At 41.2% G+C, this 288,358-nt stretch overlaps 4 protein-coding genes across 39 annotated transcripts in view; 2 read left to right on the top strand and 2 right to left on the bottom strand.

Annotated features, from left to right (window-relative positions):
- CELF4 (CUGBP Elav-like family member 4) overlaps positions 1-4,799 on the top strand; it is a 668,420-nt gene extending 663,621 nt beyond the window's left edge. For all 32 annotated transcript variants that reach the window (XM_050986794.1, XM_050986792.1, XM_050986779.1 and 29 more), the window contains one exon: positions 4,672-4,799. In XM_050986794.1, coding sequence (XP_050842751.1) covers positions 4,672-4,799 — 128 coding nt within the window. The remainder of the gene's footprint in view (positions 1-4,671) is intronic.
- A 67,650-nt stretch (positions 4,800-72,449) lies between these two features.
- On the bottom strand, positions 72,450-244,051 carry KIAA1328 (KIAA1328 ortholog). 2 transcript variants are annotated; one of them, XM_018920086.3, is made up of 11 exons: positions 243,956-244,051; positions 239,451-239,486; positions 237,642-237,781; positions 233,608-233,702; positions 225,434-225,549; positions 174,995-175,122; positions 129,522-130,207; positions 126,584-126,679; positions 108,899-109,083; positions 102,248-102,356; positions 72,450-75,712 (listed from the first exon to the last, which is right to left on the bottom strand). In XM_018920086.3, the coding sequence occupies exons 1-11, from the start codon at positions 244,005-244,007 to the stop codon at positions 75,496-75,498; spliced, it is 1,860 nt and encodes a 619-aa protein (XP_018775631.3). In that variant the 5' UTR covers positions 244,008-244,051; the 3' UTR covers positions 72,450-75,495. The 2 variants fall into 2 exon arrangements, with proteins under 2 accessions (XP_018775631.3, XP_050842556.1); XM_050986599.1 differs by lacking the exon at positions 72,450-75,712 and adding an exon at positions 96,283-96,441 and having other exon boundaries at positions 243,956-244,042.
- A 73-nt stretch (positions 244,052-244,124) lies between these two features.
- TPGS2 (tubulin polyglutamylase complex subunit 2) lies at positions 244,125-265,807 on the top strand. Its single transcript, XM_009095382.4, has 7 exons — positions 244,125-244,346; positions 248,746-248,825; positions 256,898-256,985; positions 258,340-258,471; positions 260,918-261,031; positions 262,695-262,855; positions 264,410-265,807. The coding sequence occupies exons 1-7, from the start codon at positions 244,145-244,147 to the stop codon at positions 264,635-264,637; spliced, it is 1,005 nt and encodes a 334-aa protein (XP_009093630.2). The 5' UTR covers positions 244,125-244,144; the 3' UTR covers positions 264,638-265,807.
- Positions 265,808-268,150: 2,343 nt separating this feature from the next.
- Positions 268,151-278,376, bottom strand: LOC103820686 (aquaporin-7-like). Of its 4 annotated transcripts, none has more exons than XM_009095414.4 (7): positions 277,939-278,376; positions 277,129-277,251; positions 273,587-273,713; positions 271,611-271,748; positions 270,764-270,882; positions 269,253-269,470; positions 268,151-268,427 (listed from the first exon to the last, which is right to left on the bottom strand). In XM_009095414.4, the coding sequence occupies exons 1-7, from the start codon at positions 277,981-277,983 to the stop codon at positions 268,268-268,270; spliced, it is 930 nt and encodes a 309-aa protein (XP_009093662.1). In that variant the 5' UTR covers positions 277,984-278,376; the 3' UTR covers positions 268,151-268,267. The 4 variants fall into 4 exon arrangements, with proteins under 4 accessions (XP_009093662.1, XP_030093021.1, XP_030093022.1 ...); XM_030237161.2 differs by having other exon boundaries at positions 277,129-277,248; XM_030237162.2 differs by having other exon boundaries at positions 278,317-278,376.
- Positions 278,377-288,358: the final 9,982 nt, after the last annotated feature.

Here is a 288,358-nt window from a genome sequence, read left to right as displayed (position 1 = left end):
TAGAACACAAATTAATTCATGGGCACACAGAGAAAACATGGACCATAAACAAAAAGTTTACGGTTACAAAACAGTCTTCAGATGTACTCCGACATAGATTGTGAATTCCCTTCTTTATCATCCTGGCTGATTAAAAGAGAAAAACAGCCCTAAGGGAATATCTGTTACATAAAGCCATTGGTGATTGTGCTGATCATGTAATGAGAAAGGCAAAAAACTCCCTCTCCACATCACACCACAAGAACTTTCTCTGGAAGGAAGGGGGAGAAAATAAAGCAATTCCAAAACCCCAGTTTCTGCCTACTAATAGTTAACACAGTCCTGCAGGAAAAGAGTAAGCCAAAAGAAGTAGTGGGCTCCCACAACAGTTCATTTCCTGGACAATGCTGTACAGAATCAGAAAGATTAGATGCCCTCTGTTGCTGTCCTAGCAGCTTTCGCCGTTCTCTGGCAGTTTTGATAAATCATTTATTAGAACAGCATTTTTGCATAATCCCTGGGGGAGAAAAAAAAGGGAAAAAGAAAAAACCCACCAATATCCCCCCCATAAAGTAGATTTATCACAAAATGCTGTCCTCCTACCAACTGTCTTCGGACCAGAACATATATTTCTCTGATTATTAATTAACTGATGCACAGAAAGAGCTTCAAGCTTTTTAACCTCTCCCTTTCTCTTTTGTCCTTCAAGCATGGAGATGACAAGGCAGGGGTGGTGTTCAAAACACAGAGAGCTGTAATACTGCTTTCATGTTTTGAGCCCACAGGCTCAAATACTAAAGCCATTTAGGAACTGAGTATTTAAGTTATACATACATTCTATTCCTAGTCATACATGTTCGAATCTGTCATAGTACTATGAATCCTGCTGACACAGATGAGGAGAAACAGAGATTGTTGACTGCCAATACTGCGTGTAACAACACAAAAAAGTCAAATCTGCCAGGAGGTATTTGATCTGAGAAGAGAAAGGAGAGTGCTGTTGTTAGCCCTACATGCCTGTCTCTCTGCCTGTCCTTTATCCACTGTAAAGTCTCAAATCTCAGGATAAGCCATAGCTTTCCTTCTCTTTGGAGTTCATCCAAATACCTTCCACAATATGAAACACAGCTACATATAAATAATAGGAAAGGGGGAGACTTGGATGCACCAGCAAGCTCTGAGCATATCAAGGCCCCTGAAAACCAAAACAGTGAAATGAAGCTAGAGTAATTAGCTGCTCTGTCCCTAGAATATGATCACAAAGAAAATGCACAGTTATTGGCATTTGCCCATCTCTTTCCGCAGGTTTCGAATCCCAGTTCCTCTACCCACAGCATCCAGCCAGAGGAGATTTTATATTGCATCAGTGAATACCAGAACAACTAAGGAGAAAGGAATCTGGTCCAAATCTGTAGGCAACTAATACCAGAATCAGAGTACAACTCCCAGCTTCATTATCTGGTCTAAATGAAATATAGTGAGCAAATGCACTTCTGATCTCTCTTATTAGTCCCATTTGTTAAAATGCTGTATTATTTACAGCTTTGCACAGAATAAGGAAGTGGGCTAAGAATTCCATCTCAAAAGCAAAGGGATGATAAAAACTGGTGTGGCTTTGTGTGCTTATCTCACAGCAAGGTTCTTGCAGAGGCACAACTATATTAGCATCCTAGCACAAGGGCTTATTATCCCTCAAAGGTCTAGTCTTGGCAAAAGTAGAGAAATAATAATCTTCTGTCATAGTGGGCAACATTTTTGGAGGGTTTTGATTCAGCAATTAACATCACTTTTGCGAGCGACCTACCCAGGCATTTAGACAGTTAACATTTTACCTTGAGATGTCACTCCTAACTTGTGGAACCAGGTAGATCCCACAACAGAGGTTCCTTGATTTAAGCTGGGTGCCTGCCTTCACTGCAGCCAGCACTGCTCCCCAAACACTGATTCATTTGAGCACAGCTAAGGGTGTCCTGATAAAAGAGAGAAATCCTGCCCTACCCTCCACTGACTGCATTGGCAGGACCTCCAGTGATTACTGCAGGGTCCTAAAGTGTCTTCTTCACACAAGGATGGATGCTCAGGCCAGGCACAATCTACATGTGCACATGTAGGCAGCAGGAGGGACATCCCAAAAGGACCTGTAGCAAGAGTAGAAATCAAAGTTTCCAGGCAAGGTATGTTCTCCAAAGGCATGAGCTAAAGAACCAAGCAGCTCCAGCCAACTCAACTTTGATATTGGATTTCTGTGTGTATATCAGTAAAGTAAACATACCTGGCACTTCTCCCTAGCACTGGCGACAGCTGGCACAAAATGGCCTACACCCAAATTATTAAATTCTCTCAATTTCCAGAACATCACGGACACATCTGAGTTAACCACTGAACACAGCCTGTTTTCTCTGCTAAAACTCACACTTTGTCCAGGAATTGTTTGATGTTAAACATTAGTCAAAACAAACCTCAGCACTACAGATTATTAGGTTCCAGTTTCTCTGAACTTCCCTGGAACAGCTTTAGTCTCCTGTTTTGGATGTAACTAATATGTGTTGGCCGGAAATATCAGCAAACCAGATGTGATTTTTAAAAAGAAATGGGTTTCTTTACATCCTATATTCAATGATATGATACCTTATAACATACAGACAACATATTTGAGGTTGAAGCTCAAGTAAGGCATCCCCTAGGGAGTTTCCAGAAGTATTTTAATTCTGAACGTACTTGGGTGAAACCAGGAAGTATTTTGTTTATTCCATTGCTGAGAGTGAATCATAGGACTTTGTTGATAGAATATTCAAATAGTCAAATGCAAACTGGTAACATCACCAGACAGTTACTGCCTAAAAAGTGAGGGCAAGATCCATTGCTATTGAATAAAATCACAGCTCATTACTCACTACAGCCCTCCAGTTTTCTTTGATTTTTGCTGTGGGGCTTGGGAGTGCTTTTTGTCTGTTCATCTTCAGAGCTGCAGTGTTGGTACCTCCTCATCCAGGGGGTTGGCAGGAAAACTGTGAGGACAGCCAGTTTACTGGGAGCCTTGGCTTCAAGAGGAGAGGACAAAGAAGGTTCCCTATTTATTCCATTGCCCCACTTTTAAAACCCCATATGCCATACTCAGCAAACCTGTTGTCTCACTTTGAGAGACTAAGACCATGGGTTTCATGGCCTGTCATGAAGTTACCTCATTAGCCAAGGTCAGGGAGCACAGCTCAATGCAGGGGTGAGCTGTGCCTTTGCATGCACAGCTCTGTGTCTTTTTTAGATGCAAGACACCCTCTGGCACCTGTGAGACTCACTTCCCAGGAGGAACTAGACCAGGCAGGAGGGGCTGCAGAATGAATCCACAGCACGGCCCAAGGCTGTCAGCCAGGCCTGGTTCTGCTGTCAGGAGCAGGTGTATACCTGGCAGCAAATGCTCAGCATTCGCTTTTTGAGGGGCTTGCAAAGACCGTCTCTTCATTTCAGCCTGTCTGGTGAGCAACACCAGGCTCCTAGGATTGATTCGTGCTGCCAGAGCCTTGCAGGGGTGGGTAAACAGATGGCTTTGTCTGGAGAGCAGGTTGGTCCAGGCTAGTCTCACCCAAGGTTTGTGCTCAGAAATGTTGTTGGCACACAGGGACCTCTCTGGCAAGAGCAACAGAGGCAATGCTTGTACAATGTGATGGCCCCCTGCCTCACTGATACCTCAGAGCCACGGCCTCTCCAGCTACAGCCATAAACAGCATGGGGAAATGAGGCCTCTTTTTGGATCTAACATGAGGAAAAAAAAATAAAATAAATTTAAAAAAACAAAAACAAACAGGGGAAAAAAAGTGAAGCTACACCAAAAGCTCTCCCCAGAGCTGAATGCTTTAGAATGCATTAGCTGAATGCATGCTGTGTGGTTGGCCTATACAAATGAAGCAAATGAAGACAAAGAAAGTCTTAGGTGACCCATACATATAATATTCAGTCACTATAGGTGTTTCTAGTGCTGGATGTGCTCCGTGGTTGATTGGGAGATTTGCTGGCAAAATTTGAAATTCCATAGGAAAGCTATGTTATGAAAGCACTTGTGTTCATCTCTCAGCTGCTGAGTAACATGGAGTTTGCAGAAATTGCCAGTGATTAAAGCTCCTCATATTGCTTGGCTGGCCAGCAATCAAACCATTCATGCTGATTAATACAATAATGAGGAATTTATTAAATTCATATTTTACTTATATTGCCATAATAAGGAAGTAGCAGTAGGGGTGTCAGGTTGCCCTCATCATTAGTATTGGAAGGCAAAGAAAAGGTTATGATGGCAAGAGAGGTTAAGAGGTTTACCCAAGTCCCAGTGGAGGGGGATAGAGGAAGACAGAGTGCCTTGAGACCATGCATTACATCTGCTTACTGCCAGCTCAGAGGTGACCCAAATCTTGTGACACCAACATTTGGATCCCTGTGCCCCACACAGTCTAGTGTTCAGACTAGCACTCAGACCACAGGCACTGTGTCCTGGGACACTGATCTGTAACAACCCCTCCTATCCTTTGTCCCACATTGGCAACCATCCTGTCCTCACTCTCCTGCCCACCCTCCTTCCTGCTCACTTCCCCCCTCTCAGTGCCCTCACCCCTTCCCCATGTTCATTCTCAGTGGTCGTTGCATGTACGTGCCTTGGCACCCTTCAGCTCGTTAAGTCCCACGCCTTGCCTCGTGTTTTGACAGGTTTTGTGAGTTTTGACAATCCTGCCAGTGCCCAAGCTGCTATCCAGGCCATGAATGGATTCCAGATTGGCATGAAGAGGCTGAAGGTGCAGCTGAAGAGGCCAAAGGATGCTAATCGTCCCTACTGAAGGGGTGTGGGAACCACTGGATACAAAGCACTAGCACAGGTAACTGCATGGGGAAGGGGGTGTCAGCTACACCTGTAGCGTCTCTCTGTGTTGTAGACCCTCAAGGAGATTCAGCTCTGTGACTCTCTATTTTCTGCCTTTTTGACTCTGGCTAGAGCCACTCTGCTCAGACACGCACCCGTGCATAAACTAGGAACTGTTTGTGTGTGTGTCTCTTTAGAAAAAGAGGTGGAAGGATGCTTAACAAGGGATAAGACAACTTCCTCATCCCAGGGGCATCCTGCACCTCTAGAAAGTGTTTCTGGTCACTAGAGGAGAGTCAGCAGCTGTCCTGATTCCCCCTGCTCAGTGAAAGAGAGCATTTCTGGTGCTTGAAGAATCTGCAATTAAGAGGTGGGACTGGGCTGTGGTTTAATCCCAGGTGACTGGACTGGGACAGTGTCTGTCTCAATAGCTCTGTGTTGCAAACGTTTCAAAGCATTCTTCATTCTCCATGCGGTACAGTCTGTATCCAATTCCATCTCAGCATAATAACTTAATGTAAATATGTCTCCCTGACAAGCAAACAACCCCTGATTTATTTCATCACAAACCCAAGAAACTAATAGAAGGATCCATGTTCACTTCTTGGTCAGTTGTTTTAAACTCCTGTGTGTAGATAAAACCCAACCAAAGCCAAGGGAGCTTAGCTGGAGTAAGGACCTGGGGTCTCGTTTTTTAGACTCATGTGCCATGTATATTGCTGGAAAGAAGCCAGCTGGATGTTTCAAGGGAATCTCTAATACATGTAACAACACCAAAAATATCAAAAGCTACAGCTTGGTTCACTGGAATCCAAACATATCATCAATAACAAAGATGAAGATGTTTCCAAAGACAGAAATATTTTCCACCACTGGCTGGCTCTTTCATTAGGTAATTCTTTGAGAAACAGAAATATAAACCCCTATGTGCTTGTTTACAGAGACAGGAAGTCCTCCTGTTGTTAAAACTGTTCCACACCAGAGATTCCCCAATAAACTCAGCACCTAGGGAGGCCCTAAGCAATTTGTACTCCTGAATTAGTGATAAAGAGATTGGTTATGTAACCTTTCTATGCCATTTTAGCTGTAATGTCTAAGATTCTGTGATTTTTATTCAGGCCTCTTTTGATTTAGAAGACGGACAGGAAATCCCTATCTTCAACTTTCTCAAAGAAAAACAGAGTGTTTTAATTTTTCACTGGGGTCCCAAATATCTTTGAAAAACATATTTTTCCAGTCTTCAGAGCAGTATCCTTTCCAGTGAGAATTAAGGAAAGGGATCAAAACATCTTTGAAAGAGGTGCTGCACTGAAGACATCATAAAGGAGGTTAAGAAACCTTCCAATAAACATTAGGTGCCTGTGCAGGAAACAGCTTCCATAGTTTAGAACCTCCTTTATATGTGACTATAGGAAGATAACCATCAATGCATTTTCCCCCTTCAAAAACCTCTTTTCTTTTCCTTGCTTATGAAAAGGCCTCTTGGAAGCTTGAAACCAGAACACGTTGCCATATCCAAATGCTTTTTTGCTTCATCACACTGGCTTTTTTTCTGCAGGCTTTGCTGGGGGAGAGCGGGGGCTGCATGCGTGCAACTGTGTTAAAGCAGGGGCTGCCTTTGTCAGGGAGGCTTTCTGTGACACCTGCCAAGGGATCCAGGGACACAAAGGTCTCCCTAGGTAGGCACCAGGCTTTATGTCTCAGCCTAGCTGTGCTGGCTGAGGATATGCTTGTTTCTCATGGTGGTGTCAGAAGATGCAGGGCTGCGGATATCCGTGTTGTTCAAGATTCACCAGTATGAGCCTATGCTGGTTTTCATCATCATGGCTCACCATGAAGAGCTCTGAGGTCTCAGCTTGTTTCCTACAAAATGTTACTCACTACTAGGACAAAGATTTGTTGCTTGGGTATTGTTTCGCCCCCCCCCCCAAAAAAATTTAATTTAAATTATATGATAAGGAATCAGCAGGTAAAGGGGTAATAATAATTCCATATGTCCTATGTCCTGTTAAGCATTTTTTTCCTTTCCTTTGCTTCCACTAAGCAGAACAGTCTTGAAGAGTGGCCTCTAGGTAGGAAGTCCTTTAGCCTTCCTAGCTTTGACTTTGGCTTTAGTACTCTGCCGTCCAGAAAAATCAGTTTTACCACCAGATCATTTCCACCCTTGGCTTAGGGAGCCTTCTTTGGAGACCCTATCAAAATGTACCTCAGAGGTCCTTCTTCTCTTACATACCCACACCTCACTGAGCCTGTTGCAGGAGCTGTACCCAACTTTTAGCAGAAAGGAATTCTACAGGAAAAAAGTTTTATACATGCATTTTTCCACCTGACAGAAGGAATTGCCTGAGTGTATGTGCTCCCAGGAGGACACTGCAGGAGCATTGCCCAGGGGAGGATTTGAGTGAGCACAGGGAGAGTCATGCTGCACTGGACTGGAGAGGATACCTGGGGACAGCCAGGTCACCTAGAAGGTCACCTGGGCTTAAACCCAGGTCTTTCTTCAGCTCATCTTCCTCCCAGGGATTGGGAACATTGATGCCAGCACTCTAGAACAGGCAGGATTCTCAGTCAGGAAGCCCACAGGTCAGCTTTCCCACCAGGGCTGGGCAATAGTGGTCAGCAGAGGGCTGAGCCCCCAGGAATACGCCTGACTCAGAGACAGGTCTGCTGTTCTTGGCTAAGCACAGTACTATTGTACCTCCACTGCTGGCTTGATTTGCAACTTCCTTTAACCGATAGAAAGATAATAACTCCACTGTGTTTTTTTATCTGTCTTTACTTTGGATGCAACTCTTCAGGGTCTTTAATTCCAATTTGAAGCATGTGTGTAACAGTATTGACAGCAGAGTAATTACTCATGTGCTTCAAGAGGATGCTCAAGAAACTTTTTAATTGGGATTTTTCCAAGGAAGGGCTTTTTTCTATTGAATTGCTTTCAAAAAATAAGAAGTTGGCAATGACAACAACAACAACAACAACAACAACAACAACAACAACAACAACAAAAAACAAAACAAAAAAAAAACAACCAAAAAAAAACAAAACCAGCACCCAGTTTGATATAATCCACCAGAGTGGTTTTTTCCTAACTGAGAAAGAAAGGGCCTCACTAAATTTTAATTCTGGAACTCTGGATGCACTTTTTAAAAAGAAAAACAACTTATAAATCTCCCTTTTGGGACACATGAAGTTGAGGCCACAGTGATTTGAAGTCCTTTGTTTTCTTTGCAAGTGGTCTAAACTTGCTGTCAAACACTGAAAGGTTTCTGTGATGCAGCAGACAAGGCCAAAGCTGCAGCAAGCAAAGCCCTGAAGAATTTAGATGGCAAAATGGCTACCCCTGTTCTTTTTCTTCTTTATAATTAAAGAAATGGCTGTAGGGGTAAAAAAGGAGGGGAGGAATGATGGGCTGGGAGAAAGCAAAAGAGAGGAGGATCATTTGAGGCAACTCTGCCAAAATCAGCATATTCTATTGCCAATCCCCCCTCAGGACTAGGGAGCAAGGACTCTGAGACACTCCATGTGTCTTTCAGATAGAAAATGCTCAAAATAATTAAGAAAAAACCAACCTGAAGCCCACATCTCCCTGAGGTGGCCTGTGCTAGGAGCCCTGTGCTGTGAGGAGCTGCAGTGCAGCCCGCAGTGCCTGGGGCTGTGCGTGAGCCCTGAGCCCCTCCAGGACAGGCAGGCACGGGGGGACAGCACTGCCCAAAATCTGCACGGCTCCAAAATCTGCACAGTCCAAAATCTGCACAGCCCAAAATCTGCACTGCCCAAAATCTGCACTGCTCCAAAATCTGCACAGCCCAAAATCTGCACAGTCCAAAATCTGCACAGCCCAAAATCTGCACAGCCCAAAATCTTCACGGCTCCAAAATCTACACAGCCCAAAATCTGCACTGCCCAAAATCTGCACGGCTCACAGCCTCACCAGAGCTCAGGGCAGAGCACAGAGCAGCCCAGGAGCACCCAGGTGATAGAGCAATGAGAGGCACAGCACACAGCAGCCCTGAAAATCCTGTCCCTTCCCCTTCTGTGGCTTCATTGCAGCGGCTGGTCACTGGCAAAGGGATGTTCTCCACCTCAGACAGACACTCTGCTGCTGAAGTTTTATTTAAAGCTAAAGATGCAGAGACATTTGGGTGAGACTATCCCAGAGAACTGGCACGAAACTGAGTGTGACAAAGTGAGTGTGAGCGAGATAAACTGAGTGAGGCAAAAGGGAAACAAAAAAGTGGGGAAAAAAAATAGAAATAAGATCAACAGCAGGATTTTTTTTAGCTGTGCTCCAGAGTAGCAAAACAGTGACAGAACATTAAATGGATACACTGCCCAGGCAACCTGCTTCTATAAAACACCAGGGGAAATAACATAGGCCAAAGCTCAAATACAGAAATAAGAAAAGATTTTCAGGTCCTTCTTCACTACTTTTTGAAAATGGACTGATGTCTGGTTTCTTGTAAAATGTGTGAAATATATGGTTTTGCAGCTGTCTGGAATAGGTGGTACTTTTATTCTGAGAATGTTTGGGGGTTTTTTTTGGTTTTTTTTGTTTTTTTTTTTTTTTTTTTGGGGTGGTTTTTTTGGGGTTTGTTTTGGGATTTTTTTGGGGTTGTTTTGTTTTTTTTTTCTTTTTAATTGGAGTGTATATTTTACCAAACTGAAAAACTTTGCATTTTTCTCTTTTTGATCCCTAATAAGAAAAAGAAAACAACCCAAACTCCATTTTAAAGATTATACTATCAGTCAAAAATTAAAGAAAAAATCAAAATTCCAAATTGGCATAAACAAAGATATGTGAGACGAAAACTTCTGTCTTCTCTTGTCATTTGAGATGGCTTCAATGCAAAGTCTAGTGAAAGTGTGTTTTTTACTGAAATTTTTGTTGCTTATGCCTCCCAGATAGCTTTCTATTACCTCTAGTGAGAGGCTATTCTGCAGCTGCATTGATCTCACTGTTTTCTATTAGGCTATTCATCTTGAGATTCATTCCAAATACCCTTTTTCAAGATAAAATCCCATTTCTTCTAGTTATGCCTCCTACAATCATGCTAACCAGCTTCTCTTCCACCTGCACAGATTATTGTTGTTTCCCCCTTTTAGTCATCACTTAGATCGTTTAGGACTTGCTTACATTATGGAAATTTGCACTAGTATAATTGCATCAAAACAGTACTCCAGCACAAGCTTTAATATGAGTGAATAAAGAGAGAAAAAAAATCAGCACAGCCTAATTTTGGAAAGTCTGTTCAGGTACTGGAAAAACATCACCTCAGCCAATATTTTTTTCTGTTCTTTGGATTACTTTTGTTTTTCATTTCCACTGACACCTGTGATTAAATTAAGCATCACTCACTGTGTTTACAACCTAAACTTTGCACTGTTGTGCTTGTACTGAGAGAACAGAAGTGAATTTTAGCGGGGGATGCTAAAACAGGACCCCTGAAGGTGTTCACAAGGCTGACAAAAAAATCCTTTTTTTTCTGTCTGATAATTTTTAACCTTTCTGTCCATTTAAATTACTAATAACTTTATTATAGCAGAATTCTCATGTCTGTTCTAGAAACCACAGTTTCGATACCAGAGCATGCAAAATCCCATTTGCTAATTATTTTATTCTAAGATTGGCACACAATACAATGCACTGATGGAAAACGACAATAATTAATTACTGCATTTACTCCAAAATTAAAATCACTAATTACTGTTCTGAGACTGAATTCCATTCAGCAATATTTGGAACTTGTTCTTCCTCAAAGCAGGGCAGCTTTTCAGGAGTATTGCTGTGTTCGCATCTAAATGAGTCCATATAGGTCACTAACGGGTCTGCACTATTTGTCATGGGAGTGATAGAGCAGCACAAGGCAATACCACAACACTTTCCCTCAGTTTGAAGCAGGAATTCTTCATTAAAACCCAAGTCCCCCTTCTCCACCCTTTTTAATTTTTTTTTTATTTTTTATGTTAGATAATATAAATACTTCGGAATTAAATAATAGATATTAAAGCAGCCTCCTACTTCTCTTCTCACTGAGATACTCTTGGCCATGGTGGTCTGAAGTAAACTTTTTCAGAATTGCGAGAATTTTGCCAAAGACTCAGCCAGCAGAGAGCCTTCTGAGTTTTTCCCCATACATCCAACACTGTGAAAAGTCCAGGAGCTTGTTATGGTGGTGCCCTCTTCAAAGGCTTCCAACAGAAAAACCCCCAAAGCTCCAGGGTTGACTGGAGGGTGGTAATTTCATATTCAGCCACTTGACCAAGATTAGTGTGGGAGATCATATGGACAATGTCACACAGATTACGAAGTCAGATTTTAGAGCCTTTCTGGGCTCAGTGTAAGCTTCAATTGCACCAGTTAATGGGCAGCTGCAGTAACCTGGAAACAGCAGCCTTTGAAGGAACATTTCTACCAGGTTCAGTCACACACAGATCTGCTGGGCCACTGCATGAGGGACTGCAACTTGAAGGAAAAACAGAAAAGATAAGAAAAGGAAAGAGTAGGCGTTTGAAACAGCAGTGATTTGAAATGAGAGCCAAAGAGATGGAAAAACACAGGAGACATCCATAGCCAAATTTTTTGTTCAAGCAGCAGCAGCAGCAGCAAACACTGACAGAATGAATCCTCTGCTAAATAAAATATGTACAAAATGAATGAGAGAAGGCAAAGACACACAATGAAAGAGGATTGTGAAAATATAGGATGAGTCCTAGAAAACAAGCACAGTAATTTTTCTAGAGGACCTTCTTATAAGTTACAAGTCAGCAAAATCCATTGATGCTGGGACATTGATAGAGAGACCAGTACTCACTAGTGAGCAAATAGGAAACGGGTGTGTTATCAATTTGCAAATGCTGCTCAGGGAGAGAGAAAAGAAAGGTCTAGAATTTCAGAGATATTCTTCTCAAATGGCCCCGTATTTGAAGGGAGATAGAGCTGTCTCTGGTGTGTTCAGTTAATACAAACATCAGCACCACTAATATGTTTTTTTTGCCCAGGTAAAGACAATATGAACAGTAGGCAGGGCACAACTCTCTACGTCTAAGAAGAAGGTTAAAACCTTCTTCCAGGGAAACTGGAAATTCACAATTAAATCAGAGTTGTGAGTTAGCCCCAACATGTACACAGGACTCAGGTCACTTGTGCAGCATTGATCAGTAAGCTGAAAATGATCTGATCTTTTTGTCACTGACCTTTGAGAGCTACTGCAGAACCATGAATTGAAGCTCTGTGGGATAGTGTTTGGCACTTGCACTGTAGAGATAAAGGAAAGGGAGGCTAAAAAACTCCATGAAATTTACTCTGCAGGGGAAAACTGCTACAGGAGTTGGCAAGAATCTTAATAAGGGGTTGCAGAGCACTCCATCAATGTGAGCACCTTAAATTGATGTCCTTATGGTTTGGAAGGCATATACAATCAGCTGCACTAGAACACTGTTTCTCGTTCCCACGGTTATACCCAGTGATATATCAAATGCAATAATTGCATATTTGAATAATTCATAGGTACGGTAACTTTGGCCAGATACAAGTGAATATCAAAACTCTGGTCTCTGAAGTGTTTGATTCAGCTGTAGCAGAGAATTGAAGGTTTACGGTACAAGCCTTGCTTCTCAGGTGTCTTTCATCCAGCCCTGTGACTGCAGTTAGGGAAAAAAAAAAAGAGAGTTTTTATTTCAAACGGTTCATTTTTCCACTTAGCTGAGCTTCATCCAACCTTTTTGAAATATTGGGTAGAAGGCTGAGCTGGAGGGGAAAGGAGAACAGCAGTCAAGTCATTTCCCTAGCAAGGAGCAGAGTAAATGAAAACTCAGTGCTCTGTCTGGAAAAGTACTAACCACAGCCATGATGGGGCTAAGTTCTCTGGCAGCGTCAATCACCAGCTCCTCTGAAGCCAGTGAAGTGACACTGATTTATGGCAGCCAAGGATTCAGGCCCACTATTACTTATTTAACTCTAAATGTTCTCCTGGCAGAGATTTTTCAATTATTTGCAATTCAGAGGGAGATGCAATGTCACCATTCTGGCTGCTCTGGTCTTCTTCGAGCAGAGACACTAGGGAATGACCATGCCCACCTCCAAATATCACCATGGCTCATTTTAAAAGTGCCTTTTTAGGATAATGACTTGCAAACAGAGGAAAACCTCTTGTACCCATGGAAAACTGCAGCTCCACACTCTAGTAATCCTCTTTAGAAAGCAGATTTCTCCCATTTATTGGAAGATACATTCTCCCTCCCCAGCTCTTCACATATCCCTTTTTCCTTTGTAAAACAGATCCAGCAGCTGGGCTGCCTGAAGCATCTATTCTATGCGGAGCAATAACACTCTAAAATCCTCACAGTGACAAGATGCCTACCTTTGAAATTTCTGGCTCTCTGATGCCCTGTTCTTGATGCCAAAGATATCTTTTGGTTGATTTGGATATGCTGTAGACCACGGTTGTCATGGTAGACCCTCAAAAGCAGGTTGTTCCAAAAGAAAATAGGTTTTCATTACCTTGATTTCTAAGGATTTGGAAACAATTGGGCCATCAAATCCATGGGCTGTGCAGTCAGCTAAAAATTTGTCTTTGTTGGAAAAGATTCTCTATTTTTCTCTACTTTTCTCTATTCTCTTGAAGCATCTCCACTCATGAGCAGAGGTTGCATCCCATTTGCTGTGATGTACGACGAGTGAATGCTTTCCATGCTCTTTATTTTCCTTGGTGCATTCTCCTTGCATGGCACATATTTCTCCATCATGGCAGATTGGACACTGGGAAAGGAAACCAGACAGGCAGCCCAAAGCCAGCTGTAGGAAACTGGGCTCCTACATGTCAGTTTTAAGAGATTTGGGGCTTTCAGAAGGGTGTTTGTTTGTGGGGTTTCTGTCTTCTGTTCAGGTTTAGTACAGACCATACAGACCTTGTTGCACAAAATCCCAGCAGGAATTCCTACAGGCCTTGTTCCCATTACCCATGAAGACCAGTGTAATGCAATTTAGAGAAAGTGTACAGATCCTCATCAGGAGTAAAGGAATAGCTCACACCTGTAGAAGTATTCCTGCACTTAAACCTGAATGGAGGAATTCATGTCCTTTGATGGCTTTGTTGAAAGCATGTAACGGGCTGTTAGTAATTAGGAAAGGCACACAGACTGGCACCATGGTTATCTCTGGGGTGTTTTCTCTTTCAGCACAGACCCACTTTTTGACAGCCTGACTTCTGGTGCTCACCAGGGATTCCTGGAAGTAACCCCAGGATACCGCTTAGGATTAAAATGCAAATAATTTCTTTCTTCAGAAATGCTCTAGAATAAATGAGTTGTCCTGAGGTTCGCAGGTATCTGAAGGAGTGCTGGGCCTGTCCTTCATCTGGGGAAAGAAAGTAGGCTTCAAAGGAGTGATGATGATTTGTGCCAGCTAAAGACTTGCTGTGGGATTTGGCCACTTACACTCAGGGAGCAGAAATCTTCTGCTTTTTCTCTTCTAATCTTTCAAATTGCCTCTGTAATTTTTTCCCCAAGTTGTGTGTGCTCAGTGTGTTCTGTCGATGTGAGAAGTGGTAATGTCACTCTGCTAGGAGTTTTATGGTTCACAGAAGGCAGGATTTGTGTTGAGATAGACAGATAGATGGATATCTGGTGCCTGCACACAATGTATTACAGAGATTGACCCAAAATTTTCAACACTAAAATCCCAAACAATAGACTGAGGGAATCTCTGTCTGGGAGATTTCAGATGGATTTTATAACTTCTTTTTTTTTCTGATTAATACAAGTCTTTAAAAGCATATCATCCCTGTCCCTTTGCCCAAATATTTGGAGAAGATCAGAGTAAAGAAGGATCAATAGCAAATAAGTAGACTACATTTTCTCAGGTGTCAACGTAAAGGAGGTCAGACATGCCATACTGAGGGGGGAAGGGAAGGATACACAGGGAAGTCTGGTGTGCATTCCAATAAGGAACACTCATCATGACAAAGGAGGAGGTGAATCCTGTTGCCCATGCAGATGGTGAACCCAGGGAAGGGGACAGTGATGCTCATGTCCCCCTGACCAGCCAGGCTCAGGGCCACCCTGAGATCTGGGCTGCCCCTGCACATGAGAGGGAGGTGGAGAGGAGCAGCAGTGCTGGCTGAAGGCAGCAGTGGGGACACCACCCTGCCAAGCTGCCTGCGGAGCCTGGAGCTGCCTCCTAATGAAGGCGAGCGGCTGGTCACAACTGGAGGTGAGCTGTTCCCCATTTGTTTGTGCTCCTCAGAGTGGCAGGGATCCGCTCTCCATCAGAATAATCCAATTGAACAAAATGATTCATATTAGCAGGCACATCTGTCTGAGGCCAAAGCAGAACCCTGGTGTTAGTTTAATAAATGGCGTTCATTAAACTCAGCTGAAAATATAATCTGGAGAGACTGATGGGGTGAACAGAGCAAAGAATAAGCAAAAGGAGTTAGCAATTATCAGATGTCATTTGTTCTACTGGTACCATGGAATTGGAGCTTGTTTGCTGAAATCTTAATTTCATTTTGCTGAGGCAGAATCCATCAGAGAAGCTTATGCTGCAGCTATGATTCCTGTTTGTCAGCCCTTGGTAGGGAATGTGGCATTTTTCTTTCCTCTTTTTCTACCAGACAGAGCTCTGAAGGAGCTCAGATCCCAGCAGAGAGCACAGGGACAGGAAAGACTGAGGGAGCAGCCTTTCCTTTACCATGAGAAGACTGCTGAGTAAAGTTCCCTGTGCTGCAATGGCGAGAACATGGGCAGTGCTCTGGGGCAGGAACTTTGGGTATTTACAATGCAGCAGAAGCCATAAATCTTCCCAGCTCCTCTGCCATTTCCCCTCCCTACCACAATGGTGTATAAACACTTCTCACTTGATTTTACACTCTATAGGGTAGGGGCCAGTGTTTCCACTGGCAAATGTTTCCCTCTTTTCAGACTATACAAAGGCTGAGTTCTTCTTGGTTCTTCAGCTCAGGGAAACTCCTACAGCTGTGCACTGGTGGCTGTCCAAGGCAGCCCAGGGGAGCAAGCACAGGCATCGAGGTGTTGGGGGCAGCCCACATATCCAGAGCTTAGCCCTGATGGTCTGGGGCTGCCTCCTCCAGGCCCAGCTCTCACCCAGCTCCAGCTCAGCCAGCTCAGTTATCTGGCATTAACATTCCTGGCCATAAGTCTCCACACAAAACACTGAGTCCAGAGGGAGCACTCTAAAGAGGGAGAGCTGCCTTTCCCAATTTCTGCTGAGCAGAGGAGAGCTTCTTGGGGCTGACTTACAGAATGGTCAGCATTGGAAGATTGGCTGGACAACCTGTTTCTTGCAAGTTGCTTTGGTTTTGTTTAGTTTTAACTCATCCCTACAGGTATTCAAATGGTTCTTGGTGTGCTCCAGGGGAAGGCAAAAAGGATTTTATATTTATAGACTTGCCAGAGCTATCAAGTCCTAGCCAGTTGGAAAAAATCAAAAGAATAATGGAGAAGAAGGGAAAGCTTGACCTCATGAGCTTTCAGCGTTGATTAGTTTGTTGGTGTCAGGAACCTTTTCTTGTTCAGGCCAGACTAACTGTGAAATAACTTTTTCCCCCTACTCCTTAATCTGTCTCCTGTATTCCCAAGGGGAAGGAGGAGCCAATACCTGCCTTCCTGGAGCTCTCCTTCAGAGGAAGCAAGTGCACAGACTTGCACACCAGCAGCGAGGGGCTGGTGGGTTTGGGTTTTTTACAAGATTCATCTTCTCAGTGTGCCCTTTGCAAGAGGCTGAACACTTTCAGCTTCCCCCAAAATTGTGTAAGAATCAGCTGCTGACACAAGCTGCCCTGGAGGTGGTCAGAGGTTTTTCTCACTCTGGTGAGCACAGAAGAGGGAGGGAGAGTTGCAGAGATGGGCAGCATCTTTCTGATGTGGATTCCACCATCCCAATCATGCCTCCTTCACAGCCAAGGACGTGGGTGAGACACGCACTGAATCCCACCTCTCGCCCACTACCACTCCTCACACAGGTTAATCCTGAGCTTCCTGGGGCAGGGAGGAGCACAGAGGCTTAGCTGAACATGAGACTGGTGAGAAACTTGCTGAATTTGCTTGGTTCAGCTCTGTGGATCAGGCAATGATAGCACTCCCAAGCCAGCACAGCTGCAGGCACAAGGGGACATGCTTCATAAGCACAGGCTATCTGAGGTGACAATGAACCAGAAACCCAAAGAACTGAGACTGATCAGACTCAACTGGATGCAAATAGAATTTGGGATTTATTTTCAATACTCTTTTCAAAGTACATTGAAGTAATCTTATGAACCAGACATCATGGGAATCAGCACATTGGTTTTCAGTGCTTTCAGGAAAAAAAAAAAAAAAAGCTTTGTTTTGGATTTCTTTTTAAATTCTCAGACAAAAAGTTTTGATTATTTTTAAGCAGCAATAATGTTTGACTGATCACCTGCATTTTCTACCCAGAAAGGCTTTAAACAAAAATGTGATCCAGTTCTAAATTAGAACCATATAAATACCTCAGCAATAGCAGTGAAATGAGTCACAGACATAAGTCACATGCATAAGTGTTTTCAGAATCAAATTCTGAGACACTAAAATTCACCAAGAGATGTGAGTTCTTCATATGGAAACCACTCCAACTAGATGGTGTAATTCTTATCTTTCTCCAACTCAGGAAGAGTTACCGTCTCCTTAGCTAAAGTATCCTCTTTTAGAAACTTCATACAAAATTTGGCTTCAAGAACGTTTGTGGGGTTTTTAATAAAAAATTATGAATATTTAATAATTAATAGAACTATGTAAGCTTATTGAGTCATCCTGGACTTTAATCAATTTGAAATATTTGGGGCACCGATTTCCAGCTTACTACTCCTCACTGGAGGTACATCTGAGCTTTAGTGCAATTAAAATGAAGCAGGAAATATTTTTAGCTAATTGCACTGTGCACCTTGAAGGTAATTTGAAGCTGCAGGCAAAAAAAAAAATAAAATATCAGAAGGTGTAATTGAGTGCTGCAAGCTGGGAGTTTGTGTTTCTGGCTGCATTCTGGTTTAAAGGGGTATAGAGACAGGGCATGGAGCTGGAGAGCCTTGGCAGAAGGAGAGTGAAATCTCACCTCTGGAAAACAGTCCCTGGATGCATTACAGCCAGCAGAACCAGCAGCCCTGCCACTGGCACAGGACCAGCTTTGGGAGGGTCACTGGAGAACAGGCTCCTGAAAGGGATGTCAGGCTGGGAGATGAGCTGAGGTCTGCTCCTTTTCCAACCCCACACTCCAGCATATCCTTCCTGTACCTGGTGAGTGACTACAGACCAAATCCTTCTCCCTCCAGCCCAGCAGGCAGCTGTGGGCTCCTGTTTCTTATGGCAGATACTGGAGCCACTGGTGGGGTGCATCAGACACCTTCCTGGGAGGGCACAGGCAGCTTAGTTGTACCTGCTGAGATCTGTGAGCTGGGCTTCATGAGGTCATCCCAGGGGTCTCCTGAGGAAAGGGAAAGGGGAGCAGCATCCCCACCTTACTGTCAGCAACAAAAACAGAAGAGTGTAGCAGTGGTTTGATCAGCATTTTGATAAGGTCTAGTCAATCTATAAAGGGAAATAGCAAAAACAGCAGAGACTGGGCACAGAGGCTTTCTTACAGATTCCCAATTAGACTTAGTTCTCAACCATGCACATTTTTTTAATTAAACTGTTGGTACAATGCTCAGGAGATAGAAAACTCCTTGAGGCCCTCTTGTAATAAAGAACCTTTCACTGTATGCAGAAAGGCAAGCTTAATTTCCTCTCCCACCTAATATTCATCTGCAGCAAAAGCAGGGGTGAGCGCTCTGTATGAGGCAGGATAAATGCTCCTCGGGGCACAGGACCCACTGATTTGGCCATTGGGAGGGAAAGAGGCTACATCCTTTGCTGCAAAATAGCCATTTAACACTCATTTGACCTTTACCATCACTGCTTCTCAAAATGACCTGAGTTCATTGCGCTGATCTTCGCCCGCAAAGCTCTTGACCGGCAAAACAGAGCTGAGAGAGGGATGGAGCCATGGCTATGTTTGCATGAGCAAGTAAATTCTGGGTGCTGCTGAGGAGGGTGGGCAGGGCTCTGACCCCAGCAAGCCCTCAGGTGCTCCCAGCCGCAGCCCTGGTGGTGGGCAGAGCTCCCTCCTGCAGCCAGCCCTCCTGAACCCCAGCCCAGCCCTTCCTCCCTCCCACCACACTCCTCCCCACCTTCTCCAGGGCTCCTCCACCACCCCTGCGAGCCCCAGCACGCCGTGGCCACCTCTTCTGCCCCTGCTCAGGGCAGAGTGAGAAAAGGCAGCCCTGCTCAGGGAGCCAGTGACATTTTCTGACTGCCCAGGCTGGCTTCTGCAGGAGCAGCTGCTCCGTGGTGGTGCTTTTTCATCCGCTGCTTGAGACTAATGGCTCTAGAAAAATAGATAAATCAGAGGTGACACAGCTATTGCTGCTTGACAATTTTTCATCAAACAAGCTGGGGGAGGAGGGGATGACCAAAAAGTGACATTTTGACCAAACTGGATGTTTCCGCAACAAATTTTCATTCCGGCAGATTAAAAAAGAAATGCAAACAGCACAAAAAACATAACTGTCTTGATTAAAAATGTTGGCCTTCAAAACACTAAATTCCTCTTAAAAATGGACTGGTTTTCAGATTGATTAAAAAAAAAGGCAAAAATTAATCTATTTCTCTGGCCACCTCCCCCACCCCAGACTGGTTTTGTTTATTAACTAAAATATTCACAGGAAAGAAAGCCAAAATAATGACAATTTTTCTCCAGAAAATAATTGTCATTTTTCAACTAGCTCTTAATACAACATAGCTAAATGAGAGCAATCCTAGTAACAACACTGCACAGCAAGTAAGTCATACAATTATTTGAAAGAAGGGCATTACAATTTAAGAGCTAATTTTTATCATCACCTTAAATTTATAAATAGGAAAAATGAGGCAGGGTCATCAAGAATATAAGAAGAAAATAAAACAAAACAAACCAAAACACAAACAAACAGAAAAAAATAAAGAAAAAAAAATTAAACATTAGCATTTGAAATGCTGGACTCCCATCTCCCTGTTAGATCATGTTGGCTTCTCTTCTCTGTCTCTGTGTGTGTGCAATTGTCTCTGTTGATACATATGTACATGTAATACCTCTGTACATTCACATATGGACATGTTGGTGTGCATTTTCATCTCTGTAAAGATTCATATATACAGTCTGTCTGCTTTTTAACCTTCAGATGTTAGAACTGAAGCATCTGACAAAAATACTCTGTCCCCCCCTTCCCTCCCTCCCCCCACTAAAAATAGCACCCCAAGAGTCCAGGTAAATGCCTTGATGTCTGGTATAAATCATCAGGCTTCTTTTAATCCCAGCATGGATGCAAAGTCCCCTTCACCACGCTGCCCTTCCCACTCCAACACATTTTGGCTCCCAGTGCTGGCTCACCACACAGCCTTAGCAGCGGTTGTCATAGGGATAGAGTCTGTTTAGGAGAGCCCTGCCTCCATTCTCCACCTCTGCCAGGCAGTCCGGGCAGGAGCTGGAGGAGGGGGGAATCTCTGTGGGTTGGGATTGGGGTGAAGAGGAGGACTGAGGCATAAGGAAAGCAGAGCCATCCCACAGCACTGGAGGCAAAAACAGAGAGGGAAATTGCTATAGAAACAGTACAAAAGGCAGGGGAGAAAAACACAGGCTGGAGTTTCAATAATATTGATCAGCTTCAGAGTCAATAGCTGAGAAGGTCTGTCACAGGCAGCAAAAACATCTCCAGCTCCTCCCAGTAGGTGTGCATGGCCACAGGCTCCAGCAGACAGAAGGACAGGATTCTGACTGCAGTTTTGGGTGCAAAGGCACACATGTGTGTAAATGGAGATTCGTAAACATTGTATAAAGGTCAGGAAGTTGTTAAAAGCCATGATCAGAGACTTAAGTGTGAGAACAGGAGGCTGCTACTTTCCTGCTGGTGGCCTTTGAGTTTCATCAGGGAGAGGTTTCTTAGCTCCAAGATGAGGAAACAGGTCTGGAGATGATCAGTGGAGACTTGACTAATAAGGACTCAGGGGAGAGACACAGCAGAAGTGATGTGGAACTGGAGACAGTAGATTTCTGCAGTGGAAAAGAACCCGACCTGGCAGCCCATCACGATGGTGGCAGCGTTGGCACAATTGTGTGGTCCAAACTTGTACTGCAGCTGGCTGCCTTTGCTGCTCAGCAAATATACAATGACAGCTCCTGTGGCACTCACCAGATAGTCAGGGAGTGTTAGGCTTGTGCCACTTGCACACCCCTCTCTGGTCATCTACCTGCTGTGAGGGTACAATGGAGTCATAGTACAGATTAGGTTGTACAAACACCTGTAAAAGTATTAAATTCAGTCATTAACCCAGCACTGACAAGTCCACCACCAAATTCTGTCTCTAAGCACCATGTCTCTTCTAAATACCTCCAGGAATGGTGACACCACAACTTACCAAGGCAGCCAGTTCCAGTGCCCAACAAGCCTTTTGCTGAAGAAGTTATTTCTAATACCCCATCCCAACTACTCCTATTACAGCCCAAGGCTGTTTTCTCTTGCCCTGTCACTGGTTACTGGGGGGAAGGGACTGAACCCCATCAGTCTGCAACCTCCTTTCAGAGGGACAGTGATAAGGTCTCCTCAGCCTCCTACTGAGCTGAGCCCTGGGGAGCACCACTCCTGACCAGCCCCAGCTGGATGCCATTCCTTTCACCAACACCCTCTGGGCCCAAGCATCATCCATTTTTTTACCCAGGCAACAGTGCACCCATCCAAGCCATGAGCCACCAGTTTCTCCTGGAAAATGCTGTGGGAAATGCTGCCAAAGGCTTTACTGAAGTCCACACGGACACATTCCCAGCATTTCCCTCATCAACTAAGTGGATCACCTTGTCACAGCAGGAAATCAGGCTGGCCAAGCAGGACCTGACTTTCCTGAGCTCAGGCTGGCTGGGCATGTCCAGCATGATGGCACTGAGGATGATCTCCTCCACAAGCTTCCCCAGCACTGAGGTCAGGCTGGCAGACCTCTAGTTCCCTAGGTCCTCCTTCCAGCCCTTCTTTTGGATGGGCATGGCATTGGCTAACCTACATCAACTGGGACTTCTCTGGTTAACAAGACTGCAGATAAATTATGGAATTGCTTAGTGAGCACCTCTGCCAGCTCCCTCAGAGCCCAGTACCACACTGCGTGGGCTGTCTGCCATCTCCCAAAATGCAGAGCTCATCCTCACAGTCCAGCCAGAAACTGCTCTCAGAAGTCTTACTGTGACAGAGGTGTTTGTAGCAATAGGACTGCTGTGCTGACAGCACAGGTTGCAAGGACATGACTAGATTTATGCTTGTCTAACCAAGGCTTTAACTGAGATTCATTTCCCCTGATGGTATAGACCTACACTGCAACTATTCCCTTCACAGCAAGTCAGTCAAGGTCCTCATTATGACCATGAAAGAGATACTGGTTCCTTTTGCCCATGACTCACAGTCTTATCTGAAACAGTTCCTAAACATGAGTGAATTGGGACCTAAAATCCCTGTGTGTCTCCACCAGCGCTGTCCTGGTGTGATCTGTTCAGATGAGGATGTCTGCATCTTGAATTCCATCATTACGACTTCAATCCCTTATCTCTCTCCAGTGTTGAAGGAGAACATCCCAGGACATTAGGCACCTCCTGCTTCCAAAAAAAAAAAAGTTGGACACTTACCAGATTTATTTGGCAATGGTTTGCTCAGTGGAGCAAGGCTCTGGGCATGTCCCTAGAGACTATCAAAGTGTCTTCTCCTGTCCACTGACTAGGTAGCTGCTGCAGACCTCTGCTTTAGAAGAGCAGCTTCATTTGGTGCTTGAAATACAGACCCAAGTTAGGCAGACAGGATTACCACATGTCGCTTTGGTGTGAAAGAATATTTTCAAGTGGTTTTTTTTTTTTGCTGTTTTTTTTTTTTTTTTTTTTGCTGTTTTTTTTTAGCCTCAGCAAGTCCTAATCCTCCACCTGTACATATATATGTTTGTGTGTGTGTTTGTGTGTGTGTGTGTCACCTGCAGTGTCTGAGGGTGTCTATGGAGGACAGGCAGAGGGATGGCAGTACCACCTCCAAAGCAGTGGTCACTGATTGACTGGTCCCATCCTTTCCACTCTGCACATTAAATATTTTCCTCAGTAAAATTATAGGAAAGCACCTCTCCCCTACTGATAGTAGCCTGATCTAGCATCCATGTGTAAACCCACTACCCACTAAACCCCATTCCTGATCCTGCAGCTGGTGCTATGCCATATTTTCAACCCCAGACAGGAGATATGTGTCGTTGCTTCTTCCCAGGAATAGAGCAGGATATTGTCAGCTCCACCAGATCTCTCCTATTCCTGTTGCCTCCTTTGTCCTCCATTCATTGCATCACAGCCTGTTAACCCTTCCTTTTCTTGCTAGTGCAGCTGAGGTAAGGAAAGACAGACCTTGCTGTGATGGTGCTGACAGCTCTCCTTCCTTCCCCAGCTGCTTGTTTTCCTGTGTTATGACATGGCCAGAAAGCCCAGAGGGATAAGAGGGATGCTAGAGATCTTTTCCTCTTCCAGGAGCTGTACAGCTGACACTATTTGCTCTTGGGTACCTAGGGACACAAGTGACAACAATTCTTCCCTGGGCCATCTTCAAAAGGACAGCTTCCCCCATCTTGGATTGTGAAATAACTGTAGACACAGATCTTGCATCTGCCTTGGGGATACCAGTCTATTGTCTTTGTCAAACCCCAGGAAGCTCAGGCTGACACTTCCAGATCATCAAAGGGCAAGACTTTAGGGCCAGGCCATCAAGAAGGAGTCAGCTGCAACCAAGAGAGCAGCCAACTGTGGGAAAAGTGTGGAGCTGCAGCCAGAGCTCAGATCAGGGGCTTAGTTCAGCATCATCTCTTGTCAGCTAAGCATAACTGCTGCAGCCAAGAAAGCATGTTTCAGTTCGCAGAAACAGTGAAGAAGTCCAAGACAAACAAATAGAAAGCTGGGAGGGAATTTTTGCTAGCCAGCATGCATGGTTTCAGGATAAGAGCTGCCAACAATATTCTTGTGACACCCCAACACGAGGTGAAATTTCATTTGTGTGCAGTGACTTTTCCGAAATAGGCTGCAAGGAGAGATATGAGCCCTGCCAAGGGGACAGAAAGGCAATACCTGAGGAACAGGGTGCAGAGCTGCTGACTGAGACAAGTGTATTGTTGTGTGCAGTGATTTTTGGTGTTTACCAAGGCAAAACTCCATGGGCCAGTAAAGAGACATTTTCCTTCACAGGAAAGGAATTGGGCACTTCTATAGGTTGTAGCTACCAATCCCTGGCAGGTTTTATTCCTTTTCCTTTTGCTTTGTCCTTTGCTTTTTCTTTCTTTTTGTGGGTTGTCATTTGGGTAAAGTGATGAGATGACCAGTCGAAGAAAGCGTACCGCGACGCAGAGGCAGAGCGCGACGCGCAAGCTAAGAGACGAGAAGAGAGCAGATACGCTCACTCAGCCTAGCGCCGCTACTCGCCGCTACCGCGCTCCGAGCAACTAAGCCTCACGATCAGCTCCTCTCCTCTCCTCTCCTCACTCGCCTCCTCTCCTCTCTCCTCTCCTCTCCTCTCCTCTCCTCTATCTCTCCTCTCCTCTCCTCTTTCTCTTCCCTTTGTTTTCCATTACCTATTCAATTCAGACCAGAGCTAAATGCCAAAGGAGTAAATGTCCTTCTTTTAATGATGCTGATTTAGGAACCATTGTATCATCCGAATCCTCCTACAAGTCTGCTTCCCACACCATACCAGCATTGCTGTTTCCGAGCCCGCCGTCCTGTGAACTGCTAATTGGACATGCAGCAGCCAGCAGCAGCTGCTTTCCTTTTCGGTTTTCTCTTTTTGTTGTTGTTTGGTTTGGTTTTGGGTTTTTTTAAAATTTATTTATTCTCAGTAGCCAAAGCAGTTCTTGGCCTATTACTCCCCCGTGATTTTAAACGCGGGATGCAAAGCAAATCAGAGTGGTACCTGCTCCGGAGTCGGTGCGAGGCAGTGGAGAGGCTCCCGGAGGACTCTGGCCAGCCATCCAGCGAGGCCCAGGAGGCTGGGGGTGGTGCGGGGAAGGCCGGTGCTAACGAAAGCATTCTGGTTGGCAGTGAATGTTTTTATTTTCCAGACTCCGCAAACCGATCTGTGTCTGCGCTCATCCATTCAGTGCATGCTCTCCTCAACAGCCGCTGCATCACGCTCTGTTCCTGTTCGCTGTTGACCGTGTGTCCACATTTAAGTGTGTGTTTTATGTGTGTGTCTCTGGCTAGGCCTTCTCCATCCTTTTTTTTTTTTTTTTAATTCTTCCTTACTTTCTTTTCTTCTTTTCCTTTCTTTTCTTTCCGTTTCAGTTGGTTTGTTTTGCTCTCATTCTTGTTTCGTTTTCTATAGTTTAATGGCAAGTATTTCCATTAGAAATTATTTTTGATTGATGCTGTGTTTGTAACTTTTTTTTTAATTATTATTTTTATATATATTTTCTTTCCCCACCTTTCCCTTTTTCCACACTATATATAAATATATATATATAAAAAATCTTTTCTTCTTTTGTCATTCAATCAAATTCCAACCAAGAGCCAGTCAAATCCACCACAGTCTCGCGCTGAGCTAGGAAAAAAGTTCTCGTAATGACATGAAAGTGGAGAATACAGTTCCCCAGGCCGTAAGTTCAAATCAACTCGAAGTTGAAAGTGTGACATGATGGCGTCATGTAACAAGCTAAGAATTGGTTGCATGACATGCCGTCAAGTTTCGTGCAGGTGCCGTGATTGAAGCATTTTTCTTGGATGTTGTATCAGTTGATGATTGGCCAGTCATGATCACATGTGCCTTTTTTGACTTTGTGCTGCCACAATTTTTTGCTGTGCTCATTTTCGTTTTGTTTTTGGTGCTTGCAGTGGTTTCTTTATTTGTCGTTTGATTTCTCGTCAGCGTTTTATGCTTCTTTAGATGTCACATAGAAGGAAAAAAAAAAGATGGATTCCTAATTCTTTAGAAAAAAAAATGGGATTGTTGTAACTACAGATAATTTGGAAAAAAAAAAGTAGAGAGAAAAATGTGTGGTTAATTTTTTGCACTGAAAATCTTGTGATTATTTTTTTTTTCCGGAGAATTGGGGCCTTTTTCAATTGACACCTTTTTTTCCCCCTTAGGATATTTCAAATCACTTTCTAAAAATTAAAAAAAAAAAAAAAAAGAAAAAACAAAAACTGAAAAAACAAATCAAACCTAAAAAGACTAATGATAGTAATGGTAGTTTGCAAACTATAGCAACCAAAAAAAGCAACCCCAAGAAAAGCCTCATTGTATGTCTTTTCAAGAATTCCTAATTCTAAGGTGCCGTATTACAGCAACTCCAGCAAAAATTAATTGCTTAGAGGGAGGGAGGGATTGAGTGGGACTAAAACCCATCCAGATCAAAAAGCAAAATGCATCTTTTTGTTTACAACTGAAAAAGGGTCCTTGACGAGTGTTTTTTATTTTTTTATTATATTATTATTTTTGGTGTTGTAATTGTTTAGACTGCTGTGTACGGTTTGCTGTTTGTTGAACCAACAGTGTGAAAACCTGCCAGCATGGATTGATATTCCGCATGACACTTTTCCACCAGAGTGGACCTTTTGCAGTTTCTAAGTTTCTTGATGTAATAAATCACCGAGTGTATAAGAAGAACCTGCTTGCTAGAAGGAGATAAGAGCTAATCCTTAATGATTAAGCATCCTACTTAAATGTCAAGCCTAGTCGGATCATGATTATATTTTTTTTAAATAATTTTTTTTTATTTAAGAAATGTTAGCTTTACCCTTTTTTTTTCCCCCCGAAAAAAAAGTTTACTCCAACAGTCTTTTTTATTTAACCTCCTGTAAATTGCCTGTTCAAAGTCCTACTTTCTGACACTCACAGAGGAGTAGATGTTATTGGCAGCTACGTCTCCACAGAAAGCTCATACACTGTCAAAGATGGCACCCCATTAAAATGTAGCACCCCCCCCTTTCCTGATGCCTTTCACCCTACAAAAGCCTGACAAGCAAGATTGTGGTCTGGCGTTGCAAAGCGGCACTTAAAAATAACTAAAATGCCGCTGTCTTCACGTGTGTAGTGATAGAGATTTACACAAACACGCCCTAATTTTATTTTTGTTTATGATTATTGATATTATTATTATTATTACTAATAGGAACAATTGTGTTTTTCTTTATCATGATCGTGACTACCTTGCTTATTTTGGGTTTGATCCGGTTCCCACTGAAGTCAAGGGGAATCCTTCTGTTGATGTTAAGTGGGAGCAGAATCAGAGCCAAGGCCTTCAAAAGCAAAACACCTAAGCAGAAGCCCCATCCTGTCCCAATTGAAGGGAGAAGAAAACATGCATTACTTTCAACGGGAGCAGGATTGGGCCCAAAAGAACAGGCTTGATTTTAATTTCATTTTCATTTTTAGGTCTTTTTTTCCCCCCTCCTGTCTCAAATATTCCCCCCACACCTTCCCTACTTCCCCCTCCCCTTTTTGATTTAATTTGCAATGATCTTCTTCATTTTTTAGGGCAGCAGCTGAATGGGCCACATTTAGAAAAAAAAAAAAAGTATATATATATTAAAAAAAAAAGTGAACTGTTGGATTACATCTTTGACATATCAGCAAATATCAGTCAAGCTGAAGACTTCAGACCTATTCTCTCTTTGATTGTTTAGACTGTAACATTTCTTCAAGAAAAGTATCACATCTGCTGACTTCGAAGGACATGCGCTTGAAAACAAACAAACACATAAAGTAAAATCAGAGCAGGAGGAAGATGAACCGGGATTTCTGAAGAGACACTGATATCACCACAGCGGCTTTTCTTCAAACAGGAGATGCAAACCTGGATTCTGGCAAAGGAGTGCCTGTTTGCCACCAAGGATGCGGTTACCATGCGAGACCCATGGTAACAGTCACTGAGCATCTTTATCTGTCATTCCTTAGCTATATAGGGACCAAAGGACAAAACTTTTTACCGCAGACTTGTAGCTGTATGTAAAATATGGAAGTTCTTTCCTTTTCTCTGAGCTGTTCCTAAAACAGTTTTTGAGAGCGATTATATGAAATATGTAAACCTAAAAAAAAAAAAAAAAAAAAAAAAAAAAAAGTACAAAAACCACAAAACCACCAAAAAAAAAAAAAAACCACAAAAAAATTACAAATGCTTAAATGCTTTTAAAATGGCAAGATAATAGTTCTTTGATACTTTGGGAGGTTCTTTGGTTATACATTAATTAGAGTCTATGAAGCTTTCATATGGTTTTCTGTATAATACGCAAGGATTGCGTTGTTAAAGGCAGGTAAGATGGATATCTATGAAAAGCAAAAAAAGTAAATAAATAAATACATAATTAAGTACATAAAAAGGCATAGAAAAGAGAAAGGAAAGATGGTTGATATTAAATGGAAAACAAAAAGGTTTGTAAATGCTTCTAACTCTCCCCATTTAAAATCCTAATAGTTGTACAGAATTTAAAAAAGAAAGTTTAAAATACCTATATAATAGAAAAAAATTAGACAACATAAAAATAAAAAAAAAACAAAAAAGCAAAAAAAAATAATACTACATAGAAGTTAGCATTAATGCTAAAAACAAAGATGTTGTAGAACTGTAATTTTGTAGAGTTTAGATTGAGCATAAATTCCTACTCTCTGCCAATTGCTGTTGGATGCTGTTATTTATCGAGGAGAAAAAGGAGAAAAATGGCTATTTTGGCAGCTTTTTTAACTGCAAGCATTCCAGCTATTAAAAAACAAACAAGACAAGACTCAATTCTGTAGACAATGCAAATGGGAAAAAAGAAAAAAAAAAAAACAGCTGTCTTTTTATCAGACGTTAGTTCTAACTTGAACAACAAAACACAGCTAAACGCTTCATGTCTTCATGATCTGCTGTCCGCAAAATTCCCATCATCCTATGCTTCAGTAGCTTCCATATTTGCTCTAGAAACCTTCAGGGCAAGGGATTAGCCTAGTACCTTAATCTTAAAAAAAAAAAAAAAAAAAAAAAAAAAAAAAAACTAAAAAACCTAAAAAACCTTAAAAAAAAACCATAAAAAGTAAACTAAAGAAACAATCTCTTTGAAGAATTTCTGAAACTGTTTACAAGGAATTTTGAAAAACAGGGGGATGTTTAAAAAAAAAAAGATGCTGGCTCTGTTTTCTGTAAATAAATTTGCATATTTGTAGGACTTTTAATTGTAATGATAGAGAAAAAACAAGGAAAACTATTTAATGAAAGCACGATATTTATCTTTGGTAAATGACTTTAGAGCAGTTAAAAATAAGACATTGCTTTAAAAAATCTGACTCAGAAAAAACAATGAATTATTTAAGAACACATATATTTTAAAGAATATCATATTTATTATAATTTATTTTCACAGTCTTAAAACTTGATTTACATAATTCTCACACTTGTTTGCATCAATTGAGCAGTGTGATAATTGTTTTTGATTATTATTTCATTATGCTCTTGTTTTTGGTTAATGCTCTTCTTTATTTTTCTCAGTAATTTTTTATCTCAATCTCAAACTTTCTTTCTTTCTTTCCTGTTTTTCTTTTTTGGTTTCTTTTCCTTTTTTTTTTAATGTTAATTTTGATTACATATTGGGCCTGACCGTGCAGTCCTTACTCTTCCAAAACTCTCATGGGGATATAACGAGCATTTTGCCAGAGTAAGGACTGAAGCAAACTGAGCCCACAGCTAGGAAGTACAGATGTGTAACGCAGCTGCAGTTCCATACAACTGCTCTTTCACTCTCAATTCCCTAAAACTCCTTGTAATCTTCTGTAATTATTGAATGACGCTTTCCAGCTTAGCCCTAAATAAAGCACAGTTTAAAAAAAAAAAAAAAAAAGCCGTGTTCTTTACTTCTTGATGGCTTTTCTTAATGTGTTTGCTTTGAGAACAAAATGAATCTATTTCGACTCTTTCATTAATATACATTGTTTGAGTATCAGAACAAATCCCTTTGTTATATAAAACGTATCTCATTGGATTGAATTAATGACACTGTTTCATTTAATGTCTGCTTGATATTCCAGAGTGGCTACCTTAAAGCTAGTAGGTTAGAAGATCAAATAATGGTACATACAAATTAGTGTCATTGTAGCTCCCATTTGAAGCCTGTTGTTTGATTTCACGCTCATGGTTTTTTCATGCTGATAAGTATAGAGGCCAAAGCTCAGGACGTTGCTCCTTTTGCTGCTTTGGGAAAACCCTGTGAAATTCAGCAGTCTCCAGAGATGAGGCTCAATTTCTTCCTCAGCATCTCTCACATGTTGTGTTTGAATGGTTATTTTCCTTTCCCCTGAAATGGCTGTACCAGATCAACTGAGCTGAGGTTGGGGTTGAGATCAGAAGCCTTCGCATTTTCTGCCTGATTCTTGCAGCCACATCTGCATTTGGACAAGTTGCACTCTCATTTAGAGGCTAAATCCACCTCTAAATGAGACCAATGTGCTTGTTCAAATTTGAACTCCATAGGAAGGAGTTCTGTAGGTAGAAACTCCTATTATTAATCATATCAGTTACTTAAGTCTGTTCAGGGCAGTAGAAATAGGAAATATAAATAAGATTAGGAATACGAGCAGGGAACACGGTCAGTATTTGCTTTTCTTCCAAAGGTAAAGGCAAATACAGAAGTGCACATACACCAAACCTATCGCTGCTTTTCAGTAGAGAAGATGCTCTGCAGAGGACAGAGTAGGCTAGAAATGTGGGAACTGGTCTCAGATGTCACTGAGAGAGAAAATGAGGACTAGATTTCCAGTAAGAAGGGGTTTCTACTCCAAAGGTTATTCAGCATCCTGTCCTGAGCTGCAGGGATGAACAGACAAAAGCACAGCCTCTTACCTGGGCCAGATTGAGAATAAAGCATGGGGGAGGGCTGATGAAAATCACTACCTGAGGGAAGAAAACCTCACAACAAACAGGGAAGACTCAGTTTCCCAAACTGACATAGCAAAGGGATAACTGAAAGGTGCTGCCTGATTGTCTCTCCACTTCCCAGGCCACCTTCCATACCCTCTTCTGTGAACTTCAGTGTCGCCAGAGCTCTTTCCTACCCTGCTTGAGGTAGATGCTGTCTCTGCAGCGTGAGTCACATCCTGACGGATCTGCAAGAACACATCCCTGTCATCCAAGCAGGATGGGCTGCACCCCTGGGGCATCCAGCTGGGAACACTTCTGGCCAATGAGATACAGCTGGGGGTTGTTGACAGATGATTGTGAGACAAGATTTTGTCTTGTTTCAGGTACCCTGGAATATACAGCAGATAAAATATCCAGTGTTGGAGGGCAACCAGCTCCCAAAGGGAGACCAGAAAACACTATTAAAGATGACTCTATGACTTAGGTCAATACCCCAAAATGTAACACTTTGCAGAGAAACCTCTGGCGTTATTGGACTGGGGAAAGAGGATGTGAGGACAAGCAGGGACAACCAGTGACACAAGAGACACCATGCCTGGTACTGACCTTTCTCCCAGGACATGCCCATGCAATACACTGCAAGCTCTAAAACTGGTCAAATCGACAAGTTCACCCCTCAGTGAACAGCAAAGTGCCACAAGGCTGTCAGCCTGCTGGAGGTTCATTTATGCTGGAGGTTCATTTACACTGGTGTGCTGGGAAACAAAGCACAGCTGTCACCACACTGCTGCCTGAACCAAGTGATGGGAACTTGCCACACTCAGCTCTCTGGCTGTGGTAGAGGCACAGACTAGAGCACAATGGGCCGAAGCACAAATGTGACACAGTCTAACAGCTGGTCTAACACCCTTCTGTGGGCTGTGCAGACATTCCAGCCCTGATTTAAGCGCTTGTCTCAGAGACACTCCATGCTTCTCTACAGAAAAAGTTCATCCATTTACACTGCAGGTGCTGTAAAGCAAAACAAATTGCAGCACAAGCCTTCTTCAGCATGGGGCTGTGTTGTTGGGGCAGGCAATTATCCAAAGATACATCCCAATCTGAAGCAAGGAAAATGAAGAGAGATACCAGGTCTACCTGAAAGCCTGTAGCTGCATGTCTGTGTGTACCAGCACACAGAACACTGTATTACAGAGGTTCAGAAGCCACTGCAGGTTTGATGCTGACTCCTCTCTCTAGTTTCTGTCTGCTAAGTCACATTACATTAAACTAAAGGGCTTTTTAAAGGTCAAATATTCATCTTTCACCAATGTGCTCATTGGTACCACTGTGATTATAGTAAACTTCAGTCCTATACCCATGAGTAGCTCAAGGCAATCTTTGGTACAAGAGCAGGGTACAGTTTGCTGTCATTCTTGGGGGAGTTCCATAAGGACAACTCAAACAATTAGGTTAAGACATTTTCATGTCCCTAAGAAAGCAGTTCATAACCTCCTGGAGTCACTTTTCCATATAAGCGTTTCTTGACATAGGTACTGAGCCACTCATCCTTTGCACACACAATTCCTCTTCCCACCTCCATCCCATTCCTACACCAGGCAGATGTCCATTAGAAAACTCTATTTTATTAAAGGATAACGTGGACTTCGAACAAGGCTTCAGAGTTCTGCCTGTTTTCTCTTCCTATAGCAAATATCAAAATAGCGTTTGGAAATGTCCTTGCCAAGCAAGGTCAGGACTCCTCCACCTCCAACATTTCAGGTTCCAACAGCACATTTCTCCCAGTCCCAAATATGACCTGGGGGCAGTGACTGTCCCATAGGTGTAGAACCATGAAAGATGTTTGTGATCCCAGAAATAAGTCACACATCCCAGGAGGATTGGCAGATGGGGAAATTCATCACCAGAGGCTTCAGTGCAAGGCTGTGCGAGACTGTGCTCTGCACCACTCAGAGAGGGAAGCTGCTGATGCTCTTCCTTAGAATAGCTCATTTGAAACAGCCTGACTTGTCCTTCCAATCCAGAGCCAATGAAATGGGAAAAGGCTTCAAATTCAAGGCAGCCACATGTTGAGCCTGAAAATGTCTTTTGGAATAGCATTGCTGTCTACTTGCTGAGGAAATGTGTTCTTAAAGCAGGTTTCAATACCACAGCTTCCTCTCTCACTACAGTAAACACATTAGAGCAAACACATCTCCAAAAAAACACTCAGAAGGTTCCAAATTAGAGCACTTGTGTTTCATTTATTAAGGCTATGATGTTACTCTGGTATCTCATAGAATGATGGAATTGTTGGAGTTGGGAGGAACCTTTAAAGGTCATCTAGTCCACCCCCCCTGCAATGAGCAGGGGCTGGATCTGGTACCTCATCCCTCTGCACACTTGCCCTCACCACTGTGCAAGCTTCTGTTAACACCCACACAACCTGAAACCTTCCCCCCGTTTCCTCTGAGGAGCCCCTGTAACAAAGGCACTGGTAAACGCACAAGGAATGCTGGGGGGAAGAAACACCCCCAAAGCAAGCATCCTCTCACCATGGCATTCATGAGCTATCCTGAATTCTGGGTCTCAGTCTGGTAAGTTCTGAACTTGGCATGGGCCACCTCCAGCAAGCAAGATGGGGGGAAGGTGTTTCCTTGCACAGGTGTAGGTAAGCACATGCCCTCCCCGGTGAGCAGCAGCCTTGTGGGGCACAGCACAGTCACGTGAGACACAAAATTAGCAGGTTCAGATTCTTCCCCATCCAGATGAAGTTTGCCCCCTAAGGCTCCTGTGAGACAGAAGATGGCCCTGATAATAAAATGGTAGGTCAATCCAGAGAGGTGTGTTCACACCTCCTTTCTTGTTTAGAAATCCGCCTCATCTTGGTTAGAAAGGTGGAAATAGAAATGGCATCAGGAAGTGGGTGGCTCCATAGCCTCTCCTAGGAGACTCAGGCTCCTAACACCACTCCTGAATAAGATACACATTGTACAAGACACTGGCTCTCACTTTGGTACTCCTTAGTCTGCCCCTTGTGGCATTTTCTTGGGGTGTACTCATTGCTGGGTTGCAGCTTTTGCTTTCAGCAATCAAAAAGAAGAGGTCCAAACATGCAGGTTTGCAGTCAGCTTGAGAATGGGTAGGTAAACTCTCCCCAGGAGGGAACCTCAGCCTGACATCCCAAAAATGGGTGCCTCTTCCCCCCACAGAGAGAGAGAGAGAAGCCTTAAATTTCTCCTCATCCTTTGAGGCAGATCCGATCACATATTTTGTTTTCTTCCCCAGACAGCACAGAGAAGGCAATAGCCTAATTCAGGGTGTTGAGTCCTACCAGATAGCAAAACACCCACAAATTAGGCATCATGACTGTGATGCCTCCTTTGTGATTCCCTCCTACAGAGGATGAGAGATGATTCCGCTTCAGCGAGCTACAGAGCGGGCTCCAAAACTGGAACGGTTGTCAGAATGCATATTGTACACAGATCCTCCTACCAACTCCTACAAGAAACGATTACCTTCTTTCAGCTAGAACAAAGGGCTATTAAGTGAGACAATGGGCCTAGCAGCATTGGTGAACCATCTGTCATCAAGCGTTAGACATTAGCAATGTCTTTTTTAAGCCAAGCCAATAGAAGCCCCCAGCCACTGTAACAATGGCACACAGGCACAGATGAAAAGTGTCAGCCCAACTTATCCTTGTTTTAACTCCTTCCACTCAGTCTGCTCTGTTGCTGCTGCCTCTTGTAGCAACCCTAGCACATACAGGACCACACAGATTTCTCACAATAACCACCAAACTGCACCACAATTCACCCAAGTGCAGCAGACCTGGGCTGTCTGCAGTGCAGGCTGATTTGTTTTGAGGGCTGGCAGCCAGGAGACATTTTTCCTTCTAGACCCAACTCTCCTAACTCCACGGGACAGCGATCCCAAACACCTCTAATTGTGCTCCAGAGCCCAAATGCCAAACAGGGTCTCAGTCCCTGTGCACAACTCTGGTAGCTGATAAGCAGCAAGCAGGCAAGTGTAGGATAAGAGATGAAACACGAGATTTAGAGTGAAACACACAGAAAACTGAGGAGAGCAGGCTGACCCTATGTCTGAGAACAGTCATCAGGCTCTTCTGCTCAGCCTCTGCATCCAACTCAATCAAAAAATCCTGTTCTCTTCTGGTTGTACAGAACAACATGAGCCAAACCAGGATAAAGAGCTAGAGAGCTACCTGGCTCTGCAGATCAAGCTCTGTAGCTTAAGTAGGAGTTGTCCTGTGTCTGGCTTATTTACACCTATCAGTTCCCAGCCTAAAAGCCTGACCTTATAAAGCTTTACTGAGTATGTATTTTCTTTCTCTGATTACCAAGCTTTTGCAGTGCTGGGAAGGAGCTGAGTTTGAATGAAATACTGCACATCTCAGGTATTTTATTTTTTCTAGAAGCAAGGAATCCACAAAAAGCAGCACATTTGCCTGAATAAATTACAGTTCAAATCCAGTTAGACCAGAAACTGGGGAATTTTTCCTTCCATGGAGGGATGGATTCAACCAAATGCCAAATTTTAGGACAGGTTTTCACCCACCAGGTTTAAAGGAGCATTTCCTCCCCACAAATCCACAAACAGTGAGAGCAGCAGGTCTGCAGATGGGGTGAGAGGACAAACTTGGTCTGACTGGACACTGCTTTGCCTTTACCCAGATGATGTGAAGTCTTTGGTGGTCCTGGATCGGGGGGGTCCCTATCACTGCTCACAAGCCCAGCTGGTGCTTTTTTAGTAGCACTTTCAGCTGGGGACCCCGGAAAAGAGTGAGATGTCACTTCTCAGTGGTTGGTCCTCCAGGGCCTGAGCGTGCAGAGCCGCCTCCCCTGTCCCTGGTGATGCTTGGCCATCACCACAGCAGACAGTGATGGCCAAGCATTTCACCTGGCTAAATTAGGAAACAGCTTCTGTGCAGATGGAAACCAGTAAATCTCATCGGGGAGGCAGGGACTGAGAGAAGCCAAGTGAAGCAGGAAGTGAAACAGATTAGCCATGGTTTGTACTCACTGTTGAAACAGCCTGAGAGAGGGCACACATGGGTGGGTACTGCATGCAGGAGAAAAGTGATGGTGCTTCTGTGCACCCTGAGCTGAGCAGCAGTGACTCCCAGCCACAGATTCACAAGAAACCAGGATTCAAGGCGCTTGAATCCAGCTTCTCCCACTCTCTGGAAATATAAATTCAAAGACAAATATAGAAGAGGGACAAAAGTGGAATTAGAGCCAGAGGGAGAGGTATTGGTCAGCATCACATGGCAAGAACAGAAATGATATGTGTCAGAGACTTTCAGATCTTCAGCCATTTCACTGCATGACCAATGTACAAAATGACAGGTATGGAGACTGAGTGAATCTGGGGGCAGCATGCAGCTCTGCACGTGCTGAACAGATCACTGGGTTCTTGAATGACCTGCCCTGGCTGCTGTGAAATGGCACCATTTTCATGGGGACTGGAAACACCAATGAAGAAGGCACACTGCTCCACAAATTCTTCCAGTGGCTGGTCTTTTATAAAGCTCCTCCCATGTCTTTCCCACTGGGGTTGTGAAAAGCATTCAACGATGGCCTCTTTCTGCAGCAAAATAAGTTAATGGGAACACTTACAACTGCTTGCAGTGAACACCTTACAAAAGTCAACAAGAAACTGCAATTTCAGAGGAGTGTGTCAGAGGAGCCAGAACATCAGAATGTCCCAACATGCCCATCTTTTACCCAATAAAATCCACGATTGGTGTGACAAGCTGTAATGGACAAACAGCTATGCTCTGTCATTCTTCTGTGCAAAAACACCTTTAGCCCTTTGCCTTATCAGGCCTAAAGTCATTTCCTTGGCAATAAGATCAACAGAAACCTCAGCATTTTTCTTCCAACAGTTAAATTATTTATGAGCTTTGAAAATAATCCCACTTTGTCTTCTAACCCTAGTTTTGCATATATATATATATATATCGACCCCTGTGAATTCTTCAGCTAAAATATGCATTCATTACAAAAGCATTTCAGGGTATTTTTTTTCTTTCCTCTTTATCTACTTGTTTGAATATGTTGTAAACTTGATTAATGTTGCCTTCTAATCTCTTTCTTTCTAGAGAGAACACCTGGAGCTCTTTTAACCTACCTCGAATAAAAAATAAAACCCAAGAGACAAACAACCCAAGTGGCAATGTCACACTTCCACAACCCTTTCCTTTCCCTGGCCACACATTTCTCCTCTTCTAAGAGGGTGGACACATAGGCAAAACTTGTGTCAATGAACCTACAGGGCCATGGGCTTCTTCTAAAGCCCCCTTCCTTGTGCTCCTAATAACCTGCTTAGTTTCAAGCCTCTCTCAGGCTGGAATAGTTTGGGGAGATTTATGACAGCAATTCTTCTGGTTCCTTTCACAATGTGTTTTCTGCTATTCTCATCTATCGCTCTGCCAACATGCATCATTTATTTAATACCAGTCACTAGCCACATTAAGCTTTTTGCTGGTTTTTTTTTTTTTTTTTGGTTTTTTTTTTTTTTGCCTTTTTTTGTTGAGGACATTCCCCCCCATACCTGGAGAAATCATGCAGGTAAGTAACATCTGAGCCCATAGTCATGGACCTGCCTTTTCTGCCTTCATCCACAGCTTTCCAGGGGTATCAATCATCCCTGAACTAGGATTCTTCTCACTTTAATTATGCTAATATCGCCATAATTTCATTCTCGTTAACAGCAATTGAGTTTCAGTCTCTGCAGATGGTGAAGCTGGACAGTTACCAAGCCACATGCCATCTTGAGAGGAGGTTATGGACCAGTGCTTAGCCTGTGGCAGTGCTGCTCAGCTCCGTTTCTGGGTTGCATCACTTCACTTTACCCATTTGTGAAATGGCATATGCCTTTGCCTCATACTGGTTTTGAGATTTACAAAGGACACTTCTAAAAATAGACAGTCCATTGCCCAGCCAGCTCATTCTTGTTACAGTGCAACCCTGCCTGCTTTGACAATTTCAGGACAGACACTCCTCACAAGGAACCTCAGGAGGAGACAAAGGAGAACAAGTACAAGTTGCACCAGGAAAAGTTTGTTCTCAACATAGGAAAGATATTTTTTACAGTGAAAACTATCTGTCACTGGAACAACCTCCCCAGGGATGTGATTGAGTCTCCATCACTGGAGGTTTTGAACACGCCATTGTATTCCACTGGGTGCTAGATAATCTCATCTAAGATCCCTTTCCCATGAAAATTGGGACCTCGGGAACTTTCTAGGTGTCTTCCAGCATGGGATGTTTCATGATTCTGTGGTCCCGTGGTTGTTGTAGGTGTACACAGATGTGTGGGTATGCTACCAGGATAGATACCAACTATCCCTCTGATCCTCCCCATGAGAGCAGGTGTAGTCCCCAAATCATGGCAGTGCTGATGGGAAGGACCTCTGTGGTTTTCCCATCCAGCCTCCCACTGGAATCAAGTTGGGCCTCCTGAGTGTGTCCCTTGTTATTCTCATGAAATAAAGCTATTAAAGACTACCCAAGTAAACTTCCACAGCCACAATCACACCTATGCCGTGGGGGCTGGCAACCAGTGCAACTCCTCACCATTGTCCAGCCTGGCAGATGGATCAGGGTTTGCTGCATCTCCTTTCTGGACTGGGTTTCTCTCCAAGGAAAACCAGTGTGGGTAGGGTGAGTGGTGAGCACAAAAGCAGTCACCCAGAGAAATACTGGGGTATGCAGAGGGACCAGGATGTCAGTGCACACATTAGGAGGAATTATTCTGCCCCACACAGCAGCTCCAGTTCCACCCCAGGGAGAATAGGTGGTTTCCCAGATGTCCCCTGGGATAACCCATCGCTGCCTTTCCTCACCAGACCTGGTCCACCTCTACCATCTGTGAGGCACCAACACATTCCAGACACAATCCTCAGCTCCAAGTTAAGGGAAATCCCACTGCTCCCTGGCTGACAGGCAGAGGAAACTTCAACTTAAACCTGGCTACAAGTCAGAAATCAATACTGCATAAACCAAACTGTACCAGCTCTGCAGGAAAGACCTGACATTGTGACTGAAAGTGTGATGAATGATTTTTACATGGATTTGATGTCTGGGTTGTTGGGTTTTTTAATCCGAGTACAGAGTCTGGTAAGGCAAATAGAAATTAGGATGGACTATTGCAGCTTTCTGGTCTGAAGAACATATTAAAATGTATGGAGATGGTATCTGACCGGCTTCCTTTGCAACTGTTGCCTCCTCCTACTCCATTTGACAGCTGACCTCCCTGATAATCAAAGTAAGACACAGATGGCAGCTGCACAGCTGAGGTAAACATGAAATGGTCTCTGTGACAGCCCAGAAGAGTCATTGTTTTCCCATCCCTAAATCAGATGGCAATCTAGGATCCCAGCCAGACCTATCCTCCCCCAAGCACTAAAAGCACACAATGAATGAAGAGGCACCATAGTCAAAAGGGTGAGAAACAGTCTCAGTAAGATTTTGTGTTGCATTAGGTCTTCAGATACTTTTAGGATATACTTTTAACCCATTGCAAGGACTTTGTTTTTCTTTAATTACTTCATATGTTGGTGGGGGATTAATTACAACATGAGAGAGAGTCACTTTTTAAGGGCAAAAGGTTTGAATTCTGCTTGCTGATCAGGGTGACAACAGTATTTATGCTGATGGCCAAAAAGGGCATTTCTGGCTCCCAGTTCCATTTCCAGAAAACATTAACTTTACCTCACGGTGCATTATTTGGCACACGTCGCCAGGGGTTGAATAAGACAGTTCCTCCACACTCCACGACGGAGTACCGACACTTCCTAAATTATGCTGTTAAATACTGTAGTATGGCCATAAAACACAATGAAGGCCCGTGGAAAGGTGCCAGCCCCTTTCTGAGGGAGAGAAAGAGAGAGAGAGAGAGAGCACTTCTTGGAACCCTGCCTGTGGCCCGTAATTTTCACTTCCTCCTACTACAGTCTGAAGTGACATGAAAGGACTTGTAAAGTCAAGTCCAGGAGGCTGGTGGGGATTGAAGGAGTAAAGACGAAGTTAGAACATCGTTGGTAGCATTTGACCTACTTGAACTTTGCCAGGAAAGAAGGAGGGAGCCAAATCTCCCACACACTTCTACAGCAGACCACAAAAATCCAGCCTGCAAAATTTACATTTTTCAGCCCAGACAGGGCCAAAATATTGAAAAATATAAACTTCTAACGGAGAAAACTGTTCAATCAAAAGCAGTAAAACTTGACAGAAGAGTTTCTAGCTAGCAAAATATTTCAGTATTTCATGGGAAATGGCACTTGGTGAAGGAAAAGAACCAATGGCACAGGATGGGAGGATGAAAGAACTGCTTACACAAACTGAGTCTCATCAGGTGCTGCAGCAATTCACATGGACCTTGACATGTACAACCAATAATGAAGTCCTTTAAGTCCAGCAAGCTCAAAATTAAATGATTTCTGTTACTAGTGATTACAAAGGAGTTGAAGGATAGAGAAGGAGTCAGGATGGATCTTTACAAAAAAAATTTCAGTAGGAAAGATTTGTCCTTCTCCAGTGGTCATAATCTGACTTGTCACACACACTCTGTCTGTGCCTAAAACTCTTCACTGCAGGAACACAGACAAAACAGTGCTGCCCACAAAGCTTAAAATCAAGCTGAGGAACGACAACAAAAACAAAACCAATACATGACATCCATTCAGGTCAGCTGAGTGACAGTGCCTGACAGACAGCACACACAATATTCTGCCCGCCTGTTTGCAACCACAGTTCTACAGAGGTTGGTTAGCCCATCAGAGGAAGGCTGAACATAATAATGAGGTGGAGATGGGTGAGCAGAATTCCACAGAAATTTTTGCCTTTTATGTTGACACATATCTTGATCTATTTCTTATATCCCCTCACCTACAAACTTTACACAAATCCAGCCAACCACTCAGCCTAAAATGTGTGCCCTTCGTTGTCTTGCATGTAAGCTTTCATCAGATGTTCAAAACTGGAGAGCAGCAGAATTTTCTTAGCAGCAGTGTTTGACCAGAGACACACTTGGATTTACCCAAACCAACCTATATTCATTTTTCAGGCTGGATGTCCACTGGAGGCGATTCTTTGTTACACACTGTCTCTGGAACAGACCGAGCTTGAGGCATGGTTTTCAAATTCATTAAAAATTCACAACAGCTCTGGTGGCTGCAGAAAACCTTCACATGGCTCCTAGGGATAACTCTGTCAGCAAAACTCAGTGCTACCTCATTCCACACAACCTACTTCTTAAAACCCTGTCCAGCCCAGGCACATGTGGACACTGATTGCCAGAAGTATTTCTAAGGGAAAGGACTTGAAAGAATCTGTTAAGCCCAGTGAAACAGGGCAGCCTGGAGAGCTCCTGCCCAGCCTCTCCTGCCACTGGGAGGAGGGAAACAACACTAGGAAGTGCTTTGCCTAAATGTCAGGATGCCTGACACCATCACAAAGCACACGTGTACCACACAGGGGAGCACCACCAGCTTCCAGAGAGTGCAGCCTCCAACGGGTGGACCTGAAATGCAGGAAGCAGCATTAAGGAAAATGTTAAGCCTTGTCACCCAAAATAAAGTTTATGTCAAAGAAAATTCCCTGTGCCAGCAGCATAAGACTCCCTTTCTTTTCCACCCCACCCCACCACAACCCCCTTTGTTTTTTCTCATCCCCACCGCACTTTTGGAGGAAAATTCTCGGTGCAGTTGGTCACAGCAGTTCAGCTGGGGACAGGGATGAGTATCAGGAGTGGAACAAAATACACAGAAGGGTCCCTTTTACATTTTCAGAGACACAGACTGTATTTTCCCCTTTCCCTTGGGCTCTGTCACTTCACTTTCAACTCCCACAAGTAGCACTTGGAGAGCAAAGAACGTGGGGGAGAGGTGTGAGAAAGCTGAGCCATCTGCCTGGAGGAGAGCAGGGATCCAGGCACTGGCAGATGAGCTCTCCAGGCAATGCCATGGTGTCCTCAGGTCCTGCCACGTGCTTCTGCATCCTCAGTCCCTGTCATGGGCGCCCTCACAGACAGGGGAGATGGAGGGGAGTCTGGAGCACAGACCAAGGAAAACTGATGAGATGCCAGATTTCCAGAGACAGGCTGAGATTCCCCCCTCTGCTGCAGGAATGAAGGGTTGATAATAAACTGTGGGGATAAATGGCAGCAGCTTCCCTCACTGCTTCTGTGTACTCCCTGAGGAGGTGCTGGACCATGGCAGCGAGGGCAGAGGGAGGGATTTAGAGAACAGCCACGGCCTCTGTGGCAGCAGGCATCAAAAACACTCCCCAGTGACAGCTCTCCTCAGGACTGCTCTTGCTCCATGGTTCCCTGGCTGTAAGATGTCATTTTGCTGCTCTGCTTCATACTTGCCACATGACAAATTCCTTTTCAAGCAAAAGTCTCTCCTCCACCTCCTTCCCCCCATTATAAACATGTGAGATAAAACAAACCAACCAACAACCAAACAACCTACTCTTGACATAAATCCTTTTGGCTCCTTTTGAGAAATACTAGTGTTTCTTTATCCTTCACTCTTCTCCACAAACTCTGAGCAAGAGTTTCAGGCAAAGAGTTTCAGCCCTTGAGTCTTCTCCATGAAGCACCTTGGGAGAAGTCAATGTGTAGAAGCTGGGCAGGGGAACTCTTCCTCTGACTGTGGAGAGTGGACAAGACATGGAGTGAGCATGTGCCCAGGACTCTGCAGCATGGTTTGTCTGTAGATATTCTGTTTTATGTCATTGCAGGCATCACTTCAGTCGTTGTTATAGTGGAAATGGTCCCATCTAGCTGCCAATACCAACATCTGAGCCCGAGATCATCACTGTTTGGGTCAGCAGAGCTCTAGTCATCAGACCTGACTGCATCATCAGACTGCATGCACAAAACCTGTGGCAAAGATCAGCACCGAGGTCCAAACCCCAAACCTTCACCTCCTCCTTGAGTGCTGCAGCCATGAGTCTGCTCCTTTCTGCTCTTCTTGTCTGCAGACTGAGATGCAACATTGAACTGAACTGCCCACCTGAACTGACCCTTCCTCAGAGGATTTGAAACTGCATCCAGGTGCTTCCCTGCACATGCCCACATTGGCAGAAAAGCAGAGGGGAGTCAGAACACATAAGAACACAGAGGGGAAAGGAGTTCCTTGCTCCTGGTATTGGGGGCTTAAGAGAGTTTCTCAGATCCAAGTGGATCCCGTCAGCAGTTTTGGATCCCCTACGGAGGTTCAGACCAGGCTTGCAGACCTCAGCCTCACAGAAGAAAGAAGCAGGGGGATAGTTTTGCTGGATCTCTCCTGTATCTAAGTTCTGGGCAGTGAATGAAGGAAACACCTAAATTCCTCTCCAGCCAGTGGGGAGGAACAGCTGTTTTTAAAGGCTTGAGAGAGACGACTTTTACTCAACCTGTCAGATAGGGTCTTGGAAAAAAACCACCCTCTCAGGTGGCTGGCTAGCCAATGCCACTGCCCCCACCAGGCCACCAGCTACCTAAAATACAGTTGCAAGCCTGGTGCCTAAGCCAGGCACACCTGCTAATGTTCAACTTTCGTATTTTAACCTCCAGAGAAGCTCTTGTTATGGTGAAATATATGGGGCAGCAGACCATGGCAGCAGAGCTAAAGCCCATAGATCACAGAGTTAAATATTCTGCTGTGGGCTGAAAGTGAGAGCACACAGTTTCAGCCCATGTGTTGGCTGAAGTTATGAGCACGCGAGAAAAGGGGATTTATAATGAGAATGGCAATTCAACCTCAATTATAGTGCACGACTGTCTGCACACTATAAACTGAAGGTTTAATAATGAGGCAAGAAGGCTGAAGGAGAGAATTTCATTGTGTCTGTTTCACAGCCTGGAATTCTTACTAAATTCATCAGATTACTTGAGTTCTCCTGACAACTGTAGCAGTATAACTAATTTTAAAGGGGTTTATTGTATATTCAGGCTGCAGCAGAAGATACAGGCAGAGAAAACCCCATAGCAAAAGAGAACTCCAGATTGAGGACTATAATGTATATGAGATTTGAAAGAAGTAAGTGCTAAAAGATGTAGACAGCAGTTTTTCAGGGTCCTTAACCTTGATGAATAAATGAATAAAATCCCTTAAAAAATTGCAGTGTTTCTTTCAAGTGGTTTCCAGCATGTTAATGATCAAGAGAAGCTGAGAAAATTGCTGGGAAAGGAGATGACTTTCCTCAATATGCTTTTACCACAGAGACTATGAGACAGACATGAATTGTAAGCAAATAATACGCAAAATATGACAGAGAGAGAAGAACAGAGGCTCTTTATCTGCCCATAATGCATTTGCATACAGATGTGTTGACTGCAAGACTTTGTGATGCTGCCAAATCAAAGCTTTAATGGAGACTTGGAGCCTTCCAGTTCTGCCATATTCAGGTACTTAGACGGGACTCCCCTGTATTGTGTTTACCTTCCTGCACCAAAAGAAAAAGTACCTAATTTGAAAAGGGGCACAGAGAATACACAAAAGCCTTTATCCACCACCACAAGCAACCCACTCACCATGTACAACATCCCTCCAGCTAATAATGAAGACAAAGGGACCTGAATACCCCACTCCTCTAATTTCTATCACCGAAGTCCCCCAAGTGTTGCATAAAAATTTCAAGACGCACCAGTAGATTGCACTGCAGAAAAGGGACATCTCCCTACCTTCTGCCACACAGGAAGGGAATGTCTTGTTGGTGTCCTGGCATGGCCTTGCCCAAGGAGGAAGGTGTAACTGAGACAGGGACATCAGGCACTGATGGGCAACTTGTCTGCTAAAAAATATCCCAGACTTAAAAAGCCATAAAATGGCAAAGGATAAAGGGGTGCTGAAGGCTAAAATTTTGAAGGTATCACCTCTAGCAGGGGTTTCACCCCTTAGTTTACTGTCTGCAGACAATGCTCTTGTCTCTCCCTGTCTTTGAACTCTCCCCAGCACCAGCATCACCCACACACCCCTCTTCTCTCCTGGCCCCACCAACCTCCAGGTAATAATGTAGCTGATTAGATCTTTCATCATTTTTATTGTTATCCACCCGCAGATTAATAAAACAGCGCTCCGGCTGTTTCTGGCTGACCACATTCCCTAATTTATCATAAAGGCTTAGCCTGAAACACTTCTGCCTGACACGTGGGGGGAGCTGCAGCCCCTCCCAGCTCAGCACAGCTGCGGGAGTGCTGTGGTCCGCAGCAATACCCGAATTCTCACCTCACAGAGCAGAAGTTAACGCGCCGCAGCCGAGCTGCTAAAGCAAAATTACCAGAGATTGGTACCAGAGTCACAGAGGTGGAAAAATGGGGAGTTAACTCCAGCTCACTGGAGCACACTGCTTCATATCTGTACTGTCTCTTAATATGAGGGAATATGCTCTTAAAGCACTCCAAATTTTCTGTTTAAAGACAGTAATTGCAAGGGTGACTTAACATGGCCTCAGGGACTATCCTGTAAGAATTGGAAGACTTGATCCCTTAAAAGTCAAGCTGGAGGAATCATGAAACTGACACTGAAGTTCCCACACATCCTTACCTTCTTCTCGTCCCCCCCCCTTCCCATCCTCTGCCATATCCCCTCCCTTCCTCTGCCTTCCTCCTCTACAGGGTACCGATTTAAACTCAGAAGAAATGCAAAACTCAAATGTCTTGCAGTCCAAAGGAGGATTTTAACCCACAAACTCAAAGGCAATGTCACCAAAATCACTCAGAGCTCTACTAAACTAATGGCCTCATTCATTTATTTGGAGCACACGACTGGCTAAGTGAAGGTGAATTCTTCTCTGAGTGGCCAGGGTTATATTGAGCAGCTGTGATCTACTCGCTGTTCTGCAGCCCAGAGTAACAGAAAAGTGAAGAACTTCTGCAGGGTAAACATTTCCATAGAACTTTTCCTGATTTAAACTGAACAACAAAAAGAATTTTCAAATTCTTGAGAATTTTCAATTTCTCAAAAGAGAAAAGAAAACCAAAAAGGTGAAAACCTTTTGTTAAAGAAAAAAAGTGGAAGAATTCTACAGAATGTATACTGTTTTGCAGAAAGATTCCATTTAATGAAAAAAACTCAATTTTCGGATGAGAACTGTTTTCAGGGGATACATTTCAGTCAGGGCTCTCAGCTGTTACTTGCCTTTTAACCACTGACCAAACCAAAGCAATGAGTGTGTTACAGAGCTGGGGTTCATTTTGGGAAGAGCTGAGTGTAACCAGTAGAGGGGTGAAGGTGAAATAACAAGATCACACAGATACCAAAGGCAGGGCATGTTTGAAAACAGCTGCCTCCCAGCCAAGTAAGCCCTGCCTGGCTCCATGCAGGAACTCAAAGATGTCCAACACAGTCATCTACCAGACCTTAATAAAACCTTTATCTGAGAAAGAGCTTCAGACCTCTCAAGGTAGTGCAGTGACAGTGAGGGAAACAAGGATGGAGCAGGAAAAAGGCAGATAGGGTATGAGCTGACTCCTCCTTGAAGACATATGTCCAGCTGGCTTACATGGCTCTGTGGAAAAAACAAGGATCCTTATTCCCTGCAATGCAAGGCCATGGAAAACTGGCACAGTTGCTAGTCTCACCAGGAAAAGGTCTGAGCTGACAACATGCAGGAAGAGCCCAGAGCTGCCAGTCCCTTCCAATAAAAAACACTTTATCTACTCTGATATACAAAATATTCTCCTCACTCTCTGCTACTATATGTTTGTTTCTTCTCACTTTCATTTTTTGCTATTCCTTTTCTTCCTCCTCATTTTCAGCTGAGCCACCCAAAATTTCTGTGAGCTCAAGAACCAGGACTGATTTCACATGACTCAAGGCCAAGTCCTTGTGTGTGTGTGTGTGTGTGTGTGTGTGTGTGTGTGTGTGTGTGGTTTTGTCTCTCTTTGTTTTATTGGAATCCTGTGCTTACCAGGACCTATGAAGGGATAACCCATGAATATCAGGGGCAGTTCCACGGACACCCTTCCTCCATACTTTTATTCACAAAACACAGAGGTGTCAGAACTCAGGACATCCCTCTGGGTGTCCAGAGATGCTGGGACCCCTGCCAGGGGGCTCAGAGACCCTGGCACACATCCCAGAACACCTGTGGGTTCAATTATGACCCCTGAAGCAAATTACCAGCTTTGTATGAAGACCTGCAAGCCACAGCAGTTTAAGCAGTGTAATAATAAAATTATCACTGGGTGAAAAAATAGATTTTTGGGGTTTCTAGAATAGGGGTTTTGGGTGCAAGATGGAGGGACTTGGGCGTGTCCAGCCTTTCTTCTTCTTGTCCTTCTTGGTCTCCATCTTCTCCTGTGATGTTGGCACTTTTAGATTGGTTTAGAGTAGAAGCTCACTGTCTAACATAGGTGATAGGTATTGGAAAGTAATTGTAAATATTGTACACGTAGTTTTTAGTATAAAGAGATAACACCACCCCAGAGGCAGGCAGAGTGCCTGGAACTGTCCAGCTGGACGGACCTCAGCAGGGCAGGAGAAAAATGTTATAGATAAGACGTAATAAACAACTCTGAGACTGAGAACTGAAGAACTCCGACTCATTCTTCGAACGCTCTGGCTGACACAGAGACTGTTCACGAATCTCAGGGTGCAGTAAACTGCACCTTTTGAGGAGCTTAAGAACTTTGAGCTTTCTTTCTCCTCTACCTAAATCTTCCTCAAAGGAGTTAAAAGTTGACATTAGAGGGGCCCCAACCAGCTGGAGGGCACATGAAGTACAATTCCATTTACCTTTCCACCTTTCAGAAGCCAGACCTTGGTGACACATATCCCCCCCTGCTCCTTGTGCCTGAGAGCTCGTGCATGCTGCCTGACCACCCCCAGACCTGGAATATCTTATATCCTATGTCAGCCTCTTTCTCCCTTCCTCCCACCCCAACCTGAGACACAAAACAGCAGTTAGAAAGATTATCATGAGCTGTTTTTTGGAACAGAGACCTAAGCAACAAGTCCCTCATGAAAAAGTGATGCTTTGCCCAAACAAATCCAAAGGAAACCCTGGCAAAGTCAGGTTAGAATGGACCAAATGCAGTTTTGCTTGGCTTTCCCAGCCCAGGGAGGACTTGGGTCTAATTCACAGCTCCCAGCCCAGCTCTGCAGTGACGGATGCTGCCTGGAACTGAAGGAGAAATGATGATGCAGGGCTGCTCCCTTCGAGATGCCGTTCTGTCACCATGGAGGCAGACAGCATGCTCTCAACAAGTTTATCTGCAAAGTAACATGAAAATTCCTCACAGCAGGAGAGATTTGACATGACGTGCCTAGCACAGCTTTATAAAAAGGTTTCTTCAAATGCTTCCAAATCCCGTGGATCTTTTTCTTGCTTTATCATCCTTTTCAACATCCTTCTTTCTCTCACTTTTCCTTTTTTTTAGTGCCTTCACAAGGCACGTTTATCAACATCAAAGCACATTCTCTTACAGCTCAGTTTTTCTCTTCTGAATCCACTTTTGCAAAATCCAAACCACTATTTCTCTCCACACCCAGTGATTTCACCAGGAACAAAACTTGCCTCTGTGCACAAAATCTTCTTCAAGTCTGGCCAGTATTGACATCCTAACGCAGGGATTGAGATCCCTTACACAAAGGTGAATTCCTCTGAGACAAAGCATTTGTATTTGATACTTCTGCAGGCTCCACTGTGCCTAAGCTAAATTTTGATGGCTACCTCACCTCTGAATTTCTCCGACCTCCCAAACCAAACCGGAGGTTCAAGCTGCATTATACTCAAAGGCTGCATTCAGGAGGTTCAGCCCAGACAAATGCTTTGCTCTGTGCTGTTGTCACCAGAGAGATGCTGAAGGCTTGGTCCTGCACCTACCACACTGCACTGCAGGCAGCCAGGGCTCAGGCAGTTGCCAAGTCCTTTCAGACCAGTTTCCTGGGCACAGCTCAGCCAGCCTACCCACACGACAGGGCGGTGCTGAAGGTGCTGAAACCTGGTGGTCCCTCCCCAGGTAACCCCCAGGCCCCTCAGGTGACAGATACTCTAGCAATAGGAATCTGCACAGCTGATGCCAAGGAAAACTTGGGCCCAGAACAGGTCTAAGCCTCTAGCCCCACACCCTCAAAGCTGTTAAAATTTCTCCTCCTCTCCCTGATTTCTTCCATTTTTAGGAAGAGCTCAGCCATGTTCTGTCAAGCTCTAGAAACATGACTGTGTCTGCATGGCACAGCTAGGAAAGGTTCCAAGGCCCAGACTGGTCTGCAGACGACTTCATACAGGTCTGCTTTCATTAAAAACACCAAGGCAAGTCCCACAGGATCTTTAAAATCCAAGCCTGGATCACCTGGTACTCCCCACTCAGCAGAGCCTTACATCTCTTTGGCTCAGCACTGGCACTGCCATGGGCACAGCAGTAGCTGCAGAGTGGCTTTCTCCACCTTTTGGCAGATTTCATTTGGCAGCTGGCCATGGGAAGGACGGAGACTGAGTGAAAGGATGTGCAGTCACCCTCCTCAGCTTGTAAAGGGCTCTGTGTGTCGGGGTGGGGGTGGGAGAAGGTGAAAGGGTAGTGGGAACTGTGAAGTTTGAAGGTGAAAAAAGTCTTTATATCTGGATTAGTGGAGTCCTGGGGCCTTCAAAAATAGTTAAAATTCCCTTTTTTGAGTAATGGAGAAGTAGTTTGCATTGATCTTAAGAATTTGCTTATAGTTTTCCCTGGAGTTCAATGTACTGGGGAGTGCAAAGCTGACACAGCTCAAAAGTTTTATGAACCTCAGGTAACAGCGTGAAAGGAAATTTTAATAAATATTACATTTATTTAAATTTAATTTCTTTCCTTGTTAATAATAAAAGCCAACCTTGGTCTTCTGGGCTTTTCTCATATGCCTGCTTAATACGGCAGCGAAATCGTGGAATTATTTATATTTTAACTTCATTTTCAGTAAATCGTCAATCATTCACCTTTCAAAAGCATTAAATTCAGAGACGAACAGCAGGGGAGAGGGAGACTGAAAAATAAATATTGACTTTCAGGGGTTTGTTTTGGGTTTTTTTAAGAACAGGGTTAGAAATAGAAGCTGTTGTGGGTGATGAGTAAAAGCGCAGAAAAAGGAAAAGACATTTGTGTCCATAGATTTCTCCTCATCATAGTCCTGCAACTCTGTTTCTGCTTTGTTTGCAGGAAACTACAGCAGCACTTGTGGGTAGTGCCCTTGCTGGCTTAAAGATGCACTTGGCTGAAAATTTTGGGTCATCTTATCACTGGGTAAATGGTCTTCCTCACACAGGACACCCACTAGTAGCCATAGATACTGGTATTGTCAGCAGCAGCAGAGATCCCAAGGAAAACCCAAGAAAAGAGGAATGACAGACCTGAGAAATCCACCAGGACTGCAATACAGTGACACATGCTGTGTGAAGATGCCACAGATTCTTCCTTTCAAGTTCAGCAGCCCAATCAATGCCTAAAGATAATGACAGCCTCTTGCTACTGGTCTCTGCTGTCCTCTGAGACAGAAGGACTCCAGCCAGCTGTCCCCTTGGGTGCTCTAGAAACCTTCTGTAGGGTTCTTGCTGGTCTGTGAGTGACAGCCTCTCCTCAATCCCCAAGTAACATCCACCCTCTGCCCCAACCTCACCGGCTAGTCCACCCTCAAAACCACCTGAAATCCCAGCTTGTGCAGGCTGACACATCAAAAGGGGCTGAACATGGGCTGGCAGATATGTGGAGAGGAGGCAAAGGCCATACATCATGTGTTGTTCTCATTACTCCCTCGGGGTACACTCAAGTCAGAGCCAAGGACCCCAGCAAGAGGAGCCCAGCCTTCAATCTGGGCTTCAGAGCACCCAGTGAGCCACCCCCTGACAGGCTGGGTTCAGCTACAGCCACACAGCCTTGCTTCAAAGGCCTCTGCAGGAGAAATCTCTCCCAGGTTTGTCTTTGGCAATTTGTTCCTGGAGACCCAACACAACAAGTGCCTGGATCCCTGTATTTGTGCTCAGCTTGTGGGCAGCGGTCTGTCTTGTGCCCTTCTTTCTCCCTGAGGTTTAAGAGTCCTCTACAGCAGGTGCACACACACAGCAAGCTGCCACTCCAGCTCGCTGATGAGCTGAACAAATTGCTCTCTTGGAAGCATTTTCTCCAGCCCAGATTTGTGTGGGTTTTTGCATCCTCTCCAATTTCTTGTTTTTCTTAACAAAGCACATGTCCCCAGACTGGAGATGGGTTTCTGTTGTCCAACCCCATCCAAAGGTAAAATGAGACCTGTCCTTTCACCAGTCTCCTTCAAGCTGACATCAGGTGGTCCCCCCACCAGACTGAGAATACAGGTCCAGACCAAGGACTTTCCTTTAGGCCCTCTTAATCACCTTTAGAGACATCACCTTCCAGAGGCACTCTGCACCCTGGGACTGCCAGCTGGGAAGGGCTTGGCAGAGAAGGACCCGGGGATCCTGGTGAACACCAAGATGAGCACGAGCCATCAATGTGCCCCTGTCACAAACAGGCTCCTGGGCTGCCTGGGGCTGATCACTGCCAGCAGATGGAGAGAGGAGATCCTTCTCTCCTACTCAGCACAGGTGAGACAGGTCTGCACGTTGTGTCCAGCTCTATCCCCAGTATCAGTGGACAGGGTATTGGAACAAGTCCCACAAAGGGCCAAAAAAATCTACAAATGAATTGGGGCATCTGATGTGTTAGGAAGACTGAGAGCTGCTTTGGCCAATGTGTTGAAGAGATGGGGACCTTAACAGGATCTTATCAATAAGTATGAATACCTGGTGGGTACAAGTAAAGAAGACAAATCCAGAATCTTCTCTGTGGTGCCAAGGAAAGGCCAAGGAGCACAAACTGAAATACAGGAAATTCCATTTAAACACATGAAAAAGCTCTTTTTAACTGTGATCATGCTAAAATGCTGCAACAAATTCCTAGAGAGGTTTTAGAGTCTCCTTCTTTGGACATATACAAAATACAGCTGGCTGTGGTCCTGAGTAACCTGCTCTGGCTGCCCCTATTCTGGGCAGAAGGGGTTGGAGCAGATGAACCCCAGAGATGCTTTCCAACCCTTCCAATCTCAGCTGTTCTGTGATTCTGATGTTCACCAGCCCATATTTCCACCTGTCCTCCTCATTCCTAATCTCGCTCCTGGTTTGATGCTGTGAAAATATATGTTCTACATGCCTGGACTGCTGATGTCCTCTACACACATCCTCAAGCCATATTAATCACTCCTCCAAACTTTAGGTTATCTGTACAATTTAGCCAGCAGCGTTGTTTTTATGTATTTCCAGACCATTGATGGAAACATTAATTTGCATCTAAGTTATGACTGCCTTCTCAGGAATGCCATAGGAAAGTGCTCATTAAACAGATTTCCTGCTCATAATTTCTGTCCAAGATCTGTCAGCTACCCATTGCTCAATCCATCAAATATCAGCACATAAAAGAAACACAGATTTCCAGTCCATATAGTCTTTATGTCCTATTTCTCTCCATTTAACAGCAACAGAGACCTAGGAAATGACTGCAAGAACTGCAACACATCCACGCCCCCACATATTCTCCACGCTTCTGGCAGCTGCATGTTTAAGAGCAGCAATGGCAACCAAACTTTGGGCCCTACAATCAGCAGTGGACCTGAATTACTCTACTTCTTTTTAAGTTGTTTGTATGTGAGTTTTCACTGTCACAATGAATTTAATTTTATGCCCCAAGAAAAACTACTTCCCCTTTTCTGTCTTAAACTTTTGTGCGCTATTTTCACTGGATGTTCTCTCCGGTGTGCCCCACGGGAAAGAAGCCGTGAGTCATTCTGCCTTCTTCATGCAATCTCTAGCACTCAAGATTTCATAGCCTTCCATTCAGGCCACCTCATCAGCCTCATCGTGCCAGGCTTATTTCCAGGGAAGAAGTTCTATCATTCCCACTCCTTCCTTGGAGCTGGTGCTAGATGTCTGCAGAAAGCCAGGCAGGGCTTTGTCCTCTGCCGCCTCTGCAGCTCCCAATGGCCTGAAACCACCCCTGTCAGGGTGGCATCCAGTCGGTACAACACATTTTCTGAGGAAGCAGGGCATGAGCCTCTCTGGTTCACAAGGAGACAGAGGCTGGAGCCCTTACAAGCTCCTGCCCTTTGCACAAAAAGCATTCTCCTTCCCTGCTGCCCTCCCCGGGCAGGCGGGCAGCAGCTCACCGTGCAAGCAAGCACGCAAAAGGGGAAACAAAAATTAAGCAGTGGTTAAGGGAACAGGAGAAGAAAAACAGATGAACCCCTGGAGTCTGGGGCTGAACAGCACGAGCAGTCGGAGCCCCTGGAAGCCAGCTCATCCATGCGCACTGCCCTTGCTGCCTCCCTGTTCCCAGGAGGGGGCCTAATAAATTTTACAAAAGAGCAAACAGCTGAAAAATGCTCGTATTTAAAAATATATTGAGAGAATTTGCATGTTGTTCCCTTTTGTGTGGGGATGGCATTTATACACCCGGCATTTCAGCAGCACGGCATCTCAGAGCACTTTACATAGCAATTAATTACACACTGGTAGTGGAGTGACTGTCTACAGGCAAACTCATCAGCCATTATCCACTCAGCAACATCCAGCGTACAGCTGTGAACATTTGCATTAGCAGAAAGTCATCCTGGCTGCCATTAGCAGGGTGCAGGGTGTCAGCAAGGGTGAGAGGGGTCGGTTCATCCCTCACTCCTTCCCAAAAAGCCTTTGACAGCCACCATCACAGCTTTCACAGCCAGACCTGTGACCCTTCCCTCATCCGACCCCGGGGAGATGCCATCAGCTTACAGCACACTGCAGTCCAGATCCTGCACCCTAATGCCAGCTTCTCCTACAAGATGGGAAACACTCTTGGAAGAAAGACTTCTGAGACAACACATAAAGGTACAGGCACCAAATGTGTGGAGTGGATGGCTTCATGGAATGAACACTGTTCACAGCAGTGACACTTTTTATCTCATTTCCTCCATGACACCTCCATGTCCCAGGATTACTTCAGCACTCCCCAGGTGTCTCCATAAACTAGTCTGGAAAGACACTGAAGATCTGAAAGATCAATGTCTGATAACTGCTGTGGCCTCAATGCTATTTAGAAATACTTTACAACTCCAGATTCTCTCCTGAATCCCCTTTGCCTCTGTTTCACCCACAGCATGGCAAAACATGTGTGGCACCACACGCAGGAGACCAGAGGAAACCTGTGAGCAAAGAAGATCCCAGTAGTGCACTGACCTTCAGAGGGGACCCAAGGAGAAGAGACCAAACAGCAGTACTTGCAGAACCCAGAGATATCCTAGCTAAAGCATTGAACTCCTATACTACATCTTTACCACCAGTTGTGAAAATGTCCCTGGACATTGGAAGTTGATCTTCTGCATTTTAAGTTGTTAAAACACTACCTGGCATGTTTTTGGCACAATCTAGCTAGGATGCTCCCAAATGATGCCTAGACACAGCCTGGGAATTAGCACAGACTAGTGCCCATTCTCAGTAGGCAATTTGGATGCAATCCCCCCTTTTTGGAGGGTGAGAGAATTCAACAGTACAGATGCAGGATATCCTGTGCCAGCTGGCCTCTGCACAAGAGAGCAGACCTAGCTACAGTTAATTTACAGGTATAGATGCAGCCTCAGAGTCCTGGACAACATCCAGGCAATGATTGCACCCTCCTCCTTTCAATTTCACCAGCCTGAATTGCAAAAGAAAGCCACAATGCTTCTAATCTTTAATTGCTTCTGTGGACCACTGAAATGGTTCTGTCTTTTGATCCTGGACAAGTTGATCTTTGAATTTCTGAAAGTTAGAGTGTCTGAAGTCTCTGGAGCTCCTCTGAAGGGCCACATGAGATATGATTGCAGCACAAACCCTTAGGGTCTCTTCTTTCTATCTTGCTTGTGTTTCACATGTGCAAAAATATGCAAAACAATTGTTCATTTTGTGGGGCTGGCGTGTCTTCCTTGCTGAGCCCACCAAGCCACCATGAGCCCAGAGAGAGCAAATAACCACAACCATTATTGCCATGTGGCAGGCAACAAATCTCAGCCAAGAAGGAGTCACAAGGACCACCTACAAACCTGTGTATCACAGACCTTTTCCAGTTTGTGCTTTCTAAAGAACACAAGCTGGGTCGATGAGGAAGATCCAATGGACTCGGGAGGATAAACACAGTCTTACAAAAGATGACTTTGGTGAACAAACTCTCCAGCTTGGAGTTTTCCTCTCATTAAAGCTGGATAAACCAGAATTCTGGCAGGATGGGGCCATTGTCTGAAGGCAGAACAGGTCTCTCTGCTCAATCTGCCTACCCACTCCACAGCCTGAACTTGCTACCCAGGGTTGCAGGAGCTGTGGCACTGGAGGTGAGCAGACACGGTCTCATCCCAGAGCCTTCTGCAAAGAAGAGAAGGGAATCGATGATTCTGGAGGGGGGAAATCCTTCCAACTAGCTGGTTTACAGCAAAACCACAGAACCTTTGGAAACAGAATAGGATCATCTCTGTGAGGTTTCCTTTATCTTGTTTTTGCTGCCAGATTTCTAACATTCCTTTGAGGTAGAGACAGAGACATTTTAATGAACTTCTGGGAGATGGGGTACTTATCCTGCTCTTTCATGTAGGCTGGATCCCATTTTGAGGTTGACCCCTACCAAATTTATCTGCTTTTAATCACTCATTCGTCTCCTGTGGGACTTCCCAATTTCTTCCCCAAACTCCTGGCAACCCACAGAAACTGCCACCTGGCTTTGAGTTTTCAGTGGTGTGTCACTGTTCAGGGACTTCAAAACAGGCAGTGAAACAATTCAGGAAATTGAGAAGGATATTCCTGAGGAGACAAGAAATGGGAACAGTAAAGGCCACAGCTCTCTGTGCTCAGATGTCCCCGAAGACCTCCCCTGAGCCAGCAGCCACCATGCTTGTCCTGGGGACTCCATTTCTATTGGGCTCCTGGAAGCCTCCGTAGCCAAAGCATCTTTTTTCATGTTAGTGCTATAGGGACTTGGATCAGTTTTGTGCACTTTTCTCCATCCCAGGCTGTAGGGAAGAGTGCCTGATTCCCTGGCCCTTACCTGCTGCTGGTATCCCTCTTCACAGCTGTCTCCCAGACAGGGGAGTAGAGGAGAAATTGCTTTTTCTGTGATGTACAGCCACATCCTGGGCAGCAGAGCTGGGAAGCAGAGCTGAAAACCACCAGGCAATTGCACAGATTCCACTAGAGACCATTTCAGAGAAGCCACTGAGCTCGATAATGCTGATTTACATTGTGGTGCAGCTTCCCCTCACCGTGGGAGCTGCTGGGTGGCCTTCCCTGGCCTGCACGATGCTGGAGGTCAGGCTGCTGATCAGAGCGGTCCCATCTGGCCTGAAAATCTATAAATTCACATCTGGATGAAATTGGGCAGTTTTGGATTTGGATAAGCATTCATGAATTTAAATGAATAAATAATAATATAATAATAAATCATTCATCTCACTGTCTAGAGTTTGAGTCCCCTCGAAGACCTGCAGTTCAGAGGCAGCCAAAGTTTGACTACCTCTGCAATTAGAGCCAATGAATTTCAGATGAGGAGGAGGGAGGGGCAAAAAGCAGGAGAAAAGAAATGTTAGGGGGGGACCATTTATTCACAGTGACTTCCCCCTCCCTGCAGGCCATCCAAGGACTGGATGCTAACAAATCCATCTCACTGCTGGCTCGGGGTAGTGGCACTGGTGAGAGCTTCCATCTCCCAATACACGTACTCAAGACAAGCAAGATCCATAAATCCAGTGAGTTCCAGATCTGCTAAGTTAATATAAAGCTTGCACTCCTCACAGCTGGCTCACAGGGCTGAGCTCAAGACTTCCTGATCAATCCCAGGTAACTGTACCAGGCAAGTACATTTCCTTTTGGTTGTACTGTGGAAAAGAGCTTTGGGCTTGAGCAATGTTCCCTCTGCTCAGAGTCAGGCTCTCTCCAATGAGAGGTAAATCCATGGGCAGTCACCATGGTGGAGAGGAGACAACAGGCTGGGCTGCACTTCTGATGGGCAATCTCCACTCCTGATTTCTCACCCAGAGCTGTCTCCTCATTCCTACTGAGGGGCCTTTGCCAGCCCCCCACTTGGTGCAAAATTCCCAGCACTGTTCTATCCTTCTTCCCCTCACCCTTTCAGCTGCTGTATCCTCGTGAACCACCCCCAAACCAATTCTGTCCTGATTCTCCCTGGTGAGTTCCTGCCCTCCCCAAACCTTTGTGTTTAATTTCCTCTCTAAACCAGCTCTTGCAGCTTCCCCCAGTTCAGCCTCCTTCACTCATTTCATTAACATGCTGTTTACTTCTGCTTGTAGATCATTAGCAGCAATATTAAACAACTGGCAGCCTGCCCAGGAGGCTGCGATCTCCAGGGCTGATGACTTGTTTTATTTTCCCTCCCTGAGAGAGCAGCAAAATCAGAGTTGGGTGGACATGGAAAGACCTGAGCCCGGAGCAGAGATGGGAGAGGCCGCTTTCTTGCCTTTCCTAGTAAATCTCCACTCTGCTTTGCCTTTAAATTCTTCACACATGTGGGTCCTTCTCTAATGGACATGCTTCTGATATTTTTATTTGGACCATTTTGTTGAAATAAGCCCAAATTTGCCACCCTTACTCCTCTTAAAACCACTTGGTTTGGAATCAGTGAGCCCGCATCTGGGACTGAATTTTAGGTCACTCTCCTTTCAGGCCCCTTGTATCACAAATTCCTTCTGTTTTCCTACTGAAAGATGAGCCAACAAACTTATTGACTGATTTAAGTCTGTCATCCTGCTTGTTCTGGCACAGGGATTTAACTCCTTGCAGGAGAACTCATCTCCACAACTCAGACTCTTGAGGTTCTCATTTGCTTCTGTTAGAAAATTCCTCTAAGGAACTTTGCAGAGGTGTGGGAAAATTGTATGTTCAACTCAGAAACTCAGAAAATATTTTTAGTAACCCAGATCAAGTATGAAATGAATGCAAGGCAATCTATGAAGCCAGGAGGAAGCTCAGACCAGAGCGAAGGCACTTTGGTGCCTTGCAACAGCTATTCTGTAGTGAACAGAGCAGAGAACCGGCTGCACATTTTCATTAAATATTCATCCATTTTCTTTTTAATATGATGATTTCTTTTTTTTTTTTTCTGCCAGGGAAAGCTGAAGGGAAGGAAGGGTGAAAGGGAACTGGCACACTCAAAATCTTCCAATATCATGTCAACAGAAATGCCACTTGAAAATTCCACAGACAATTTTGACTGATCTCTGTTCATATTTCCAGTCCGTTCACACTGGCCCCTTGGGCTATTGGCTACCTCCTCCTTGGATAGATGGAGACTGCCCTGTCCACACAGGACTTGCAGGGGCCTGCCATTAGCACTGTAAAAAATTCCAGTGCTAGCAGGGATATCTTTAGAATAGGCTCATGCTCCTTCTTTGCTCCTTCCTGTTTTCCAGGTCAGGCTGCTGCCAGCCATCATCACAAAGGCCTGGAAAGCTACCTCTGGATTGCTCACCCAAGGCACACTTACACCAGCTTGCTCCTGCTCTAGCACTGCCACAAAGCATTTTCCTCCACTCTGCCCACAGGGGAATCTTTGGGGAATCACTGGGTCCCCTCTTGGCCCCCAGTTAGTTGGGTTAAGGACACCAAACCCTTTAGACTCTCTCTAGCTGAAGTCAAGTGACTCCTTCCAACCCACGGCCAGCAGATCCTGCCAGCAGGAACTGACATAACGAATTTGTGGGAAGAGCCTCCTTTCTGTTCAAGTAACTCCCTCCCCACAATGTGCTGCTATTTCAGACAGACTCGAGGGTGTTTTTCACTCAAAGGCCTTCCACCAAAGGTCACTCATGTGGGGCACAGACCTTTTTGTAGTGTTTCAGTCATTCTTTATGATTTCACTCTTTCCCCACCTTGCTGCCAGTTTTCCCCACACCTTCCTGGCCAAAGGCACCACACACTGTTCCAGAGGTATCCTGCTGTGCCCCTCACTCCATGGACACAGACTGCTGTGTCCCCACCTTCAGGAGCTGTGTGACACACAGAAGCTGCATTTGCTCTTCACCCCCAGGTACCCAATGTCCTCACGTGGCCTTTTATCTCTGCCTCCCTGCCCGCTTGTATTCACACCATTCCCAAGCCAAACATCAAGCTATCATTCCCTGCTTGTCTTTCCAGCCTCCCCAAATCTTTTTGTTTTACTTCCACTGTCCAAACCAGCCCCTCTAGCTCCTCCCAGTTTAGCTTCACCCACACATTTCATTAACATGTTGTTTATTCCCACTTCTAGATGATTAGGGAAGACATTAAATGACTGGCAGCCTGCCCAGAGAGGCCATTACCTTTGGGGTTGATGACTTGTTTTATGCAGCTCTCAGAGCAGTGAGAGCAGCTCTGGAAGGTCCTGAGCAGCACAAGGAAGATCCAGAGGAAGCTCCACATCTCCACCTCTTCAGCACACCGGTGATCTCTGCCTGCCCCCCACACCCTGACAGGGAACTTGACTCATGGTCAGGGGTTTTTCCTGCTCCACAAAACTGGGAGAAAAGAAGGGTGGCAACTAAACAGAAGCATGCAGGGCATTCTCTGGCAATGCCACGCCTGTGAGGGCAATTACCACCTGTGAGGGGTGGGGGATGATGTGACAGCACGTGTTTGTAAACTCATCAAAACGTTACATTTCAGAGTGCATTTTAACTCTGACTGAGGTGAAAATGGCTCTTTAGAGAAAATACCCTCTGAGCACCAGAGTCTCACTGGGGAGCTGGGTAAAATCCCTTTGCAGACCCTCTCTCAGCCTTCCTGAGCCCAAGTTTCAGAGAGACAAAAGCTGTCAGGTACCCACTGAGGATGGTTTTATCAGGCACCTGGGGGGTCCCAGGACTACTGTGAAGGCAGAGACCTTGGCACCTGACAAGCTGCAGCCTCAGATCTCTGCTTCCACTTCCCCAGTGGGAAAAACACTTTTCCTTGGAAAAGATCTCCTTGCTAATGCAGTGCCCACCACCAAAAACCTTCCAAAAGGTAACTTACACAAGGGCAGCATGTTTCCTGATGGTCACTTCGCCAGATTCGGGGGTCTTTGGAGATTCTCAGCCTGCCAGATTAGTCTGGACAGTCACTGGAACGCCTCAGAGCAAGGATTTTGCCAAGCAGCTCTGAGTGTAACAGTGGTTCCAGACCAGGGCCCATCCCCACACGAGCAGTCACATTTCCACCAGGCAGGCTGCTTTCAGTGCAAGGAAGATGCTGGTCACCCTTACAGAAAAGCACTCTCTTTTGGGGCTTTTAGAAATACAGACCTTACCTGCCTTTTACACTCCTTTAAAGAACAAGATGCAAAGCGATCTCTTCCCCAATGAATAAAATCACTGAATTGAGAAAGAAAATGTACCAGGTGGCTCCCACTCTTTCCCGCCTTAAAAAAAAAAAAAAAAAAAAAAAGAAAGAAGAAGAAAAGAAGGTAAGAAAAAGGTTTTGAGCTGTTCTTCAAAGGCTGTCTGATTTGCTTTGAATAATATAAAATGATGATGGAGGGAAAAAAGAGAATATTAAACTCAAGGCTGTAAAAGCTCTGCTCTCAGGCTGAGCCACTGAAAAAGATCCACGTACACTTTTCATGAAATAACTGCAATGATCTCTCCTTGTCTCTGTAACAGCTGGGGGATCAGCAGCGAGGCAAACCTGGGCCCAAACATGGCCTGGGTAACAAAAGCTGGGGTGCTTCTTCCCTGGAGCTATTTCCCCTCTTGGTACATCCAAATGCCCCACACCTCATACCTCACTGTGGGTTTCTCCACCAGCCTCCCCTGTGTGCTCCCATCCTGGGCCAGAGCTCCCAGAAAAGGGAGGCAGGAAAGTGGGACAGGAGGGACGTGCAGAAAGAGAGGGGAAAATGAACGGAAAAGTATTTTCTTCTGAGATCCCCCGAGAAAATTAGTGTGAAGCTGGAAGGAGCTGATTGCTGTCAAGGCCTGCCAGAGCCCAGATAGCCAGCTGCAGTCCCCAGGCACAAATGTGATAATAGCCAACAAGCTAAAATCATTAACAGTAACGATTGCCTCTGGAAAGACCCCAACACCTAGGAGGAAAAACCAGTGACAGGAGAGGGAGAGAAAAAAAATTAAAAGAGAGAAATTGTAATTTCCTCTTAGCATTTCTGCACTCTGTTTTCCATAACCCTCTGATCCCAATAAAGACTGCCTCACCTAGTTATGGCTCAGTCTGGCTTTTCCCAGCTGGACTCCAATGATCAGCTCTTCTCCCTCTATTTGCTGGTGGGAGAGCAGAGGGAATGAGGGTGAGGGAGGAGAGGCAAATACTTGGTGAAAATAGCCCTCACCTTTGGCTGGATGGACAGCTCTCACAGATGTTAACCACCATAAAAAAAAAAAGGATCTTTGTAGCTTTGTTTGGATGAGCCAAGCCCATGTGACGAACATCTGGGGTGTCCCACAGCCCATGGCATGTAGCACACAAAGAGGGAAAAAAATCCATTTCTCAAGCAGATTTACGAAGTGCCAGAGACAAAAGGAGTACTGGAGTGGTCTGTTCTGGGACCAGTCTGGATCAACTTCTTCAGCAGCTTCTTGGAGAGAGGATGAGAATTTGCGAGTGATGGAACTAGGGGACTACTCTGAGCTATGCTCAGAGAAAAGAAAAGTTTGGGATGGATATAAGAAAAAGATTCTTCCCCATGAAGACAGTCAAGTATTGGCCAAGCTGCCCAGACAGCTTATCCATCCCAGAGCCTATGCCATGCCCATTCCTGAAGGTTTATAAGAACCATCAAGACAAAGCCCTGAGCAGCCTGATCCCATCACAGATGGCCCTGCCTTTAGGAGGGTGCACCAGAGACCTCCTGAGGTCTCTGCCAACCTGAATCATCCCGTGATCCAAATCAGACACCAATGCCTCTGCTCTCTGGTCACACAGCCAGCTTCACCACCCTTGCTCTGTCAGCACACCTCTGTCTATTCCAGCATTCTAATACTCCTGGGAATGGCTCTTTCCTCCAAGGAATTTTCTGTGACAATCAGAATTGGAAAGCAGGTCGTAATGAGTCTGTGTGCTCTGTGTCAAAATGAAACATTTTCAGCTAAGCCCCTTGACTGCAAGGTCCCTTAAATCTTTAGCAACTCACATCCCAGTCTGCAAACCTGAGAAAATTTCTTCTTGCTTCCCAACTCCTTGCCCTATCCAGGCTTTCAGTTTTTTTAACCTCATCTCAAAGCAAACTCCATGTGAGCAGCCTTTGGTTAAATTAACTGCTTCTGTAAAGAAGGAAAATTACATCAGCTCTTAACATTAAAAACAACAGATTTTGGCTCCAGTTGTATTTGTGAGAACATTCGATTCATGTGTAGGATGTCATGCTTTCTCTTGGTACAGCCCCATGTGCCAAGTGGGTGTATCCCATTCAGGGGTAGGTGATGGGAAATGGGAAAATCATGAATTTGCCCCTGAAGTATATGGCCCAGAGCACAGCCTGCCCAGGACAGTGCTAATATTAGGGGGAGAGGAGAACATTCACCCTAAAAATCCCCAGTACAATGCAAGAGTACATTTACCATGTTCTGTTTGGACTCATTTGCCTTTTTGCAAACAATTCTCTGCAGAGCCATGGCTGCCATTCAGGAAAGAGCAACGAAGTGGAGCACCAGGAGCTTTTTGCACCAGCCAGTGAGCCCATTGCTAAGCTGCTTTGTGCAGGAGTTGTAGAAATCACATCCCATGCTGACGCTCACCTTCTTGGGGAGCTGGCGGGGAGGACCACATTCCTTTCCAAAGATTGTCAGAGCTCAGAGAAGCATTTAGCAAAGCCACACTGAACCTGTTCAGATGCAGCTGGAGTTTGTAAAATAGGGAACTCTTCTTCCAAAATTAATTCCTGGCTTTGGATTTCTCTGATGTAAAGAGTTTAATTTTCCAGCTCAGAAAACTCTGTGCTGCTCCTTTAGTGAAGGGATAGGAAGGTTCCCAGCCTCCCTGCCCTGACCAACAAAAACACAAATTCTCAGGCTGATTCTGAGAAGTTTCCTCCTGCACCTCTTCTTCTCCACAGGGTATCCTCTCGTGTCCTTCAGTCCCAGTCTCTGTGTCATGGTGGGAGAACACTGCACCAACTCAACAGCACTGACCCAGGAGGGGCTGTGTGATCCTTGGGACTCTCTGAGAGCAGGCAGTGAGCTCTGGGGTTTGTCCAAGCTCCCACAGGCCCGGCTAAAGGACCTTTAGCAAATCACTCTGGATAACCAGCACATCAGGCTGTCCTCACCACCAGCCCTTCAAAGAACTCGCCAGTGCAGCACTCCCCACTCAGGGATTTCACAGACCCTGCCAGACCCCACCATCTGCACAGCTCCCCAGCAGCCTTGGCATGTCCCACCTTGGCTGCCCTGGCTCTCCCAAGGACCACAAAGGCTGGCACAGACCTCTTCCTGGCATTTTTTAGAGGGTACTTAGGAAGTTCTGCACATCTGGTGTCTTACACTGCATGATGGGTTATTGATCAGGAGACATGCAAGGGTGTTTTGGCATGGCATGGTGGGGATCTGTCCTTTCCCAGCTGGACTTTGCACCGAGGCCCACTGGAACATTCATGCCGTGGGTGGGTCTTGAGCTCTGAGCCACAGGATGCTCCTCAGAGGCCCCACTCAAGAATTTAACAGCTTTATTTGCTTATTGGGAAAATCCCATATGAATACACACTGGCACAAAGCTTGAAGGAACAGTTTCATGAGCTTCCCCTACTCTCACTATGGTCTGTACCCCTCTGCTGCAGAAAAGTGAGTTGGCCAGTTCTCTAAAAAAAAAGTGCCCATGGATACTTAGAGAGTGTCTCCAATACATTGAGAGTAAATCATGTGTCAGATCCCCAGCTGGAAGAAATCAGAAAGGAGGGAAAGAAAAAGATAAAAGTAAACAGAAAACTTCTTATACCCTGAAATGGGAACTAAAAGTGGAGAAATCCCATGTGAAGGACTCTGTTCAGAAATCCTGGCAGAGTTTCAGACATCAGACTTCACAGCCAAGTAACTGATGGCAGAGATAAGAAAAAGAAACTGTCTGAAGTGTACATAGTGCACACATCACCTTGGTATCTAATTAGCTAAAGGAGTCTGAGTCTTTACTCAAAAGTAAAATTTTTCCCAATGTACACAAAAGCTGATTAAACTTTAACCCCTCTCCTCCCCATAAATTAACAAAGAGACCCCAGTCACAGTGATATGGTACAAAACTTGGTCAAACAAAAGTTTTAGAGCTCTTATCTCCACTTTACCTCCTCTATTGAGATTTCCCATCCTTGATTAATGACTTGCTTTTTTTTTTTTGCTTTTTTTTTTGCTTTTTTTTTTTGTTTTTTTTTTTTTTTTAGGGAGTATGTGTGTTGCTAAACCTCTGAAAGCTCCACGGTGTCACTGGACTCTGAACAGACCAAGACTGACTGTCTCTTTTTATGGAGTAACCTGCATCTTACTCACATTCTGACCCCTCACAAAACACCTAGGATGGTGGATATTCCCAGTGTGATCACAGCCTGTCCTACCATCCCAGGGTTTGTCTGCACTAGGTCATTTAGTCTGAATTACATATATGAAAACAGGACGGGTCACACCACACCAGCAGCTCCTCAGGCACATCCATTTGATGTCAAAGAGGTCTCTCATCTCTTTTGCTTAATTGAAGGGGGTCTAACTTCAACTCATCTTAATTCTGAGTGTTGAAACAGAGTCCTGATTCAGTTTAATTAATCCCCTTTAAAAATGAATTTGAGTTAATTCTCCCACGGGTCTCAAAGCAGAGAAGTGCCCAGAAATCACTACATGGCTTAATATTTAGAATGAGATGGAACTCTTTCAGGGTGAACTGCTAAACCCACCTGAAGATTTCATTTTCCTTATTACTGGAGATTGGAGGAAATGTTTTAACTCAGAAAGCAATTATGGGCAGTGCTGCCATGCCCATGTTTTGATCATAGGTTTGATGAAGTGGAAAGGTCACAGCTCTTGAAGTCAAGTGCTAGGATGATATTCCCACGTGCCACATAAGTTTATAACTGAAAAAACATTGGAAAAAGCTTTGAAGCTTAATAATAAAAGCAAAAACAAGACCTCAAATGCATTAGTATTTTTCTAAATCATTCTTTTTTTTTTTTCATACTTGTGGTTGGCAGTGTAACATCCAACAGCATCTGCAAAACACTAAGTACTATTTGAACAGACCAAATGCTTAGGAGGGGAGCCAGAAAAATGTTCATAGCAAAATTTACCAGCCCTTAAATTTAATTACAAATCCAGAACTAAAACTGTGTTCAATAAAAATTTCACTGTGGTGAGTGCAGTAGAGATGGGCCTGAGCCAAGAGGGAGCAAAGAAGCAAATCCAGACCTCAGGAACCTGGACATTGTTCTGAACTTCACAACTGTGGAACAGGGATGAAAGACCTGGACAATTCAGCTTGGAGAATTCAAAATCCCTGTCCACAGCATGGGTAGCCAAAGAGCATTTTCAGATCCAGGGAACACGGGTGCCCCACCTGCACCACCTCCCTCCCAGGGGTGTCACCTCCAGTTCCAATGGGGATTGCCAGGAACTCAGCAAATTTGAAATCTGGCAGTGCCACATGCACAGAGTGGTCAGACAAGTGAGATATGGCACATACCAACAAATGCACACTGACAAACTTCTTTGAAGCAAACAAAAAAATCTGACTTTTCCTGGCTCTTTTTCCAGCAGTCCAGTACCTGCCCACCTTCCACCCAGTGGTGAAATACACAAGGTTTTCAGTGACTTTGAGGAGATTGGGTTTTTTTATTTCTCCCTCCACCAGATCTCATAGAGGTTTGGCTGCCCAGTGTCTCTGTCCAGAGAAACTGAAAGAAAATGAAAAAGCAGAGGCTGGCCCCTGTGCCCATGGCAGCTGATGGGCCTCAGCTGTGGAGAGTACCAGGCAGTGGTCACATGCAGCCCTGTGGTGCAGAAATCCTGAGTTACACAATAGATGCTCTTGTAGCTCTGCAACACTGTCTACATTTATTAAGTAAAATCACTGCCTGTTTTCTGCAGCATTAAAAGTGAGCTGGAATACAATATATTTATTGATTGCTACTAAACACACCCTGGGCCTCCCTCCAGCTTCCTTTCTCCTGTTTATTCAAGCAGAGCTCAAAGCACAGACACACACCTGCATCCTCAGGACAGGCTGTGCCCTGCCCAGGGAACAGGGGACACAAAGCTGCTGCCCCAGCCCCTGTGTTTCACCTCTCAGCACCACATACAGGGCAGCTGAAATCACCAGGAAGGAGGGAGTGATGAGCTGATGATGGGACCACTGGGCAGGCAGGGCACAGCTACCAGAACTGGCAGGAGGAGGAAACGGGTGTTGGACTCAAGGGATCAAAAGGAGAAGCACGGATGAGGAGGAGGCTGATGGAGGCATCTCCACAACTTTCCCTGGCCTGGTGGCAGGAGGAGCAAGAGTCCTGCCGCAGGAACAGACTCCAGAAAGGAGGACCCAGCACTGGACTGGAGAGGCAGCAGAGAAGCTCAGGCTAGGGCAGAGGCCATAAGGCAGTGAATCCCTTTGTTACTACTCCTTGACACCCTGGGGACCCACGGCAGAGAAATGAGCCCCTGGATTTATCCCCCTTTTCCAATTAGCCTCATTTCCCCTCCTCCTCTCTCTCCGCCCTACTGGAATCAATCCTTGTCCTGGCATTTTAAAGGGCAATGTGCACGTTTTATGGCTGTCCCCTATAAAACCATTCTACATGATAACACATCCAGCCCTTTATTAGGGACGTTTGGCAAGTTTATTAGCCAGACTTTTTCTGCGCTGACAGATGAGGTCCTGCCATCACTTCTCAGAGCACGAGAGTCCCTGCCGAGTCCCCTCCTCCCCTTTCCCGAGCTGTCCAAGCCCGCGATGCCAGCAGCCCGCAGACGTCCTCAGCGCACCAGCAGCCCCCTCCCTGGGCAGCTGAAGTCCTCCCTGTCCTACACTTCACCTGCAGCCAGGTGAGGAGCAGCAGCAGGACCCTCTCCTTCCCCCAGGGACTACCAGCATTTAATTACCGTCTGCTACAGCCACACCCACCAAAGACCTATTAACCCTTCAGAGCCAGGAACGCGCTCTGGGCTCCGTGCACAGGCATCCAGAGCGGCACACTTTCACATCATGGCAGGACAGCTCCTCAAGTCTCTACAGCAAGGCTGTGCCTTGAGGAGCTGGAAGGTTTTTAGGTATCTCAGGGGGTAACTCCTCTCATCAGACACCAGGAAACCAATTGGCCTCTGTAGTTGGGGCACTGTGATGCTTTGCCCCCGTCAACCCCGATCCCAAGGTCACCACAAATATGAGACCTCGTTTCTGCAGCACTCCGGGATGAGATGAAGCTGGGACACAAGTTCAGCAGATGTTATATGAGGCACAGGGGCTCTGCTTCCCAAAAAAGCCAGAACTGTGCTGCCAAAGTGGGTTTGTGTCAGCCCTCGGATGCTGACGCCACCGAGGCTGTGTCTGTGCCAGCTCCTCCTCCCTGTGAAGCTCGGAGGACTTGATGTAAAGCCAGCTGCAAGTTTTATTGTCCTGTGCTCACAGCTGTCCATGGGTGTAACAGTGAGCAAAAGGGTCAGCAGGGGTTTAATGGGGGGGTCAGAGATTAAGAACAGAGACTGAAATTTATCTGAGTGCTTACCTGGTGCCTCCTTGCCACACTCCAGGGCCACTGGCCAAGCACAGAGGGGTCTGCTACCCACACACCAGCACAGCCAGAGGGAATGAGTGCCTGGTGAAAGGGAGCAAGCAAACCTCTAGCTCTGGTCGCATCCCAGTCAGGCTGTTGGGCAGTCATCCTGCCAGGTCATGGCAGATGATCCTTGACATCTTCCAGGTGCTTGTTGCACATAAAAATGGGAAGCAAATGCAAGGCCGTGTTGTGATTCCCACCCTGAACGCAGCCTCCCACCCAGCTGTGGTTTCACTCACTGATTTTGACCCGTTGCTGCTGTTTAACCCTGGGCAGGGCCACCGGGAGCAGTGGTGGGCTCCCTGCAGCTTCCAGCCCCCCTGCCCCGTTTTGGTTCACATGTCACATTCCCAGGCTGTGTTATTCTTAAGTGCTGTAAATCTTTCACTATTATTCTCCCACTTGATATAGTGAGCTGTGTCATTTTGAAAGGAAATACATAACAGTATATTAAAGAAATCATGGATCTCCTCATTCATGTTTAAAACAAATTTATTACAATGTAAGAAACCCTGAATAGCATGAATTTATTATAATGATTTAAGGCTCCTGGCACTTGAGTTAAAAATGTCTCTCAATAAATAACTTTCCCTTGAAAACACAGCAAATTAATATAGTTTACCATTTCCAAAGTTATATAAATCCAAGAGGCTTAAATCAACAGCACGCTGGATAAGATTACTATTGCTCAGCCACAGACTGGTATCACAGCTCAGAGGGATGGAAAAATCGGTGAAAAATGAATGGCTTTTTTTTTTCCTTTTTTTTTCTTGGTCACCTCTCTCTCCTTTCCACCACCCTGGGCTATGTCTGCTCTGTGAAAGTCAGACTAATGTGAAACGGATGACAGCAGCTGTGGCCTTTGCACACAGGTATCATTAAAACAGAGCGGTTACTCCGCCACCAGACTCAGCAAGCACCGCTCTGATATTTCCCCAAAGTGCCTCCAACACACACAGCCCCGTTGCTTTCCAAAGCAGTGTTTTAATTTGACGGCAGCCCAGGAGCTGAGATGTCTCCAGCTTGGCTGCCTCCAATCCTGCTGCAGTCTCCCAAGTCCAGAGCAAACACTGGAGCTATAAAAAACTGCCTGGACACTGACCCTGGCCCCAGTGCAGGAAGACACATGAATGAACTAGGAAGGGAAGCAAAACCCCACACGTGGCTGTAGCCATCAGTGGGACTGGCAGGCTTTTGCCTGGCCCATAACTTGCTCCAAGAGCTGTCTGTGGAGCTCAGCAGCTGTTGGGGACAACAGCCTGCGCACATCTGTGCATCCTGGGGAGCAGTGGTTTTGTTCAGCTGCATGCACAGCTGGGTGCCAGCTCACAGAGAAAAATTCTCACATCTCCTCCCTCCCCATGGACCTTCCTTCTCCACAGGCCACCCTCCAGGCAGCAGAAAGAGCTTGGCATCATCAGCTGAACAACCAGGCAGCCCTTCCCAGTCAGCCCTTTCCCTCAGCAAGGTTTTCTATGGCTTTTTACTTTATGAAGGCCTAATTTTTTTCTCTTTACTGTCAGCATGTCAATTTTTTTCCACAACATGGGTGATGACTACTTTTTTAAGCAAAGTACAGCACCAGTGACATCCTGACAGTGCCAATACAGCCAGAGTACACCCACCTGAGCTTTTCAACACAGGAAGTTAGGGCTGTTAAGAGTCAGATTGACAGCCTCGGTAAATTCAAGTCCTCTGTTCAGCAGACGACAAGGAGTTATTAGAAGCAGACAAGGCTTTCAGGTCATCCAGTCCATCTCCCACCCCACCTTTTAATTGTCTCTCTCACCCATGCTATAAATATCTGACTCTTCTCATCTTGTTTCCTCATTATGTCAATTATAGCAGTCCCTGATCATTTTTATTACTCCTCACTGCGATCTCTCCAATCTGCCAGTAAGCTCTCTGGTAATGAGATCCCTGTGCTAAAGGCACAAGTGCAAATAGAGGGGCACCAACTCCACTGACAAGGAGCCATTTCCTCTGCAATTCAGAGATGTCATTGCCTCCCCACCTGCAGCTTAAAAGTCTTTTGGTCTGTTTTTGTTGCTATCACTGCCTTGTGCTTTGTTCCCTCTTCTCCTTCTGAGAGTTTGTGCTGTCTCGGTCTCCCCCATCCCATCAAGAATGTGTCTGCCAGACTGTTATCAAGGTGTCTGAGTTCACAGGTTCTGCTCCCACAAGTTCATGCTCTGTCCTAAACTGAGTCCTGCGATGTTTTTCTTTCCTGCTTGGTATTTCCACTTCACATTATTCTTTCCTCCTCAATTTTTCTAAATTTAACAGGGCCTCCTGGTTTCACTTCTTACACAATTCCTGCTTCAGGAAACAGAACCATGATCTGAAATGCTACCAAACCTGGTAATCAGCCCAACACATTAAAAAAAAAAAAAAATGCTTCTGAAAGTGGCAAAAAGGAAAGGTTGTACAGAAATGAGGCCACACTGTCACCATTTCACATCAGCAGCACTGGAACTGGGTATCCTGCTCTAGTGTAAACCTTTCAAGATGCATAAATGCTATACAAAGTTCAGAAACTTGCCCTCCAAATCATCCAGAAAAAAAGACTTGAGGACACAAGGCCTCAACAAAGAGAAGGCTTGACCAGGAGCCTTTGGGGTACTCAGTCTGGCTACATGGCAACTTTGTAATCATGCTTCTAGAGGCACAACAATATTCAGCAGCTGGAGATTCAGGTAGATAACCTCAGCCTCCAAATCAGGCAGTTTTGTAGAAGCAAGAATAATTGCATGCTGGAAGATTTTGACAAGGCACTTTTAAAATTTCAATGCAACTTTCTCGTAGTCATCTCTAATTCAAGAATGAACTAGATTTTCTGTCTGTGAATTAATCTTGTCCTTTCCTTCATTATCAGGTGGAGGAGAGGAGTTCCCACTCTGTTCTTAATGCTCACAATACTCAACACTTTGTGTTTGGGCAGCTACTTTAATCAAACCCATGCTTCAAGGTTTTAATGTAGTTGCCAGTAAGCACTAGGAAATCTACCTTTTTTTCAGCTTTTTACTTTCCTCTTTTCTGCAGACAGGAGACCTGAAAGAATGAACTCACACTGGTTATTGCATGCTCTGAGTGAAAATTATTTTGTTTTATATACTCAGGATGAATCTTGAACCAAGGAAACTAGGCTCTCACTGCAGCTCATGGATTAGGTCATCTGCTGGACCACCTGGGCATCTCTCACCTCACAAATGTCAAGACCTCACCTATTAGTGACACCTGAGTTTCTGAGTTTCAAGCCTCCGTTCAAACCTCAGAATACATGAAGCCTGAGAGCCTCAGCTTCTGTTCAATAGGAACATTTGGCCCATATGTTTCTGCTCTTACAGATTACAGTTCACAGTAATATTTTGGTGGATACCTCCAGTGCCTTCTGCTGTGGGCACTGATATAGGTCACAGCCCCTCTGAGATGTGGTGCTAAACACAGTTCAGCACAGAACCCACAGAACCCTGTGAAGGGAGGCAAGCTGGCTTCCCTGGAGCTGGGAAACATATCCACTTCCCCCCCAGCCCATCCTTTTCCTGCAGCTGGGATGCTCTTCCACCCCCTGTTAACAAATGCAGGAGTCCTCAAGGACCAACACTGGCCACAGCAAGTTGGGTTTCTTGCTGCTTTTTAGCTGAATTCTGCTTTCAAACACCCTAGTCAGGGATCACCATGAAAGCTCTGCAGCACAGCTATGCCAGAGATCCCCAAGCTAGATGTCTCTCAGTTACATGGAGTCACAATATTGTAAAACATTTATTGTCACTGTGAGCAGAAGACTTCCAATGATGCAGGGAGCAGGTCTGGATAGGGAGAAGCATTTTCCAGAGGAAAGCCACCCAGTCAGAGCAGACTACATTGCTTTTGCTGGTTTAAATCACCTCATTCAATATTCTGTGTTGTCTTATGTAGCATGCAGTTATGTAAATTTATAAATCATACACTAATTAGCACACAATTTCATAAATTTAGTAACAGTGAAAAAGGAGGTTTCTAACTAACCAGGCTGTGCTCTCTCCCCCACAGATGGTACAAATTCAAACACAGCCTGGAGGTCATATTTGAGAAAATCTCTGCTGCAGCTTCTCGAGTTTAACCCCAGGCTCACATGCACTTTCAAGGGCTGTCTTCTGGATATCTCAGGCTCAATCTCCCCGACGTGCAGCTAAGCTCGTTTCTCTCCTTCCTTAACACCAAACCTCCACGGCTCATTGGATCACTGCAAACTTTGTTTATTCTGATTATTGCTCTCCAGTCTCCTATTCTTCAGTCATCTAAGTCACCATCCCTTGCAAGCAATTAAGTTCAGTCCATGCCCTGGGTTATTCCTGGGTTCTGCACAGTTGCTCTTCATGTGCTCTGGCCTCCCTGTCCAGCTGCCCTAAAGAGGAGATGCTAAAGTTAGGTCAAGGTAATTTCCTACTTTCCCTCATTTGCTAAGCATGCCTAGGACAGCAGCTTGTCAAAAGCAGCAACATGATTTGGAAAAGGGTGTGGAGTCATAAGGCCCTTATGGGAACCAGTGTTTGAACACATTTCTCACTTTAAGCTACAAGCACAGAATTGTCCTTCACCAGCCTATTCTAGTTTAACAACTCATCCCTGCCCTCTGGCTCACTCCCACTTCATCTCCACCTTTGGTACAGTTATCTGCCTTGCATCTTTGTCCTTTCTTGCCTTCACCTCCATACTTTTTCCTTACTCTTTAATTCACTTTTTTGTCCCAAAGCATGCTGCTGACTTCAATTCTCTTCTCCTTTGTATTTTGAGACCTTTCTCTTATTTCATGCTCCAAAGGAAGCCTTGCTCCTTCTCAACAATAAGACTCATGTCCTGGAGAGGAAGAGAAGGCTAAAACAAATTCTTCATGTGTCTTAGCAAACTGAGGACTCACAACATAATATGATGTGATGTTGTGGGAAGTAGAACACATTGTCAATGGCAGTATTGACACCTGAGCTGGACAAAAATCAGAAGATAAGCCAAATAAAAGTCTAGAAGAATAAATTAAACCCCCAGATAATTTATTAGATTAAGACTTCACATACATATATAAATACGTGCTCAAGACGGGATTCAACAGCAAGACAGGAAAGGCTAGAAATGAAAAGGGTGTGATTATTACAGGTCTGTGATGTGCAAGGTGCACAAAAGCAGTAACTACACAAACAGCCAGCAAGTGTATGTGCACAAACCATGTGGGAAGGACACAAACTGAAGGCGTGGGTAGGAGCCTTAGCAGCAGTCATATTACTCCACAAAGCCTCATGGAAAACAGCCTGATGTGTAGCTGAAGGATATTCACTGGGAACACTCTGGACAAACTGTCTATGCTGGACCAACTCCCCAGCAGCAGCTCCCAATATAGAAGCCCAAACTTAAAAGGACACTGTCACGTCATTGCTTTTGCTAGTTTAATTTTTGCATTTCCTCTACTGTTTTAGCAGATGGAAAACAATTCCCCTCCCAGTACCAACTACTGATTTTGTCCTTTCCTATTTGACAATCATTGATTTTTTTTTCTAAGGCTATAAATGTTTTAATAACTTCAACTTTGTAGTGCCTCATGGCAAAATATCTTTGCTTGCACTGACTGCTAAACACTATTCCTAATGTACTGCTGATAACTAGAGCAAAAGCCAGCTTTATAAAAAATTACTTTCCACAGGGTCTATGAAATTAATAGCTTTTGTTTCTTTTGTCCACATCTCATAGAGAGTTAAAGCATACAGCTCTTCACCCATCAGGCGTTTCAACCATCTTTTACTAGAAAACTTTGATTCACAAAGGTGTATAGGCCCCCTGTATAGGTCTGACTGACAGCACCTTCAGCATAGAGCCTACAACCCTGACAATGTCCTTTTAAAAAGAGCTACAACCAAAAAATATAGATTCAAGCCAAAAGTCACCTTCAGATTTTTTAAGTTATCACAAGAAATACCAAAGCAGTTAAATATTGGCACCCACAAAAGAATCAAAGAACAGAATGCTCCCATGGAGTGCTCTCAACACAAAGGCACCTTTCAAGAAATATACATGTATTTTTTGCTGTTTTGAAAGGTCAGTTAGCATTTATCAGAAAAGGCAATTAAAGTTTCAGTCAAACTGGAAACGAGACAAGAAGCAATTGGACTGAAATCAGAGAACTGTTTCTCTATAAATGCCAACACTTAAAAAAAACACCACGAAAGCTAAAAAAACACCATGAAACAACCCCAAACTCTAAGATCTATGTGATGGTTATCCCCAAATTTTCTGCTGGTCCTTATATATTTTTCTCTGCTTTCTCCTCCTTTTTCCTGCTCTATTTAAGCAGCAGACTACTCAGCCAACAGAACAAAAAATTTATGTTCCCATCTGCTCTACTTGGGCCAGGGCACTGAATACATCTTTGGGGCTCCTAGCAGAAACCTGGGCCTTCACAGGCTCAGGGAGTAGAACAAGAGGGACATTCAACAGCAGATGGACATATTCCATAAAACTGTAATACCTCACTAAAAGCAGGACAGACTATGCAGTGACTTTCCACAGCAGTAGTTTTCTGGTCCAGCAATGCTGCTTTCCTCCTTTAAACTCCTCCAAGCAGCTTTTAAAATTCAGCTGGGATGCACAGAAAGGATATCACCTAATTTGTGATTAAGACTTGGCCTGAATGAAGCAGCCCAGAGTAACCTGAGGTTCTTCTTCCCCTTCACTCTCCTTTTGTTTCACTGACGGAGCACGGTGCTGCCGGGGGCTGCAGTGATCTCATCTGAGATCCACCTCACAGAGCATCACACATTGCACAGGAGCAGTGTGGGGAGGCAGGCAGCACCATACCCCAAGCATCAGTAGAGCAACTCAACCCAGCCATTAAGATAAGCAGGGTTGCCTGAAGAGACTGTCTGAAAAGCAGTACTGGCCCATGAAGTGGTGTTTGGGAGCAAATGGCCTAGAACTTGCCCATACTGGATCAATTCTACCTTTCCCTTGCTGCAATTTTATTGTGCAAAATGAGTATTTTAGTCTCATATTTCTAGGAACACATGCCGGTGGCTACTGTTACAATAAAATATGAACACTGCATTGTGGAGAAAATGACCATTAATCCTGTAATGTGCAGTCATTTTTACCAATTCGGCACATTTCTTTAAATAACCAAGTACATGCAGTAGATGGAAATGCATTTAAATAAACTGAAATAGATACAGCATGAATAATTAAAGCTGGCAGGAAAGTGTGCATTGTGAGCTGCTAGTGGAAATAATTACTGATTTGTCTTATTTACAATGGAGCCTGGATGCAGTATCAAAATAGTGCAAGTTAGTGAAAATTTCTTAAAACTGCTCTTATACTAGCACTACTATGTATTTCATCTTGAAAAGTACATCAAATAGGTTTTGGATCTCTATGATGTCCGACTCTCTTCTGCTGTTTCAGGGTTACATTACCCAGCACATAAACTCTGTCAAATAGCGCTGATTTAAAGAGGAATATAATTCAAACCTGTGCCTAGTACATCAACCTGCAAAATCATCTATTAACATTATCAGACACTGTAGAGTTGAGCTTACAATATATCCCCTAAAAACTCAGTGTGTTAAATATCAGAATGTTGAAGGAAAAAGTAGATCATAAAATCAGTGAAAAAGTACTAAAGTGCTTGTACCTTTATAATATGCCAGGTTTTAAACAGACTTGTTTAATTAGAAAATAATCTACTTTGAACATGCTGGTTGTTGAATGTTAGGCAGTTCTTGCAAACTGCTTTAGAGTGAAAAAAATCAATAATGAAATATACTCCCGATATAAGTCTAGCAAAACTGTGACTTCAATGTATTAGAAAATGTTGTAGATTTTAAAAAAATGCATTGTAAATTGATTACTTGGCACATGAAAGGTTTAGGAAAAGTTAACACTTTCTGATTGGCGTACCCCAACAATATACTTGCATCATGATCACTAAATCCAAAATGAACCTGGATGCTAATTAGCTACATTTTAGAAGAGGGAAAACAAGCAGTGATCACTCAAACAATTTCAGAGTAGGTGTAGACCAAGGAGTAGTGTCAAATGAAGAAGATATCCTCGAGGAGCCGACTCTCCTCCAGCTCATCTGCTCTGCTCCTGGGGCTGCAGGGGCTCTGGCACCAAGACGAGGACAGCCTGTTTCTTGCACAGCAGGGCATGTGCGGTTTGTTCCTGTCACAAGGTTCCCAGCAGAGCTGTCCTGGAGCTGATATTGGGTTCATAGCCTCCACCAGGTCAAGAAGAGAGGCTTGGTACCTACAGAAACACACCAAGAAAACAGAGCTCTGTTAAGATCACAGCACCATGCAGGAATTGAATCCAGTTTTCCTGCCTCCATAAATCAGACCAGACCTAGATTTGTTTGACAGGGACCACTGGAACAGAACAAATTTTGCTGTATGGACTCCTGTCAGTAATGACAACACAGAGGTACTGAAAAAAAGGCAAGCAAAGCATGGGTGCTCAGGTTATTTTAGGTTGTTTCATCAGCTTTTTCATTTGAGGTGTGTAATGTCTTAGTTGCACTCCGGAGACGGAAAACAGACCTCAGAGAGATGACAGCCAAATACACCAAACAAGGCAACAAGGCAGACCCCCACCAGTAATGGTAAAGTGACTTATACACATGCTGCACTCTTTTTTTTTTTTTTTTTTTTTTTTTAATAGACCTCTACACTTGATTTAGTTTCTCAGGGATTTGAAAACAGCAGGAGACTTTATTATTATTATTATTATTATTACCACAAACTGCATGTGCTTCCTGTAAATCTCTGTGTACTATATGGTGTCTGTCACCATAGAGAGTCAGGTGGAAGCACTGAAGGAATAGAATCTAAGCAAGGCAATACAAAATCAACACTTGAGGCACCAAGAGAAAAGGCAAAGGTGATAAGCATCACTCAGGCTGTCCTTTAAGAGCAAGTACAGACATGAAGGAAGGTTGCAAGCCAATGTGATCTGGTAATGCTCACTGAATAATGGCAGGTACTGAGACAGGGACTTTCTATTAATATTCACAGGAGACAAGACTTGATCTAAATACCAGCACAGGATTGATCATTACAATATATTTCCTCCTGTCCAATTTTAAATGTCTTAATACCATTTCCACTGCTTCCCTAGGGAGCCTGTTCTTCAGCGATCTCTCAGTGATATGTAAGAGATATCACTCCAGAGTTTTACCCCAAAGTCCCTTTGTTCCATGCTGTTGTTAGCACCAACCTGCCTTATGTTCCCAACCCAGAAGTGATTCGCACATTCAAAGGCTTCCATGCACAAAACATTATTCACATTGTTCACCCAAATGTAACTATCAGCATAGGTGATTGGATCCATCAGGTATCTCTCTTGTAAGCAAACAGTTCATCTATAGCATGAGGAAACACCTCAAGCTGTCCTCTTCTTTGGGAAAAGCCTCTGTTTTTACTTTTGTGACCGTAAGAACCTAGAAAGACTAAGCAACTAAGACAGCTGTGGGAGGTTTCTCAACTGAGATGGGATGAAAAATCCATAAGAACAAACATCTACAGCAGCTTATGGATGTGAGAGATTAGCAGAGGCCTATGTACCTCCTAAAGGCAGACCCCCACCTGTGCTGTCCAGCAGCCTTGTACAGCAGCAGCAGGTAAAAGGTTTTCCTACCCTGAACTAGCCATGCCATGAAAAACACCCTTCTTGATCTCCACAAGTAAGTGCTACGTCCCATCCATCATCAGAACACTGTCACAGAATCACTTAGACTGAAAAAGACCTCCAAGACCATCGAGTCCAACGTTTGGCTGGTCACTGCCCTGCTAACCAGACCAGAGCACCGGGTGCCACATGTGGTCATTTCCTAAAAGCCACCAGGGATGATGACTCCACCGCCCTCCCAGGAAGCCCATTCCATTGCCTGACATGACAAGTTATTTCGCCCATGACAAGGTAACTCATTGTTATGTGAGACACAGAACCACTCCCTCAGCTCAAAGGAGTTAGCAGTGGCACTGATGGGTTAATACCAATGTTAATGGTGACTACTGAAGTTATGCTATAAAAGCTATTTCTTTCAATTTTTATTGTTTCTTCCAATCTGATGGTCAGCGTCATTTCTAATACAGTCTGACTTAACAGTACTGCCTCACAGGGCTCTCTCCTGTTTGACTACAGATTGTTTTATTTTCCTGCAGATGTGTTAGACTTAATCTCACAATCAAAAAGCTAATTTGCAAATTTCTTTTCCACATTTTAAGCTTGTCCTTCTATTATCTAAGTAGCAAAATATGAGTGACTCAAAATGAAAAAATACAGCTTTTGTTTCAACTGGGTCTTGTTCGTGGCTAACCCTAAGAAATGTCTTTTAACCCTAAGTGATGTCTTTTAGTTACCCTAATGAAAAAGTTCAGAAGGATGTGGAGTTTTGGGTAGCCAAACCAGATCATTTTAGAGAAATCTGTTGTTTGTACTAGCATTCAGAAAGTACCCTTTAAAAACTGAAACTCCTCAAAGATATCTCCAACATAAAATGGAATGAGCTGCACTGATAGCAAGTACTAGCGCAGAGATATATGGGATTTTTCACATAGAGAAAGTTTAAGACTAGACTCTATATAGATACACACATATGGTTTGAACCCCAAAGAAACCCAGTTAACACACACACTGCTTTCATTAGCCACACCTAAAACTTCTTTTTAGATTAATCTAGTCTAGCATACGAATGTTTATCTCCTCTGACGGTAGTGCTATCATAAAATTTCAATTTGTCCAGCAGCCACATGCAATCACAGATTAGGAACGGGAAACCAAACCAGCCAGTGCATTTACAGCAAATGTGCAGGCCCTAGATTTCAGCAGTACCTTCGAGTTCATTTCTTCTGCAAGTTTATCTAAGTTTTACAGCATTTCTGCTATCAGGAAGGCTAAATGATTTGGCAGATTACAAGCACAGCAAATAGCAAAGATTATGTAAAAGACCAGGTGTTGTAAATCAGTCTATTTGACACCATAGTTATATATGCAATAAAGTGAATGAACTCTGCTAACAGAGCACTATCTGATAAAGAGAATGCTCCTTGCAGGTATTTAGTGTTTAATCCCAGGACAATGGTTTGCCAGGTTCGTCTAAGTAACATCAGACAGCATCTGGCTGGAGGCAACAGAGTACACCTAGAATGGTGTGAAACTTGCAAAGACAATTTTCTCACCATTTATTTTTAACCTAATATTTAAAAAGGCACAGTCGGAATGCTTGCATCCAATTTTCTCTAAAACCAGGGTATGTATTCTTTGCATGACTTGAATAAAACAAATAAGTTAAAAAAGGCATTCTTATTCTTATTCTTATTCTTATTCTTATTCTTATTCTTATTCTTATTCTTATTCTTATTATGCTTAATGGCTTCAGTGAAGTCAAAGTTACAGGATCACCCACACAAGAATCAGAACATTTCAAACAGGAAAACTGATTTGGCAAACTTGGCTTGTGACCAGTGAATGCTCTTTTAAAGGAAACTAATGGCCAAGGGTCTCCTTATATTGTTACTGATTCCAGGGAGAAAAAAATCCCAAACATTCAAGAAGTACCAGCACTGAACTTTAAGCCACATACACAAATTCCTCACGTATAGATGTTCAACCAAGCAACCAAATGTCCCATCAGTGCTGGTGCTTATGCACACTTTCTTTGATAGGATTTGCCCTCTCAACAAAACAAAAATGGCGTGGGCAACTGTCCCTTTAAGGGTGGTGATAATTCAGTCTGTCCTCAATTTTTGGTACATTTGCCAGCGTGCGGGAAGGTCAGTGAGCAAAGGGAGTGTAACCCAGGTTCTTCTTAATGGATCTCTTAGAGTGGACTAAAATGAAACGTCACATAGTCCAATGGGTTAAAATATACTCAGGCTTGGTGGGAATGCCCAGGTACCTCCCCTGAGTGGGAGGACCCAGAAATTAGTCTGGGGGCACTTAGGGAGTCTTTGATAATTTATGATCCCTTCTCAGGGATTGCCTCACATTTGAGCCAATAATGCTCCATCAGATCTTCCCTGGGGGGAAGAGGGCAGTTTAACAACTGAGGGAGTTATGTAAGGAAGAGCAATTAGCATAGTAAGAAGCACCATCTCGCCTTGCAGAATCCAGGCTGTGATAGCTCACGTCTTCTGTCTCATGTTCAGACTAGCATATGTACACCCAAAAACTCACATCCTCCCTCGAGAGATGCAAACCTGGTCTCCGCAAAGCACCCTGGCACCTCCACAAATGGGCAAATGTTATGAGTCATTAATCATTAATAGTCCAGTCTCTCACAGCATCTCTGCAACAGACTGAAAAATAATCTCTTTTTTTTTGACACTTCTCCCATGTATACTTTTTCATCTAACTTTAATGAGCTTGAAAGCCTGCATGTTTCATCATGGGAGAAGAAAATTTCTAAGGTCTACAAGTTTGCATTAGAAGTCTAACTGTTTAGATAGATAAAGTTTGGTGAAAGCAATCTTCTAAAGTCTCAAAAAAATTCAGTAGGACACAGAACACTAAGAACTGTACAAAGCAGAGGGAAGGCAGGGCCATAAGCAAGAGAAGAGAGATAAGAGTAGGGGAGACTAGACCACCGTAAGCTTTGAAGATCTTCTTTCAATGAAGAACTTTCACCTTTGCTTTTAATGAGCCACATAAAACTCCAAATACAGCTCACAGAGCAGCACAGAGATGCACAGTCTGGGAGGCCGGTACAACTGGGATCAAGCTGGTCCAGTTGGGTCAGAGCAGAACTGCCACCTGGGTAGCAAAATCCACCCTGGTCAGGTATTGCACAGTGCTGTAAAAGCATTCCCTTCATCTCCTCTGCATTACTAAAACAGGCTGCTAGAATTTTGTCTCCTCAGTCTCTAAAACCATTTTGCAAATTTTATTAGAAACTCTCAGCATTGGCTCTTAATTAAATAAGTATCTAGTAGAGTTTATAGCTCTTTATGTAAGAAGCGTTTTTCAGTCTATCACTAAGAAAACAGGAAATATCATAAACAATTATGATTCAGAACAGATCATTAACCATTCACATTTTAAAAAGGAAAACAAAAATAAACACAAGATGGCACAGACCTAAATCCCTCTTTCCACAGTGAGTCTTTTTCACTGCTCATGAAGCAGGAATACAGCTCTCTGAACACCTACAGGTGAATCTTGCTTTGTCCCATGTTTCCTAACTGAATGGGAAGAAAGGCTTTCATATTTTTATGACAACCACACAAATACCGCTGATGCTCTGTGAACCATAAGAGCACTTATGCCCAGGATGGTTGGTGAGAAATCACCTGAAACTACTTGGTATTCCTCCTGATAAAACCTACAGGGCAGTCAGAGCTCAGACAGTCCCACAATGTACAGTATATAAAAAATGGTCAGGTTATGCAAGAGTGATGCACAGAACACATAACTGTGCAGGATATTAGAAAGAACAGTGCTCTTGAAGGCCTGCTTGCCTCAACTGCCTGAACAGTAATGTTTATTTATTTAGACATCTGGGATATGCCAATGGATTTTTAATGTTTGTCTATTTCTCTCTGCTAGTAAAATATATTATATTTCTTACACACTGTCCAATTTTTAAACTACACTATTGTATTTTCATATCATACAGTCCAATTTAGCTATTAATACCATTTGTTCCTTCCTGAAAAAAACCAGCACAACTTCAACAAGTTTGATATTTGGAGGAGTGGGAATCTCCTTATGAGACAAAATAACTAAACTTATTAGAGTAATAAATACTCTGGCAGTAAAATATATGTATATTTCTTTAAACAAGCAGTGTCAGATAATATTTGATCACTGTATTTAGAGACATCTTTTCATTTACAGTCTCTGAAAATTTATTCTTCAACCATAAACATGTAGGAAACACATGGAATGTCTCTTTGCAAGGTGATGGCATTTTAACAAAGCATTCTGGCAATACAGTTTTGTAGCTGTATAGGCTTACTTTATTTAACTGTATATACCAGAGGAAATAAAATGTTTATTTTTATACTACTGCTTATATTTTCAACATAAAGTTCAAAGTGATTTACTAATGTTACATGAATTGCCTTTGAATTACGGTACAGTATTGTGCCTAAGTACAAAATGTAACACTATTTTGTATTCATAAAACACCACCTGCCCCCAAGCACTTTACAAATGCTAAATACAGCTAAAACCGCATTCAAGGGATAGGGAACAGACCCATTTTACAGAAAATTAAACAGTTTATTGTTATGATAGAGCAAATATCAAATCACTGTTTGACTGGAACAAACAGGGCAAATAAAAGCAGAGAAAAAACAGATGCACATAAAAAGTGGCCTGAGCAGTCAAACTACCTGAAACATGAAGACACCACACTAGTGATACAGCCTGGGGTTATATGGAAGAAACAGCTAATCGCCCACACCCAAGCTAACCCAAGCTCTACATGTGAAGGGAAGAACTCAACCCAAATTAAAGGGTCCTAAGCACTTCCTGCCATCTTTTAGTCTGGCATCCACAATTACTGCATAAGGGATGAGAAATTATCTCCATGGCTTGTCCTTTCAACATCCATGTACCAAGCCACTGTCCATAAATTTGCCTAATGTTTTTTTGAACCTGCAGTTTCCAACACATCCTGTGACAGCAAGCTCAGGAAATTCACTGCAGTTGACAGACATAAGTTTGTTTTCTGTTTTAATAACTTTCTGGTTTTGCCTTAAGGACTGACTGCAGTTAAGTCTCTTTCATGTGGTTAAATCTGGTAAAAAACAGCTGCACATTCAATTTATCCGCCACCTTCACAATTTTGCACCACTGATAATTTTCTCAGTCTTTTCCTATCCTAAGTCATGCTTCTTGGTCTCTCCTTAAATTGCTTCATCCTGCTGATCAAATGAATTGTTCTGTGCACCTTTCCTAGCTTCCACTACAGCTTTTTAGAGAGGCAAAGACCAAGCAGAATCAAAATGTGGGTACAGCAAGATCTATGTATCCACAAGCTGTTGAGAAATTCCAGAAAGTTTGAACTCCACAAATCCTAACCACATACTCTGAGTTCAGTATCAGGTAGGCATGGTGTTGATGACTCTTCCCCAGGTCAATTACAGTTTCATTCACTCTGTTTTGATTTGCTTTTTTGGAGTTGTTTGCTACTGACATATTATTGGGCTACCTGAAAGAACTTAATATCGAAACACATGAATTTATTAGGTCACCCAGGACATTTTGCTGTTCACTTCTCACTCCAGGTCACTGATGAAGAACCAGTCCAGTGAGTTCCTGGGGGAATCCCTCTGCCAACTCTAAAAAATTAATATTAAGTCACTTTGCTTGCTATCATTTAATCACCAGTAAATCCCTAGAAGGAATTGTCCTCTAATCCTAGAAACTTGATTTCTTTAGCAACTTTTGGTGTGGAACATTGGCAAAAGCCTTTTGAAAATCCATAGGGCTGAGCTGATACCTCAGATTCTTCCTTCCCCGTTCCCTGCTCTTTGAGAATAATCCAAGTCTTAACCAGCAGGCTATTTGGCGCAGGAAACCTGAGATGAATATGTCAATGAACATTACAGAGTGGGTAGGAAAAGAAAGCTGAGAAAGAGAAGCTGATTTTGCAGTCATTCCCTGAAAGGCCATACATCAGGATAAGGGAGCTTGTCTTTCATGCCTGAACTGCACCTTCAGTGACCAAAACACACCCTGAGGGGATATTCCCATGTACTGAATGTCAAGTCACCAAAACTGAAAGAAACAACAACACAGTGAAGGACAATTCATGAGGCTGAAACATCAAGAGAAGGAACAAGATTAAATTGAGAATTAGAGACAAAGGGACTGTGACAGCCCGAGATTCCCATTTTATTTTCAAACAGGCTGGAACTCAGAGCAGATACTTACTTCGCTGTGGGATACAGGAGGGTGCAAATTTAACAATACTATATGTATTTAAAACAAATCCCGGTGGAGACATGCTTCTCACATGCAACAGGTCGGTATCTTCCAAAAGCATTTCAGAATTTCTTAGTTCTTAAATAAAAAGATCAGACTGCAGAATATTTCAAAGCAATTAAAAAAAGATCTGAGTCTTTCATTTAAAATATATCATACAATGTAAAACAGAATATATTTATACAGTGTCCTCAGCAAGAGCCTCCTGGAGTGCTGTAAAACCCACACCCACGTAATAGAGAGCTTACACTATCAGAGACTTTTAGAGAGCTCTCCGAGGCAGTATTCACAGAATCATAACCTAGAAAAGGAAAAGACTTATTAGACCATCCAGCCCTCTCCCTGCTGACAGAACTGCTCCCTGCAGTGTGCTTCCTCACATTTGTTGCTAACAATCAGCCTCTCTCTGCTCTCCTTGGGAAGCCATTCCACAGCCAAATATATCTCACGCTATCATTACCATTATTACTTATTTATGGGCCACGGTATAACCTAAAGGGCCTTGATCAGGATCAGGGGGACCAACTCTAGTACCACTTGTAAGAGCACTCCTCTCTCCAAAAGAGCACACAGTCAAAAGAGGGAAACATATAACATACCATTAAGGAGAACAGAAGAGTATGGGAAGTGTCACAAATGTCCCATGAATCTTTGCTTCAGAGTTTGGTGGGAGGGAAAGGTATGTGTAATGAATAAGAACATCTTTCTGATAGTAACCCAAACAAAGAGGGTTTTCTTCCTCCAAACTTCACCCTATTAGTTATGACTAAAGATCTGGCATAGTACGGAGAAATCAGTCTTCTTTTTTTGATGCATATACACCTTAAGTATTTAAACAATGCTACATTTTTTTGTTCTGCTCTAGTCTCAGTCAAAATTTAAATGAGCCACACGTATTTCAATATTCTCTCATAAATCAATACCTCCAGCATTGCAACAGATTTTGCCACTCTCCTTCCATCTTGGACATTTTTTTTTCCAGTAAGCAACTACCCAGAAATAAGCACCATATCCTCTAGAGGGGCTGCACAGAAACAGAGAGGAGATCAGCTCCCTCCAGCACTCACACAATGCTTGTCTGTGCACATTCAGCCCTTCTGCTGCTGCTTCCTTGCTCCACAGGTCCCTCCCTTACCTATAGGTCTTGCAGAGCAGTGAATTCAATGCCTTGTTTTCTGGTGTTGCTAACAATTATCACCAAATCGTGTGGAAAGCAGCATCGGAGATTACAGCCCTTTCACAGGAGAATTTGGAGAGAAGTAGCAGAATTGAGTAGCAGTATCACATGTCTGCTAACTGAAATGTGCTGTGCTTGGCTGTGTTCTGGGATAAGCCTCCCTCTCCAGTATGGTACACAAGAGCCAGTGCTCTAAAGGACACCAGATCCAGCAACAGCATCTGAAAAAACTTGAGCCCTATGGCAGGGCTGATAAAGAGATTTTTTTTTTCCTCCCAGTTTTCATCCTGGCTTCACCTATGGTAGCATCCAAGCAGCTGTCATTACTGAAACAAGAGTTACTGCTGCTTTCATTCCTCCTTGCTGCACAAGCAGGACATTTTCACTTACTTGCTCCTCGGAGACCAACACCTGCTTTCCTCACCTTTGCACATCCCCATCTCAATGCTCCCCATCCAGTTATCCTACCTCTTTGCTGCTGGTAACTCAGCCTTTGTTATTTCCCCACTGGACTCAGACCCTGTTGCCCTGTTACCAACCTGCCAAATACAATTTAAAGTGCTGTTTCATTGTTTTTGTCTCTGTGTGTTTTTAGTAGTTAAATACTAACTAACTAACTAACTAACTAACTAACTAACTAACTAACTAACTAACTAACTAACTAACTAACTAACTAACTAACTAACTAACTAACTAACTAACTAACTAACTACCAAGAATAAGAAACACCACAGATCATTTCTTTCAAGGTATGGCTGCAGGCTGCAGCTGAAATGGCATAACAGAGGTTGTAATAATTCGGAAGGGGGAGGGTGAACTACAACATGAGTGCTGGGAAGTAAAGAAACCTTTTAAATCAGATCTGCCAGTGGCAGAAGAATAATTTAGAATGAAGTTTTTGTACAAAAGAGAGAAATTACAGAACCAGGTAACTACCACAGAGTTTAACAACCACCTTCTGCAATCACTCTGTTTGTATTGTCCTTCTCTCCCCTCCCACACAGCCGTTTCTGTGTCATCAAATCTGAAAGCTCTTCAGATCAGAAAATGAACCTTAGTGTATGTACAGCACCTGGGGCCCTGATTCTGCTGTGATATTGCATAACAACTTTGCACTTCAGAGCACACTTAGCTTTTATTCCTTTTAAGCACTCTATCATCACAGCACATCTTCAGCAAGATCTTCACCCTCTATTGTTCTGGGCCAAAACTAAGGTGTCATCATCTTTTCTGCCATACTTCATTCCCCTACATCTCCTGCCTTAATAGCCTTTCTTTTCAATTTTTTTACTCTTACAAGTTTGTCCCCAAGCATCCTTCCCCTCAAAGCAAACTCTAATCCAATGAATCATCTTCAAAATTGTGCCTTTTCTTTTATAATGTACTAAAGCCTCTGACAAAGGGTTGCATATGTAAGTCATGGTATAGTCCTGCACCTCTTCTCTGCCAGTCTCAGTGCTGCTCCTCAGTTTTGATTTCTTTCCCACTTTTCATCTCTTCTTCCTAGCACACTTTCAGCAAACCTGGGACTACCTCACCCTACAACTTTGTGACTATTAAATAACTACAAAACAATTTTAAGGGGCATGGCTTAAGGGAAAAGGAACCCCACCACCATACAGCTGCTAAGTCTACCACCATTAGCAGCCTGTCTTTTTTGCAAGCTCAGTCCAAATTCCCAGCCTGCCAGATAATAAATCAACTTTTTGCTTCAGTTGTACAGTCATTGGGAGATCTGCATAGTTTTAGGTCAAGCATTTATACCCTTTTTATGATTCCAAAGTTTCTTACCTTGTCATTTAGTTACTGAACTGTGAGCTTTCATTGACTTTCTAACCATTGTGGCAAGAACTGCAAGTAGCTGTGCAAGATTTAAAACCTCACTGAGCAGAGGAGCAAAATCAGACTGCAGTAATTTTAAGTATATATTGGGGTGGAACTGTGACCCTATGGAAGCCAATGGAAGTTCTGCCACCATTTCACTGGGGTTAGCTTTTGTCCCTGCCATTTCTACTGCTGGGGTGACTAAGTATTGCAAGCTCTCTATTTTATACCTTGGAAATAAGATGGCTCAGAGTGCTTGGAAATAGTTTATTCTACCATTCTATTTTCCTTTTCATTCCCCCCTGCCCCCCCCCCCCCCCCCCAGTTCTGGTTAAATACTTTACATATAGTCAATTGCTGTACCTAAACAGCAATTCTTCTTGTGGTTCTGCATGATCCTTCCTCTCCTGCTTGTCAGCTTAATTTCTTCTGCTGTGGCATGGAGTGTGTAATAGCAAATCCAGCACTCAAATTCTTCTGTTTCTTAATTATCTCTGCCCTGTCAGCTATATCAGTGAAAACAAGTTGGCATTAGACAATTCAGATACAAGTAAACATCAAGTTGTGATAATATAGAGTCCTGCATTACTGTCATTATGGAAAAAGCTGTTTCAGGGAGGCTTAAAAAATTAAATAAGCCCAGCACTTCTAAATGGCTAAAAACCTAAGGATATCTAAATTATTCTTCAATATCTTAATCATCTGGGAAAATCATGATCTTATATAATGGCCATTTAAAATGAAAGGTTTGCTGCTCTGCACGGTTACCACTTCATTTCTAATTGTGAATTAAAGTATAATTTAGGGTGGCTGTATGCCAGCTTGACTAGAAAAATTTAGACAGTAACTCTGGTTGAAAGAAGGGGCGGAAAAAGCACTTAGATTTCTTTAAGTAATAGAAAATCACTCACCAAGTTGTACTTTAAAACAAAACACTAGAGCTTTAACTCAACAAACTGACTTGAATTAAACCACAGAAAAAAGTGCTTGCACTGTAAATCTTACAGGGCAGAAGTGATGGTAGGTTATCATTCTGTTTATTAGCATGCACTTTGGAGAGTTCAGGGCAAGTATGGATGCGCATTCATTCCATTTTATACTGCACATTACTGAAAACACATTCCTCATAAATAATTCATAAATGCATTGTCTGAAATTTCAGATTCCAAAAATACAACACCGTTTTCAACTTTATGGTTGCTTGGTCTTCAAAACAGAAACAGACAATTGGATGGATGGACTTCACCAACCTGATAAGGACCCATCAGTCAGAATTACACTCCAGAGGTAAATGCAAACATCTCCCAGCCTCTGATCCCTGGAAGCAAGGCCATGATAGACCTTGTGCTTGTGCTAGCAGCCCCTTGCTGCTAGCACAAGCAGCAGCAGAAAGAGAAAAGGCAAAAGTAACCACATAGTGAGGTGTGGTGGAGAGCTAGTAAGTTGAATATGGGTAGAAACCCAAAGGAATTTAAATTTAGGTATATTAACAGTCAAAATACAAAGACTGAATACAGCTTGTCTCGCAAAAAGCCCATACTTCAGACCATACTGCACTAGAAATGAGCTCCGCTTTTTGTTCCCAGCTTTTAACTGGTATCACTTTGTTTATAACATAGTAACTGGCATAATCTTTATGTCAGCTATGCTAGCATGAGTGAGGCGAATAGGCTCTTGCACTTCATCTGAAGTCTAATTCCTGAAGGGAACAGAGTGACCACAACACACAAAAGAAACTGAAGTATGCTTCATAGGCTGGAGTGCTTAGAGTTTATATACACAGTGATTTCTGTATCTTGCTGACATTATATATGTAGCTTATACTCAGTTGGTTTTTTATCTTCATACCATGCTCAGAAGCCTGACATCAGATAGCAACTGCTTTTCAGCCAGATTTGCATTTACTTGCTCTGTTCTACTCACCTCCCAGTGACAGGCACACACAATTTTGGGTACCTTATCTAGACAAACATTTGGTGCCCAGCTCCTAACAGAACAACAGCCCATGATTTCCCTATATGAACTAATTCTCTCCAATTTGCCTGAGAACAAACATTGCAATTGAGCTCAAATACTTGGCATCCCAACGCACTGACTGCTTGGGTGTAGACCATATGTGAAAAAACAACGCTCTCATAAAAATTGTATTCCAGTGCCCAACTACTGTAAAACTTCTCACTCAGTGCTCCAACGTGGAAAGACTGGAACTATCTGTCACTCTGTTCCATTTCCAGGTGTGCTGAACTCTCAGGGGTAATATTTAAATCAGCTGAGATTTCATACATCAAAGATGAGGATACATAATTCAAGAGGAGCCACTGAGATAAAACAGTAGCTGTAAAAAATACGGCGTGTTGGTGGTGCCTGGTTTAGCATGTCAAAGAGGGGCCACTGCTGGCGAGGAGCCGCACGCCGCCGGCACCGGAGCAGGTCGTGTGGCAGAGCAGGCACAGCCTCTGTCAGCTTCACAGGAACACAGCCACCGAGCAGGTCTGGCACTGTGCAAGTACCAGGTTGCAAGGCACCCTACAGAAAAAAACAGCAGTGAGGCATGGAGCATGAGGCGCTCAGGCCCGGTGTCCCTTGGCTATAGTCATCACACGCTAACAACCTCTTTCAAAAACTTTACACAGGTGGTAGGTGTCCCACTGAGATAAATTACCTACTTTCAGCTGCTGAACAGATGGGCAGGGAAGTGAAATTTTAGTTTGTTCATTCCCAGCAGTAACTAGCAAAGATGATCTCGGCTGCAGGATTACTTTTCGATAACCACACACCTGTGAACAGTCCATGATTCTGTTAGAAACTACATAAGGTCATTAATACACTACAAAATAAGGCAGGGCACTTAACAGCTCAAGAAACTGATGCTAAGTCTCTCATTCCCATAGCCTTCGGAATATACTGTAGGCTGAGTGAGACCAGAAAGTGTACAGAGAGGGACCTCAACAGGCAGGAGAAATGGGCTCACAAGCATCTCACAACCTGCAACAACAGGAAATGCCTGGTCCTGTTCTTGGGGAGGAATAACCCCAGGCACCAGCACATGGCAGGTTTGACTGGCTGGAAGGCAGCTTTGCAGAAGTATCTGGATACTTGTTGTTGTGATAGACAAAAAGCCCTGAATAGAAGCCAGCAAAGGCCAGAACTGCTGGAAGGTCGAGGGGGTTGATCTTCCTCCTCCATTCAGCACTCAATTCAGTGGGACACAGCTGGAGTGCTGTGCCCTGTGCTGGACTCTCCAGTGTAAGAGACATGGACCCAATTAAGATTATTAAGGCTTTGATGTATCTGACACAAAAGTAAAATGTGAGAAAGCTGGGACTGTTCAACCTGGAGCAAATGCAACTCAGGGTGATCTCGCCAAAGGGTATTAATACTTGATATGGCAAGGAAAGAAGCTGGAGACAGGCTTTTTCTCTAGAGTGCCCAGTTAAAGAACAAGAGGTAAGGGGCACAAATCGAAATACAGGAAATTTCATTCAAATGGAAGTAAAAAAGTTTTGTCACTGTGTAGGTGGTTGAACTTTGGCACAGACTGCCCAAAGAGGCTGTTCATCAACACAGACAAAAAGGGCAAAGACTGACTACCAAGGACTGGATGCTGACCTACCACCCATGCAGTGCAGGCATCATACAAACAGGAAAGTTTAAAATACCAATCAATGCCTGCAAACCAGGAATCTCCAGAAACAAATCAAAACATGAACCAAGGACTTCTGCCCAGAAAAGTCTGCAACTCATGAAAACCAGGATTATGGGAAACCTGATTATACATTTGAAAAGTCACTTCAACAAGTGACAATTTATACTTCACCAAGTCACTTACAACTATTCACATGCATATATATAGCAGAGTAGCCCAACCCCTGTACATATTTTTTTTCTTTTTTAATAAGATGGTCATAGTCACACTGTAAAAAACTCAACAAAAATAGTTTTAGTATCTTTCCTTTAAGCTTGCAAATATTTTCCTGGCAGAAGTCCTGAGCTAACTTAACAGCAAGATCTCTCAAAGGAAACAGAACTTAAAAAAAAAAGCCTAAAAAAAATACACTACAAAATGAATGTGACCCAGGGACTTACCCTTCTATGCAACAACATGATCAGAGAGCACAGAGACAGTGAAGTCCGCAGGGCGTGAAATTAAAATTTTCACACAGATACAATGAAGTAATGATACAATGTTACAACCTTGGCACAAAAATCTTCTGGTTTGAGTAAAGTCAATGTCATGTGATGTTACGGTTTGTGCACTGGTAGAAAGAGTCTGCTGTTAAAAAGTTCATAACAAAACAGAAGAGGCAAAAGCAAGAAAATTGTACCGCTAATTGCAACAGACCTGTACATTCTAGTGATGCAGACATCCCTTAAGATGCTCATCACAGTCAAATCAGGCTGTCAGCGCAGGCTGAGTTAAGAAAACACGCTTATCTTTCATGTCTAGAAATCTAGATGCATTATGAGATAAGAAAAAGATTGGCAAGGAAGGGGGAGGGAGAAAACAACTCTCTTATGAGGTCAGTTTGTTCCCTACAAACGAGGTAGATATACAGGTTCAAAATTCCAAGCATATGGATAAGAACAGGGATGCACAGAGCAATTAACAGAGTCAAGCAGAAGCTGGGATGAGCAGCAGCTGGAGCACTGTTAAAGTCCTTCTAGGAATTGCTTCACCTGCTACACTAAAAAGAAAAGGCTGTGCTGGAAGAACACTGGCTCCTAAGCAAGGACAAGGTCATTGGAACATGAGAGGAGCTTGAAAGATTCTGGGCAGAAGCAGGCACAGGGGCACAGACACTTTGGAAGACTGTGGCATATCACAGTGGTCACCTGCAAAGCAAGCAACCTTTGTACTGCAGATGTACCAACACAGTCCCACAGGGATTCACCAGATACTCCACAGGGAGCAGGAAGCTTTATTTCTAAGAGAATGGAAAGTCTCTCATAAATCATAATGCTGTTTGTACATTAGGATGTTTTACAGAGACCCAAGAGACTGACAGACATGCATTCTATAAACTATATTTACAGGCCGGAATTCTTTGGGGGAGAATCAGAATTCAGTAATACTGTTCATTTCAAACCACAATCTTGTGATCACAGGCACAGAAGTTAATGCATGCAAGAGCTATTGGCAATGTATTCCCAGTAACCCTTTTGGAAATAGAACAAAGATAGTCAGTCTAACAGTGCAAAGGTCATTCCTTACAAGACAAGTTTCTCATCCTACTGATCCAAGACAGTACACACAGAGAAACATACAGCCAAATGTGACTTAATAAAAACTTCAAGTCTTCAGCTTATTAATTTTTTTTAATTTTTCTCATTTCATTCCAGTGATTTCATTAGGTTAGACTTCTTCATCTTTATTATAAAATAATCAGAACTGAAATGTTTCAATAAACTCAATTTCTGTTTTAAGTAGTAAAAGATGATTCAACGCAGATGAAGCAAAAACGAAAGTTAAAAGTACAATGGCATTAGAGGCTTTGAGACTGTACTTTAAAAGACGTTAAATACATAAATTATATATTAGTACTCTAGAATGTCTTTGTTTTTTACATTTAAAAAAAAAGAACAGTATCAACAATTTTTTTTCATAGAATAATAGAATAGTTTGGGTCAGAAGGGACTTTCAAAGGTCACCCAGTCCAATCCCTTGTAAAAAGCAGGGACATGTTAAACTAGGTAATTTTCACTATGTCCTCCAGCAGTATGGAACAAAGCAAAATACTTCAAAACTTACAGGCGGGAAGAAACAAAGGTGAAAAACAACACTTAAGTCACCACCATTAAAACAGAGAGTGCAAACTTAGTACAGGGCAGAAACAAAGATATAATATTATTCTTAGTAAAAGTTTTAGATTTCCATCATTTTTCCAAATTATTTTCCTCCCAACACACTCAGACTAAATGAAATAATTTGTTTTTTTCCCCCCTCAGAGGGCCATAAACTAAGTACCAGCCCAAAACCAACACAAAACAGATCAAAATAAATGAACATGGCCCCAGGCTACTGGGGACCTAGAAACACATTGAATGGAGCAATTTAAATATTAAATATATAAAATCAGTATCTGCAATTAAATAAATGGTGAAAAAAACCCAGTAAGATACTGTTTTCTATCTCAATTATCTAAATGTCAAAGAGATAGCTTCAGTGCTCTAGTCACAGCCCATCACAAATCCAAACTTAACAATAATCAATAGCATGTGTTTTTGAAAAGGAAATGTGGCCTAGGAAGAGAAGAAAGTCACATCTGCAGTCCAGAAACTGGTGCACTCAGCATGAATAAAGATCTGTAAACAGAGACTAGAACATCACTCTCTGTTTCCTTCAACTCTCTATCAGAAAGCTAAAGGCATGTTACCTGTTTCAGCGTTCCCCAAAGTAAAGCCAACAAAATAGAAACATATTCAGTTCAGTAGTTTAAAGTTCAATATTCTTTACACTGAAACACCACCACTACCTTCCCTAAACAAATGTGGAAGATACCTTTGCTATTTCATTACTCTACCCAGGAAAAATCAAGGCTCAAATCTTCTGTTATGATGTCCTACTGAATTCACGACAGATATGTAACATGGTAAGATTGAGAAACAAGCCCAGATACTGGGTTTTTCCCAATCAAAAATGTCTCAACAAGAATGATAAGAGATAAACTATTTAAATATAAATAACTATTTTACAATCATTATTATAATACATATATTAAGAATTACTTTTAAAAGCTCTATGAATTAGAAGAAATGACAATAACAGTATTGAAATATGTCATGTTTAGAAACAAAATAAGGATAAAAGGTAAGGATACAAGCTCACTGTTGGTTTCTGTCTTCATTTACATCATCTGAATCTGCCATCTCACAGCTCTGTGGATGCCCACCAGTTTCTCCAGTAGACAAGACAATAAATAATTGTTCCCTATTAATTTTCTGCAGGTCACTTTTATTTTTATAAAATTATGATAGTATCCTAAACTTAGCCACCTCTTTTCCAAGCAGAAGAGTCCTAGTTGTACTGTTCATTCCATAAAATCTCTCTCACACCTGGCAGCAATTCACTGCACTACCCAGATGTGACAACCAACACACAGTAACCACAATTGAGCGAAAATTTGCTACAGCACTCTTTCATTTCAGAAGTGGAAACAATAGAAAAATGAGAAAGCTTGTTTAAAATAATAGTCATACTATCTCCAAAAATGGAGATTCAACCTTTGGAGAAAGACTTCCGAGGGGTGAAATGAAACCTTACCACTTTAAGGTTTAAACAGCAAACTGTCATCCAGTCCAGTCTAAATGAAGTAAATGGAACAAACTGCTAGCTCAAGGAAAGGGAAAAAATATCACAAACCCACAACAAAAAAAAAAAGCCCACGAAGAATTACAGCCAAAGACTAAGGGTTATTCTGCTGGAAGCATTAGGTCCAGTAACAAATCCCAGTTTTAACTATATAAAATATAGAAATTTTAAGTTAAAGATAGAAGGAAATGAAGTTACAAAAGGAACGAGATGATAAAGCTACAGCAGAAAAATTCCATGAAGATAATTTCACCATGTAGGAACTTATGAAGTTTCTGAAGCTACAGAGGACATGGTGGAAGACCTGTTTGAAGCTGAAATGTCTTGCCAATAAACTACAGAACAAATCAACATGAATGAACAATAATGAATTGCTGGAATCAGCTGGTACTCACTCAAATTTTGAAGGAGCTCAGGTATGAAACAGTTGAACTATTAACTGTAGCTTGTAACTAATTGCTAAAACTGCTTCAGTTCTGAGCAAATGTAGGATTTTTTTTTTTAAGGGAAAGATGCAGAAATCTACAAATTAAGATGTCTAACATTTAGAATAAGCAAATTGATAGAAATTCTAATAAGGAATTAATAAACTCAACATATTGGCAGAGACTAAATATAAAGTCTTCATTCACTGGGGACCGCTACAAGATTCATAAGATTATTATGCATCTAAACAAGAAAAATATAGTTTATATAGTCTATCTGGAGCTCCAAAAGCCCTCCAGCAAATCGAGTACCAAAGACTGAAAAGCTGACATAAACTAAGAGGAAAATCCATTAATGTATAGATAACTGGCTAAAACTCAGGAAATTAAAAGAAAACATTAAAACTGGTCTGCTATAAAGTGGCCAGAGAGGTCACCAGTGGAGCTCACAGAAATTTGTGAAGGTCTGAACTCCTTAATGCATTCACAAGTGGCCTAGAGAAAGGACAAATAAGGAAGAGACATTTGCTGATAATACTATGTTATTCATGGTAGCTCAAAGAAAAGCTAAATAAGCTTTATAGAGGCAGAAAATAATATATCACAAAGGCTTAAAAAAAACATATTGAAAACTGGAAATGGGGCAAATCAGACACTATAAAGCAAGAACTGGTTACTGCCTTTAAATGACAGAGAGGCAGGAATGTATTTTTGAAGCAGGAAACTCATCAGCTGGAAATAACTATCAAATACCTGACAGAGCTGTGTCTCAGCTGTCTGCTGAGACCATCTCCTGGTGCACAGCACATCTGATGGGCAAGGATGGGACAACAGTGGTGCCAGGCCCTGCTCAGCCCAAAAATCATTGCCGTACCACAGCACTCAAGTTCGAGTTACAGGGCATCACCAGCTCACAACAGTTCAAAATAGGACTCTCCAAAGCAGCCCACCTTGCATCACCACCATTTTTATTGACAATGTTACTACATCACAAGCTCATGTAATGCTGAAATAGATGCTGCATGCTCAAAATCAGGCACATACACACCCTGTCCCACAGTGGAGGGCTTTACATCTTTGATTCATGTCCTTCAATTCATAGTGCAAGCATTAAAAGTATATTAATAATCAGGGCAGTGACCATGCAGCACATAGGTTAGCCCTGCATTTGCCTCCAATTCATAAAATATTAATGACAAACAACTTATTTTAATTCCGCATATTCAGCTACAAGAGGGATAAGTTGTCTGTGTGTGTTACTCCAGGCTTATTTTACAGCTCATGGGATAACAGGTATGACCAAAAGGATATTTAGCTGGTTCTAAAATAAAATAGTGAGGGTAACCAGCTCAGTTGTCTCAAGATAAGCAAGACAAATTCCACCCTAACTATACCATCATTACAGTCAAACATTATTACTGCATAGACCAGCCAAGCACAAACATGTGCTGTGGGAAGATCCTGCCCTAAGGAGTTTTCAGCCTAAAAGGCCCAGGAAAGTGAAGGACAGAAGAAAAAGGGAATTTATTAAGCATAAACAATATAGTGGAAGGAAGGCAGAGACATCTTTTGGGACAAAGGCTTCCTAAAGTAAGATGCAATTATCCTGTATATATTATTCATCAATTCCTCCCATCTTAAAAATAAAACAAATCTCCAAAAAACAAGAGGAAACGTGTCAGAATGATGAGAAGAGAAATTACTACAGTACTAGGAACAGAACAGTTTCTTAGAGAACCATGAAGACAGGAATCAAGACTGATCTTACCTTGCCAAGCTCTGTAGAAATTGCCATCACAGTAGTTCTAAAAAAGTTTTTAGAAGTACAAGGCAGAACACTCAAGGTATCAGTGCAGGAAAAAGAGACAGTTTTTTTTGTTTGTTTTTTTTTGGTTTTTTTTTTGACAAAGGTGTAGAGGAAAACACAGAGGAACCTCAAAATATTTTGGGGCTGTTTTCATTGCTGTGATTACAGATGCAAACAGGAATCACATCCAATGAACCAACATTCTCTTAAGATTTGATGTCGTATTTGAGAACCTGCAAATGCACGCAGGGAAAAATTGTAAAAAAGAGTAATTAAAATAACAATGAAAATGATGCAAAGAGTTAACTCAGTTTCATAACATGATTTGAACTCTATTTTCCTTTGTTTATTATTACTTTCAAACTACAGTCAAGTTATTGTCATACCACTGAATGATGGAAACCTTGCCAACTACTTCAAAACTGACACATTTTCTGTTGCACTGAGCATTCCCAGAAGACATTTCCCCTCATTTGAATACAAAATCCTGTCAGATCCATGGAGCTGAAAAAAAAAAAAAGTGTAAAGGATATGTAGCTGTAATAGACCTCCCCCAACTAGTCAAGTTTGGAAAAAAAGACTATCAAAAATGACTCAAAGATCCAGTGCTAGATTAATGCAAATATCTGCTTGTTTGCAAGTATACTTTTTGATTAAACTGGCATACATCAAGTACAATTAGAAGGGTTATTTATAACTAAGAAATACATAATTCTGCATTTTAATGAGGGTGACAATTACAGCCAACAGTTGGTAATTAACATTAATCCTTTTGCACTGCAAATCAGAATTTCCCAATATGATTTTCATTGTCTGCAATGGACACACCGAAACTGTTATGCAAAGGAGCTATTAGGTAGGCTGCTTTGACACAAATAGGTGTTCCTGTTACACAGTAAAGAAAGAAACCAACGATGTGTTAAATTTGATAACCTCAGATGTAAATACAGAATGTCACTCCAAAATTTACTTGATGTCTACAACACAAAATACAATCAAGGCTTATCATTTTCATGGCCGAACCCAATTCCAAGTTTCCCAAGAGCCAGGCTTCACAGGTGAAATCTGATTTCAACGCAAGCTTGAAATCTCCCATTGTTAAATTTGGTTTAGATCCCAGCTCTGGGTTCACATCTGCATTTCTCCCCTGAGACTTCAAAGCTTTTAGTGGTTGTAACGGAACAGAGCCAATAAGGAGGAGCGTTTGCTCAGTCAGTACCAGCTTCCACAGCAGAACTCTGGAGCAGAACTACTAAAGACAGGAATAATCACTACTGAAGGATTTGCAACTGTAGCAAAACCTTATTGCACATTCTTTCCTTAAGCAGGTTATCAAAAAAATTTTGGTTCACAAACCCAGTGAATTTTAAATCTCAATCTGCCTAAATTGCTTTAATATATTTCTATTCCTTGAGTAAAAATTTCTCTGAAAATATGTTCCATGTCTATAGCAAACGTTGAACTTATTAAACACTTCTCTTTCTGATATCTGTAATCTTCAAAGAGATAATTTAGAATTGCTATGTGAGTCTTTCCAAAAGAAAAGGTATTTCTGTTTTAGCCTCTCAGCTGTTGTCTTTTCAAAGTGAAGTAACAGAAAACTCTTTTCATAGTGGTCTTTAATAGGAGAAGAGATCTAGCCCAAATCCTATCTGAAGCAAAGATCACAATGCAGCCAGTAAATGAAGCCTCTAGAAGACTGCTGAGGTGTTCAACACCTGGGTCAGGCAACTGGAGGGAAATCAGTGTCAGGTACAGGTAAATGAGAAGGTGGAAAAGGAGAACAGTGAGCAGTAAGCCAAGAAACCTACAATGTACTTCTTACAAAGAGCTGTAAAATTCACATTTATTTTGTAACTATGAGATAGATGGGTTATTTCTACATATAGAGGTGCCCAACTAAAATCAAGATAAGTGATATTAATGTCCTATGGTCAGTATTATTGAACCTCGAAAGCAATAAAGTATTGAGTCGATAAATATTACATTTGCAACATAGTTAACATTCTTCTACTGTCTCTGGCACTTATTACACATTGTAACCGCAAGTCTACAATACATTATTCATATTTGGGGTGTCACTGAGTGATGGATTGCTGTAAGAGAGGCTGTCCTTTAAATAAATCAACAAATAAAAATGCAAATGTTAACATTTTCAGCCACAACTTTTTCCATCTTGAATGGGGAATGAAAATTTCACATTATATCGACAGCCAGCAGAGAGAACAATTAACAACCTACACTGTGAATAAGAGAGATTAATTTGCCAATGTCTGGTTTTATCACTTGCATATGGAACTACATTGGACTTTTTGCACTGCTGGCTTTCTCAGGGAGTAGGCAAAACTTGTGTCTCCTACCACTTTCAGAAACTAACTCACCACCCAACTGCAAACATCTTTTTAATCTAAGTTAAATCTGGTATGAAAGTTTTCTGCTCCTTTTGAATCTTAAGTGGTGTCTGATCCTAAGGGTGAAAAAACAATTCTATTTCTTTGGCAGCGCTCGCTTAGATTCTACATTCTAAGGAACTTCAGAAATCATCTTAAGTTGATATCCATATTTAAGCATCCAAAATGCAAAGATGTGACAATCAACTAACACATAAGTAAGACAAAAGCTTGAATCTCATCACTGTCATATTTCCTAACACTCAGCACAACAGATCTACTTTAGACAATTCCAGTGTGCATTATTAAGTATACAATTCTGCACATTATATTTTACACCAGATATTAATTTGCTTAAAAGTCCCTAAGTACACATTCACCTGAGATGTGCTGGGCAACTGGGTAAATAGTTTTGTTTTTAAAATGTCCCTAAGCACAAATTTACACAATACAATCTGTTTATAAGAACTCCAACAGGCCACTGTAGTCTAACAGATAATAATACAGCTCAAATACAGCATTCATTTTGCAAGAACTTCTAAATCACTTATTTTATTGGCTACAAGAAACTTCCCTCTAAGACAATGCATTCAGCAAGTATGAAATCTTGCTGAAACTGATCTGAAACTGCAACCAAAAATCACAGACTTAATGCTGAAATCCCTGACTATCACACAGTCCCTTAATTTACCTAACTGTTCTTGAATTCGCTTTGTCCAAAGTGAAAAACACTACAGGAGAATTATCTGTTTCCATGGTGAGCAGAACAAACTTTGCCTGTGTCTTTTTAAGTGCTTAATTTCTGCAGTGTTATAGGACTTACTGTGCCAAGCTCAACGCTACGTGGGGAGAGCCTGACAATTGCAACAGGGCTGTAATCAAATTAAATGGTATTTCAGAATGTACAATTTATAACTTCGTTTTTTTTTATTTCCCCAGAAATAGCTGAATACTTTATTTAGTGCAGTTTCATGTCTGTATGCAATACAACATTTGTTTTGCTGAAATCAGTACCTGAGTATAGCTAAGGTAAGATCTAGTTTATGTAAAAATTTCATTACCAAATGAAACCATCAATATGCCAGTACTTCCCCTGTGCAGCTCCCTTCCAGTTCAGCAGAAAGATAGATGCCCTCTTCTAGGCAAGCACCAGTTATGAATAAATATAACTGGTCACCAAAAACGCAACATTTAACACAATCAGAGTAACCATGCTTTAGGAACGAAATTACTCTTCCAAATTTGCCCAGCCCCAGTCTTGCCTGTGATTTTTTTCCCTCAAATATATTGGCTTTGGTCTAGATAAATAAGCACATGGAGTAGAAGAGCTTTCCAGACCTGCTGTGAACATAATTTCAAGGGCTTCATGCAGGTGTAGACACTTGGCTTAAGAACACTGGATAACCAAACTTGCAGTGTTTGGCCATATTATGGAAGGCAGAGATAGGCATGCACAGAAGCCTGTCAGGTAAACAAATTCACTATTAGCCCAGCTCCAGATGCCAGAAAAGGAAATGCTGTGGTTTTCTTTTTCTTTCAGAGATATCACTGATATCACCTTGTGGACACTCTCTTTGCAAGAATGGTCCTTCTACAGGTCTAGCACTAAGGCTCCCAAGGTTTACATCTACCTTCTAGGGACACTTATTTCTTGTTCATGACATGATTCATTCTGAGACAGAGAAGGAAGCAGGACTGCAGCAACTCTTTCTCAAGCAGGAGGTAGCTGTAGCACACTGAAGACTCCAGTTGAGCCCTGCCAAGGCAGGCTATCATGCCAACACATCTTCTACCTGCCATGCCTGCTTACCCAGCCAGCCCTCCCCAGAAGCTGTGCTAGCATCCTGATGCCTCGCTGCCAGGGAACTTCTGTCGCTTTCCAACACCTTCTCTCTGGCAGGCTTTGCATTGCTGCTGCTGCCGGGTGCCAGGGTTTGTGCTAGTTAAAGCTGGCACAAACACGAGTTGAATCTAGTCCTATAAATTTAAATAGTCAAAAGTAATTAGGTTTACATGTACTGCTGAATAAATAAATTTGCTCTTAGGCTAGGGCTTTGTATTGCAAGTTTCAGATCTGTGCCAACTGTTGTGGTTAGGCTGTTAACCCCCCCAAATCACAGATTATAATGAACATGCTGACAAACCCTAACTTTCGTGGCACAAAAGCAGCAATAATTCTCAATATTGATTAATTTAGTTAGTTAAACCTGCAGTCTAAGCTTATAACCATCCAGTGATAAATTGAGACTGACCTGCTGCCCAAGCAGGTTTTTTGATGAAGGATAGAATCAGCTTTAGGTTTCCCCAGAAATATTTGTCCATTTGCCATTTTTAATTACAGAAGGCCAGGAGTAAGGGAAAGCACAACATGGCTGTTTAACCTAGTTAATAATACCTGCAGCACCAATGGTAAGAAAGAAAGGGAGGAAGCATGAGAGAAAGTGCCTTGAAATACAGGATTTTTCATCAACTGGTAAAATAATACTTTAAAGATGACAGCTAATCAGACTCCTTTTACTGATCACTTTACCTGGTATGATTTCTAACAGCATATTTCAACAAATATTTTACTCCCCTCTGTGGAAAAGAATAGACCATCAATCCTCTTGAATAAAATTTCTTTTTCTGAACAGTGTTCATATGATGTGCATAATTATATCTACTCCTCAGTGCTTGAATGGAATCTCAGCCTAGCACTATTAGACAGTATCAAGCAGTATCTTTACACACCCTTTATATGCTATCCCTGCCTTGCAAAGGTAACTATTGCTTCTAAGAGAAATGGTTTGGTAATCTTGTGGTTTCTGTTAGTTTAAACATACAGCTATTTGTGGGAAACAGCCCAATCTAACTCAGTTCTTAAATCCTCTAAGAATTACCATCCCTTCTATCAGAATAAAAAAAAAGTGTTTCCATAATAAGTAAGAAAAAAATTGTCAATATTGATAGTGGTTTTTCACCTATTATATATCACAAGGTCTCTCAGAAGATAGAAATAAACTGCTAGCTGCTGCCAAGAATACAGGGATGATATCAAGCATTCATTTTCCAAGTCCACTGGGCCAAGAGAAGATTAAATCTGATTCTAGCCCTCTCCTCCTCCAAGAAGCATTTAACTCTTCTCATGAACAGTTGCACATTCCTGTTTTGCCACTGTACTGTTATCTAACTAGTGGTATAAAATACTTCAAGTTCATATTTCAATCTGCTTTTTTGTTGCTTAACTGAAGATTTTATTATGAGAAAATGTGGGATATGATAAAGAAAATCCGGGATTGTATGCTGTTCTTCTAGGCAGTTACCACTAGAAATGTAATCCTGCCTAAAGAGGACAAGTTGTTTTCAGACCTTTAAGCGTAACAACAATGCTGCTTTCAGTTTTTCCATTGGAACAGAAGTGATAATGCTGCTTTTCCAGTGCATTTAGTGCAGATATATAGTATAATCAGGAATTGCTGACTTAATGTGATTTTGTTGCTTGTCATTAAACATAAAATAACTCTCATACAAAACATTTTAAAAGAAATGTCATTTGATAAAAATGGGAGTGGGGGAGGAGGCGGACAAATGGCGAGGGATTACAATCTTCAAGCAAATGTAAAACCTAACAGGGTTAACACTGTCCATTAAAATTATTTACAAAGGTATTTAATGTGTCAGGACTTGGAACATAAAATACTTTCTGTTCAAAATCTAAGTAAAATTAAAATGTTAGAACCTGGCATATTCTTGCTTTTTTTATTCTAACACGCAACTTAAGGCTTACTATAAATATCAAAGGGACATGGCAGGTTTTAGTTTATAATATTCAGCTTGTGCTAATATGAAACATCATAGAAATTCAGTCACTTCCCTGCATCTGGGAGAATTTGATGGTTGTGTTTGCAGAATCTTAAACCAGAGATTACCCAGCAGCTTACCGTGAAGGGTCATGCTGAATCGGTGATACGGCTCTGGTTGCAGGCACTTTGCTGCTGCCCATCAACCCAGGAGATATGGCTGCATCCTTCCTAAGTCCTGAAGTTGTCCCTGTGGAATGAAGTGAAGACAAACCAGGCATCAGAAGCCTAGAGATTTTGGAATAGATTTTTCTCAATTCTGCCTTATTGCAGAACATTGGGACGAAAAACTGAAACAGTTTTTGAGTGAGAAATATACATAGAGAAATGACAGAGAGCTCATCAGTTCATACTACTGTGCACAGCATCCATTTCAGGACCATACAGAATCAAATCTGTAGAATAAGACACTCTTCAGCCTCCATCTTACTGTCCAGAGCTTGACAGACTTGCATGGTTATTATTCCTTAAGTGGCCCACAGGATTCAGCTTGTTTCACAGACACAGTTCTCATTACATGCTTTAAGATGTTAGTTCTCCAAGTGTAAATATCACTTCAATAGTAGTTTCATTTAAATAAATTAGAACTGAGAATCCATTCCTTCTTCCCACCTCCAAATAACTCTTGAATTTCAAAATAATCTAGGTTTAAAGGTGAAGTTTGGAGGTCATGTAGTTCAATCCTCCATTCAAACGGCATCAACAGGTTTCAGACACTTATCACATTAGGTGCTGAACGTCTCACTAATAGAACCTCTCTGGGAAACTCCTCTGGTTCCACTGTTTGACCAGCCTCACAGTCAAAAATGTTTCGCATACAGCTCATCAGAATTTTCTGAGTTGTGACTTTTCCCTGTTGTCTGTTGTGTGGCTGATGATGACTTCCAAGAAGGCTCATTCCCTCTTCTCTACACCCTCTCCTAAAGTAGCTGAAGCAAGATCCATGCTGAGTCATCTGTACTTACAGCTGAATGCACCCAGCCTTCTCAGCCTCTTGCTTCAGACCCCAGGCTGTCCTGGCTGCCTCTACCAGACTTCCTACAGTTTGTTGGTGTTGTCTGCACACTCTGGAGTCCCATATTGGACACAGCATTTTTGGACACAGTCTCACTGAGCTAACTGGGGAAAGTGTCATTTCAGCACTCTGATGACCACAGCTGTATGATTATGGCCCAGTAAGAGGTCCAGCTCCTCCATCACACAGGCACATCACTGACTCAGTGCTCTTCAGCAGGACACGTCATTTTTTTCTGGCAAAACTGCTTTCAGGGTTTTTTCAGTGTCAGTTCAACGCAGCTGAAGGACACTGGCATTTCCCTTTGCTGAACCTAAAAAAGGTTCTGTCAAATCCTTTTCACAACCTGTCCCTTGAATACTGTGCCCTGTTCTCCAGCACACCGACTGGTTCCCCAAGCCTACTAACTTGCTGAAGGTGCATCCTGTCCTGCTGCCCAGGCTGTTGATGTTAAGCAGCTAACCACTATGAACTGGCTGCCAGCTGGACTGAAGACAACACTTGAAGGCTGGTGCTTCAGCCAACTTTTCATTTGCTCACCTGAGAACTGAGTTTCATTGATCAGATTAAGTAAGACAAATAGCATAGAGGTAAATAAGAGGTGGAGGGAAATAGGAAAATTAGTAGCTATCTGATCTACCACACAAAAACCTGGATTTGAGCTTTTTTAATCTCTCCTAATTAGTTGTGTACAACCAACATCACTTAACTAGAGTCAGTATAGGGAAAACTAAACATATCAGCAAAAACTGAAGTCAAACCAGTGTTTAGACCCTCATGTAACCCTGTAATGGCCAAATATTTCTCAGCTCTGTGAACAGAAGAATTCACTATCAGCCACTCTGAAACATGAAGCAACACAAAGTCATGATTTCACCTTCAGTGTAAAATGGACAGATGTTCAGGGAATTATTTAAAAGAATAAATTGATCTAAGATTTATACAAATATATACAATTCAATAAATCCACATGTTTTAAGATGAATTTTAGACTAACAAACATTCATTATCACCCTGCTATAATGAACTGCGTTTCAGCACCTTTCAGTGAAAAAATCTCGCCTAAGAAAGAGTTAATTATCAGTGAAGGAAGTCTGGAAATATCATGGGGATATATGCTGATTGTGTGTCCCTGGTAACTTGATAGTGTGCCAATTCATGATGAGAAGAGTGGGTATGCATATAAAGACTGGAAGGCTCTTGTTTAGAGTTTTGACTTCACAACTGAATAAGAGATATTTAGAAATCATTTCACATGATAGTGGAATGAGGCAGCTGGATTTTAAGAAACTAATACCAAAGTAATAAAAACCTTGTTAACATGGGAGAAAATATTCAGTTGCTAATACAAGACAAGGCTGGCATACCGTCAACATACTACATCCACAGAAAATGAGATGTATCTCTGCAAAAAAAGACAATATATGGACTCAGAAGTGGCCAACACAGCCTCAAGGGGACTGTTCAAATATCCAAGTTTGAAAATATTACCAGAGCTCAAAACAGAAAACAAGAAAAGGAACTCAGCAGGAATTTACTGAAGCTGTTAAGCTGCACAGACATAAAGAAGAGGCAAAAAGAAATCCCAAATAAATGTATATTAAAAAAAGAAAAGTTAAAAAATATATCTTGGAAAAGGCATGCAAGTCTTTTGAGGAAAAAGAAACACTCAGGAACGGGCAAATATATAAAGATGATTAAATCAATAACATTCCCAAAAATGTCCAAGCTACTACTAATTTTAAAATATATTATGAGAAAAAAATAAAGGAAGGGAAAATTGGCAAGTAGAGGATAATGAAGACCCTGTTGATGTATAATACCTGTCTATATAAAGCTGATGAAAAGAAACTACCAGGGGGAAAAAAAAGATACAAACTCTTTAGTCTGAAGGATATATATTTCAGGGCTAAAGGGAATTAGTTAATGAATTTATGAAGTGACTGGTAATTATTTATGAAAAGTCATAGAGAACTGGGGTGATACAAATGACAGCAAATTAATTAGATTGCAGGTGTTAGAAGACCGTATGAGACTGGAAACATTGCAGATGATCTAGAGAAGCAAGGAACGTGGAAAAAGAATAGACACATTTACCCATGGAAAAAAGAAAAAGCTCTTCCACATTGTGGTAATTTAAATCCTGACACCAATGGAAAGAACCTTGAGCAGCAAAGAATCACAAAAAAACCCCCTAGATATAAGCTTGCAAGTCAAGCTACCCCCAAAGCAATTATAAATGTCTCCTAAATGGTAATAAGAATACTATTTTCAATTTGGCTAACCTGGTACAAGAATGATTTAAAGTAGATTAAAAAATCATTTGAGAAAACTCAAATACCTATTATATTTCTGTTTGAAAAACAGACAACTAAAACATTATGAAAGTGGGGAAGTTCAGCAGTCTATATTTTAGAAGTGTAAACATTAAGAATGAAGAAATATGGATGAGGCTGGTTCAAGGAGCAATGGAATGAAAGTAAGCAATGGGAAATCTAGGTTGATAATCATAAAAGAAATCTTTATGACTTGAATAACAGTAATATTCATAAGACTTAACATTTATATAGTACTTCACATCTTCAAAGCACTTCACTAATATTAACTAATTGCTCTATTCAGTTGTAGGGGAGAGTCTTCCCTCATGGGAAGAAGTTCCAGATCCTGAATCCCTAAGAAGCTACATCAGAAAAACTACTGAAAAACAAACACCATCTAGAGAAATCAGCCCCTGGAAAAGTACAGGGCTAAAATGAGCTAAAATCATTTTCCTTCTCTGGCTTTTTCTTTTGCATATGAAAAAGGGAAGTGTGCACACTATACAAAATCACGCAGACGTTATGTCCAACAAGAAGAAACAAAGGGAAAATAGTTCTTTTGTTTTGTTGACGCAGAGGTACTTCAGGAAGTGATCATAGAGATTAATACTTTAAACAGAAATGTAAGAATTGCCCAAAATTGCACAGTGCAATGCATGTCTGTTTCCCAGCCCCACAGCAAATTTTTCAAGAGCTGAAAGGAAGAGAAACACACATTTCTGTACTCCAGCACTTTTTAACTAGACAAGTTGTTAGATTTTAGTACACGTTGACATAGCTGGTGGTGACACCAATAAAAACAATTTACTGCTGAAAGGATCTAAGACTTCAGGATTGCTTCAACTGCTTAAAGTTTGCTGGTAATACTAAAAAAGTTTGACTACAAGACACAAACACTTGCTAAAGCACAGGAATAAAAACTAAGGAGCAAGCAGAACAGGAGACAAAGTCAACAGTGAGGGAATAAAAATTGATTTTCTAAGTTGATCCAGTAAGCTTCTACCCTGAAAAGAGAGCAGAAGTGACCCTTTCCACTCCAAGAGGTGAAGGGACCACATTAACAATGCTCTTCTACCTGTTACTAATCATTGTCTGGAAGAAGGAAACATGTATTTGTTACAAAATCACCCTTTCCAAACCCACTGTTGTCACAGCAAGTGAACAGTCCTGTAGGCAGGAAAGCCTTCCACTATTCCAGGATGAGAAGAGCTTCCTGATTAATAATTTTAAACCTGATACAAGTGCCTGTGATGCTCTGGAGGGACACTGCTACTGATACAGCCACCATTCCCATCAGCACAGCAAGCCCAAGGGCTCAGATCAGCACTCACACTGCACTAAGGAGTGCTTGGATAGAGTCACCATCCTGGAGAACCTACCTACAATTAGACCAGACTCATATCAGCATGAGGAAAAACAAACCTCTGTAGCAATAGGTCAGCATCTGATGGTTGAGAAGTTTTCACCTGAACATGTTTCTGTACACAGCACTGCTGCGTTCTGACCAAAAGGCCACCTTTGGGCATGTGGCTGAATGATGTTGAGTTTCATGCCTCAAGATATCACTTTGTGGATTTCATTCCCCTTTCTCACACCGCACTGAACCAGAAATCCCAGCTCAGCAGCAGATGGGAATATCCAGCAAAAGAAAGGACAGAGCCAAAGTCCAGGCTATCCAGAATTAAAAATCTTGACATCGTGTTCTGGTGATCCCTTAAGATGAAAAAACACTTTACAAGTATGTGTGTGTGCTTGCTAAAGGAGTCCAAATATATAACAGAAGGAAGCCAATTAAAGAGGTACTAAATACAGAAGACTTCAACTCTTCAGTGATTAGCGCTAGGTAATTTGCCTTGTGATAAACAACCATTCAAATCAGTAATAGACCTGAGGTTGTTCCACAGCTTGAAAGCATTCCTCTGAACTTTATCAGCTACCACAGCAAGTGCCAATGTTTGTAAGTAAAATTTTGCAAAGCAGCTCTACACCATAAAAGCCAGCAATCCCAGTAAGTGCTTGCAAAAGATGCCCACCATCTTCAGAGATCATGCTGACTGCTACAATCACTAAACCAGCATAGGTACAGCTCAGTTGCTATGTGCAATAGCCAGATGCAGTTTGTAACTTTTCCTCAGTCCTACAAAATGAAATTAATGAATGAAGAAGAGGCCACGTTGGATATTTTCCCCTGAATCTATGGAAAATAAATTACTTTTGGGGATTACCCCAATCTAAGGAACAAAACCCACCATCCAGCTGTGAAAAATCCTTGTTTCATCACTGCAGCATAGAGAAGGAGGGGGGCAGAAGGAAGAGGAAAAGAGAAGAAAAAAAAAAGATAGCTGAAAAAACCATAAAAGAAAACCATCAGTGAAAATTGCCCCTGAAACTTTGCAGAATTGTAACGGCTTTCTCTTGCTTAAATTGATTGGTGTAGCAATGTTATAAAATGACTATTAGGATTCATTGTGCACAACAGAAAGTGTGAAATGTCAGCAGATTATACAGCAAAAGTAATGGGTCCTGAACCCCTGTTAGTCAAAAATGATTTTGTTTCAAATTAGAAATTGATTTTTTTGGACACAAGCCCTTTACAGGCTTCCAACTTTTGTAGCTGTGCCTTGGAAGAGATTAACCTCAGCCACCGTTTGGGTCCAGGCTGATGATACCCTTTCGAAAGTTTCTTCACAGGGACTGCTTTTTAATGTTGGTACGGTCTTAACCAATAACACAAGTTATTTGTTCCTTTGAGAACTGCACCACATTTCTTCTCATTTTGCCATTTTCTTTATTTTTATGCTGACATATACAGCAAACTGGCTGACAAGTTAAAATAAAATAAAATTTTAAAAAAAGAAAAAAAAAAAAAAAAAGCTAGTTCATAATTGAACCAAGGATTATGTTCAAGGCTAAGCAGTGAAACATCCAAGCTGCTTTTGTTCCCAACCTTTTCTCTTCATAAGAGAGAAAAGATTGCATCTCTGCTCCTAAAGCGGAGGCACTAAGCTAAGGGCAGGATACGTTCCAGCAGTACAGACATCCCTGTGTGGCAAAATAGCAGGTTATGATGGGGAAGTTGTCATTGAAGGAGGAAAAGAATGCAAAGATTATATTTGAAGAGCAAATCACGCTGCACTTATTCTCACTGCCTTTTGGAAAAGTTAAAAAACAAACCATTGAATGAGTTTTCTAAGATTAAGAGGCTGCTTTTTTCTCTTTCATCAGGAAGACCAGACAGGATCACCACTTGTTTTGGTTTTTTTTTAATGGAGCTAACACTTTCTCTTAGGTTGCTTTAAACACCCATAAAACTTCTTTCTTTAATTGTACATTTTACTAATATTCTTTTGAACACACCAGCACAATCATGGCCCTGAAATACAGTATGCTTCCCCTTACCTTTCCTGGACTTGGTGCCTTCCCTCTTGGTCTGCATTTGAGGAGTGTGCCCATCATCCACATTTATACCAAAGCCAACCATTTTCTTCCCCGAACTGCTCCCATGACTGCTCCCTGCTTTTCTGGAATTTTTGCTCACTGGAGATGTCCTCAGTAAATAATCTTCATGTTTCAACACCGGGACACTAGGAGGAAAAAAGGATCATGCTGTTACACGACACATTCGGCCCATTAACACTGCACCCAGCTCTCTACCAACTTTTACTCTCCAGAAGCACAAACATCATGCTGCTGGTTGAGCTCTTGTTGAATCTGTTTATACTTTCTGAAAGCAGAACGCCTAAGGCTTGAAGAGTTACCAATACACTTTATCGGGAGTCTTTGGTTAGCAGCAGCCAGCAGCACCCTGACAACTGTATTTGGAGTTTTGCAGCACTGGGCACATTCCCTAAAGCATTAGGTCCTGGATTTCTCAAGTGGTTAGAACAGCACCAGTGGGATGAGGACATGCAAATGAAGATGAAGATGAAGACAGACTTTGTCCAGCACAATGGGCCAAAATTGGAAGAAAGAGTAATTTTAAAAATGTTCACTTTGCTAGAACAAAGGGGAAACAAAGAAGATTATGTGAAGAGAAATCTGAAATTTTAGTTTGTAAAAGGGAAGCAGATCACAAAATCACATAATGATTTTTATTGGAAAGGACCTTTGAGATCATCTGAGTACAACTGCCAAGGCCACTGCTAAACCACATCCCCAAGGGCCACATCTACATGTTCTTTAAAAACCTCCAGGGACAGTGAAAAGCTGATTCAAGAAGAAAATGGATGAGAAAAGAGGAGACAAAGAGGTGAGATTGATGAACAGAGGTACTTTTAAACAGGACAGAGAATGTATGAGCAAACTGGTGGGAGAGAATGCGGTGGAGAATGTGGGAGAGAAGTGCAGTACTTTGAGTAAAGTAAGGAAACAGAAAGCTGACCAGAACCATTATGGTTCAAGATGAACTTCAACACACGATCATAAACAGTGCATGGATAGAGGCAGGAGGCAAATCTGGTGTTGGTGAGCAATTATGACCTCAAGCTCTGCAGTCACAGGCATCTCAAAATGTTCTGGGCAGACAGGAGGATGACCCATATTTCTCTCAGTAAAGGAAAGCTATTGCTTTCAAATTCTGCTCTCTGGGAAATAACTACTGCTTTAAATGACAATTCCCAACATATGTAAGTCATTAGTCCCTGTTAGAAAAGGCATCTTTATAAAAGAAATTAAAAATGCAAAAAAGTATCTTTGTATTATCCATATGAAACAATACTATTTAGTCCAAGATCATGTTATCTACTTACAACCATGGAAGCAAAAACCAGCTTTCTTAAATTATTAGATTAAACAAATCTTAACAGCTGGATTCTGTGAACCTAGAGGTCTTTTCCAACCTAAACCATTCTATATTTCTATGATAAACCTTTTTCCTGTTTAAGCACCAATTTTACATTGGCAACCCAAAGACTGTCACTGAGCTTTTATTAGTTAGGATACAGCTTCATGGAGGCTGAATCACAAGAATCTTTTACCTAAAAGCTTGCACTGACTGAAGTTACTGTAGATCTGAGGAAAAAGCAGGAAATGATAGCTAAATTAGAAATTTCTCATCAATGTGCTGTATAAGACATTGTTTAATAGGGCCCACTGAGCCTGTTGGACAATTAGTATTACTCCTATATTATTAATGCAGAACAGTATATAATGGCCTATGACCTATAATAACTGACTGAAGTGTTGGATATAACTTCTCCAAATATCCTCCGTTTACTTTAGGGCTTCTAACTGTGTGACCACTAATAATCCTGCAAAGTGTTTTTAAAATTTATGGTGGACTAAATTAGTATCTTATTTGAATTATATGAAATTATTAACCTACTAATTCCTGCAACTACAAGAGCTCCAAGAAGTGGTTTTAGATCCTAGCAACTGCTTAAAGAGCCTTAAAGGTGTAATACTTGACCAAATTTCCCTGATAAAACAGAACCTGATATTCCATTTGCCTGTACCTGGGATGATTAACAACATTTAAAAAAACAGTGAGGCTGTCATTATTTGGATGCCTTTTGAGTTAAAGCACATTTGATTCAACCTACAGTCCTCATGCGAAGACAGCAACCTTTGGCTTGTAGATAAAGAGGTGATTACTCAACTGGTTCTCCTCCTGAACCTCAACTGGTTCTCCTCCATATCTTCTATGGTGCAGTTACCTCTATAATACTGAGTTCTGTTTTAAATACTGCAGTGGCAGACACAATTCAAACAGAAACAGACACCAAGAAGAAATTACATAAGCCAAGGTATAATAAATAACAAAAGAAAGTGTATTTGCATTTATAACCTAAATAAACAACTAGAGCCTCATTGTTTAGTATATAATAGAAGTCAGCTCATGCTAAAGTTTTGCTTAAGTAAGGATAGAGTCTCAAATCTTAAAATGACACTTAATCTGAAAAGTGTGCAGACCAAGGAGAGAAAGGGATAATGCAGAGAGATAAAAAAAATTCAGTAATTAACTATCTACCATAATTAAACGAAGAAAACACAAGGTAAAAAAATCTGTTTCAGAACATAATTACTCATTCACCTCTGGAATAATTAGTAAAACGAATGATGTGACTATTGCAACTTGGAAATTTAAACTCAACATATGGTCAAAAGGAATCAGCTATTTACGTCTGGAGAGATTTAGCAGCAAAAGAGGTTCTTGTCTGTTTTCAAATCCAGCTACCCATCACATCACTCAAAGGCACCACAGTTAGTAGGACTTCCTGCAGGTCACCACAATATCCATTGAATTTTCACGGCAATCCTTGAAACCACCCAACCAAGAAGACTTTCTAAATAAAGACCTTATTAACCTACCTACCCTATATACCAGGGCAGGAGATGTAGTGTGACCAAAAAAGAACGGAGTCTCAGCACTGCTGTCTCATTATGAATATCCAAGTACACCAACACCAAAGGAAAACACACCTTGGACATTCCTTGCATCCTGCCTGAGACTCATATCGCGATATCCCCGCTGAGCGCGAATGGCAAATTTTAAATGTCATTCAGGACCCATTGAATACTGCTAGTATTTGCATTCCTTAAAAAGTAGAAAAACATTAACCTTTTGTTTTATTGAATTAAAATGCCATGGAAATGCTGATGTAGTCTTCAGAGACTGAAATACTTTTACAAAGAAGAATAGCTGTCATTTATTAGACACAAAGAACAATTACTTGATAGGATGCTTTCTGACAAAAAGCAGATTTGTATTCTCATCATAGAAAAGGCATTGTAAAAAAACCCAGCACAGACCTCTGAGACTTGAATAATTTAAAGCTGCATTTGGTGCAATTTGAATTTTTCTTTAGGGAGGCAAAGTTAAATACCTTTAATTTGTTCTAATTATTTCAAATTTGCAAGTTAATTATGGCTGATCATTAAATAACAAAAAGGACTATCGTCTCCATAGAGTTTTACCTCCTACCCTCTGCATTACTTAAGCTAGATTTTAGTATGCATGAATTAACTTTCTAAATAATCACATGGTTTGACTAAATGGCTCAGTAAAATGAGCTCTGATCCTCACAATAAGCATTAATGGACATTAGAAAGGCTATTGGGACCCATGTTACTTACATTATAAGTATTTTTAATGGGGTCTTATTTACTAATCTTTATGTACTGTTCAAGTTAGGGCATCATACAGCTACATTATTCTGCTTTAATAGAGGAAAGTCAGTTCTTCAAGATACTAAAATAAATGTCCACTTAGAGCCAACTAAATTCATTTTTAAACTAATGCAGGAAAACTCTGATAGAATATAACTTGTTTTAGCTGCTGAACCTGATGAATCAATCCAGCATAATGGCAGCCTTGTTCTGAAAATGGAGTTTTGCAGATCTGTTGAATCGCTAAGCAACCCAAGCAGCTCAGGCTCTTGCCAGAGCTGTGCTTACTATCAGCATGTGATTTACCTCGCCCACGAGGCTTCCTCTCTTCCCTGCTCCACACCCAGCATTCAGCTGACTGGGTTCCTAGTCTTCGATCCCAGATTTGGATGCTCACCTTCCACTGAACTCTGATCTTTCCATGCATTTTTCAGTGGCATTCAGAGAACAAGACTATGTTGTAACTACTCAGAAACCCGAAAAGCAAGGCAATTCATGCCTCTGCTATGTATGTTCAACAGATGGCTGCCTTAATGGTACCCTACTGCACTCTGCTGAGGCAAGGGCTTGTGAGTTTAACCATTATCAAACTAACAGACTGCCGTGGTAGGTTAGCTCCAAAAGCAAACATGTTGGAATGTTATTTTCCTGTTCCATAATTTCTGTTTTAAAAATAAAATAATTAACAGTTCATGTGTGCAATCTGCTGCAATTATATCAGGCCAAGAATGCATAACACTTAATGATGCAAAACTGGTGATAAGTAGACAACCCAAGCAATACGTTTTTGTAGCTGGAACCTGAATTGCCATTTCAGATGCAGTTTGACAAACAGGCTGAAAATTGCTTCCTCCCCTGCCACTTTGGCTGGGAGTGTTTTCCAGCCAGATCAGTTTCCAGAGTCAGTTCAGTATAAAGCAGCAGCACTACAAGTACTGGGACAAAAGAGAAGATGCCAGGATCTTCTTTTCAGTAGGGGTCCAAATTTAGATCAGTTCACATCAAGCTTGTTATCAAACAGCACTTTGGAAAACCACCTGTTCCAAAGAGGGGCTGCTTGGGGGGTTGTTTGTCTGCATAGCAAATAAAAAAAAATATTTCTGGGGAGAGAAGAAGCACTGTAGACTCTGTATGCATGGGCCTGAAAAGAAATGTCAGTGGTCTACAGAACAATCACAACTTTTCCAGTCCCCTCAAGTGGAGCTGAGGAGAAACATATCAGAACATACGAGCCAGCACAGCAGCACACGGGAAAAGAGAAGGGAGATTGATCTACTTGCTACTGCTTTGTGCAGGCTGCACAAATCCACAGTGCAGCTGAGCAGAGCTGGAAGGGAGGCAAGAGAGATGCAGGTGAGGAGGAGAAGCACAGTGTGAACCTCAGGGCAATCTCTCATCTCTGAATGCCATCACCCTTCCCTTCCTAAAAAATACTTCTTTAGTGTAGCCTTTTTTCCTCCCTTTAAGAAGCAGGAAAAAGTCCTATTCTAATACATTCCTTGAAGACCATATTCAAGCCCAGAGTGAGATTTCATGGGCCAATTATGAAATCTGGCATTTTGGTGCTTATGTTAGATGCATCAGCATGTTAATGGCACTGCTGGGATCTAGTGAATGTCAATAAGAAACAGCTGCTTTCCTTTCTAGAGAGCATGTGCATTTAAAGCTTTGAGATCACAGAATCAGAGAATAGTTTTGGTTAGAAGGAACCTTTTAAAGGTCCCCTGGTCCAATCACCCTGCAATGAGCAAGGACATCTTCAACTAGAACAGATTGCTCAGAGCCTATCCAAAGTGATCCTAAATGTTTCTAGGGCTGGGGCATCCACCACTATTCTGGGCAACCTGCATCTCTATTTCACCACTCTCACAGTGAAACATTCCTTCATCATATCTAACTTGAATCTGCCCATTAAGATGAAAAGCGTGACCACTTGTCCTATAGTTATAGACCTGTTCCAAAGTCTGTCTCTATCTTTCTTAAAAGAAACCATTTTAACCATTGAAAAGGTGCAGTCAGGTTTCCCCAACACCTCTCCTACCACTGTCTTCAGGACCACATCCATCCCCCTTCTCACATATTTTTTTAGGCAAAAAGCAGGAGGGCAGGGACAGGTAGGGAAACACTTCAACAGTCAGTGAGAGTTCTGAAACTGAAATATAAATATTATCAAATCTGCTTGTAATAAAAGAATTTTTCATCACAGAAAATAGACAGTGATTGCCTACAATCTACATGTTATTATGCAGACAATATATTGCTGAGCTGTCATGCAGAGATTTCATCTCTTACAGCACTCTTCAGGCTCAATGCCCTTGAATCCAGTAATGCCCATGGCTGTGTCAGGTTTCTCTGTTGTTTTTTTTTTTATTTTTCCCCCCCTGTTGAGCTCTCTCTCTCTCTCATCTACTGCATTTGGTTTACTTTTCTCTCATCTTGGAGTAGATACACTTGTACCTATGCTAAAATTTTTTCCATATCTGAAGGTACCAAGGTACAGCAATAGCACAGCTTCCCCAGACCACTCTTTCAGGGACCAGTTCCTTCTCCATTCCCTAAGTAGCTGGTGCTCAGATATTTAATTCCACCAGCAAGCATATTCTCTTAATTAGCAATGACCTATTAGATCATACCAGCTATAGGTGAAACCCTAGCCCCACTGAATCAATCAGAATACTGTCTTTATTTTCAATGAAGTCAGGACTTCACTTAATTTACATGGTTAGAGGTTCATTTGTAGCAAGTATTAAGCTAAATTTAACCTAGAATTATATTCATGCCTTCTCTTTGAAGCCCTCTCCTGCCTCTGGTTTAAGTTCACCACATTTCAACTTCCTACCAGCACCTTTCCGACATATCTGAGTTTCCCTAATAAACAGCACAATTACAGCTGTGATTACTTTTCTATCTTTTCTGAATTCAAAGAAAATTCTAGCATAAAGGGTGTCAGACAGTCACAGAGAAATAGCCATGGGAAACAGACTGGCCAAGCTTTAGCAGGGCAAAATTCTGTGACTGTTTGTTTGGCCTTTCTTACAGAGCAGAGCAGAGCAGCTGTCGTTCCAGCAAACTCTGCTGTCAGCCTTCACAAACGAAAGTCATGTAAATGTCAAGTCACAAGTATAAAAACAATCCTTCCAAACAGTGTCTATCTGAAAAGCCTGCCTGGCTGTCACCAGTCAAAGCACCGTGAGGAATGATGCAAAACCCTGTTTAGGATAAAGTTTTTGAACCAAATCTAAACTTTTTCAGTACATCAGGCAGCATCACTCTCTCCTTCAGAAGGAGAATCACATGCTCTTCAGCAAAGTGAATGCCTTAGTGCCTTATCCAGCATCACTAGTGTCTGGCTGAGAGCCAGCCCCAATCACAAGATACCCATCGAAATGCCATATGCAAGCTATCTCCTGAACAAACATGCTCCAAATCGGATTGTAATTTGGTTGTGATAAAGGCATAGAGGAACAACACATCATCTCTCCTCTGCTTGGCTCTCCCAGTGCAAAAGGCTTCACAGTGGATGGGCTGCATTCCAAAACAGACTGTGGCAGAGATGGGTTTGGGTGTGCAGGTAACCACCTCATGTCTTTCTTTGCTAAGACTATTAGTACACAAGCACTCTCTCCTCTACTGAAGTTTCCAGACAGGCTGATAGGTGTTGATAACAGCAGCTTTCAGTAAATGAGCAGCAATTGCAAAAGCCCTTTTTCTGATCATGGATCACATATGGAGTTTTGGAGGATCAGAACAGTTGAAAAAGACACAGCAACTACAGTTGCTTCTGTTCATTGACAAAGTTACACTTGATTGATGCTAAGTTTCAAATCTTCAAGATACCAGTAGGATAAATTTTCACACCTGGTTTCTAAGTGATGAAATGAAGGAACAAAATTTCAGATTTCTCACACCCATGCAAATGAAAATTAATAACCATTAAACTGAGCAAACAGACATATCCCTAACGATACTGAGGTGACTTTCTAGGTCACTAACAGCTCCTCCTCTTAGTATCAGGGAGCATGTCACAGGGAAAGCCTTTCATAAATGCATCAAATTCCATAATAAACACAATTACAATTTTTATACTGTCTATTCTTCTGAGGCTGCAGAATCTGATTTCTCTAACCAGGAACCATTACCACTGAAAACAACACAGAAGCAGGATCCATATTTTTCCATGTAATTTCTGTCCTCTTATTTTAATCAACTTTACCTGTATGACAGGATGACTGAATCAACTATGTTAAGCACAGGTTACTGCAGGTTTTTAGGGTTATAGTCTGCTAGTGTAAAAGCCTTACAAATGGGGCTATTCAATCTGGAAGCTGCAGTGCTTTACTTATTCCAAAAAGCCATTTGACTCCTCTGCCAAATACAAACCTTACATGGGTTTTGATTTTTGATAAAAACAATCAAGTTAGAATTTTGCCAGGCCTGTAACTACAAGTGTACATGGCATCCTAAATATTCTCATACTACAACATCTTTTAAAATGGTGCCACAGACTATCCCAGATAAGTTAGAAATACCCTTCCTGATGCATCTTCACACTTCATTGGCCTTTTTTCCATGATTAAATCACATCTGTGGGACATGGTCACTCTACGATTAAAGAGTATATTAATGATTTACCACTACACTAGTACTCATCCATATTATATTGCTTAGTAAAATGAAAACACTGAGATTGTTTATTGATCTGCTTTAAAAAAAATCCCATAGCCTGAAAAGAAGCAAATAGAGAAGTTGAGACTTTGGACTTTACTCTGATTAGTAGATTACCATGCCCAACAGATGCAGATTTGACAAGATAGCTCCTGGTAAAGATTTAAAATAACAATTTCAGCCACTTCAGTCGCCTTAAATTCACTGAAGTTACATATTTCACAGGGCATGTTTGATGGCTAGTGACTGTAAAATCAAGTATTTATTGCAACAGCAATACAGAGTTAGATGCCTTAATAATGGCATACAACTATAAAAACCATGGCCCTGGGCCCCACAGAAAAAGCAACATACTAAAGATTTCCCTGCAGTGCATATATTTTATGTGAATTTGACAGCACCACCAAATACTGACTCAACCAGGATGTTTAGGGAACAGATTTAACACGTTTTTGCACTTGTATTTAGAAAATATTCAGACATAATACAACTGAAACCAGATGGAAACCACTGCCTCACTAAAAGTCAGGTACCATTGAGATATGTATTGGCATTGCTCTGATACCCATTATCAAGGGGAAGAACAAAGGGAAGAGATCTTGAGACAAGGCTCCTTGCCGTGAAGCTCTGGGCAGATTTTTGCCAGTTCCCAGCCTCTGGAAACCCTTTTGGTCCATACACAAGTGATTTTTGCCATCTTAGATCTACCACTATTGATTTTTGGGCATGAAAGTCTACCTTTGCATGCGTTTGTCAGAACCTGGTGGAAACATCTGTCCAAAGCAGGAGCCACGAGTGCTGCTCTGACACTGGATTCAGCAGTTTGCATTATTTGGGCTGCCAAACCATCTCAGCCCTACTGAGTCCACAGCTGGTATATAAACTTAGCCCATCTCTCAGAGACACGGTTTGCTCAAAAAGGATGCAAAGATGTAAATGGAGATTAAGGAAACACAGAGATAAAAAGAAAAGAAGGATTAACTATGCATTGATCAAACAGAAGGGCAGTAGTTACACAAAGAGGTAAAGTCTGGCACTATTGATAGAAGACTGAAGGCACTTGCAAATTGTTTTGTTTCAAACTCTTGTGTGTGCTAGAAGCCACACAGAAATGTTTCCGTAAAGAGCTGATAGCTTGTCACTGCAGTAGAGGTCTAATGCTTTTCTCTCCAGATCACCAATGAAATCTCTTGGGTATGGTTTAGATTTTAGGTGGATTTACCAGGCACAGACCATCTTTGTGATCAGTGTGAAGAAACACATTAGTTTGAAATTCAGCAAATTAGGATTGAGGGCTGGGAGGGGAAAAGAACACTCTTAAAAAGCTGAGGATAAAAAAAAAAAATTAAAGATAAAATGTAAAACAAGAAAGGCATTGTCAGAACACACAGATGGAGGCAGTGGTTCTAAAAGACAGAAAGAATTAGGGAATGCAATAGCCAGCAAATGCTGCTGAAAGTTAATCCAACACAAAAAAAACCTCTGAGTGCCACATAACTGACAGAGTAAAGTAGAGGTGGTGGCAGAGAAAATAAAATAAGAAACAGTTTTATGACTTCTAACAGACAACTGGCCCCTGAAGGTGAATTTAAAAGAAGCAAAGCAGACAAGACCTGAAGAAGCAGCCAAGATACCCATTTGGAAGACTTATTTTAAAGTAGGTGAATGAATATTGAGCAGTTAAAGAAGACTTTAAAGTAGTCAAGGTGCAAGAAGAAGGACTAAAGCAAGGGGTGGTTTTAACTGTTGACACAGCAAAAGGATTTTTTGGCTGCCAAGAGAAGGAAACTGCAATAGCTGTCAGCAGCCCAGATGCATCCAGAGAAGGAGAGTGATTCTGAGGTTATGAATCTGAGTGGCAGGAAGGATGTGGCATTATCAAAATCAGAAGTGAAGAGAGATTCAGAAGAAAAAAGTAAAGAGTTCTGTTTTGGCCAGATTAGGAATGATCTGAAGGCAAAACAACTGGGATTATGTGTCAGGGAGGCAGTCAGATATGCAAGACTAGATGGAACAGAGCAGGAGGTTTAAGAGTTATTGGCAGGGAGATGATAGCCAAATCCGTGTAACAGGATGTTGTCATCCAGTGGGTACAGAAATCTCCAGTCAAATCAAGGAGTGACTAAATCCCTTCCCTGCCACCTCACAGAGGTTTCTACCTAGTTTCAAATGAAATTATCTAAAATAGTGCTGCAAAAACATGCATTAAAAAACCTGACTTTCCATAAAATCTAAAGATCATACTGTTTCTAAAACTAGGGCAACCACTAAATGAAAGTTAACCTGAACAATAACTTTAGCTAAACTTCAGGTCACATGCATTTAATATAATGAGATGAGGAATATGAAAAGGCCATTCATAATGGAATTCATCGAGTTAGGAATGCCATGCTTAGCTGCCTTATAACATATAATTAATGATCCTATAAAAATCCAGCAGTACAAACTCTCCTGGCTGCCCGCAGAACTCTTCTTTATGCTGGGTAGGGCAAGCAAGCATCTGCTTCCACAAATACTGCCCTTTGAGAAGCTCAAAAGCTTTTTTCAAAAAAAGCACATGTTTCATCAGGGACCACAGTGCCATTTCCATGACACGCTGAGCTTTGAACCATTACCCAAATCAGACCATAGCATTTGGCAACCCAGTATACATCTGTCACGACAGACTGGTTAGTGGTCAAATGTTAAGAAAAAGTCATTAACTCTCTTCCATTGCTTCTAACACCCCACCTTCCTCCAGATTATTTATAATCCCCACTAAACCCACCCTCTGTTTATAGTCTTCTAACACAACAGTGAAATACATACTGCCTGGAGATCTGCGTTGCCTTATACCACTCCCAACCATTTGGTACAACAAAAGATGTTCTCTCTCCATCAAAAAGCCTGATTCCTCCTGAAGCATTGATGCTCAAATTCAAGGTTAAAGGATTAAGATCTGAAGCACTGGGTACTAGAGGAAATGAAGCCAAATATCGAAAGAAACGCAAAAATCAATCCTCTTCACTGCAGGAGCAGTGTGAAGAACAAATCAGCTAGACTGAATCTAAAATTTTCTCTGCGTGGCTCTCAAAAATTAGCACTTTTATAAATATAATGGGTAGTCTGCAAAGCCTCAGCACCCGTGCAAAGCCACAGAGTTCAACTCAATACATCAGTATGGTCTGGGAAGTTTTATGCCAGAATAATTCAGTGGCAAATACACAAAGTCCACTTCAGAGAGAGCAAGAGCTGGGAAGTAAGTGAGAGCACATGTGTTGTTATCTTTATATGTGCTCTGCAAATCTGCAAGTGGCAGAACCTAATATTTACTAAAGTTTCCCTTTTGCTTCAAATCTCTGACTGCTGAAGTGCAGCCAAGGTCGCAGGAGGGGTGGGGGAGTGGGTTTTAGCTTAGTGTAGCTGTGATCATGGGCAGAACAGCAGGGTACAGAGGATTTCTTGCTTAACTTTGTAATACCAATAGCTTTTGTTCTTAGTCCTGCCCCATCAGTTCTGATATAAGCTTTAAATGGCATGAAAGTTGTCCGGGTGGCTTTAAAATTTCCCGATTCAAAACTACCTTCCAGAACATTTTGTTTTATGAGGTTTTTCTTAACTTTTCCAACTGATAAATTTCTGGGACATATGACTGTCTAGATTAAACAAAATATTCTCTTCATCCAAGATTACACATAAAAATAAAAAGAAACAAAACAGTATGTCTGAAAAAGTAATCCACTCCAATTTATAAAAATAGAATTCAGGTTTTCAAAATTCAATTCAGGCAGTAAACTAACAGTGTCTACATTTTCCCATAAAGGAGGCATCTGCAAATGACTTGCAAAAAATGTCTCTCACTGTCTGCAAGTGTTGGCAAGGAATAAACTCCTTCAGGAGATGCATGCATTTCACATATTTCAACTCAAAGAAAAAATTCTTCAAACATTTTCAGTTTTGATGTAGGATATTACCGAACCAAACCCAGGCAGAACACTGGCAGCAAACACAAGTTTTGTGAAAATACCGAAATGTATCTTTTTTTTTTTTTTTAAATTGTTTTCACCAACTGCCCTCCTAAGCTTAGCAGTGTTTCTAATACCTGAGTGTCTGTGCTTTTTGAAGACCTCACCTACAGGCTGAGTGTATCTGCCTGTGGAAACCACTTATGGCATTTCCTTTTTACATCTTACACCTCCAGCCACACAGTAGGCTTCCTGCTAAAGGTTACTTTGGACTGCAGTGGGAATGATGTAATACTGCTGTGTGCAGCAGACATGATCATGAGAACAGAATCAGAATAATTCAGGTAAATGTTAGATAGGCAGCTTGAAATCACTGTTGCAGTTGAAAGTAAACCTGAAAATTAGATTAGTGAAGGAACCAGGTCAGCAGAAATGAACTCTACTCTCTCCAGTCTGATAAGGATCACTGCCTACCCTAAAAAAAAAAACCCAACTGTAAATGCATGCATAGGTATATGTAAAAAATTTCCATACACTCCTCTTTATGCTTTTAGTAACAACATCAGAACAAAAACCTTCACCCTGTACAAGAAAACCTTCTACCTTCAGAGTCTGCACGTGGCACTAATGAAGCAGAAATGTGTGTCTAAGTCTGACTGTACTCTCCCATACGTCACAGCAGACTCTAGCAGCCATCTGTTGGAAGGATGCTGTGCCTATATTTAGCCAGACACCACCACGAGAGAAAGAAAAACTCATATCTGCACCTAATTCAGTGTGTGCACTATTGGCAGATCTGCAAGCACCAGTTTTTTTTACCGGCCAAACAAGTGTTCGCTCCACAAATATCCTCTCTAAAAATGATACAAACTTCAATGTAAAATTATCTGGAACAAGAAAGTAACTTGGTTGTTAAAAGGAGCACTAACAGGTGGGAAAGCAGCTTCCAGATATACAGATTTTATGGGCCATTTGCAAGCACAGTTGATTTCATCCCAATTTAATGTGCCAGTCTGCCAAAACAATAAACAGAAAAAACCCAAAAATCCCAACAAACTATATTCAGTACATTTCTAAAAGTTGGCCAAGTCCTATTCAGATACACCTCAAGAGACCATAGACAACTGAGAGATGACCTGAACCTGGGAGTCTTGGACGAGCCAGTTGCAGCCCTGGTGAGTTTCTCCTTCAGCAGCTTGGGACCTGGATACACCTCAGGCCCTGGGAGGTGACGTGCTGGAACGAAGAACTGAAAAGTAAACTCCTCATAGGAAACCAAATGGGTGCTACCACTGTTTTTCAATTCTCTTCTCCTCAAAAACAGGAATAATTGGGCCAGCAAAATCAGGCCAGCAGTAGCAGAGCCATGTGATTCATTGTGATTTTTATTTTATATTTAAATTATTTGGAGGGGGGAACTGAATGAACAAACCTGGATATGCCTGGGACAGCAGGGGGAGCTGCGAGTCTGCATTCCTCTGCAGGTCTATTTAATTGCATTGAATATTTGGACAAAAGCACATCACCACAGAAAGATGCCTGCATGTCTAACAAGCCTCAGAAAAGAGAGTTCATAACAAAGTATTAAACAAGGAGCAACAGTTAATTGTCACCTTCTCTCACTACATAATAAAAATAGTTACATCATAAACATAAAAATCTTTTAAAAGACCCCTGACAGCACTCCCTTCTGGAAATATCACCATAGCAATGAGCATCCAAGTACAGGGGAAGTACTACTGAATCCTGTGCTTGATATTTTTGAGTAACTAAAAATACAAACTGGCAAAAATATGCATGGGTGATGTGGAATGAGGCACACAAACATAAAGAGCTTTCAATGAAATTAAAGATGGCAAATTCCACCTGCAAATCTTTAATACACCAAGAAAAAATGCTTTCACCAGGTAGCATACATTGAATGAGTGCCTGTAGATAATTGTAAACACATCTGATAGCTGCTGTATCCAACAATTCCTATTTAGATCACTTTGCACACAGGTTTGTGTAGAGGCTCAGTGGCAGAATTGTGTGAAATCCAAGGCAAAGATGCCCATTAGAGAGAAGGCAATAAAGAGACACACTAGCAGAGCCTTATAGGAAACATAAGACTTGGAAAAGCAGGGAATCTTGAATGTTAAGATTCAGGCACACAGCAGCACTCTGGGGAGGGGTGCTTGCAAAGTGAAAAACTGTCTCCTCAAGCTGGTGCCATTAAATACTTCTTATTTCCATGCAATTCAGATCAAAGTTAAGATTAAACGAAGGAGGGAAGAGTTTTAAAATTCCTTTCCCAGATGCAGATGTCAGGAGCACACACAAAAGCAGGTGCCGGGTGTATTGATAATACTGAATACGCATGGAGTGGGTACTTGAGCATGTACCAAGCATCTGTGTCTGGGAGATGGAAAGCACTTTGTAAAAGGCTGTTTTATGCTAAACAAATGCATCAGGTTATGTTTTTATTTTGAATATTTTAAAGCATCTTGTACATTGGGGCAGACTTGAAAACAAATTATACAGACAACTTGCCATTAATTGCGCAAGCTACCAACTCCGTAGCTGCAAATGGTCTGTGGGCTCACTTAGGAGCACTCCAAGCTACTGAAAACCATCCTCAATAAAACCTGCTCTGACTACTGCACCTTAGAGAAATGGAGATCCCAAATCTGAAGGTAGTTCGGGTCCCAAATGCTGGCCCAGCTGCAGCTAGGCAAAGGGACAGGCCCATTTCTTCTCAACATTAGGGAAGGGACAAATTCAACACTGCAAATTCCTACCAGAATAGGTATCCAAACAGGCTGAGATGGACAATGCTTGCTGACAATGACAACAAAAATACCTTAATAGCACATGTAGAAAGAAGAGAAAGCAAAACAGGCACCCTTTGAAAATCTGGCTATAATTTGAAGTGGCCCCTGAGATCAAAGTTTTCATTTTCCCAGACTATGAGGGTACTTTTCTGTATCAGAAATCAAACTCTGCACTGTATTTGCTTGTGGAATCTTTTTTGCTTTCTTCAATGAGGGAAAAAATTAATCCCTACAGGAGATGACAAGATGCCTTTTAAACTACATACTTCATTTCTGACTACAATTACCTTTCAATAGTCTGGCACAGCTGCATGCTTCTATTTGCCTTTTTTTTTCATTAAGGGTTCCTCTATTATTTGTACCCTTCCTATAGCATTTATGCCTGGCAGTGATGCACATTCCCTTGTCTACAATTCTTCCTACAGATAGCAGAGGATAAATTGCAATTAGATTTTTGTAATTGTAGATAATTAACTCAAAATGAGTTGTTAATTATAGAGAAAAACTAATGTTTTTTCAGTTCTTGATTATATTATTTATTTTACTTCTCACTTCAGTAAGTTTCCTATTTTAAAGGTATTTCACTATTTCCTTTAAAATACCAGGATATTTTTAAAGTAAGTTCTGCTTATTTGAAGACTGAAATCAAGTTCTGTGCTGTGAGATTTGCTAGAAGATCTCTCATGTATGAACTGGAAGTCAAAGAGGGCTGATTTTCCATTAGTGCTCTGTTGGCATTTGCTGTAACAAGAATTGTTTGATAGGTCAATTAAAAACCAAACACCACCACCACAAAAACAAACAAAAAAAAAAAAAAAAAAAAAAAAAGTCCCACATCATAAAAAAAAAACAAACTAAAAAATAAAAAGGCAGAAAAAACCCACCAAAAGAGACAGTTAAAAAAAGAATGTATTTTTACCAGCTCTTCCTCCTTTCTAAGACATGGCCACACACTCACACACTCTCCCTCTCTGTACTGAAGAAAACATCACTTATATATTCAAATGCATAAAGGAGATAAATGGACTTGTCTTCAATGGCCTCTTTAAGCCTTACATTAGAGTAAATTATTTAGGGACCATTCATCTGGTAACCTTTGCAAAACTGAAGATGGCATATAAGAAGAAAAACTTCCAAGTGTTTTGCTGCCAAACTTTGTAACCAGCTGGCATGGCACCTTGAGACTGCTCAAACACACAATAACTTTGAAAAATTACAGTAAATTAAACCAGGGGAATGAAGATAGGGTGGGGAACCTTTTGAAATCTGGGACTCTCATTTTGTTAACAGCACAGGTTTTCTTCATTTTCCCTGTTAGAATATGGAGATATTTGCAGGGTTTTGGTTGCCAAGAAGCTCTGCAGATGTTCTAGGTTACATTTTTCCTCCAAGGGGCTTAATGCTGCTGCATCTTAAACATGTCATGACTCTCCATCTTTTTTGCTATAGTGATAATACTTTGATCACTTCAGTTTGTGTGAAAATGAAAGAAAAAAGCATCCAAATACAACAAAGATATGCCAGTAACTCACAGCAGCCAAACACCTGGTTAAGCAGTGAAGAATTCCAAGAAAACTAACAACTCCTGCTGTTCTGGAGAAAAAAAAGGCTTATCCCTTTTCAGTGGAAAGGGATCTCAGAAACAAAAATAAATTTAGTATAACAAAGTTAAAAAATAAGAAAAAAATAAGGTATTGGACTCTTAGTTTATAAATGAATTATCAGTTCTTCCAGTATTCTCAGAACAGAGAAGTTTATTACTTTAAAGCATTCTCTTCTTGCTAAAGAAGAAGTCATTCAAAGCACAGCTGCTCATCTTGTCCACCATTCTTTGGTCAAAAGAACACCTATAGTTACAGCACAGAGCAAGAAACTGTTACTTTCTGAAAAAAGGAGAAAACCTTGCCAATTTTTATTTGTTGCTTTCCTAATAAGCCTGAATCTTTTTCCAGTGTTAACTTGAATGCGACAGGGTAGGACAGAAGGAAAGTACAATAGTGTACTGATTGAAGTTTTAAATAGCAAGCAGGATGGAGATAAAGAGCTAAATATTGGCTTAACTCTGCTTCCAGTTTTTTCAGTGGTGGTTTGCTCTGATCACACTGAAGTAGAGGTGCAATGAGAGGTAAACAAGTAACTGTCACTGACCATGGAAGATCTATTTGAGAGTTAAAGGATATTATGTATTTTTTACATCAGGTCCAAATAAAGACCAAAGAGATGTTCTGATCTTAATTAAACAATAACAAGCAGCACCTAGAACAAAGAACTAAAACTAAGATTTTGTGAAAACTCCATTTGGCACTGGGCTAAGAGGTGGCACACAAAACCTGAAGCCTCTTCAGGAAGCCACCTAAACTTTGAGTAATAACAGGTCAGCATAACTATTGAGTTGACTCAAAAAACACAGCAGCCAATGAATTTTACCCTTCCTGCAGAAAAAAAGCTCTTAATCTGAAACAAACACATGAAAAAATACACTTGGCAGGCAACAGCACACTGTCAAGAAGATATACTGACCCTGTGAAGCACTTAGAAGTGAAGAGAGAAATTACCTTAGCCCCATGCTGCTGCCATTCATCATCAGAGCAAGATCTCTGGGTGCTTCAGCAATGGGCATATCTTCTAAGCCAGGTACATGGCCTCTAACCCTGGAAAAGACAAGTTAGTTGCTTCCTCAGCTGTTCAAATCACACCAGAACTTGCCACTAAAAGGTGACCTATGTGTCTACAAATGGGGCACTTTTACACATTAAATGCTTTAACAATTATCCTCAAACTTTCAAATATACTTTTGCAATGGAAGTCTGGTTCAGGCCCAGTGCTTTTGCTTCTAAAGGTTACAACTGGGACAACCCTAGCCAGTGTAACTCAGTTGAGTATTAGCATTTCAGCACTGGATGGGAAAACAATAGGGAAAAAATCTGCAGTCTTTTCATTACAGAAACAGAAAATTTTCATTCACAGATTAGAGCACCAGAGCTCAAAGGCATAATGCGTAAAAAGCATAGAACAGAATTTGTATAAGAGGGTTGTGTGCCCTCAAACCATGGGCCCACAAACGATGCTCTATTCTGAACAGATCACTCCACCTCCTCCTTTCTCTCCAACAAAGACAGAAAAGTCAAGATAGAGGTATTTCTTTTTTATTTGACTTAAATTCCTGTTTCTAAGCTTTGCTTTTACTTGGCTGCTCCAGTGAGGCTTGAACCAGGAGAAGCCACTGAACTGCACATGCACACACACTATTTTTTGACAGTGGAGCAACTATTTCACATAGAGAGTGGCTGCAAACTGAAAGAACTACTGTCACCTGAGGCTAAATAGAGAAATGTGGAAAATTAAAATAAGTTATGATGCAATGTGGCAGAAAAAATTATCAACTCACACTTTAGCTAAAAGATTAGGAAAGTTTTTTGCCAATAACTGCAAGTGGTCAGACCTCTTATTTGTCATTCAATGGCAATGGATCTTAACCAGCACTCCACACAGGCAGAAGGACAGAAAAAAATAAACATTATCTGGAAAATAATTTTTCTTGTATTGTTTTTTATGCTGTTACGATGTATTAACTCAGTTAGAATCTCCTAACAATGAAGCAAAGGGTTTTTGAGCTTAACTAAACAAATTTTTATTGTTACCAGTATATAAAATTACTCTGTTACCAAGTGCAAAATGAATTATATATTTGGAACTGAAACAGAACGGTGATGCCTAAGAGATTTACCTCTAAATATCAACCATTTAGTTCTAAAGATACTGAAATATTTTTAAGAGAAAACACATCATATTCTAGGTTTTTTTTTAGAGAGAATATGGCAAATCTGACTTCACATGCACCTGTGAAAAGAGATGACAAAATTGCACAGTCCTCAGATTGGTCATATATGATTTTTTCATAGAATTCTTTTTAGGTAACTAAAGCTCTGCAAACCAAAAAGGGCTTTTTTCAGAAAAAAAAAAAAAAGTAGCTACAATAGATATAATGGTACTAACAACAACATCATTACAGATATTTAAGGTGCATTTTTTTTCTGAACTTATGCCTCCAAACCTGAAAAATTTCCATTAGGAAAAAAAATGTACAAAAAAACTCAGTTTGTATGTCCTTCATATCAACTTGTTTTTCATTAGAGGGATGCATGCATAGAATTAAGGTATTTGATGATTAAGAATCCATCTGTTCCTACTTAATTCTCACCTGAAGTCATAATCCTTTGTTAGCAACTTCAGTCATTTTCAACACACACATTTGTGATTTCCTCTAAGACAGGTACTTTTAAAGCCACACAAACACATTATTTTCAAGGTAAACAACAATCCAAAAGACAAACAAAAGACGACCTAGATTACAGTACTCTCTTTTACAGTCTGAAAAGTAACCAGGGGGCTGAAATGAAGAAGGAAAAGTGATATATTCCTCCATGGTGGTTACAGTACATGGATGTAGGAAGTGGGTCATCTAATGCAGACTCTCATGGGGTGCTGTTAGCAGCTGCCATATTAAAACAGTATAGAAATATCTATCCCTGTGAAACACTCCTACTGCCTCTTCCAAAAGACTGCAGATTTTTCCCTATTGTTTTTCCTTTCTAATGCTGAAATGCTAGTACTCAGCTGAGCTGCAATGGCTAATTTAACCTGTTTCCATTCACTGTTCTGCTCACTTTAATAACATCATACCAAAAAAACAGTTGTTCCCTCTTTCTCAAAGACTATTTAGATTGACAGAAAAGTGTTACCTTCTGCAACAAACTCACAGGCCTTTCATCTCACATTTCTATGGCTGCTCCATATCCCTTCAAGTTTTAAGCACATAATGGGCCCCAGTCTTGGCATTCTCCCTTTTCACTAACATCACTGGAAAGAAAGTGTCTTCACTACACTGCGCTCCCTTCCATTTCATAAATATATGGGGGAAAACCCCATACATTTTTATATATTCCATATATAGGAAGATATATATATATATGTGTGTGTGTGTGTCTGTACATATGTAATGATCTTCATCTTTTCTGTAAAACACATTCTTTCCAGTCCCAACCTAGGTGAGTGCAACACTTCAAAACTGACCTTTCCAAGGAAAGAAGGGAGAATGCCACATTTATGTCATCCATGCTCACACTGCTCTCTTGCCAAATATCTGTATTCCTTTCAAGTGCCTGCACTAAGATCAACCTCTCATTTTCTTCTGCTGCTTCTCTTTTCCAACCTAGTCTTTTAGCAGTGTTTTTCTTCGGCCTTTCTTTCTACCACATACTGTTTTCCTCTGCTGCTTTCCACAGCTGTCATGCTGCTTCCCAACAGTATACACTAACAAACTAAAGTCTCCTCTCCTCTGAATCACTCTTAGAAATTGTGCCATAAGCCTTGCCTGTCTTGTTTTATTCTATTTATTGTTGCCTTGTTCTTTTCTCCCACTTAAATCAACTATTGCCCATGGGCTTATTAGAAATTTTAGAATTTTTTTTAAATTGTAAGTCTCAAAATCACCTGTTATAATCCATACAGGATTGGTGTAGTTGCTGTTGTTTTAGGAGCAGTTTTGCTTCTTGCTTAGTCAATAAATGTTGGAGTCGTTCCTTTTCAATTTCCAGCTCCATTTTTTGAAGAAGCAGCTTCTGCCTTCTTTCTTCATACAATCTTTTAGCCAACTCTGTTTCCTTAGGGCCTGAGTCGGTGCTGTGATTCAGCCTAGAACCTTGACAGAGCCTGGAATGATCATCGGTCTTGTTAACTGTCCCCGAGTGTTTTGTAAATACCTGGCTGACATAGCAGCTCTCTTCCACTCTCCCTGAGCTCTCCACATGCTTCCAGGCACAGCCATGACTCACTTGCTGAGGGCATATACTCTGAAATTCACTTGCCCTCTGGTCCATCTCCTGAGCTTGCTTTACGTGGTGAGGGCTCCTCTGCTTGGCTGGGGAAATCATATTGTTGCACTTTCTGTGCAAGTCGTTTTCCATTGGATATTCCTTCAGACACTCCTGATGGTTGCGATGCATTTCAGTCCTGTAATCGTAGTTATTCCTGCAAGGCTGAGACAACATAACACAGGCTGGGCTTACAGCCTTCAGTGCTCTACTGTTCTTTTGAGGAGTCCAAGGTCCCCCAGCACCCAAGTAGGAGCTGTCCAGTCCCAAAGAGTGCTGCTGGCACAAGCTCTTCTTACTGGATACCTGCAACAGGAGAAAAAATTTCCTGTAAATCACTAAAATTCATCTTTGTTCATCAATTTCCCTTGGTAAATGTGTTCTCTTCAAAACAGAGCTGCTGGTCCATGTTGATGGACATACAGCCAAACCCGACAAAATGTTTACCAGAACACAGACACAAATGTGCTATCAAATCTACATTCCATTCCATCTACACAAGTGTAATAAATGTAAAACTACTGTCCACAGGATCCTTAGCATAAAACGAGTCACTCCAGAGTATCAAGTAGTTGTGAGCATCTAGGGTTACATAAAATCAACTTGAAGAGTGGCAAAAAACATTAAATGTTAAGGTTTGAAAATGTTTAATTTTGAATACCAAGCCAAAAAATCCATTCAGCCACTATAAATACTCTTTGATTGGCTATTACACAGCAGGAGATTTGATGTAAAACATTTCACCTTGCATTGAATGGTATATTACTTACCGCTGGAAATTTGATGAGAGTTTTTGAAATATCTTTACAGAAACACAGATAAAAACCAACTACTTTCTGTAAAAAATGGTTGTACATCAAAAGCTGTCATTTAAATACAAAATACGTTTAAATACAGCTATAAACGTAAGTGATTTTTCAATTAAGCTGGGCAAGTGATTATAGTCTGATAAAACTCTGAAGAAAACAAGCAACTGTAATTCACATTTGTCAATCCAGTACAAGCAAATTCTAGTGCTTTTGTTGTAGCCATGGATATTATGTAATAGACAACACAATCCTAGTTACATCATGGAGTATCTTTACACTAAGGCTCAAATTTGAGCTTTTATGAATATCACAACAGCAGTGTAACAGGCACACACATTTCTTTTGCTAGAATTGTGCATTAATTTCAATAACAAACTGAATTTAAGCTCCTCCAGCCTTTGGGACCTTCCACAAAGATATGGGACTTTTTAATTACAGAAGCCAGATTTTGTTCAAGATGGCAAAACCACTGCAGTGTAAGTGGTTTAGCAGAGAAATTTGGATCCACTGAAGAAAAAAAAGGTATTTTTTTCCCTCTGGGAATGCTTACAATAGAGAGGTATTGTGCACACGGAGTGCAAGACAAGTCAGCCAGACCCAAACCACTTGAATTTAGGAATGCAAGCAAGCATCCAGCAATGATTAGAAGAGAGTTATAATACAAATCTATGCAGCATTTATATGTATAATTTAGATTCTTTTTTTAATAAATAAACAAAATACCAAATATACTCTGCTGCCCTTCAAGACAACCAATTACAAGTTTCTTGTAGACTTCACAGAATGTAAATTAATGTGGATTAGCACCTGAATACTGATATTTTATTATTTCCAGTTTTGTGCATACAAATATATCCTCTCTCCCATGTGATTGAAAGCCAAGGATGTCATGTTTTGCCCCAAAGGGCTCAGTGAGTTGGAGGCGTTTGCATTAATGTCAGTGCTAAATGTCTGAGGAAGGTCTGGTGCTTGGACTGGGTGAAAAGTGCAGAACACTAAAATATTTTAAAGTCAGAGGGGCTGGCAGGGCAACTGAGCAGAAATGCAACATGCTGCCAAGAAGACGGAGTTTTGTTATTTATAATTTGCAGCATGCCATCCGTGTTGGCAATATTTTCCAGACAAATAAAGGCTACAGAGCCCTTTTAATCTGAATTAGACAATACAGAAAAGGACCATGCAGTCTCTCATTTCCCATACCACCTGTTTCTGGTTACAGAGAATTCAGGGCACCTACAGGAAGAGGTTTTCAAGGTGGAGGGTTCTCCCGTCCCTATGGACAGCAGAAGGTTTCAGCTCTGAAGATATTCTTAGAGCATCTTATCAGGGTGCTCTAAGGGTGGTCACAGAAAGCAAAAAACTGCCTTTCTGCAGCCCATAAATACTAATTAAAAAGAACACACATAAACAAAGGAAACTCAAAAGATAAAACGCCTGAGAACACCACCTTTATTTTAGCAGTTTGCTGACTGCTAGAGACAAGAGAATGTTAAGAAATCTAAGCACATGAATGAAGATTTTACAAAATAATCATCAGGTTTAAGAATAAAGGTCCACATTGCAAATTAACTTCATGGCTGAGACTGTATTACGAGTCCCTGAAGGCCCTAAAAGAGAGGTACCAGTTAGCATTTGTTGACCTTGGCCGCCATTAAGTGTGCCCTGATGGTCTCAGAAATGGCATTGACATTTAAAGACTTCATAACAAGGCAGAGAAACTTTAATGTTATTTCACAGATACAATATGTTTGCAAGGGGGAAAATTCTCATTAATGTCATTGAATGTGAGTGGGATTTTCTTATTCCTGTAGAAGGAGGAGGTCATGTTAGGCAGAAGACTGAGTTCCAACATGCCTTTGATGGTTACTCAGTACTTTCCAGGGTCTAACTCCAAAGAAAAATTAACTATTAGGAGTCAGAAACTAGTCAACAACTTTTTTTTTGTAATTTGTGGCTTCTCTGCTAAAGCCATAATTGAAAATACAGCTGGATGGTAGACATTGCAGGAAAAATGGACTGACATTTACACTTTTGAGGGATGAAAAGAGACTGTTGTGTGACATGACAGATCTGCAAAATGCAGGCCAGGTAAAGGGGTTATGTAGAGGAAAGAATTATTGTGAAGACCCACCTACTTCTGTGAGTCTAAAGACACACAAGCATAAGGAATCAGGTAATTTTACAAGATGAGTTTAAGAAAGATATTGCCTATGGGACACATGGAAACCATGACGGGCCATGGTGGAACAGCTGTGCTTGCTCCTCCATGGAGCCCTTCCAGGCTTGCTGTGCCATATTTAAAGATACAAGTTCCTTTAACTGAGGCTTAAACAAACTCAGACTCCTCCTTGTAAGGTAAGGAGTTAATAAGACTTGATCAGATGTGAAACTCTTGCGAAACAAGGAGATACTAAAAATGGTTTTAATAATCTTGAGAAGGATTTAAAGACGGAGACGTGTGGAAGTCTGCAAAGTCTTTACTGCAACCCCAGTAATTTTTGCTCAGGGATTCAGTGCAGAGCTTAAACAAACATCCAGTCCTTAAAACTTCCTATGAACAGACAAACAGTGCACCAGTTTTATGCACGCAGCATTATGATCTCTGCAAATTGTTCTTAAATGCAACTTGTGTGCTTTGCAGTTCTAATTCACAGTGCTGGCAGAGGAAGCACAGTTAAAGACTGACTCCAGCACAAATTGCTTTGTACTGCAAGGCATGAACTAGTAACAAAGCATATCTTTACAATACCAGAACAGGCAAGGTCTGGAAGGATTTCATTACATGTACAAACATGTTCAATAAACAGCCCAAAATCATTACCTTGAGAAGTCCTGCATTCTGAGGGACAAAAGCTGGCATCCCATCTTTTGTAAATATAATGTAAAATACAATGGTGTTAGAGCAAAATTGCTAGAGATGTTAACAGCATTTAGTTCATAGCACCCATATTTTAGCTGATATATGTCTGAATACCGGAAAAAGAGACAATGAAGTAAAATAATTCTCAGTTGTATCTTGAGGACATTTCTCTAATCTGGATTTTCAGCCCAGGAGTTTCTTTTGGTGGGGTAGAAAGTGGAAGGAAAATGTTGATTTAGAACAAGTCTGTTTTGCTGATATAAGTGGGGATGCTGAAGGAAACCAAGAAGAATGAACAGAAGCAGCAACAAGAGGAGAAATAGAGAGATTTAAAGATGACACAGAGACACACAGAAACACCTTCAAGAGCACCATGGGCACATACTTAAGATTCTTCACCAGCGTAGTTGCTCTTTGGACATGATCAGCAAAATTTAATAGAAAAAATTTTCTCATTGGAAGCATTGTCAAGTCCTGGCACAGGCTGTCCAGGACAGTGGTGGAATCACCAGCCCTAGAGGTATTTAGGAGACATGCAGATGTGATGTTTAATGACGAGTTTTAGTGGCGGACTTGGCAGTGCTGGGTTAATGGTTGGACTTGGTGGTGGTTTCCAATGTAAACAATTCTGTGACTCCATCAGTGACCCAGATGACACCCTCACTGAGCTATACAACCTAAACCCGGAACTCAGACACCACTCTGAACTGAATGCTTCATATATGGGTCTCATCTGAATAAAGCTTGGCTTTGGGTTTCGGGTCTATCACCAGCATAAGCACTTGCTTTTGTCAGCAAAATGAGGCAAAACGAGCTTATTATAAATAAGCTCAGATAGGATATTGGGGCAACTGAAATGCTGTTTTAAAGAACAAATTACATCAAATTATAGGACTATTTGAAGTACATTCCTAGTGATTAAGGAGCTATTCTTTCCAAGATTCTGTACGAACTTAATAGGGAGAATGAAAAAACATAAAGATTTTAAAGTGTATTAGTAGGATCGACTGAGGTCTATAAATTTTTTCTTTAACTCATATAATCCTTTGTTAAAACCTGTACCATAAATAACCCAATATCAGTTGTTACAAAGTGTCATGTAATAGTACAGCAACTGTCTCTGTCACTACCTAAGATAAATACAGTAGATAACTCCTATGGTAAGCCTACCATTTTTCAAGCAAGAAACAAAGCACTATTTTCTGTAGAAATTATGTATAGCTATGATTGCCCTATTCCACTGAATAAAACAAGTAGTCTCAAATGAAAAATACCGTGAATGACAGCCACCAACCTGTATTTTTCCTGTAGAAATCTACTGAACTCAACATACTGAACAGGCGTAGCTAAAAAAAAAACGTAGTATCACATCACAAAAAAGTGAATCTATAGCTGCTAGCTGACAGCAGAGGAACACCTCCTATGTTTATGCTGCCTTCAGTATTTTTTCTCCTCTTTGTTAAGAAGGTTTGAGCTGGCATGCCAGGTGCACAAAAAAACCTGCATTCAAAGTACCATGTGAGCATTTGCTGGCGCTCAGCTTTAAGTGTATATTTTGCATTCATAAACATGCCACCCTTCTTCTCCAGCTACCCAAACACTGTTGATAATTGCTAACAAAGGCTCCCATTTCACATCAGCAGACTGGTTTTACGCTGCCTGATAAGGCAGTTAATAATACAGTGCTCCAAGTAAACTAAAGAGAGGCATCTGCATGCCAAGTATTGAAAGTCACTGTAAGCAAAATGTCCATTAAGCCCACAGAGTACCCACATGTGGCAGTGCAATACCTGGCCACTAAATTTAAGCAAACATGTTTACTTTTTGAAACAAAAATGTATCATTCCTGTTTGCACTATAGAAACATGCCACTACACTAATCTTGACAGTACCAGGTCCAACTATTAAGATTCAATGTGCTGCCAACATTATAAAAATAATAATAAAAAAATCCCAATCTTCTGACTTCAATTTTTTACTTCTGCCCTTTATTTTACTGAAGAATCAGTAGTTCAAGACCTAGATAAATATTTCAAAAACTATACTATTTGTGAGCAGAGCAGGTCACTACCATTTCCCAGTGCATTTGGAGTTCATGTGAAATAAGGGCAAAAGAGTGATGAGCTGCATTTTTAACATGGGCATATACAGAATAGTTGTCTAGCTGATAGAGAATGTGTAATGCAACATCTGCACCGTACGCCTTGCCAAAGCCCATCCCAATAATGTAGTGCATTCTCCCTAGTGCAATTAACTCTTGTACTCTGGCAGGTTGTGCTAGAAGATCATCAAGGTAGATTACCTTCCAGCATATGAACTAAATACTTACAGGTGTTATATCATCAGTTATTACTTACAAACTTCTGCATTTAACAAGACATCCAGGCAAATGAATGATCTAATTTATGAATTATTTATAAGAATTTCACAGCATGCTCCTGGCGTCATCCATGGCCTTTTCCAGGTCATATGACACCAATTAGAGCTGAATTTTAAATTATTCAATAACCTGAACTCTCTTGTCATTTAACATATAGATATCAATGCAGTAAACAAGTTAAGTCTAATGGGCCCTGGAGGTTTGCGTTCCTCCACCCATCAGCAGCAGAGGCTGTATGCTACCACTGGAATAGAAAATAATAGAATGCAGCAGTCAAAAACATTTGCAAGGTTTTAATAAGTTATTTTGCCTCCCTTAGGGATTTTTGTATAACTTACAAGCCCTGAATCTAAAACATATTAAAGTCCTTAGCTATGTGCTTTCAAAACAAAATTAGGACATAGCAAAAGAGCAAGTCTGACACTAACCCTAATTTAGGCCCTTAATTTGAAATGTAGTGGAAATTATGGAGTAAGCAAGATTTACTATGCACAACTCATTACCTTCAGGCTCTCCTACAGCAGAGCCAAAAATAGCCCCTCTCCCAACACAGATACACCTGCCTATAAAGATAAGGCTACACAGAGGAAAATGGAAATGTTAATTTAACAGCTATCAGTTGACAGTGCACAGCTGAGGCGCATCTCATATTCCTCACCATTTGGGTGGAAAAAAGACTTCCACCATTCTTCTGTCCCAACAGCACTGGAGACACTAGTGATGTAGAAACCCATGAGGATTTGAGTACTTGCTTCAAGACATCACACTTCAGAGAGGTTTATGGTTGTGCCACATCATTAAAGGAAAAAGTGAATGTAGCAGCCTCCAAAGCACAGACACAATAAAAGATATCTTAAAACCATAATTTTCCATGATGACTACAAGAAGAACAAGAAGATAGCAAGAAAGATGATGAGATGAACAGCACCATTAGATACTGATTGTGCCTCAGCGTGAAACCTGCAGGAAATGCATGGCAAGCATCTCATGTCCTGGTTTCAAATCTCAGGAGTCTGTGAGCATCACCCCCTATTCACTGCTGATCCACCCTGAGAAGTCCAAGTCATATGGTAGAAAACTTCTGAGATTGGGTGTGCTCAGTACAAGCCTAAACCCTGCCTAGCACCAACAGACTTATTTTTATAGTACCTGTGCCTCAGCTTTCTGAAGGCTGCTAAACTAAACCCCAGATCCACACCTCCAGATGGTCAGTTGCAGAGTCCTGTCTTGGAGGACCCTGCAACTCCATTCATCTGCACACACATTTACTTTGCCCATTGCTTTGCAAGGATTAAAAAGTTTCCTGAGATCTATCCAACACCAAAAGGAAAAGATAGAAAGGGAGATGCTGAGCTTATCCATTTAAACACCATAGCAAGAACTTCTCTAGCTACTGCTGTCAAGATAAATGCCAAAAAAATGATGTTGAGAAAACATCATGCCAAATAAGTAAAACACACATATCCAAAACGTCTAGCCAGATTAGCAAGAATGAGGATTTAGATAAAGCACACAACATTGGATTTTCTGCTCCCTGACCTTATCATAGGAGGGTGCTGCAACAGAGTTCTCCGTGGCTTTTTTAACTTTTTAAACTTTTTAAGAAAAATAGCAGAGAGGGGGAAAAAAAGACAACTGCCTAATCTCTCAGCACACATTTTAAGAACACACAAAAATAGCTATAAGGGATTTTATTTTGGTTGGCAGCCAGATTTAACTTCATTGCTACACTGGGCAGCATTTGATTATTTCACATTAAGGGTAGTAACATGTTGGACGATAAGACGGAAGTTCATATTGGTTTTCATTAAAGAGTAATATCCACCATGTATTTGGTTTTTCAAGGTAACTTTTTCAAAGTTATTTTAAAAAGCAAACAGTTTTCCACTTGGAATCACAAGTTTAGCATATCACAGACTACACATGTTCTCAGCTATTGCCAGTCTCTTTAGAATTCAATCAACTTTTGCTCCAAAGTCATGCTTTCGTAGTTCTAGTCACAAGACAAAAGGGCAAATATACTGTGACCCTTCTAAATAGCCCCGATTACTGTGATCAAACAGAAGCCAGATACTGATGTGGAGAAGAAGGTTCAGAGTTTGACGTGTGAAGATTACTGCAGAAGTAGACATTGAATCAGCATTTGCCAACATGCATCTCACCATGACAGCCAATATCACCTTTCCCCTGTATTTGCAGTAGGGATAATTCTGGTACCCACTGGGCAAGGATGAATTTTAAGTAACAGCCACTGTTCACTCTGAAAATTACAGGAAGTTTTACTTCCTTCAGGTGGCTCCTGCAGTGTCCCTGGGGTATGGACAAAGGCTTTAAAATATTTTTGCTACACAAAGAAAGGAAGAGATGACATCTAGGAATTAAAAACATGTTCAGAAGTAGGGCCAGTGTTTTGGGAAAAGAAGAAAAAAAACCCCAACAAAACAACTAGAAAGTTATTTAAATAATAAAGAAATCCCACACATGCAGAAAATCTTTTGATTTTAAGAGTAGAAAGGTGTGCCTAAGTGAGCGCTTTCTGTCAGAAGTGTCCTTGCACTAAGAGCTAGACAGCATTTAGATTCTGCTAATGATCCCATCTCTGGGAAATAATTCATAAAAAGTAAACAGTAATTTTCATATGCCTGCCCTTTTGATCTTACATTTGTAGGGAGTATCCTGAGGCTAGCCATGGGCGCCCTCATGGCTCTGGCTGATTGACCTCTAATCTGCCCCTCAAGTAACGATCCTGACAAGGAATGACAACAAGAGTTGCAGACTTTTCAATGCAATCTCATTAAAGACAGACTGACTCACTTCATCTTGTCAAAGAAGAACTTTCACACAAGAAATAAAAGCTTTTTAGAGGGATTATTTTATTTTGTAATGATGCTGTTCTTTGGAACAAAGAATAGAAGTCTAATGCACCAGGACCGGACTGGTACAGAGCTTTACATTAACTGGTCAAATGCTGGTGCAAGACACAGTTATGTGGTAAATAGCCTTGGTAGCAGAAAATTAAGAGTGTCTTCTAAAAGAATCAAGTCAGAACCATAGTACTTGACCTCTCCACATTTCAAAAAAGTACAGATACCATTTATAAGATAGAAGTTGCCTAAGTGACTGCTCACATCTCATCAGCCACACAAGGCCATGAGCTTTGACACCCCAGCCTGTGTGGTTTTTTACCCCATTCTAACCCTTAGTAAATGCAAGAGGGGTCCTTATGTCCCTATGTCTCACCGAGTATGAAGCTAAGAGAGAAAGCAGACAGTCCAGAGCAGTTAACATCCAGAAACTTGCTGTCATGCTAAAACTTGGCTGTCATGCTAAGACGAATAATTAATTGAAAAAAGGGAGTGAAGAAACTACAAATTAATCTGCTGGAATCCAAACGGGGGCACAGACTATCTCCTATATTAGAGTAATACTGAAAAAGCATGTGTGCTCCCAACACACTGCAACTTTGCAACAGAGAGATAAATGAACAAGTAGCAATAGAGCATTAGAGCTCCCACCAAAGTGCTTAGAACACTAAGTTGTACCTGAATGGTGGCACAACTCTATCATAGGCATATATATTGCATATACATATTATGCTTCCACTTCCTGTTTCAGTGTTTCCACAGTTCATATCCCTGCTCTTGTCAGATTCTTTTGCCTCAGTAAGAAGTCAACATCTTAATTTACAGTTACGCAAGAAAAGCACTCTGCAAATTGAAAGGATTTTAATTTTTTTGACTAAGAACACATGTAGCTGGAAGTTTTGTGCAAACTACAACCAGTCCTGAAGAAGTTACACCTAAGCATGATACCTCATGATCTGTTACCTAATCTAACAGTCTCTGCATTGGACACGAGTCCCTGAGACCTCTGAGCAACAGAGGCAAAGAATCTCATGGGAGTCTGGAAGGCTCAGCTTGCTGAACATAAAAATTCAAGGTTCTCTTGGCACACAGGCTGTGATTTCAGCAAGAGATTCAATGTTTTCTCTTTGGCAGGCTTGCAGTACGTCAAACAGGTACATAAATTAACAAAAGACTGAATGCAAAGTTGAACCAAGGAATAGGATGGCATGGAGAAAATAGCAATCTCTCATTCCCAGGGTAAGCCAGCTACTGCCTTTAGAAGCTCACCACCAACATGCTGACTCCACAACATTCCCACCATACTTGAAATGCCACAATGGATGTCCCAGCAGACATTCCATGTATGGCTGAGGCTCCTTAAGAGCTGAGGGCATTCTGAAGTGGGTTTAGTGCTGTTGGAGGTGGCAACCACTGACAGAGGGAAATGACCTCTGATATATCAAGCTACAAAGATAACTTCCTCTTGACCTATGGAAATGGATCTTTTACAGTCCTGCTGAACACCATAAAGTATAGCAATATTGTCACAGCTATTATTTGCATAAAATGGTGCTAGATGTGTTGTAGAGCAGTTTGACAGTCCAGCATAATGGGTCTCAGCTGCAAAATATTGATATAAAGGCTCTTCTATAGTAACCATAGGCCATTAGGTTGTCTGAATGGACATCCATCACTACCAGCTTGTGTGAAGAAGAACATTAAGTTAAAAAGGCATGACCAAGAATAAATTGAAAGGCCCTTCACTACTCCAGGGCAGCAGTGACTTTGTGAGGCAATCGCTTTCACTCCATGGCACTGCAGTCTGGACAGACAGACCAGGTAAAACTACCCACAGGTTTATTAAAGTGAGTTCAGTTTCATAAAGCTCTCAAAGTCTCCAGAGTTGCTAGAGCCAGAGGAAAGGACATCCTTGAACAAAGCTGGGCCTTGGACACAGGCACACAAAAAAAATACAGAGTAACTAATTATGTTATCATAGTCTCACATTAATTGTTAGCAAAACACTGTGCCCTGCTTACAAGCTGCAGGACAGGGACATGGAAGGACAGCTTCCAGTTGTGAACACCTACATTACAGTCCTTTCAAGCTGCAGATGTGGACCTTCCTTTCAATAGAGAACCATTATTTTGTTGTGTCTGCCACTTTAAGAGCTCCATTGTGATAAGCAGGTACTCCATACCTCTTTTGTTCCATTTCCAGCCAGTATCCTAATACACATGCATACAAAAAAAGAAAAATCTCTTTCCCACATGACAGCAATTAATGTAGCACACAGAAGACAAATGAAATTTGGCCTTAACTATTCTCAAGCAGGGAACCAATTTTTGATGGGATTTTTTTTTTCACAGGGTAAACCATAGAAGTTTGTGGTTTTTATATTTTACCTTTCCTCCGGTTTATCCCTCCTCACTTTGTGAACTCAATCTGCACAGTAAGATTGCACAAATGCTGAAAGCAGAAACAGCCCATGAAGCAGAAAGCAGAGACAGGCCATGATGCCAAAAGGTATAAATTTTTGAAGTTCTGACAAAATTCTAATGCAAAGTTGAACCCTCTATCTGGGTTCCCAGGCCACTTCTCTGGATAGAGTTAGTTAATAAATGTATTCTGATTACCAGGCTTAAGCCTTTCTTATTCCATTTGAAAGAGCTGCACTTCAGCTCTCCTCCTTAAACTCTGGATTCAACAAAGAATAGTAACGCTCTGAGGCTGAAAATCTCTAAAACCACTCAGTGCCAATTTTAACAGGAGCAAAATTAGGTCAACAGTAAAATTCACTCCCTCTAGGAACAGAGTTTGAACCACCCAGTTGAGCAGAGAAGAAATTCTCACCGCACGTTTTCATATCTGTAAAGTCCCTTGGGATTTGTAAATAGTAAAAAAAAAAAAGAAAAAAAAAATTCCAAATATTGTTGTAGAGCAGAAAGCACTAGCCTACTGGAGAAGTAAAAAAAACAGAGATTGTGTATCCCTCATAGTTACATATTAAAAAAGTACATCTTTTGAAGTGTCACTAACTTGATAGGGGGAAAAGACACGAAGTTGCAAGAATTCGGAAGTACTGAGTGGGGGGGGGAAAAAAGGAAGAAGGGAAAAGAGTCAAGAAGAAACCCAAATCACATTGGTTCAGTCAGGTATTTAAAATGAATTTTCTTTAATTACCTGAACTGTAATACAAATTAAAACTGAATTTCTTGTTCATAGCATATTCATTGGAAGGGAGGGGATGCATCTGGCTATTTCCAGAGTAGTTCAATCTAGTCCAGTTCTGCAGGACTGAACAGGAGCCAGTTTCCGTCCTTCTCAAAAAGACCAAAGAGCAACTTGGCAGCAGAAAGTCTGACTGCAAGCGCCATCTCAGAAATACTTATTAAGCACGACAAACCTGTGGCAATTGTGACTAAACTCATTAAAATCACTACAGACTATTTAAAGTCTTCATGCCTGACATTCAAGTCCTTTATTATGCTTTAAATGTCCAGAAAAAGAAGCTGTAGACAGAGGGCAGAAATGAGGGTTTTAACACCACAGCAGATCGCTATGTGATGAGCATAAGGAGTCTGGTCCCGCACCGTATCTTTGGCATGAAATGCTAAACTGGATTGATTATAGAATTTCCCCTTGTTTTTGAAATCTTTTGCTTTCTGATGGCAGAACTGTTGATGACACAAATGCCCAAGCCCAGCTTTCAGTCTGGATAATGACCAGAAGCAAAGTAATCAGATCTCTTGGATCAGTGTCTGTCTCATGATATGAGATAAGATTAATAGTTTCATGCTGATTTGCCATTTCCTAGAGTAGTGTTAAATTACAAATTTACAGGGGGGTGGGAGGGGATGTGTACCGTATGAAACTCTCAGTAAAGGGCAAAACCAAAGCACAGTTATCATAAGATAAAACCATAAAACAATCACAGCCCTTGGGGGACCAGAAGCTCTGTGCAGCCTCTCATGTGTCAGATCATCACAGGGTGCCTGGTTATTTCATGATAAGATTATCTAATGTTAATCTCACCACCAGAATTGCCTGTAATAAAAATGTTACAAACTTTTTAATTTTAATTACTGGGTTCCTGAAGATAACTACTTCAATTCTGTTTGAGGGGGAAAAAAAAGAAATACACAACAAAAACACTCCCCATGCTTTCTCTGAAGCTGGGAGTACTTCAAATACCAAAACTGGATTTGATGATTTTCTATGTCTTTATTTCTGTGACTATTAACCCCTTTCCTCCCTTCTATTTTCACCCAGTCACCCTGACACAGGACAGTAAGTGCCTATAGGATAACACAGCTTCTTCCATTTAATTTCACAAACTACATCCAAAAAGTGCCAAATACCTCAAAAGAAGAACAGAATGCACCTATAAGTACGCATTCTTGAAATAATGCAGAAGGGGGAACTTTTCCAAACTAAAAATTGTAGATGTGATGACCTTAGCATTAGCTAGCAGAAGTGGCAACCCTGACTGTAACAACTCAAACCGCAGAAGCAAATGAGCTCCTTCCCTGGAGAACATTTCTGTGGAGCAATCTCTTCAGAACCCACCACTAAGTTACTGAAGAGATAGTCTCAGGTGTTAGTTACATTAACTGGTATTGAAACACATGCACACACACACACATCCTCCTTGCATTGCAATTCTTATACCTGCAAAGCTTTTATAGCAAATATCTCCCTCCCACTATCCCAATGCCCAGTGGCAAATGACTGCAGAGCCACACATGCCATTTACTGTCATAGGATTTCAAACTGCAGACAAGAATTTTCAAAAGGAGATACTGTGCAAAAATCCTTTAGGGAATTAGTTTTTGGGGGCAATGGGATTCCTCAGGAACACAATATTAAAGAGGAGGGGGAAAAAAAAAACAAGCTTAAGAACTCAGACAAATTCAAGAACAATACAATACAGTTTATTCATTGTATCAACTTGATCTGCTCCAAAACCACATTGTCACTGGGGACCCTTGTTAACCCCTTAATAGTCTGTAGTTTGGGTCTGATACTACATTTTTTTGGTCAAACCTTTTTATTATTGAATAAAGGACTTCATGCTAAAACAAAACAAGTTTCTCACAAGAGTTGCAACCTGGTAAAGCCAAATAACTATGTCCTAATCACACTGCCTTTGGATACTATTCTATTGGATGCTATGTAATTTTCTGTAGATGAAAGTAGAGAATAAGAACATTTGAAGCAATTTTAAAAATAGATTTATCATTTTACTCACCGGTATGATATAATTTGCTTATACATCAGTTATTTTATATATGCATACATAATCTATTTCCTGCATTTTCCTTGTGCATTTAGCATAAAAATGGTTAGAGAAAAATCTAGATGTGTATTTCTCCTGAGTTCACCAGTTCCTGCTGTTTGTTTCTCACCTGAAGTCATAATCCTGTCTTTGACATCATAATCATTTGCACAGCCACCAATTGAGATGTCACAAACGGAGGATTATGGCCAGGTGGGGAATAAGCAGCAGGAGCAGTTGAACTCTTAAGAAACAAAAATCTTGTTTTCATGCAAATGTCCTTCATAATAGAGAACAAAAGAACAAAGGGAGAAAGTTACAATGGAGAGAAAAATACAAGAAGCCAGATTGTTTCTAAATACATGATCTCCCTGAAGTTCCCTCTGAGGAGTCAGCTGCCAATTAACAGCTGCACAAATCATTACAAAAATAAAACAAAACTTGACATCTGATGATTGAATTCCTCCCACTGCCCCCACTACACATATGCACAGTTTTCTACTTAACATGAAATCAGCAGAAATACAAGGCACTTTGAGAGAACTTGTAACCTTTAGAGGTATTTATATATTCCTGCCAGTAACTAAGCACTCTTCTCCTTGGTCTATAGATGAAGAAACTGAGGTCAAAGAATACATGGGACCTCTCTGAATCTCAGTCATAAACTGACTGCTGAAGATATTAGTTATTATAAAATTCAGAGCTGAAGTGCACAAATTCTGGAGGAACAGAAAACCCACAGCTCCAGTTGCAGTCCAATGGGAGGCTACTGCAGAAGGGCTACTCTAGTTTACCAGTTCCAAGGAGTTAAAAGAATTACGAACAATTTTTATATTTTAAAAAATCATTCATAAATTAATCTCTCTGAAATTGATAGCTAGAATCAATCTGAATGCCAATATAAAGTCACTGGGAAAAAAAATTAAATCAAACTACAATCCAGATCCAAAACAGCAGTAACTTTATATGTAAAGAGAAATCCAATCAGCTACACTAATACTACTCACTTTGTAAGGTTGCTGCAAAAACATCTACTACAAATAATCCTGCTTTGATTTTCTTCTTTTATTCACGTTTGGGTAAGCAGTGCCAAACTGAAAAATGCTTAAATGGCCATGTTCTTAGCATTGCTGCTATACCCTTATCAAGAAAATCAGTGTTTCTTCACCAGTCTAATTAAAAAATACAAGAAATTCATTTATGAAAAGGAAAAAAAAAAAAGGCACTGCTTCACACTCTTGTGTTCTGCCTCACTATTGCCTGTGATGATGCTGCATATATGCCATTAAGTGTGACAGCATAGATACCCTACAGCTCAAACAATTGAATTATCTGCCTGTATTCTATTCCCAGAGAGTCTTCTGGACATATCCTGTCCAGATCTTGTCACAGCACAGCAGATGTGGCAGCTCATTCCCTCAGCAGTAGTGCAGAGTAGGAACCTTAGCATGAAAACTAAGCCTTCTCTCTTCCTATTTTCCAGTCTCCAATTTGTGGTGCTGAAGCATCAAGACTGCTTCAACTCCATTTGAATTGTCCAAATAGCCTGCCTGTAAATAGAAGTGCCATTTGACAAAGGAGTATTTCAGTAGAAAAATCTTTTTGACTTTGCCACTAATAACTTTGTATTTTAGAGCTAACTCCCTCTTTCCTCCAAATCTGAAATGAGTGCAAGCAGGATTATAAACAGCATTCCAGCTTTTAGGCACTATTAAGCATGAGAGCAGACTGCTAAAAACACAGACCAGTCTGGGTATCTATACAAGAAAATTGCATTGGAAAAAAAACCTAAGTAGTATATATGAAATCTAACCACAACTTCTAGTAAAAGTGTTGCTGAATAACTCTAAGATCACTTAGGATTTTACATTTGATGGACAAATTTCTAACTATCCTAGCTTTTAAACAAACTGTTAATTGCTCTCAAGTTATATTTACTTTGAAATCTGCTGTTTCTTTTTCAGATCTCAGAAGAAGTTTAACTATTCCGAGGTTTATTAATTTTCCCAGTCTTATCAGTCTAGTTTAACAAAAAATAGTAAGCCTTCCTAGAAATTTTGTCCCATATTGGCTTTTATACCCATCCTGTATTTTTAAAGTAGAAGCTATCCACTGTATTCTAATCATCTTTAAACCTGTCACTTTAAGAGTCTAGACAGTAAAAGAATCTTTTTGCTCCCGCACAAATTTATGTATTATGTATTAATAAGGCTCAAATTCTATATTCAGAAAGCAGATATGGATATTTATGAATAACTCAAAGAAAATTGCTTTACAGAAAATACATTTAAATTCCTCCCTTCATTTTTCATAAAGGATGACGGGTAGTTTGTTACACTAATAATCACTTGGAACATGCATAGGGATGTTTCACTATGTTCCTGTATCTTACTGGTGGCAGTTACCATACTGACAAAACTTTTTCTATTCAAACCTGCCTAAAAAAGCAGACACACACGAACAAGTCAAGTTAAGAGCAGGTGAAAGTCATAGCTTTACCTTACCTGTACTGAAGCTTCTCATCCAGTGGGAAAATGGGTACGTTTTTAAAATTTACACACATGTACTGAAATCAAAAGTTCAATCATCTTGGAAAGAGTAACACTGTGTTCATATTGAATCTTTACTTCTAGGTTGAGGGAACTGAGGGTGGAATCAATTCTACACTAAATACACATTCAAACCCTGTATTTCCTAAGACCTTTGTAAGATGAGCAGCATCCATGCTGAGAACAGCCTACTGAGAATTCCAAGACTCAGCCTTTAGATAACATATGGCAGCAATGGATAATGGACACTCTAGGAAGAAGCAGACAGAAAAATGCCAGTTAAAATATTTCAATGGCAAGGAGGCAACAAGTCTTTCAGAATTAAAAAAATCTCCTCTTAGAAATAAATTGAACAACTACAGCATACTTTGTTCAAGGCAAAAAGAACAGAGGATGCAAAACCATGCATCTGAAACCAAGGACTGCAGGTCAGTCCAGCCACATCTCTACACAGTGTGTAAGTGGCAGCACTTCATTCCTAGAGGCCATTGGTGTCTGCTGTTAAAGTGAAAAAGTCTGGTAGGTAACAGTATAACTAATGTGCCTCCCAGCCAAAAATCCTGACTGTCATAAAACGGAGTACTAAGCAGAGCTTTAAATAAAGTTTGGAAGTGAAATGTTCTCAAACATTAGCCTATGATTTCTAAAATTAGAGGTCAACTCTATTACCCCTTGACGCTTGACTTCTGAAATTCCTTAAAATATGGCACTTGCTTCCCATTTTCAGGAACGCACCTCATGCAGTCAAGCATATGGAGTCAATAAAGGTGTCTCTTCATCTGCCATCTGAAGCTTTATTTTTCTCACTTATAAACTGCAACTGGTTTTAGTAATAGCAATCCCTGCACACATTTGAAATGCACTTCCATCTTCCACATTGCTGTGCTATATGGCTTAGTAAATACATGCAATTTAGGTTCAAAACCATAGCTCCAGGCACTACATATCGAGAATTTTATATTACTGAAAATTAATGCCTTTTTTGCATATGCTTGAGCAATAAATTAAAAAGCTATGTCTTATATGTATCAATTGGGATTTTCTTAGCCTTCATTTTTAAAAAGAATCATGCACACAGAGTTGCATTTTGGTTTCTTCTCTGGGCTTTTAATAAGAGAATATGAATTTATTTCAATTCATCAAAAGCAAATAACTAGAACTTTCAGAGTCTCATATTTTGTACTGAAATTTGTAGGTGTTCAACTATATCAATATAAACCTCTGAATTCAATTCTCCATCTGAAAAAAAATTTGGCACCTGCGTGTACAGTACTCATGCCATTACCCAAGTAGAATAATCAAAGTAATAGTCATCATTTCTTTCAGCACAGAAAACTGCAGTCCTCATATCAGAGCTGAGAGGAAAATATATGAGGGTATGATAATTGCTGGAAGGGTGGCACCAGGGCTAAATAATACTTTGATGCTGTTCTCTCCTGGAGAGCCCTATTTCATCCTGAAATCTGCATTCTCTCATGCACATTTTGAAAGAACAAATCCATGGGTATTACTGAATGCATATTGAAGGTGCCTGAGAAAAAGGGCAAGAGTCTTGCTCTCTGCTTGGTAACACTACCTCACTTCTTCCATGGCTTTCTTTTTCCCACCCCAGGCTGACCAGTGATCAAGGTGTGAATGCTGGAGTAAATCACAGCTTAGGAACTCTTCAAATTAAGGGTACAGTGGAAGTGGCCCAAGAGACAGCCAGGAAAGGGCCAACAACTCTTGGTCCTTATTCTTCCTCAACCCAATATAGAAGGGAGAGCCTGGAGATAATTTAAGAGACTTGGCTGCAATGCCAGGCCACAGACTTGTGGGATTGAAAGCTTAATCATGAAATCAGCAAGCTGTGTTAAAAAACACTTGAAAAGAAAAACACCTCACGCAGACCTCATTTGGGAGAAGCCTTTCACTTCTGCCATACATAAACCATAAAGAAGACGGAATTGGAAATAAACCTTTTTCATCCTGTGTGTCTTACTTGCTTCACTCAGAATATGCCTCTGCTCTAAATTCAGATTTAAACTTGGGGATGTCATGCTTCAGAAAGTAAAACTAATGTGAAAAAGATGAAAAAGAACTTTCAACATGCAATCTAATACTCTTTTTACCTTCAAAGTAAAGATGGAAGCATCAATTCAATAAAACAATTGTAAGAGGAATCTATTAGCTTATTTGCCTGTGAATCTTAGGAGTTCACATGCATTGTTAGGGACTACACCACATGGTTTCATGAATTCCACTAATTTTAAAATGTCTTATTTCATAAAACCCACAAAAATATTTACATAAATTGGAAAAATTTTAAAAGAAGTCTCACCTTCCAATTCACAAGGGCAATAAACAAGTCAGGCTGCTCACTTATAAAAGAGAGATCTAGAAAATTATAAACATTTTCATTACAACAATTTTAACTCACCAATATCTGAAAGAAACATATACAACTTGCACACAAGTCAAGTTCAAACTAAAGTTCTGGATTTTTTTTCATGTGTTTTTTTTAAACCTTCAGTCTACAAAATCCATAGTAATGCATTTTATTTGTGTTTTTCCAGCACTGGGATCTCCCTGGAACTGGAGCAATGCCAGAACCATCCATTAGCACAAGGCTTGGTATCAGCAGGGGAAACCTTTCTAGAGACACTTTTTGAAGGTAACTTTCAAAGTCTTTCCTACATCACAAATATACTAAATGCACCAAAAACATAATTTTCTCTAAACAAAATGGTATTCATCAAATCTTCAAGCTATTATCCCACATTCTCTTTTGGAACAGACATGTCGATAGAACAGCATCGTCAATCAATCCAATAGATTTTGAGTGTATCCGCAAAGAATCTAGTCTGCAATAAATTGGCCTGAGTCATTTAAAAGCTCCTATCTTAATGTTAGGAGAAGAAAAATTATTATTTTGATCTACTCCTCCTCCCCGTAAAGCACCTTGGGCAAGGGCTAAGCATTAAAAAGAAAAATAACCAACAGCTGTATTGCAGCAATAAAGCCTAAAGAAAAAGGACTGATCAATCCAGAGAAGAAAATATAAAAGACATCATTCTATATAAAATACACACAAAGATTTTAACTCAAAAGTTTTCAACTGTGTCAAATGTGTTACAGTAATTAAACAAGCAGACAGGGTGCCAAAGCAGTAGGTAGTTAGAACACCCACGTTTTTCCCCCTTTTAAATCTTTCTTTAGTTTACTAAAGCATTTAAATTTGTATCCTTTCACAAACACAGTTCTATTAAGGTACTTAACAAGAGCACCACAGGCAATGATGACCCATAAACCTGTATGTGGATTTCTCTGCTAGTGTCTACAGCACCACAAAAGGAGAGCCAGGATTCTCTCCTCCCTCCTTACATTAGGCAGGAACTTTCAATTCCTTTTCAGAAACGATTCCCATTACACTTCTTCCTCAATGCACGTCGCATTTACTCTTCTTGGATGAATCCCAGCTATGTTGTACTGCATCTCAGACTCCTATCAGCTCACCTTAAAAGATTGTTTTCCTTTATGAAATGGCTGGGCCTGAAAAAACATAATTCACTACAATTTCATCAAATGGCACTGAGCAATTGCTTAGCTCAAATTATAAAGAAAGAAGAAGGTTCACCAGAAGGCAGTTTCTGCTACCCATAAAAAATACATTTCTGACATTTGAGCAATGTAGTAGTTTGGAAAGGTGCTGAGGAGCTGAGCGCTCCCACCTTTCAACAATTTCAAAGAGTCAAGAACACTCAGCATCAGCAGTATTAGTTCAAGCCCATGTCAAATCACTTTATCTGAACATATATTTACATATGTAAAGTAAGCTATACATATAACTGAAAACTGCACAGAACAGAATTAAGAGGGCCAGTTTCCCAAGGCAGAGGATCAACTGCAAGGGAGTAGCAAATCACCCTTCCAAGAACATCCTTCACAAGAATCCCAATATAGTATACTTTCCCTTATAATTGAAGGCACACAAACCTATTTCAAATCCTTCTGATACTATAAGATCACCCTAAAAAGTTTCACCAAAGTAAGTTTCAGAATGATTTATCATTCTGTTTAAATCAATTCTCTTCAATGCATTCCACTAAGGAAGACCAGCTGAGATATGGCTGGCATCAATGACAGCACCATGAAAACTGAAAGATTACCTCTAAAAGGGTTTGAGAAAAAAATGCTCGACACTGTATTTCTTATCACTGAGTCTGAAAGAGAGCATGGTGTTTATAATACTTTCTCAAAGTACTACCATTAAGAAAAATTAAGATATATTAAGATACAGAGAGCAATTTATAACACCAGTGATCTGGTTAAACAACAAACATTTAAAAAGCAAAACATAATGCACTAACAGGTTAATACCAAATAACTGGCAACTGTTACACAGGCTGCTAAAAATGGGTGTGAAATGATGAAATGGGAAATAGGGACTGTAAAAATGCCTTGTGATAGCAAACCACAAAAGAAGCCTCCCATGGGAAGCAATGGAAACAAACTTTCATGCTACTTAGGCTGGACAAAAATGTTTAAAAGAAGACCAAGAAGGAGAAAAACCCTACAGGGGGAGCAAGGAGTCAAAGATGAAAATTTTGGTTACACACATAGATGGAGAATGCAAGGGTAAGATGAATTACCAAAGTAAGACTGGAAGTTTGAGAGAAACCCAGAACACTCTAGGTGGGAGGGGGACAGAGAAGGAAAGACTAGAAAAGTTCTTTGTCCCTAATATTTCTGATATTTACATCATTTTTCCAATGCAGTGAAAGCAAGCAACTATTTCCAAGTAGAATTAACAAGCACACAGAAAGGCAATAAATATGGGTTTAAAATGGAACATCTAATAAGAAAAGAAAGTCTTTCTCTTTTCTGCAAATGGAGGATAATGACAATTTAAATAAAAAAACCCATAGAAAACCATATTCATAATATACGGTTTCTGCAGGCTACAAAAATCATTGCGAGGTGCTGTATACTGCAGAGTTTTATGACATTTTTTGGCTGAGTTGATGATTAGGAGATTACATAAGCTGTTTATTACTTGCTGCAGCCTATGGAGCGCAAAAAAATGAACTGGTCATTTAATTTACACTAAATTTGTCCCAGATAGCAGAAAAAAAAAAGCAAAGCAACTCACTGAAGACAGAGCAAGCATTAAAATGCTGCAACTGAGAAAACAGCACGATTTTCCAATATCACATTGTACAGAGAAGAGAAGTAGTTTGGTAAAAGACAATTAGTATAAAAAAGCTCTTGAACTCTGCCTGGACCCATGGATTAATGCCTAGCAACAGAAATGTGTGCATGTGTATTCACTTGCACGCGTGCACGAGCATAATGGTTGTGGATGGACAAGGGAAGAGCTCGAGAATGACACAGGGCAAGGGAGGAAAAGAACGGCAATTCAGTCTCCATGTTTCCCCAAAGTCTCAACTAGAACTAATCAAAATGAATTCATCTGAATGTCTGTGATGGCCAAGAATTTAGTCACACACAGTCTGGCTGTCCAAATGAATGGTGAGGAAAGGGCTCACATCAATCAACTTCATCTGAGAAGATTGGCACAACTTCAATAGGGATTGACAGAGTTCAGTGTCTGCCAGACTGATGAGCCAAGCACCAAGCTGAAAATGTTCTGACTATTCATAATGACATTGCAGTCTAGGGCCTTTGATTAATTATTTCAGGAACTCAAGTATTCACTTACTGTAAGAAGAATATTCGAGGTAGCTGTTTCTCACCCTTTACTGTATAAGAAATCCCACTGCTCTGCACTTGGGCCTGCACTGGTGCCATTACTGGAATGCCTTTGACTGCTGCTATGCTGGGTCTAATCTACACTCCAGTTCCTCCACTCCCTCAAACAATTTACTTTCCTACAAAATAAATAAAGCCTTGCAAATGCTCAGTGCCTTGCCTTTGAGAGATTTTGCTAAATGAGCCTTCTTCAAGCCACAAAAGAAACATTTGTCTTAATTGTTACTAATAATGTTATCTTTCAGCCCTCTCTGAAAATCTCTGACCAACAGCAGGGCCCTCGCCAGGCACTGCTAAAAATGTCGCTAGGTAGCATTACACATGCAGGCAATTAACAGCTAAAAAAAAGAAGGTTGATCATTTTATTGCATTATTGTTCAGACAGAAGAAAATTCATTTTCATTAAGATAAGACCTTTCTACTCATTCTCAGCCCTAAATCTGGTTAGACGAAGGCAAGGTGTCTGCTATATTAATGTATTCCAATTAAACACAATTGGGTAACACAAATAGGAAACTTGAACAAGTTGTACTGAAGTTAGGGACTGCTGTTACACTTTCTTGGGCATGCAGTCAGTCACACTGACAGTGTTTAATGGAAACCCTGGAGGATGAAAGATATTATATGGAAGTCAGGTTGAAAAAAATCCCCATATTCAGCTCTCCCCAGCCTAAGTTATCTCAATAATATTGTCATGTATTTGTACAGAGTAACCCATACAGACTCAGTCTGTAGTTACCCCTTCTTTCTTTCCAGTATGCATCACTTTTCTGCTTAGCAATGGTGCTCTCTGTAGCATGATATTTCCCTAAAGTATCCATCTGCACTGCAAAATATCTTAAAGGGAAGCAACAAGCTTGACATAAAGAGTAGGAGTAAGATCCCAAAAAAACAGCAGCAAGAAAAAAAAACAAGGATTAAAGTTGGGAGAGTTTATCAATTGACCTTATTTCTCCAGTATTCACTTTGCATCCACTGTATATTTATTTTTTGAAACTACATTTGTTCAAAAATAACACTTGCATGCCTTTTGCTGGAACAAAGTCAATCATCAAGACTGTGGCCCATGCAAATGAAGAAATATAGCTGGAGTAATATATATGTTACTTTAATATGAAAGTGAAGAGGCATTTCCTTAGTTTTCATACCTTTTTAAGCAATCTTTTTGTTCTAGAATAAGTCTCACCTGGCAGAAGACCATTAAGCTACAAAGCACAGAAAATTCACGATGCACTGCCATGAAGGGCCCTTACAGGCCACATATAATAAAACCTTAATGGAAAAACATCTGGCAAAAAGGATGAAGTAAATTCACAAGATTCACAAACTACACCCTTCTCCAAATCACAAATTGTAAGGTATGCACAAAGACTACAAGGTCTACTATAATCCAAAAGCCGTACTTATAGGCTTGTGGCTGTTCACAGCTTTCAATTTAGATTTGAAACTCCAGTTTTGCTTCTGTAGTGAGTAACATATTCCATATAAAGACTATTTTGTCCTTCTTAGCACTGGGAAATATGACCTTTAGGAAATTTTGGCTTAGTTCAAGTGATTTGGCTGCATTTCTCCCTTCTCTCTTTCCATTTCAGTATAATTAAATTTCATCTGTAAAGCCCAAGGAAGCCTACAGGTAAAGAACAATGTACTGGTCTGTTACAAAACAGCAAATGGTAAAGAACTTTTTACTTCCTCTTAACTTTTAATCAAGCACTCTGCAGTAGTTTCTTTTATGAAGTAAGCAGATTTGTTGTGCCAGTACCTAATTCTAAAACCATCTTAAAAATCAGCTATGAGCAGAGCAACAGTTATTTCAAGCTGAAGGACAAGACAGTCAGGGAAACAAGAAGTCTGTTAATTTAAACTGAGTTACTAAGATCCAGAGAGTCTCGATGAAAATGAGACCATCTACTATTAAAGAAAAGCCATCCCAACAAAAATGTCTATACACAAAACTGTACTCATTTTGTTTCAGCCATATGTAAGGTGACACCGTCCACTACACTGTTAACAGCTGACGTGGAGAAGGGACTTTTAAAACCTTCACTCCTTTCTTCCATCCTGTTGTCACTGCTGCGCACTTCAGCCTCCCTGGCCCTTGGCACAGTCACCTCTAGGAAAACCACAGAAGTATTGCAAATTGACTAACAAGATTAGCAAATCCACGCTTGACTTGCTCAATAAGGTGTTGATGCATGCAGATATATTTGCCAAAATTACTTCATCCAGGAGCCATCAAATCTCACTGGAGCCCCTTCTATTTTCAGTCCCTAATCCCTAAACCTTTCTAACCTGCATAAAAGACCAAAAAAAAAAAAAAAAAAAAAAAGCAAAAAAAAAAAAAAAAAAAAAATAAAGGAGCTGCAAAGGAAGACGAGGAGATAATGATGCCCTCTGCGAAGGCAGCCGATCAGGAGTGCCTCTCCCAGCCCCTGCACATACAGTCAGTGCCAGCTGCAGGCCAATTAAACCCAGCCGCTCGCAGGTGTTCACAGAAATGACTAACACAAAAGAAATTCGCACTTCAGAACTGCAATATTTAAAAGCTTTGAGGTGGAACCAAGAAAGATAAAAGCCCGAATTAAGTTTATTGCCACCTTGTGCTTCACTCTAATGCAGGTTTTGAACAGAGCCTCCCATTGGTATTAAAACTTGGATGAACATCTGCATTTAAAATACAGGAAACTGAACACGTGAAGTGCTTTTAAAATGCCAGTTGCCATAGTAGATGGGGGCTTTAGTATATGTTCATTTATTATTATAGTTGTACAGCAATATGGTAAAATATATTTGCCAAGTGGGCAATACAAGCTCAACTCTAAGTCAACATAATATGCTAGATTGCTTAGATTTTCATAAATATTTTTGGTGCTTATTTTCCCTAAACATAACTCTCATTTCCCAAAATAACAATTTCTTTAATTTTTAATGAGAACAAAACCATGGCAAGATCTTATCATGCTCTCTTACGTTCAGATTAAAAACCACAAGAGGGGAGAAAAAGGGAAAGAGAGGCAGCCCCCTGACAACTCTCCATGTTCTCTTAAGTGGTTGAGTGACAGAAACTATCCGATAAGTGAATTCTTTCCCTCTCTCTACAGAGCAGCAGGCAAAGTATCTGCAGAATGAATTTCTCTTTGTGTCCTATACCAAAAATAAGTATACAAATTAACATCCAATGTCTTTAATTCCCATGATATGTCTATTAAGCAGCAATTCTCCGTAAGGCTGTTTAGCTATCCAAACAGCAGCCTAAAATTATTATCTCTATAAGCTTTCCATAACTTATCACTGAGTTCCTATGAAAAGCCATTAATTTTGGCCTCTCTCTATCTTGGTCTCACAGGAAATATTCTGCAAAGGGATGTAATAAAAATGTGATTTCTGCCATCATTTCATTAAAATTCCCTGTTAAATTTCTATCTGAACAGTGTACATAATATAAAAAACTCAAAGCTCTTATTAATGGTGCTGTTCCTTATGATATGGACTTTAAAAAATAATGAAGACCATTTCTTACTTGTAAGAATATTGTTCATTTTTCATTCCTATTAAAATTTAATCTGGAAGTTGTTTAAAAATGTTTAAGTTTCATTACATTTCAACATCTTAAGAAAGGGAAGGAGCTAGCAAGTTCATGAGCAGGAATGCTGTCACTCATCTGTCTCTTCCACTGATATCTCGACAGTAAATCACTCAACCCATCCATGACTCAAGATACCCATCTGCAACACTTTACTACTTACCCACCTCCCAAGAGAACCGTGAGGCAATGTTTGCTGAAGATCTTCAGCTCCATGGGTGGAGGATGTTAGAGAAGAGGAGCTAACTGCTTCCTCCACAGTATCTCTGAAGTTATGGGAGATATTTTTTTGAGGTTTTTATTGGGGTTTTTGGTCTGGGTTATTTTGATTTGATTTTTGGAGGGTAGTGGGTATTTATGGAGGAGTTAATCAAGCTGAAATCAATGCAAAAAACTGCAGGCAATACACAACAAAAGCACATTGAAAACAACCAAGTGCTCAATATGGAAGCATTCTTAGCAAGCACTGCTGAGACAAAACCCCCAATTGCCTTTTAGAAACTGGAGAATCAACTTCTGTAGAGTGTTAGTCTGGTTCTCAAAAGTGGAAACCAGGCAGCTTTTCCCCACAGCAACAGCAGGTTACGCCATGTGTTAGAAGTTTCCTGGAAGGAATGAGTGGTCTGACTTTCAATGGTCTTCTCTCTGCCCCCTTACCTGTAAATACTTGGTGGTAAGACACAGTTCCACCCACCTGGATCAGTGTGCTGCAAGGGCACATCCCTGCACTCAATGCCATCCAACACAACCAGCCCACGTTAAGAGAACAAGACATTGTTCTGGAGCAACACTGAGCTAAATGAAGTGACAGTAACCCACCAAGAAAACTAAAATGAAACTATCAGAACTAGGGCATGCATCTCTTTACAAACACTGTGCTTAAGCACTTTCTACAATCAGGTCTTTTATTCAGGGGTTTAATTTTAGACATCTAAGTATAAAAATTCTGGCCCATACATTTAATGGAAGCGTGCGACTGCCAAGCTGAGAATGTTAAATCTAATTTTAGTTTTTCTTTGCGCACTTGTTTTTTCACACAATTTCTGCAACTGAATAGGAAAATATCTGTGATATTTTCTGGACTGCATTCACAATACTCAATTTAGTCGTTGCATGTGGTGTTGTTACAAAGCCTACTCCAGTGAGTTGGAGCATTTTCATTACTGACAGTGAAATCAAAATTTAATTCTAAGCAGCTGAAGTATTTTCTGGGGATTTTTTTTTTAATGCTGAAAATTTCTATTAAAACTAATGTTAATATATTGGGATCTGCACACATTCTAAATTAGAAATTATAAGTTTGCTGAAAGTCTTCCTTTTAGATCTCTTTGTGCAACTATCACCTAGTTATTGTGCTACAGGCAAATTTTTGAATTTTCTTCCTCACAGAGATGGGCTCATAACAGGGATATATTGATTTAAGCTAGTTTCATTACTACTAATGCTCTGCTAAATTTTAAAGACAATGCAATATTGAACAGAATAATGTGTTCTATTAATAAGCATGCTATTGAAATACTGAGCAGATTTATCGCATTTGGATGTTCAAATAAACACTAAGATCATTTTATATATATCATCTCCTGCCTAAAAAGATGACTGAAATAGGATTTGATTTAAAAAACAATAATAAAAGCAACAAAAAATTGTTTGAATAATTAAGCAAACAATCAAAAGACTTTAATCAAAAGTAATATTCTCTAATGAGACATGTGTGGGCCTTGTTCAAAGCAGTACTTATTCCTTATTCACATAGATAAAAAGGACCTTTCAAGGCACTGGCAGTAGTAAAAGTTTGAGAAAAAAAGGTTTAAAAGGAGATTTAAGGTCTGTTTTGTAAATGAAATAAAGCGAAGATGGCAAAACTTTAAGTTCACACTGCACAGCGCCTGGCTCTTGCACACATACTTAAGCTGGCTCAGGAAACAGAAGCTAAGTATCCATGTCAGTGCAGTATCTGCTTGAGCCTGCTAATTAAGCTTGCTGAGAAGAACTAATTACTGATGCGGCTCTACTGCTTCTGGGAGCTGAGCTAATACCACTGTGTGGTACAACATATCAGCCTGTTCAGGGGGTACCTGACCAAAGCAGGGCACAAGCATGCCCTCAAGTAATTCATTTCTGATAACAAACAACAAATAAAGATCCTGTTTCTTCGCTGGTGACCCAGCATGTGATCTCCCACAGGCCCTCTCCTCTGTGCCTCATCTGCCACATAAAGAAAATGTTCCTGCAAGACTGCCTGAGCAGGGAAGGACTTACTGAAAGACAGGAAAATAAGCACCTTCTGAGCACTAGCGTAACTGCAGCCAAGGGTCTGCACACACTGAAATCTTCTTCATTAACTCTGCTACAAAGCATCCTCATTTCCTGCATTCTTGACTGCCACAAATACTGTACTAAGTGCTCAGGTTAAAAGAGAACACTTTAAACCATTTTCCAGCACAAATTTGAGCTGCCATAAAACATTCGCTTCCTATCTTGCTCTAACAGTTCTCCATAAGAATGTTTCTAAAATTACATGGGAATCCAAGCTGAGGGGGAGAAAGCAAGATTGTAATCAGAATAGCAAGCCCCGCTAGGGCAAACTACAACTGCTGGTTACTACTGCTATAAGATAACAGTGAGGCAGGCACAGAGCACCACTGTGCTCCCAGCAAGCACAGGGCAATATGCTTGGTGCGTATCCTTGCCTTTCCATCTCTGCTATCACCACTACATATCTTTCTACCATTTTCTGTTTGCATGCCAAACCATAAACTGGACAAGAATTCTGTTTTATTTACATGTGCAATGCCTTCCTAAATTACTCCAAGACTGATGACTGTGGTCCCTCCATTTTCCCACACCTCTGCAGTGACACAAATAAAGCAGAAAATCTAAATTTTGTTTCTAGCTTACTACAACAGTAGACAAAACCTGACAGTTCTCTTGGCTGTCAGTATATATTTCCAGGCTCAGGACCCTGTTGCCCAGAACACCACCAGACTGCCCAGTAAAGAGCCCATACACAGATGGTAAGTGTCAAGCTGTGCTTCTGCAAAATTGCAGCAGGGGCCAGAAATCTGTATCTTCCTTTAGTATTCATGCTATACCTAACAGAATGGAGCTTGAGCTTCTAAACACTAACACAATACAAACAACTACACTAATTCTTTATAACCTGCTATTTCTGCTTGCACATGCTGCCTGGCCTACAAAAGGTTATGCATATAAAATTGTTAGGTTACAGTTATTATCTTGTTAGAAAGAACATTTTAAGAGCATTTGAGGAATGAAAGGGCTTTTTTGTATTAATATTTCAGTAAAACTACAAGTGTGTAGTACTTGCTTCTGATGTATGAAAAACTAATTTCAATTCAGTAATGCAGCATAACTGCAACACCAAATCCCAACATGCCTCCAAATTCTTTAAGATATAAAATTAGGCCACAGTCAGAACCTAACCCAATCTTCACTAGTTCAGCAGAAATCTTCGACTGCCTAAACAAGCTCTCTAATCATGGCTATGTTGAAATTTCTGCCTGTCATATATTAAATCTTTATAACCTCAATACTGATTAAGTGTATTTTAAAACGTTCCCAACAATTATTGTCATTACAGAGGACCTCTCATTGACCTGTGCTGCATACTTTCTACTGTTCTTCCAATCATTTTATTCCCTATCCACATTGTCTCTACAGCTTCCCACAAAAGCATAAAAGCCTTTTTTTTAATTAAATGATCTCATCTTTGATGGGCAGCTCAACTTGGCAAACTGAAGACACCCGCTGTGTAGCAAAGGCACATACTTATTCTTACTTATAGAGTAAATTACAGAGTTTCTTCCAAGTTTGAGAGAAATATCAACTCTGGATATCCACAAAGCCCTCTTACCATGCACTTACAGATATTCTCCACAATGCCTAACTCAGAAGATAACCCTCTCAAGAAAAAATAACCTGGAATAATTCTTCTTCTGGGAGTATCTACTGAGATAGCATTATCAGTTCACAAGTATCAACAGAGCATGGCTATGTCATCTCCCTGTTTCTACCCTGTGTCTTTTTCTCATTCTGCTCTTACATTCTCATTTCACCCATTTACTGTTAATCTCCAGGTAATAACTTCTGTAACAAACAAGTTACAATGTCTGCTTTAGATAAACATTATGTAAACATCAGAAGTCTTCTGATTATCTTCAATCATTCTTAATCTATACTGGCTTACCAAGTAAAGTATTTGTCAAGTACTATGAGCCCTCTTCTCAATTATGTCCTAAAACAAGCTTTAAAAACTAAGTTCATAAAAGAAATAAGGATTGAGCACCTCAGGTCTCATGAACATATGGTCTTTAGCTAGTCACTCAAGATCCTTCCATGCATTCTTCTTCAAAGGATACACCCAGTTCAGCTGACATGTTCAAGATTATTTCCCATGCTCCTAAACTTTTGAAATAACTGACTGCAGCAATGATGAAATGAACCTTACCAAGTGCTCACTGGCAATTAGCTCACTTCCTAGACAGTACCAGCACGTGGTGCCAATCCTCTGGTTTCCATGAACAGGCACAGTCCAGGCATATTACTGCACCTCCAGTTTAATTAAATGTGAAAACCTGTGTGTCACCTGGTGTTCTGGGCCTTATTTAGGACCAAAATGAGAAGCAGCACTCAGAAGTAGCAACCTGAGGAGTCTAACACAACCCTGCTGGCATTTAAATGGTTTGCCATCTTGCATGAACACTATGGCTATTTTATCTCAAAAATAGAAAATTGACAATGGACTTGATTCAACACTCTTACACCAGCCCAACTGTTCTTATTACAATAGAGGACTTTGGTACAAAGAGAGTAATGCCATTATGAATCATGACAGTGCTTTATTCTTGTGGTTTGCAACACAGAACTTGAAAAGCTTTACAAGTGCTGGTAGGAAGCACGGTTGACCTCACTGTACAAATAGTGAGCTTAGGCACAGAAAGCTGAAGTAATTATCCAAAGGTCACAGAGCGAATCAGTAGCAGATGCAGGACAAGAAGCCACTTACATTCACTCCCAAATTCTGCCGTGTGCCCCTACTGCCTCCCACCCACTGCAGAGAAGTTATAAGTGTAAATCAATAACTGAGGTTATTGAACCAGTTTTTGGTTATTATGAACCAAAAACTTTCTGCATGCAGATTGCAGTTAGGTCACCCTCAAAGAAAGCAATGACAAAAGGGAAGGTGCTTAATGAATTTTTCAATGGTCCTTACATAAGGATACAGCAATCCAGGAGGAGGTGAGAAGATGCTCACTCTGGAAGCCCTGTAACAAGGCTGCAGTGACAAATCATTACTCCCAGAACACTGCTCAAGGAAATGTAATGCTGCCATCTTCCAAATGCTGGGTTATAAAACCTTTCACACATACAATATTTAAAACTGTGAATTACACCTCAGAATGTATCCAAACTTCTAACAGTATCAAGTCATGCTAATGGTTATCTGTTTATAGGTCAGAAGGGCAGTAAATTATTGCAATGGAAGGTAGTAAAGCCACATTGTATCCAGTTGTGCTGTTTAACAGGTGATAGTGAAAAGTAGGTGATGCATGGAAACTTCAAGTTTTTATAGCTGCTGCCTCAATCTATTTTCACTTATATAAAGATGTCACATTTTTAAACATTTAAAAGTCAAATTGTCTGGAGAATAGATTCATATAAAATTTATTTTCAGAAACTGATATTTAGCCTACTGCTATCAGCGTTGATTGCTCTTATGTATAAGCTTTATTCAAGTTTCTACAGGTTTGAAAATACAAAGACTGACATTTCAGATCCCATACTCAAGTGTGTCATTAACCAGAAATTGAAATGGGAACATTTCCACTTTCTCAGAAATACTCAGTTTGTTAGGGTGGTAAGTGCATTAACTGTTTTTGAGTTTTTGTGAAGCTACTAAATATGACTCTATTTCAACACAGACAGGAAGGAGGAGTCACAATGGCAAAAAAAAAATCCTGAATTGGTTCCTTACCCAGCACAATATGCCCTGAGAATTAAATAGTTTCAAAGCTCTGCCAAAATAGATATTTGTAAGTGGCTAATGGCAGAAATGTTTTATTCTGTTTATGTCAAAGACACGTTTGTCAGGCACTGGACAGCCAGACAAATCAGGGTCTAATTAGTTCAGTCAATTCCCTCAGTTTTATCCTTTCAGTCTACACTGAGTTATTAAAGCATCAGAAATAAAATGCTACTGAGACAGCAATAAGGGAAATAAGATGTCAGAACTCTATTAACAATGGCATTTTCAGGAAGCAATGTAAATAGAAAATCAAATTTATGCAAGAAATATATATCAGTAAGTAATACTTAATTTAATCATGCTGCATTTATCTTCAAAGCAGCTTTCATATCCAACAGATTTTAAAAAAAAAGCTTCAACACATCAACATTGTGACTTCTTTGGAACAGTGACCATCATTCAGATTCAAATTCAGTTGCCTACCCAATACAAGAGGATATCGGTCCTCAATCCAAATACTACAGTTATACAAATAACAGTATGTGAGTAATAATTTATTCCACCCTCGACATTTAGCCAGCTCAGAAAGAACGTGTGACAGTTAAGCAGTTGCAAGATAAAAAGAACCGGAAAATGCCACATTCTACTGAAATGACAGGAAATATTTAGGTAGACAGAATGTAATAAATTTGGCAGACTTATGAGAGTTTAATTGCCCCTTTGTGGAAAGAGATAAATACATGTGAAAACTGTAACTGTGAGGACCAGTTCCTGGGAGGAACAGCTTTCTGTTGGAGGTGTCTAAATCTTCATTACTTGAATATGACCATCAGAGAAAGGAAATTTTCCTACCCAAAACAGTGATGGCTATGCTGGCAGCAGCAGCTCCCAGCTCTGCACCTGGCACCAAGGGAACAGTGGCGTCCTGCCCCAGAGGTTTGTCACATGTACTCACAAATTACTGGCCCTGCAACAGTTCACATCTGTTAGCACACACATCGAGAACTTTCCTACTTCAAACAGCATCTGCCACCCAAATAACTGAGCCTTACTGCTCCCAGATGTCCCCAGAACTTTTTTCCTGCCCCAAACCACTGTGAAACAGTGCATTTTACTGTGATGGCTGGCATGTTCCATGTTAGCTCTCACTCAAGTTATCCTGTCTACCAAACCATGATATGGAAAGATTCATCACTAACACAGAGAAAAAAAAAATTGATGATTACATCCAAAGAAAAGATTTCTCCTAGGCTTCTGATAATTTAAAAAATTACCAGCTCTCCACTTTACAGTGTTTCTGACATTTCAAAATGTTTTTGTAATATTCTTAAACTTTTTATTTAATGTTTATTTTAACAGAAGCTTTAATCTATTAATTCAATCTTTTAACTTTCTTCTACTTGGGAAAAAAGGGTTAAAAGGGAGTAATGAACACCTCTGGTTTCGCCCAAATCTGTTTGACAGCCATTTGTTCCCACACAAATATGCCAACTTATGGGTCCAAAAGATTGAAGACAAATTAAAAGTAATGCTCAAAATACTTGTTAATTTTAAGAGAAGGGATTAGTTCTACATGTAAAGAGCCTTAATAGGCTCTGAAAATCAACAAGCCAAACCAGAAAAAAACATGCTCCTACTTATTACTTAGGGTTGCACATTTCACATGCAGTGTTGATCATCTTAGTGATGATCACATCTAATCATTCAGGAAAAAGTAAATGGAGTATCTTCAAATTAAAAAAAAAAAAAATCATCTAATAATATCTAAACTGAATCATCTGCTGGATTTGAGTAACTTTCTGCAAGTGCCTCACAGTTTCACTCTTGCCATGTACACAGGGACCCAAGAGTGACTGACATTGCTGTCACTCATCATTACAAAGAAGGAACCAGGGAGTAACTTTCCAATATGCATGTGTTGACTGAGTTACATGATCTGACTGAAAACACTGAAAGGGAATAGCTGCAAGTTTTCAAATACTTTTTATCAAGCAAATCTGTAGTCCTCTACATTTACTTCTTCTAAACAAGCACAATATTACAAGCACAGTGTTTTCAATAAACTGTTTTAACAGAATTAATCCTAAATAAACTGATACTAAGAATGCAGAAGGGTGTGTCTACACAATAGAGGATTCTTGTATTTTACTCACAGAAGCACAGCTGTCCATTTCAGATGATATGATTCTTTTAACATCTGATGAATAAACACATCCATGAAATGGATCATATAATATGTGTATCTGCCTTGCATCAGCATGGGAGGGAGGAGTTTTTCCTATGTTGAGTACTTGTTTTTCCTAACCCAGCACTAGCAAAAAGACTGCCTTTTTGTAAGAATTAACTTATGTGTGGAGAAGTCCCAGGCTAACTTAGCTCTCCTTATATTATCTTACAACTGGACCTACAATTCAACTTTGCATTTACACAGCATTTTAAATTCACTGAGCTTACATTCTTTAACAAACACTGGGCATCATCTCCTATTTAAAGAGAAACAAACTAATCCAGAAAGCAATTAAATAATTTGATGGTGATAGTAACAGAACAGAACTAGATCCCAATTCATCTACTTGCCAGCCCTCACCTACCTGGGCAGACCACAGTAGCAGTCACAGCTGCACACTTGCATGTAGAATTGTCATAGTCAGCACAAGTAATGAAAAATATTAATCAAACTTTCTCATGTCCCTTTAATGATATAATGAAAAAATGAAAAACAATGGCCTAAATATTTAAAGACCTTTTTAAATGTGTCTGTGAACTCTCATTTCTGCAACTAAAAAGGACTGCCTCCAGACCTACTCCTAGCTCTGATTTTACCTCAAGCTTGGAATTTATAGTAAGGGCGTAAGATAATGTTTCAAAAGGCTGACATCAGCTGATTAACCTTAAGTTATAAATGAATAAATCTGGGACTGATTTCCAAGTTAAGATTTAGAAAAAACTGGAAATACTATAGTCACACAACCAGACAGATTAATATATTCAAAGCTTGCTTACATATATATCAGTTCCACTGGGAATGCTGAACTTGTGCTGATGTTTCAGCCACAGGTTTTTGTGTTCAACAGGTGCTAAACATGGGTTTCCTAGAAAGGAGGTTACTTACAAGTCAGTCTGTGTGTTCATTCACTTGATGTTTGCACATGCACCCAGGAACACAGAACAGGTGGCTTTCTGCACTGGGAAGCTGGTCAGAACCAAGTCCTTCCCACATGTATGCTGATGCCAGAACACCACTGTGCATCCCAGGTCCTTTATCCCTCTCAACCTCAAAACCTCCAGGGACCCCAAGGAAATGTGCTCACACTTAATGCAGAAGTTACAGTTAAAAATAATCATTCTGTCTCCTTCAACCCCATACCTAAACATGCACAGTCATTACAAGGGACACACTCAAATACACCAAAACCACAAATGACAAGGAGTCCTGCAGCTGAACAAGTTCTGAAGGATAAGTATTAAAAAAGAAGCCACAAATGTTGCACTTCATATGAGAGGCATAAGGATCTCTGGAAAAGAAATGGTCTCCACAGCTGTCACTTAACATTTACATGAGTGATTTCAGTTGCTCACAGGCAACTACCTTTGCAGTCCTGTGCTCCCACTTAATGAGACAAGTTCTCCATTAAAATTTTCAGTCTCATTTTCTGTAACCATGAACATAAATGGCTCCTGACTAAAATTATGTTCTCAATATGACTGAATTAAAGCTTTTCTGCTCAGGTTTAAAAGTGACAGCCTGCAAGAGTAGGTCCTTGACCTAGTCACAGAAGAGACCAAGGTTCTTAGAATCACACAAGCATTTCAGTTGGAAAAGACTTTTAAGATCACAAAGTCCAACCATTAATCCAGCTCTGCCACGCTCACCACTAAACCATGTCCCCACATCCACACATTTTCTAAATGCTAGCAGGGATGGTGACTCCACCACTTCCCTAGGCAGGCTGTTCTAATGAATGACCCCTCTTTCAGTGAAGAAATTTTTTCTCATATCCAACTTAAAACTGTCCTGGCACAATTTGAGGTCATTTCTTCTTGTTCTGTCACTTGTTACCCGGAAAAAGAGACCGACCCACACCTGGCTACATCCTCCTTTCAGGTCACCGCAGAGTGTGAGAAGGTCCCCCCTGAGTCTCCCTTTCTCCCGGCTGAGTCCCTGCAGCTGCCTCAGCCACTCCTCTCAGGCCTGTGCTCCAGACCCTTCTCCAGCTCTGTTTCCTTCTCTGGACACACTCTGGCTCCCCCAGTGTCCTCCTTGCTGTGAGCAAACAAAGCCAAACACGAGGTTCCAGGTGTGGCCGCACCTCCGTGCCCCAGCACAGGGGGATGGCACTGCCCTGCTCCTGCTGGCCCCTCTATTGCTGGCACAAGCCCGGTGCCATTGGCCTTCTTGGCCACCTGGGCACATCCAGCTCGTGTCCAGCCACTGCTGACCAGCACCCCCAGGCCCTTTCCCACTCAGCAGCTTTCCAGCCACGCTGGCTTGTTGTGACCCAGGGACAGGAGCCAGCACTTGGCCTGCTTGCACCTCACACAATTGGCCCTGGCCCATGGATCCAGCCTGTGCAGATCCCTCTGCAGAGCCCCCCTGCCCTCCAGCAGGTCAGCACTCACACCCAGCTTGGCCTTGTCCTCAAGCTGACTAAAGGAGCTCTTCATTGCCTCACTCAGATCACCAATAAAGATACAAAACGGTACAGTCCAGAGCTCTGGGGGACACCACTAGTGACCAGCTGCCTGCTGCAAGTAATTCCATTCACCAGCACTCTCTGGGCCAGGCCAGCAGCCAGTTTTTTTTCTCCAGCCACCAGTGCACCCATCCAAGATATGAATAACAAGTTTCTCCAGAAGAATGTTGCAAAAGACAGAGTCAAAAGCTTTACTAAATTACAGGTAGACCCCAGCTCAGCCTAATCCACCAAGCAGGTCTTCTTTATGAAAATTCTTCTGAAGTTTTAGAGCAGAGACATTAATCAGATACATCATACAACTAAGGTACTGATCTTTATGACTCAGCTCCAGAGAGTAAAAAAGATTTTTTGAAATTACAGACCAGAATACAGAAGACATCCTGAGTGTTTTTCTGGTCTGCTCCAGTCAATAGAATTGCTACCACTTATGGAGAACAGATGGGGAAAGACTTAACATGGAATTAAATGCATCTATTAAAGATTAATGAAAAATTACTTTATTTCAAGGCAGAGATCAACCTCAAGGTAATCCAAACTTCCAAGAGAGGTCAGAGGACATCATTTGCTTTCCTGTACTCTAAATCTTAGTAAGTAACTCAGTCAGCCTGAGAGGCCATGCATATGTGTGGGTAGCTTTGAATACTTATGCTTCAGATTGACCATTTTCTTGCATAGGCAGGAGAAACTCATGTATCCTCTTTTCTGTTGATGGTACTGTGAAACATCTTTGGCACATGATGGCACTGAATGTCTACATGATCTGTTTCTATCCATGTTCCAAAATCTGAAATTATACTAACAAAGTTTCAAAATATGTGTGTTGCTGTAACTTAGAGGAACATGCCAGACATTTTCTAGAATTCACCATAAATAGACAGCAACAAAAAATTGTTATGCAATGCTATTTAATGTGATATTTAATGCATTCACTGGATCAGAGACAGGCAATCACACTGCTATAAAGCAAAAAGCACATGCAACATGTATGTAGATGTGCAGTAAATGCTGTAGATGCCTAGTCTGTGCTCATGCCACCTCACCAGTAACAACCTGCTTATAGAAGGAGATGAGTGCAGCTGTGTCAAGAAATTTGTCCTATGGTGGATAAAATCCTGGAAGGAGACTCCTTACAAACTTCAAATGGCAAGCTGTGCATCAGAAAAACTTTAAGTCCAAACTTTTTTGCAGCTCAAAATGAAAGACTCAAGCTAAATCTTAGGGTATTCAGAACTAACTCGAAGAGATATTTCTGCAGGCAATCATCCTGGTACAGACAGATAACGAATTCCCACCTTCTTAGTTGAAAGAAAATTATACCCTCGGCTCTCATGAAAAATCTTTCTGCCATACAAAGACCAACCTTTAGTGCCCTGAACTGATAATCACCTGGCTTTCATTAAATAAAGACACTTCTAATTAAACAACCTGATCAACACACAAAAATGTGTGCTTTGCAGGCAAAAAATGGCAAGCAATTTATCTTTCAATATAGTAATCACTTATATCACACTAACTGTAATCTACAGTGATGAATAAAGGTATTTAGATTATGAAATCCTAGATGAGTTACTGACTGTATTCATTTCAACAGCAAGAAACAGCAACTCAAAATGTTTGCATTTTCAGGCAGAGGATTCCAATTTCAATCCAATACAAACTGGATTGGCCCAGAAACATTTTCACTTTTTACCAAAATATGTTCTCACTGGATGATCTCCCTCTTGAAAGGCTGGTGAAGAGAGAATACCCAACAGTCAAAGAAAAATTCATGTTGGATGGGAACTGTGCTAGTTATCTGGTCTACAGCGCACCAAAACAAGGCAAGCTTCAAAGAACATTCGGTTCCTGGTCCCACTGGGCTTTGAAAGCTGCCAGGGTTGATTTTCCTGAAGTTCAGGAAAGTAATGTTAATCACAACATGAAGGCCATGACATACTTGGAGGAATCAGACAAGTTTAGGAACTGGGAACTGGTGAATCAAGGATCTAAGTACACGAGAAACTGATTTTCCAGAGTCTCAAGTTTTGAAAAAGGCTAAATACTGCTGAATCAAAGGGCATGTGCATAGGTCAAATGGGCTGTACAGCAGTAGTGACAGCATATGGCTAGACAGCTGGTATTCTTACACTCCTAATGACTGCCAGGTAAACAGGTAACTCCACAAAGTGAAGGATAGAACGGAAGGTTCCTTCCTCAAGGCCTGCAACATAACACAAAATCTTTGAGAGCAACTGCATTCATATGCAGCCTTGAATCCACTGAAGAAAGCCATACTCCCACTTCAAAGTGAGAGGATGCTGGTGAGTATGGGCCACAATTCACTCTCCCAAGAGCCACTACAACACTAGACTGGAGAAATTGCAATATGAGATCTAAGAGTTTGCAAAGTGCTTCTCAAGGACAGGCAGTTCTGCTGCAAATTTGAATTCTCATGTAAATCCAGAGGCGATGTTTCACAAGTCTAACAGTATCATCAGAAGCTTACAAAGCCAAGAGGATGTTTTGATCTCAGAGAATGGAAATGAAGGCACTGTCTTCTTTCCAGATTTATCCTCCAAGAGAAAAACATACACCAGGCATGACTTTTCACCCAAGGATAAGATAGGAGGGACAGTTTTTAAAGCTAAATGGATGAAACTAAAAGAGGCATATACAAAGAAAACAAAAGAAAAATGAAAATATTTTAAAAGAGACTAGAGACAAGGCTGATTAAAGACTGTCGAACAAAGAGATGGTGAACAGGCACAGATCTCAATTAAGCAGTGAACTGAGTGAGCTGACAGTGAAGTGCGTATCACCAGGAACAGTGTCATTCACATCAAGAAAACAGACTGGGCAAGCCAAACAGTTCTACTGTGGCACACTTTCCAGGAGATGGAGTGTGGGTGGAATTCTGTTGTGAATGCTAGCAACGCAGAGGTATTGCAATACTGATATTTCCTTCGCTTTGCTTAAATATTTATATCCATCTGCATTCCTGTTCAGTGTTAACATTTTTTAGAAAAGACAGGTAAATTAACAATGACCTAGTAACTTAGAGGTAAAAGGAAAAAAACTATTTTTTTTCATGCTATTACAGGGTAGTCTATTCCAGACCACCTAAGTTTCAAATATCAGTGCTAATCACTTTGAACACCCATGAAAAAGCACGTGAAACCTGACATTCTCAGTAAAAAAAAATCAGAAAGAATGAGGATAAAAACATTATCTCATTTTTACAGATAAGAGAGGCACAGAGAGAGATCAGAGGATTTGCAGAAAGCAACACAGGTAAGGCAAGGCTATTCCTGACAGTTACTCATGCAAAAACCGTCTCTGTATGGCCTTGCAAAATTATTCCAATACCCTTGAGTCCCTAGTCAAATTAGTTCTTTATTTATTATCCCAGTTTTCAAGTATCTTTCAGATGGGCTCATTCATTGTTCCCATACAGCTGGGTAAACAGACAAAGTCAATTCCATGATGAAGGTTTACCTTATAGCATTCAAAACCCTTTGCATATGTGGGATTTTTTTTTTTTTTTCTTTAAGCAAGCTAAGAATGTGTTTAAAGGTGACCTGTGCTGAAAAAAAATGGAACTGGGGAAGTTTGGGAACAATCACAAAGGAAAGGCTTCTGAAGATTCGTGTGTTTCAATATCTTTTTCAAAGGAAAAAATTAATACAACAAATAAGTAATGTTTGAAGCTTTAGTATGTAATCATCCTTATTAAGGCCAAAAAAAAAAAAATGGACAAGAATCTTAGTTGCCAATATCAAAAGAAAGCAAGGCTTATTCATTTTTGCAGATAAAGGCTTTCTTAGGACTTTACTGTGAAACTGATACAACTACATTCAACAATTTTTAAGAAGCGATTAAAGAAAAATAGCAACATAATCAAAAAAAAGGTTTTTTAAAAAAAAGCCTTCCTGAAAGTCAACTTCGTTAGGATTTTACCACATGCCCAAAGCGAACCATATCTTTCAGGATGCTTGCATGGTGCTTAGCATTGAGGAATAACCTTGTTCCTGATGAGGGCCGCTGGCAACCCCCAAAAGAGGGGGCAAACTTTAGAACACAGAGGGAGAGGGGAGATGATACACCATTGAAATTAAATTCTTGATATTTCTTTCCATCTATATTCCCACTCCATTCCCAGGCGTCTTCTACACGAGGAAGAACTGAAGCCTCACACACACACACAAGAATCTTTGTGAACCAAGGGAATCAGCAGATGTGTGGGTAATCTTCCACAAATAAGAAACAAACGCTGCCAGCTGTACTTGTAAATTCAGAGATTAACATTAATAAGCAGTGCTAAGATTACAGGTATTATCTTTCCTTAAGGTGATAGAGCTCAAGAACCCCAGTTCTGCAGAAACTCAGCTGCCTGTCCAACTTTAGTGCCTCAAGTCCTACCCTACAGAGCAGAACATCTACAGATTCATCAGCCAGAATGTGCCACATCAAACTGGATTCTTGACACTATTTAAGATGGCAGTGAAGTAGTGAGCATATAAACTAGGTCAGTCATGATTATCTAGAACAAGGGCAATTTTCTTTACATGTTTGTGTAAAGCATATGAAAATGGCAAAGACTGAACGTTTGGGTGCTGCAGAGGGTATGTCCAAAAATCATTTTTGACAGAAAAGTTTAAATACATTTTACTATGAATTATATTTTCTATTAACAGCAAGGCAGAAGCCTATTTTTCAGTAGAGCTCTCCCTTTACCAAAGTGGTATCTCTCTGAATCTGAGTCAACTTTAGTGACCACTTTAATATTCACTTTACAATTAATGCTTCTTTTTATGGGTTGGTAGAAGGTAAACCAATTTCAGTTCGGCTTCTAGGTATTGAATTTATTATAAAAAGTTATGTACTTAAAACTCCTATAATGAAACCAGAGGCATCATGAGATAGTAACCTAGAGTTAATGCTGAGAAGGCCAGTTTGAATAATTCAATTCATGTCACCCTTAAGTATCTTTTCAAATGGAATTAACTTATCTCACGAAAAAAAGGAAGTTCCATGTTCCAGTTACTGATTATTGACTCCACAAGAGTTCTGACTTAAATCATCTTACCACCATCTTACCAGCAATTTTATTTCACTACTACCAGGATGCTTTTTTACATTTTGAGGGCTGACTTTCATTATAAAGAGGCAGTATTAGCTAAGAGGAAAACACAGTTTCAGAGTTACTGCTATCATTTGGTGATACTAAAACAGACAAAAATAAAAGTTAACACCAAAGTGTCTGCATTAGTTCAGTACAGCTACAAACCAGGGCTGCATTTCAGCCACATGGACACAGCTACTGCAGTCATTTACATCCTGTAAAACTCCACCTCTTTTTACAACAATGCCATCGATGTTTGGTAAGCTGCTGTTCTCTTGACCTGTTAATTGTCTTATTCTGACAGAAAACCCAGCTTTTAGACACTGAAAGAAGATGTTTCCAAATACCTATCTAAGCCCAGGGGAAAGTGACAGCTCATGATCCAAATTATGGTAAGGTAAGAATGAGGGAGACAGGCAGGTGAAAAGCAGAAGCAGGAGGCTTTAAGATACAGGTGTAGCACTAGAAATTACTCCAAACTAACAAGTAGGAAAAAGGGGGGGAAATGAACGGAAACAAGAAAGAACAGCTCAAAACAGGCAGAACAAAGAAGTGCTTCATTACAGAGTACAGCTGTGCAGTCCAATGTTTCTGCAAGAGACGGGAAAATTGGAACATCGTACATCGAAACACAGAGACCCCGGTAAGATCAGCAGTGTCCTGTAATAGGAAACGCTGATTATGTCTCCTACACAGTTCTACAAAGAGAAAACTATGTGACAAACTAGCTATCTTGCTTTAAACCCAGACATACCCAAGATTTCCTTAACCCAGAGAAAATCAAGTGAAAAGGAAAGGATTTCAAATGGATTTGGACTCAAACAAAACTCACAAAGACTTCCATTATCCTAACATTTCAATAAAATTGCTCTTGTCAAAGTCCACCTTAAAACAGAAAGGGAGAGCACAAAAGCTTCAGTGGGGCAGGAGGAACTGGCACGGGCAGTACTCGGAGCAGGAGGAGAGTGTTCTGGGTCTGTCCTCTTCCAATTCTTTCCTCTCAAAAATCCCTCCCTGCTCTGCTCCCCTTCAACAGATTCCATCAGGCACACGGAACAATGCCGTGTAGCCTGAACTACTGTGTTAAGACAACACTCAAAGAGAACAAAAAACACTCCAAGAGAGACCCATCAGGACACTAAGAGCTCCCAGTTCAGGTATTAAAAGGTGTGCGAAAATAACACCAAGTCCCATCAAGAGCAGCCCAGTGACCCCTCTTGGGTTTCAAAAGCCATCCCATGAAGGGTGAAGGAATGTGTGAGGGAGAGAAGGGACAGAATGCAGCAGTCCTGCTCACCTCTTTACAGTTTCTAAAGTGTAAGGAGAAACACAGCACAAAGTGCTTGTTTGGGTGAAAAATATAGAGCCAAATGCAAAGAGCGAGAAAATTGAAGAGGAAGGCTAGAAACATCAGAAACACTTTGCACGCCATAAGAAAAAAACAGTTGAAGCATGTTTTGACAGGTTTTTATCTATGCCTACAATGCTTTGCACACAACAAGAGGACTAGGGTAATTTCAGACCTGCTAGGCTGGAGCTGTAGAGTATGTTACCATAAATGAAATGTCAAGGCAAACTTCGATATAATATCTGAATTTGCATTTGTGGACAAAAGTACCTGTAAGCATAGAGAAAAGAAATAATGGAATCAAAGATGAGCTTGATAGAACTTTGCACATGAAATCAGGAAACATTTTTAAAGAAGCCTCTATGTATACACTGATAGAGTGATTAGGAAGACAGAAGAACAAGAGGAGATGAACATGGATTGTTGAAATAATTTGATAGTCAGTGGGCTGAAAGTTTCCTATTATCTGCTTCCATGCCTTTGTCCTGTAGATGTGATGACATTGGATCCCTCCATACTAAGGGCTAACCTAGTATAGGATAAATGTATTTGAAGTTGAAAGGCTAGAAATTAAATATTCAGGGGAAAACCTGAAAAAAGAATTGGCATCATCCAAAACACAGCTACGACAGTGCTTCTGGACTCCTCTCCATTTTACATGGAGATCCCCAGCAAGCTACATGCCATACAAGCAGAAACACAGAAATCATCCATTCTGGGAGGATATTCCTGTTTTGAATTCAATGACATCACAAAAATGGACGGCAGATACAAACACAAAAGAATGGAAACGAAATGTTTATAAAAGGTTAAAAGCCTGACAAACAGCTCAATGTCCAACAATGTTGGACCAAAAAAAAAGCTAATAAACAAGCTAAAAAAACACATAATCAGGACCAAAAAACCCCCATTCCTGATGCCAACGAAGTCACAGAGTATTGCTACCTGCTTCCTGAGAGAATTAAAAGATTCCCTCCTGCACAGCATCCAGTCTCCTGAGAAGCAGGATCTGCCTGTATAGACAGCAGGGAACTACTGAGACCTCCTTTTGGATACTCTGTGCTGATGACTTTACTTCTAGCCCTGTTATAAATAAGCTTTTAAGACTGTTCCAGAAGAAGAGGGGATCAAGGGCATAACCTCTACAAAAAGGCATGGTCTTGGATAGGATGGATTCTGGAAGTCGTCTGCAGATGGAAGCTGCTACCAGAGAACAGCAAGCAAGAACATGGGGTAGAGCACTTGCATAGGCAGTCTTCTCTTCCAGGGTATAATCTGCAATCAGCAGGGACAAACCAAGCACCCAGCTGCCAAGGGAAAATCTCAAGCAACCATGTTCTCAAGGCTTTGGATCCCTACATACAAGAAACATTTTCCCACTTAATTTAACACATATCTCTAGTAAACATTTTCTGGTTTTAACTGCATATAGAACTACAGGTCTTCTATAAATAGCTCAAATCAGATGAGCTGCTTTACAGACTTGAGACAGCTCTTATTGACCAAATACATCATCTGTAATGCCCTTTTCAATCATCAAAAGCCACAGTGAAAATGGGAAAGGCTATATGTACAGTGACTGCAATTATTTTCCTGTTTAAATAACAGAACAGGAAGCATAACAGCATCTCAACTTTTTCCTTGGCAAAGGTGTGGGTTACCATGACTCCTACTCCATTACAACATGGTCAATTAAGTTCACCCCTTCTACTGACCCAAAACTTGTCGGGGTTTTTCTCTTTGTTTTCCTGCAATCCGTGGATTAAGGCAAGGACTCATGGGAAACCAATCACAAAACAGTATTCAGCACCGTAAGATGTAAGATAATACACTCACAATCTCAAAAAGATGTTTTCACTTGGTAATTTAAATAAAAAAGAGATGGTAAAAAAAAGAGCTTACCTTCTGCTCCTTTTCCTTGGCAGCACTGAGTTCAGAAAGGGAGTGTGATAGTTTTTCTTGCTGCTCAGCTAGGTACTTCTGATAAAGGCTCAAAAGTTCTTGGCATTCTCTGTACTGCTGCTGCAGAGGTGAGACATCAGAAGTTAAGGGAAAAACACTCTTTAGCGAACAGTTAGAGCCAAATATATACCAACTTACTCTGTGTAAATCTGATTTAGATCCATAACAGTTCAATTTAAAAACAGATACCATGTGTTTGAGTAGCTCCTAATGATGATAAATCTGCCTAGAGATGAAGGTTCAAGTACAACCTTCTTCCTTACTCAGAGTGGAAAAAGAAGAATTGCACCAAATTCTTTTACCATTGGAAAAGGGATAGCAGCAGGAGACAGGTGATGACATTGTTTCAGCTGGAACAACTACAACCCTCTTATTTGTATTCAGCAAAGCCAGCCATTACCAATGTTTATTTATAAATAAATAAATAGCCAGCCAAGTAAGTAAATAGTCCATTTTTAAGCACAGACATCAATTCACAAGCCCACATACCCAAATCCAATCTCTTTGCTTGAGTGCCAATGGCTCAAAACCCCACAGCCACAGATGCAGTGCTAGAGGCCTTTTACAGACCAGCAATAATTTTTGGACAGTAATCTGGAGAAGCAGCAACTGTGGTGTTTGCAAGGATATTAGCAACAGTGTCCTGCCTTGCTTGCAGCATTGAAATTCCAACAGGAGATAAATCTGCTCTTCACCTGTCATTGTGTAATTCCCGTAATTCCCTCCCTTGCTCATGTAGCATGGTAAACCATTTATGCTCCCCTCTCTCCCCCCTCACTTTTAATTATGCATGCAGATGGGATAAGGGCTCGCTGTCCAAAGAGATTACTCTGAATAAATACTTTAATAACAAGTCACTGCAATTAAGGTAGGGAACAAAAACTTCTTCAATCTTTAAAATGGTGTTGAGTTACAGATTTCCTTAACATTTTTATGATCTAATCATTGCTTCTGGGCAAATTCATGTTGCAATCACTTTTGCCAATCATGGCTGCATAAATAACTCACTGCTTTGTTATTCCCTGTTATGACCCTAAGGGGTTTTCTGGGGTTTTTTTTTGGTGGTTTTTTTTTTTTTGTTTGTTTTTGTTTTTGGTGGGTTTTTTGTTGGTTTTTTTTTTTTTTTTGGTTTTTTTTTGTTCGGTTTCGTTGCCTTCCCCCTCTCCCCCCCTCCCCTCTACTTATTCTTTTGCAGGAGGGGTGGCCTTGCCAGGGCTTTTTTTTGTTGTTGTTGTTTGGTTTGTTTTCTTTCCTTTAAATAAAAGGCTACCGAGAGAATAAGCAAAACATTTTAGGAAGGAATGGAAGGTTAATAAACCCCAATGCTGAAATCAATCAGGCGAGCTCTCATAACACCTTTGCTCAGCACCTGGAAATATGGGAGGGTACAAACAATGGTCTTAACAAGCTAATTGCTTTCCAGAGCCAGCCTGCCTGAAGCTGGAGCTGTTTTACATTCCAGTTCATTTCGTCAGAGAGCACCAAAAGGCTGAAATGATTTGTGGTGGTCTCAGGAGTCTCTGCCAGCTATGATGTATATAAAAGGATTTTTTTTTTATTCCAGTTGTAACCATAGGCAGTAATGTTTATAGTAGGTGAACATATTAGCCTGGACGCAGGGCATGAATTTTACTCTAGCAAAAGCCAGTTCATTTATACAGCCTAAGAGTTAAATGTCGGTATTTGAAGACAAATTATAGGGAAATTCATTTAAACCCATGTTATGTGGTAGAATATAAAAACAGACAGTCCTATCTATCTTTATCAATTTTTTACAGCCCTCTTAATTCACTTTGCTTCCAGCAACCCCTTCCCCACAAAACAGATTTTGCCCTCTCCTCCCTCCCAGCGAGCACACTGCTGGCACCAGAAAAGCACACCCTGAACAGCCCTGGGGCACACAAGTTATGGCCAGGCAGCCATCCTCACTCTTGCCACAGTGCTAGCACCAGTTCTACTGGAAAGCCAGGCAACACTGCCTGCATTCCCAGGCCCCATTTGGGTTTCACAGACTGCAGAGCCCTCACGGTACACACGATGCCACCACCTCCTGCATGTGGCTACCAAACTCATTTAAATACAGCTTAAAACACAGTTTAATACAGTTTAAAATGCCAGCAAAGTATGCAAGCAAATCCTGATTGTCCAAAGGCCAGTTATGCAATCATGAGTGGGAAGGGCAATGGCACACATGAGCTTGAAGAGTGGCCAGGATGTCCCTGAAATTCTTGTGAGATTTGGTCAGCCACAGTAAAAGTCACTGTATTAGAAGATTAAAACCTTGTTCATTCACACAATCACTCTACATTAAGCAAAGCACTGTTACAGCCACCACAGTGTGAGTCTAAAGCCCTACTTTGCTTACTTAAGTAAACATGAAGCTTCTAATATGAAAAAAGAGTTCATTTGTTTGAGACACATGCAGAATAAAAGTATGGTAATTCTCAAAAATGTGCTGGTACATTTACTGCAGAATATCTTCTTAAGAAAAAAAAAAGCCTTAATATTAGATCTTACTCTCTCGTTCTATTGAATTTTTTGCTAAAAGCAGCATGATTATCTCCTTTTTTCTCCTACAAATTAGCCAGACAATACACAACACTGCCACAAAAAATATTTAAGTCATTCAGATATAACAGGATCGTGCATTTACTAAGGCAATACAGTCTTTGGAGAGACATGCACATTATAAATATTTTCATAATCCGCTTTAAAAAAAAATTGCAAGGTTTTAAAAACAGTATAGAAGTCCTAGAGATTATCATTTCAAATAAAATAATATACCTAAATGGAAACATTTGGTAATTCTTCATGTGTTCAGGAGCACAAATATTGAATTTGCAAGATGTTAGTTACCTGGGAGAAGTGGTACTTGGCATTTCACTGAAAGGTAGTTTTATGTCCAAGAAATATGCATTTGAATGTATTAGAGAAATACTTTTTATGCAGTTTATTAGTAAAGTATTGAGGTTGCATGTGGAGGAGGGGGAAACAAAAAAAAAACTTAGAAATGCAAAGGTTAGAATTCCAATAGCCACATTTACATGTAATACTGCAAGTACTACATATTTTATATAATAAATTAGGTAATTTTTTCACTGAATGTAAGTCAATGAATTAAGAGCTCATTTATGGCTCTTATGAGATAATAACCTCAGTGGAGATACCTGGCTTTGAGAGGAGGGGCTGCCAGCACACAGTGGTGACACGCCTACAGAAGCCAGGAATGGATGCCCAGGGAGCCAGGCAGGGAACAAAGAGCTTTTCCTTGGGGTGAAGCTCCACAAGAAGGCACAGCCAACCTAATAATGTTCAACTGCTCCCAAAGATACTCTCCCATGCACGCCTTCCGTCCACACCAGCTCTGCTGCCCCCTAGATTCCTCACTCCAGGCCCGAGCAAACTGTCCCAGCAAGGCAAAAAGACAGCCAGGCACAAGATCTGGCATGAGGTAAGCAGGGGGAGTGGAGCTGGGAGCAGAGGACACCTGTTCCAGCAATGGTTACCTGTCTGGGTGTGTTTATCCACCTTGCAAAGTCCCAACCCCTTCCTTCAGTTCCACTCTTAATCCCAGGCTATTAAGTCTGCTCCATGGCTACCTCAACTACTCACACCTTACTCCTTGCTGAAATACTGTCAGCCTCCCACAGGCTGAAGCAGGGGAAAAAAAAAAAAAAAAAACCACCAAAAAACTACAGTTCCTGCTTCCCCAGAAACTGGGAAGAGAAGGGCCAGACTCTAGCACACCCACTGACTCCCTTCACTGTTCCCCATCCACTGCTTCCACTGGCACTTTGAGCAGAAGTGAAGCCCAGCTTAAAGTCTCAAATGTTTTAGTTCAGAGCATCCAACATCTACCTAAGATGCTCTTGAATTCTTCACATCAGCCTCCACATGCTTGTGCAAGCTAGGTTCATGCTACAGCAATTCAAACAACTACTGGTCTCTTCAGGTCCAGGTTTCCAAAGGAAGACAACATCAGGTTGCTCCATGAGGACTATTTACCAAAATTCTGCTTTTCTTATATCACTTTTTGCAAGAGGGAAAAAGACAACCAAACCAGAAGACAGAGAATCTTCTCCTTTGAAAGAAGATTTCCTTGGGGGGGGCCTTTATAATTTAAGAAGAAATGTTTCATCTCATTTTATTAAAAGAAAAAAAGAAATTTAAAGCAGCTTCCAATCACAGTAAACTAAGTCTGGAAAAAACTTTTCTAGAAGCTACTAGCAAGAGAAGAGAACACAGCTAATGAGATTCTTCATAATCAATCTAATAACAAAGGCCTTCCTGTTTCTTCAGAATGTCTGTGAGAACTCACCACCTAGTGACACTTTCCTCACTGACTTGCCAAGAGCATTTTTGGGACAGGCAGGAGCTCTATTGCTGCCTTTTTACACTTGGGAAAACTGTCATGGGGAGTCTTTGGGCATGTCTGAGCACAGAGCTGCAGCCCAGCAGCCCCACACTCCTCAAGGCAGCTCCAGGATATGTGTCTTGCAGTTGCAAGGTAAACCAGCGTAGTTCAGGCACAGCACTAACAGACCAGATTCATCTTGCACCTGATTAGTTCAGAGTCTGAGTTTGCCTGCATTCACCCATGCAGAAAAAGCCCTAACAGACCTCCCAAGCATCAAACAAGATGCCCAGTGATGATTCATTCCCTGGGAATAGTCCCTGACTGTAGCTTCAGCTTGGACTGTCCTTTCACTCAGGGCTGCATTCTCTGATCCATGGCCAGAACAGAACACAAGAGCTGAATCTCCATCTTCAGTCACCAGATGCTGCAGTCACATCAGCCCCCATATCCAATGGAAGACTCTCTAGAGACTCAGAGCTATTACAGAGATATGCAAAGATGAATAAAGCAATCAAAGGAAAGAAAAAATCAAACACACACAAATTGGATTGGAATTTAAATCAGACAGCATTAACTTGAACTCTGTGGTAGAGATACAAGAAAGTTTCTGTGATGTGATGAAGAAAGTTTTTCGACATGTACACTCACAACCAGTAGCCACAAAGCAGTGGTCTTTTTAAATTCCTGTTTATGGACACGCAGCTAGAAACTCAACTAGTTATCACCATGTTGCCAGTTTCAGCAGACTCAACTCTTTTCACTGCCTCAGGTAGTACCCTGAAAACAAACGCTGTGAGAAAAACTAGACAAGGAAGGAGATGCTGAGGAAATGCCACTGACAGTGGGTGGATGAAGCTACACTAAGCTCTGAGAGGTCTTTGGTCCCCCAAGAAAAATCTCCCCAAACTGCAGGCAGACCTGAGCTTGCCTGCATGTTCTCCAAGCAGGTGTGTGCACCAGACCCATTCGAGGAGCCATGCACAGTCCCAGCAGCATAGCATCAAGCACTACATGCCTGATCAATCTTACTTTGCTTTGATGTTTTTGTGGGGTTTGTTTGGGGGTTGGGTTTTTCCTGGCAGCAACAGAAACACTACACCACTTTCAAAATGCCTCTGGCCTGCGCCTGGCACGTGAAGAATGTCACAGCAAGCTCACAGCTGTTTAACAGACACACCACTGCATCTGTAACTGCGGCACCATGTACTACTACAACATTTCACAGTATAGGTCATAGCCCAAAAATCACTTTATAAAATGCTGCAAGAAAGTAAGAAAGCATTTCACCAAACTCAGGTAAAAGCTAAGACCCATGCAGCTGGGTGACCAAACAGTGCAGTCCCTGTAACTACAACTAAGGATCAAGCTACATCTGCGCTTGATGGTTCCCAAAGGAACCAAACTTACAGAGTCTGCAGAGCCCCAAAGACCCACAATAGACTAATGGCAAATTCCACTACAAGTGTGGAAGCTTGAAGTGGACCCACATTTTTTTTTATGCATCACCCAAGCATATATTTTTTACAGTATTTTGACACATAAAGCAATGGGGTTTATTTTCTGCCTTAATATTTTGCATATCAATAGGAGAGAGATACCATGCCTTTTGGGAGAGAAGCAATATGTATGTCATTCTGATTTCCACCTGCAGGCTTTTTTCTCCCTAACCAAAGAAAGGATTAAAATAATGCAGCTTCAACTACTTACATATGAAAAGTCATATGAATAAAAATAAACTGCTGGTATTAATGAATTAACATCTAAAAGGAACACTTTAAAATATAAACTAAGATATTCTAAGCTCTTTCCTTTAGCATTTAACAATTACATACTTCATTGGAAGCTGACCCACATTTAATTTTAAAATACTACTTGGGTTTAACACATACAGTCTTGTGCCTTGACAATTTCCTCTCAGAAGAGTAAGAGGACTGCATTTTAGAAATCAGACTATCCAGGCACGGATCAAAGTCAACCCTAGCATGTTTCTTCTGCCTTAAAATTAAGAGAAATAAAATAAGTGGTTTGACTCTATGTGAATCATTGTTCTGAGAAAGGGTAGAGACTAGTAACTTCTATGAAGGTTTATTATCTAAACTCTGAAGTTGCTGCAAAGACTGAAGGTAATAAAATATTTTATGAACAACTTCACTTTGCTCGTTCTTCTTATATAAGTGAGTTTATGTGGACTCCCTGGCACAGTGATGCTAAGAACCTGCAGGGAACTTTCTGCACATCCACTTTTCGATGTATTAAAGAAATCATCTGGTGAGAGTCTGAACCTTATGAGCCTTCAATTCAGAACACAATTTCCTTCTGATCCAAATGCCTTAGGAAGCACAATTCTGAAACACTATAAAGAAGCAAGTCACATACAATAAGACAGAGTGATCTCCAATCTGAAGCCCAACAGTTACATTTTAATTTACACTTGAATATTTTAATGTTGTTATCCAGTCAGTAAATTAACTCAAGATGCAAGAATAAAAAGGGAAGATGCATAGGGAAAAAGGTCACAAGGTCCACATAAGTTAAAAACTTCACTTCTGTTTGAAACATCAGCATTATGTTGTTGAATGCCACAGCTCTCATATAAAGGAATTGCTTAATACATTCCCATTCTGTTTGAAGGGAAATTAAATTTACATTCTTTGGGAATATGGTATTGTAATTAGTTCATGACTTGATTACACTTTGAAGTGAGCGGGGACTGCATATGGTGCATACAAATTAGTTTAAGTTATGGTTACCTACCTACAGAAAAGCTACTGAGTTAAGAAAGTTAGCGACAAAGCCGGGGCAGTCCTTTGGAGCTTTCAAGAAGCACACAAAAAACATCAAATTCCAATCTAGTCTCTGGACTCCCAGATGCCAGGTGTGAACAGAAATAAAAAACAGTTTCCTAAATAGCTGAAGAGTTGTTTTCAAAAGTAAGCTTTCCTATATTTTTTTACCACCTATAGCACCTGTAGAGACACTGTTAAAACTGATCCCAAAGAAAAAGCAAAAAAGGCACAAGATTTCCTACCCTGGTTAAATTCACCACTATGATTAATCCTAGTACTTGTAGTTTTGTAATTTCTTTTATAGACAGTCTAAGTTTTATATTATCTATCAAGATACTCTGTTCCACACAGATGATGAAATTCCCAAGTTCGCTTTAACACTCTGGAAAATATTGAGATGCACAATGCAAATATAGTGCATCTAAAATTGTCCAAAGAAGAAGATAGCCCATACGATTTGATGAGAGCAAGGAAAGCATTTAAACCTAAAACTAATTCCCAATATAGCAGATGAACTCAGAGAAGTCTCTAACATACTTTCGAAATGCAAAAGCAGTTTAGGGTACAGGATTTGATCCTATGTATTGAAAATCCTTTCCACAGGATATGCCAATCAAACTAGACAGCTTATCTGCCATGTTCTCTGGTTCAAAGGTGGGTAAGGACAAAAATATCACACACCATCGTATGCCAGCAGATGTGCCTGGATCGATAAATGCAAATACCATCTCAGAGCTTGCATTTTCTATTCCAAGTGGAAAGCACATCTCCAGCCTTATCTTCATTAATACAAACAAAAGAATACTTACAAGCAAAGAAAAAAAATAAATCGAAGATTTATTTTACAGGCTGGCTCTGCTAACAATTGTTTAACTGAAAAGGAAGGAAGAACACAACACACAAAAGACAAATTATGCTGCTACATATACTGGCAAAAATATGCATTTTCATAATAATGAACATAGGGTATCTAATGAGAGGAAAAAGTAAGAACCTGAATACACAAAATACAGACCCCACAGATCGTTGTAACAAGATACTGATCCTGGCATGGGCCATGAAAATTTCTACTTTTAGCATAAGAACTGCAGTGGCAGGAAATTTTCCTCACTGGCAAGAAGGAATTTTTTCAGAACATACTTGCTCCTTTCAGGAGAGCTCTGCCAGTGACTATAGTGACTTTCAGAATTTAAAGACTTCTTTTGGCATTTGCTTAAACGGCACAGCTACCCAGCCTCTTCCACGAGAAACTGTGAAGGAACTTGTTACTTATGTATTTGTCTACCCGCCAGTAAATGTACCATGCATTTTTTATGGAAGAAAGGAGCCTGGAGATTCAGACATACACAATTTCTCTGCGAAACAGTCCCAGCACCTGAGAACAACTCCACACATTTCATCATGTACGAGAGAAAATAATCACAACCTGCGCTGTGCGAGAACACAAAGCCAAAAGGAGACATTGTACCTATCACCATCCACAAAAAACCGGCGCTATTTTTCCTTCTACATATTTAGAGTGCAAAATTAAACAAATAAAAGGAACACTGCATAATTTAGCTTTCATTTTGTATCAAATTGCTCATAATTGTAACCATAAAATGATAATATTGTGCCATATGTGCATCTGCAGAGCCGGCAGCGGCGCTGACCGGCCCCGGCCGCGCCAAAAGTGGGGCTGTGGCGCCACCGTGTGTCCGCTCCGGGTATTGCCGCCGCCCGGCCCGTGCCGAGCACCCGGGCAAACGCTCGGGACTCATTTTCTTACCGAAAAGCATCGCTTTGCAACCTGAAAAGCGCCGTGCAATCCTCCTGCTACTCTTCTTCCTCAAACTGCACTCTGCCCCACCCGCAGAGGGAGTCACGGCTATACGTGAAACACACATTGCTGGGAACGTTTGCTGTTTTAGTTGCAGGCCTTTGTGAGAATTAAAAAAAATTTGGTAGTAGCCACTGTCACCATTTACACAAAGCCATTTGTCATCTTAGTACTACTTATATTAAAACAGACATGTTCCTTACTCTAATTTGACAATGGAGCTCCTGGCAGAAGCCCGAGGAGAGATAAGGTGGGAATTGAGGTATCTGAGAAAGGATGCTCAGCCTCTTATGTTTAGACACAGTAAGAGGAGTTATTTAACAGGATAAATGTGAGCTCAGAGTCAGAAGCGTGGAGAAAAGGGGATGAAGAGGCAAGAGAGAAATGGAATGTAAAAGCTGAATTTACTGAGAGCAGAGCTACAGCACCTCCATCTCAATTAAAGAACATGCATAGCAAATCAAAAAGGTGTCTGCTTTGCAGGGAATGAAAATGTAAGATCACAAAACGTCAACTTGTTTTATAACTAAGCTAATCAGGTTTGGTCTTGGTTACTATCAGAATGGGGATCACCTGAGAATACACAACGGTGTCTGTCTTGTTGCTTCCTTGCAGAAAACAATCAATCATCGCTTTTAATTTTATATATTTGATGTCTCTCACTGAACCTTTTCCTTAGCCTTAAACAGGAATAATGTTGATGGAGAAAGACAGTCTCCTTCAGCCCAGCTCCCACCACCTTCAGAATAAGAAGGTCCTCATTTGGTTCCTTACTGGAAAGGAAACCTGGATGCTAGGGAAAGTTTTTGTTTGCTGCTTCCTAACGCAGTTGCCACTCTGTATCTTCCACAGCAGGCATCAGGCTTGGGTATTTGAACTTTCTTATCTCCTCTTTTTAAACCAGAACATAATCAGGCAGCACCATGCAGATTTTAATCTGACTATTGGCAAATGGCGCAAGAGGCAAGATGAAAATCTGTAAATGTTGCTGGACAAAAATAGAAAAAAAATAAATACCAGTGAACCAAAAAACCTTGCCCTTCTTACAGAACTGTCCTCAGCGCTATAGCTAGAAGAGCACCAAATGTAAAAATCACAGATCATTCTAGATAATTTATTTTTTTCCTTTAAAACTATTGCTATTTTGACAGTCTTTCTAACCTTGTTAGAACACAATCTGTTTGCATGATGTAGATGAGAGAAACGCATTGCTTTTTTTCCTAAGATACAGCTGAGGTCAAAACAGACTCCATACCAGCACACTAATATTAAGGAAGGTGTCCTCAAATCTAAAAAAGGAAAAATATTACATGATGGAGTGCTGGAAAGATCTTTTCCACCATGCACTGTACACACACATCTCTAACGTGGTAAGGACTTCAAAATACAGATCCCAGAGAGTTGGTCCTTTCTTGTGAATTCTGGCTTTAAACATGCCAAACTCAGAAGCACTGGTTTCACTGAACTGAGGCCAGGGAAGGAAAGATTTAATAACAGCCTCATTATAAGGTTCATTGTTGTAGGACTATTTAATATACAAGATTAACACATCTTATCTCCCACTTTCACTCAAACCTATTATACCCCTCATTAATACATGCACATTTCTACATCATTTACAGCACTCAGGAATCAAATATTACTGTCTGAAACAGGGTGTGTTCTGCTGCTCTTCCTGGTGATAGGCACTTTTTGCAATAACAGTATTAAAAAATAAGCTTCACAATTCAAAATTAGAGACATGGGTAGATAAACAGGGCTGTCTAAAACTGAGAGAAATATGAAATAAAAATCATTTGTTTTGCCAACCCTCTGGATTTCATTTCTTGATTTTGGTTCCCTCATACCCAGACCATTCAAATATTGTAAGACAGGAAACTTGTGCTTGCCCACCTTAATGAATAATGGTATTCTTTCCTCCTGGCAATTTGAGATGTAGAAGTAGGTAAAGTGACCAACAGCTCCTCAAATTAAGAGCCATTTAAAAGTCTTCAGATCTGGACGATCAGAGAAGAAAAGGAAGCTGTAAGGTAAGAACAGTACAATACTTCCCCAGATTACATTCCTTTGTGTCCACAGATGCAGCAGGGCAGGCCAGAACAATGAACCCTAAAATTATATGAAGGGGAGGAAAAAATATCCACTGTTATGTTCTCAGGAGACCAAAGGCTGCAGGTTGGCCACCATTCTTGCATGAATTGTTATGAGTTTGCAAGCATCTCAGGACAGAGAAAATGCACTTGTCCAGCAACTGAGCAGATCCAGGCACCTACAAGCTCTCCCGAAGCTGTTCCCTGAAGCTGTGGAACTGCTCTCCACAGGAGGCTGCAAATGTTTATAGGGAAAAAAACCCTTTCTGAAGCCACCCTGCGGTAACAAAAAGGTTTTCAAATCAAATTGTTAATACTTATTGAAGAGAAAGGAAATAAATGACATGGAATGATTCTCCTGAGAAGTACTGATTGCAAAGACTTAATATCCATGGGCCAAATTTATAGCTCCTAGGATTTTTTTCTACTGTTCTTGGAGATGAAGATGTTTACTCAGGCTGATTAATTTCATCTCAGAAATTGTAATTTGCTGGGATAGGCCAGAGTGACCCATTCACACTGAACTTCAGGCTTTTTGGAATTGTCCGGGTTAAAACAGTCATTGGAACTGGTATTTGGAATTATTTCAGGTAAGAAGGAAAAAGGTAAAAACTGTTGTGAGGTATTGGAAGTTGCTACCTCCTGCAAGAAAAAACACTCATCCCTAAATCCTCATGTTTATTATCACTAAAGAATAGCTGACATCCTGGAGGTCTTCTTGGCTTCTTACTAGGAGCATACTGAGGTACACAGCTGATGTGCATGGACCAGAGAAGTCCAAGGTATTGGTGGGGAAGAGAGAAAACCCTTTCCCCATAGCTGTGACTTGTTTTTCCTCTCACTATAGTTTTCCACTCATCTTAGAGAAATATTGCTATGTGTAAGCCTTGAGGGTATCAGTGCCAGAGGGCAGTTACTCCTGAAGACAGGAATTCCTGAATCTAAACTCAAAAGTGCTCATCAGAAGAAAAAATAGCTGAAAAGAGTTTGCATAAAGACAGTTACTGGCAGCAAGAAAATGATACTTTCAGATATAGTCCTCTCACAGGATTAATATTTGAGTAAGCAAATAGTTCTTTGGCAAATTCTTTACTTATTGCAATGCAGTCAGAATCACAGTGAGTTGACTCCATGCATACAGCAACTGCTGATAATGCAGGGATCACCACGGATGCTTAGAAGGGCTTAGTCAACTCAAGAATGGAATAGGCCTTCTTGTCAAATACATTCCCGTGGTTATAATAAATTTTTGAGCTAAACCAAATACAACATAAGAAAATAGGGAAAAAAAAATCAAACACTAAAAGGTTTTATGTAACAGGGACCTAGAAAAATCAGAGAAATTAGGGGTATTTTCCAGACAACAGGTGATCAAGGTAACCTGCATACTAAGCTATATGGGAATGCCTATTTCCTGCCAACAACAAGGAAAGGAAAATTACTGTATGTGAATATCTTGCAAGGACCCTGGGCTAGAATGTCTGGTTTTCAGGAAAAGGACCACAATAAAATTAAAGAAACAAATAAATAAATAAATTCAGACAGCTACCTTCCGTCCAGAAGTTCAAAACAGAAGATAAATAAGGGACACAAAAGCACTGAACATTTAGTCAGATTTTCTCATTGATAAACATCATGGAGACTATGGAGCCCCCAAAGATTTAAGATTTAACTTCTTCAGTGCAGGATTAATTTAGAAGCCAAAGCTGTGGCAGAGCTGCTCAGTACCTCTCCTTAATTTCAACAGGTCAAGGAAACATCCATACCTTTTCCATCTCAAATGGAAAATTATTCCTGTACTAACAGCCAGAAACCTTCATCATTGCAGTATCTCAACAGCTCATGGGTATCAACAGACTCATTGTCATCATCTCTGCATGTTCTCTCTGCAGGGAAGGTCACATTTGATATGGGGGAAGCTGAGATACAGACAAGATATATGATTTACAGGACTTCACAGAAGTAAGAAAACCCACGTGTATCAGATCTGAGAGTGCCTCCACAGCAGCCTGCAGTGCCATTCTGTCAGCACCATTCTCCCAGCTGCTGCACTCCATGGTGCTGATGTGGCCTTCTGGGCAGCCTCCCTAACAGTCCAATCCCCAGTTAAACCAGGAAAAAAGGGATGTGCACTTTTTTTCAAGTTTTCATGAGTAAGACATTTCACATATTCTTGCCTTCCCCTTCCAAGGATTAAGGTGAGAAAGAACTGAAGTGAAATACAGACAAAAATTAAAGCAGTAACTGTGCCATAACACATCTGCCTCTGAAGCAAGAAGGAACAGACAGCACCAAAACACCTTCAGATCTGACAGGTTGCTCTGCTACCAATCTGCACGAGCAGGTGAGACATGTCACTCCATGACAAGTACCAGAAATAAAGGAGCTTAATGCAACTTCTAGTGTTTTATAAGATTTCTCTCTATTGTGTGAATGGAGACAACAAGCAGTTCTAACAAAACATGGGGGGATTTTTCTCCCCAGAGCTGCAAAGCTTTAAAATTAGCACTTTGTCTATGCTTGTTCTTTTAATGTCTGCATTTATTAAGGAGCAAAACAACCATGCATCTGAAATGCCAGAGAAATATGGATCCATAAATAATGCCACATTCCTACTCACACCTAATCTAAATATTTATGTTGTAATTTACCAGCAAAAAATGCAAACTATTCCTTAAATGCTACATTGTATTAAAGGTTAACCATGTGACATGTTTTATTATAAGGCTCTGAATTATGTTTAACACAAATCTTTATTTTCATTGAAAGTTCTGGTGTTGAAATGGATGGACAGGGACAAGGAATTTTAGTCACCTCCAAAAGACCAATGTTGAAATTTGGATTTCTTCTGTATTTTTTCAGTCCACATAACCATAGGCCATGCAACTCAGCAGCATACTGATTGGGAGAGGAAGAGCCACCTTCTTCCCAACTAGAAGAGCTAGAAGAAATAGCTCTGTCAGGGAGGCTTGATGCTTACAGCAGGCCTGTTGGTGCAAAGTTGCACTTAGATACGCAGCCCCTACTGGAATCAGGGCCAAATCAAACGGGCTGTGCATGCACCTGCTGAGGAAAATGTTAAATGGAATAGCAGAACTGCCCCGGGTACAAGCACGTGCCCTCATATTTCAGAGCTGCTAGATGCAGTCTCACCTTAACAGTGAGGTAACACCTCTCTGCCCAGTAGCTTACACAGGAATTCATGACCCACTCCTCACTCAGTCCTACAAAACCCAGCTTCTCTTGTACTTCATGGCCTGCTAGTCATCATGACATATTTATGGCCCTAACTGTTCCTTTTGGTTCCTCCTTCAGCTCTCACCTTCATGCCTTCTGTTCCTAAAACCTTTTATATTAGATATAGTTTCCAACTTATCTTCTATTTTCTCTCTTATACAAGGCTTTCTTTAGAAATACAACTTTGCTGACTTCGTTTCCAATTCTCTTGATCTCTACATGATCTTCCACATAGAACACTTTCTTCGTGTCATCACTTTCCTCAGATGCAAGACCTTTGAAGCTCACTGCAGACTCAGCCATGCAGGAACTGATACAAAGATTTCCCTGTGTTTTCCATTTTCATGAACAGGGCCTCTTCCATTTACATTACACTGAGAGAGAACCACTCTTGTGTGACTTTTTGAGCCTATAATGTGCCACAATTTTCAAGGCCATAAAAGGGAGGGGTAAAAAAAAACCCCACACTCAAGTTTAAGTAGTGTTCTGGGAGCTAAACATCTTCCAACTTGTATAAGAAGAAAATGAATATTACTGCCAATATGCCACCTCCTATACTGAAAATCTCATGAGAAAAGAAATTCCCCAGGTCTAAGCACAAGGTATTCACAAATAAACATTATGACCCATTTTAAATGTCCGATTTCTTCACATTTCCTTTGTGACTGTTAAAGAAGATACCTCTAACTCAACAGCAGAAAAGGCTCACTTTTTCCAGAAAGAGCTAATCAGGCACAGCAACATGAGATGTAGTAATGTTCCCTGCTTCAGCAGGAGATGAAGAGCAGACTTATTGACAGAATCTGCATTTTTGGTTCTCATGTGCTCTGCCTGAATAAGCTCACCAATCTGAGGCAACACTTTCAGACACTGGTATTTTGAACACCACTGGTCTCTGGGACTATCCTTTTTCTGCACCTCACTGTATTTAGATCGAAGAAACCTTGGCAAAAAAAAAAACAAAAAAAAACAGAGGAAGCTGGAAGCATAAATGTTCATTCTTAAGTTGCAGTAAAATCTTTCATTTCAATGATATACAGAAGTACTTGGAATGTATTACAGCTGATAAATGCAGAAATGAGGTATAGAATACTACTGAAAATAGACCTTATTTGTATGCACGCCATACAAATATGTTAAAATACGTAGTTAAATATGCTGTTGGAGTTAAGTAGCTTTCATAGAAGAGAATCATTGCAATTATCAGTGGTAATAGCAAATCCTCTCTGATACAGATGTTTACTTCCTGTTCTAAGAACTAGGGCAGGAAACAGCCATGTTAAAAATATTTGTATAGCACCAGCCATAGTGTTCCTATTTGTTACAGCTAAGTGTACAACCTGTAACAAAAATAGATAGTTTTTTCTTCCTCTCCCTCCAGCATAACTTAATATATTTAAAACCTTTAGTCAACAACCAAATGCCTGCTACCATATTTTGGCACAAGCTGTCTCTAACTACAGTCCTATCTCTGCAGTTAACAACTGGAACATAGAATTAGTCATCTCTAGGAAACAGATAGCATTAGCTTTTCATCACAAAAAGCTCAATTAAAGCCCATTTGAGAGAAGCTGAGCCACTTCTTTATTGCGTTTTTTCTTTTCCCTGCCTCTTGATAGCTAGGCTGAACCTAAATATCATTAACTGCTGTGAAGGCTAATATGCAAAGCCTAAGTACAGACCTGACTACGGCAAGTGCCTCTCTCAGTTCTGATGCATGGGGGGGAAAAAAAGAAGTCAACCACATACAGACAATTTCTTCCCCATGCCCCCATGTTTACTTCTTGCCAATTTCTTTCGTAAAATGGGAGAGGTGTAACTGTCTATTCAGTTTTTTAAATTTCACTGTGTGCCTTCTGTTTCTTAGAACATGGCAAATACTGTCTCTACATTATATCCCTAGTACTTAGAATGCAAAACACTTTATGACACTTCTAGCTCTGGGAGAAGAGAAAATGAAGCATGAAATAAGAAATATACTAGCAGAACAATATTCATTGACACTGGTGAATCTGTATACTGCTGCACTGGGAAAGTATTAGTATTTGGGGTTTTAGGCTTTTTTTTTAATATGTTTGCCCAGCTTGTCTGATGTCAATGGTATGTCTGCCCTTGCAGCTTTTCCATGTAACATGCAACTGAGATGCCAAATTCATCACATTATGCTCAAATCTGGCAGATTTATACATTCTCATTTAAATGACAAATATTTTTAAGCTAAACTATATAATTACCCTCACAGTTCTTCATAAACCCCCACCTCTGAAAAAACACAATCACATTTTTTGAAAAGTCTGAGCCCAAACACAGAAATCTTTTCTCTCCTAGCAAGAGCCTAGAACTAGTAATAATATTTTCTTTCCTAGCAAGGGTCAAGACAGATTCACAAACAATAAAGCCATAAGCACGGGGAAAAAAAATACATAGAAAACATCTTGGCTGACCAAAAACTGACTTTGGTTGAAAAAATATTTCACAAATTAGTCTTTGTTTCTTGTAGCTGATACTGAAACTGAAAGAAAATGGCACAAAAAAAGAAGAAAAAAAATCACATTCTTCAAGTCCATTATGATCCACAATACTCAATTTAACATGCACTAATTCACTGATATTAGATAATGTGTTCTTGCACTGGTTTTAATATACAAAAGTTAAAATTCCTGTAGAAATATACACAAGCAGTCACAGGACTCTAAAATTTGTCCCATCCCACAAGTAAGAGTTAGGCAAACAATAATTGGAAGAAAATGCAAAAACAGCATAAAGAATAAAAACAAAATAGAAACTGCTTTTCAGAGCAGACTTCTGAAGCTCAGTCCCAGAAGAGCAGTGATGAGAATCAGCTGTCTACAGCACATCCTAGTCTGGTGTGTGGCAGGAAAGATATGGGAGCCTCCACAACACCACACCAGAGAAAACGGAGAGACTGGCACTTCTGTTGCAGGTATCAAAGCAGAAGCAGATTTAGGTATATCAGGCTAATCAATACTCAAATGGATCACATCTCAGCCACCTAGTGCCTCATGCCAGGAATTCAAATAGTCTGAAAAGCCTCTCTTTTGGAAAACAACTGGTAAAACCCCCTTCAGATGCCACTTGTACTGCTGCCACCTTCCTCACAGCTCAGGGAAAATGTCCCTTTTATTCTACTTTTAATGGAAAAACCTTTCATGTACTGTAGGAAGGTACAAGACAGATCATCACATCTTTGGGTGAACTAGTTGGAAATTTGGCTAAAGTCATTATACCTAACTGACAAAAGCTTAAATCTTTTACTAGTGATTTGCTTGAATTATACACCAGATTCATACTAATGTAATAGGCAACTTGGAATATGCAGCCCTGATTTGCCAGGGACTGTCTCATGAGGAGTTATTTAAAGAAAAGAAGGTAAAAACTAAGTGACAAAAAGCAAAGATAAATGTCACAGCACTCATTACTAGCAGACCCAGTGTAATACTGACTGGGTCAAAGCTACAGCCCTGGGTATTTACAATATGAACACAACAAAACTCACTTTGTGTACCTCCTCTTTTTTTATTTTCTTCCAGTGTCTTGAGGAAGGACCATTCCCACCAGTTTCACCTCTCTTCAAATCTATCTGGACTCTTTTTGAAGGTACAAGCTGGTATTTCATGGTTTCTAAACCATTTTCAAAGCCTACCACTTTGGTCTTGATATATTTTCAAAGAACAAAAGGAACTACCCCAACTACCTTACACATGCAAAAAACCCACCTACAGTTATAACCGTACAACATAGAATACCAAAAGAATTTTCTCATATTTTGCAGCCAATTTAGTTATAGACCACCACAAATGGACAGTTATTTTTTTTAATTCCACTTCCGTAAGGCAGGGGGGATGCAAAACTGTCAGGGGAGGCAGCAAAAACAAAAGATGACTTTCAACATCTAGAGTAGAACATGCAACGTAGCTAATACTTTTTTTATTTTCATCCCAAAAACTGATGGGATCTTATTTACAAGAGACAGGATTGGGGAGTTAAAAAAAAAGGTGCTTAATGCATTCCCTGCATTAAGGATAATATGAATTTGGTACAAGGATCTTGTATCTCCTGATACATAAATGAAGTCATTGACTAAGAACAGCAAAATAATCTCATGCCACAAACACCACACACCACTCATCACAACTGAGATGCTGACATTTGCTGCAGGGCTGGCACTGCTGCACTGCACTTAGGCACATAATCCACCCCTTCTCTAATTTAACTAGAATCTATTCTAGTCTGTACAAGAACTACAATCTTAACTGCAGAATATGTATATTTTTCCCTTGATTGCGTCTACTTGTTCTTTCAAGGGCATTCCCATTAGGAACAAACACTTCTCCATCCTCTCTCCCCCTGAAAGCAGAGTGAAAATAATCCTATCAAGGGAAACTTATTACTGTTTCCAAATTGCGCCTGGCTCTCAGCAGGCACACTCTCCAGGCAACAGTTTTGCCGCTACATTATAACTAATTTTTTTTTTTTTTCCACACGACGTTTTGTACTGTAAGTAGGTAGAGGAAGGACAGATATATGTGGTTTGGGATGAGAAAGAACCTTCTTGAGCCAAGCAAAAAAAGCAGTGTCTCCCCTCACTCGGCACCCTCCTGCAAAGAAATTTTGTTGTCACTCCTGAGAAGGATTTCTTAGCACATTGCGCCATGGTCAAAAACAGACCCTTTCACAAATTAACGCTGCAAGAGACAGATGAAACCTGTGGTTTGTTCAAATTTGGAGCTCCTGGCTGCAGAGGATAATGAAGAAATAATAGAAAAGAGGGGAAGAAGGAGAACAAAAGAAAGCCCAAAGCCATCATTTGAGTCCCTGCACCTGGACACGGCACTCGCTGTCCAACGCTGCCACCTAGTGGCCACACAGAGCGGCGACACGGCCGCGCTCCCCCAGACGCGGCTCGGCAGCGTCAGCCCCAGCGTCCCCTTGCACAGCTCCCAACTCCTGGATCGTCACTCTGCAAACACAAAACCCTCTCCGCTTCCTGCTGCCCTTGTTTTTATGGCTTTCTGCAACCCTTCCAAACAGATTCACCAGAACGCTTTAAATCAACTGTTCCCAGCAAAAGGAAAAAAAAAAAAACCAATACATAGGAAATGGAATTAAATGTAGCACATTTGATTTTGAGTGAGTAGATAAAGACCAATTTTTAAATTAATTCAAGTTAAATCCACTAAAGGCTGCTTCAAGACCAATTAACAAAAATGCCTCAAAGTCGCAGGCCATTCTTTCAGACAAAGGGAAACTTATCCAAATACATACCAAGGAATTTATGTATAATTTCTAGCTTTTTAAACAGAAAATGGACACACACATCTTAGTGACAGAGCCACATGACATTTAGCAGGATGAGACAACTATCTGAATCAAGAGGAAAAAAAAATCATATCTTTACTAATTCTTCTGACTAAAATAATCAAGGGAAATAGAAACTTCCTTGGGAATAGGACAGAGAGAGCACAAGAATTGTGCAGTAACAACAGAGAGCTGTGCATGTCAGAACACCACTTCAAAATCAGATTGAAGAGAGGTCAGGAGCTAGATCCCAGCCTTTAATCTGCAAATGTACCAACAGCAACTCTCAACCTACCTAAAAGAAAGGTCATACACTGCCATTCTGTCTCCAGTAACCCCTACAGCCCAGCTCCTCCTTGGGAGACTCAGCTTAAGAGCAGTTCAGCTGAGAAGTATTATTTAACCACATCACACTCACCTGGACATTACCCTCTTCTGCATTTCACAGCCTGACAAAGGCATTTAACCAGCCACATCCATGTCCTTTCCCACCAAAAGCCTTTATGCTCCTAACCTGAATAATGTTCTTGCTCCTCATCACGTCTCCCCACGCACCAGAGAGAACCCCCTCACACACCAACCAAAAAACTGTACCATTCTTCTTGATTCCAGAATCCAGGAGTGCAACCCTCACAGATTCACAGCATCCATACCCTTCCTGCTCATGGGAGTGAAAAACAAGTCTACAAAACCCAGAGCAGGTTAATGTTTTAGGAAAATGTACTAGAGGCTTGACATGACACAAGGACTCTGTTAAAAGACAGCAAAGCAGCATCCCAGGCTTATTCTCCAGCTGACGCATAGCTCCAACTTCCCACTTTTTGCACAGCACCTTTTCATGTCAAATACAACACAATTGTACGATACTTGCTTAAAAATCATTTTGGCCATCAGGGAATAACTTTAGAACAGGAGTCCAAAGAAGTAGTAAGAACTATGCCATTGCTGAAGTATCAAATTAGAAAAAAATACTGATGCAGTCAGTTCTACAAGCACATATACTTTCAGGAATGACAAAGCTTTGAAGCCATGAAATTCTCTTTGAAGCTTGGCTCCAAGCAACTATCACTTTTTAAGTTTCAACTAGATTACAATTTTAAGTGAAAGGGCCTGGCAAGCCTGAAGCACTTGGAATTAATTAAATAAATAAATAAATACATAAATACATAAATAAATAAATAAGTTTTTAAAAATACTGAAAATGGAGACCCTGTGATTTAGCGCCAGCTTCAAAATATGACTTATGTCAGGCTTCTTTCTTTAACTGCATGGGGAAAGCACATGCAGATATTTCTACATAATTTAAATATTGCAGCTATGCATGGCCATACTGGCACAACTCAGGCCTTTCTAATTCTGATTGCTTTTTCTTCTGACTAGAAAATATCAATAAGCTGATTTTGATATTTTTTCTCATAATTCTCCAACAATAGGCTGACCTTGGTCACTGAAAGTCTTCCTTTGGTTAAGTGAAGCAGAACACTTTTTCCTTATAAACTTGCTGCATCCTTAAATACAGCACACAGTCCCTGAATCCTCATTCTGGTGCCTCATTGTTTCCAAAAATGTCACAAGTCAGGAGGACAATCAAAATCAAATCACTTTTCCCTCAGCAGGTCTCCGTAACACATTCAGCTTGCTGTGTTTTCTGTTGTTTTAAATCTGTAATGTCCTCTTCAATTTGTAAATTTTTAATTGGAACCACAAGACATGCAATTGTTCTCCCATTTCTGTAACTCTTGGGAACCTCATACCACTATCTTCTTGTTATTGAGCATGTTACTCCATAGGCTCTGCCAGTTTGATTGCAACTATTTTCATCACCTTTTTTTTTGCCTCTACATTCAGATTTCTACCCTCCTACCCACATCTTTATTAGAAAGTCAGATGCAGGTAAACTTTTATCACTGTCAACTGCCTATATCACTCTAAGTATCTACTATCTTAGAAATTCAGATGCAGAACAGAAAGACTGTACCTGCTCCAAATAATTCACACTTGAATACAATCTTTGCAGTAAACTTTGCACCTTACTTCTTTCCTCATCATGGTCATAAAACAACTGCTAGAGTTTGTATTTTCTCTGAATGAGATTCCCCAAACGTATCCTGATTCATTCAGCTATAGGAATTCATTATTTCAGTTTGATCTAATGCTCAATCTTGATGGTGTCTGTGCCTCAGCTGTCATTTCTTGGCTTCTCCACCTCTTCCTATCACTTCAGTGCTTTACTTCTCTACCTTGCTACCCACAATGTTTTCAGCCTTTACTCCCATTGTTCTCTGGACTTCAAAGAGGACCTGTATCTGCTTTCAAAGATGTTCTCCATAGGCATTAACATCAAACTACCCACATCACTAATGCTTACCCTACAATCTCATGTACTAAGCTTCCATTTTTAATTATCTTGATTTGCAAGACATTTGGATCCAACTGTAAATGCACATGCCTAATACAAAAGCATAAATACAGCTCCAAGCAAGTCACATTTGAACCAAACAAACTGAGGCTGCAAAATTAGAACACCATCACTTTGAGATAAGTTTTGGCTGAAACAGGGGAATAGACCAAACATCTCCAGTGTGCCATGTTCAGCATAGCTCACACAGCTGCAATAAGCAGCAAGCAGTACTCCAGCAGAATATTCCAATCGGCTTTCAAAATAAATCTCAAGTAGGGGGTGTAATAATCAAGTTGGTAAACTCAATTTGAACATGAAACGTATTGATTTCTTCTGTGGCTAATCACCATCGTGATTCTAAATTATAAAGATCAGAAATTCTCTTCTCCCTGAATGCATACAGTAAATTGCAAACCAACAACAGCCCACAGAGCTGTAATTGCTATCCTGACAGGATAAAAACGCCTACTCATCCTATTGTTTTTGTGAGTCCATCTCCTCTCTCCCCTTTTCCCTCTGCCTTTTATTTTATCTGTTTTTTCACCACAAATGTGAACTTTAGGGATAGAAAAATGAAGAGCTTTTTCCAGACATTTCCCGCAGAAAAATCTGGAAACATAATGCTTCATTTGATGCTACAAAAACCTGCCCTTTCCTGCAGTGAAACACTGTGCATTCTCAGGTCAGTCACAGACTCATAGAATGGATTGGGTTAGAAGGGGACCCCAAAGATTACCTAACTCCAACCCCCTACCATGGGTAGGGACCCCTTATCAGATTGCTCAGAGCCACATCAAACCTGGCTTTAAACACTTCCAAGGATGGGGCATCCACAGCTTCCCTGAGCAGCCGGTGACAATGCCTGGCCAATCTAAAAAGAATTTAATATCTCATCTATTAAACCTATACTTTCAGTTTGAAGCCATTCCCCCTTGTCCTGTCACTACAGGCCCTTGTAAATAGTCTTGCCTCATCTTTTATCCAAGTTCACAGTCAATAACCATGACTAATGAATCTCACATATTAGCGTTACTTCTCTATAACTTGTGCTCCATTCAACTGAGTATTTTCATGCATTCTGTTAATCCCACCCATCTGCTGGGTTTTGTCTCTTTCAAAGCACAGTCATCCCATTTCAAGTTACTCCTAAAATACAGATTTCACCCAAGTTCTGCAACACTTAACTAATCCATGAAGATAGGCAGCTCTCTAGCATCCCAGAAGGTAAGTGAGCTAATGTGTATGTCTCAAACACCAATAACCAGACAGCTGTGGAGCCAACCAAGCTTTGCTGGTAATAACAGACAAGAATTGCTGGTAATAACCAAGGTTAGCTGGTATTAACACACCATGAGAAAAAACCAGGATGTGGCTGGAGAAGGAGGCATACAGGGATAGCGCAGCATATTTCCAGGACAGACATCCTTGTCCTGCTGGAGATCAGCACAACACAACACAGCACAAGTGTAAGAATGAGGTCAAGAAGCAGGCATAGGATGTAGCGGGATACGGAGACCACCAAATACCCCGAAGCCTCCAACCCATTTCCAGACAGGTCTGCAAGAACTGACTCCACACAACTACAAAATTACATTAGAAATTTACCTCCAGTGCAGAAAACTCATGTATAAGAAGGTCCCGCCCCACAAATCCCAGGACTCTGTGTGTGCACCCCAGGACCCTGAACACCCCATCAGATGCATCAGTGATGGAGCCAGGATCTCTCTTTCTCCCTCCCCCTGTTTAATTAATATCTCTCTCTCATTCTCTGTTCCATTTCACCTTACCCCTTTATCTGTCATGTGCTTTTAGCAGGCCAAGGACTGACATACCACTTTTCATGCCAAGTATGTAATTTATTAATATAACTTTGTGACTGTTCGTAGACCCTTTAACTCCTGTTGATCCCTTCAACCACGAGCATCTACAAATCTTGGGTGCTCCCTTCCTCTTAAGAGCGGGACATTCACAAACACCAGAGATATGAAAGGAGATTCAAACTCCAACATGTAAGATCTATCATAAATATCATTAACCAGTTTGGGGCATTTTGCCACATTTCTGTCCACAGATTTCACTTTCAGTATGTTCAATAACCCTGAAGGACTTAGAATTTACAAGCCTGAAATGTTTAACACTTTACACCATACTATACAACTTGGATTATTTTTCACAACTGTATTATTCTGGTTTTTTGCCAAATTTAATATGCCATATGCTTATCTACTTCTACTGTCTTGGTTCCCAAAAGAGCATATCTGTTTCATAAGGGTAATGCCTCAGGGGGTTAATGTTTGTATTATCTGATGTAGAAAAACATGGAAAATCTTAACTAAGTGTGTCTGACAAGATACCCATGAAAAAAGCCCGGCACATCTTTGTTGGGATTACTGCAATACAAAGCTGAACCCTGTTTGAAGACAGTACCTCTGAGTAAAGGTCCCAACCTCAGGGTGGAATGAACAGCAGAATTTTCTTTTTTGATTTTCTAAGAGATATCATTATACAAAGTAATAATGTTGATGCTGTTCACTCAGAAAAGAATCTGCCACCTTCAGAAATCAGGACACACAATATGGGCAATTAAGCTTTAACTGAGATTTGGCTCAAAGAAAGCACAGATGCAAATTAAAGTACAGCAGTCTAGAGCTTACTAGAAGGTCCTGAACTATGACCTTCAACTTTATTAACTGGACAAAGAATCATAAAGATCACTTTCTGGTAAAGAGCTGTCTGAAAATTACAGAAGGAACAAGTTTTAAATATCATACCTTATCTTCTGCATAATCATCCTCTAAGAGAAGGTAATGATGGAAAGTATGGAATGTATTTTTGTAGAGGGGTAAGATACCACTCAGTGTTTATTCTCAACAGTTACCACCAGAGAGCTTATATCACCCTGCAGCAACCTCAAAACTAATATTTAAACATAACTGACTACTTTAGACAAAATCAAGAGAGGAGAAAAGCAGCTCATTTGAGAAGAACATCCTGCCTCTAGCATAGAACACAGCATTCTTGTTCAATCAGAGTAGATGATAACTTTGGCAAAATAACTGTACTTTTAACCAGGGCAACAGAAGCATTTTTCCCCCCAGGTAATCCCTCACCACTGGTGTTTTACCAATTCTGTAAGAATAACCTACAGAGAAAGGCTTAGAGCACAGTAGCTGTCCACTCTCCAGCATTTCTCACTGCTCAGAGAACAACCTTTCATCCTCATCCTTTCTACTCTCTGCATATTCAGCTGCATATTCCCTTTCAAAACAAGACTGGTTGCAATTTTAGCAACTTCGAAGACTTAAGTAGGAAGATACAGCCTAGGCATTAAAAACCAGAGGGCTACCATTACTTGAAAGGAGTCTGTTGGATGCCATTGTCCCCTGCATTTGTACAGATGAGCTGCTAACGAGAGAATTCAGGTATATTTTCATTTGAACTCTAAAATGTCCTCAAAAAGCTCCAATGTTGTGACAGAAATTTTATCCTCATGGGTTTAAGCAAAAACAAAGAGGAATCCATTAGCATTCGCTACACAAACAGTTTTTAGCAAGCAGAAGGCCATTCCCTGATGTCAAGGAAAGAGGACTATTTTGTTCATATCACTCTTTATCCACAACTGTCTGCCTGCTCATGCAAGGGTCACACCAACTTAATAATTCTGAACTTTTGATATAATAAAGAAATCCTACTGATAATTTGTATTCAATTTTAAAAGAGAATTCACCTTTCCCATACCTTTCACTGTACCCAAAACCACTACATCTCTCTATCTGCCAAACTGAGGCTTCTGCATTTTAAAAGTGTTCCATGAGATCCGTAAATTAAAATTTAGGTCTTCTGTTACACCTGGATCTCACCAGGCTGGATGACTGTCTGCCAATGGCAGTTTCCCCCGAGAGGTAAGCAAGGAAAAGTGCCCTAGCAGAATGCACTTGATCAATTCTCCCACTAGGTAATTCCAGTTAGAACAGAAATCTCTGCACCTCCCACTAACCACCAGGCTGGGTCACAAACCTCTCCACAGGCATACAAGTCTTTTCTTTCCTTCCCTGAGCAGGAAGGAAGGAAGCAATATTTCCTAATCATTGCATTACAAAAACTGTACATACAAGGAAAAGTTACAAAAGCATATTCCAAATATTTTGAAGATGGGTGAATTGCTCCAGAAAAGTCTTTGGACATGGTCTGAATGCATACATACATACATTTCTCATACAGACAGCCACCAATCAACAAAAAAACCTCTTAACAGAGGGAACAAAAATACAATTATTAAAACAAAAGGCACAGCTGTTCTTGGACACTCTGTAGCAACTTAATTTAAGGAAAGTTATCAAGGATCTCTAGAGAGAAACCAGAAAAGTCATCAGTCAGGTTCCTCTGTGTTTTAAAATTACTCTTCCTGGAAGTGGAAAATTTCAACATACAAGCATTAAGATATTTTCTCTGATGTAAATCCCTCCACCTACCCAAGGACCATGTTGCCAAAGGTGACAGATACCATATTGCACTCACTGTATCTCCACTAGACAATAAATTAAGTTTGCAATATAAAGTTGTTCAAGAGCAAGATAAAATATCAGCAGCCACACATCCAAACAGATACTTAACATGGAAATGGCAAAAGGCACTGTTTCAATTTACACCACTTGATTTTGTAGAAACCCTAAAGCTGTCTAAGGAATTAATGTCCGTGTTCAGACAAATGGAAAATGCCTAAATGTTCCAGGAGGAGATTAAGGCTGAGTCTGAAATGAAAATATAGGAAGACAAAAGCAGCAGTAACTTGCAAGACCCATTGTCAGATGGGTTCTTGCAAGTAGCAAAATGACACGTTTGACATAAGCAGGTTTAACACCACATCTCAAGGAAAGGAACTTCAAAAACAATATTGGATAGGGAATCTGAAATTCCCCTTCTCTGTGAGCAAAAGGGTATCTTTGCACACTACTGCAGGCTGTCCTAATTGGCAGTAGATCTCATCTTCACATGTCTTTGAATGAAGTCCTAGCCCTTCTGCTTTCAGTGAAGGCAAAAGTTTTCTCCCAGAGTTTTACTGCTCAAGCTCAGAAAATAAGACCAAAAAAAAAAAAAATCAAAGAAAACACAAGTGGCAGAATAAAGACCTCTGAATTTTAAACATAGTCCTACTACAACCTTCCTTTAATATTGAGAAAAATGAAAAAAATCTCATATTTCTATTTTATTTTCTTCATTTTTATGAAGATGGGATGGCTGCAATACATTTTAACTCACAGAATGAGGACAGAATTAAGAGCATTTGTAAACCACTGATCTCCCAGAACAAAAGAACCTAGATTAGCACAACACATTATATCAATCCTTAGAACAAGCTGATTCTTAGTGAGCAGCAGCATTATGTAAATTAGTTACAGGAAAGAAATTAGAAGATTCAAAAGGTTTGAGTAAATATAAAGTTTTAGTACAGATATATATACCATTGGCTCCATAAACACATTTTCTATTTTCATACACATAATGGAAGCTACTGCATTTCCTAATTATATTGCAAAAGAAGATGATCGTTCCATGAAGTTCCAACTACATTATTTCAATTCAGTAACCCTGCATGTTCTCATAAAGCCTTGAAACATTTATATAGAGAGACATATACAACACCTCACCTTTCTAATTTTATAAACACTGAAAGAAAAAAGCCATGATGCATACAAATCCAAGTTTCAGGCTATTTTTAGAATTGAGTGCAAAGTACAAAAACCACCTGAAATCTCCCATGCCCTCAACAACACCATGCCTCTTCCTTGAAAACACAAGTGTAATTTTGCTATTCCTAAGACACATTACAGTTTCCCAGTTCATGCAGAATTCAACACAATGTTATTACAAGCTGAACAATTCTTAGAACTGCCAAAGTTTGTGCACTCTCAAGGTAGATTACATACTGCTATGCCCAGAAAGTAAAGTATTCATCAGGTTGTTTTCATGGTCTGTCCTTTGAAAAAGGAAAACCTTGCATGGGAAAGAATATAAAATGCTAGGTACAGCTTAATATCCATAATTTCATGTTTATGCATGCTTATCCAGATCACAAAAATAAAGTGATAGCAAAAAATAAATCAGTTTGACCTGCATGACCAGGGCATAGCTGAGAAAAGGTCTATTTTCAGGATGGTCCCATGGAAATTATTAAAACTAGTTACAGAAATTAAAGATGTGTGAAGGTGCCTTTCTAGGATGACAAGCCTAGAATTATTGCCTAGACAAGCAATAATGACAAGCCTAGAATTATAGTTTTAGAACAGAAATTCTTCTATATTCTCAAGCATTTCTATGAGATGCATAAAAGCGGTCTCTTTCAGGACACTGAATACCTTCTCTGTGGCTCTTATGACAACAATGTAAGGGTTGTCAACTTCACTGAAATATATCAAAATCTAATGCAAAATAAATACAAACATTTTAATTCATCATTATAGCTCACAAGAAGAAAGTAACAAGCAGCAAGGCATGCAAAAAATTAGAGCTCAGTACAAACATTACTCCAGCCATACCACATACTCTCTATGACCAGCAACACAATTTACAAAAACCAGTAAAATAAAACCATGTATAACTGAAAAAGCCAACACTTCAAAAATCTGCAACTAACTTATTAAAAGCATATATTCAAAAACCTCATTAAAATCTACCTTAAAATTCCTAGACTGGTTTCACTAACAACCCCCCCACACTTGGGGTATTTTGGCTCATGTTACTGCATATTAAGGTGAACAAGCAACTACTCATGCTCCTCCTCACATCTCTCATTAGCTGTAATTAACATATCTGTACTTCATGTATCCTGTCTCAAACTGTCATATGTTCTCCTAAAAGAAATTTTAACTCCTAGGGCCTCTAACAGAAGTCATGGCAACCCGGGAAACATAAGCCATAACTCCTCCCCCACCCTTTTTGCCTTTATATTCAGGAGACTGGCTGGCTCCTTAAATTGGGAACCTTGACTTAAAAAGGAGATGCATGCAATGCAGCAGTATAAATCAAAGTCATCTCCATTTCTGTGCATGTGCCATACCCATAACTGAAGGCAGCACTCTTCCAGAGGGCACAGAAAACTTTCAAATTCCACCAAAAACCATACAAGTCAAACTTTTGCGCTTTTTAACACAAACAGCTGCAAATATGCTTCAGACTGGCATTTAAAAGAAACCTAAAATGCTAACTTGAAATGTGGCTCTTCTTTCTCCCCAATAAAAACTCAAGCAAGTTTACTTTTTAAGACAGAACATGCATCGATCTGTCCTCGTACATTCACTCCCACTTACTGATCTCTACCCCCCCATCACAAAACCCAGAATTCCACTTGTGATCCACAGAAATTCAAGACTGGGAATTCATGAGGCTGACTACCAGAGAAAGGGCACCTTTAAAGAAGGAAAAAGATGTATTTGGCAAAACAGCTCCTCAGCCCATGACTGCTGGTTTCACCTTCCCATCATGAATTGCTAATACAACGCAAATAAAAATATACACACCACTGCAACCCGACAATATTTTGTTCACACAGGCACACAATTAAACAGAAACAACATAGTAACTAGAACATGAACTTCTGTCACTGATTGTCTTCTAAATTAGTAACATTAATCTCCAATGTTTATTATGGTAGTCCTGTAATACAACTTGAAACAGATCCCTATACATCTATTAACAAGTGAATAGAATCTCTTCTATGCCTATAATATTTATTATAGGATCTCAGTTCTGGTCTAACAAAAACTTTAGACAATTTTTTGCCTAATTAGGAAAAGATAAACCTATTTTGCTTATGAAGGACAGATCTGCCATTTGAAAGCACTTTTGTAATACAAGCATGGAAGCTAGAGAAATATAAAATAGTATGAGAACTGCATTACATTCACATAAAGGGTAGTTTAATAATTCAAGGTTTATTTGGAGGTTTGTTTGCAACTGTAGGAAAGGTCAGACCTTATATGAATAAGGTATTAAGGTTTGCACATGAAGTCTTAGGTAAGGATGAGTAAAAAGGCTTGTTTACCATGCAGTTGCTCAGTGCTGTAGAGAGCTAACATTTTTAAAACCAATGCAGTGAATACAGCATGGATTACTGAAAGGATTCTGCATAGAGATCAGCACACATGCATCAAGAGTTCAACTGAAAATCACAAAATCTGTTAAGACACAGATCGTGGGAAGTTTTACTGTTTTAAAGATATGTGGCTTTGACTTACACTTAACATCCTCATTTTAAATTTCTTATTGCTCTTCCTTGAACTTCTTAGATTTAATACAAGACAGACTCCCATGCTTTTACATTAAACACTTCCCACACTGTTTAGTGGCAGTCAGATATAACAAATTGTTAAGTTTGGACCTGGCCTGTACTGTTCAGAAGAGAACTCGTTACACCAATAAGCATCTATTTTGGGCATCCATAACTGGATGCAGAAATAGATATATCCAAGAGGATGCAGAAATGCATACATCCTGCTGCTGTGGGACTCCTAAGTATTTGAACACATACCTGTGCATATTCAAATATGCACATGTTTTCACGTTAAATAAGCTCAAACCAGCTCTTACCGAAACACTTCCTCAAAGAAGACAGTGGGACACTAAAAATACTCAGTCACATAGGAGCAGGAACAAAGACAGAGCAGCCAAGAGAAAACAAAAATATTCCACAGTTGTAGAAAACAAAAAAAGCATGCTTCAGGAAAAGCAAACTTTGATCTCATACAGAAATGGTTCCAAATCACCTACACTACCGTGGAAGAAAGCAAACACAGAAATTTCTAGGCTTGAGGATTAATTATTTCTGTTCTTCTAACCCAAGCTTCACTGATCAAATTCACAGAAATCTTAGTAAAATAAAAGTAATTTAATTTTATTCAATCCTTTTTGCCTCTTGATCTAAAAAGCAGAAGTAACTGGTTCTCCTGCAAACCCCTACATCTTCTGTATCATGTCTCCTGGTAGGAATGGCAGCACCATAAGCTAACAGAAGGGACCACAGCATCAGGCAGGTCAGGTGCAGGTAGGAACACCTTGACCATCTGCAGTATCTCCACCCCTTTTTCAGATGTGAGGGAGGAGCAGAGGACCCCCACTCTGGCTCAGCCAACTGCCAGGCTGCACAAGAGGTGCTTTCAGAACAGTCACATCAATGCAGCCAAAACGCAGCACAGGGCAGGCATCATCTGTGCAAGCTGCACATCCATCAGGAAGGATGTAACCAGTCTGCACCTATTTTAAGCAAGGAGATACAATTATTTTATCCTGTAGTTTCCTTTACTTACTTGCACTTTCACATCATCACGATTTTGCTCTGCAGTTTAAACATGATTCATACCCTCAATTTAACTTTGATTCATAGTTTCTAATAACATCAGTCCATTGTCCAAACACTGCAAGGGGATATTAAACAAGCTTAGACGGTCTGGGGAATTTGCCCACCAACATTAAACACAAAATAATTGGTTGCCATAATATTGTTTTAGATAGCAGTTTCAGATAAACAAAAAATAACTGTAATGTCCCTGCTCTGAACCAAGAAAATTAAAAAAAAATTCAACAACTGTTGGACAATATTGCAAAACCTTGTATTATTAAAACACATAAATGGTTATAGCTTATTCCAAAGAATTGTTACCCAATTTCAAATTATATAAGAGCAGAAAAACAATCACAAATAACAATTTTGAGTTTTATGAGTGGGTACTGCCCACAGCTCAATGTCTTCTATTGTCTTTGTCTAGACCCTATAAGCTAGCTTACTAGCTGCAAAATGACACCCTCAGGAGTTAAGGTTAAATTGTCACTGGTTTGGAAATGTAGGCATCTGGTAATACACACACAAAATTAAACTATGCCTAATAGGTACCTAAGTTAGTTTTGAACTCTTATTAATGATACACTTTTCTGTAGAGCAGAGAACACCCTAAAAATGAAGTGCTGAGCAGATGGCTTTTTTAAAGTGCGATTTAAATATGTGGCACATGCATGACATGTGCCTTTTCTTGATTTTCCAGACACTAATTGTTAAATAGGACTTCTGAAGTACGCATAAATGCATGGAATTCAATAATCAGTCAAGTATTTAGACACAAAAGAGAAGTCAGCAGAATTTTATGGATAGACAAAAATTAACTTCCCAAAACTAGAGTACATTCTGAGTTAAAAACATAGTCAGCATTATGAAAAAAATGTTGGAATAATACAAGTGCTTGTGCACATACACAGAGACACAAAGGAAATTGTTTCCATTTTCATGCCTAAAAGCATAAATATTCCTTTGTACCACTATACCATTTCCCTTATGAGATCTAAGTATTAATAGGCAGGTTTTTTTATGAGAACTGTTTTCTCCCATTTAGAGGGGATCTACCTCTTTGCCCCAACAGCCTGATACCTCTTTTTTTACTGTCTGTATTCTTTTCCCTTTCATCCACATCTTGGGTTTGCCAGTCCTTTTTCTCTGCCAGTGCTCCCCATTCCTAGCAGTCTACCCAGCACAGAGTCATCAATATTTTTGGAATATACATTCCTGCACACACTGATCCCAAATACAGCAAGCATACATACTCCATACTTGCATATATATCATTAGGAGACTTTTAGGACCTTATCCTGTCAAACCTTATTAAAGTGACATTTTTAAGGCTGACATTCCATTTTCTCTAAGCTTGTTTTGAGCAGACATTTAGTAGAAACCTCCCCCCATTCAGGATTTTAATCAAGAGAGAAAATTAGGAAAAAGTTAAGTCTGCTATCTAGGAAAAAGATCTATTAGGTCTTGTCTGGACTAGAGAAATGTATTCTTCTAAGAATCAATTTAGTCTTTGCAATGCACTTGTAAAATGTCACACGTTCACACACAGAAAGCATTGCAGATCCTGTTAAAACTAGTTTCATTAACTCTAAATGCTATTTCAGTCGGGCTGAATTAATGGCAGCTAAGTTAAAGGTTTACTGGCATTGTAGTTAATGCTGATCAAAGAACCTACCCATCACCTTCCCTACAGTATACTCATGGTCCTCTTCAATCTGCCCAACTTCACCACTTCTGAGACCCCTACCACAAATCTGTGGGATGGTACTCAAACTGCAGTGCATTCCACAAAGCACAACTGATGACAGAGGAAACCTGTGACAGCTTGAAAAGCTTATCAGCAGTGGACACTGCAGAGCTTAATTTGCTGAGTGAGAAACAACTCAAATTTCTAGTCAAAGGCTTACAACTATGGCAAAGCCTCCAAATGAGAATGAAAATCCAAACTTAAATTCAGGCTACCTGTACAAAGAACTAGCAGCCAGAGAGTAAAACACATAATGATCCATCCTCTGCTGGAAAAGAAAAGGATGCCTAGAGATCTCCTTCAGGCTTTTTTTTTAAATATATGTTGCTAACAACACCAATCGTCCACCAAAATCACTTTTCAAACAGAAGAAGAAAATAAACATGCTGAAATTTAAGAAAATCCTCCCTTTTTTCAAGACTACAATATTTTCATTTTGCATCAGATGTTTGGTTGCTTGTCAAAGTTTCATCACAAATTGTCACATTTTGCTCAGTATTAAAAAAAAAAAACAACTTTTTTTTTTTCATCAGTAGCTGAAAGTCTAATTGTGTGACTGATTCAGTATTGATACACCATGCATGTAGCAATGACAGACTGACAGTTTCAAAAAACAAATAAATCACTTCCATTATGTCAGAACACAATCATCAGAACAGCAGGATCACAACATGAGTCTCTCACTATGTCATGAAAGAACATAAAACCAAAACATGGCATCTTTGAATTTGTTTGAAATGCATTTTAGTGAAACAAAATTGCATCTCAAAGTATTAACAATGCCTGCATGATAGAAATTTAAAATGCTGATCAGCTCAACATGAAAAAATTGTTGTTTGTCTTTAATTCACTTAATTTTCAATGTCTAAGAACAACTACTATACAAGCCAAAAGCTGAGGGAGATTTGTATTCCTAATCTAAGAAATAACTGAAAAAGAATAAAATACATAAGATGTTAGAAGTTGTTTTCTTTTCTAGACAAGATCCATCATAATAAAATCGTAGGATCAATTAACAACAATTTCCTAGCACTGCACCAAGGCTGTCTAACCACTATAAATTCTGTTGTAATTTTTGCATATAACAGTTTATTTCACCAAACCCTTGTCTCTTCTAGGCGCTAAAAACTGTGGGAGACTCCTCTTGTGAATGAATCTTAATCAAAATTTGCTTTGAGCATTGCTGTGTTTTCCAAGACTCCAAAAGCATCCTTTTCACAGGGCAAGGCACACAGCATTCAACATTCTGCAGGACAAACTGCAGCAAAATTGAAATTGTGGCAATAGAGGCTACATCTCTATTAAACTTATAGAACAAGGGGCCAGCTGTGTTTTAAATTAGACAAAGAACCACATGGCTATACTAGGAGTCTCATGTCTGTCAGCACGTCTGTTCCCAGTTGACCAGGGTTCCGACAGATGATTTGGAATGCAAGTTCATTACTGAATCTGTCCACACTCTGTACCTTTCATACTGGAGTTCTGTCAGGCCAATGAAAACAACCTGACAAACATCCTGCAGTGCGACACCATCCCTCTATGTATCTGTTTTATTAATGTGCATTCAGTGCAGCTTAATGTACAAAAATGTTACAGTGAATTATTCTCCTGTTACCAGAGACTTATCTTGGCACTAGGCTTAATACTACATTTGATTCTCAAATTGGCTTTGTAAACATGAAACTGTTATGTTTATAGTCCATAACAAAAAAAGTGTTTTGATGATGATTGTGCTGGTACAAGTCTACAAGCATGGAAAAACTGCTGACCATTACCCAGCTGACTTTAGAAGACTGACTCTGCTTGAGATAAAATTGAGATCAAAGAACCCTAATCTCAAAGATGAACAACAAATTTTAACAAATTCAGGGGAAATGTATCTTAAACAATAAACTAACACTACTAACCCAGTTTCTCCATTCTTTCTATATTTGTTACCATACAATTGACAAAACACAGGAGATGAACAGAAAAATAGAAAAGAAATGCTGTGTGCGTTCACATAAATTTATAGCTGAGTCTCCTCAGGAGAGAACGATTCCACGAGCTGCACTCAAGATTTGTTGTGACTGGCTACTGCGCTCCTTTCTGGACACGCCCATCTTACAGGCACACAAGGGGCTCTCTGAACACTGGGGTCAGCTGCAGGCCCCCCCCAAAAGCATCAGATCAGAGATGCCACTGGGATCAAGGTGAGCAAGACAAACACTGCCAAGGGTGAGAGGCAGGATTGAGCAAACTGGCCTCCAGCACATCTCTCCAAGGAACTCACTACAACTTAGACTGCATGGGCACCATGCAGGTCATCACTTACATTTATTATTTAGGGAGGATATCAGAAAGTCACAGAGAGAACATATCCAGAAGCATGATGTTTTCAGAATGTATGGAGCAGAAACTCCAAGATATCATCCCTTATTCTCTTCAAGTGATACAACAGCATAATTAGACTCTACAAGGGAGAAATGCTTGTCCTACAATGCAGCACCCTATAGAAACAACTAAGCCTCATGCTTCACACCATTATGTGCCTTCCCTTGAAACCTCCTGCCTCCTCCTTCATCCATAATGCTCCTGACTAAAAACGATCTTCAATGACAAACAGACACGAAAAAATAATGTAAAATTCCAAAATATACAAAATATGACATGAAGTAACACAAACTGAATCAATTTACAGCAAATACACAACATAACCCTTTCAAAATACACAGCGTTGAAAAATAGATTCACATTAAGGAACACACTTCAAAGACAGTTAGACTAATTATCTTACAGGAAAATTTGGAGAATATACTGAGCAGAAAGCCTCTTTCCTAGGGAATGACGATTCACATCATCTAGCAAGCAGATCCAAAGAGTGAAAAGGAGTTTATGTATAATCTCATATACTTTTCATGAGCCTTATAAACTTCTGGCAGATTTAGTAATCTTCCATAAGTCTCCAGATTTCACAAGTCCTATTAAAATAAAATTCCTGACATTGAAAGAAAAAGGAAGTAGCAGACACCTTAAGCAATGCAGTATGGACAGAGAGGAGAGCGAGGGGAAAGAACCAGTCTTTATTACAGCTCACAAATACATTTTTGGTTGCTCTTGAGGCCAAAAGATATAAAAGAGACAAAATACCACTGATTCAGCAAGCCCATAGTAGTTTTATGTCAAAACTACAAGCTGCAGTGCAAAGCTCCTGCAACTCGAGTTACCCACACATTACTTAATTTCAAGGACCAGCAAAAAATAATGACTCATTCAGTAAGATATTAATTGCAGAGCTTTCCTTTCATATGTTTTCTATTAAATATGAGGTAAGATTATATTTTAGTGTCTACAAAGAGCGACAGATATGGCAATGGCAAAAAGCAGCATATCATCCAAAAGAGGGACAGATGAAGGCAAAGATGGAGCCCAAATTAACACCCAAGGACAGCACTTAGCAACTCTGAACTAATAATCAGTTGTCCTGTACTTTCTGTCAAAATTAATTCAGCCATGTTTATTTCCTCATGCACAGTGAAAACTCACAACCCAAAAAGCAAACAAAATATAAATCTGTTGCAGACCTATGTCCCAAACCTCTGATTACTTTATTATTGGTATTTAAAAAGCAAAAGTCATAATGATGGGAAGTAAACCCTGACTTTACTGTGGGCAGCTCCATTCACAGTTCTGAGGCACCACTAGCTACTCAATTAATGCAAATCCAGCTACATGATGCCTTTTTTCCAAAAATTTAAACCATTCACAATAGCTCAATGTCCTTGAGCAACAAGCAGAAGAATACCCACAGTGGTGTGTCCCTGGCTGATGACAAAGCAAGACTGAACAGAATTCCTAACAGCAAGAATTGAAAAGACACCTTTGCCATGGGGGAAGTCAAGAGGCCTACTTAAAGTCACACTGTAATTTGTCTGCTCAGTAATCTCAGTTGCCTTAGTGGGCCAAACTTTAATCATAACATATGTGTGTGGATCTAATCTGACCTTCGGGGACTTTCTATAACACCAATCAAAAGTTTTTCTGTCTAGCTTTGTGAAGATGAACTTCATCAAGACAACTTCTATAGGCAAGAAAAAGCAAACAAATCCCAATTAGTCCACACTGCTGTTCTGACTTAGCTAAGCTTTCTGACCTTTCAGTCATACAATCCTTCTCAGCCTTGTTCCATTTCACTCAGATTTCTAGCCTGTTCTAATCCAGAAGCCAGGACTTCCCATCATTCATACAACAAGAAGTGAAACTTGTCTCGCTTTGTCCTCTCCTTTTCCTTTGAGAGAGGGAACGTCTATTGCTTCAATCCCTTCTACATAAACATGAAAGAGAGGAAGATCTATTTAAGCAAAATACTGGCACAAGAACAAGCATGTTTAAACTAGCTGAGACTGTGTCTAGCCTAGAAATTAGGAGGTGTCATAAAAAAAAAAACAGAAGCTTTTCTAAAACATTGATCCTTAAAAGATGGCACACAGAAGAGAATTAACCAAGGCAGATATTTACAGCTTTAGAAATTGTTTGAAAGAGCCAGGAAGTTCCTGATAGTCATCTGTTCCCTGCAGACAAGCCAGGAGACTCTCCAATGCATTCAATGCCCAGTCAGAACAATGCAACTATATTGTTGTTAAAATCTTTGCACTGTCCTGTGGTTGTTTCCAAAAAGACAAGTGTAACATAGCAACATGAACCATGCCAACACAAGAGAAGTTCAATATAAACAGTTCATTAAAATCAACTAGGATTCACTAGTCGTGCACGCATCAGAGCAGATGGACCCCGGAAATACCCAGATGGCTTTCTGGGGAAACCATGAGCCTTTTTGGGTTACCAAATATACCCCCACACTACCAGAGACAACACCAGACAATTCTTCCCATAATCAAATTCGGTCCTGAAGGTAAGTTCATTTCATTTTCTCCCATCACTTCTCTCAGCAGACAATCAGAAACATATTCCTCATTTTTAATTTTCCTCTTTTCCTACGAAAAATTTATTCAGTAGATTTATTAGCAGGTTAAAGCAAAGAGCAATGGCAAGTTAAATATGGTTATTTGCACTGAAAAAGAGCAATAAGGCCTTGCAACACTTGTCCAGTTACCTGAAGTGACAGCTGGACATTAAAAGCTGTGTTCACTCAAGACTTACTCTGCATCATTAAGAGATGTTGAGTAACATCTTTAAAATCATCTAAAGACCTTTCATCAATTTATCCAGCAACATTTAGAGAAACCCAAAACTTCCAGCTGAAGATAATAAAACATTACAAAATCCACACTGGAAGAGTTAATGCATTATAAAGGGTGTTAAATGCTTTGCTTGCATTTTTATATAATAATGAAAATTCTACTTTCTGAAGGAAAAACTTGAACGCAATACACTTACTTCAGTATCCTGCTCTCTGGATGTAAACAAAATTAGACCTGCCAATCTTTGTGACCATAATACATTTTCTTTGCCCCTTATTTTATTTTTGCATTTTGGAATAAGCCATATTCCAATCCTCCCCTTGATTATTCCTACACAATTTAAAAGTGTCACAGCTTAATGTGCATAAACATGCCAGAAACAACTTCTACATGAAGATTACTAAATGCCCAAATTGCACTCTAAAAATTCATTTACAGAACTTCAGAAGACAGCAAGATGCCACTTCATTGTCAAATTCCAAGCTGAGTTTACAGAACTACTAGCTGGGGGAAAAAAAGCATTTTTACTAACAAGGACTTAAAATATGCAGAAGTCAAATGACAAACCTTCACAATGGCATTTTCACATTTCCAAACAGCGACACCAAGAAATTCAGATGGCAAACATGTAGTTTCATGTATCAAAACATGTGCCAATCCATCCAAAATGAAATTGTACAGAGATAAGAAAAAGCCTGGCTGACTACAAACTACTGAAAGAAAAAAAGCATTGCTAAATCAATCAAATTTGAACCTTCTTGAAGGTATATGAACCCAGCAGCCAAGAGGAGTCTTGGTCTGGGCACTAAATTTAAGCATAATCATGATTTGGTGGGTTAAAATTATAGATTAGGATGCCATTACAGCATGCACTACTCCCTTGCTGCATCTAAAAGGGCACCCGAGCAAAACCCAGTCGCTGTAAACAACACCACACTTTGGTCTTCTGGTTCATTCAGCCAGGACATTTTGAGAAAGTTTTGATAGCCACAATTGTTTTATTCCATTTTATTCTCACTACTTGGGATATACATCCTTCAGCTGACTCATTTTTTAAATCACTTCAGTACTTAAACTGTCACACTCAACGCATAATCTGACACCACAGAGTCATAGTTTGAATATTTCAGTTCTATTACTTTTAATTCTGTACCAGTTAATCATATTTTATTTAAAGGTAAAATGTTAATCTTCTGATGTTAAAAATCATCATATGTTACCTTTTTATGGCCGCATTTTAAAATAAGGATACTTGCCAATTACCTAGAGTCTTCTTTTCAGGATTTAAATGAGACATTGACGAGGTCAGCTCAGACTCTCTGCAGTACAACAATCTGCTCTCATGCCAGAGGTGCTCTCTTTAAATTTCCCAATACTTCACAGCTGAAATTAGCACATCTCACCAATTTGCTAGTCTACGTTGCTGTGTCCATATTTAATTCTGAGTAAAAGGTGTACTAAAAAGCAGCTGGCTCCAAACTGTTTGCTATAAAATGGTTGCCCTATTGCAAGCTCAAAACTCTGACAGAAATCCTTGAAAACTCCTATGGCTCCCTCTGACATAATGAAAGCAAATTTTTTGTTGTTTTAATATAGCTGCTTCTTATGACTTAAAACACACCTCTACACACACCACCAGAATGAGGTCTTAGACTGCAAGGATTTCCTAGAAGGGATTTTTGTCTCCATACTTGTATGCAAAGTAACTAGCAAATTGTTAATCATCTATAATTAAAGACACCATAAGCCCAGAACCCATCAGAGTGTATCTCCAGTTTGCTCACGCGGCCCTTTATGCATAAAATATGCCTTTTCATTTCACTCCAAGTACCTTTTTCTACTTGGCTGCCCCCTTCCAACCTTCTTTTAAGACATGACTAAGAAAGGCATTCTTTAACATGTATTTTTTTATGTATAAAACAATGAAAATGACAAACCTGTGTAGTATACTTCTCTCAGTCTTTTCCTTGACCCTAAAATTTTTTGTTTTATTTAAAATTTTCAGAGTGTGTCCATGAAATGCCGTAACTGAGCAACATGCTTACATTTAACCTTCATGTCACACAAAGGCCAGCAAGCAGTACCACAAATTTTTAAACAGGTGAGGAAAGAAAACAGAGGAATTGCCTGGTGCCACATCTGGTAAGTCAGAAAAAGCAGAGAACTGAGCTGGAGATCCACTGGATTTCCATTCTCATTCACATGAGTCATGCTGTGCTCATAAGCAACACATTCTGTATCTCATAGCTACTTTTTTCTGTGACCAGCCTGAATACTGCAGGCTGCACACACCTGCTCTAACTCTAGCACTCTACTTGCAATAGTAAGCAAGTCATCCCAAGATAAATTCATACAGAACCAAATGCAAAATATTAATTTCAATTTTAAATGGAAGAAAAGCAGTGTAGTTTTGGTGGTGCTGCTGATTATATTTATTTATTTTTATTCCATCATTTCCACATTCAGACCTACAATTATTGGTTGCTCAGGTTTTTGATTCTCTGCTTTCAGTGTTGACTCCGGTAGAAGCATCAAAGCCCTTACATACATTAAAAAAAAGTCAGCTCTCTTCATACAACAACTACCATCCACACTTGGCTGGCAAGAGCTCATATATCTCTGCCTGTCTGCAAAGTGTAAGACTAAAAGTGTAAGACTAAAAACCTGACAATGTACAAGTCAAAATGCACTTCTGCTGACAGAGCCTAGCAGGTGAAACAGTTCCCTCCCTTAACAGCCATGCTCTGCTGCCAGGTAAGCCAATCTGGCTTATGGACTGCTGCCTGACCAGGCAGCTTGCTCTATGAGACTCTATACCTTACACAGGTGGCAAGCTCAAGGCTACAATTTTTATTTTAAGATAACTGCTTTGAATTTTAGAAGATTCTTCCTCCTTCAGGCAGAGGACAGTCTCTCACTGTTCACAATGAAGGTATCTGTTGTTACAATGTTTGGAAGTGACTAAAGGGGGTGAAAGCTTAGTTTCATTTCTTACATATTCTTTAGAATGAAAATAACTATATCTAAAAAGTGCAGATATGCTTTTTTATTTCTTTTGCAGTTCAGGGGAGGGGGAGGGAAAAGCATCACTGATTTGTATATTAAAGTGCAAGCATCTGTCCTACTGATGACATTCTAGGGAAGCACATTAGCATAAAATTTAACGATGTCAAATAAGTGGATGTGAAATAGGGACTGCGTAAAGACACTATTTCCAAGCCTGACAGAAACATCACTGTTTAGAAATGCAAATGATACCATTATGTTCAATAATTATATGAAAATATGAACAGTTCAGCATGTTTTCCAGCCCTGATGGCGGTTAATGGGATGTACGCTTATGTAAATAACTACTATTAAAGCTAATGCTGAAAAAAACTAATAAATTCATACTAAAGCAACTGATTTAGTACGCTTTTAAACCCCAGCAGTGCTCACTTATTAGAAAGGAGTGCATTCTTATGTTTAGAACTCATTACTGTTACAAGTCACTGCAACTCCATCAATTACCATGCATTAATGAAAATGGGACACATACAAAAAAAAATTATTGCCTCTCAGCAGTTTTCTTTAAAGACAAAATATAGGGGTATTACCATCACTGGGCCTTGAGGGGAACTTATCAGCAGCATAATCCTTATTACTACAACTGTACTCCCTGTTCTATAAACCCTGGGGTATTTTTTGTCCCAAGAAGGGGATGACCTTTATGTAAATCTCTTGCCATATGCACAATGAAAGTGACCACACTGCCATTAGCAAAAGCTTACCATTTCCACAGTTAAAAATGTATTTAAATAAACACATACATATTGGGATCTGAACTGAAAACTGTAAATATGAAATGAAACACTACTTCAACTCCTGAAACTAGACCAAAGAAGGTGTAACGCTAATAGAACTAAGGATAAAACATATATGTAGAAGTCTTCAATGAAATTCTTGTATCCGGATAAATTCCATCCAGTTTTACACTTACACTTTTAATAACCTCATGGAATTAAGACTTTAAGGATGCTATTCATTCCTCTTCGGATGTTTTTTCCTACTCCTCAGTATTACTCAAAATTCTTAACCCTTGTTAAGCATCACAACTGATAGAGGAAACAAAACCCAGAGTGCTGTTATAGTCATGAATTCCTAAGGAAATTAAAAGCTGAGACTGACTGAATGTCTATAACTCTACAACTAACCCACTTTCATTTTCTAAGTAGTCTATGGAAATGAGATATTAGTGTAACATCCACTAGATCCTAAGAAGTTTAGCAAGGCTAAAAATGCATTATATTAGTTTGCATTGACTGACAGTTTAAAATTAAGGATGAATTTGAACAGCCTTACAAGAGACTATGAAGGCACTGATGCCAAATGGAGAAGATTAATGTAGGACAGTCACCTGTGCAGTCTCACCTGCTGTAAAACAAGAGGGCATTTTGCTATGGGAAGGCACAGACTTGCAACTCTTGACTACAAAATCACTGTCACTGAGAACCATGAAATCCCACATCAATAGAAAAGGGTTAAGAAACAGATGTTGTTTTCATCATGCTTGAACAGTGACAAACTTCTTACAGGCCAATGTCCACCGTTAAAAAAAAGTCAATGTTAAATTAATGCTATGCTTAAGTGAAATGTACTCCCCACAGCACAAGGCAAAAATAAAATCTAGCTTAGCCTGAAAAACTTCCAATTTAAAAGCAGGCAGCAAAACAAGGCTTTCAGAAGGCCAGCAGCTCACAGAATACAACAGCAAACACATGATGACAGTCACTCTGACAAATGTTTGATGGGAGAGAGAGGGAAGGAAAAAAACCCACAAAACTATCTGATTGCTTTCACTAAATCTCTGTTGAAAGAGAGGTATGAAGTGTTTTGCTATCTAGACCATTAAAACTATTTCATGAGTGAAGGCCACTCTAAAAACAGTAAGACAAATTTGCTACTGATTAATAATAAAGCCATTCATTTTATTTTTCAAATCTAAAGTAATTACAAGCTAGAGCATGGCAAATGGATTTAGAAGAAGCCATTACGTCAGAAGAATCCTTTAAAGAAGAACAGTAATTTAAAAGACTGAACTGAATAATGAACTCTCCTGAACAACAATTATTATGAGATTGATTTATTGAAAGTGTATTTAATTATGCAAGAAATGTTTAAACTTTCCAAAATAGTGCAGGAAGACAGAGAAACCAATAGCAGAGTCAGACCTACGTCCTCATTATAGTTGAGAAGCTGAAGCAGATGGAGAATTCATTTAGTTTAGAAGGATAAAGTACATCAATTTCTCTGAATCCACATTTCTAGTCAATTTGTTACAGTACCAGCTTCAACAATTAATGATCTCATTTTCCCATTTGTGCCTCCTTTTAAAAGAACTCAGTCTTTGTTTCCAAATGAGCAAAATGTCATAAAGAAAAAATGTAACTCAAACATCACTTTGAAAGCTTACATGACTAAAGCCAAATGTTTCAGCAATAACCACAAAACCAGTGGTCAAATTCAGTCAGGTAAGTAGCCTGGTCAGTTTAAGTATCTGGAAAAAGCAGAGAGATCCGTCTTTCACCCAAGACACTTAAACTGACCAGCCTGACTCCTACAAAGATTCTTTTTTTACCTCAACTACTTGAACCTTTTTTCTTAAAATACCTGATATTGATGTATGAGATTGCCATGGCTGAAGGTGCATTTTCAATGACAAGTTTCTCCTGTTTAGTTTAGACAGGGGCAACCCATCATCATATCCAGTTCTGTCATGCTCACAAGACAGTTAATATATATAATATCATAAACCTGTGCTTCAGATACCCAGAGCTGGGAGACAGGGTGTCTGGGAAGCACATAGCTACCCATGGGTATCCACAATCTGGCAGAGCAGAACTCCAGCTCTTATTCAGTTTCAAAATCATCAAGTCCCTAGTATCAGGTACAGATTACCACCACATTGTAAAAACATCATGTAACATGGGAGATGAGAGAATGCTACTAGCCCTCAACACTCACCTCAGGGGAACTCCAAAATTCTATATAAGAGCTGTTGGGTGGGAACATCTCTGCTTCAGTCAGATACATACAGAACACCATCCCACCCTTCATATAAAACACAGAGCAAATATGCTTCTCCCATTCCACAGCTGTATTTCTATGCTGACAGTACCATCTCACAGACAATTGTGCACCACTGAGTGCAGAGGTTTAGGGCAAAAAGCCTGTCCAGCTCCTATTCTACAGAGGCTGTTGCTGACTGCTTAGATGCTGCCTGCCGATTCTGGGTATTTTCATAACTTGGACAGTGTTGCTAGGTTGTGCTACAAGGCACTAACTAGGATTAAGCACAGAAAGCTTCAAATTAATCTCCAGCCATTGATCCATTTGAATACTCAACATTACAATATGTTTCACCTTGTTTTAGTTTAAAAGTTCATGAAAAATTCAAAATATCTTATTTACCCAATAGTCCTTGACTGATTCTTCTACATTTCAGTTCGTAAATACATACATTATTTAACCAATACTGCAGTTACAGAATAGCATATAAATATTCAGGGACTTTTTAATAAGTGCAGCTTTTTTTCAACAGACCACAATGGTTGCTTAGAAACATTTACTAGCAGGATACCTGAAATAACAGTAAGAGAAACACCTTCAAAGAGTAAAGTACTTGGATAAAATGGAAGAAAGGAGCAAAATACTAATTCTCCATTCTCCTCACACACCTTCAAACAAATTATGATGCACAAGAAGATATATAGTATGCTTTCACATATGAAAAATAGAAAGGGAAAAAACTTTAAATGATAAGTTGAGGGAGCCAAGTTAAGAAATAAAAGAAAAATAATGACGGTCATTTCAAACCCTCAGTTCATAACTTGTCAGAAACTATACCATCAGGAACAGACTCAGACAAAGTTAATCTCTAAAATTGTTACAGAGTTTTAAATAAATAGCCTGACTTTCAAAAGCACAAGTTTCTTGCAAATGGCAAATTCCCATTCTATAGAAATTTTCTTCTTACCTTTTTCTTTTTTCAGGGGCAAAGGGTAGGGGCACAGCAAGGCAGGGACCCATTTTCTCATATGGATGCTAAACTGCAGTGTTAATATCTGTTCCCCACCTCCCCCTGACACTGCGCTGACATTTTGAGTACAGACTGTCCCCTTGCCAACAGCAGCCCCAGGGAGGCACACACACAGGAAGCTGCCACATGGGACACCGGGACCACACAACCAACAAAGTACATGGCCAAAGCCCTTCTGTGCAAGACCACCTTTGCTCCCTCATCTGTGATACAACTTGGTGGGTCTGATTAAAAAAGGAAAGGAAGCAGAAGTGTTCATATTATCAGAAGATCATATTTAACATTATAGGGAAAATAAGGCAGAACCAGCAAGTAAATTCTGTATTCTGACATCTCCTTTTTCTTCCATTTTGTTCTTTGCATTAAGCAAGCCAGTAATTCTTTTTCCTCTGAAAAATACTACTAATTTTACATTAACACATTAAGAAAGGAAAAGGAGAAAATATGTAAGTGGCCCTAATTTATGTATGCAAGACTTATATAATGAACAGTACTATGGCAAAACTAAAAGCATTTTATTAAAGTCTCTAGATAATACTTATAAAGCTCATTATTCTTCCAGCAAATTAATATTCTATGTCTCACTAACACTATAAGCAAATGAACTGTTTTAGTTAAATTAATATTCATGTTAACTGCATGCAAAACCAACTAATTAAGTAGTTCTATAATATTAAGGACATATGTAAACAGAGTCTGTGATCAATTTTAAGACTAACCAAGTAAATCATACAGGATTTGTAGTGTGAATTTGGCTGGGTCTTCAGAACCTGGTCTACCGGGAGGTGTCCTGTCCAGGGGTCAGACCTAGATGATATTTCAGGGTCAAACCATTTTATAAGTCTTTGTTCAGTCAGAAAATAATTCCAACAAAAAGCTTAAGCAACCCAGGTGCATTCTAAATATAAACCAAAACAGTAGCATAATACAGGTGACTAGTTTAAATCTACAAAAAAAAAAAAAGTTTGTAATAAACAGAATCTCTTCTTTCCTTTATCTGCCTACTCTTTGTCTATATAATAATAATTTAAACAGAGCTTAGAATTCAATAACTAGTTCTTAATTTTTTTTTAACAAGTTTCCTCTTCACCTATTAGTAAATCTTTACAGAAATGTTACAGCTGCTTTTTCTTCTTCATTTATGCAACCGCATCAAATTTACATGAAAAAAAATCCCTAATGGTAAAAAGAAAAGCTAAAGACCACAACATAATTTCTTTGAGCTATGAAGTATCAGTAGTATTTGTTTCTTAATAATCTCATTATAATTTTTTCCTATGACATACATCATGACAGTATTGGGACATCTTACAAAAGATATTTTCCTGATTGTTAAATTAAATTATATTTGGGACCTAAATTAATAATAGGTGCCTGAAAATACATCAGGGAAAAAAAAAAAGGAAAGCCAAAAGATTTTCTATTAGCAGCTCCTAGCAAAAGAGGAAAAAGATGCAGCACAAGTAGTCTAAGTGCATAACATGGTGCACACTGCTCATCCCTTACTGTGAAAATGCAAATGAAATAATACAGCTAAGACCAAGGAAGGTGCAAGTCACACTCTCCAATTCCAGAATCTAGACTGCCACTAGAAGCAGTTTAGTCACCATACAGCAGCAAAGAAAACACAAATACCAAGAGTAGATGCTGTAGAAAACACTACAGGAGGTGATACATGGCAACTCTCACATGAACTTAGTCTCAAATTCTATTTCAAAAGTTCAGAGGGTGCTTGAACACCCTAAACAGACACATCCCTGCTTGCATCAGGTGTCTTACAAATGTCTGATTGATCCTAGGTCACCTGCCACCATCACGGCTCCTATTAACCCAAACTGTTCAAACATTTCTGAACCCATCAGTTCAGAACAGGCTTCTGTGGCTTTCACATCAGTCATGTCCAGCCCAAGCTCCTTTTCCAAGTCTTGCTTTCCAGATCTCACGTTCTAGATCTCACTTTCCCAATACACATGCCATTTACATTTTGCCTCTTTATCTTTTACGTAAACTTCACTTTCAGAAAGTGGTATTTTTCCCCACCACTTCATCATCTTCAAAGTAGTAAGATGCTTTCACTGGGGAGGGCATCAAGAGAGTGTGAGCAGCTGTTACTGGATTATCCAGGTCAGCCCAGTTGGGCAAATTTTAGTAAGAACAGCAAGAGCTGTCATCCCAGCATGCGTCCCTGAACACCACTAAGTGCCAAATCTTCTAAGATCAGTACTAGAACTTTCCAGTCTATTATAAGCAAAAGAGTTTAACACAAACAAAACAAAGTTTTGATCCTCTTTTGGTTTTGGAATATTTTTTTTAAACACTTCAGATCACATTTCTTTTGAAAGAAGTCAGTCTGAAATGTAAATGTCATGAGATAAACCAAGCCAGAACAACTACTTTTGACCAAATTATACGATAATATGATAAGCCTAAATACTTCTTTAGGAAGAAGGTGTAGACCAACTGACTATTTGAAATCCCAAATTTTCCCTAATTCTGTGATACTAAGTATTTTGCAACCCTGGCACTAGGCCAGACTATTTAAGGTTTACAGTATGTTCATCACTGTTGTTCTCCATTAACAGCATGCCGTAGTACTAAGTACTCAATTTTCAAAGTTTCACCTGCCAAGGAAGGGTAGAATTGACTTCTAAATCTGTATGAAATTTTAGTTGTTGTTCCCTATCCAGACTGCACTGAGCAGTTCCAAAGTAAATGTGAGCTTGGGCTGCAGACAGATGCTGTTTTCTAAATGCTGATAAATTACTCCAATTTTTGTAGTGAGATTGTTGCATACCCACCCCCATCTCCCTTCCCCCAAAGTTTCTGTCACAGTTCATCAGAAGCAAATTTGAACAGAGGGGTCTTCACAGCTTCTCAGGGATTTCCCTCAAAATAGGGATTTCAAGCACCAAACAATATTTCTACTTCAAGAATCTAAAGGAAAAAAAACAAAACAACAAAAATACGTGTTGCTGAAAACAACCCACACAGTCCCCATGATAAGTGAACCAAACCCTTACCAAGCTGAAATTGCACTTTGCTGGATAGCTGCATTTATATCAGAAGCACTATTTATTACTGCAGGGTACTTTTAAATTCTGCAGTAAAGAAAATTATCTTATGGAGAATAAATTAGTTTTGTGGGGCAAAAAAAAATAAAAGATAAATTTTATTTTAACAGGCTTGAATTTTTTTTCTTTTGATATTACATCCTTGACATCTTATTTGCAAGTGGACACTATAATCCAGAAGAAATTAAAGAATTTCAAGTTGCTGAACTTGAAAAAGCCATAATCTGTATTCAGCCTCAGCAAGTCACTTCTACTATTCCTTGTCTCTGCAACAAGCTTTAAAAAATTAAGTGATCAGAGTTACACTGAAGATCTTGAATCATTCATATATGATAGGCAAGTATTGCAGCAGTTAAAATTACATTGTTTTAAATTATAACCTTGTTTTATATATCTAGGTTTTACAGAGTTTTATGAAGTGTAAAATTGCATGCATTAACCTTCTGCCATGTCTACCAGACTTTTGGAAAAGTATTCATGCTTATGCAATCTATTTCTGGTAAAGAAACAAAAAGAAAGGAAAAAACCTCAAAAAACAAAACAAAAAAGCAAGCACGTCTACTTTCCACCAGCCAAATAAAGTTCATGTGAATTAGTGAAATCTTTGTGAGGACAGATAACAAAAAATCAGGAACATGCATCTCCCCCACATTCATGAGCTGACTGAACACACACGATGTAATATACAACAAAATACTAGCTTCACTGAAATCAATGTCAAAGAGCTGCTGTCACATCTAATGGTTTTTGGAATACCTCAGATCTAATATTTTCCAGTAACAGTTCACAGCCAGCTAAGTTTGTTGATGTGTATATTATTTAAGACAAACAGACAATTTTTTTCCAGAAAAATAAGTGCCACTGTGCTACAAGGGATGTTCTAAGTCATCAGGGCAATGCTCTCCTGACAGAGAGCACACATCACTGAATGCCTTTCCTAAGCCAAGCAAGCTCCATCATAAAGAAGCACTATTTTTGTTACACCTCCACTGCTGAACTGTCAAACAGGATTGCCAGAATTTTCAAGAACCCTCCTCTAAATTCATGTGTAAGTTTCTCAATTATCCCTATTTCTGTTTCAACACTGGCCAAAAGCTTGAACAACCTCTTTTTGTCACTAACTTTGTTTTTAACTTGAACAAGGGATGGCTCAGGATTGCACACCGGGCTCCATCATGCTTTTTAAAACAACATTACTACCCTTCCTATCAGCATTGCAGCTCCCAATGAATCACACACTATTTGCTTTTCCTGTAGTTGCAGTCCTGTCTCTTCCCTATCCCACTGCAGCCAATCCTTAGACTTCTGAGAAATTTAACAACAAAGCATCAATACCAGAGATTTGGAAGAGATGTGAACAAGAGAATTTTGTAAAGGTCTGTCACACCTCAGAAAGAAAAATAGCAATTCCTGCAATAGTGACTTTGCATTTGATATTCCAGGATTGGGACTAAGCATATGCAGCTTAAATAAATGCAAGTCACAGTTAGCAAGAAAAGAGAATCTCATGTTTTTATATACAAACAAACCCTACACCAAACAAAAAGTCTAAGCTAGCTAAACCTCCTAATACATATATTTAATTTATACCCATTTTAGTGTAGATTCCCTTTCTCTGGACATGGAGAGAAATGGAATACCATGCAAGTTTTAGACCTAAATTATGAAGACCTAAAAGAATTTTTTAAAAATATCTATCATCATATTTTAATGTGTAAATTCCTTATTGTCATTTTTTTAGTTGACAAATATCTATTTCATAGCAAAACAACATCATAGGAACAGCTGGATGGCAGTTTAAGCTCAAATGAACCAGTGTCACATGCTGACAAGTCATCTCTCTGATTGCTTTTGAATGGCAGCACATGCAGATTTATTCTATGCCATAAATTAGAACAATTATTTCTCTGTACTTCACTTTTTATTTCCGTGAGCCATTGCACATATTTTTAAAGGATATCTTCCCTTTCCTTGATGATAAGTTCATTCTGCTCCTCTAGTTGTCTGATCTTCTTCTCAAATGATTCCTGTTCAGCTTTCAGCCGTTCTTCCGTCACCTCTTTTTCTTCACTTACCCTGAAAAGAATTTGAGAAAAATAAAATATATACCCATAACCACAGTGCCTGAATTCCAACTCCTCCACCACTTGGCAGGTAAATGGGTAACATCCTCTCCACCCTTTAACAGGTTAGGTCCACACAATGTTTATAATATATTACACAGGAAGATGCATACAACTTTACGCAATACTTTTTTTTTTTTTTTTTTTCAAAAACACTGGTCTCAGTAGAGTACACGCACATTAATGGACAGCATGGAAGAACAAATTTAGGGCCTGAACCCACAATTAGGTTTGTCCACTCTGATTCTCTGCAGCAATAATGAAGATTCACTGGGCCTCTTACAAACCTAGGACATGAAGACAGAAAGCTCAGACGGGAGAGCTTAGCTGACATGACAAGAAGAAAATTCTGGAAAACTTTTCTGTTCCTTAATCCATAAACTAATCCTTCTTTCACCTTTACTGGTCAAATACAAGTCCAGGAAAGAATCATTTTTCTTGTTAGCTTTCTCCAAACAAAACTGTTTGTCCTTTTCTGAGGATTTTCAAATATCAAGCTGCAGGCGTAAATTTTCCTTTCTGTCTGGAGCATGGCACCCTGTATCTTGCTGTTCAGCGTAAATAATTGGATCAAGATTAAAAGATGACAATGGGAGAAAGGCTTACAATGGTCATTTATTCTGCACCTCAAGAGCAGGCTATAAAAACAATTATTCTGGTATCACGTAGGCAAGAAGCTCATTATGCACAGATGATCCTGTAACTATGCTAAGAAACGTGGCTTGGAAATCATGGATCTATAAAAGCTCCACAAAAATATAAGTAATGAGCTTAGACTAATAAATATTATTGCTCTGCACTTAGGCAATTTCTGTTGCTGAAGGCTCTTAAAGTTCAGTCTTTTATGATGATGAAACAGCTGCCACAACACAGGTGACAGGAGACCAAAGCAATACAACTTCTAGAAAACTCCAATTTTAACTTCCTTAAAGTGGGACAATCTTATAGGAAGAGGAAAGAGGAGAGGAAAAATGAAATATATAAGTACTAGACTAAGCCTTCCAGTCATCCCATTAGACTAATATTCTGAACAGAATGTTTCATTCAAGGACTGAGCTATACATTTGATATCACTGCTCCCTTTAAGAGGGCACAGATTTGTTTTGATCTTCCAGTGGAAAAGTCATAAATACCACAACTAGGTCACTCCCCTGGAGTGAATTATAGGCAAGCAGTATTCCCCAACTCCAAGATGAGCCCACAGCCCTTCCCATATCAGTTCAAGCAGACTGCATGAAGTTGGAAATAATAATACTGAAACTCACACTTTTTCTCTGCAAACCTAGAGGGAGACAGACAACAGATACCGGATAATCAAATTCTTTAAATTAGGGCAGTTTGAAAGCTTGGATCAAACTATTAATTGTAAAGCTTTTAATGTACAGGGGAAAAAAGACACAGATTAAGCATAAAAGCATTCCACTAGTCAAGTGCACAAGGTCTCACTTACAACCTTGGGCCCAGCCTGGGAAGGTGTGATGAGTTCAACCTGTTCCTAGGCCCCTTCCCCTCCACTCACTGGTTGTCAAAAGGTTTGTGCACATAGCATTAAAGAAACATGGTAACAGGAACTACCTGCATAAATTCTGGACCCACACCAACATCTCTGCACTCTTCAGCCAAGCAGGCAACAAACTTTTGAGGAATATCCACATACTTTCTTGCAGTAACAGCCACAGCACATTTGCTACAAGCTGCAGATAGAGACTCCCCTATCCAACCATGGCCCATTTGCTTCCTCTGAGTCCAGTGCAACCACCTAAATGACTACAGCACATAGGACCTTCCTTCACATAATCAGTGAAAGATGCAAAACCAAAAAAAGTTAATTAGAAAACCACAATGAGGAACACAATGACCACAGGGATGAAAGACAGGAATGAAACGAGCAGGGCAGACAACTGGAAAGAGACAACAAGTACCATCTCCAGGATTCTATGAAAGGAAGGAAGCTTGCTTAGTAACTTGCAAGAGCGATGCTGCATGTGAAAAGGGTTTAGGGCAACAAACACTGTGCTATGCTGGCACCCAAATAACACTAAAATTGAACAACAGTATAAGAAAAAAAGGCATGAAAGAAGAGAGTAATAGAAAAAACAGACTAAATCTAGCAGGCTTTACTCATCTCAAGATTTTGTGATTTATTGCTTATATCAGTGTGCATTATATCAGTGTGCATCACATTCATGTGCTGTGTTTGTATTTAACACATATCACAGCAAGCTGTCACACTCCCAGACACATGAATATATTGTGCCACATATCTTACACGGTAAATGACTGAGAACAGTAAGTGAGCTCAGAAGAAATGTGGCAGTATGTGTTTATGTATCACAAAGCTGGAGACAGCCCATAAAGGGCAGGCGAGATACAAAAGATGGTTACTCACAGGAGGTGGCAAAAGGAAGTTAGAGAAAAGGAATACAAGAATCTCATCAGATTATACTGGATTTATGTCATTTCCTATAAATAGCTCAGTGAGTTGCTGGTTTTTTTAAACTTATTTCTTTGCCTTCTGATTCTTAGCAGAACTATGCAGGACTTCACTGATGCTGTACAAAAACATTACAAGGCTCACATAATGCTCCTCAAAAGTAACTGGCAGCTACTAAAACACCTTCTGTTCACCCTCTTGGGTCAGAAAAGAGCAGCAAAAGAATGAAGGCACAACTACAAAGAGCTCAACTGCTTCACTGAGCAATATGCAGTATCCAGCTCCATTGTTCTTGCTTCCAGGATCAAACAGACAACTGACAGCTGAGAGCAAAGATGATGAATCAGTGGAACTATTCCTTCCATTTAGTGTCTGCAACACCTTCGTGCATTCAATTCACATCCACCTACCTTGTGCCACAGGACGTGCACCATCTTTGTTCAATATTTCCTTTAAATTCAACAGTTCAAAGCCTATATAATTCTAAATGCATTTAAATAAATTATTTTATTTTACAGGAGCCTCTTTAGAAAAACTTGTAAGCCCTCCTGTGGCATCTGCCTTAGTGTTAAAATTAATTCCTAGTTCACCAGTTCCAATTATTATTGTGTGCTTCCACTGCTGATACTAGTATTTCTGTCTAATCTAAAGAAGGAATTGATCAAGGAGTTTGCTGATGACACTGACTCATTCCACTGAGTAAGCCGGACTGATGCTCTCCAGGTGGAATTTTTGGAGCACTGCACAAGTCAACAGCACTTCAAGTTTTATTTGTTTAATGAAAAACTGACATGCACAAGAAAGAGCCATGATAATACTCACATCAACACTACACTAGGGACAGAACTCAGCTCTTTCTGACTGAAGGCAGAGTTGAAAACAAATTAAAAACAGCATCTTCTATTTTTTTTAAATTTTTAAAAATGAGCTTTTACCAAGAAAAATCTGAAATGAAGCAAATAAGATTGAAACTCAGCTAGTAAAAACAGAAGACAAACTAAACAAAAAACAGAGATATAGACACTGGGAACTTCACTGATCAGTCCTACACTCCTTGGGAACACTTATCTTTTAATAAACACCAATCTGGTAGTAGTCTGCCAACTAGCTAGCAAAGATTAAAAAAGTTTGGTGACCAGTCTTGAAAACTACAGGTCTTAAATTCCAGGCAAAGAATGGCATCTGGAACAGGGAAGACTGCCATGGAGGGCAGGGTGGGGGGGAGAGGGGAGGAAAGAAAGAAACAGAATTTTTGTTCAAGGATCAGGGTTCACAAACCTGATACATTCTACTCAAGCATCATATGCAGTTTGTACACATTAGAAAAAAACTAATAATAAAAAAAAAAGTGCTATGGGCCCAAAACCTAATTGAAATTGCTGCACAATAGATAAATTTTACGATATGCAACCTGCAAAATACAAAACTAGATTTCACAGCATGAATTTATAGCTACAAATTACTTTTTAAGCACAGAAAGTAAGTGTGATTGGTGATACAATAATCCTGGGCATGCTTTACCTATCAACACAAAGTAATTTTCAGACAAGCTTAGGGATATCTCATTTGCAGTCTCGCTGCCTGACCAATTAAGAAAACTGCAGCACAAAATTGCCCCTAAAGTAACACACAAAAAAAGATAAAAGATTTTGATTTTAAAGCCAGGTAACAATTTGGGTAAACATAAAGTAGTGTAACCCAGGAGAGAAGACAACACAAGAGGCCAAACACACAAGATTTGTAATATAAACCACAGGCAAGTTTTCCTTCAAAGTTCTTAAGGACTGGAAGAAAAACAGCAAATATACACTATAACAGCTTTACTGAAACCTCTTCAATGGTTTCCAGTTCTGTAACCAAATAAACGTTCTGTTTTGACACCCATTTTCACCCTTTGTTAGAAAATTTCAGCTTCAGTTGGTCAAGTTCAGCTTCTTATGAAAGACAGTAGAAGAGACTAGTATCCCGAGCTGCTAGCACCCTGCAAAGGGTTTAGGAATCCAGGGTCTTGGGAAGAGGGAAGCATTTTCTCAATAAGGGATAACAGGCTGTCTGAAGGCTGCTTTAGTAGCTGCCAGTTACAAATCATTCTGGGCATGCCAGTGATCTTAGCAAGAACACTAATATAATAGCAAAAACCATCTTGTATCTCATTTGAAAAGAGAAATCTCTCCCTCCCATGGGTGGAGAAGGGCATTATGATATCTTTCTATTTAAATTGCTTTTGAAGATTTGTTTGCAAAGACAACAGGAAGCCAGCTTTCTCCAAGTTTATCTCATTCAAAGAAAGAAAGAATGCAAAAGTTAGGTACCAATTTTTGCCACTAAAAACAAAATTTAGACTTTCATGACCCATTCTACATCACTAACTCAATGCTTCTCTTCACTCAAAAGGCAAACTCCATATGTGAGCTGTACAGGCATTTGTGATCAGGGGAGAAGTATCTATGATGTACCTGCCATACTAGGAGCCCCAAAGTCACAGAACTATGGCTATATACCAGTTAGGAGTGAAGTGAATCTTGCAAACACATACCTTCCCTCTCTCGTGCTAAGGAGTTATGATCCTCTCCATTTAACCAAAGGCCAAAAAAGAGAGATCTCTCGAAATCTGCATGTCACTCAAAGTATCTCACCCTAGAATACTTCATAATCAATCTCAGTGTGGTGTCTAGCAAGTCCTTAAAGTTCAACAGTCAACTGGCCACGTCCCAGCGGGCCCCGTGCTGCTCCTTCTCAGAGGAGGCTAATGTGTCCTGACACTGGCAGCGAGCACGAGCACAAGAATCTCTCTGTGTCTTCACCACGCCACTGCTCATTTCATTACATAAGCTGATGACTGCTTCAGGAGCAACCTGCATGAATAAAACCTCAGATAGAGTCTTTTTTGCCACTGTGCCACTCTCACCACCACACCAGGAGGACCTTACTGAAAACATGAAGGTGTGCACTGGTTGATGCAAAAAATAATGACTGATCACACTCAAGAATACTCCACTTACTCACAAAGCACTTTGGCATTCATGGGCATGACTCATTCTTCTCAGAAATTCCTCTACAAAAGCAATTTTAAAAGAATCTGCTGACACAATAAATTTAAATGCTCAAATCTGCAACATTCGAGTATTTTAAACTCTGGCTCCAGTCTGTCACTCTCATTTCACCTTAAAAGGATACATTCAAACAAGGGCAAGATAATGGTTAGATTTACAGGCTGCAGCACAGATCAAAAACTACTATTATTTAGCCTAGAAAGGAGGATTAGGAAGGATACAGCTGAGTCCTTTCTTTAGACCCTGTCTCAAAATCCAATTCCATAAAATTCCGAACAGCTAAGGTGATGTCAGCCACTGGAATCCCCAGCAGGAGATCTTTACAACCCAGAAGCTCTTCTTTTTTTTCCCCAGAGAAAATGATATTAATGTAGCTAGCATCAGAACTTACTCATACCAATACAAAGTCTTACACTTCAGCAAATTAACAAATGCACTGCACACACACCCTCAATATTCAGAAGCGCAGTGAGGGTGAGAGTTGGAGGAAAAATGTAAAAAATAGGAAGAAAAGTACAAGAGAGCTTTCTCCTTCAGCCATCACAGAAGCTAGGGAAAGACCACTACCCTGAACTGCTCAAGCAAGACCTGGCTGAAATTAAAGCCCCAGGAGTCAATCATATTTTGCAACTGGTTTCCACACAAACATAATTTTACCACTTTTGAAGAGCTTTCATGCATCTGCTTACTGACCAATCTGTATCTGTTTACCATCCTGCAACAAACATGCATGAATTAGCCTCAACAACCATTCATAAATTATAGCAAAATAAGGAACAGCGAGGTAGAGCCCAAGTGAGACCTTTATTATTCCAAGTATTTACTGCAGGACAGTGTTCCTGTAAAACTTTCAAAATTCTGCTGCTCCTTTTTCTTCTCCAAAGTAGCAAAGAATGTTCTACTGCTTGTAAAAGCTCTCTATCATTGCACAACGAAGGATGAAAATTATGGAGAGTTTTAAAAAAGTGACGAGGTGAGCGGAATTAAAGTTCAACTTCCCTATTACTCTGCAAAGGACTTTTAATTACATCCAATAAAAATATGATTAGGTTTAAAAATAAAAGAGAACTAAGTATAAAATAATAGTGTTCCACTAATTTTACTTTTCAAAATTAATGTTGCTGCTCCTTCTATTTTTCTTCAAAGAAATGTCAGGCAGAAATATCAAACTGTCCTCAGGGAAAAATCACAGCATCTGAGATTTAAGAAGAATCCCATGCTCGAATGAATTACTGTACTACTATTCACTAGGGAGCAGTGTATTATGAGGAACAATGTAATAAAAGGCTTTTTTTAATATTAGAATATACCTCTATATATCAACAATGGCAACAGTGTCCGAATAGCTCCAACATCTGACAATTTGTAACCAGGCATCCCACCAATCTACTCTTTATGACAGTCTTAACTATACATTTTCTAACACAAGGCATGATAAAATAGAGTTGCAAGCATGAAGAGCTTCAGAAATTACTAAAATACTGTATGGCAAGAAATCCTGTATTAGTAGAAATTATTAGCAGGTAAAATGGTCCACTGGATAAGGATAATCAGAGAGAAAATATTCCTAGCTGCACCAGAGAGTTATTGCATGACCTTGAGCAAGTCACTTAATTTCTCTAATTTTCCAAATTTTCCTATATAAAATGAAAAAAGAACAGTGATGCTTGCCAATTATTGCACAGACATAAGGGATCTATGTCAAAAAGCATTTAATTATTAACAGTAATTATTAATAATAACTTCTAGCCCAAAGGACCTGGAATCATCTCACAAGAGCTTCCCCACTGATATGGCAAAAGCCTGCCAAAGGCCCATGTGCTCCTCCTCATTTTTACAGCCACTCTGTAAGAAACAGATTTCCAGAGATCCTGAAGTGTTAGGGTCAAAGAGTAGGACAAAAATCTCCTCACTTTAATTCAACCTATTTTTACCTCCTTTGCCTTTGAGAATGTAACTAGCACTGGAATGAAACTTAGAAGAAGACTTCTGCTAAAGCTGAGAAACTTGCACTATTTCAACCTATCCTTTCAAGGAATAGGTAGAATCTGAACAAATTAAGGAAATCAAGAAGTTTGGCTAGGTAAGTAAAAATTACACAGGCAAATCACTACCAACAGGTTTCAGCCACAAGATCAGCAATGCACCTTTAACATGGCCTTCCATTCAAAAGCTTACCTCTGCCAAATAATATGCACTACAAAGATTCATACCAACAAAGTCTGTCATTTCCAAACGCAGAATGTGTTTATTTGTAGCACTTGATACACACAAAAAACAAAATCCTAGCCCTGTCGTTGGGTTATTATAGAAGTACTGATGGTCATGAAATTTTGGCCTCCGTTCTAAATATGTATTTAGGGGCTAGAAAGCAAGGAAAAACCAACCAGACTGCTTTTTTCAGCAAGAAAAATTACCTTGTGCAAATATTCAGGTTTTTAAAGCAGCTCTACATTGCTTGATGTTAATTAGAGAAACGACTCTCTTTAAACTTAATGCATTTTCAGGTGATGCTTCCTCTTACCTGGCAAGTTCTTTAATTAAGTTTGCAATGCGTCTCTTGTCCTCAGGACACAAATCCTTTAAAGAAGCACTCTTCATTCCTCCTTCATTAGTGCCCTGAAAATTTAAAGTTACATTTCAGAATGCACTGTTTAAAAGAAAGCAAATATTTCATAAGCTATTAAAAGCATTTCAAGACCTAATAATTAGAAGCTAAAAGTAGATCAATTCCAACTGGAAATAAAGTTCCTATTTTTTAAAATGTAAGTACATTTCAATGAAACAAATCACCACATTTTGAAGAATTATTTTAAGGTATTTGTAATTCAAATGCAAGCTGCTTGGTCAATACTAAAACATGCTGGGTAAAGTTTTAAGACTTGATTCTATACTAGATAAAGAGGAGTAGGTTCTCATGGAAATCTAGTGCAGCAATATCCAAATCCAACTTCAAACTTTATCATACTAGGATCATAACACAGGGACTAAGAAAAAAACATGCTGCCTTAGCATTTATGACCAAAGCATACAAAACAAAACATTTTTAGCAGAGAGTACATCCCTTTTTTCATTTTTCTAATACAGAGAAAAGCACATACACCTTCACATGTGGCTAGTGTCTGGTTTTACTGGCTTATTTGCTTATTTTTTAAATATATACTGTATTTATAAATATATATATATATATATATATATATATATATATAAATATATATATATATATATATATATATATATATATATAACGAATCTTTTTTTTTGTAGATATATTCTATACTACGGGGGGAAAAAATATATATTTGTATATATATATTTACAAAATGAGCAAATAAGCCAGTAAAACCAAATATAGCCTATACTACTAAATATATGCTACTTCGGTAAATAATATTTGTCAAAAGAAGGCTGCAGCAGAGCGGAGCACTTCGGATCTTTCACGCATTGCCGGGAAGGCAGAGAATCGCTGCACTTTCCAGGTGTGCCCACCAGAGGGCACTCTGCTGCCCGGCATTCCCGACTTCGGCTGTTTCCGCGCGCAGGAAACGGTTCCAAACTGGTTTTTTTCACCAAAAATTCCTGTGATGGGGTATTCAGTTCTGCAGCGCTAGTGATAAGCACGAAATAGGAACCCGAAGATAAATGCAGCAATAAGAGCCAAGCTGTTCTGTCCAGGATTTTGGCAAGTTTCAGTATGTCCGCTGAATGTGCAGGAGCTTCAGTTTATACTTTTACAAACCACCCCCCCCCCTTCCAAGTGCAGTGCTTTAGATCAGATAAAAGAATGCCACCAGATGCCCTGAAGTTTGGCCAAGTCAACACAATAGTGCACAAAGAATACAAAGCCAACACTGGGCTTCTCTCATTATCAGTAAAAGCAGCTGATCTACACCAGAGAGGAAGTGACACCTTTCCTTCTTAGCTAATTAAACAGCATCTTAAAAACAATTAAAGAATAATGTCCACTACAAAGACAGGTGATGTCTTCACACAGACTCATGTTATACCTGTGTGATCCTTCCTTTTAATTTCAGTGTATTCTTCTTAGGGGCAAGGGGGAAAGCAATTTCACAAGGCAAATTTCAGCACTTTTCAAGGGGCATTTGATTTCACAGTTTTCTTCCCAAACATATGTCACTCACAAACAAAGAGAGAATGTCTAACTTGACTGAATTCAACTAAACATATGGTTGAAGGAATTTCACTTCGCATGCTAAAAAATGTGTGACTTTTTATTTTAGCAGACAGATGATGAAACTTAATAAAAATGAAAAGTTACAGTCCTCAAAAAAGAGAATGAAGCTTGATCACATTAGTGAAGGGGATTTTAACAGAAGGTTTCAAAAACTACTACCCAAACCGATGTACATACTGTTAGACAAACCTTTGTGGGATGAAGAGGAAAATCAGTTTTTTTCAGTCACCCATAGGTATGCAAAGATGGCACACAGGAAATTATCAGAGGCAGACTTGTACCATAACACACATCAAAATGAAGCTGTGGAATAATGCACAGCAACAGCTCAACCACCTAAAGAAGGCAACAAAGGAGGTAGAGGCCAAGACTATCTCCTTTCCCCAGATTTCTGTCCTTTCTATACAGTTCAGGATAGAAGACAGTTTTAGAACTCAGTACAGGGAAGATAATCTCCACACCTTGGAAGGTGATAGCTGCATGACAAAATCATGCAGAATCACGGAAGAGACCGCAGCAGCTCACCTACTCCAGCCTAGAGCATTTTACCCAGAATTATGTCCAGGCCAGGCTGGATGAGACTCTGAGCAGCCTGCACTTGTGAAAGGTGTCCTTGCCCATGGCAGGAGGGCTGGACGGGATGATCCTTAGGGTCCCATTCAACCCAAACCCTTCTATGACTGACTCTATGCCATACTAAAGCCATCAGCTCTCCCTAGACATGCACACAATGCTTTACAGAAAGTGAGTTGCCTTGTTGATGAAAAATCCATGCAAAAGAAGTTCTTCACTAACAAGTAAAAACATGTGTTCTGTTTGTTTTAAGTATTCAGAGCTTATCTTCAGAGCACAAAGTTTCCATAAGATCTGGCACAGCAAGCGAAAAACAGCAGGTTTAAAAAGACAAAAATGAAACATAGCTTTGAACACATCTAGTTGTCAATAATACAAATGCAGACTCACCAATTAAGATTTCACATATCAGGCATTATATTTAAAAAAAGAGTACAACAAAATCCATGTATACAATGGCTTTCACAAAAAAGGAGTAAAAACTCTCTAGACAACAAGTAACGCAATCAATGCACCATTCAACAAAACACATTTTAATGTGGCATATGAAGGCATCTGTGAGGCAGCAGGCTTGTAGATACTTATGAAGAGATGCTTCTACATAAAGACTCTGCATAATGGGGGCTATTTGTGGAATTTATCTGCATGGCACTTAACAGCATCGTTTGCAAAGTAGAGGTACATACCAGCCTCTAAAAGCAACTACCAATAAACAGAGAAAGGGAAATATACACATCCAGAAAAAGCCCTAAAAATTAATACCAGTTTAATAACTAGTCCTGTGTCATGCTGAAGGATTCGAAGGGCAATGACACTGTCAAAGCAACAAGAACTGAGTAACTAACCTGTCTTCACATCAGAGTTTTGAACCTACATGTCCAAGACACAGCAGTTATTCAGCACACAGAAGGCAGAGAAGGACATCTTAGATGAAGAACAAGATTTAACTGCTTGATAATAAAACAGTGATGCAGAACCAGACAGAGGTTTTAGATCCTGCCTGCAAATGGGAAGATGCCAAACCCCAGTGATTTACAGCCTGGCCCAAGATGACTGCTAGGCAAGAGATTCAACTGTACTCAAATGACTTACAAAGTCATTGTACTACACAAACCACATTAGAAAAGTGGCATCTCTCAACAGATTTCATCACAGCATCTGTCACAATACAGAATCACCTTCCAAAGGAAACCCCGCTGCTTTGGAATTTCTAATGCAAGGAACTGTAGAAACACATCACCTAGTCTCACAGGAGGAGACTACAAAATTCAAAGCAGTTGACATCAACTGACAAAGCTACTTCTGCTCAAATGAATTTTGAACTTTTACTATCAAAAACAAAAAGTAATTTTACCCTTCTAACATGAGCAGGCACAGCAAAAAGGTCCCTAAAATGAGTTTTTACTCAGGTAATTTCTAAATGAGATGACTAGAGCAGTGAATATTAATAAACTGAACAAAACTTCTTACATGCTTAGCTATTAAAGTATAGGTTAGGCACTACCCAGGGCTACATGCACTGCCACTGTACAAATACACACAGACAAATATAAATAATATGTTTTACATAGCCCCACTTACACACAACTTACATAAATTTCCACATTCAGCCTTTGTTCTCTTCAGGTGATAATTTCTGCTAGAAAGCCACCATGTAAAGCAGGCAAAAAGTGTAAGAGACTGTAAAAATAATACTCTAAAACTGTTTAAACATTTTCAATCTGATAATTTTCAGCTGTTTTTTCTACAATGCCCACTCCTAAGAGCAAGAAAAATTTGCTTTTACTGACCTGCTGCCCTGTCAGACCTCCTGTACCTCTATCAGGGTCCATGGAAACAGAAGCAAAAGCTACAGGCACCTTCAGTTCGGTTTGACCTGTTTGATATTTTGGCAAACACCTTGTTCTTAAATTTCCATTTGTAGACACTCCTGTAAGTGAAAGACAAGCAGAACATGCAGATTATAAAGTGAAAAGGGGCCTTATTCTTGCCTTCCACAAAGGCAACCTTGCCTTAGCAGCTCTTTTTTTGACAAGAATGAGCACCTCAGGAATAGGTCTGCAGCTCCCCTGGCCTCCCCCCCATACAAAATTTCAGCAAGATGAATACATCAGCAGAAAAAGAGGTGCATGGCACTGAAGCACACCCAGCCACAACGAACATTTTGCAAATTCTGAAATGCACATTATGTCTTCAGACTGAAGTTCAGCGCAAATAAACTGTGTCTGAGTAAGATGCAAAAGCATAAAATTGAGCTTCTGCTTTGATACCCAAAGACAGTAAGGAACCAACCAGCAGTAAAGCTGTTAAAAGCACCACTCATATAATAAAATACCACTTTTTCTGTTACACAGCCAACCTACTGATGCTCAGGCTGTTTGTTCCTTTCAGGACCAGGCAAATGAGTAAGGCAACACTGCAGTGCACACTCCACAGATCATTTGTCAAACACTTCCTGCCACAATTAGAATTAGATCACCACTACGAATGGTAAGAACATGAAAGCACTTAAAATCCTGATGCTGCAATTACAAAGTGCCAACACTCACACTAACACTAAAACCTCCCAGGACCAGATTAAAGCCCATAGCTACTTGGTACTGCCTCAAGGTTTAATTTTTGACTATTCAGAAGTGCAAAAAGTTTTGAATAAAAAATATTAACTTCATACTAGCAGATCAATTACAATTCTTTGGGTAATTAATTTCAGAAGTGTACCAGAATTCAAGAGAAAGAACTAAATAATAAACTCTAATATCTCCATGCTCGTACACAAGCAAAACCAATGGTCCTGAAATTCTCTTTCACAGAAGTGGTAGAAAACTTCCCACAGTGAATCAGTTTCCATTATTTCCATCATTTAGGATCACTGCTTTCTTTCCAGGGCTCAAAGAAAAACAATCCAACATCACCTGTTTTAAAAATCTCTGCATGTCTTTTGTAGTTCAACAGAGATGTTTGGCCACTAGTCTCAAAGAGTACCCCAAACCTAAAGAGTACAATTCCTCAAAACTTGTAACTCCTGGATGACACACACACAATTTTAGTCTAGAGTTAACCATCCCCAGATACATTTCCAGGACCTCGTGTCACTTTAAGAGCTGTGTTTGAAAACAATTAAGAGAATTCTGAAGGGGAACTAAGAGCATTCATCTTTTCCCCAGTGATGTACACAAGTATGCACTCAGTAAATCAAGGTCAAAAGAACTAATAATAAAAAAAATAATTGCTTTATCTGTACACAATGAATCTTCATTTCAATTGATATCTTCAAAATTTACAAAAGACCTAACATCTCTAATGCTTCAACATTCCTTGGAGACCACATTAAAAATTCAGCTTGCCTGATAAACTGGATAAAGCCACACTGTACCTGCAACAGAAACAACTCCCCTGGAACTATTCATCTTACACAGTATGCTTATCTAAGCAGCAGAGCATAAATCCTCTGCTATAATCATGTATGTCCCATTACAACTTATGATGACTGTCTACCTTACACACACTTATGTACACAAACCACACACCTGAAAAGACACTGCAAATTTTATCATCCACAGGAAAAAAAATCTTTGTTTATGTCTATTAGAAAGTCATACCTGAAACAGGTGCCAGTGGATCTTCTTCATCAGAAGCTGCATGTGGCTTTGTTAAAGGAAATAAAAAGAGTGCAAGCTTATTTTACAGTCCTTAAACAGGACTGTAAAATAAGTATTTGGTGTCTTAATTTTGCATAGCTGTTGATAAGAAAACAGTCAACATTCTGGGAGTGAGAAAAGCAAGGAAAACTTGGTAAAAAAAAAATCACCACAAAGATTGCTAAAACAAAAGGCCTTACTCCTTCTTCACTGTGCATTAACTTTCAGCCTGTAAAGATTATCTCAGAGGTCACCTTTGCAAAAGATCTCAGGGACCAGCGCCAGTAATTGCCAGGAGCAATTACTAAGATAATGGACTAATAATATTTATTTAAATTTAAACAGTTTATATGGAACATCTGAATGTGTAGGGAAAGCAAATTCTGAAATAGTGTTTATTGAAATTGCAATGAAATCAATTTGGGCAATAAAGTCTAAGAAACATAGATGAGGATAAATGCAAAAGGTTTTAAACTGGTCATTCTCATCTGATCATCACATGATCAGTAATACATAAAAGCTTGAGGGCTGATTTTCTTTAACTTTCAAGAACTTTCAAATATGCCAGAGGTTTAACTATTGAATTACTTGATCACAGAAAACACTTTAAAATCAGAAACAACAGGGCACCATATTATTTATGCTATTAGCAGTCATTGTGACTGTTAGCAGTTGCTGAACTTGAACCCCTGCCTCCTAAAGCCACTAAAAATAGGACTCAATACAGCTAAGGGAAGAGTAAATCATACTGTCTTCCTTAAAGGAGCAGTTTCATTTAGCTGAATGTAAAGATTGTTATACCACACAGTCACTCCCTGTCCACCTCCCTGCCCCAAGTGGGGAGGAAAAGCAGAGAGAAACAGTAAACCTCATGGGTAGAGATAGTAAAAGCTCAATAACTGAAACAAAATAAAATAGGATAATAATACTACCTGCAACATAAAGGGAAGAGGGAGAGAGAATTAAAACCTGAAACAAACAAGTGATGCACAGTATAGCTGCTCACTGAACAATGCCCAACCCTTTCCCCAGCAGGAACTGGCAGCTCCCAGCCAGCACTCCCCAGTTTATGTACTGGACATGATGTTCTGCTGTGGAATCTCCCTTTGGCCAGCTCCTGGACATGATCCCTCCCAGCTTCTTCTGCATCTGCTCGCTGGCAGAGCATGGGTCTCGCAAGTCCATGTTTTGGGTAAGCACTGCTGAGCAACATCCAAAACATCAGCATGTTATCAGAATTATCCTCATGCTAAATACAAAACACAGCATACCAAGTACAAGGAAAAGAATTAATCCTGTTCCAGCTGAAACCAGGGTGAAACTGAAGTGGAAAACAAAAGCACAGGGCACAAAATTCTCCTCCACTAAGTTTTGTTTATGCCCCTTTACTTTCCTCAGCCTTCTATGGTTGGCCAATTATCTCAATTGTCAAATTTCTACTACTACTCAAATTTCTACTAATTACTCAATTATCTAATTTCCATACTGCTAACAGATAAATGCATTTAAGGTTCTGCAGCTGCATGCATACAATAAAGGAAAATTGTGGCAATATTTCAGTGACCCTATACAAACTCTTGCCTTCACTAAAATTTGATTCTGAGAGAACCATCTGAAAAACTTACTTTAGTAAATGACCACAGAGTGAAGGATATTAGGAAAAGTCTAGGAGTTTCCCCCTGTGGACAGCAACTTCAATCAACACCCACTGTCCATCACTAATCTGGTACTTGTCACACTGGAAGGGCCTGATCACAGGCTCACTTGTGATCTTGTTGATGCACTTTATCACTCGTATACAATTATCACTCATCAGCCTCACACCAGTTTAAAACCACATTCAGTGAGTAGTGCAGTCAAAGCCAGCTCTCTCTACAAACACTGAGAGCATTTCTGTTCTCACGTGTGAGCTGCAGCCTGCCACTTCCAGCTGCCAGAACACACTGCGGGGGCATAGCGCGAATGGGGCGAGGAAGCTGAACAAACTCCATGAGGAAGGCACTGTGCGTACCCTCTTTTCAAAAAGCACCAAGATGGATCAAAAGTCCAAGTCTGGATCACAGCCCAGCCCAAACAGCTGTGTCAGCACAGCCACAACAGCAAGCTGCAGGGTACTGAGAAGTGTATGTTCAGCTCACACTGCTTCAGGAAACAACAAACTTCAGCACAGGCAGTTCCTGCTCAACTGACACACAGTTAATCTGTGTGTCAACACATGGCTATAGGAAATAAAAGTATCTGACTAAACAACATCCTGCTTTTAGAGTGTGCCTCTGGTATTGACAGCTGTTGTGGAGAAATTCCTAGTAGCAGGATGCAAAGACTAGTCAAAGTTGTCACTATTCCCCCTCCCAGCTACCAGGACGACTCTCCTGGTGAAGCTTTGCAGCCCAGTGTATTAGAACTATGCAAAGTTAGAGCAGGCTACCTCAATCAGCTGGACTAAAAAATCACAATGACTCAGAGGATGATTCATAAGCAATGTCCTTGCCTCAGAGTAACAGACTGGGGACAGCACCAGCATCAACTTTTTAACATTAAGCCACTGCCACGTGCCTCCCAAGACTGCCAGTAAGGCAGGTGTAGTATTATAAGACGTGTACCACCACAGCTAAAGTTCAGTGAACAGCAGAGAGAGGCACGGGAGAAACTCAACACCTGGTACAGCTCACCTATACAACCTGCCTTCCTGTGCTGAGTCAATTCAACAAGGATGGAGAAAACTTCAGTTTTCCAAATTTATTAAACCAGTCTGCCAAATTCCTTCTCTTTTTTTGAAAGCATACACTACCATTATTTTTAAATTGTGCCATGTGCTTCTCTAAGAATTTAAACTTTTCCAAGGTCAGAGGAAACACTGTCTATTCACCAAAACATGTAGAATAGATATGGTTGTCAGAAAAATATCATGATGCATGAGGCCACTGCTGGGCTCTATAAACTATATTTAATTATAGGACACAACCTATTGACTGATAAAAATAGCCTGTCAATGTAATTGCATCAACACTTCCACAACTGAGCAGAGTAGCGACAGTGGCAATAAATCCAACATGAGCCACACACCTTCATCCTATTCACAGCACAGAAAAAGTTGTAGACAATCTTTTTTACTTTACATAGATAGAAAATCATAACAACATGCTCCCTAAGCAGGCCTTGGGATGATGGTTGGCCCGTTTCACTTGCACATTGTCCCACAGAGTGTGCAGGCAAACATAAATAAATGAGCACAGACACATACTCTTCTTTCCAATCTCTTCCAGTTGATGCTGAAATCCCAGTCTGACTAACAACAGTGCTTCAAACCCCTCATAACTGGAACTAAACTGTCAGCTTCTAAATTTCCACCAGGCCAGACTGTCAGTTCTACCCCAATCAAGTCGCTGAGCCTCCAACTCAGCCACACAAGCCCAAACACCAATGGCAGCTCTTGCTTCTCTGAGCCACACAAGCACATCTCTCCATAACCAGGCTTGTACAGGCTGAGCTCCCAACACCACGGCCACCACCCACACCATCTATGTGTCCAGCCCCACGTAGTCTCCCACAACTAGAGAAGCCTGCAGGTCCTCTGCAAATGAAACCACCCCGAACCTCACACTCATCCCTCACTGACAGAGCCCTCCAAGCCCCACACAGGCTCACCCAAAATGTTCTGCTTGTAGTCAAGTTGAGGTGCCAGTCACAAAAGACACATTTCTTCCCTGGTCAGCTTCTAACCTCAGATTCAAAGAATCACAGAATCAATCAACCTAAGATCATCGAGTCCAACCTGTGACTGGACACCACCGTGTCAACCACTGAATGCCAGGTCCAGTCTTTCCTCAAACACCTCCAGGGACGATGACTCCTCCACCTCTCTGGACAGTCCATTCCAATGCCCAATCACCCTCTGTGCGAACAAAAGCTTTCTAATGTCCAACCTAAACCTCTCCTGGAGCAGCTTAAGACTGTGTCCTCTTGTCCTGTCACTTGTGACCTGGGAGAAGAGCCCGACTGCCACTCGGCCACAACCTGTCAGGCAGTATAGAGTGCGATAAAATAGCTCCTGAGCCTCCTTTTGTCCGGGCAGTTCAACCTCATTCTCTCTACTGGTTCCCTGGCAAGCTCCCACAAGCTGAACGCAACTTCCACATTTCCTATATATTTACTTGCCCCGAGATTTCACAGCTGGGTCACGCTGAAGAGGACTTACGACCCTCCCTTCTCTCCTACGTCACTTTTCCTTTGAAATCCCGCGTAACCCCTACAGATGAGGCACATACCCAATCCCTCTCCCCAGGCTAAGCCCCCTCCACACACGCCAGCGGAGCCCTCACATAGCCTCTGCCACGGCCACAAAACCCCACCCGACCCACAGCGCCGCATCGGTTCTACGCCAAACCCCTCGACAGGCCGCCCTGCACGCCCCTGGCGGGCTCTCCCGCCGCTGTCCCCTCACACCGACCCCCAGGCAAGGATACAGCTCAGGGCCCGGCGAGGACCTCCACCCACACCGGCGGCCGCCGCCGCCATCTTGAAACAGCCGCCACTCCCCGCATACCCCCGCCGTCCCCCCGACTCTCGTCGCCTATTGGCTGTCTACGCTGGAGGCACGCGGAGGGTTGCGAGGCATGCCGGGAATCGTGGTCCTCTGAGCGCCCGCGGCCGCCATGGGCCGACAGAGCACCGCCCGGAAGAACTATTATTCCCAGCGTGCCCTGCGGCTACGGGGCAATAGGAAGGCCAGAAAGGCATTGTTCTCTGTTAGGCTGGCTAGAGACAGGAGGGTCCCGCGGAGGATGGAGGAAAAACTCCCCACCGGCATCAAGCCTTACCTGGACAAGCTCACCTTGGGCGTCACAAGGATATTGGGTGAGTGGCATTGAGCTACAGCCCACGGGGCGGGGGCAGGCCGGGGGCGGGGGGAGCCACCCGTTTGTCACAGCCCCTCTTGTGAATCGCACAGCTGAGCAGCCAATACACACACATAGGCACATCCTTGTTTCTGGAAGCAACGACAGGAATCCCGAATCTCTCGACTTTAAGAGTTTCATAAACACCAGAGAAGGAGAAGGTGGTGTTTTTTGAAAAATCATGGAATCGTTGAATGTTAAAAGGTGGGAAGAGACCGCAGAGATCATTCAGTCCCAACCCTGACGCCCTGGGCAGATTGCTCACGGCCTTATCCAGCCTGGCCTTGAACACTGCCAGGGATGGACATACCCAGCTTCTCTGGACAAACCTGCCAGTATCTCACCACTCTCGAAGTAAAAATTTTCCTAATACCCAGCACAAATTTCCTCTCTTTCAATTTGTATGTATTGCTTCTTGTCCTCTCACTTCTTCACAATGAAGAATCCCTCTCCAGTTTCCCTGTAGACCCCCTCCAGATATTGCAGTGTTCCTCTGAGGCCTCTACACAACCTTCCTGTGTAAATCATGCCTAAATTTGATTCTCTGTAGTAATGTGGGGTCAGCAGGGAGTGTGCCCCATAAAGGGGAGTTCGGCATGGTTCATCAGTGTTCTGGTAGAAGGCCGATTTGTTAATCTGCTCGGGATCAGATCCCTATAAATAATTGCCCTGCAGCTCATCCCCACATTGAGACTTGTTCCACAAAATGCCCTGATTGTCATTTCCAGGTTTTGCTCAGCTATTGAGCCTTCTTGCGTCCCCTCAGCTCCCTCTGAAGTTCAGCAGGACTGCAAGGCATCCAAAGGAAGTATTCTCAGAGAAAATTTTACTCATATCAGTGGAATCACAAGGATTTGTGGAAGTATTTGTGTGTGCAAAGGATTTCAGCATTAGACCTTTCACACCTCAGCAACGCAGAGCACAGGTCCTATTTGTAAGGCTGAAAAGCCATACATCTATCCCAAACCATGTGTACAACAAGATAACAAGTTGCAGTCTGGAATTTCTTCCTGGGAACCTTAAAGCCAAAAGTGAGCTCTGTTATTATCTCACCCCACAGAGGCATTGAGTTTCACCTAATAACCGCAGCGTATCTGTAGTTGCACATGGGTTTGGATAGCTGCTCAGACAGATGAGATTAAAAGATCAGGGTTAAATTCTTTCTCTGAGCTTCAGTGAGGACAGGATTTCACCCTCAATCTGGTCAGTGTTATCGTATTGACTTATTATTAGACTTCTGGGGGGGGGGGTGGATTTTCTTTTCTGTTTTTTTGTTTTGTTAGTTGTGAGGTCAGGATATTGTTGTCTCTGCTCTGTGAGTGAAACTGATGATGATCATCATGGCAAAAGCTTCTTTGAAGTAGCTCTTTTTAAAAAATTACTAGCCATGCCCACATTTTCACCACCCTCAGGTGTGTGAGAGCTGTGAGATGTGAGCTGTGTCCGAATGTTGTGTTGCCATATAAACTGTTTTGGGTAGGTGTGTTGTCTACGACATGGCAATGCAGGTATGGCTCTGAAAATCCTGCAACGTCCCTTTCACATGGGAGATGTTTCCTGGTTTGTGGTTTTTTTTCTCTCTGTGTTGCTGACAACTTGCGTTGTGCAATACAGCAATGTCCATCACAGTGATGGTTTACTCCATTTCTTTTCTATGTCTCTCTACACCTTCTGGGAATTTGGCACATTTTTTTCCGTGAAGTAGTCCAAGGCATTTCAACTGTGCCACCAAATTAATTAGAATTGCTTAGCTAATTGGGAAACATAACCAGTCTGTTCAGTGCTTGGTTCTTTCAAATAGCAAAGGGTATCTCATTCAGAGTGATGCCTTGGTCTGTATTTATTACTGCTAGAAACTGTCTTACTTTAAATCTTTTGGAAAGTCTCATGAAGTCACTTGATATTTTCTGCCTAACATAAGGTACAATCAGGCATTGTTTTGTGGGTTTGTTTTTTTTTTTAACTTTAGTCTCTGTGGAAATCCCTACAAGAAGGAATATTTCTCACAAGCATTGTGGAGGCTATACCTTGAGGGGAAAAAAGAGAGATTTTTTCCATTGCCAGTACTCATTTTGCTGAAGTTCTGTGAGCAATAGAAAATTCCAGAAAGATTTATTATTCATAACTAAGTCAGAATGGAAGGTGTTAGCTCTTCTGGAATGCCCAAGATGGAACCATACTTCACTGTTAGCACTCTGTATTAGATAAGAATGTAACTATTAAAACATTTTAAAATTACACTGAGAGTTTAGCCAGCTTACAGGCAGTATTAGCAGTACTGTAAAGACTGAAAATCCTGTGATTTCCTGCTTCAGCTTTGTGTCACACCATTGCATTGACTGTTTCTGAGTAATACTGCAATAATACTGTAATACTGTATTCAGGAACTTCCAGACAAAATGTCCTAAAAATAGGGCAGAGTTTACTATGATCTTGATTCAGATTAATTTATCGGATGTAGTCTGAAGAAGTTAAGCTTTTTCATGTATCTAGGTGCCACTAAAGTGGCCTCTTCCTTTCTTCCATCTGGAAGGAAAAGCAGCTCATTTCAAAGTTTACCCAAATGTTCGATGGTGCTTCTGTCCATACCTATGCACATCAGTTAAACATGGTCTTCAGTTTACCCACAGTATATTTTTAATATAATATTTGGGCTTTTAAGATGGAGTTTCTCTTTCTTTTGATGTTGGGTTTGGTTCAGACTTCTTTAGAAGTTGCATTCTCTTGTTCCTAGACATCTTCTTTGACTGATACGATATTTAATCTTCTGTCATCCCAGCCAAGATGTTGTGCATGATGAATTAAACATCCCTGCTGTTTTCTTTGATCACAGAAATAACAATTACTCTGTTATTATAATCTCTTCAACTTGTCATAAGGTTTGCATAGCTTAGATGGAAAAGACTAGTTAGGTAATTGATTCCACTCTCTTGTTCAGACGGCTTATATTTGAGCAAGAGACAGATCACCCTGCCTTGGACCCACCTACCAGAAGTGAAACTTTGTGAAACATCAGACTCTTCTGTACGTTGGGGGTCCCCCCTTGGCCAGACAAATTTACCTGTGTGACCAACTATGATTTTTTTTTTTGTCTTTAACTTGGAGTTTATTTATCTGACAATGTAACAATCAATATTTCCAAAGTGAAGTTTAGGCTGCTGAAACTGAATGCCACTGTTCCACAAACAGAACAGACAAGAACAATGCTATTGATAGAATATAAAGCCTGGCATTGAAGATAAAAAACAAACCAAAGCTCTCTAGTGCCTGCTTTTCCTGTCTGGTGCACTGTGTATGTTTTACCAGAAAGCAATTGTAATGTGTGTGACTGCTTTAGGGGCCAATACTTTCACAGTAGAGCCAGTCTTGAAAGCCTTGCATAGTTATCACTTCTATTCCATGGCACTGTCTGCTGGGCTTGCAGTTCCCACAACAATTTAGTAGTCTTTCTGGACTTGGTCCAAAGAGAATTATCTCAGTGGGAATTATTTCAGTTGGCTGTGGATGACATCAAACATTATAAAATAGTAATTGTAAAGGAAAGCACCCAAAAGCATCATGTGGCTTAGTATCTTACATTTATATAGCATTCTTTCCCATAAAATATTCAGAAGATTTTTATAGATTGATAGGAGTTCAGTGCTTATAACAAATTTTCATGTGTCCAGCTGAGGTTCCAGGGAACTGATTGCTCATTCAGATCCCTTCAGTATGATCAGGTTCTGTGTCTGTCCAAACCCACTGAATCCAGAGCTGAAATATGCCTGCCCTTGTGGAATAGGGTTGTTAGCAGTTCACAGTAGCCCTGCACTACATCTTGTGCCCAGGTGAGGATATCCTATTTAACAGAATCCACAGGGCATGCTTACAAATAAAGATTCATCCCCCTGTAAGAGTTTGCCTCAAAACCCATCACTGATTTTTTTTTCCATTTTTCCATGAAAACCTCTGCAAAAGATCACACCTTGAAGACAAATTGTGTGTGCTTACATCATAGAATCATAGACTGGTTTGAGTTGGAAGGGACCTTAAAGACCATCTTGTTCTAACCCCTCCCACCCTGGGCAGGAATGCCACCCACTAAATTAGTATATGTGTAGATATATCATGATATGTGCATATACATGTATTAAAAAAAACAAAGGATAACATTTTGTTCAGCACTAGACATCCTCATGTCAAGACATGCAAAGTGCAGTTACAGACAAAAGAAAGTGACTGCTCAGTCACCAGCATAATACTTGCAATCATTAATGCCTTTTCCCTGGCTGTCACTCAGATTAGTTTGCAGAATTGTCTGTCTCACAGTGTTGCTGTCACACATGCCAGCTGCAAACATGTTCCTCTTTTCCTTTCAGAGACTTCCCCAGGAGTTGCTGAAGTGACTTTTGTGGAAAAGGAACCAGCTGAACGCCACACAATCGTCTCTTGGGAACAAGTGAGTATTTTCTTGATAAAACTGCAGTGAGGTCAGTTTGAAAAAACAGCAGCCCGTGGAGAATATCAAGTGCAATGGCAATCTTGTGTTTATAAGACAGCTTGTTACCAAATTTGATGTATAGTGCAGCCTAAGCAGGTGTTGTTGGGTTTTTCTTAATCAGGTATCACTGTTTTAGGCTGTCACATGCACCTGGTTTGTTAGAGAAACATCATCAGTGTGGGTACATTCAGCATGACAGCTCTAAAAAGAAACCACATAACTGTAGTAGGCAGCTACAGTGGTGACTCAGTGGGGAGCAAACAGTTTTCTGACACAGGTCCGAAAACATTTTCCAACTCCCTTTCAAACAAAATGAAGCAGTGCTTTATTATTCTGGCCATTAAAGGTAAAGGCCTCAAGCTGGCAAATAACACTGAGCTACCCAGTTTGTCCCAGTTATCTTTTTCTCATTTTACTCTCAGCCATTCGCTTCAATTTCTCATATCCCTTTCTTTCACCTCCTCTTTGGCTACCCAACCCGATCTCTTGGCTAGGGCATGTCCTGTTGCCTGTTCTAGAAGGCTATGAAGAACACGTGCTACCTTCACTCTGCATTATCTGACCTTACTGTATCATTCTGTGTGATCAGAGGGCTCCTGAAAACTGTTGTGTGACTCAGGGCATTTTCATTCTCTTTTTGAAATATACATGTCTTCATAATTCCCATGGCCATGGCTGAATAACTGCTTGGTAGGTGTTGTTTGTTTACGGATGGGACAGTAGAAGCACTGTGGCCCTTGGAAAGGGACATGGCAAGGAAAGGAGTTGAGTGAATCTTCCTCCCTCTGCTCTAACCCTGGCTGTGGCCTAAAGCAGCTGCTCCCAAACTCTGCTCTTGTTACTGCTGCATAAAATACCTTCCCCTTTGACACCATGCCATTTACTGCTTTTCCTAAACAGTGAGGAAAAGTCTTACAGTAGTTTTGGTAATGCCCTATTCCAATTAGTGACATTTATCAAGAACTTATATAATATATATTTATATATATTTACATGTATATGTATATTCCAGGTCGAAATGTATGTGGTGTAAACCTGTGTGTTACTTACTGAAACTTGTCCAGAAGTAAGCAATTGTGGTCAGGGAGAAATGGCCTGTTTTTCAGGTTTGTGTAAACCGATCCCTGCTTTCCTGTAGCTGTTGCTCAGGTATTGGGTTACCTGAGCTGGAAAGTTTGAGGCACCATGACTGTAAGCCAGCTCACTGCTGGGAACACAGAGTAATATTTGCTCATTCTTCTGTTGAGTGGAGAGGACTGCTTCTTCTGGACATGGTGTTCATTCCTCTCATTTTCAGGTGCTGCTTCTCCTCTAAACTAAAATAGATTTATTCTACAACTGAGCTATTCTTGTAAAGCCAAACAAATGCTGTAGCCAAAGCACTTCATTCAAGAGAAGACAAAACAAATTTCAGTTCCCACCCTCCCCGCCTCCCAGCAATGGACTAAGCCAAGTGTGGATGTAAGTGTTGAAAATTAAATGAGTACAGTTGTGTTGGACTTCTAATAGTGAAGGATTTGGCTGTTTCTTTGGTTTTGGTTCCCTTTGCATTGACAAATTAAAGCTCCCTTCTCAAATTCAAAGGTAAATGGATTTTTTTCCTTTTTTTTTTTTCTTGAGCTATGGAGATGAAGAGTAAATTTAACACAGTCACAGAACAAAATGTCCTGCTGTGATGATTAAGTGCAATGCACTCAACAATTCACAAAGCCGTTCCAGGATGAACTTGTACCTCATTTTTCCTGAAACGTATCTTTCTTGAATTTGAATACGTTTGTATTTATAGCCACTAGGTGGCAATACTTATACACATAATCATTTCTCCATGGCTGAGATTTTTAAAAAGATTTCATCAGAGTGCATTTTTAACTTCCCTCTACATCTTTCGTTATGAAACTATTTGCAAACTATTTGAAACTATTTTTCTGTGATGCAGGAAAAACTGGTGAAACTGTTCCCAATACTACATTATTTTTTTCCCCAACAACTTCTCTCTCTATTAAGACTCATGTTGCGGGACATTCCACAGACTCACCAAATAAAAGCTTTATTCTTTAGATTATTGTTTAGTGGAATACATTTTTTCAGTCCTATTTCAGTTTTGCAAGGAAAGATTGTTTTACTGCGAAAAAAATCCAGGCGTTTAGAAGTTCTTAAAAGAAAATCAACCTTTTAAAAATTATTAATTAACATATTATTTTATCCATGCTGGGTATATGCATTTTTTGTTTCCATCAGCCATGTTTTCTAAATTGTGCTGTGCCGTGTTTGTGCTACTACATAACTGGATATAACACTTTGCTGAGATTATTTTAATCTTTAAAATTTTAAGCTTGTTGAATGTCCCTTAGCTGCCATGAAGCTTTGCAGGGGAAGCTGAGCTTCATGACAGGAGTTAGTGCAGTCAGGCTGTAGGAGAGAAGAAGAAATTTTTCCCAAAGCAGAAAGAGATGCTAAGTGTTACATGTCAGGAAATCAAGCTGGAAATCACTCCTGAAGAATTTATTGGAAATCAGCACACACACAAAAATGTTTAAGGTGAATGATTGCCAAGTGTATTTACGTGGGTAAAGCATCACTTCCCCATAAATTGTAAGCAGTTCATTATATTTTAATAAAACCAGATTTTTCAATATTTCCTCATATTTAAACCTATTAAGCTGTTACCTTGTCCCCAATAAAGAGAGATAAAAAGTACAAGAGGGAGCAGAGACAGAGCTACCTGGTAACCAGAAAACCAGTGCTAATAACTATATCATCCTAAGAAACCTTTCTCACTTCTAAAATTAGGCTGGCAATGGCCCTGCACCCCTCTACGTGCAATTTTTAGAAATAGATGTTACACTAAAATTCTGCTAGGTGGCACTCTGGTGCAGTGTCTGAATCACGTTTTCTTTCTTATGTCAGCTGGAAGAAAAATGAGTCACTTACATCCTTGTTTCAGTTTTCAAAAAATAGAAAATTGCATTTCTGTTAGAGGGACACAGAGGTACCTGAGACCATTTTCTCTTGTTCTTCTCACTTGTTACTTGGGAGAAAAACCTGATCTACACCTAGCTTTCAGGGACTTCCAGTACCTTTCAGGTGTTAGAAAGTGACAAAGTCTCCCTCAACCTCCTCTGCCCCTGTCTGAACACCCCCAGCTGCCTCAGCCACTCCTCTCATGCCTGTGCTCCAGACCCTTCTCCAGCTCTGTTTCTTTCTCTGGACACACTCTGGCTCCTTCAGTGTCCTCCTTGCTGTGAGCAAACAAAGCCAAACACGAGGTTCCAGGTGTGGCCGCACCCCGTGCCCCAGCACAGGGGGATGGCACTGCCCTGCTCCTGCTGGCCCCTCTATTGCTGGCACAAGCCCGGTGCCATTGGCCTTCTTGGCCACCTGGGCACATCCAGCTCGTGTCCAGCCACTGCTGACCAGCACCCCCAGGCCCTTTCCCACTCAGCAGCTTTCCAGCCACGCTGTCCCAGCCTGGAGCTGCAGAGGCTTGTTGTGACCCAGGGACAGGAGCCAGCACTTGGCCTGGTTGCACCTCAAACAATTGGCCCTGGCCCACGGATCCAGCCTGTGCAGATCCCTCTGCAGAGCCCCCCTGCCCTCCAGCAGGTCAGCACTCACACCCAGCTTGGCCTTGTCCTCAAGCTGACTAAAGGAGCTCTTCATTGCCTCAGATCACCAATAAAGATACAAAACGGTACAGTCCAGAGCTCTGGGGGACACCACTAGTGACCAGCTGCCTGCTGCAAGTAATTCCATTCACCAGCACTCTCTGGGCCAGGCCAGCCAGTTTTTAACTCAGAGAACAAAGCATCTAAGCCACAAGCAGCTGATGTCTCCTAGGAGAAGTATTGGAAGAAGAATTCTCCTAGGAGGTGTCTCATAGGAGAATTCTATGGGATAGGGTGTCATTGGAAGAAGAATTCTCCTAGGAGGTGTCTCATAGGAGAATTCTATGGGATAGGGTGTCAAAGACTTCTAAAGTCCAGGAAGTCAACATGCCCAGACTCTTCACTCTTCCACCAAGAGAGTCACTGTGATATAGAAGGAGATTGGGTCAGGCAGTAATGCCTTTCACAAACCCATGGGCCTGATCCCCTGGACCTTCTGTAGGTGCCATGTGATGGGCACTCAAGAAGATCTCCATGAGCTTCCCCAGCACTGAGGTCAGGCTGACAGGCCTGTACTTTCCTGGCTTCTCTTTCAAACCCTTACACATAATCCAGGTACCTTCTGAGTTGCTCCCTCTCTTTTGCGTAGTGTTTCCACCTCACGTCTGGAATGTCATCCTCCTTGCTTCTACAGCATCTCTTTTTGAGTCCAAGTATGCACTCAGGGTGTGCACCTTCAACAGTCCTTCTTGGCATCCTTCTTGGCATCCTTCTTGTCCTGCCTTAACATTAGCCAGGCCTCCAGTCCCTGATCCCCATGAGCACAGGATCTACCCTCCTTGAGCTTGCCTTGTGGCTGTGACTGTGGGAGAGGTGGGAAGTGGATCCAGCAGGGACAGTGCATGAGGAAAGCTACGTTTCTGCAAGCTGCATGATGGGGAAGAGGCTGGAGGACTTTTGGAAGGTACGTAGTGTTTCTTATACACTACTTACCTTCCAAAAGTTACACTCTTCTTGTTAAGCTTTATAACATATTGAAAAACTGACTGCACAACAATATCCTCAAGAGAACTGTGAAATCCTGTTCTCTGCAGCAAGAGATCAAGTCTACTGCAGCCCCAGAAAATCAAGGTGATCTCCTGGGAGCTCCCCCGGTCAGATTTATTGAAGGTGCAAGAACATTTCAACGTGTTACATAAATAAACATCAACATTCACTTACAGCTAGGACAAACCAGCCATAAAACTGCAGGACTTTAGGGAGAAAGAAGGGTGGCTACTGATGCAGTCCAATTCTTGGAAGCCCTGAGAAGTGATATGAATGCTTTCCTTCTCTCCCCAGAAGTTGGGTAAAACTCATTCATGGTTTTAGAGAAGTCTGTCCAGAGCTGTATGTTTTGATTGCTTCCTGTTTCTTTAGTATATTTGCTTGAGAGACATTGTTTCAACAGTGTTTCAAGTGAATTGCCACACGTCAGAATTCTTAGCTTTGGATCCATATCTAATCAGGTCCTGGCCGCAAAAATCAGATTCTCATATTTTTCTCTGTACTCAATGGACTGTGCTTTCTTGGGAGACTATTGTGAGCTATTATAGAGAACAAAGAAAAGGAATAGACCTCTCACCATATTAAGCACTTGGGGTATTTTGTTTTATGATCTGGTGAGTGTAACCAGATAACTGGAATGAAAACAGCTGCTTGCCAAGGCTGTGGTTAAGCCAAGTCTGATCTGACATGTGATTTAGAAACAGTGCACTTTATGGCTGGAGAGCACAACCCTGACAACTGCCAGTTGAGCGAGAAGAACACAGAGTTTGATAAGCCATTTTTTGTATATAGCTTCTTGTTTTCTCTGACTGCTGTCTGAAGATTCTGATGTCATATGGTCATGTGACCAAGCACAGTATGACAGAGCAATCTTTTCCATCAGATGAAAGAAATGGCTGTTAATTAAGTTTTCTATTTACAGGCCTTTTTCTATAGACCCCAGACCTGCTCTGGTACTGCATTTTCTACGCGTATATTTGGCATCAGCATGGGTTAGAGAATCCTGAAATAAATTCAGACAGCAGCCATCTGTAGAAACATGCACATGTTGATCTTTTTCAAAAGGAGGATTCAGAGCATCAAGCCTATTCAATTTCTCTCTTGATTTTTCTCTTGTCTTAGCTATATTTGCTAAATTGGACTGTGCCCGAGTTGTAGCAGGATTTATCTGAATACTACAGTGGAAGTTTTTAAACCTTGGACTTTGTCATCCTAGTGGATCTGGTTCTCCTGCTCGGAGAAGAACACCCACTGAAGCCAGGCGACCCATTCACATACATGTTTTTACTGCTGCAATTAATTAGTTTGAATTGGGGGATTTGAAATGTTATGTTAACTTCTGTAGTCTGCAGAGGCTTTGTAGCAGGTCAGTCGTACTTTCTTTCTTCATAGTTTTAGCCATAGTCACTGTGTTTACAGGCACAACTTGAAACTGGAAGTGATGAAAGCACAGCATGAAATTATAAATATTTAGGACTAAGGAGAACCTCAGAAGAAGGTGTGTTTGTTAAAGGCATTTGAAGAACTTCAGAAATGTCCGTGTGGTTTACTAATCACCTTAAACTTACCACCAGGTCCTCAGCCATCAGCAGACTCTTGTCATAGGATGGTAAGTTCTTCTCAAAACAGCCTCTGCAGTGTCAGGTTATCTGCTTTAAGACCTGTGGACCCTGAAGATTTTCTCTATCTGGATTAAGAAGCTCTGAGCTAGTGACCAGGCTCCTTGATGAAGCCAGTAAAGTGACCTGCTCTATTGCAAGCTGCAAAGCCATTAGTGTCTGGGACTCCTCAGTAGCAGTCAGTCAACATTAATGGATGTGCTTTAAAAGTAAATTAACAAGCACAAGGTTGTGGGCAGATTAGGTGCTCCTACATAGTGTGTACACCCCAGTTTAGGTGACAGACTGTAAAACCCAAAGAAAGTGTCTGTGAATAAGGCTTTAACAGGCAGAAAGGCTGTTCTGGTCTTAGGGGAGGGAGGACATGTGAACAAGATGAGACCAGATCCTTCTCTTGCTCAGCCAGCAGCTGATGACTAGAAGCCAGCATTGCAGCTGGATTCACAGCTGGCAGGTTGCTCTTGCTGGATAGATACATCTCTCTTGTCTTGAAATGTTAAAAAATTCATGCCCCAAGTGAAGCAGAGATATTTGAACTGCATGTGCATCTTCCTTTTCCTTAGCTACTGGCTACTAGAATATTCTGTCTTTAATGAAACTTTTCCACAGGAGAGTGGTGCAGCCCTTGGGCTAGTCAGCATACACGGATTGTGGAACCTCCATATGGGACACTTTTCTGAGTTTTGAGGTCTGATTCTTTTGGAGCCCTGAATGTGACTATTTTAAATTTGAACTCACTGGAGTCAATCTGCTTTTTCTCTAAAACAGTTACAAACAGACCAACAGGTAACTCCTTTAGTCAGGCTTGTTGTTTGTGTTATAAAAACTGTCAGGCTTCCATTCTGTTTAATTTTATGTACTTGACACTTCAGCAAGAGAAGAAGATCACTGGTCTGCAGCCAGTCCTGTCCCCAGGAGGAAGATCTACAAATACCTATAGTTCTTTGGGCTTCTTTTTGTTCTGAGGATTAAGCCTTTATCCTTCCATCCTTGTATATGCAGATTAACGGGAGAGTCTAAGTTAAGAACAACTCCTTCCACAACCAACACAGATATAGGAGATGTTTTCTGGTTCCTAGAAACTCGAGTTCACTGGGGTTGCTTCTTTCACTGGTGGCTCAAAAGGAAGCAGGTTTAGGAGCCACAGCCATTCACTGAAGTTTGGAGGGATGAAGCCAGACCAGCAGATTTGTGAGTCTGGCTTTGCATGTGCTTGCACACATACTTTTTGTTACGTGAAATGTCAGATCTCCTTGAGTATGTGCAGCTTTTGAGTCTGTGCTTTTTACACTTACTTGGAGCTGAAATCCTGCAGAAGAAGAGAGTCATTGTGCTAATATTGTACATGCTTTAGTGGAATAGGTAAGTTTAGTCTGATTTCACTTAAAGCAAAACCCTAGTCTTTTAAGCCATATATATGAAAAAGCTAATTGTTCTGATTTATGTGAGTTTGGAGTGGCTGCTAATCTCAAAAGGTAATACGATGTCTCAGTTTGGGAACAATGCTGTAATAATTTTGTGATGACTAACTGCTCATTGTGAAATTTTCCCAAGCTACCTTTGTTAGGACTAGCAGAGTCCCAAGAAATACGCAGTTTTTTCTCAAGGCTTTAGAATGAGATATTTGAACTGATTTGAGTCACCTTGGAGTTAAGCAAGGAACTTATGGTGGCAAATATTTCTGTACCGGTTTTCAGTTGTTCTTAGGGTTTGACATATATTCTGCATTTTCCCATAACACTTTGATTGTGATTTGCAGAAAAACTCCTGTGTATTACCTGAGGATTTAAAGAACTTCTATCTGATGACCGATGGCTTCCAGATGACCTGGAGTGTGAAGACTGATGGTGAGTCCCTGTGTTCCCCTCCACTGACAAGCTCAATTCATTGCAGCCAGCCCTTCCTCTGCAGAACCTCTTTAATTTCAAACTTACTTTCTGCACAATCAATACACATCTCTCGGGACAAAATCTGTCGCTTGCATCCCACAGAAGAGTGCATACACTCCTTCTTTCTGGCAAGAAACTACTCATGACATAAATTCTGTTCTGTAATACGCTGGCCTTCTGTTGACACTCAGATTTAGGTGTGTCATTTAAACCTCATACCTAACTCCCTCTGTAGTTCATGTAGAGAGAAACAGCTGTAGCTGTTATCCCATCATAAATCAGTAGCAAGAGTCACCCTCTGATAATGCTTCTTTCTCATTAAAATGTGTATGTACATGTTGGAGCCTGATTCTGCTTTCCACCAGCTAAAGTTCAAGCTTTATTTTCCATCCTTGTTCGGCAAAAATCAAGCAGTTTGTTCACTCTGCAGCTGTTATCCTGGCTCTCATTGCCTTCAGACAGGGTTCTGCAGTTGGGCTGTGGACACTGCTCACTTCCGGAGATGGGTGTCAAATGCAGGGTCTTCCTCAGGAAGTGAAATGGTGTTTCTGAGACAGTTCACATCAGTGCTTTAGCACCTGCATGACTTCCATGATGTTTCAAGTGGGACTAATGACCTCTGTGGAGTCTTGTTTTCAGGGCTCACAAGTGCACGGAGACCAAGGCTGCTGGTACAACTGTCTTGATTGGGCAAACATCCAGCAGTGCCTTCTGAGACACATTGCACTGGCACGTGGCTGAACAGAGTGCTTGCTGCCTTGGTGTCTGGTAACAGTGTGAGTCCTCAGAAACACAGACAAGTGACGAGTCCTGTAGGATTCTTTCAGGACCACCCACATGTTGATGTACTGATAAAATCCTCTGTGGAAGTGGGAACCAAGAGGATGTGCCCTAAACAGATAAATGGAGTGGAAGAGGACAAGCTGCCCAGTAAGCTGTGAATTTGTGGGGTGGTTTCTGATAGGAAGGACAGTAGTAGGAAAAAGAGCTTTGAGGAAGAGGCTGTAGCTGAAATCCTGTAGCCAGGATTTTTAGTTTTTCACAGAACTGAGCTAACAACTGCAGGACAGTCCTTGCCAAGAGTGTAATTCTCATACCTTTATAGCTCTGAGAGGGTGTTGCATCACATATAAGTGGAGTCTGTGTTTGAAAAAGCCTCATTTTTGCTCTTGTAGAGTCTTACTTAAGTTAAATGTCCAGATCTGCTGGGTGTAACCATTCTTCACCCCAGAGAGGTTGATGTCTGGAGGAAAATAAATGCCTCCCATGCCCTTCTGACACTGTATGTGATTAGCGATTGGTTTTGTTGCAGATACCCCGATGCCCCTGGGCTCCATGGTGATTAACAGCATCTCAAAGCTGTGTCGGCTTGGGGGTTCCTCTATGTACACTCTGCCTAGTGCTCCAACTCTTGCTGACCTGGAAGATGACACAGATGAAGAAGGTAAGGCACAGTTAGTTAACAGGCTAGAAACCTGCTCTGTCTCATCCCTTTTGTTCTATTAATGCTAAAATATAGCACAAGATATGTGGACCAAACACTTTCCACCAGGTTGCTCAGAGCTCCATCCAGCATAGCCTTAAACACTTCCAGGATTGGGGCATCCACAATTTCTCTGGGAAGCCTATGCCAGCACCTCATCACCCTCACAGTAAATAATTTTTTCCAATATCTAATGTAAATCTGCCTTCTGTCAGTGTGAAGCCACTCCCCCTTATTCTGTCACTACATATCCTTGTAAAGAGTCCCTCTCCATCTTTCTTGTGGGCTCTCTTCCACGTACTGGAAGGCCACAATTAGGTCACCCTGTATTGGAATAGAATCCCAATATTGCTGGGTGGAACGTGCCTGGGCTCGTCCGGCCCTGCTCTGGACCAAAGGCGGCAGCTGTGGTGCTGCACCTCAGAGACACCTTTGGCTGGCTGGAAGTTGCAGTTTGGCACTCGGAATGAGTCCAGGCATAGTAGAAACTCAGTTTACCTCTGGTGGAAAAGGTTCAGGTGACAGTGAAGAGGAAAGGGAGCGGATTCTGCCAGAGGGTTAAATCCAGAATTTTTTTCCAGGGTCACAGAGCTCTGAATCTTGGTTACAGCTCCAACAGAATGCCAACCGCATGGTCTCCGTGACTTTTAAGCTCACAGGGAGGGGGGAGGGAAAGGATAGGTGAGCCACTAACCAGGTGGGAGGGGGAGGGTCTCAGGGGACAATGACACCTGGACAGGCCAATGACCCCAGGTCTGAGAAGCATTTTTTGAACTTCTGCCAATCACACAATGCCCTTGCTGGAATGTGGAGCTTGATGGACATTACTTCGGAAAGGGGGCAAGGGAGAGGGGAAGGAAGAGGTTTGCACACCTGAGAGGAACTGGGACAGGATATTGCTTCACACCGCAACAACCCTGAAGCCTTTTCCAGGCTGAACAAATCCAATTCTCTTAGCACCTCAGCTATCCCCCATGGCAGGCAAATTGCAACAAGATGGTCTTTAATGTCTCTTCCATTCTACAATACAGCAACAGAAAAGGTCACTCCAGGCTGATGGGGATTACTTGGTCTAGCAACCTGGTCTAGAGAAGGGTGTGCCTGTCCCGGTCAGAGCAGTTGGAGCAAGATGATCTTCAAGGTCCATATCCAACCCAAACCATTCTGTGATTATCTGATTCTCTGTCTCCTGGGCTGGATCTATTATGTATCTTATTAGTTCCCTACAGCCTTTGCAGATACATCTGTGTGCTGTGAATGTCATGGGAATTAATGTTATTTGCATCCTCTATTAACAGCCTGTTCTGCCTTTTCCCTGTTTAAACTGTCACCTGAGCCTTGCTCCAATGATTCAGCTTCCAAAATCTTTGTATGCTTAAGGTGCTAAATGAGCAAAAGATAACAGGTTTTGCTTTGGTAGTGAAGACAGCTGGAATTGGAAAAGTAACTGGTATGTACATATTACCCTGCCTAAAAATTCTGGGAATGCTGCTGTTTGGGGGGAATAAAAAAGAAAAAGAAGGCCCACTCATTTTGTCAGAGCTCTCACATCCAGCTGGAAAAATCAAGAGGATAAGAACGCAGCCAGGTGTCACACCAATTTCTTAAAAGAATGCTATTTGATTTCAGTCTTGTCTCTGCACCTCTATAAGTTCTTCTAGCTTCTAAATTGGCTGAAAGTAGTTTTGACATTCCAGTTTGCCTGCAGTCCTGATCTTCTAGAAATGCTCAATGATGGTTGAGGGTCTCAAGTTGAATAAGAGTCAGATGTGATTGTTGAAAAGGTTGCTGATGTCACACTGGAATGTATGGAGAAATATATATCTCTACAATTTCATTGAAATCTTGTCCCAAGAGAAAAAGAATAAATTGTTCTACCTGTCCTCCTTAGAAAAAAATAGATCAGGACAAAAAAAGGAATCATATATACAACAGAAATAATGGGCTTCAGTTGTAGCTGGGAAGATTCAGGATCCATGAGGAAAACTTCTAAGTGATAAGTGATGGATTTGGGTTGAGTACCTAGAGATTGTGCCTGTGCCTTCTCTAACACTGGAGAACTTTAAGAAAAGATTAGACAAACCTCAAGGGTGACATCTGTAAACCTTGACTTGATTAATGCCAGGGAGGAAATAGAAGTCAGCTTATCTATTTTCACCCATCTAATTTTGACTCTGTGGTTTGTTTTCCTAACAGAGATGAAAACTTTTCTCACTTTTTCAGGTTTTTTTCCTTGGTTTTAATTTAAACATAGGGAACCTAATAATTTTCAAGAACTAGAAATGTAGTAGTTTGATTCAGTTCTTCATCAGCTGATTTATTAATGTATAAAACAGATAGGCTCTTTGCAACTGAGTCTCAGTCAGTTTCCCAAACATGTTTCATAAATTTTTTCCCTTGGTTTCAGGTAATGGAGATAAACCAGAGAAGCCACACTTTGATTCTCGTAGTCTTATCTTTGAATTAGACCCATGCAATGGGAATGGGAAAGTCTGTCTTGTTTATAAGCATGCCGAACCAGGTAAGACTGAAAAAGAAAAGTTAGCTATCTCTTGTTGTGGATTGTATCTGGAGGTCACATGTGGAGAGTTACTTTGTATTTCTGATCTTCTTTGTAATTTGTAAGTGAAACTTTTACTGGGATGTCCTGTCTCCACTGAAGCCAGGAGGTGAATCTTAACTAGATCTAACCTTTTCACTCCCTTTAGTGTTGGAGTCTGAGTTATAACTTATGATTTCTCTGTGCATAGAAACAGGGAAGTATTCACAATTGTCTGTATGTGACCTACAGACGACTGAGTAGAAATAACACAGAGCTCCACTAATCCAGTTACTTGCATGTCTTGGAACAAAGCCATTACATTTTGATGAGAAAGGGTATAACTCTGCTTAGAAAGAAAGTGTAGATGGTAAAAAAAGCTGAGACAAAATTAGACTGAGTCTTCCACCTAGTGCACTCTGGGTCTCAAGGTGCTAACTAGGCCAAAATGTGGCAGGAAGGGTTAATGGGAAGGTGAGAAATAGGAGCTGAGCTGTTTGTTCTGACAGAGACAGAGATAACTGTTATCAGTGAGAGAGCAGTGAAACACCTAAGGCACTTGTAAAATAGTTGTCATCTGACACAGTGCACAGGTCACTAGATGTATGTGTGTTTACTGTGTAGGGTTGTGCAATTGTAATATACAGGTTCATAAGAAAAATCCTGGATTATTATCTTGTGCCTTTCATTGTGTGTGGCTACAACTGCCATGGCAGGAAGTTCTTGTCCTCTTGCCTCCCCGTGTTAGTGATTTCAGCACATGCAGTGGATAACCTGGGCAAGGGAAGGGAGCATTGGTTACAGGTGTCAGTGTCAACACAGGGGCAGTCTGTTTAAATGACAGGGTTCAGCATCTCAATCTCCCAAGAAAAAGCCTTTTTATGCTACAGAGGATGTCACCAGCAGAGAAATATTTGATCACTGTGAAAAGATTTTGCAAAATGTGTTTTTTTTGGCAGCACACACTACCATCACTTCCAGACTCTGGACTTTATTCAGTAATCCAGATCACTGACAACTGAGTTAGTTGCTTTTTACTTTGTGGGGTGGATAAATGTTTGCCATACATGTACTTTGAACATGTACTACAAAGTTGCTGATGTCCAAGAATGTTCCATGTAGCATGTCACTCCTAGGTTGTGAAGGAACATTGCATTCAGTGTCCAGCACACAGCTAGTCAAATATCCCATGCAGTGGGTCAACACTGGATGAAGGGTAGGATACAAAAGGTTATAGTAAATAGGGCTAAGTAGTAAATAGTCATCACATCAAGCTGATAGCTGGTCACTGGTGGGTTCTGAAAGGGTCAATCTTGGGCCCAGTGCTCTTCAGTGCCTTCATGAAGAGCTTGGACACAGGACTGGAAGGAATGCTAAGTTTTTCCATTATACTAAATTGGGAAGAGTTGATGTCTCCCTCGAAGGCCCTGCAAAGTGACCTCAGCAAATCAGAGAGATGTACAACCACCAACCATATGAAGTTTAACAAAGACAAGTTCTGGATTCTGCACCCGGGCTGGAGCAAGCCTGGAGGTACATGAAACAGCCCTTCTGATGAGTGTGCTGTGTCTCCCACCTGACAGTGGCCAGGGGTTAATCTTAATACTGCAGAGCAACAGTGAAATTTGTGCTTGTTTTATTCTAGTGGTCTCCCCAGACACAGAGATCTGGTTCCTGGACAGAGCTCTCTATTGGCATTTCCTCACCAAAACCTTCACAGCCTACTACCGCCTGCTCATCACGCACCTGGGTCTCCCACAGTGGCAGTATGCCTTCACCAGCTATGGGGTCAGCCCCCAGGCCAAGGTAGGATAGCGGAGTCCAGCCTGTCAGTATTCTGCATAACTGTGGACTGGAAAAACATCTTACCACCTTTTGGAAAGCTGTCTGTCTGCTCAGGGTGGCCTCCCTGCTGAGCCATGGAAGGGACCACAAGTTTTTTACCTGTAACATGTTAACAGTAATTTGTTTCATGGTAATTTGAATTCATTACTATAGTGTTAACCCTGCTTTTCTCTCAGAAGTTGGGCCTTGATAAAAATTATGCCCAAAAAAGGGCAATTTCAAGTCCTAGAGATAGTTACAGAAGACCTCCACACAAGCCATTGTGAGCATTCCAGTCACTTATTATTATTATTAAAATTACTATTCTGCCATGCCAAAATCCTGCTATTAGAGGCTTCTGCTGTTCTTCTGTGTTTGACTACGTCTTCAGCCCTATCCCTGCCTTCATCCTGTGAGAGGTCAGGGGATGTGCTGATGGTGCACAGACACTGTGCACCGTGGCGAGCCCTATTGGGACTTGAGTGTCCTGCACTTCACCCAGACACAACAGCTGTCTTACCAGCCTGAGATTCCCTGGTCCTGTGCATGCATCAGAATTAATAAAATCACTCCTGACTTCCCATCAAAATGTGGCTGTAGAATTTGGTTCTTCTCATTCCTGATGCCTTCCCTGTTACGCTGCACTGGACTTTATCAGTCAAGGCTGTTTACGTGGCACTGTGCTCTGCCTTTCTGTAACTTTCCTGCTATAAATATTTTATTATATTCAGTATATTTGTAAACCTTAAAAGGAACCATTTGTATATTCCCTAATCATTTGCAGCCCCTGCTGATTAAAGTCCTCCTAGTTTGTTAACCATTATAATTTTAAAAGTTTCAAAGGGGGTATATTAAAGCTATTTTCCACTAAGCAGTACATTAATAGATGATTATCTATATCTTGGTATTGAACTTCTGTATGTCCTGCTCAACACTTTGCTGATGGTTTCACTGTGATTTGTAATACCTTAACTACTATAGTTTTATTTCTGACTTTGTTAATGGAAAAATTGAAAATCAGAAACAGAAACAATAAGACAAACAAACACAAAATTCTTTGTGTAAGGAGTTTAAAAAATTCATTATTTTATGTGTGAAGAGAGGGAGGAAGGTTACATTTTAAGAAATTCAACTAGTTGGTTTTCAGTTTATAAGCACATATAAATTCCAAAGGTTTTTTAATCCTTTTCTGCTTATCTGAATCTAAATAAATGTCATTTGGTTTCATCCCTTCCTTTTGCTTTTCCTCCTGTGGTGTAAATCAGGATTCCCTCTTCATAAGAATTACACGCAGGAAAGGTGGTGTTAGGATTGTGTCTGGTTCTCCTCTTCCCTATCTGGAATGAGGTTCCAGGACTGGGGCTGTAGCCATGCCTTGTGTATCCTTATCACAAGCACTCTTCCAAGTCCTGTAAACTACAAACTGATAAGTGGATAGGACTAAGATCAAGTCTTGGGGAAGATGGGGAGCAAGGTGGAATTGTCTAACTGCAGTTTGAATTTAACCTGTTCCTTCCCCACCATCCTGCCTTTCAGCAATGGTTTAACATGTATAAACCCATAACCATCAACACAGCACTCCTGTCTGAAGAAGCTGATTCCTTTGTGAACAAGCTGGACCCCAGTAAGGTATTTAAAAGCAAGAACAAAACTCCAGTGCTCAAGAAAAAACAACCTCCACAGCCACCAGGCTCCCAAAAGAGTCACACAAGCATGACCTCTGCTAAGACATCCTCACCAGCAGGGAATTCTTCAAGGAAGTGAGCCCACCAGATCTGACCCTGAACAACATTTGCAATAACCTTTGATGTTTTCTGCTGCAGAGTCTCTGTGGTTCAGACGAAGTTCCTTGTGCATGAATAGATGTACCCATGGAAAACACATTGCAGCACATGCATGAACTATAGCTGCAATGTGGATGTAGTTCCTGGAGGCTCTTAAAAAAAATTTGATACATCAATTTTATTCCCTTCTGCTACTTGCAACGTGTACTTTTCAGAAGGCATCAAGAAACTGATGTCTCTGCTCCATAGGAAAGCTTTTGTTGCTGTACAACTGCAGCAGTGAAATGAAAGCAAATGCAATTCACTGTAACTTTAACCATGCTGAAGTAGAGAGTGTGAAGATGTTTCTTCCACATCCTTTGAAAGAAAACTGTCCTGACCTTGCATGCTGTGGGAGCAGGCTGGAACCCACAGAACAGAGAAGGATCTTCCACTCCAGATAGAATCAAACTCGACCCCTCCCTGTGCTTCATCCAACTTCTGCTCTGAGATTCATGGTACAACAAGACTTGTGACTTCCATGTCTGCATTAGCCTAGCCACTTGCTCTGCAGCCAGGACTGCTTTTTAGCCTTCCTTCTTGTCCTAGATTGCAAGGCAATATGTGTATTCTATTTGCCATCTCTTAGAGGTGTGGCAGTTATCTTCTGTTAATTGGGCAGTTTTCTTTCTCTCTTCCACTAACCAATCCTCCCTCCAGGGAGATACCTGCTGTTAATGGGCAATTGAATGTCCCTGCATGCCTGATAAAAATTACAGCATCCCATTGTGAGATGTTCCACCCAGGGAGAGGGGCCAAGCATTTCTAACTGCATATAATCTGAGATTTTGGGACACCAGAACAGCCTTTCCACTGGATTCCCAGAGGAGCAGCTGCCTTTTCCACTGGATCTTCAGAGGAAGGCCAGGCCCGTCTACACCACTGGATTTTCAGAGGAAGACTACACCCTTCTACGGGATCACTGCTCCAACAGAATCACACCTGCCATTCCAGGAGGACAGCAGCCAGCATTTAATGGGAGTGCTATCAACACCCTGACCCACAGGGTGTCAGCTTGTATTCTGACTACATCAGCATTGTTTTGTATAACTGCATTGTTTATTTTACTTTTATTTTCTTCCCTAATAAAGAACTGTTATTCCTGCCTGCATATCTTTGCCTGAGAGCCCCCCTTAATTTCAAGTTTATAACAATTCAGAGGGAGAGGGTTTACCTTTTCCATTTCAGGGGAGTCTCCTACCGTCTTTAGCAGACAGCAGTCTTTTCAACCAAGACAGTGCTGTATCTTTTCAGATGGTGACAAGATTTGCAATAATCATGAAGCCAGAAGCTGCAAGATCCTTTGTTGCCTCCCTTTGTGGGAACTGCAGAGCAGAGAGTCAATGGTGTTGAGTCCCATCAGCCACGAGGACCCCTTGTTTTGTCACACATTCATTTACAAAGTTGACCATTGAAGTAGACACTTTTCAGTTGGGCAGGATCTCACCAGAGGCCACTGAGATCCTACAGCCTTAGTAGCCCTGATGCTGTTTTCTATACTGTAAGTTTTCAGGTTAGAACTGCACTTTAAGCCATTCACTGCTGGTTTTCAGTTACTCCTTTTTGTTTGCATTACTTTTCTATGCTATTCTGTCTTCCAAATACACTGGGATCATGGTAACACCCAACACATTTTGTGCCTGAATATGGAAATTGAAATCACTGTCTTCAAGTAAGCGTTGACTATTTAAACAGCATCATCTCTAGTTTTTGAAAAACCACAACATAATTACACAAGACGAACCTACCTCACAGGGATGTTGTGAGGCTTTCATGAGTATCTGTATGGCCTTCAGAAAGATGAAGCCATCCTGTAAGTGCTTAATAGTATTTTAATAAATATTTGAATTTTTCCTCCAAAGTGATTGGGTATTTGAAGATGCTTTGGGGAGCACATGGACATGGGATGCAAAGGCAAGAGCAGTGTTCAGGATGGATTGTTTGGAGTGCTTCTTCAATGCAGTAGAGAATCTCTCCCTGAGATGGGATGGGTTACAGTGCTTTTAGCTTATCCGTCTTGAGCTACTCAGAAATTCCCAGTTTATTTCATACAGGCCAGAAGACTGAACTTTGTGGCAGCTGTTCTACTTCTGGCCTGCAGTCACTGTGCAAAATCTCTGCAGCCACCAGCCCCCATTCAGGTGTATTTTGCTGCTTCCAGCACTGCCGAGGGCCCACCTTGAAATGCCATTGCTGCATTGCCTGGCAGCCACTCTCTGCCACCCCCAGATGACAAGAAATCCTCTAGTGGGCCCTCTCGAGCCCATGTGCATCTTGAGACAGGTGAAGATCTGTTCTAGCTGCTCTACTGACATAAAGTGAGCTCCAAGGAGAAAGCACACATGTCAGTACTTCCTACCCAACCCCACCCCATGCCATAGCAGTACCTCAGTTATTCTTTTAATAATTGGGATGGGAATGACCATTAAATCCAGTAAATGCCCTTTTCTGGAATTCTGTGCTGTAGTGATGTTTTGTCACTTCCTGCTCTTGGAGAACTCTGTGTTGTTTATTCATGGCACCCAGCCCTGGGATTGCAGTTATGTGCTTGGCATACATACCATACTTGCTTAAGCACTTCCTAGAAAAGTTAAGACCATTGTCACCCTCCTGGGAACAGGCAGCTTCTGATAGTGTTCTGCCTCTAATCCAGTGACACCTCAAACTTGTAAGGCTGTTGCAGGCCCACTTCCTCATTCAGATGGAGGTAGCAGAATCCCTGCAGCAGCGGGGCAAGGTTTTACATTTCTCATGCATTCAGAAGTAGGAAAAAAGTATGGGAGGCAGTTTGTTCAAGATTTTGGAGGCACTGTCACAGAAGTTCTCTGATTTCTTTCCTGTGGTGGTAATTGGTGTAGCTCAAGTCTAGAGTGTCAGTACACACATGGTTCTCTGCTGCCAGCATTTTCCAGCAGAACTGGCAGGATTCAGGAACCCCTGTACTTTAGTTTAGTACATTTTTTATGCTTCCTGAATGTTCAGATCAAAAACAACAACAAAAAAAGCACAAAAAAACCCCAAACAACCTAACAGGTTCATGTTTCTATTTTAGACTGTCCTTGTTCTTCTCTCTTCTGTGCTTTTCCAAACTAGGTGTTTGCTAGGGTGACAGATATGCAAATGAAGAAAGATTAGGACCCTGGTCCATCACTGTAGTATCTGCCTCTTACCAAAGAATATTCCAGATCAAAATTTATGTCTTAATTGATTTAATCATGTTGTATCTACCACTCTTGATGCCTATATTTTGATTTATATGAATATATGCATATCTGGAGACTTGTAGCTCTGCTTTGCTTTTCTTCAGAACATGATGATTGAGGGTTGAGGTTTGCTTTGGGTTTTTTTGGTTTTTGGTTAGGTTTTTTTTTTTTTGTAGATTTTCACACAGGGAGATTGAATAATTCCTTCAGGTCACAGCCAGGTGTAGCCCTACACAGGTCTTCTCAATATCTCAGAGACCAAGTTTGTCTGTTTATGTAGAGCATGTTTACTGAATTCTAGTCCCTCATCCCACCAGCTTTGTGGACAAACAGATGTGCCCTTCACATGTCATCACAGCACATGGCCATCACAGTTTGGAAGTCTCCATGTCTGCCTGTTCTTTCTCAGGTTCAGTTTCCTGGCGAGACTGGATGTGAAATTCAATTAAGAGTTTGTAGAGTAGAACACCAAAAAGACTTCCAAGAACTGGAGCTGCAACTGGGATCCACCACCAGCAATGATCAGCCCTAAAATGAAACACAGAAGAGGCAGCTGGTGAGCCAGACTGGAACCACTGCCCTGCCACCATATCCTACTGGGGCAAGAGTGAGCTGTGTGAGCAGAGGAGTCTGTCCCACTCCAGGCATTAAGCTTACAATTGGCTTAGACAAATTCGCTGTCCCCCCCACATAACTGCTGGAGGGAAGGTCATTTTCCCCATCAACATGGAAAGCTGGCTCCACATTGCAGGTTTCTTGTTCTCCAAAAGAAATAGCTGTGTGGTCTTGATGAGTGAGACTCTCAGACACATATAGGTATTTTGCCTCCCTGTTTCTAATAAAATCTGTGACTCCTCTACTGAGCTCTCAAATATATTTTCTGGGTATTTAAGGAAAGTGGGCATCCAGGACAGGAGATTCTGGTAATGATGGTAAGGAAAAGCCATAACATAACAGCATCTTGCTAGATAGAGGAAGGCAAGGTTTCATGTCCAAATTTAGACTCTAAATTTAGGAGACCTGTTCAGCAATCCAGCTGCATTCAGATGAGCTGCATTCTGGTTCTCTGCTCACTGAAAAAAACAGCTGTATCTCCAGTGAACAGACAGACAATTTGATGCCCAAACTGAGGTATCTGAGTGTTGAGATACCTCCATGATCTCCGTGCTGGAGTTTCAGTGTATTCCAAATTCTGTGTACATAATACAAAAGGCTCCTGTAGGCACAACCCTCATACTCTGCAGTGATACCATCACTTGGTCCAGAGAAAAAAGGCTTCATGACACATTTTATCTTGTGCTTATCTCCTCCCCTGGCAAGCTGAGCAGGGTAAGAGCAAAACAGGTCACTCACGAGAAGACGTCCATTCCCCAGCCAGCAATTGCCGTGAAGATCCGTGGGGGCAGGTCCCTGGAGGGGTTTATGGCATAGCCTGTGTTCAGCCCCATTCCCAGACCAATGCCCATGACCAGTATACCCGTGAGCATGGGCTGAGCGCCTTTGACAGCTCCATTGTTTTTCTCGTCGTGGATGACTAGGATACCCAGGATCAGCATCGCTGTTGCTGTAAACTGTGGGAGCAGAAAAGGGAGAACATGTCAGGAGAGAGAATGGGGATAGTTGAAAGATCCTTCTCAGCAGAGCAGAAGAGACTTCCCAGAATGAAAGAGCAGATAAGATTCATGGTCTGATCAAGGCAGGAGGGACCCAAATATTGTTCCCTCCTCACAGATGGACTGAAGAAAATTCTTTTCTCAGCAAAAACCTCATCACTAAGACTGATACAAACTTCTCTGCAATGTCATCTCTATCTTTCAAGTCAGGGAAATGGGTTACTTTAAGTACATTCTGTCTAATAAGAGCAGAGCCATAACAAACTGCTCGCGAGACAAACCTGATCATCTCTAGAGGAAGTGATGTTTTGTACAGCCTGTATGCAGATTCTCACCTGGGAAACTGAATTTCCCATCAGTGACTACATAGCTGGCATTTATAGATTTGCAGTGCCCAGGACATCAAGAAGCATAGTTTTTTGATAGAGGTGATGATACCTGTCTCTTTCTGCTTCAGAAAATGCAGCTGGAGAGACTTGGACTGCTTGCACAGATATCAGTAAAAACAGAAAACCAGAAACTGCAGCTTTTGGCAAGGCTGTGACTCATATTTTCTTTCTTTTGCATCAAGGACACAGGTCCACAGAAGGCTGGATGAGATCCACTCCCCACCTCTACACTCTTTCACCATCCTCTTCATCATGCCCAGGCAGGAGTTTTATCAGCTCAGAGGCCAAATCACAGGCTTCCAAAGATTTGCATTGGAAGTGAATCTTCCTTCCCTAATGTCTCAGTGCCCCACATCTCCACAAAGAATCCCTTTCCTATTTCTGGGTATCTGGACACTGCACTGTAAGCTGGGAATCCGCTGCACACAGTCTCAATGGATCTGTTCAAACACAGAGTTCAGTCCAGTGCTCTCTGTGCTTGGGAGAGGCAGCCAGCACAGCTGCCGAGGAGCATGGAGAGGATGTAGAATCCAATAAAGAAAGGAACAGTTCAGCCCAGAACTCAGAGGAGATGGCTGGCGATACACTCAGCTTCTCACTTCTCACTGCTTGAACAGCATGCAGGGAAGCTGTCTGGAGAGCTCCTAGACCAAGCTATGGACCAGCCTTTATGTACTGGGCTCTGGTCAGAACCCTTTAGGCTTGCGCAGCCACTAAGGTGCCTTGGATCTTACATTTTGGATGTCTGCCTGGATGCTGGGCTCCTTGGAAAAGAGGTTATGGTTGTCTGTGCACGTAGGGGACCTGTAGCAGCCCTGCACCACCCACCTTCTCCTGGCACACCACAGCCATTCCCACTGACCTCTGTGAAGAAAGCTCCCTGCAAGGACATATTGGAAGCAGGGTACGTAGCGAAGATCATCGCTGTGGCAGTTGGTCCTGTCACTGTTAAGCTCCCATTGGTGTAATCATAAATAGCATCTAGAAGTGGGAATTATGGAAGTTAGCACAACATTTCATCCCACAGGACACAGACACAAGTCCACCTGTTGCAGCCAGCACAGACATCAGGGAGAAGGGAGGCAGTGGAAGATGCGATGGAGGAGGCACACTCCTCGCAGAGTATGATCTCACCACTATCTGTTACCCACAGACTTTGGTCTGCACTCACTTCCTTACACCTATCACCTCCCTATCCCTGCTCCAGGAGCCTGGGGTACTCTGGGTGGTCTGGATGCACTGGAGGCCTCCAACCTTCTGCCCCTCTAGCAGAGACAATGGGTGGTGGGTCCTCTGCTCACTGCTCAAAACCCCAAATGGCTGCAAACCTGTGTTCCACAGAGCAGTAGAGTGCCCCCAGAGCTCCACCAGCACCTAATACGTGGTAGTTCATGTAAATAAAACCCCTGCAGACGTGGAAACAAAATGCTGACAAAATGCAGCTACTGCCCTTCTGCTGAAGACAGGTCTTGGAAGTGGGAATGTCTTGAGTAAAAGGAGCTGTGTTCTCTGGGATGTGTGTATCCCCCCCCAGAGGTGTATCTGGGACCTGCTCTGAACTTGAGCTGCGCTCTGTCCCACAACCCAGGAGCCTGCCCTCCTCCCCCAGAAATCATGCTGGGTACTGCAAAAGGACATATTTTGACAACACTGTGGGTTGACTGAAATTGTGCCTACAGCAACCTCTGTGATAAAAGACACAACCCTACCGTAATAGAGAGCAAAGATGGTGGCTGCTGCTGAAAAGGAGCCCAGGAACTGGCCAATTATATAAGCTACAAGCGTTTTTGTGGAGATGTTTCCTAAAACACACTGTGTAACAGTGATGGCAGCATTCAGATGAGCTCCTGCAAAATCACAGAAAAAAGAGGCCTCAATACTGATGCAGCTGTGTGTCATGGTGGATGTCTCATCCCTAGAAATATTCAAGGCCAGGTTGGACAGGGCTCTGAGTAACCTGCTCTAGCTGATGTTTCTGCCCATTGCAGGGCAGTTGGACTGGATGAGCTTTAAAAGGTCTCTTCCAACCCAAACTATTCTTTGGTCCTGTGCCCCATGCCCCGCAGTAATCACCCAGACATACCCAGAACAACACTCTCTCAGGTCAGGGTATTACTCCTGCACAAGCACAAAACGAGCCTTTCTCTCTCTACAGCTGAATCATCAGCAGGTAAAAGAGCTCCTAGCTTGTCTTCTAAGACTTCTGTAGACCACAGGCTGCCTCACCTGTCAGATATACCTCTCTTAGGAAGGTATGAGTTTACCTATGAGTTTCTCAAGGAGCTTCTCCCTGCTGAGCTTAAAAGGAGACCATACTTCAGCACACTTTATGTATCTACTGGTAGATAAGGACCTTGTTTTGATGGAACACTTTCTGTGGAGGTGGTTGGTATCACAATGGTGCTTTCGAAGACTAAGTGGGTCTGGGCCTCATGCCCTTGATGCAAACCTCATGTGTTCTCCAGGCCTCCTATCCCCAGGAGTCTAAAGAAAATACTTATTTTTCCTGCCTGATAGGTATAAACTTTGAGGGTCAGTAAATGTTCCAGCCTTTATAACCCTCTTCTGCTCCAGAATCCAAAAGGGGTAAGATGTAGACATGCACAATTTCATCAAAGTGCAGGACAGAGTGAAGTGGAAGTGCATGTACCACCTGTGACAGTCCAACAATCACAAAAGGAATGGGGGCTGATCCCTTATTAGACCCTCTGCTCTTTTGTGGGTATGGCCAGCCATTCCAGAGACCACAAAAAGCTTCTTGTGACACAGATGAAGCCAAATTACTCTGTCAGGAAGGTGTGCAGTTTGTTTTGTAACCATACTATTGCTGGCTGAGCTGAGATCCCTTCTGCACTGCCCTCTGCCCTCAACAGATCAGCTCCTTCTCAAGAGTCACTTGGGACTGGGACACCTACTTTCCTCAGTCAGCTTTTCCCAGGGTGTTTCCACCAGCTCCAAAAGGACAAGAAAATCAAGAGATGACCACTCCTGACTGCTCATATGGAAAATTTTTCCTTTCCCAGGGTTTGGAACTCTGTCTACTCCAACCTTTTAAGAGCAAGGAGTTGCTTTCAACTTTCTGCCCATTAGGGCCCTTAATGTTTTCTCTTGGTGCAAATGAATGCAGAAATTGCAGAAGGCAAAGGTAATGCTCTTGTCACATGATGGATGCCACCTCATGGCCCCTAAACACCACTTCTCAAGTTCATGTGGGACATGTGTGCATGGGTGTGTGTGATTAGGAGAAAATTTGCATACTGTTCCTTTTGCAACATCAGCAGTAAGCTCTTCTTCACAATAAATAATTTACTTCCCCTTGGGTCATATCAGCAGCAGGTTTTGGGAGCTCCCTGTCTCCTTGGGCCGTGTTGGCATGTCCCAAATGGGGGGAGCTGCTGAAACCTGGCTCTGCTGGCCACAACAGAAGGGGTTGGCCAAACCTCCTCCCCTCCCCCTGTCCCACTTGCCCTGTCTCAAGCTGGGGTCAGTATTCTGTACCTATGCCATTCATGCCTTGTCTCTGGCCTCTCCTGCTTTTCATGCCTGGGAACTCTAGGACTGCTGTTTTTAGGTGAGGGCACTGCCCATGCCATAACACACCCCTCCACACCCCACTCCTCCTGTCCCCAGTGCACATGGCCTTTTTGGGACGTGGATATGTCCCATGCCTGACAGTGCTGCTCACCAGATATTGCTCCAGCCGCATAGATACCCAAGGTAACGCCAATGCCAAATGCTATGTTGATGCTCAGGTACTGGCCAGCGTTTCCTTTTCCCAATACCACTTGTGCCACAGAGGCCAAGCCAAAAACCTGTTTAAAATGAAAGAGAGAAAATGCTGTTAAAAATATTCTTGTTGCTGTGGCAGACTGAGCTTCTTTGCTGTTTTTTCTGCAAAAGTAGTGAGCTCCCAAAGACAGGAAGCCTCTAAGGTGTCAGAAGACAAAGAACAAACTTGCCCTGCAAAACACCTGTGATTGGTGCCCACCAAACCAAACCAAGCACTCTCATTGTGGTTGGGCATGGGGAGACAAACACCAAACACTCACACCAAGAGCTGGGGCTCAGTGGGGGTCATTCACACAGCCACACCGCAAATGCCTCTGCCTGAAACCAGGGGCATGAACTGGAGGGTCATCACCATGGAACACTGGGAGACAACATCCAAGGTGGATGGAAGGAGGGTGTTCAAATTCTTACTGCCCTTCTTTTCCTGGTGTGCCATTTATTGACTAAATATGTTGTTTGGGCAGCACACGCCTATTTGCCAAACTCAACTCTAATTTTGGTAACATTCAAGCCAAAGACGAGAAGGAAATTCTGGTTTAACTTTTCCATTCAACACATATATTTTCAGTTTGGAAACAGACAAAGTTTCAGTGGGTTCTTTTAGTGACTAAAGGAGAACCAGGGGAAAAAAACTAGAGGCAAACACTCTTCAGCAGGAAAACACATATTCAAGACATTGCTCTGTCCTGAAAGAGAGAATTCTATTTCATGCTTTTGATGTGGTAAGAGTGGAAAAATCACTTCTTTGCATGCTCTTACACTGAAATCTAGAGAAGGACAAGGCATCTCTTGAGGTTTCTGCCTCATAAACCACTGAGGGTTTGGAAAGTGTATCCTATTCCTTGGACTGCATTGATGGTAATCCAAGGTGACATGTCTTTCAAAGACAAGAAAGTCAATATGTTCCCCTGCACATAAATTTCTGCTTTGGCTTGTACTATTTAACTGTGATTTTTTTTTTTCTGGCTACTCTGCCTGCATCCAAATTTTATCTCATGCGTCTGCTTCCCCTCACTGCTTTCAGACATCACCCAAATCCCCTGTTCCCCAGAGAGGCTGCTCTTCTTATCGCTCTTGTAGACACAGACCACACTCTGTGCTCTGCACAGCCCCCACAGTGTGAGCTCTTCTCAGTCTGCCTCAGCAAAAGCCCCCAGACAGTTTGTGATGTCCCCTTAACATCTGCAAATTACACAAATTCTGTCTCTGATTTTTCCATTTCTCTTTCTCATCTCTGATTTTTCCAAAGCCAGATACAAAAGACAACAAATATGTAAGGCACAGGTTTTGCAGAGAGAAGGTTGCAGAAGAGGAGACATGACTGTGCATAAACAGCACTATCCTGAAAAAAACCCACAACAAAGGACACAGAATTTGGTTTTCAGCACAGATCCAAACTTCTGTTTTCTTCCTGTATCCTCACAGCCCCAAAACAACATTTCTTTCAATTTCTTCTTCCCTAGTCCTTGTGCTGCCTACTCCTGCTGCCTGGTTCCTCTTACCAACACTTCCTGTCCATCAAACTGAGAGGCCCTGGGTGAGTGTTATCATCCAAATAAGAGCCCTTCAGGCACCCTGGAGGTGCATCCTGTTGCACTGAGGGCTGCAGGCTGCAAAACCTGCCTAGAACTGTCAGAGCACAGAGTAAATTCTCCCCCTCATACTTCTTTCCTGGCAGGATGACCCTGAAGTTGCTCTTTATCACCTGGGAACTTCTACTAACAAATAACAGAGAATGGAAAAGGCAAAAGAATTTGCTAAGCTTCTGCAGAGGGGTCACAGATATCTGTATTCTGACTTAGTACTGGGTGCAAAACTACCTGGGAGGGAAATTCAAAGAGCTGGATGTGCAAAAAAAAAAAGAAAAGCAACCATGCTCAGTACAGGCAGTTGTTGTCCTTGGAAATGAGTGTCTTTCTTGGTACAGAAAGTTGTGTCACAAGGTCCCTATGCTTACACAAATCTTAATTTCTTCCTCTTTCAATCTCCAAGTTCAAGTTATTTAGGTTATGCCCAGCCTTTGCATGCCAGCCTCTGTCCAGTCTAAAGTGCCTCATCCCAGGCTAAGTCCAGGAGTGGCAAATTGGCACAGATAGATACTGGGCCTTTTCAGAGGGAGGATCTCATTCTGCTCAGTTGGTCAAACATTCAAAATCTCTGGTCCCACTGGGTACTTCACCCCCACCAGCCCTACAGTGACTGCAAAACCTTCCTAATCCTCTACACAAACATTTCTGAAGCAGCCCACAAGCTCAAACCCACTTAATTATTTCTTTGTGAAACAGATCCCTCAGGCAAGGGGGCAGTTTGTGTATGATTTACATAAGCACTGTTCGATTAGCATCAAAAAAATCAAAAGTGAAATCTTTGCATGCTTCACGCCCTGTAATTACATTTCCTAATGGTGGGTTGTGGTTCTGGAGAATTTCTCTGGAAAGTTCATTACCCTGGCAACCCGAGGGGAAGATGGATGAATGCTATTTTCATTTTGCAGCATCTGTCAGTGATGGAAGAGGCTGGGTCTGTTCCTCAGACCAGTTCAGACTGCCCCCCACCCCCCCCCCCAGCTACACCACACCTCTGGCACAGCAGAAGGAGGGGAAAAGCCTCCATTCACTGTTTGGGATCTTCTACAAGCATTGTGGACACTACTCTTTGATTTCATTCCCAAACTCATCCTCAGTTTTCTCCTAGAAGAGAACTGAAAGAGCAACAAATCTAGAAAGGGAAGTAGAGCTGGGAAAGGGTCCACTGGAGCACAAGTTTGATGAGGAGCAGCTGCAGGAGCTGGGGATGTTCAGTTTCTGGAGAAAAGGAGGCTCAGGGAAGACCTGGTCACTCTTTCCAGCCCCCTGACAGGAGGATGTAGGCAGGGGGCTGGTCTCTTCTCATTGTAACAAGAGACAGGGCAAAGGATACGGCCTCAAATTGTACCAGGGGAGGATTAGATTGGATATTAGGAAAAATCTGTTCACTAGCAGGGTTGTCAATCATTGGAACAGGCTGCCTAGGGAAGTGGTGGGTTTACAGATATTAAATACATATAATACCTCGGAGGTACTTAAAAGACAGTTGTGGCACTTAGGGACATGGTTTAGTGCTGGCCTCCACAGTGCCAGGTTAATGCTTGAACTCTTAAAGGTCTTTCCCAACCTAAATAAATAATTCTGTGATATTTTAATTCTATCCCACCCACTTCCCTCTCTCCAAGCACCCACCTCCCTTTCCCTGCATTACTTTTTTGCTCCAGAAGGTTTGTGGCAGATGGTCTGCCTGCTGGGAAACTGCCACCCCACCAAAGCAGAGGGCTGAGCAGCAGCAGCCAACCCCTGGGCAACCCTGAGGATGTGGCAGGAAACCACCAACCTTACAAATCTCTGCCTCAAAGGGCTGCACACACACACCTACACACATGCACATGCACAGACTCCTCCTTACCATGAGGATGAACATTCCCAGTGCTTCTGCCAGCATCTGCCTTATGGTAAGGTTATTAATCCTGAACACCTTCTTAGTCTTCTCCAGCATTGTCCTCCCCTTCTTGAAGCAGCCTCTGCTCTGCTGTTGAGATGGCACACTTCACTGCACTGAGCCAGCTTACCCTTTGAAACTTGGCACCCTCTCTTCCCCCCCAGACACCTTCTCTCCTTTGGTTAACCATGAACAAGCCAACAAAGCAGCAGCTAGCTTCAAAGTCTTTCCCCCACCCCTCCTCTCCCTCCGCTGTATGCCATCCTATACAAGCTCCATGGTAGGGGTGCAATATTTCTGTTATGAGGGCGGTGGTGACACTGTCCCCCTGCCCAGGAGAGCCTCACCCCAGAGCAGGGGAGCTGTCAAAAGCCTTGATGTGCTCCTGAGGCTTGTCTTTCTCCTTAACCTTTTCTATAGGAACTGATCAGGAATTTCGGCTCTGCTCTGCCTTGTAACCCATTGACTGGTGGTTTGGTACTGTTTTTTTAAGCAGATTGGATTGGGACTGTTTGCCTGTTCAAGATATTGGATGCATCTTCTGCAGCAAGGATGCTCTGCCTGGGGCTGGTGTGCTCTGCTGTCTGCAGCTGGGAAGAGCACAGTGCACTGTTTCAGGTGGAATATTTGCTCTTGTTGGGTGCACCTTTGCATTCTGCAGGTGCCTTCACACTCACAGAGAGCCCTGCCACCAGCCACGCTGTCTGTCCTCTCATATAGGGCAAGGAGAAGCCAACCTCAGCAAGGAGAGGTGGCTCAAGAGATCTTCAGTCTTACCTGGCTGCCAGAGCAGAACCATTGCTGTCCTGATTCCTCCTCCATCTCATTCCCTCTGCCTATCTCCCTGCTCACCAGGTACTCTTACCTTTCCACAGTGAAAAGGTTTTAATACTTCTGCTTAATCATGGAAAAACCTATCCACTGAACACTCAAGACCTTTTCCCTCAAGCCTTTTCTGGTTATTTGCTGGTTTTCTTCACCTTCCTCTCAACCTGCTGCAGCTTCTCAGTGTGGCTCTGGAGGGGACAGCTCTCTCTCACAGAAGTGTCAGCAGCTGTCCTGATAGGGACATGGTGCTCTGCTCATGCTGCCCTTGGCCTTGCCTCCCTCTCTTCTACTGCATGGCAAAAGTTCATGAGCTTTTCTTTCACCCACAGGGCACTCAGCAGCTGTGTGGAAGACCCTGGGAAGCTGATTCTCCTCTCTGCTCCATAGAGCATTGTATATCTTGTGGCAAGGAGAGTTTTATGTACTGGGGTGATCCCTCCTCCAGTGACAGATTAGCTATTGACCTCAGTCAACACCTGGCTAAATATGCAGTAAATTACTGGTCTGTCTCTGATACTGAGAATCATTTAATTATGATGGATGATAGCCAGGTTGCGAGGGTGTTTCTACAGCACATTTCTAGGTGGGAAGGTTTCTGTCATGTGGGTCTGTGACCTGTGCTGTAGCACAGAATAAACCTTTCTAGGTCACATCATCCTCTGCCATGCAAATGTTTGTTGGTGGAGCACAAACCAGGGGTCCTGGAGCAGCAAGCTGGGGTGGTGACAAGACTCTCAGGTCTCTTCTGCTCATGGTGATTTCCAGCTGACTTTACATGTCACCTGAGATCCTTGTGTCTCCACATGCTGGAGATCTTACAACCTTTCTCTGATGGACAAGGTGTCAGTGGGTCAGTGACGCCCACAATTGGACCTACAACTTTGATTTTTCTCCTAGATCTCAGGGAGCCTTCCAAGTGGATTCCTTCTCTGGAAGGAAGCTGCTGTGTATCTGATAGGCTTTGTCTCCTGCATTCAGGCATCAAATGCAGGCATCTCAGTATTCTGATTCAGGCTGAAAAACAGACAGCCACTTTCTGGGAACACTGACTTCTCATGGACTTGCAGTCTCCTCGGGGAAAAATGCAATCCCAGTTTACAATAGAAATATTTGGTTTGGTGATAATATTTGCAGCATAATTCCTAATATTACCACCAAACTCTATAAAACTCCAGCATGCTCCTAGGAGCTTGTGCTTTTATACAGGTCATTCCACAAGATGGCACTGAGACGTTAATTTCTCCCCTCAAGATGCTCTGAAGGACTTCTCTGTTGCTGCTGAAAATGCGAAAATCCTTTAATTTTGAGGTTCTGATGGCCATTTTGAGACATTCAAGTTCAAGGACTGTAAAAATAACGAAACCATCACCTTTCCAAAGGTCATGTAGGTCAGAGCACCTCCGCTCTGCAAGTACACAAACACAAATTGTGTGAGCCTGTGCCTGAGTTTAGAACAAGCAGAGAAAAACAGGTGGCTCCAAAGGGCAATTCTTCCTCACCTAAAATAAGCATCTGATGCTTGATCCATGAGTCATGCTAGATACTGACACTTTCCCTCCAATGTCTGCACACAGACATGGAGTGGTGGGCTCCAATATGCAACCCAATGACCACCAGATGTGCTGGACTGCCCCTTCTCCCTGCATCCAGACATGATGATCTTGAGCAAGGGCAAGCCAAGTGAGTCAGCCAAGGGCTGGATTGCAAATATCTGCTGGTTTCCCAACAGCAACCTGCTCATACTTGCTCAGTTTCACTTACCTGCAGGGCTGGCGGGGAACTCTGGAGTCACTAAATGCTGTCCCCTACTGACACAGGCAGCCACACCATATCTGCTCTTGGGTGACCTGGCCACTCTGCATTTTAGTGATTAATGATTGTTGCCCAACTTCTTCTGTTGTACCCTGTTACCAGAATTTGCTGCTCTGAAGATTAGACTCTTTCCTCTGATTTCCAGCCAAATTCTCAAAGCCATTTGTCCATGTGCAGCATTAGCCCATCACTGTAATGAGTTAACTTACTTCTTGTGGGTGCTATTGCTTAGTGATCCTGTAAGGTTTGTTAGAAGAGCATTGGCTGCTCATGCTTAGCTCTTCCTGATGTTTGCTTTGATACCCTCACAGGCTATGATTTTGCCATGTTTTCCACTTCACATTAAGCAGCCAACTGCTAAACCAAACCCACTTTCCTCCCCAGGACAGGTGTGCTTTCAGCTCTACTAATAAAAGTCTCAGTTTGGAAAGGAAAGTTTGGCACAGTCAATGTCCACTAAGAGTTCTGGTGTTGATATCCAAGGTAATGAAGAATCAGGAGAAAAATACCCCTGGGTCCTGCAAGAGCAGCCCTGGGAAGGATGAGGACCCCGGCACTCCAGGGCATTCCGCAAGGAATAACTTCTCTTACTCAATGTGACAGTGCACGTGCTTCCTCTGCACCCAGGAGCTCATTTATCTCTTAATTGGGCTAGTCAGCAGGTGGAGCATTGCCATTCCATTCACTTCAGCACCACTGGTGGAGCATTTTCTCCCCAGAGGCCAAGAGGAGCATAAACAGACAGCTGAGCAGAAGAGCTGCTCACCATGGGCAAGAACAGCTTGTTCCTCAATCTGACCAAATGAACAGGGCACTAAAATATCTCCAGTGCCCCAGTCAGAGAGATCATAACAGCACTGGTGTGACCTTCACTGTCCAGAGCAGACCCTGTTTGACATGACCTGGAGCACCTGCTCCCTATGGTCTCCTGTTCCACACTCATGGTCTGTCTCCTTCTCTTCTATGGATGGCAGGCACCAAGCAAGTCTCACACACCCCACGTGTTTCTCAGCTGATGTCTTTGCTCTCTGTACCACCACCCCCCTCTCCATTCCCAGGATACTGGCCTCCACAGCCTTTCAGCTCACCCACTGACCCTTGCCCTGAAGCCAGCCAAAAGCTCCTCACCTGTGGGCGCTGCTTTTCCTCTCCACCAGGTCTGCTGCGGTACTGATCACCAGAAACGTCAGGTGGAGGGACATGAGGAGGTATTTGATCATTCATGGGTGGGCTTCTGCCTTGGGCAGGGTGCTGCCCTGCCCAGGCTGCTACAGCTTCAGGGCTGCTACAGCTACAGGGCTACTCAGAGAGAGGCAATCCATGAAGTAATGCTGCCAGCAGGAGCAGAACTGTCTGGCTCCTGTCCAGCAGGCTCCTGTCTTTGTTAGTCTTTAGGGGCAGAGCAGGGTTCTGTGTGACGGGGTTGCCAGGGGTGGCTCTGGCCTCATTGTTGGGCAACAGAGTGGAACCCTCCTGCTCACCAGGAGCCCACCCACCCCGTGCTGGGCCACACTCCTCCTGCCCTTGTCTGACTTATCAGACAGGATGAAGTCACTCTTAAACAGAGCAAAGCACGATGGTTTTTAAGGCACCCACCAGCTTTGATTTGTGAAAAGCCCTGGGAAATCTCCTCCACCCACAAATACCTAACAGAGATTGAAATGGAGGCACAGGAGTAGGTCAGTCATAGAATCATCAAATGTCAAGGATTAGAAGGGACCTTAAAGAACATCCAGTCCCAATCTACCCTTGCCATGGGCAGGGACCTCTCCCACTAGACCAGGTTGCTCAGGGCCCTATCCAACCTGGCCTTTAATGCTGACAGGGATGGGGCATCCACAGCTTCCCTGGGCAACTTCTTCCAGTACCTCACCATCTTCACAGTAAAGTATTTTTCTTAATATCTAGTTTACATTTCCCCTCTTTCAGTTCATACCTGTTATTCCCTGTCCCATCACTACAGCTGCTGACAAAAGGTCCCTCTCTGGCTTCCCTGTGGGACCCTGCAGGTACTGGAAGGTTCCTTTGAGGTCTCCACACAACCTTCTCCAGGATGAGCAGCCACAACCTTCTCAGCCTGTCTTTGTAGGGAAAGTGCTCCAGTGTCCTCATCAACTTAGTGGTCCCCTCTGGACTTTCTCTTGCAGCTCCATGTCTTTCTTATGTTTGTGGCACCAGAGCTGTAAGCAGCAGAGGTCCCACAAGGTACCAGGGGATTTCCAAGAAGATCATGCTGGCTCCTCACTTGCCATCACCCCTCATTTCCATGACCATCTTGTTCTTCTGACCTGCTCAGTTCCATGCTCCCACTCTGCCCTTCAGTGTGAGAGTATCTGCCTGCCTGTGCTGGGACTCTGCTGGGGGCTGCACAGGGCCAGGCACAGAGCAGCACAGTCTGGGGCTTCAAGTGCTCTCTCTGAGCCTTGAGCCGCCTGCTCTGCTTTCAATCCAGAGATAAAGTGAAAGCTGGGGAAGCTACAGGCTCACAGGACATCATCACCCTGGAGAGAAGAGCAGCCAGTCTTTCTCCTAGAGGAGAACAAACACCCACATTCTGAAAGGAGAGATTAAAGGGGAAAGGCTGTAGGCTGGGGGAGGAAACACTGGGACAGGTAAAAGAGGTTTTGAAGTTGCAGAGTGTGGTGAAGCCAGCACACTGCTCTGAGTATTTCCCTGCCTCTGACTGCACCCAGAGACAGCACAGCATGGCTGAGTCCTGCTGGCCAGTTTGCAATGGGTTGTCTCTAACAAAAAATGCCACTCACAAAATCCCTTGTACTTCACCCCATATTGTCTTTTCTGCCTCATCCTTTCCCCAGGCACTCCAGTCTGGATTGCAAGATGTTCTGTGAAACACACCAGCCCAGCATCCACCTGAGCAGCACCAAAAAGCACCAGCTGGTGTTAACATTCACAAGGAGAAAAACCAGAGCAGGGCCTGCTGACAATCACACAGCCATGCTCCCTCTGCTGCTGGGCAAGGCTGAGACAGTGGTTCCTCACAGCCCCCAGGTGCTTAAGGGTGTACTGCATCCAAACTATTCTATGTCATCCACACTATTTTGTGTCATAACCCATAGAAAATATGCCTGTAAGACTTTCAAGAGATGTTGTTAAACCCATAGCAGACCATAGAATAAGAAAATCATGGAACTTTTTAGCCTGAAGGGGCTTTAAACACCACCTCATTCCAACCCCCTGCCATAGGCAGGGACATCTTCCACTAGACCAAATTGCTCAGATCTCCATCCAACCTGGCCCTGAACAATTCCAGGGATGGGGCAGCCACAGCTTCTCTGGGTGACCTGTGCCAGGGCCTCATGGCCCTCACAGAATTTATTCTTAATATCTACTATATGTCTATTCTTAATATCTATTATCTTAATTATCTATTATCTGTACTCTTCATACCTAATATCTGTCCTCCTCCAGTATAAGGCTGTTCCCCCTGGCCCTATCACTTCAGGCCCTTGTAAAAAGTCCATATTTTCTGCTGCCTGTTATCCAGACGTTTTGCTGGGTGAGGAGCTGACTGGTGACACTAATCATTGCCCATATGTGTAATCAGTGAATTACCCAGCTATCTCCCCCAGAACACCACTCTGCTCTCCCCTATCACACCTGCCAGGGGCTGTCTGAACACCACACAGCATCTGGCATGACTCACATCAGTGCTGAGCAGTGCCTGCCCCGTGGGATTTGTCTCTCCACAGGGGAGGGAAGGGCCAGGATGTGGATGGCTGGGGCAGCTTTCCCAGCGCCAGCCCACCCCAGCCCAGAGGGCCACTGCTGCTGGTGCGGACGTGAAGGCATCCAAAGGAAACCCCGATAAGCTCCCGGTATCTCAGCCGTGGGGAGATGCCACACATTCCTTGCAGACATGCCCACAAATCCCTTCAGACACTGTCCAGCCTCTCCTGGAGCTCCAAGGATCCCCACAGGCATTTCAGTGCAAGTAGAAGTTTCCTCCAGCATCACCTAGGCCCCACCACCCGCATGGTCCCCCAGCCCCTTTTGCCTCTTGTGCTGTTTTGAGACACAGGAAAGAGGGGCCAGGAGTGGATCTGAATTGCTCCCTGACCATTCCCATTCTTTGAGCTCCTGCATGTAAAGACATTGACCCTGAGGAATGCAGAGAAGTTGGAAATCCATCTGTGGATGGCCCCTGAAAACAAGCCAGTTTTCCTAGCTCATGTAGTTTCCTGGCACAAGTCCTGGATGACACAAGTGGCAGCTTCATGAATTGTCCCACAGTAAGCACAGCACTGACATGCAGTTTATTTCCCTAAGCACAGGACACCACCTATCAGTCACCACTGACAGTGCAGACATCCCTAACCCATTGCAGTTACTAAATTTTGTCACTGTCTTTTTTGTCCCTATGTTTGTTTTTACACAGACACTCAAATGTGCACATCCCTCTTAGCCAATTCCTAGTGAAGAAGTAACTGTTACACACGACCCTCTGAATTTTGACTTCATAGGAACCTCATTATCAAACCAAATTATCAATAATGGCAGAGGATCTGTCCCTCACTGCTGATACAAACCAGTTACAGCTCTCAGGAACTACCTGGGGTGTATTTGCATAGGATCTGAATGATGGGACTGTGATCACAGCACAGCCCCCAGGCTCTGCCACAGGTTACAAGCCATAAGAGGTCTGTGAGGATATGGGCAGTGATTTGGCACCTCAATGTTCCAAACTGCAGCATTAGGGACAGCAGGTGCCTGTCTGGACCTCACACCTGCAGGAGCAGCCAGTGAAGAATCTGCTGGAAAATATGTGACTGCTGCTATGACTTTGCTCAGACTAAGCTCAAACTGCTGTTCATGCACTAGGCTATGTAATGAATGCTTAAAAGCCCTTGACAGGGGCTGCTGAAGATCCTAAAAAGGGTGGCTGTTATGGACTTGAACACCTTGCTCAGATTCAGCCTGTGGCAGGCAGAGGAAACATTTGCACCTGCACGCAGGATGTTGTGTGACCTCTGCCCCAAGTGAGTGCTGGTAGTGTCATCAGCTGCTGGGTTATCCTTCTCATTACTCTTTTCTCCACTGTGCAGTGCAGATAGTGGCCTCTTCCAGTCCCAGAACAGCCAAGGACATCCACTTCACCACTGGAGTTGTCAGTGGTCAGAGGGACAAGTGGGAGCGTCCTTTATACCTGCAACAGGTCAAGCCAGCAGAGCAGCTCCTCAGCTCACCTGAGCACTTATTATAATGCCTACAGCAATGCAGCAATTCAATGGCATTTTAGATACAGCAAAAGCTTTACTTGAGGGATATCTATTGCACTGTGGTAGAGCTTCCTTTCTCTTTCCCTTCAGGAGCTGGAGGAGGCCACATCACATGCGTCATTTAAAAGCAGACTTGAAGCAAAAGGCACTTGAAAACTCACCATGGGGAACGATCATGCTCAGGGCAGTAAATAACTGACTTTGTCTTGTTCATCTCATATTTTATGGCGTTTTCTGTTTGTACAGTGTTTCACAGGAGAAGGCAAGCTAGCAGAGCAGAGCCTGCTCTCTGCTTCCCTGCCTCCTCTCCTGTGCAAGCACCATCTCCCCTCCTGTGCTTTCTCTTCTGCTCAGCTCCCTGGGATGGTAGCTTTGGATGACACACCACCCCACTGCAGTCACACAATACTGTCAGCAAGGGCCTGGGGGAGAAAAACACTGCCAGAGCCCCAGGAGCATTGCAGGACCCCTGGCCACACTCCCTCCTCTGTGCCTGGGGTGAGAGATTGCAACCTCCTCCCTCCAGGTCAGTCCAGTCCCTGATCCTTGGGATCTGGGAGCTGTAGTGTAGTAGGGAAAGGAGTGCCAGAGCAGGGTCTCACTCCCTTGCAAGTGCCATGGGGTTTGCTGTGGGCCATCCTGGGAATTTAGGACATGAACAAGATCCTCTGGACACACAGGACCTCTTTTGAAGCCTGCATTGGCAATCACGTGAGAAGCAGCAAAGGGGAAATTTTACAATCAGTTATTGCGTAGGACACAGTGTATTTGTTGAAAACACAGAGTGGTACGGGGGAACAGACAAGGCTGGCTTCACCATGGTCTCCTTGGGCTGCAGCTGGACTCTCAAAGCATGTGTTTGTTCAGGAGCTTTGGATAAGTTCTCATTAGATTTTATTTCTGTCATACTATTGCCCCATGTTTTTTGGACTCTGACTTATTTGGAAGCACTGCCAAAATAATCCATCACAGTGCCTTGTACCCAAAGGCAATAGCCTGATGGAAGACATCATGCCCTGATCAACATCTGCATAGAGCAAGATATGATCCAGGAGTGACAAAAACATGTTATGTTCTAGGTTGTCAGCACTGAGGGAAAAAACATGTTCATAATTTGCATTTGTTGATTTCACACTTGCTAACAGGATAGCAAGACTGAGCAACATGGAGCAACTGAGATTAATGAATCCTGATCATCTTTAACCTCTCAAAAGACTGACCCTAATACATAATCCAGGGTCAAAATTTACATTATTCTGAGTTTTGTGTCAGCTAATTCAACACCCATCTACTTATTGAAATGAAAATAATGTCCTGAAGGTCCTGAAGAAAGCATTCCTGATACCTTAAATTACTTCCTGCCTGCTGACAACCCATAACTGTGAAGAAATCTGCAAATCCCGTGGAAAAGTCCTGCAGTTTCAGCTGGTGGTTGACTTGGATGACCACATGTAAGGAAAACGGTGCTCCCATGGGCAGTGTCCTCCCAGCCTGTCTGGAAGGAGTTTTTCCCTCACAGATGCTCTCAGCAGTTGCTGCAGCAGCCAGAGGTTTAATCAGAGGTTTCCCTGTCAAGTGCTGACCTGTCTTGCCAGATCTGTCCTGCTCAGCTTTCAGCACATGATAGGATCACAAGCCAAGGCAAACGTAAGCAAAGGACAGAAACAGAGGATAGAGATCTCCAGTGCGCAATTACGCTCATAACGATGTTATGTTATGCACAGAGGTGCGTGAAATATGTTTAAGGAAAAAAATCTGCATAGATAGGAGAGTTGCTCATAGTCCAGGATATTATCAGATCTGGGAAAATGCCACGTGAATGAGTCACTGGAACATCAGTCAATTGCCGTTTACAGAGAATGCTACAAAATTGGCTGTTGTAGTCCCTCTCCTGGATTTGTATTTCTTTTTCATAGCTTCTATAAATGACTGACTGAAATGTGCTATGGACTGCTCTCCTGTATTATGGTTACCTCCCTACTACCTTGCTCCAGTCCAGTCCCTCCTCCCTTTCAGTAAAACGTATTTTAATAAATTATCTTTCTCAGATGATGGTTAGAGAGCAAACAAAGGCCCTTTAAAAAAATGTTTTGCATATTCCTGCCACAGCAGCTCTCCAACCAACCTGCCAGCGTGGTTGTGTTGCAGCCTTACGCCAAGGAGGGACACCAAATGTGACTGATCCAGCAAGTTTATATATGCCCCATTCCTTCAGGAGCTGCTGTTACAATCTCACTTCCCCAGCATTTAGCACCTGAAAAATTCAAAAGCTGGTGATCTGCAGGTCAAGAGTCTGTCACAGAAGGCTTGTAAATCAGAGATGGTGCCTTCAGCCCCAGCTAGAAGCCAGCAGCCAGACAGCAGAGATCCCACAACACTGGGTACCACCCTCAACACAGAGGTCTTGTCTGGATCTCTGCTGCAGGATGGGTCCCTGCCCTGAGCCCTGTGCCTGGCTGGCCTCAGACAGGCAAGGACCTTCACAGCAGGACAGCTTCTGGCTTAGCTCCCATTCCAAACACCCCAAAAGAGCAAGGAAGAAAACAGAGCAATCGGGGGGGGGAAAAGGGGGGAAACAAGAAGGACTGTCTGAGGAAAAACTGGGAAGCAGGGGGGCCCTGTGCCCAGACTCACTGTGGTAGGGTTTATGCAGGACAACAAATCAATGTCTGGATAAGCCTGGGCTATGGTAGGCTCCCTCTGAATCCTGGGCTGCTGTGAGCTGCCACCACATTCCCAGAAAGCAGCACAAATCACCACCACCCTCTGTTTGCCAAGGTCTTGCTATCAGGAGACCAAACTGTGTAAAAGAGCCTGCAGCTTCAGGGTTGAGGCTGCCCTCAGTGCTTCTTCTTTGAGCAGCATTGAACTCTACCCTCCTCTGTAGGAGGAAGAGTCTGTGTGGGGGCACCCACACTCCGTGGAGCAAAATCTTCCCACAGGTAAAAGCCATCAGAAGCCTCCCTGCCACCTGGTGAGCCTCCACGAGGTTAAAAGGAGAGCTCTACATGTGTGTCTGCACGTGTGCCTCTGTGAAAGAGCAAGGGAGAGACTGACTTGCTGCAATGAGCATTTCAAACAAAACAGTATAATTACACATATTTTTCTCCCATGAGCAGGATGGGAGCTCAGCATGTAGCATCTGTTGCTTAATGCATTCCTAGATAGCACACAGATATTATGCTGATAGGCACCACTTAAGAACCAAGATAGCAAAGAACAGAAAGTAATGATTGTAGTTACATAGAGAACAGGTCAGATCTTAGTGTGACTTTAAAGCAACCTGGTTTCTACCCTTCCATTTATCACAATAAAAG

The sequence above is a fragment of the Serinus canaria genome, chromosome Z (assembly GCF_022539315.1).
Source record: "Serinus canaria isolate serCan28SL12 chromosome Z, serCan2020, whole genome shotgun sequence".
Lineage (NCBI taxonomy): Eukaryota > Metazoa > Chordata > Aves > Passeriformes > Fringillidae > Serinus > Serinus canaria.
The sequence above is the reverse complement of the archived record's forward strand: the minus strand, read 5'-3'. Positions and strand labels throughout refer to the sequence as shown.

What these genes read in the sequence shown, in the direction of transcription:
- KIAA1328 (XM_018920086.3), bottom strand. Translation starts at nt 244,007, where the DNA reads ATGGCGGCGGCGGCCGCCGGTGTGGGTGGAGGTCCTCGCCGGGCCCTG. An exon ending in TATCATCAAGGAAAGGGAAG is followed by an intron (nt 175,123 to 225,433) that starts ATATCCTTTAAA and finishes CTGATGTCTCAC; the next exon opens with CTCTGCAGCAGCAGTACAGA. An exon ending in ATTCAGCATGACCCTTCACG is followed by an intron (nt 75,713 to 102,247) that starts GTAAGCTGCTGG and finishes GTGTTTCTGTAG; the next exon opens with GTACCAAGCCTCTCTTCTTG.
- LOC103820686 (XM_009095414.4), bottom strand. Translation starts at nt 277,983, where the DNA reads ATGGAGGAGGAATCAGGACAGCAATGGTTCTGCTCTGGCAGCCAG. An exon ending in TGCGGCTGGAGCAATATCTG is followed by an intron (nt 271,749 to 273,586) that starts GTGAGCAGCACT and finishes GTGATTTTGCAG; the next exon opens with GAGCTCATCTGAATGCTGCC. An exon ending in TGGGGAATGGACGTCTTCTC is followed by an intron (nt 268,428 to 269,252) that starts GTGAGTGACCTG and finishes GTTTCATTTTAG; the next exon opens with GGCTGATCATTGCTGGTGGT.
- TPGS2 (XM_009095382.4), top strand. Translation starts at nt 244,145, where the DNA reads ATGGGCCGACAGAGCACCGCCCGGAAGAACTATTATTCCCAGCGTGCC. An exon ending in CTGGAGTGTGAAGACTGATG is followed by an intron (nt 256,986 to 258,339) that starts GTGAGTCCCTGT and finishes GTTTTGTTGCAG; the next exon opens with ATACCCCGATGCCCCTGGGC. An exon ending in TTATAAGCATGCCGAACCAG is followed by an intron (nt 261,032 to 262,694) that starts GTAAGACTGAAA and finishes GTTTTATTCTAG; the next exon opens with TGGTCTCCCCAGACACAGAG.